This window comes from Callithrix jacchus, chromosome 4, assembly GCF_049354715.1.
Source record: "Callithrix jacchus isolate 240 chromosome 4, calJac240_pri, whole genome shotgun sequence".
Lineage (NCBI taxonomy): Eukaryota > Metazoa > Chordata > Mammalia > Primates > Cebidae > Callithrix > Callithrix jacchus.
Window position 1 is genome coordinate 156,421,648 of NC_133505.1, and position 279,366 is coordinate 156,701,013.

At 42.2% G+C, this 279,366-nt stretch overlaps 6 protein-coding genes, 1 long non-coding RNA gene and 4 pseudogenes across 20 annotated transcripts; 6 read left to right on the forward strand and 5 right to left on the reverse strand.

Moving 5' to 3' along the window:
* Positions 1-25,277: 25,277 nt before the first annotated feature.
* On the reverse strand, positions 25,278-77,320 carry LATS1 (large tumor suppressor kinase 1). 9 transcript variants are annotated; one of them, XM_078370286.1, is made up of 10 exons: positions 77,090-77,320; positions 73,435-73,618; positions 63,179-63,663; positions 62,892-62,989; positions 56,635-56,782; positions 44,725-46,235; positions 41,807-42,389; positions 39,233-39,415; positions 38,926-39,032; positions 25,278-29,650 (listed from the first exon to the last, which is right to left on the reverse strand). In XM_078370286.1, the coding sequence occupies exons 5-10, from the start codon at positions 56,777-56,779 to the stop codon at positions 29,141-29,143; spliced, it is 3,039 nt and encodes a 1,012-aa protein (XP_078226412.1). In that variant the 5' UTR covers positions 56,780-56,782; positions 62,892-62,989; positions 63,179-63,663; positions 73,435-73,618; positions 77,090-77,320; the 3' UTR covers positions 25,278-29,140. The 9 variants fall into 9 exon arrangements, 8 of the variants coding, with proteins under 8 accessions (XP_078226412.1, XP_078226413.1, XP_035152836.1 ...); XR_013534625.1 differs by lacking the exons at positions 62,892-62,989; positions 73,435-73,618 and adding an exon at positions 35,711-35,832; XM_078370287.1 differs by lacking the exon at positions 73,435-73,618.
* Positions 76,744-78,537, forward strand: LOC118153017 (uncharacterized; annotated as a pseudogene). Its single transcript, XR_013534626.1, has one exon. The product of XR_013534626.1 is annotated as an uncharacterized LOC118153017 (transcript).
* Positions 78,538-83,857: 5,320 nt separating this feature from the next.
* NUP43 (nucleoporin 43) lies at positions 83,858-105,587 on the reverse strand. Of its 3 annotated transcripts, none has more exons than XM_035296947.3 (9): positions 105,408-105,587; positions 104,972-105,094; positions 103,799-103,876; positions 102,571-102,751; positions 99,181-99,316; positions 97,037-97,188; positions 96,754-96,854; positions 91,236-91,358; positions 83,858-86,086 (listed from the first exon to the last, which is right to left on the reverse strand). In XM_035296947.3, exons 1-9 carry the CDS (start codon positions 105,525-105,527, stop codon positions 85,940-85,942), a joined length of 1,161 nt encoding a protein of 386 aa, XP_035152838.1. In that variant the 5' UTR covers positions 105,528-105,587; the 3' UTR covers positions 83,858-85,939. The 3 variants fall into 3 exon arrangements, with proteins under 3 accessions (XP_035152838.1, XP_054110489.1, XP_035152839.1); XM_054254514.2 differs by having other exon boundaries at positions 96,754-96,858; XM_035296948.3 differs by lacking the exon at positions 96,754-96,854.
* Positions 105,588-108,635: 3,048 nt separating this feature from the next.
* On the forward strand, positions 108,636-158,954 carry PCMT1 (protein-L-isoaspartate (D-aspartate) O-methyltransferase). 2 transcript variants are annotated; one of them, XM_078370290.1, is made up of 8 exons: positions 108,636-108,869; positions 126,439-126,543; positions 128,094-128,125; positions 141,898-142,002; positions 145,818-145,938; positions 148,786-148,871; positions 154,984-155,200; positions 158,155-158,954. In XM_078370290.1, exons 1-7 carry the CDS (start codon positions 108,641-108,643, stop codon positions 155,161-155,163), a joined length of 858 nt encoding a protein of 285 aa, XP_078226416.1. In that variant the 5' UTR covers positions 108,636-108,640; the 3' UTR covers positions 155,164-155,200; positions 158,155-158,954. The 2 variants fall into 2 exon arrangements, with proteins under 2 accessions (XP_078226416.1, XP_002747153.3); XM_002747107.7 differs by having other exon boundaries at positions 154,984-155,153.
* On the forward strand, positions 146,615-148,068 carry LOC144582285 (BTB/POZ domain-containing protein 10 pseudogene; annotated as a pseudogene).
* Positions 158,955-168,907: 9,953 nt separating the features above from the next.
* Positions 168,908-217,477, reverse strand: LRP11 (LDL receptor related protein 11). Of its 2 annotated transcripts, none has more exons than XM_008995233.5 (7): positions 216,556-217,477; positions 210,075-210,232; positions 194,809-194,950; positions 188,591-188,716; positions 187,062-187,274; positions 178,397-178,488; positions 168,908-170,117 (listed from the first exon to the last, which is right to left on the reverse strand). In XM_008995233.5, exons 1-7 carry the CDS (start codon positions 217,166-217,168, stop codon positions 170,037-170,039), a joined length of 1,425 nt encoding a protein of 474 aa, XP_008993481.3. In that variant the 5' UTR covers positions 217,169-217,477; the 3' UTR covers positions 168,908-170,036. The 2 variants fall into 2 exon arrangements, with proteins under 2 accessions (XP_008993481.3, XP_002747154.3); XM_002747108.6 differs by having other exon boundaries at positions 178,397-178,492.
* On the forward strand, positions 216,542-221,512 carry LOC144582220 (uncharacterized). The gene is made up of 2 exons (XR_013534627.1): positions 216,542-217,917; positions 219,249-221,512. It is a non-coding gene; the product is annotated as an uncharacterized LOC144582220 (long non-coding RNA).
* A 7,200-nt stretch (positions 221,513-228,712) lies between these two features.
* On the forward strand, positions 228,713-230,311 carry LOC100400352 (T-complex protein 1 subunit eta pseudogene; annotated as a pseudogene).
* Positions 230,312-231,761: 1,450 nt separating this feature from the next.
* On the reverse strand, positions 231,762-233,437 carry LOC100399988 (retinoic acid early transcript 1E-like). The gene is made up of 3 exons (XM_035296949.3): positions 233,181-233,437; positions 232,351-232,505; positions 231,762-231,994 (listed from the first exon to the last, which is right to left on the reverse strand). Exons 1-3 carry the CDS (start codon positions 233,302-233,304, stop codon positions 231,881-231,883), a joined length of 393 nt encoding a protein of 130 aa, XP_035152840.1. The 5' UTR covers positions 233,305-233,437; the 3' UTR covers positions 231,762-231,880.
* Positions 233,438-239,897: 6,460 nt separating this feature from the next.
* Positions 239,898-240,961, reverse strand: LOC100895104 (ADP/ATP translocase 2 pseudogene; annotated as a pseudogene).
* A 9,684-nt stretch (positions 240,962-250,645) lies between these two features.
* LOC100412464 (UL16-binding protein 1) lies at positions 250,646-261,664 on the forward strand. The gene is given in 5 exon segments (XM_078370291.1): positions 250,646-251,244; positions 260,767-260,928; positions 260,931-261,029; positions 261,252-261,486; positions 261,488-261,664. Coding segments are annotated over 5 exon segments (693 nt in total). The 5' UTR covers positions 250,646-251,093; the 3' UTR covers positions 261,534-261,664.
* Positions 261,665-279,366: the final 17,702 nt, after the last annotated feature.

A 279,366-nucleotide genomic window follows, 5' to 3' on the forward strand; every position in this document is an offset into this window, starting at 1 on the left:
TCTCCTCAAGCAGCTCCCTGACCCCTCTATATCCAAAAGACTGACATTTGGAAGGCATCATTCTAGGACAAAGATAGCAGAAAAAGAAACTGGTAGCACCCCTCACTGTTCCGCAGCTGCTATAGGTGCACCCCAGACAAGCAGGGCCTGGAGTGGACCTCAGCAGTTGTACAGTGAAGGGGCTAGACTGGTAGACGGAAAACTAAGTAACAGAAATACTTCATCATCAACAATCTGGGTGTCCACTCAGAGACCCAATCGAAAAGTCAGCAACTACACAGACGACAGGTGGATAAATCCACAAAGATGGGAAGAAACCAGCGCAAAAAGGAGGAAAACACCCAAAACCAGAACACCTCGCCTCCTACAAAGGACCAAAACTCCTCACCAGCAAGGGAACAAAGCTGGACAGAGAATGACTGTGACGAAATGAAGGAATTAGACTTCAGAAGGTGGATAATGAAAAACTTTTGTGAGCTAAAAGAACATGTTTTAAATCAATGCAAAGAAACTAAGAACCTTGAAAAAAGATATGAAAAAAGATTCGAGGAAAGAATGACAAGAATGGATAACTTAGAGAGGAATATGAATGAATTAAAGGAGCTGAAAAACACAATACGAGAACTTTGTGAAGCATGCACAAATTTCAATAGCCGAATTGACCAAGCAGAAGAAAGAATATCAGAAGTCGAAGATCAACTCAATGAAATAAAACGAGAAACCAAGATTAGAGAAAAAAGTGCAAAAAGGAATGAACAAAGTCTCCAAGAAATGTGGGACTATGTGAAGAGACCTAACCTACATTTCATAGGTGTACCAGAATGTGACGAAGAGAATGAATCCCAGCTGGAAAATACTCTTCAAAACATTATCCAGGAAAATTTCCCCCACCTAGCAAGACAGGCCAACACTCAATTACAGGAAATATAGAGAACACCACGAAGATATTCCGCAAGAAGAGCAACCCCAAGGCACATAATCGTCAGATTCAACACGGTTGAAATAAAGGAGAAAATACTAAGGGCAGCCAGAGAGAAAGGTCGGGTCACCCACAAAGGGAAGTCCATCAGACTCACAGCAGATCTCTCGGCAGAAACTCTACAAGCCAGAAGAGAGTGGGGGCAAATATTCAACATCCTTAAAGAAAAGAATTTTCAACCCAGAATTTCATATCCAGCCAAACTGAGCTTCAGAAGTGAAGGAAAAATAAAATCCTTTGGAAACAACCAAGTACTCAAGAGATTTTGTCACCACCAGGCCTGCTATACAAAAGCTCCTGAAAGAGGCACTACACATAGAAAGGAATAACCAGTACCAGCCATTCCAAAATCACACTAAATGCTAAAGAGCATCAACATAATAAAGAATCTACAACAACTAACGGGCAAAACAGCCAGCTAGCATCAAAATGGCAGTATCAAATTCACACATAACAATATTAACCCTAAACGTAAATGAACTAAATGCACCAATCAAAAGACACAGACTGGCAAATTGGATAAAAATCCAAAACCCATCAGTGTGCTGTATCCAGGAAACCCATCTCACATGCAAGGATACACAAAGGCTCAAAATAAAGGGATGGAGGAAGATTTACCAAGCAAATGGAGAGCAAAAAAAAGCAGGAGTTGCAATTCTCATCTCTGATAAAATAGACTTTAAAGCAACAAAGATCAAAAAAGACAAAGAAGGCCATTACATAATGGTAAAAGGATCGATACAACAAGAAGAGCTAACGATCCTGAACATATATGGACCCAATGCAGGAGCACCCAGATACATAAGGCAAGTTCTTAATGACTTACAAAGAGACTTAGACTCCCACATAATAATAGTGGGAGACTTTAACACTCCACTGTCAATATTAGACAGATCAACCAGACAGAAAATCAATAAGGATATCCAGGGCTTGAACTCAGACCTGGAGAAAGCAAACCTGATAGACATTTACAGAACTCTCCACCCCAAATCCACAGAATACACATTCTTCTCAGCACCACATCACACCTACTCTAAAATTGACCACATAATTGGAAGTAAAGCACTGCTCAACAAATGCAAAACAACTGAAATCATAACAAACAGCCTCTCAGACCATAGTGCAATCAAGTTAGAACTCAGAATTCAGAAACTGACCCAGAACCACACAGCTTCATGGAAACTGAACAACTGGCTCTTGAATGTTGACTGGATAAACAACGAAATGAAGGCAGAATTAAAGAAGTTCTTCGAAACCAATGAGAACGAAGACACAACATGCCAGAATCTCTGGGACACATTTAAAGCAGTCTCTAGAGGAAAGTATATAGCAATAAGTGCCCATATGAGAAGAATGGAGAGATCCAAAATTGACACCCTATCGTTAAAATTGAAAGAGCTAGTGGAGCAAGATCAAAAAAACTCAAAACCCAGCAGAAGACAAGAAATAACTAAGATCAGAGCTGAACTGAAAGAGATTGAGACACGAAACACCCTCCAAAAAATCAATAAATCCAAGAGCTGGTTTTTTGAAAAGATCAACAAAATAGACAGACCACTAGCCAGATTGATTAAAAATAAAAGAGAGAACAACCAAATAGATGCAATAAAAAATGATAAAGGGGAAATCACCACAGATTCCACAGAAATTCAAACCATCATCAGAGAATATTACAAACAACTCTATGCACATAAACTAGTAAACCTGGAAGAAATGGATAAATTCCTGGACTCCTGTGTCCTCCCAAGCCTAAACCAGGAGGAAGCTGAAACTATGAATAGACCAATAACAAGGGCAGAAGTCGAGGCAGCAATTAAGAGCCTACCACACAAAAAAAGCTCAGGTCCAGACGGGTTCACAGCCGAATTCTACCAGACACACAAAGAGGAGCTGGTACCATTTCTTCTAAAACTATTCCAAATAATTCAAAAAGAAGGAATCCTTCCCAAATCATTCTATGAGACCAATATCATCCTGATACCAAAACCCGGCAGAGACCCAACAAGAATAGAAAACTTCAGGCCAATATCCGTGATGAACATAGATGCAAAAATCTTCAATAAAATATTGGCAAGCCGATTGCAACAGCAAATCAAAAAACTTATTCATCATGATCAAGTAGGATTCATCCCGGGGATGCAAGGCTGGTTTAACATACGCAAGCCTATAAATGTAATTCACCACATAAACAGAACCAAAACCAAAAACCACATGATTATCTAAATTGATGCAGAGAAGGCATTTGACAAAATTCATTAGCCCTTTATGCTAAAAACCCTCAATAAACTCGGTATTGATGGAACGTATCTCAAAGTAATAAAAGCTATTTATGACAAACCAACAGCCAATATCATACTGAATGGGCAAAAACTGGAAGCATTCCCTTTGAAATCCGGCACTAGACAAGGATGCCCTCTCTCACCACTCCTATTCAATATAGTACTGGAAGTTCTAGCCAGAGCAATCAGGCAAGAAAAAGAAATAAAGGGTATTCAAATAGGAAAGGTGGAAGCCAAATTGTCTCTATTTGCAGATGACATGATAGTATACCTAGAAGACCCCATTGCCTCAGCCCAAAAACTCCTGAAACTGATAAGCAACTTCAGCAAAGTCTCAGGATATAAAATCAATGTGCAAAAATCACAAGCCTTCCTCTACACCAATAACAGACTTAGAGCCAAATCAACAACAAACTGCCATTCACAATTGCTATAAAAAGAATAAAATACCTTGGAATACAACTCACAAGGAACGTAAGGGACCTCTTCAAGGAGAACTACAAACCACTGCTCAATGAAATCAGAGAGGACACAAACAGATGGAGAAACATTCCATGTTCATGGTTAGGAAGAATTAATATCGTAAAAATGGCTATACTGCCCAAAGTAATTTAGAGAATCAATGCTATCCCCATCAAGCTACCGTTGACTTTCTTCACAGAACTGGAAAAAACCACCATGAACTTCATATGGAACCAAAAGAGAGCCCGCATAGCCAAGTCAATTCTAAGAAAAAAGAACACAGCGGGGGGCATCACACTACTGGATTTCACACTATACTACAAGGCTACAGTAATCAAAACAGCATGGTACTGGTACCAAAACAGAGATACAGACCAATGGAACAGAACAGAGGCATCAGAGGCAACACAACATATCTACAACCATACAATCTTTGATAAACCTGACAAAAACAAGCAATGGGGAAAGGATTCCCTGTTCAACAAATGGTGCTGGGAAAACTGGCTAGCCATGTGCAGAAAGCAGAAACTGGACCCCTTCCTGACACCTTACACCAAAATTAACTCCAGATGGATTAAAGACTTAAACATAAGACCTGGCACGATAAAAACCCAGAAGGAAATCTAGGCAAAACTATCCAGGACATAGGAGTAGGCAAGGACTTCATGAACAAAACACAAAAAGCATTGGCAACAAAAGCCAAAATAGACAAATGGGACCTAATGAAACTCCGCAGCTTCTGCACAGAAAAAGAAACAGTCTCTAGAGTGAATTGGAAACCAACAGAATGGGAAAAAATGTTTGCAGTTTACCCATCTGACAAAGGGCTGATATCCAGAATTTACAAAGAACTCAAACAGATTTACAGGAAAAAAACAAACAAGCCCATTCAAAAGTGGGCAAAGGATATGAACAGACACTTTACGAAAGAAGACATATATGAGGCCAACAATCATATGAAAAAATGCTCATCGTCACTGGTCATCAGAGAGACGCAAATCAAAACCACATTGAGATACAATCTCACGCCAGTTAGAATGGCGATCATTAAAAAATCTGGAGACAACAGATGCTGGAGAGGATGTGGAGAAAAAGGAACACTTTTACACTGTTGGTGGGAGTGTACATTAGTTCAACCATTGTGGAAGACAGTGTGGTGATTCCTCAAGGCCTTAGAAATAGAAATTCCATTTGACCCAGCAATCCCATTACTGGGTATATATCCAAAGGACTATAAATCGTTCTACTATAAGAACACATGCACACGAATGTTCATTGCAACACTGTTTACAATAGCAAAGACCTGGAATCAACCCAAATGCCCACTGATGATAGACTGGATTGGGAAAATGTGGCACATATACACCATGGAATATCATGCAGCAATCATAAATGATGAGTTCGTGTCATTTGTAGGGACATGGATGAATCTGGAGAACATCATTCTCAGCAAACTGACACAAGAACAGAAAATGAAACACCGCATATTCTCACTCATAGATGGGTGATGAAAAATGAGAACACATGGATACAGAGAGGGGAGTACTAAACACTGGGGTCTACTGGGGGGAAAAGGGGAGGGCCAGTGGGAGGGGGAGGTGGGGAGGGATAGCCTGGGGAGAAATGCCAAATGTGGGTGAAGGGGAGAAAGCAAAGAAAACTGCCATGTGTGTACCTATGCAACTGTATTGCATGCTCCGCACATGTACCCCAAAACCTAAAATGCAATAAAAAATAAAAATTAAAAAAAAAAAAAGAATTTGAGGGCTGGGTGTGGTGGTTCACACCTATAATCCCAGCACTTTGGGAAGCCAAAGCGGGCAGATCACCTGAGGCCAGGAGTTCGAGACCAGCCTGGCCAAAATGGAGAAATCCCATCTCTACTAAGAATAAAAAAGTTAGTGGGCATGGTGGAGAGCGCCTGTAGTCCCAGGAACTAGGGAGGCTGAGGCAGAAGAATCACTTGAACCCAGGAGGCGGAGGTTGCTGTGAGCACAGCTTGGACTACTGCACTCCAGCCAGGGCGACAGAGTAGAATTTAAGACACTTTACATTTCATAAGAGAAATCAGAAAGGACTTTCAAGACCGGTTTACTAACTTCACTCACCTTGTTGATGCATCTGGCATTCCTCTTCTACATCTCGAACATTTGAGCCATCTCCTGGGATACAGTAGTATAAGGCTAGAAAATTCTCACCATAAGTAAGATTTACTGAATTCTTAGATTATGTCACACCATATCTGCAGTCACAGACCGGGACAGATTCACCAGTGTTCTTCACAAACCTTGTACACATTCTTCCTGAACAACAGTTTCCATCACTGATCTGCTAATAGCAGACTGTTGGATGCTACCAAGAAAATCAAATCACTGTGAAAATTGATGTACCATAATTTCATGTCTTCCTAACCCAGCTGAAACATTTTTCTGCCTGTCTCACTTCAGTTATGTCTCACTATTCCTATTAGTTTGAATTTTTTTTTTTTTTTTTTTTTTTGAGATGGAGTCTTGCTCTGTAACCTGGGCTGGAGTGTAATGGCATGATCTCAGCTCACTTCAACCTCCGCCTCCCAGGTTCATGTGATTCTCCTGCCTCTACTGAAAATACAAAAAATTAGCCAGGCATGGTGGTGTGCGCCTGTAATATCTCCAGAGTAGCTGGTATTACAGGCACACACCACCATACCCGGCTAATTTTTTGTATTTTCAGTAGAGACACGGGGTTTCACTATGTTGGCCAGACTGGTCTTGAACTCCTGACATCCTCATCCACCTGCCTCGGTCTCCCAAAGTGCTGGGATTACAGGCATGAAGTTCAGACTTTTATTTTTTAAAACAGGGTCTTGCTCTGTCCCACAAGCTGGAGTGCAGTAGCAGGATCTCAGCTCACTGCAGCCTTGACCTGCTGGGCACAAGCCATCCTCTTGCCACAGCCTGCTGAGTAGCTAGAATCATGGGCACTTGCCACCAAGCCCAGATAATTTTTAAATTTTCTGTAGAGATGAGGCCTCATGTTGCCCAGGCTGGTCGTGAACTCCTGGGTTCAGATGATCTTCCCGTCTCAGCCTCCCAAAGTGCTGGGTGGGATTATAGGTGTGAGCCAGTGCACCCACCTGGTCTATTTCAGACTTTTACCCCAGGCAGGGAGCTACCTCATCCTTTCTGCCCTTTCAGTGAATTACTATGCCTCCAACCTAAAAGCAATAGAAGCAACCAGAAATTCTCTCAACTTGGGCCAGGTGCAGTGGCTCAGGCCTATAATCTCCCCACTTTTGGGAGGCTGAGGTGGGTGGATAAACCGAGTTCGAGACCAGCCTGGCAAACATGGTGAAACCTGTCTCTACTAAAAATATGAAAATTATCTCAGCATGGTGGCATGTGCCTGCAATCCCAGCTACTTGGGAGGCTGAGGCAGGAGAATTGCTTGAACCCAGGAGGCAGAGGTTGCAGTGAGCCAAGATCACACCACTGCACTCCAACCTGGGCAAGAGATTGAAACTCTGCCTCAAAAAATAAAAATAATTTTTTTAAAAAAGAAAGAAATTCTTTCAACTTGCTCACTGTGGCAGAGACTGGATGCCAAATACCCATTTTCCTTACTTAATAGCAGAACCTGGAATAAAGACTATTTCCTAGACACTCTTGCTGCTAGGTGCAACCATGGATCTAACTTCTGGCAGTGAAAGTGTTGTGTAAAAATGTTAGGAAGGATCTTTAAAAAGAGAGGCCATGAAAATCTCCCTCCACCCCTCCTGCTCTCTTTTCACCAGGTTAGAATGAGGGAAAGATGGCTGGGTGTGGTGGCTCATGCCTGTAATCCCAACATTTTCAGAGGCTAAGGAGAGTGGATTGCTTGAGCCCAGGAGTTCAAGACCAGCCTGGGCAACACGGTAAAAAACCATCTCTGGCCGGGCGTGGTGGCTCACGCCTGTAATCCCAGCACTTTGGGAGGCCAAGGCGGGTGGATCACGAAGTCAAGAGATCAAGACCATCCTGGTCAACATCCCCGTCTCTACTAAAAATACAAAAAATTCGCTGGACATGGTGGCACGTGCCTGTAATCCCAGCTACTCAGGAGGCTGAGGCAGGAGAATTGCCTGAACCCAGGAGGTGGAGGTTGCGGTGAGCCAAGATCGCGCCATTGCACTCCAGCCTGGGTAACAAGAGTGAAACTCCGTCTCAAAAAAAAAAAAATCTCTAATAAAAACACAAAAATTAGCTGGACATGGTGGTGGGCACCTGTAATTCCAGCTACTCTGGGGGCTGAGGTACGAGAATCGCTTGAAACTGGGAGTGGAGGTTGCAGTGAGCCAAGGTTGTCCTACTGCACTCTACCTGGGCAACAGAGCAAGACTCCGTCTCAAAAAAAAAAAAAAAAAAAGAGAAATAGAGAACATAAGCAGCCAACTGCTAGCCAGAGCAAACTTCAGGTTGACAGGGACAGCAGAATTGAACAGATGAAATGTGGACTGACTGTGGAGCTGCCATATCTAAGGTGGACTGCCAACTTCGACATTATATGTCTAAGCAATGGCTATTTTGGGTTTTATGTGCAGCTGAGCTTAACCTAAATTAATGCTCTTACCCTCCAACTTACAAACTTCTTTGCTTCGCATCTGCCTTTTGGTTTTTGCTTCATGTCCCAATGAATGTGTATCTTGCTTTGTCTAAATCCAGTTCTTCCATTTGGACTTAAAGTTTCAAGTTGTTTTGGTTTTTAATTCCATTTCATGTTGTATATTTGGATAGGCAATGCATTCACATGATGCAAAATCAAATGATATAAAGGGTTACCTACCTAGTGACAAGTATTTCTTGTCACCCTAGAAATCCAGTTTACCATTCCCAGAGACAATCAAGGATAGCAAGTTCATTCACTACCTTTCAGAGAAATTATTTTAGTATACACTAGATCGGAAGAAATTGCTGAACATAAAAAAGAAAGAGTTCATGTCCTTTGCAAGGACATGGATGAAGCCGGAAACCATCATTCTCAACTAAAACAGGACACAGAGTCTTAGTCTATTTCCTAGGCTGCAGTGCAGCGGCATGATCTCGGCTCACTGCAACTCTGCCTCCCGGGTTCAAGCGTTCTCCTGCCTCAGCCTCCCGAGTAGCTGGGACTACAGGCATGCACCATCACACCTGCTAATTTCTGTATTTTTAGTAGAGATGGGGTTTCACCATGTTGGCCAGCCTGATCTCAAACTCCTAACCTCAAGTGATCTGCCTGTCTCAACCTCCCAAAGTGCTGGGATTTCAAGTGTGAGACACCATGCACAGCCTTGAGTAATATTTCTTTATTTTCTGTACATCCATAGAACCATTTCCTGAGTCTTTAAGTAGTTGCTTAAAACAAAAATTTGTGGGGGGAGGACTCAAGATGGCGCTGTGAGAACAACCCAGGATTGGAGCTCTCGTTGAATCCGCAGAGAGGTGAGTCGGAGCTGCATTTCCAGACTGATCTTTGTTGCCCACAGAACGGGGAAACTCCCAAGTATAAAGGAGATGCGGGACACCAGGCAGTACCTCTGCCCGGCGAAGCTGGCAGCCGGGGTGGCGGCGGCCGGCCCCACCCAGCGCTCCCCACAGGGCGCGCTTGTCTGGGTGCCCTGTTGAACCGGCAACCTGAGACTTGAGAGGGCTGGACTTGAGACTGAACGAGACTTGGACAGTGGGCCAGCCCAGGGGATTGCAGGGACAGAGCGTTTGGGGTAGCCCAGTGGGATGAACAAAACTGCAATTTCAAACAATCCTCGTGCAGACGGTCCGAGACGCTCTGTGGGGGAGGGGCGTCCACCATTACCGAGGCAACCCACCCCAACTGAGATAAACGCCCACTGCTGACACAGCCAGCCGTTGCCGAGGCAACCCGCTACAACAGAGAGACTCCACTGCAGGGCATGGTGGAGACGACAGCAGAACAGCAGAGCCTGCAGCAACAGGGTGAACCACACAACAGCAGGGTGAAGCCTCGGCAGGCAAACAGTGCCTAGTCTGCCTCCTAGCTGGGCAGGACACCTCAACGAACATCCAAAAATAAAGCCCGCACCCCGCAACACAGAGCATTTGAGAAAAAAAGGGTTTTTTTAATGAGCTCTGTTGCAGCAGAATTAAACATAGCAGCCTAACAGCCCTGAATGAACAACAGAGCTCACAGCGCAGCAATTGAGCTCCTATAAAGTACAGACTGTCTCCTCAAGAAGCTCCCTGACCCCTCTATATCCAAAAGACTGACATTTGGCAGGCATCATCCTGGGACAAAAATAGCAGAAAAAGAAACTGGTAGCATCCCTCACTGTGCCACAGCTGCTATAGGTGCACCCCAGACAAGCAGGGCCTGGAGTGAACCTCAGCAGTCGTACAGCGAAGGGGCTAGACTGGTAGAAGGAAAACCAAGTAACAGAAATACTTCATCATCAACAATCTGGGTGTCCACTCAGAGACCCAATCGAAAAGTCAGCAACTACTCAGACGACAGGTGGATAAATCCACAAAGATGGGAAGAAACCAGCGCAAAAAGGAGGAAACACCCGAAACCAGAACACCTCACCTCCTTGAAAGGACCAAAACTCCTCACCAGCAAGGGGACAAAGCTGGACGGAGAATGACTGTGACGAAATGACGGAATTAGACTTCAGAAGATGGATAATGAGAAACTTTTGTGAGCTAAAAGAACATGTATTAAATCGATGCAAAGAAACTAAGGAACTTGAAAAAAGATATGATGAAATGATAACAAGAATGGATAACTTAGAGAGGAATATGAATGAATTAAAGGAGCTGAAAAACACAATACGAGAACGTCGCGAAGCATGCACAAATTTCAATAGCCGAATTGACCAAGCAGAAGAAAGAATATCTGAAGTCGAAGACCAACTCAATGAAATAAAACGAGAAACCAAGATTAGAGAAAAAAGCGCAAAGGAATGAACAAAGTCTCCAAGAAATGTGGGACTATGTGAAAAGACCTAACCTACGTTTGATAGGTGTACCAGAAGGGGACGAAGAGAATGAATCCCAGCTGGAAAATACTCTTCAGGACATCATCCAGGAAAATTTCCCCCACCTAGCAAGACAGGCCAACACTCAAATGCAGGAAATACAGAGAACACCACGAAGATATTCCGCAAGAAGAGCAACCCCAAGGCACATAATCGTCAGATTCAACAAGGTTGAAATAAAGGAGAAAATACTACGGGCAGTCAGAGAGAAAGGTCGGGTCACCCACAAAGGGAAGCCCATCAGACTCACAGCAGATCTCTTGGCAGAAACACTACAAGCCAGAAGAGAGTGGGGGCCAATATTCAACATTCTTAAAGAAAAGAACTTTCAACCCAGAATTTCATATCCAGCCAAACTGAGCTTCAGAAGTGAAGGAAAAATAAAATCCTTTGCGAACAAGCAAGTACTCAGAGATTTTGTCACCACCAGGACTGCTTTACAAGAGCTCCTGAAAGAGGCACTACACATAGAAAGGAACAACCAGTACCAGTCATTCCTAAATCAAACTAAATGCTAAAGAGCATCAACATAATGAAGAATCTACAACTAACAGGCAAAACAGCCACTTAGCATCAAAATGGCAGTATCAAATTCACACATAACAATATTAACCCTAAATGTAAATGGACTAAATGCACCAATCAAAAGACACAGACTGGCAAATTGGATAAAAATCCAAAACCCATCAGTGTGCTGGATCCAGGAAACCCATCTCACATGCAAGGATAAACAAAGGCTCAAAATAAAGGGATGGAGGAAGATTTACCAAGCAAATGGAGAGCAAAAAAAAGCAGGAGTTGCAATTCTCATCTCTGATAAAATAGACTTTAAAGCAACAAAGATCAAAAGAGACAAAGAAGGCCATTACATAATGGTAAAAGGATCGATACAACAAGAAGAGCTAACGATCCTGAACATATATGGACTCAATGCAGGAGCACCCAGATACATAAGGCAAGTTCTTAATGACTTACAAAGAGACTTAGACTCCCACATAATAATAGTGGGAGACTTTAACACTCCACTGTCAATATTAGACAGATCAACCAGACAGAAAATCAATAAGGATATCCAGGGCTTGAACTCAGACCTGGAGCAAGCAAACCTGATGGACATTTACAGAACTCTCCACCCCAAATCCACAGAATACACATTCTTCTCAGCACCACATCACACCTACTCTAAGATTGACCACATAATTGGAAGTAAAGCACTGCTCAACAAATGCAAAACAACTGAAATCATAACAAACAGCCTCTCAGACCATAGTGCAATCAAGTTAGAACTCAGAATAGAGAAACCAACCCAGAATCGCACAGCTTCATGGAAACTGAACAACTGGCTCTTGAATGTTGACTGGGTAAACAATGAAATGAAGGCAGAAATAAAGAAGTTCTTCGAAACCAATGAGAACGAAGACACAATATGCTAGAATCTCTGGGACACATTTAAAGCAGTCTCTAGAGGAAAGTATATAGCAATAAGTGCCCATATGAGGAGAATGGAGAGATCCAAAATTGACACCCTATCATCAAAATTGAAAGAGCTAGAGGAGCAAGATCAAAAAAACTCAAAACCCAGCAGAAGACAAGAAATAACTAAGATCAGAGCTGAACTGTAGGAGATTGAGACACGAAAAACCCTTCAAAAAATCAATAAATCCAAGAGCTGGTTTTTTGAAAAGGTCAACAAAATAGACAGACCACTAGCCAGACTGATTAAAAATAAAAGAGAGAACAACCAAATAGATGCAATAAAAAATGATAAAGGGAAAATCACCACAGATTCCACAGAAATTCAAACCATCATCAGAGAATATTACAAACAACTCTATGCACATAAACTAGTAAACCTGGAAGAAATGGATAAATTCCTGGACTCCTGTGTCCTCCCAAGCCTAAACCAGGAGGAAGCTGAAACTATGAACAGACCAATAACAAGGTCAGAAGTCGAGGCAGCAATTAAGAGCCTACCACTCAAAAAAAGCCCAGGTCCAGACGGGTTCACAGCCGAATTCTACCAGACACACAAAGAAGAGCTGGTACCATTCCTTCTAAAACGATTTCAAACAATCCAAAAAGAGGGAATCCTTCTCAAATCATTTTACGAGACCAACATCATTCTGATACCAAAACCCGGCAGAGACCCAACAAGAAAAGAAAACTTCAGGCCAATATCCATGATGAACATAGATGCAAAAATCTTCAATAAAATATTGGCAAGCCGATTGCAACAGCAAATCAAAAAACTTATTCATCATGATCAAGTAGGATTCATCCCGGGGATGCAAGGCTGGTTCAACATACGCAAGTCTATCAACGTAATTAACCACATAAACAGAACCAAAAACAAAAACCACATGATTATCTCAATTGACGCAGAGAAGGCATTTGACAAAATTCAACAGCTCTTTATGCTAAAAACCCTCAATAAACTCGGTATCGATGGAACGTATCTCAAAGTAATAAAAGCTATTTATGACAAACCAACAGCCAATATCATACTGAATGGGCAGAAACTGGAAGCATTCCCTTTGAAATCTGGCACTAGACAAGGATGCCCTCTCTCACCACTCCTATTCAATATAGTACTGGAAGTTCTAGCCAGAGCAATCAGGCAAGAAAAAGAAATAAAGGGTATTCAAATAGGAAAGGTGGAAGCCAAATTGTCTCTATTTGCAGACGACATAATAGTATACCTAGAAGACCCCATCGCCTCAGCCCAAAAACTCCTGAAACTGATAAGCAACTCAGCAAAGTCTCAGGATATAAAATCAATGTGCAAAAATCACAAGACTTCGTCTACACCAATAACAGACTTAAAGAAAGCCAAATCAAGAACGAACTGCCATTCACAATTGCTACAAAAAGAATAAAATACCTTGGAATACAACTCACAAGGAACGTAAGGGACCTCTTCAAGGAGAACTACAAACCACTGCTCAACGAAATCAGAGAGGACACAAACACATGGAGAAACATTCCATGTTCATGGTTAGGAAGAATTAATATCGTAAAAATGGTTATACTGCCCAAAGTAATTTACAGAATCAATGCTATCCCCATCAAGCTATCGTTGACTTTCTTCACAGAACTGGAAAAAACCACCATGAACTTCATATGGAACCAAAAGAGAGCCCGCATAGCCAAGTCAATTCTAAGAAAAAAGAACACAGCGGGGGGCATCACACTACCGGATTTCAAACTATACTACAAGGCTACAGTAATCAAAACAGCATGATACTGGTACCAAAACAGAGATATAGACCAATGGAACAAAACAGAGGCACCAGAGGCAACACAACATATCTACAACTATACAATCTTTGATAAACCTGACAAAAACAAGCAATGGGAAAAGGATTCCCTGTTTAACAAATGGTGTTGGGAAAACTGGCTAGCCATGTGCAGAAAGCAGAAACTGGACCCCTTCCTGACACCTCACCTAAAATTAACTCCAGATGGATTAAAGACTTAAACATAAGACCTGGCACCATAAAAACCCTAGAAGGAAATCTAGGCAAAACTATCCAGGACATAGGAGTAGGCAAGGACTTCATGAACAAAACACCAAAAGCATTGGCAACAAAAACCAAAATAGACAAATGGGACGTAATGAAACTCCACAGCTTCTGCACGGCAAAAGAAACAGTCACTAGAGTGGATCGGCAACCAACAGAATGGGAAAACATTTTTGCAGTTTACCCATCTGACAAAGGGCTGATATCCAGAATTTATAAAGAACTCAAACAGATTTACAGGAAAAAACAAACAAGCCCATTCAAAAGTGGGCAAAGGATATGAACAGACACTTTACGAAAGAAGACATATATGAGGCCAACAATCATATGAAAAAATGCTCATCGTCACTGGTCATCAGAGAGATGCAAATCAAAACCACATTGAGATACCATCTCACGCCAGTTAGAATGGCAATCATTAAAAAATCTGGAGACAACAGATGCTGGAGAGGATGTGGAGAAAAAGGAACACTTTTACACTGTTGGTAGGAGTGTAAATTAGTTCAACCATTGTGGAAGACAGTGTGGTGATTCCTCAAGGCCTTAGAAATAGAAATTCCATTTGACCCAGCAATCCCATTACTGGGTATATATCCAAAAGATTATAAATCGTTCTACTATAAGGACACATGTACATGAATGTTCATTGCAGCACTGTTTACAATAGCAAAGACCTGGAATCAACCCAAATGCCCATTGATAATAGAGTGGATTGGAAAAATGTGGCACATATACACCATGGAATATTATGCAGCAATCATAAATGATGAGTTTGTGTCATTTGTAGGGACATGGATGAATCTGGAGAACATCATCCTCAGCAAACTGACACAAGAACAGAAAATGAAACACTGCACATTCTCACTCATAGGCGGGTGATGAAAAATGAGAACACATGGACACAGAAAGGGGAGTACTAAACACTGGGGTCTATTGGGGGGAAAGGGGGAGGGCTAGTGGGAAGGGGAGGTGGGGAGGGATAGCCTCACTGGGTAGCAGGGGCTGTGCAACTTCTTATGCTGTCATGCTGGCAGTGGAACACCTGAACTTAATCTTGTAGCTAATGAACTCTTAAAGATTCTAAGCAAGGACATATTTCATTATGAAAGTTTTCAATTATAGAGGAAATTTTAGAGGATTTTACAGTGAACATCTAAGTTCTTACTCTCTAGATTTCACCATTAGCACGTTGTTATCCTTGTTTGCTTGCATGTCTGCCCATCCTTGTATTCACTTTCCATCCATTTCATCTTTTATCCATCTTGGCTCACTACAACCTCTGCCTCCGAGGTTCAAGCAACTCTCCTGCCTCAGCTTCCCTAGTAGCTGGAATTACAGGTGCCTACCATCACACCCGGCTAATTTTTTGTATCTTTAGTAGAGACGGGGTTTCACTATGTTGGCCAGGATGGTCTGGATCTGTTGACCTCATGATCTGCCTGTCTTGGCCTCCCAAAGTGCTGGGATTACAGGTGTGAGCCACCATGCCTGACCAAGATTTTCTGTTTATCTTTGATTTTCTGTTGTTTAAATACATATGCTTGGGTGTATTTATGTATTTGTTTGTTTAGTTTTAGTATTTATCCTGCCTGGTATTCTCCAAGATTCCTGGATCTGGGATTTGCTGTCTCTCATTAATTTTGGAAAATTGGGCCAGGTGTAGTGGCTCATACCTGTAATCTCAGTACTCTGGGAGGCCAAGGTAGGTGGATTACTTGAACTCAGGAGTTTGAGACCAGGCTGGGCCACATGGCAAAACCCCATCTCTACAAAAAAATCAGTGGGGCATGATGGTGTACACCTGTAGTCCCAGCTACCTGAAAAGCTGAGGCAGGAGAATCGCTTGAGTCCAGCAGGTGGAGGTTGCAGTGAGCAGTGATCGTGCCACCACTGCTCTCCAGCATGGGTGAGAGACGGAGATCCTATCTCAAGAATGAAAAAATTGGAAAATTCTCTGCCATTGACTTCAAATATTTTTTCCTGCACCTTTCTCTCTTTATTCTCGTTCTGGAATTCTCATTAAATGTATGTTACACCTTTTGTAACTGTTCACATGCTCATTTTTTTTTCCCTTGCTCTTCATGTTTTGGAAGTTTTTATTGGCATATCTTCAAGCTCTCTGATTCTTTCCTTGTCTAGTCTGCTGACAAGCCCACCAAAGGCATTTGTTTCTGTGTGTTTTATTTCATGTGCTGTCTTTTGATTCTTTCTTAGTTTCCATCTCTCTGCTTACGTTACCTACCTGTTCTGGCATGTTGTCCACCTTTTCTATATGAGCCCTTAGCAAATTAATTATAGTTATTTTACAGTTTGATAGTTCCAACCTCTCTGCTATATCTGAGCCTGGTCCTGATGTTTGCTTTGTTTTCAGACTGGTTTTTTTTTTTTTGCCTTTTAACATGCTTTGTAACCTTTTTTGTTGAAAGCTGGACATGATGCATTGGGTAAAAGGAATTGAGGTAAACAAGCCTTTTTTTTTGTCGGGGGGAGGAAGGCAGGAAGGAAGGGAAGAAGGACGGTAGGGAGGAAGGAAGGGATGAAGGAAGGAAGGAAGGAAGGAAGGGAGGAAGCGGGAAGGGAGGGAGGGAGGGAAGGGAAGAAAGGAAATCAAGCAATGAAAGAGACATTGCCGACCAGGATCTAGAGGTTTACAAGTTGATTTCTTTTTTTTTGAGAGAAGGAAAGAAAAAAAAATAATAAGTAAAGGAGAGGAAGAAAGAGGAGAGAAAGAGGGAGAGTAAATGGAAATATTGCTTTATTTTGAAAAAAATTGGGTATTAATAATGGCCAATCAATGTTTCATTTAAACTAATGGGTAGGTGTGATGTGGTATTGACAAGAATGTATATTTTGTGTATTTGAAGTGGAGAGCTCTATAAATATTTATTAAGTTTACTTGTTCTGGATCTGAGTTCGAGTCCTTGATATCCTTATTAATTTTCTGTCTCATTGAATCTAAGTCTCCTATCTGGGTGTTAGGATCGTTAGCTCTTGTTGTTGCATTAATCCTTTTACCACTATACCTTTGTTGCTTTAAAATCTATTTTATCCGATACAAGAATTGCTACTCCTGCTTTTTATTTATTTATTATTTATTTTTGCTCTCCATTTGGTTGGTAAATCTTTCTCCATCCCTTTGAGTCTTTGTGTATCCTTGCATGTGAAACAGGTCTGGATGTAGCATGCCGTTGGGTTTTGGCTGTGTCTTTTGATTGGGAATTTAGTCAATTTAAATTTAGGGTTACTGCCATTTGATGTTGACTGGCTGTTTTATCCATTTGTTGGTGTAAATTCTTCTTTATGTTGGTGCTCTTTACTTTTTGGTGTATTTTTAGAAAGGTTAATACTGGTTGTTTCTTTCTGTGTGTAATGCTTCTTTTAGAAGCTCTTGTAAAGCAGGCCTGGTGGTAATAAAATCTCTGAGTACTTGCTTGTTCATAAAAGATTTTATTTTTCCTTCAGTTGTGAAGCTTAGTTTGGCTGGATATGAAATTCTGGGCTGAAGGTTCTGTTCTTTGAGGATGTTGAATTTTGGCCCCCACTCTCTTCTGGCCTGTAGAGTTTCTGCCGAGAGATCTGCTGTAAGTCTGATAGGCTTCCCTTTGTGGGTAACCTGACCTTTCTCTCTGGCTGCCCTTAGTATTTTCTCCTTCGTTTCAACCCTGGTGAATCTAACGATTATGTGCCTTGGGGTTGCTCTTCTTGAGGAATATCTTTGTGGTGTTCTCTGTAATACCTGGGGTTGAATGTTGACCTGCTTTGCTAGTTTAGGAAAATTTTCCTGAATAATATCCTGAAGGGTATTTTCCAGCTTGGATTCATTCTCTCCGTCGCATTCAGGTACACCTATCAAACGTAAATTTGGTCTTTTCACATAGTCCCACATTTCTTGGAGACTTTGCTCATTCCTTTTTATCCTTTTTTCTCTAATCTTTTCTTCACGTTTTATTTCATTAAGTTGGACTTTGACCTCTGATATCCCTTCTTCTGCTTGAACAATTCGAGTGTTTAAACCTGTGCATACTTCTCGGAGTTCCTGTATTGTATTCTTCAGTTCCATTAATTCACTCATACTCCTCTCTAAGTTGTCTATTCTTAATAGGATTTCATCAAACCTTTTTTCAAAGTTCCTAGTTTCTTTATGTTGGGCTACAACATGTTCTTTTAACTCACCGAAGTTTGTTATTATCCATTCCTTGAAGAGTGATTCTGTCATCAGGAGGCGCTCGTTCTCCATCAAGCCTTGTTCCATTGTTGATGTGGAACTGTGATCATCTTTAGAGGGAGAGGCGTTCTGACTTTGAGTATTCTCAGCTATTTTACACTGGTTTCTTCCCGTCATTGTAAATTTATCCTCCTGTCGTCTTTGAAATTACCAACTTTCAGATTAGGTCTCTTGAGTGGATGTCCAGGTTGTTAGTTCCCCGGGCCAGAGCAGCGGAGTTATAACTGATGGTGCTTTTCTGCCCAGGATTCTCCTGTCTGGCTTCCTTCTTGTGTCCGTAGTAGGCGACTCTGCCTTCCCGGGGCTCCAAACCTCGGTCAGAAGTGGAACGGGTCCAGTTTACTCTGCGCCGAGCACTGCCGCGTCGAGGTGCTGGCGGAACCACTGCGCCGACCACGAGAGTCGCGCTGGCGACTCGTGTGTTTCCACCACTGGGGGATCTTCTGCTCCGTGAGCGACCAGACTTTGTCTGAAAGTGTGGCGTCCTCTAGTTCTCCGCACCTTCCCTGAGAGCTGCAATCCCGGGATGTTAGCGATCGGCCATCTTGGATCGTTGGTAAACAAGCCTTTAATTTGAGGTTTTATGTTTATCTTGCTAGGAATTAGGCTGTGTTTGTTTGCTGTAGCTATAGGTATTAGAGGCTAAAATTTCCTCCAGTGTCCTTGTTTTTGTTTATTTTGTGATAGGGTCTAGCTCTGTTGCCCAAGCTGGAGTCCAGTGGCATGATCATGGCTTACTGCAGCCTCAACTTCCCATGCTCAAGCAATACTCCCACCTAGCTTCCCAAGTAGCTTGGACTACAGGCACGTGCCACAACGCCTGGCTAATTAAAAAAATTTTTTCTGTAGAGATGGGGTCTCACCCCATCTAGGTGTTGTCTAGGCTACACCACACCCTGCCTAGGGTTTGTTTTTTTTCTCCCTCTCTCTTTTGGTGTCTTTGAGTTTCCCTAGAAACTTCTTCTTTTTTTTTTTTTTGAGACAGAGTTTCGCTCAAACTCCGGGCTGGAGTGCAATGATACGATCTCAGCTCACAGCAACCTCTGCCTCCTGGGTTCAAGCAATTCTCCTGCCTCAGCCTCCCGAGTAGCTGGGACTACAGGTGCACACCATCATGCCCAGCTAATTTTTCTATTTTTAGTAGAGACAGGGTTTCACCATATTGACCAGGATGGTCTCGATCTCTTGACCTTGTGATCCACCCGCCTCGGCCTCCCAAAGTACTGGGATTATAGGCGTGAGCCACTGTGCCTGGCCGAGACTTCTTCTTAAAGAAGTCTGAGCTTTACAGTCCTTCAGCAGTCTCTGTTACTATACTCGAGCATGGTTAATATGGTAGTACACTGTGAGAGTGTTATAGGAGTTATTAAGAAATTATTTTAGGCAGATAGTGAGGAAAAAGGAGTCCTTGGGAAGTTTTTATTTCCTTTAAAGTAGCAGTTCAGAAACGTTTTTTGTCTAGCAGGAAAGCCTTGGCTTTTCTTTTTTTAAGAGGAAAATGGAGTCTCGCTCTGTCACCCAGGTTGGAGTGCAATGGCGCAATCTCGGCTCACTGCAACCTCTGCCTCCCGGGTTCAAGTGGTTCTCCTGCCTCAGCCTTCTGAGTAGCTGGGATTACAGGCATCCACTGAAGTACTGAAATGCAAGATTATAAAATTAACACAAGACAAAAGTATGCCAAATTGCAGGGTCTTTATTGCCAGCGACCATGGAGGACTCATGTCTCTCCAACCTGTGGCCCCGAACTCAGGGGGATCAGGGTATTTAAGCTGAAAAACCACATCTTGGTTTTAGGATCAAGGGGATGCAGGGCAAGCAACTTAACAGAAGCTTAAGCTTATTTTGGCAACTACTGATAAGCAAAGGCCAGCAACTCTAACAGTTACTGATAAGAAAAAGGCAAGCAGCTTTACGTGGTGGGCATTCTTTAGAGCAAGCTAGCAGTTTTATTTACAGAAGCCAAGGTCAGCAGTTATTGCGAGGAGAATGGGGCAGCCATTACAACTTATTTTTGGAAAAACAGCTTTGTCTTATAAAATGGTGTTGCTCAGGTTCTAACTCTAGGCCCGCTATAGCACAGCACCACCACACCTGGCTAGTTTTTGTATTTTCAGTAGAGATGGAGTTTCACTATGTTGGCCAGGTTGGTCTCAAACTCCTGACCTCATGATCTGACCACCTCAGCCTTCCAAAGTACTGGGACTACAGGCATGAGCCACTGCACAGGGTCAACTTTTCATATTCTTTTTTTTTTTTGAGATGGAATTTCGCTCTTGTTGTCTAGGGTGGAGTGCAATGGTGCAATCTTGGCTCACTGCAACCTCCACCTCCCAGGTTCAAGCAATTCTCCTGCCTCAACCTCCTGAGTAGCTGGGATTACAGGAATGTGCCCCCACACCCAGCTAATTTTGTATTTTTAGTAGAGATGGGGTTTCTCCATGTTGGTCAAGTTGGCCTCAAAATCCCAACCTCAGGTGTAAGGTTGGGACCTGCCTCAGCCTCCCAAAGTGCTGGGATTATAGGCGTGAGCCATTGTGCTTGGCCTCAACTTTTCATATTCTACTTAAGAGTTAAAATTATACCATGTCATGAGATGTAGAAACCTTGCATCTGTATAGGTCCATTTGTTTCCTTTCCCTTTTATGCTAAAATTGTCCGGTGTATTATACCTACATATACATCATGTGGTTTAAGTTTTACTTTAAATTGTCATGTATTTTAAAATTAAAAGGAAAAATAAGTATTTTAAGTATACACAGATAAATTCTTTTTATTTATCTAGAGACAGGCTGCCACCCAGCCTGGAATGCAATGGCATGATCATAGCTCACTGCATCACCAAACTCCACCATGCCCAGCTAATTTTTGCATTTTTAGTAGAGGTGGGATTTCACCATGTTGGCCAGGCTGATCTTGAACTTCTGACCTCAGGCGATCTGCTTGCCTCAGCTGGGATTACAGGTATGAGCCACCATGCCCAGCCTTGGTGTAGTCTTTTTCTTTTCCCTTTGCGCTATATTTTCTGAATTTCTTAAATCTGTAAATTTGTCATTCACCAAATTTGGGAAACTTGAGACCAATATTTCTCCTTTTTAGTTCTGCTCTACTATCATCCTAGGGTGAGAGGTATACACATAACAATTATGCACGTGTTAAATCTTTAGATGTTGTCTCACATATCCTTGAGACTGTTCCTTTTTTAAAAACTTCTTTTTCCTCTGTCCTTCAAAATGGATAATCTGTAATTATCTTAAAATTCAAATTTTCCTTTGTCATCTCCATTCTTGTCGATTTTATCAGATACTGTGATATTTCTGGAATTTCCTTTTGTTATTTGCTATAGTTTCTATTTCCTTGCTGGGATTTACTATCTTGACATTTGTTATGAGAGTGTTTTCCTTTCCATTGTTGAACATGTAAGAGCTGTTCCAAATGTTGAAAATAGAATCTTGGGAGTTGACTTCCACTGATTGTGTTTTCTCTTGTGAATAGGTCATATCTTTATATTTCTTTGTATGTCAAGTTCCTATATACAAAGGGTTATAGCCTGGATGTTGAAATTGCTATACTATAGATATTCTGGATTCTGTGATATGCCTCTGGAGGTGTTTTTGTTGTTGTTGTTAAGCAGGAAATTAATTTGGCTTGGCTCTTTTTCTCTTGGGCAGCACATCAAATGTCAGGTCAGTTCTTTCATTCTTAGATATGATATTTGGATTCTTCCCTACATATTTGATTCATGATTCAGCCAAAGATGAATTTGGGCCTTTCGCAGACAAGATGTCTTAAAAATGGAATACCCATCTAGTGTCACTCCGCTCTTCCAAGGATCAGCTTCCTTCCAGAATCCGCCTGGTCTTGTTCCATTCCAGTATCTTTAGGTAGTTGGGTTATTGCACCAGAGAAATTTTTGTTTTTGAGACAGAGTTTTACTCTTGTTGCCCAGGCTAGAAGGCAATGGCGTGATCTTGGCTCACTGCAAACTCTGCCTCCCAGCTTCAAGCACTTCTCCTGCCTCAGCCTCCCTAGTAGCTGGGATTAGAGGCATGTGCCAGCACACCCAGCTAATTTTGTATTTTTAGTAGAGATGGGGTTTCCCCATGTTGGTCAGGCTGGTCTTGAACTCCTGACCTCAGGTGATCCACCCACCTCAGCCTCCCAAAGTACTGGGATTAAAGGTGTGAGCTACCACACCCAGCCTCCCCTAGAGTTTACAGTTGTTAGATGTGATAGAGTAAATTCATTAGGATCTGATTTGTTGTACTGGAAGCAGAATCTGGAATTATCTTAAGGTCATTTGGGTGACAAGTTGGATAATAAACTTGAGTTACCAGAATAAAGACTCATGTTAGAAAATTATTACAATAATTCAGACTGATGAGGGCCTCCACCAAATTAGTAGCAATGAGGATAAAGATGATGAATTAGAGAAAAACCTGAGGTAAAATAACTGAATTTTATGGTTTAGTCCACAGGAGATGGTGAAAGTACAAAATGACTTCGTTAAATTGTTCTGCAAATCAGATTACACACTAGTAGAAATTATATGGTATATTATAGGTATAGGCTAGCAGCAGTAAGAAATTGATGTCTATTTATTGTATACAGACATAATTTTTTTCCTGCCCTTTCTCACATTCTGCAGTTGATACCTCCAGACTTAAAAGATGACCCTTCTTCACTTCATCTCTCAGGTAACCAGATTGTATTCATTTTGTTGATTCACCATCACTAGAGTGTTTTCCTAATTTTCATGTCAATATAGTAACCACTATGTACATGTTCCATCCTGCGGGAAGAGGTAAAGAGCAAGTGTTGGGCAAGCAGTGTCAACTTTAATTATATGTATAATTTGCACATACCACATCTGCTCATGTCCCAGGGGCCAAAACCTAGTCATACACTCAAAACTAATTACAAGGAAATAGGAGAAACATGGACTCTATTGGGTTAGTCAAAAATTAGAAAGTGATAGTGGCTCTATTAGTAAAAGGAAAAATGGGAGAGTAGATACTGGAGAGCAAGAGTGGCCTGTCATTAGTCAACCCCTCTGTGAGCTAAGTATTCATGAAAATCTTTTTTTTTCTGCTGCAGAACAAATTTAACTGTTCTTCAAGGGAAACAACCCAAAGTTCCATTCATAGCCTAAATCCAGCAAAATGTTCAGAATCTCTGGGTAACTCTGTTATTGAAAGGAAGGAGGAAAAATTATACAATAACTGTCTGTTTGGCAACCTCCTCTACTCTTCACATACACAAGCAGATGTGCGTGCATGTGTGTGTGTGTATGTGTGTAGCAAAATGCCGTCACAACTGTTAGTATACCAAATGTGGGCCTACAATGTAGTACAATAAATCATAGGAATAATGTAATTTGTGTTGGCTGTACAATAGCCTCAGGTAGAACAAATACAAACTTACAAGGGAGTGCAAACAGGATAAAGAAGATAAAGTGATAACAATGCTTGAAAAGAGGATGAAAAACAGTACTTGTTCATCCACATAAAGTTGATATAATTTTGGCCAGCTGCAGTGGCTCACGCCTGTAATCCCAGCACTTCGGGAGGCCTAGGTGGGCGGATCACAAGGTCAAGAGATCGAGACCATCCTGGTCAACATAGTGAAACCCCTGTCTCCACTAAAAATCCAAAAATTAGCCAGGCGTCATGCCATGCACCTGTAGTCCCAGCTACTCAGGAGGCTGAGGTGGAATTGCTTGAACTCAGGAGGCGGAGGCTGCAGTGAGCCGAGATTACGCCACTGCCCGCCAGCCTGGATGACAAAGCAAGACTCTGTCTCCAAAAAAAAAAAAAGATGTTGGCTGAGCACGATGGCTCACGCCTATAATCCCAGCACTGTGGGAGGCCGAGGCGGGTGGATCACAAGGTCAAGAGATCGAGACCATCCTGGTCAACATGTTGAAACCCCGTCTCTACTAAAAATACAAAAATTAGCCAGGCATGGCAGCGCATGCCTGTAGTCCCAGCTACTCGGGAGGCTGAGGCAGGAGAATTGCCTGAACCCAGGAGGCGGAGGTTGCAGTGAGCCGAGATTGCGCCATTGCACTCCAGCCTGGGTAACAAGAGCGAAACTCTGTCTCAAAAAAGAAAAAAAAAAAGACGTAATATTGACATATATATTTTGACACAGTAATTCAGGTGTGTAATTTCAATACTTTGGGAGGCAGAGGCAGGAGGATCACTTGGGTCCAGGAGTTTGAGATCATTCTGGGCAACACAGTGAGACCCCATCTCTACAAACACACACACACACACACTAGCCACATGTGGTGGCACATTCCTATAGTCCTAGCTACTTGGGAGACTAAGGCAGGAAGATGGCTTGAGCCCAGGAGTTTGAGAGGTTAAAGTGAGGTTTGATTGTGCCACTACCCTCCAGCCTGTCTGACAAAGCAAGATCATCTCTAAGAAATAAAACAAACAGAAAGGATTATAAAGGAAAACAGATAAACCAACGTTTTTACATTTAAAAAATTATATGCTGTAATAAAATGGTACTAAATGTAGAATTTAATAATTAAATTCTAAACCTGTAATCTAATGGAAGCCTTTAATAGGAAATACTTATTGTACTTATATTGGACAAAATAAAAACATTTAAAACATTTGACATTTACGTGATATTCAGCTTGCCTTAACCTAAGTACTATCATTAGTTATATCTATTTTAATTCCAAAACATCAAAATTTTAATCATAAATTTTCTCAGAGAAAAAGATTTACATAAATTTTTGAATTAAAAACCACATAGTTAAGCAGTGTAAAAATTAGCTTTCCACACATAATTGAAAGATTCAATTTTTTTTTTATTATCCCAGCAAACATTACACTAGAGAAAATGATTGGGAAAATACAAATAAGTTCATTAAAAACACAGACTGATTATTCATATCTATTACATTCAGAATTATGCAAAACAATTAGTTATATTGCAAAGCTGTAATTCCTTTTCTAACAAAGCATGATTTTATAAAACTTTAGTGTTGCCACTGATTCAATTTTAATACAAAATATTTATATACACAATACAATATAAAAGTAAACTGTGTAGTGCCTTCCACAAAGGGATATATTAAGGCGCTTTACAAATATACCAATATTTTGACCCAAATTACTTTTTGCTTTAGATTAAAATGAACAGGCTGAATGTTCTAGTTTAAATACCAAAGGGATTTTTGTTTATTAAAAATTTTTTATCTAAAATACCTTGGGTAACAGCAGCAGCAATGTCTAAAAATTCTCCCACTGTAATCTCTAATTTCTAACATATTAAGTCAAAATAAAACAATTCCACTCACAGTTTTGCACTTTGCAACAGCAGAAGATAACTTTTTTAAAAAGTCAATCTCAAAGTGACTTTTTAGTCATACATTCTATAGTTTCTATTACAAATAAGAAGGTAGAAAAGATACAGCAGTAGGGCCTGCCTTATGATGTCACTGAACAATACATAACAGTATCTACAATTACATAATTACAGAACACATCTTATAAATACTATTGATATGCATTAAAAGGGTAAGTAGAATAACAACAGCAAGTAAATTATTTTAAAAAGAAAACATATAGAATCAATGTTTTCACTCCATTTCAATGGAAAGCATCTATATTTTTAACATTGTTTTTCTCATCTTTTTGGTCAGGAAGCACCAGATTTTATACTGGAAAAAGTAGATGTAATTTTGGAATAAGGTAGCTGATACATACATTCAAACTGTTAAAACTGCTGATACCAAAGGCATGTATACTGCTTGAGATAAATGCAAAAGGCTTGTTGTGTCAGAGGAAATTTTAAAAGAATACAAATTTGCGCCAGGCATGGTGGCTCACATCTGTAATCCTGGCATTTTGGGAGGCTGAGGTGGGCATATAACTGGAGCCCAGGAGTTCCAGACCAACCTGGGCAACATGGCGAAACCCCATCTCCACTAAACATATAAAAATTAGCTGGGCTTGTTGGCGCATGCCCAGCTACTTGGGAGGCTGAGGCAAAAGGATCGCATGTGTCCCAAGGTCGAGGATGCAGTGAGCTGTGAAGTGCCACTGCATTCCAGCCTGGGTGACAGAGTGAGACCCTGTCTCAACAAAAAAAAAAAACAAACCCAATAAAAGGATACAAAATTTGTAGTGTCTGTTACATTTCAGCAATAGGGCAATACAGACTTTGTGAGAAGGGAAGGGGAGGAGACAGCACCTTTAGTTTTCCTACAACACAAATGTAACAAGTTATTTTCTACTGTATTGCACCATAGTCCAGAAGTAAAACAACGAAATGAAAATTTAAATAAATCAGACTGAAAAAGCCCAAAGAGCAAGAGGAATACCTTATAAATGTGAGTACCCACCTATAAATTCTTGAACTACTTTGTTTTGCACAGGATTTTATGGGACTAACCAAATGTTCCATGAACCATGAGGTGAAGACTGCCATTTCATGATAGCATATTTTCTTACAGTTCTCTGATTTGAAATCCTTCAGAAATATTTCTGTATCAAGCCTGTAATGCGCCCAACATTTCCGTGACCTCCAAAGGGCATGTTAAAACAATTTAATGTACCAGCAAGAAGGCATTCATAAGTTCACCTTGTATCATATGCTACAGACCTTTTCCATCACAAATTATCAGTTTATATAAGACATGCCAAGTAGCGATTGGTAAGTTAAAAGCAAAGTTCTTAGTTTAATATATTGATTTTCTTATGGGACAGAAGTCCATAACCTAGAGCCTGTGACAGGTTTCAGTATGTCCAAAATCCCTTGAAACTGCATGTAACATTGTATGTGTATGTGTTGACATATTTTTTTTTCTAGGAAGAGTCCACAGCTTTCATCAGATTCTCACAAGAACCAGTAACCCCAAAAGCCCCATGAGAACACAGGAGTAGTTTTCAAGCTGAGCTCTGAAAGGACCATCTGTAGAAAGGTGGGAAGTATGGGTTAATAAGTTTTCTTTGCTCTGACTGTCCAACTCAACTGTAACAGCTCTGCCTTTAATTTTACTACATATGTGGTTTCAATTAACTTTTATGTGAAGGAAGCTAAAAGTCTGAAAATCATTACAATTATGCCTCCAATCCACAAATAGTAACTTTTGATAAAAAAAAATCGCATATCAGTGGAGTTTAAGAAAAGGAAATAAAATACAATATAAACTTTATTATGGTCAAAATAGAGCCTTTCCCCCCTTCCTAAAAGATAAGCTACATGTATTTTGGCATGAAACCTTAATTTTCCTTAGAACCTAAGCATTATACATAATAGGCATGTTCAAGAATAAATAAATTAGGAGGACTTGAATTTTCTAGTAAGACCACTCTGTAAATTTTCCTAATTATTAATGGGCATCTCAAGAATTAATTTTTTCACCAATTAATCTGCCCTTAGATAAAATATTGCCAGATAGTCATATTTTCCTTTGCCAATAACAATCTGTATATGCAGCACTGTTCTGAAAGAGTAAACAGGTAACATTGATGATATAATCAAAATAGTTACTATACAGGAAAAGCATATGAAAATGTAAATAATTCTCTGCTTAGGATGGTGGGAAATATTTTAGCTTTCAGTATTGAAAAATTTGATTTATGGCAGTTTTGTTCCCTTTTAAAATTGGAAGCAGCATCAAAAATACCAATATGGGGCTGGGCGCAGCAGCTCACACCTGTAATCTCAGGACGTTGGAAGGTTGAGGCGGGCAGATAATGAGGTCAGGAGATTGAAACCAGCCTGGCCAACATGGTGAAACCCCGTCTGTACTAAAAATACAAAAACTAGCTGGGCGTGGTGGTTAGCGCCTGTAGTCGCAGCTACTTGGGAGGCTGAGGCAGAATTGCTTGAACCTGGAAGGTGAAGGCTGCAGTGAGCCAAGATCGCACCAGTGCACTCCAGCCTGGTGAGAGCGAGATTCTGTCTCCAAAAAAAAAACCACAAAAAACGAAAAAAACTCAATATGGAAAGAGAGCTAAGTAGTGCTTTGGCTTCTTTTAGAGCCAGTAATTCTTGAGCAATAAATGCAAGAAGATTAAATATTCCACAGAAGGGGGGAAAAGATATCTGTACTATTTTTCCTTCTGATGAACATATTAATATTTTTTCAACCTTGTATTCCTTAGTTTCAGGATGTGAATTATACAGATTATCATTAGCCTAGGTACACTCACCAACACGATGGCTTAATTTCTCTAGCTTATTTTATACCAAAAACAAGGTTATGAGGGGAAAAAAGAGCTCTGTAAATACGTGGTATGTTTCATATTTGGTTAAAGCAAGATAAAACTAAAACTTTCAAAAAAAATTTCAAAAACTCTTGTCTTTTAAAATTATTTAGCATATATACAAATAGATACCAGGTTTCTCCTTTTAAACAAAGCACTACTTATTTTAAGTACTTTAAGTACCAAGAACTGACTATAATATTCAGTTCATAATTTACTTTCCTTATAACAACTTTTTTCTAAACACTGATTTAAAAGGCTGGAATAAATTAACATTTTTAAAGGATTTCCCATAATTTAGGAAAATAAAATATTGTACACAGAACATACATATGTAGCTCTGTTATATTTGCATAATTTTACTCTCAGAACCTCAAAACACCTCACATTTCAGGCCCTTTTGCAAATCTTCATTAATTTATTTACTAGCGTGTTAAACATACACTAGATCTCGATTTTTAATCTCTGAGCCTGTGTGTTGATCATCTTCATCTGACTGCTGCTCTGAGCCTTGTGAATTAATGTATTCATATTCAATAGGCTTCGGATAATTATATGGGTAGCCATTGTCATCAAAAAATCTCCGGAAGGTAAATTCATAGAATGCATGTTCAGGATGCTTTCCATTTTTATACCATCCATTGAGAGTGTCATTTACATTTTCTTCCTCGGTATCATCACTCCATAACTTATCAGGATCAACAGGATCAAAATTTGATGTATCTGTTGGGTGTGTGATTTTAGGAATGTATGAAGCAGACTGCTGTCTCAGGTCACTGGAGAAATCAATTGTTTTAAAAAATGGATGAGCTTTTATTTCATCAGCACCATTCTTGCCTAAGCGATCTTCAGGTCCTCGGCAAAGTTTAATAATAAGGTCAGAAGCTTCAGGACTGAGTTTAGCTTGTGGTGGGATGTGAAGAGATGTTTGCCAGTTGATAACCTTCAAAGATTTTTAAAAATTAGGGGGAAAGAGATAAATTAGAAAAATAAAAATTTCCTTCAAGTTTTATACCAAAGTCTCACTGGGCTGTTTTTGTATTTTAAATAAATTATATGATATTTTGCTGGAAAATAATTTTTTCACCTATCCTGTCCTCCCCAGGCAACTTCTACTCACATTATAAGACTCAGTGTCAGTTTTAATCTCCCTTAGTAAACCTTTTTGCCTATGGTGGTAATGACTACTTCTACTCTGCCTCCCCTGTACCATATATTTATTTCTATCGTATTTCTAATACCTTGTGGTACCTATTTATGTTTATGTCCTTCTACTGAAATGTAAAATTCCATTAAGGCTAGGGATCATGTTTTAGTGATCTTTGTATCTCCTAGTGCTCAGTAAATTGCCTGGCACATACTTAATGTTTCATAAAACTTTTTCTGAGGACAAGTGTGGTGGCTTTTGCCTATAATCCCAGCACCTTGAGAGGCCAAAGTGGGAGGACTGCTTGAAGCCAGGAAGGTTCAAAACTAACCTAGGCAACAAAGCGAGACCCCCTCTGTATAAAAAACTTTAAAAATTAGCCAGGTATGGTAGCATGCACCTGTAGTCCTAACTACTCAGTAGGTTGAAGCAAGAGAATTCCGGAGCCCAGGAGTTTGAGATTGCAGTGAGCCATGATTGCAGCATTACACTCCAGCTTGTGTGACAGTGAGACAATTTCTCCAAAAAAAAAAAAAAAAAGAGCTCTGGTTATGAATAAAATGAGGAAGAAAGGAATGCCAAGTGAAGTCAGACTATGTAGTCTCTCCCACTGAACTCTTGGAGGCAGAGGAATTGGTATTTAACTCCAAGTACTATATTACATGGATTTGGGGCAAACTCTATTAAGTGGTAGACTGCGCTGTCATTTAACCAAGTTAAGATACCTTCAACTTGGGCAGGCACTGTGGCTCACTGTTAACCAGCCTGGCTAACTTTTGTATTTTTTGTAGAGATGGGGTTTCGCCATGTTTCCCAGGTTGGTCTTGAACCTCGGCCTCCCCAGGATTACAGGCCCTGGCCAAGTTTAATATTTTTTATTTTAAGGTATATTCAGAATGTTTTAGTTTAAGCAAAAAAAAAAAAAAAAAAAAAAAAAAAAAGACTAGGCACAGCAAAAGATTCAGATAATTCAAAGATGGAAGAATAAAATTATATAAACTGAAGCACAGAGAGAAAACATGTAGAATAAAAGAAAGAATAAAGCATAAGAGAAATGAAGGACAATATCAAATGAATACCATATGTATAATCCTTAAGAGTCCCAAAAGGCGAGAAGGAAGCAAAATAAATTGTTGAAGAGATAATGACAGATTTTCCCAACACTGATGAGAGTCATTAATGTATAAGTCAAGAAACTGAGTGAATCTCAACCAAGAAAAACACAAGGAAACTACACATAGGCACACCATGGTCAAATTGCAGAAAGCCAAAGTTAAAGAGAAAAAAGTCCTAAAAGCAACCAGAGAGGTCCCAGTTTTAAGGAAGATATACTATATATACTCTCCCCTATCTCTCTCCCTGAGAAGGCAGCTAGAAAACCTGGTCAGGATGCATGAAGCAGCTACTTCAGGTCCCTGAAAAGTAAATATTAACAGGTAGATTTGGGGAGAAGATATAAATTTGAAGTACCACTAAACCTAGTGATAAGTTTACCATTAAAAAAAAATTAGTTTATAAGAGACAGGATTCTCACTATATTGTCCAGGCGAGTCTCCTAGCCTCAAGAAATCCTCCTACCTCAGCCTCTCTAGTAACTGGGACTATAGGCCTGTGCCAGCATATCCAGCTCCATTTTTTTTCTCTCTAGGAGGCTGCAGGCTGGACTCAAGGTCGCCTAAAACTTGGAAGGAGCTGAGTGCAGACAGAGAGCTCTAGAAGTCCTTCTAGAGGCTCAGGGAGTAGAAAAGGAGTTTCCTGGTAGCAACGGAAGTGACAATAAGAGCCAGTATGCACCTAAAATTCTTAGAGAACATTCCCTTCCAATTGGAAATAAAATAACAAAGCATGGGGCTGTGCCTGGTGGCTCTCGCCTGTAATCCCAGCACTTTTGGAGGCAGAGGCCTGTGGATCACTTGAGGTCAGGAGTTCGAGACTAGCCTGGCCAATATGGTGAAGCCTCGTCTCTACTAAAAATGCAAAAATTAGTGGGGTGTGGTAGTGCATACCTGTTATCCCCGCTACTCGGGAGGCTGATTCAGGAGAATCATTTGAACAAAGGAGGCAGAGGTTGCAGTGAGCCAGGATCATGGCTTTGCAATCCAGCCTGGGGACAGAGTAAGACTCTGTCTCATAAATAAGTAAGATAATAAAGCATGGGATCCCAAGAAGATGGGTTGAACCTCTGTTGCTCGTTTTCTCTCTGTGTCCTTTTGCTACCTTGTTCTGGATGCAGGTGCAATCATGAGATATTGGCAGAGTTGGGTAAGTAAAGTCTCACTTTAGGTCAGAGAACTAAAACGGGGAGCCCCAGGGATGGGAAAGTACAGGGGACATCACAGAGAGGGAGGAGATTGGGCAAGTGACCCCATTAAGTTGCTTATGAACTGCTGGGCTGCCCCTCCAAACTGTACCTATGTAGATCTAATCCTAAGGAGCAAAACAAAGACTTTGAGAACTGAACTAAGGAAAAGACCATAGCCTATGGAGAAATCTGCCTAGAAAGGAAAAGGCTTTGAAACTGACATTGAAATTTAAAAAAAAAAGCCAGGTTGGAACTTGTGGCCTGAACCCAACCAGTTTTAATGACTGTCAAAACAATGTCAAAATTCTCCATAAGATCCAGAGTCTTGGCCAGGTGCAGTGGCTCACACCTGTAATCTCAGCACTTTAGGAGACTAAGGTAGGCGGATCACCCGAGGTCAGGAGTTTGAGACCAGCCTGGTCAATATAGTAAAACCTTGTCTCTACTAAAAACACAAAAATTAGCCGGGCATGGTAGCACGTGCCTCTAGTCCCAGGTACTTTGGAGGCTGAGGCAGGACAATTGCTTGAACCTGGAAGGCAGAGGCTGTAGTGAGCTGAGATCGTGCCACTACACTCCAGCCTGGGCAACAGAGTGAGACTGTCTCAAAAAAAAAAAAAAAAAAAAAGACCAGAGTCTTATAACATAATATTCAAAATGTCCAGGATACAATCCAAAATTACTTGGTATACCAAAAAAAAAAAAAAAACCAGAAAATTTCAACTAACATAGGAAAAGTCAGTCAGTATTGATATGACATAGATGCAGAATTTTCTGACAAAAATTTGAAAGTAGCCATTATAAATATGCTTCAAATAAGGATAAACACTCATGAAATGAAAGCTAGGTCTCAGCAAAGAAACTGAAGGTATAAAGTATCAAAAAGAAATTTTATAATTGAAAAATAACCAAAATTAAAAAGTCAGTGGATAGGCTCAATAGCAGAATGAAGATGTCAGAGGAAAAAAAATCAGTGAACTTGAAGATAGGTTGCTACTGGCCAGGCATGGTGGCTCACTCCTGTAATCCCAGCACCTTGGGAGGCGGAGGCGGGTGGATTACTTGAGGCCCGGAGTTTGAGACCAGCCTGGAAAACATGTTGAGAACCCTGTCTCCACTAAAAATACAAAAAGTTAGCTGAGTGTGGTGGCGAGCCTACAGTCCCAGTGAATCAACTCGGGAGGCTGAGGTGGAAGGATCGCTTGAACCCAGAGCTGGAGCTGGAGGTTGCGATGAGCTGAGATCATGCCACTGCACTCCAGCCTGGGCAACAGAACAAGACTCTAAAAAGATAGGTTGATACTAATGATACAATTCAATCAACTGTTCATTCTAAACAGCAGAAAAAAACAAAAAATTACAGAAATCTGTGGGACTACACCAAAAGGTCTAACATTCCTGTGATTAACATCACAAGAGAAGAAAATATGTGGTACAGAAAAATACTTAAAGATATGATGGTTGAACATACCCCAAATCTGATCAAAGACATAAACCTACAGATTTAAAATGATTGATGAATACCAAACAGAATAAACACTGAGAAATTCATGCCCAGACGTATCATAATTACAATACTGAAAAAAATAATTATTGAAAGCAGCTAGAGAAACATAATGCATTACTTGAGGGATCTAAATAATTGCAGATGTCACATCAAATTATGAATGATAGAAGGGAGTGAACATTTTAAAGTGCTGTAAGAACTAAAACCCAGAATTATGTATCAAGTGATAGTACTCTTTTTTTTTTTTTTTTTTTTTTTATGGAGATGGAGTCTCACTCTGTCACCCAGGCTGGAGTTTTGTGGTGCAATCTTGGTTCCCTGCAATCTCTGCCTCCTGGGTTCAAGCAATTCTTCTGCCTCAGCCTCCCAAGTAGCTTAGATTACAGGCACACGCCACCAGCCCAGCTAATTTTTGTATTTTAGTAGAGACAAGGTTTCCCCATGTTCGCCAGGCTGGTCTCAAATTCCTGACCTCAGGTGATTTGCCCACCTTGGCCTCCCAAAGTACTGGGATTACAGGCGTGAGCCACTGCATTTGCTCTTAAGTGATAATATTCTAAGACAGGCAAAATGTAGACATTCTCATATGAAGAGAAATTAAGACAATCTGTTGTCAACATACTTGCTCTAAAGTATTTGCTTAAGGAAGTTTTTCAGATGGAAGAGACATGATATAGAAGGAATCTTGAAACACCAGGAATGCAGGAAGAACAAGGAAAATGCTAAATATCCAGGTAAATGTAATTGACTATTCTTCTCATTTTGACTTTTTTTTTTTTTTTTCAGACAGGGTCTCATTTTGTTGCTCAGGCTGCAGTATAGTGGGGTGATTATAGCTCATTGCAGCCTGGAACTCCTGGGCTCAAGTGATCCTCCTATGTCTGGAGTAGCTGGGACCACAGGCATGTGCCACCATCCACCATGCCCAGCTATTTTTTTGTTTTTGGTAGAGACATGGTCTGTGATTTGTTATTCATGCTGGTCTGGAACTCCTGGCTTCAATCAATCCTCTTGCATTGGCTTCCCAAAATGCTGGGATTGCAGGCATGAGCCACAGCACCCAGGCTCTCACCTTGAGTTCTTTAAAAGAACTTGATGGTTGAAAGCAAAACTGTTACATTGTTGGATGAGGTAGGTTTTGAGACAAGGTCACACTTTGTTGCCCAGGCTGGTGTGCAGTGGTGCACTCTTAGATCTTACTGCAGCCTCAACCTCCTGGGCTCAGAAGAGATCCTCCCATCTAAGTGGTCCCCCCGCCCCAAGTAGCTGGAACTGTAAGTATGTACAACCACACACCAGCATGCTAAGCTAATTAAAAAAATTTTTTTTGTAGAGACAGGATTTCACTATGTTGCCCAGGCTGACCTCAAACTCCTAGGTTCTAGTGATCCTCCTGCTGTGGCCTTCCAAAGTGCTGGGATTACAGGTGTAAGCTACTGCACCTGGCTAGATGAGGTTTTAAGCATATGTAGATGTAATGTATAAAATAACTACAAGCTGGGTGCAGGCTCACGCTTGTAATCCCAACACTTTGGGAAGCCAAGGTGGGAAAACTGCTTGAGCCCAGAAGTTCAAGACCAGCCTGGGCAACACAGTGACTAATATTGTTGAAAAATGAAAATAAAATTAGTCAAGCATGGTGGCCTGCACCAGTAATTCCAGCTACTTGGTAGGATAACACAGGAGAATCTTGAACCTGGGAGGCAGAGGTTGCAGTAAGCTGAGATCACACCTCTGCACTTGCAGCAGAGCAAGACCTTGTCTCAAAAAAAAAAAGAAAATAACTACAACATAAAGAGTAGAGAATAAAGGAGACCTATATGGCACTAAGGTTCTACATTGAACTTGAAGTCGTAAAATATAAATTCTAGGCAGATAGTAAAAACTTATGCCAGGCACAGTGGCTCACTCCTGTAATCCCAGCACTTTGGGAGGCCAAAGCAGGTGGAGAGGTCGTCAGGAGTTCAAGACCAGCCTGGCCAACATAGTGAAACCCTCCCTGTCTCTACTAAAAATACAAAAATTAGCCAGGCGTAGTGGAGGGTACCTGTAATCACAGCTACTTGAGAGGCTGAGGCAAGAGAATTGCTTGAAGTCAGGAGGTGGAGGTTGCAGTGAGCCAAGGTTGCGCCACTACACTCTAGCCTGGGCAATAGAGTGAGACGCCATCTCAAAAAAAAAAAAAACAAAAAACACCTTAATATGTATTTCGTAGTCACTAGAACAACCACAAACAAATAAACAAAGAGATAATAGTAAAAACCACCGTAGAAAGAGACATCACAGAAAACAGAGTCGCAAGTATCGAGGATCTACCGTTCCTTAAAAACAACCATTAAACTGGAAAAAGACTATCAGAATAATTTATTGTAGAACTTTCGAACCTGATCAGATACTTACAGCAGCCAGGAGAGTGCCTCATGAAGAGAGAGGCTGCTAAAATTTGGTTCAGACAGCAGCGTGTGTGAGCCCACTACCATCTACCACTCCTCAGTCCTGCGGCGGTCATGAAGACCACAGCTTGTCTTCCTGGAACAGCTGGTTAGTATCAAGGTGGGCAGTAAGAACTTTGCCCTCCAAAAATCTGAGGTTGTCCATTTTGGCTGGTGTTGGTGATTCCCTGAGGGATCTGCACAGATGCTTGCTTTTCTTTGACCTGCTCTGGCAGATTTAAAGAGACAGAGATCCATCTCTTTTTTTGACCCAGACATATAAAGAAATATGTCAGGTCACTGGCTTGGGTTATTTGTTTCCTTATTGTTGAGTTCTGAGGGTTCTTCATATACTGTAGATAAAAAAACCTTTCTTAGATATGTGATTTGTAAATATTTTCTCCCAGACTGTAGCTTGTCTTTTCTCTTGACTTTATGTGTGGTAAAGTTCTTAGTGTTGATTAATTTTTTCTTTTACAGATCATGATTCTGGGGTCATTTCTAGGAACTCTTTACCTAACCCCAGCCCATGAAGGTTTTCTCCTGTTTTCTTCTACAAGTACTATAGCTTTAAATTTTATCTATACATATGTGACTCAATTTAAGTTACTCTTTGTAAAGGTGTCAGGTCACTTGAGGTTCAGTTTTTGTTTTTGTTTTGCGACAGAGTCTCGCTCTGTTGTTCCAGGCTGGAGTGCAGTGGCACGATCTCAGCTCATTGCAAGCTCTGCCTCCTGGGTTGAAGTGATTATCCTGCCTCGCCTCCTGAGTAGCTGGGATTACAGGCATGCACCTCCACACTCGGCTAATTTTTCTATTTTTAGTAGAGATGGGGTTTCGCCATGTTGGCCAGGCTGTTCTTGAACCCCTAACCTCACCCACCTTGGCCTCCCAAAGTGCTAGGATTACAGGCATGAGCCATCTTACCTGGCCTGAGGTTCAGTTTTCTTGTATATGGCTGACCAGTTTTTTTCAATACCATTTGTTAGAAAACGATCCTTTCTCCATTTGCACCTTTGTCAAAGATCAAATGGCCATAGTAGTGTGGTCTTATGTCGGCATTCTATATTCTGTTCCACTGATTTATGTGTGTACCTTTTTGCCACTCTCACACTGTCTACATTACTGAAGCTTCACAGTACATTTAAAAATCAGATCGCTGAATGCTCCAATTTTGTTCTTGTTAAAAAATTGATTTTGCTATTCTTTCCTTTTTTTTTTTAGATAAAATCTCACCCTGTTGCCCAGGCTGGAGTGCAGTGGATTGATCTTGGCGCACTGCAACCTCTGTCTCCCGGGTTCAAGCAATTCTCCTGCCTCAGCCTCCCGAATAGCTGGGACTACAGGTACATGCCCCTGTACCTGGCTAATTTTTTGTATTTTAGTAGAGACTCCTGAGCCCAGTGTTCCACCCGCCTCGGCCTCCCAAAGTGTTGGGAATATAGGCATAAGCCACTGAGCCTGGCCTTTTCTACTTTTTGTCCATCCATGTACATTTTAAAATTGATTCATCTATATCTACAAAAAATCCTGCTGAGATTTTGACTGGAGGTGAGTTAAACCTATAATTAATTACATGAAAAGTTACACCTTTACTATGTTAACTCTTCCAATCAATGAACATGGTATGTGTCTCTACTTATTTAGATCTATGATTGCTCTCTTTTCTTTTCTGTCTCCCCCTCCCTCTCTCCCTACTCTCCATCCCTCCTCTCTCTCTCCATCCCTCATCCCTCCCTCCCTCTCACTCAATCTCTCTCTCTCTTTTTTTTTTGAGACAGAGTCTCACTCTGTCACCACAGCTGGAGTGCAATGGCACTACATGGGCTTACTGCAACCTCCTCCTCCCGGGTTCAAGCAATTTTCCTGTCTCAGTCTCCCAAGTAGCTGGGATTACAAACTAATTTTTTTTGTATTTTTGTAGAGACGGTGTTGCCATGTTGGCCAGGCTGGTCTTGAACTCCTGACTTCAAGTAATCTGCCCACCTGGCCTCCCAAAGTGCTGGTGTTACAGGTGTGAGCCACTGTATCTGCACAAGATCTACGATTTCTTTTTCTTTTTCTTTTTTTGAGACGGTGTCTCACTCTGTCACCTAGGCTGGAGTGCAGTGATGCAATCTTGGCTCACTGCAACCTTTACCTCCCAGGTTCAAGTATTATCCTCGTAGCTCCTGAGTAGCTGGGGTTTATAGGTGCCCGCCACCATGCCTTGGCTAATTTTTATATTTTTAGTAGAGATAGGGTTTCACCATGTTGGCCAGGCTGGTCTCAAACTCCTGACCTCAGGTGATCTGCCTGCCTTGGCTTCCCAAAGTGCTGGAATTACAGGCGTGAGCCACAGCACCCAGCCTATGATTTCTTTCAGTAGCAATTTGCATACAGATCTTGCTCGTGTTGTCAGATTTACATCAAAGTTTTTTATTTCAGAGGAGCTTCAAAATGGACCTTTTTGAGAATGAAATGAGTATGGTGTATGAGTGAGGGGGAATACAAGATTATGGTGATATGGCATGATGGAGACAGGAGTTCACATGCAATTTTGGTGAGTTCATATACCCTTACAAGTTCATTCTTTTTCTTTTTTTTTAATAAAAACTTTTTTTTGAGAGGTGGGGTCTCACATTGTTGCCCAGGCTGATCTTGAACTCCTGGGCTCAAGGAATCCTCCTGCCTCAGCCTCCCAAAGCACTGGCATTATAGATGTGAGCCACTGCACCCAGCCCAAGTTCATTCTTTAACTCCAGATTAAAATACTGTAAGTACTAATAAATAAAGGTCAATGATATAGGAACTTTGTGACAATTCTTTTGAAATAGATGCCATACCTTACCTTCATTTGTGTTTCTAATGGTGTTTGTGCCAAGAAAGGAGGTTGTCCCACCAACATTTCAAAAAGAATAACACCAACACTCCACCAATCACATAACTGTGTGTATCCTAAAATAAGATATCAAAGTTAGTTATTTATAAGCACTTTATAAATGCTCAGAATACAATAGAAATTATCATTAAATCACCAATTTATACTGTAAAATTAATATTTTTATTATAAACCTGAAAAATAAGGCATATTCTAGTGTTATGTCTTAGCTGGTCTAAAGACCTACTGAGATTACATATGAAATCAAGTGCTTTACCTGTTCGTAGCAACACTTCAGGTGCAATATAATTGGGAGTCCCAACCAAAGAATGTGCTAGACATCGCTGGTGCTGGCGTGCAGCTCTCCGCTCTAACGGCTTCAGTCTGTCTCCACATCGACAGCTTGAGGGATCCCCCCACTCATTACTGAAATCCATGCTATCTTGCCTTGGATGGTCACCTGTACAATAAAAGAGTAAATAAAGAAAAGCAACAAGGACAAGAGTAAACCTGAAGTCTGTTTAATCCTTTGACATAATGGTTTAGGGTTAGCATTCTCCCTTGTGACAAATTAAGATGCAGCATATGCCAAATCACTGAGATATCAATAGGAAGGGTTTTACACACACACACAGCCTAAGATTTAGTAATTTATTCAATGTTAAATGACAACAATATGAGTCATGGGGAGATTAAGGCCACTCTCTGTTACTACTCTGGACAAACTTTCAAAAAAATTAGATCAGTGTTTCATTCAATAAATGACAGTGGTAAGATAAAGGTCTTTTCTCAGGCAGGTTAATTCTAGTGCGAAAAGAAACAAAAGAAACTACTACACACATAAGAAACAGTGACATACCCTACACAGAGAATCAACACAGAGTGATGCAACAAATATGACTGGATAGCTACATAAGACTGAATGGTTAGAAAAGACCAACTGAGAAAGTGATATCTGCTAAGCCATAAAAAACAAGAAGGACTCAACCATTTGAAAATCAGGAGTAGGTATTCCACACAGAAATAACAGCAACAGAGAGAACACCAGTGCAGCTGATAAAGGGGAGAACTATAGGAAATGGGCAAGAACCACAGAAAATGGGGCAAGAACAAATACACGTGCGTTTTGCAGGCAATAAAAATGGTCTGCCTTTTACTCCAAGTAAAGTGAAAAGATACTGAAGAGTTTGAAGCAAGAAGATAACACGATCTGATTTATACTTAAAAAAAAAAGTTATTTATGGGCCATGTGAAGTTTGAATGGCCTATCTGAAATCCATGTGAAGATAGCCAAGAAGTAGTTGGACAGTAATTCTGAATTTCAGAGAAAGGCCATTTCTGGAGACAGATTTGGAAGTATTGACATATAGATGGCATGAAGTTATCTAGAGTTATGTATAAGAAATAAACCTATCTCTAATAATTATCTGGGAAGTTTGATTAAAATATGATTTCCATGCCCCGAAAATTTTTGATCGAAAGACAAGAATAGAGCCTAGGTATCATATTTTTAAGAAGCTTTCCAAGTAATAATTCAGTTGAATCTGGGGAGACACTAAATTCCATTATGTTGAACATTCAGGTAGCTTCAATTGTCTTAGTTCTACTCATTTTAATGTCAATCCACTTGTGTTCATAGCAACACAGGAAGCTAATAATACCTCAGAGGATTGTTGTGAGCATATTAGAATATACTATAAAACACCAAGTACATAGTATTTAACAAACGTTAGATTGACTTACACTTTCATTAGCGCTTGGAGGGATCTTGGTGAGGCAGTGTGGTGTAGTAGAAATAACATGGGCCCTGAAATCAGACAAACCTGGGTTCAAAGCCTAGCCCTTACCCTTGATTTGTCTGACCTTGGGCAAGTTACTTCATCTAATTAGGGCTCAGTTTCTTCATCCTGCCTCACAGTGACACTGGGAGGATAAAGTAGGATCAAAGATCATAAAGTGTTTAGGGTTATATAAGTTGTGTAATAGTCATATAATGGAATCCTAAATAGCAGTTAAAATAAATGTTACATGAATAACATGGAGGAACCTCAAACAAGTCAACACAAAGAATATATAGATTATATTTAAATAAAGGCTAAAGAGTAGGCAAAACGAAGTATTATTTAGGAATATATACAATTGTGATAAAAGTATAGATTAGAGAGCTAATGACAAAGTTCTGAAACAACAGTTATCTCTGTGGAGGAGAAAAGGGGAAGTGATTATTTAGGGGCATCTAAAGTACTAATAATCTAGTTCTTTAACTGAATAGTGGATATGAGGATTCATTAAAAAATTATTAAAATGATATTTGGCCAGGTGCAGGCGCTCACATCTGTAATCTCAGCGCTTTGGGAGGCTGAGGTGGGTGGATCACCTGAGGTCAAGAGTTTGAGATTAGCCTGGCCAACATGGCAAAACCCTGTCTCTACTAAAAATACAAAAATTAGCTGGGCATGGTGGCAGGTGCCTATAATCCCAGCTATTCCTGAGGCATGAGAATCACTTGAATCCGGGAGGTGGAGGTTGCAGTCAGCTGAGATTGCACCACTGCACTCCAGCCTGGGCGAAAGAGCGAGACTCCATCAAAAAAAAGAAAAAGTTATTTGTCTGACATATTGACAAATAAAATGTAAAAGGAGTGACTAAAAAATGTTAATAATATTTAGTAACAGTCAAATCGAGTACATTCTTTTATTTTATAAGTCTAAGCACCTAAAGGATTCACCCAAGTTTATCCAACAGAATCAAGACCTGACCCGTCTTCTGGCTCTCATCCAATATCATCATCCTATATTTTACTATATCAATAAATTACATTATGAACAATCTACATTTTGAGTTTACTTACCACTCTGATAGTACTTAGAATCGTGTGTCCATCTGAAGCCAGTGCAGAGGCCAAAGTCAGTCAATTTAATATGACCATCACGATCAATCAAAATATTATCGGGTTTAATATCTCTATGAATAAAACCCATTTTATGAACACTTTCAACTGCACAGGTAAGTTCTGCTATGTAGAATCGTGCCAGGTTTTCTGGAAAGATGCCCATTCTAATTAATAGGCTCATCATATCACCCCCAGGAATGTAGTCCATTACAAAATATAAATTGTCTTTATCTTGGAATGAATAATATAGGCGAACCACCCATTCATTGTCAGCTTCAGCCAGGATATCTCTCTCAGCTTTAACATGAGCGACTTGATTTCGAAGCAGAACATCTTTCTTTCGAAGAGTTTTTGTTGCATACAAAGCCTTAGTATCTACTTTTCTTGCTAGACAGACTTCACCAAATGCTCCTACTCCTAGTGTCTTTATCTTCACAAACATAGACTTGTCCATTTTAGCCCTTTTAAGACGAATGTAATTAGATTCTTTTTGGCAAAGCATCTTTCTCATTTGATCCTGGGCATCCTGAGATAATCCAACCTAGGCAAATAAACTAGATGTTAAATAAGAATTATCTTCTTCAATATTAAATATTATGAAATAGCTTTGAAAAAATTCAGGCATATATTAAAGGTTAAATGCATCATAATTTTTAATAAAGCATGTTAGAAATCTAGAAAACATTTCAAAGGAAATTAATGATCAAAAGTGCAGCTTAAAAGGTAGTTAAAAGGATATTCAAAGTGAGTACATATGCAAATTCAGCTGTGGAGGGCAAGAAGAGGATACCAGAAGAATCAGCTTTCTACTCTTCACTAATGCACTCCGGAAAAAAAAAAAAAAAAAAAAAAAGGTTCTCAATGTGAAACAAGTATCTGTTAACATGCATCTTCATTTATCTCTGTTATATACTTATTTTAGTGTAATGCCTAGGCCTCAAATATCCTTCCTCCCATTTTATCTTTCATGAAAAAAAAAATTCTCCCACTCCAGGCTAATTTATTCTAAAAAATTAATGTACCAAGAACAACAAAACAATGCCTTTTCTAACCCACCAATCCTTGCCCATTCTCAATAAATATATAATAGTCATGAATAATCTTTCCTTTTCTCTTTTTCAGGGCATTAGAGTAAAGGTGTGACTCATGGCTCACCACTAACACAAATTGCAAAGGGTTTCTCCTACTTGTTTGTTTACAAGATATCCTTTGGGTATTTAGGAATATTTCAAAGAATAGTCAGTGTGACTCATGAAGATATCAAAAAATAGATTAAAAACAAAAACTAACTTCTAAGTATTATAGATATGGAATACCTGGATTTAGAAGGGAGAAATATTTAGGCTAATTAATAAAGAACTAATTAAAGGGTTTAAATAGAAAAGGAATTCAATTAGAAAAGTGAGGTCTAATTCTAGAAATGCAAGACTAAAATAGAGCAACCACATGCTTCTGTTAGGATTCACATTTTTGCAGGCAAAATCTTTTAAGAAGGGTGACGTGCCAGACTTAGTTCAGAACTGTTTCTCTCAAAATCTTACTTGCCTACACAGTAATGGAGACTACAGAAGTCAGCAAAGCTTCCAACACCATAAAAGTTTAAATCAGCTATTAGTGAAAGTGAAGAGGAAAAAGGAAAAATAAACTAAGAAAATACATACAAACAGACTTTAGTAAGAAATGCTAAGAACTAAAATATAGATAAGTCATAGAGATTATTATGGAATTTATCATTTAATAAAATGTAAAATGGAATAAAAATACTGTAAATCAGATTTGGAAAAATCATTTTATTTTTTGTTTTTAAATTATTTTGAGATGGAGTTTTGCTGTTGTTGCCCAGGCTGGAGTGCAATGGTGCAATCTGGGCTCACTGCAACCTCCGCCCCCCAGGTTCAAGTAATTCTCCTGCCTCAGCCTCCCAAGTAGCTGTGATTACAGGCATGTGCCACCATGCATGGCTAATTTTGTATTTTTAGTAGAGATGAGGGTTTCACTATGTTGGTCAGGCTGGTCTTGAATTCCTGACCTCAGGTGACCCGCCTACCTCAGCCTCCCAAAGTGCTGGGATTACAGGCCTGAGCCACCTTGCCTGGTGGGAAAATAATTTTAAAAAGAATGGTTCTCTCAAGTCATAAAGATGTTTAATCACAAGGTTAAGCCTCTTGAATTGTGAGTAACAGATGTAAGATTAGGAGTCAAATCTTTGAAATCTAAGCATCTGATAAAAACAATAATGATGACAATACCATCTTAATATCTAGTGAAGAGATCTAGGTGTAATGACAACATAATTTACATAGGTTTATTTACTCTGATCTCCCTTTAGTATAGTTTGACTTAATTTCAACACATTTTTCTCCAGTATATTATAAAAATGAAATCAGAAGGGAGAAATAACTGAAGAGAACTTCTTTGACACTTTCTAGTAAGATCTATGTGATCAATAAACCTATAAACTTCAAATTTTCTACAAGTAAAAAGAAATGTTTCATAAGTGTATCAGGAGATGAGACCTACATATTATTAGTTTATCTTTAAATGTTGTAAGATAAAGTATAAAACCTAGAAAACAACCCTTGCTTCAATTTCCATATAAAGTATTATGTACACCTAAACTGTATATCGCAAATTATATTTTTCTTAATTTATACAAGATTTTATTATGGGAAATTCTGAGTAAATCTTGAAATACTAAAATAAAATGGTTACAATCAAATGTACTTTAATATTTATTTACTTTTTAAATTCTGTAACTGATAATATATTGTATTAAGCTATAAAAAGAATGAAAAATACTGGAGCACAATATTTTAAAATAAACACCAAGTAAACAGATGATTAAGTATAAAAATGGACATTTTAAAAGGTTTTACCCGCATCATTTCATTCTCTAATTGTTTTTTACGATGTAGACGCTGCTGATGAGATTTCAGTACATTTTCCACATGTTGCTCCATAAAGAATTTAAATGCTTGAGGAGAGTAACTTTGAATACGAGATTCCCTTCGCTCTTCATCTTTCTTGTTTTTCCTAACAGTGATGGGTGAAGTTGTAATTTGTTTCTTTTCTTTATCCCCACTATCAACATTTTCATAACTCTTTTCACTCTCATCCTCCTTGGGCAAGCTTGGCTGATCCTCTTTGCTAGGCTTACTGATTGATTCATATGGAGGAACAGATGGGTTTTGGTGCAGCAGATGTTTTGGGTAGGGTGGTGGTGGTCCTTGATAATTTGGAGCTTCAGCAACAGGTGGCATCACAGTCACATTTGACGTGGTTCCCTCAGAAAAAGGACTGGGTTGAACAGTTTGAATTGGCTGTGGTATCCAAGAAGGGTGTGTAGGTGCTAAAGCAGTCTGTAGCTCTGGTTTTAATACACGCATGCTTTTCACAGGCTGTTGAATAGGAGCTGGTGTAATTGCAGTGACTGTTGTAGCAGAAGGCTGAGAATTAGCAGAGTGACTTGCTCTATTTCCCAATGGGTTGTTAAAAGAATTTGACCTCACTGGTATGTTAGGTTGCCAGGTAGGGATTTCATGCCCACTGCTTGGGGACGACTGGGCTGGAGCAGAGGATGACTGAGGCCAATTTGTTTGCAGTCCCGGCACATTAATGTTATACAGTTCCATGTTATGACTATTTCTGTTTGGCACCATCATAGACTGAGGAATATTTCCATTTATATATGATGAAGGAGCAGCAGATCCCCCTGTCTGTAAAGCAGAAGGGCTTTGTCCATTAGCTGCGGTCAGAGGATATGGAGGTGGCGGCTGCCGATTCACAGTGCCAGCAGGGACATTTTGGTGTATCATGAAATCAGTCTGTCCAGTACCATTCTGCATTCCAGGTCTCCCTGATGGAAAGTTAAATTTGCTAGAACTCTGCATGATGATTGGTTGTCTGCCAACAGGAACAGAACTAATGCCTCTCTGTCCCTGATTAGGAGGATTCATGGGGGAAGTGTTGAGAGGTGGTGGTGGATAGCCCTCTTGCCATGTCCCAGGTGGGACAGGAGAGATTCGGGAGATTACGTATTCCATGTTCCCAGAATAGCGCTTTGTTTGAGAGTTTGGTTCCCATGAAGGAGGAGGTGGAGTTGTACCTCTTGGAGGGGGAGTCTGGCCTCTTGGAGGTGGTGGAGGAGTGACACTCCTTACTTGAGGTGGTGGTAGGGGGTTCACTCTCTGTCCATTGCTAGGGTGAGCTTGAGCAAATGCTGTTATACCAGATCCAGACAAAGGTCTTCCTACATCTGCCTGTGAGCTGGGACTCTCAGAATGATAGGCCACACTTTCTCCTAGTGGTGGGCCATGTCTCTGAGGAACTAAGGATTCTTTAGAACCTTTCCAGCTCTGTTTGCGGTTAACTGATTGTTGCACATTCCCTATGGTCATAAGAGAGATAAAGAGAAAAAAGAATCATGTTTTTAACCTCTTATTGTTATTTAGCTCAATTTAGGAAAAAAATAGTTATAAAAATAAAATTTCAGTAAGTGTTTTCCTTTTATCTTTTAAAATTTTATTTATTTTTGACTGGGCACGGTATCTCACTCCTGGTCAAAGTTTCAGCACTTTGGGAGGCTGAGGTGGGTGGATTTCTTGAGCCCACCAGTTTGAGATCAGCCTGGGCAACATTCTACTAAAAACAAAAAAATGAGCCAGATATGGTGGCACGTGCCTCTAGTCCCAGCTACTAGGAAGGCTGAGGTTGGAAGATGGCTTGAACCTGGGAGGCAGAGGTTGCAGTGAACCAAGATCATGCCACTACACTCAAGCCTGGGAGATAGAATGAGACCCTGTCTCAAAAAAATAAAAGTATTCTTGATTGATGGCTCAAAATTCACAAAGTATAATATCATATCCACTTCTGTCCTTTAGCTGACCAATGCTCTTTAATAAGGTACTTCAGGGATATACAGATACAAGTTAGTACTAAATATCCTATATGTACTACTACAATGCCTAGCTTTTTTCTTTTCTTTTTTCTATTTACCACTATACTAACAAGGACTTTTCTCATTAAATAAAATGAAGATTCCATATCAGTATATAAAGTTATTTCCTCACTTTAAAAAAATTTTACCATGGCTGGGCACTGAGGAGGCCAAGGCAGTTGGATCACGAGCACAGGAGATCAAGACCATCCTGGCCAACATGTTAAAACCATCTCTACTAAAAATACAAAAATTAGCTGGGTGTGGTGGTGTGTGCCTGTAATCCCAGCCACTTGGGAGGCTGAGGCAGGAGAATCGCTTGAACCCAGGAGGCCAAAGCTGCAATGGGCTGAGACTGTGCCTCTGCACTCAAGCCTGGGTGGACAGAGCAAGACTCTGTCTCAAAAAAAAAAAAAAAAAATTTTTTTTTGAACAGATATAGGTTTCATATATATGCATGCATATTTTTAGATAAATTATTAGAGGTGGCATTATTAAGCCAAAGGGTATATCTATTTGTAATTTTCATAGCTACTACTGCTTTTAAATATATTTTAATATATATATATTTTTAAATTGAGACAGTCTCACTCTTGTCACCCAGGCTGGAGTGCAGTGGCACAGGCTCACCACAATCTCCGTCTCCCAGGTTCAAGTGATTCTCCTTCATCAGCCTCCCAAGTAGCTGGGACTACAGGCACACACCACCATGCCCAGCAAATTTTTATATTTTTAGTAGATGGGCTTTCGCCATGTTGGACAGGCTGGTCTCAAACTCCTGACCTCAATTGGTCTGCCTGCCTCAGTTTTCCAAAGTGCTGGGATTACACATGTGAGCCACTGAGCCTAGTCTTTAAATATGGTTTTTTAAAACAGAAAAATTAGCTGAACATTAAATAAGGTATAGATTTTACACAGCCTGTCTTTAATAAAATTTCCAAATCAATAAAACAAGCAAGAAAATATACAATACCAAAAAAAAAAAAAAAAGTATTTAAAACAGAATAGTCCAGCCACTTAGGAAAAATATCTAAGATACTTTGGTATAAAAGACAATACATATGGTTGGTGTGGTGACTCACACCTATAATCCCAGCACTTTGGGAGGCCAAGGTGGGCTGATCATTTGAGGTTGAGAGTTCGAGACTAGCCTGACCAATATGGAGAAACCCTGTATCTACTAAAAATACAAAAATTAGCCAGGCGTGGGGACTCACGCCTGTAATCCCAGCTACTTGGGAGGCTGAGACAGGAGAATCGCTTGAACGCAGGAGGTGGAGGTTGCAGTGAGCCAAGATCATGCCATTGCACTCCAGCCTAGGCGACATGAACAAAACTCTGTCTCAAAAAGAAAAAAAAAGACAATATGTATATACATTCCAAAAGGACTAAAGGTGTAAATATTAAAGACGAAATCAGGTAAGTGCTAGAAAAAAACTAATGACCATTCAATAATATTGGGGTACCTCTTGGGAATGTCTTCCAGGCATGACAAAAGTAGAGATCCAAATACAAACACTCATTACCATGAAAAACAAAACAAAAAAGAATACTACTAATACTTTTGAAGGTTAACATCATCCTGGGCAAAAATATATCTAACAACACATATGAGGAAAAACGTGGTAAAAAGCAGTACATGTTCATAATGTTCAGTGGAACACTCCCTTTCATCTAGGCTGGGCAGTATTTTGGGTCTATGACTTTGGGGAACATTATCATTCTGGGTAAACTGGGTAAGTCCTCTGGCCATCAGGCTCTTTTTCACTTTCCTCAGACGGCCAGCTGAGGCCAAATACACCATGTCACTCATTCAGTTTTCAGAGTATACAGCCACCCCTGCTGTTCTGTGCCTCCCACAGAGCTCTCCATGTTTTTCTACTTCCCGAACCTTTCCACTATGCCCTCTGGATCCACTCAGCTCCACAGCCAGCAAATGTGCTTTATCAGTAATCTCTCCTCCAAGCTTTCCCACCACCCCCTTGAAGCTGGTTTTCTTCTGCTGATATTATTTTCCTTTCAGCCCTCTGAAATTAAGGTTTTCTTTAAAAATAAACTGGCCAAAAGATGGGGTTCTAACATTTGTTCTTACAGGTTGATATTATTCCTTTTAAAAAGCCAGCTCTTTTGAAGTTCATGCTATTTGTGAGGTCACACTAATTTCTCTCATCTAATGAGCTCCTACCTATTTGCTCTATCTCATTCAGCCACAACTTCAGCATTTGGTCTACCATAAGCCCCAGCTTCATCCTGTATCCTCAATATTCATAAGAATGAACCATCTACTGCCCTCATATCATAGCTTCTTCACCTCCCCTCTTCCACTCTACATCAAGTATCATTCTCATGATTGTATTTCAAATTTTGGTACCACTCAAATCTGCTCTTCTTTCAGAATCACTACTTTTTCTTATTGTTGTTTGTTTTTGTTTTTGAGATGGAGTCTCGCTCTGTGGCAGGTTGGAGTGCGATGGCACGATCTCAGTTCACTGCAACCTCTGCCTCCCTGGGTTCAAGTTATTCTCCTGCCTCAGCCTCCCAAGTAACTGTAACTACAGGTCTGTGCCACCATGCCCAGCTAATTTTTGTATTTTTAGTAGAGATGGGGTTTCACCAAGTTGGCCAGGATGGTCTCGATCTCCTGACCTTGTAATCTGCCTGGCTTGGCCTCCCCAAGTGCTGGGATTACAGGTGTGAGCTGCCACGCCCAGCCATTTTTTTTTTAAAGACTCAGTCTCGCTCTTATCCGCCAGGCTGGGGTGCAATGGCGGGATCTCGGCTCACTGCAACCTCTGCCTCCTGGGTTCAAGTGATTCTCCTGCCTCAGCCTCCTGAATAGCTGGGATTACAGGTGCCCACCACCAAATCTGGCTAATTTTTGTATTTTTAGTAGATGGGGTTTCACCATGTTGGCCAGGCTGATCTCGAACTCCTAACCTCAGGTGATCTGCTGCATCGGCCTCTCAAAGTGCTGGGATTCCAGGCGTGAGCCACTGTGCCCAGCCAGAATCACTACTTTAAGTTTTATACTCCAAGACCACAACTACTTCTTTTGTTTACTCCTACTACAAAAGTTTTTTTTTTTATTTTTAGAGACGGGGTTTCACCATGTTGGCCAGGATGGTCTCGATCTCTTGACCTCGTGATCCGCCCGCCTTGGCCTCCCAAGTGCTGGGATTACAGGTGTGAGCCACCGCACCCGGCCGCTACTGCAAAAGTTTTTAAACTTTACTGAGTAGCAGCCCTTATCAAGATCTCCAAGTTGTTGTTTTTGTTCAAACAAAGTCTCGCTCTATCGCCTAGGGTGGAGTGCAGTGGTGCGATCTTGGCTTACTGCAACCTCTGTCTCCTGGATTTAAGCGATTCTCCTGCCTTAGCTACCGGTATAGCTGGGATTACAGGCGGTACCACCCCACCTGGCTAATTTTTGTATTTTTAGTAGAAATGGGGTTTCACCATGTTGGTAAGGCTGGTCTTAAACTCCTGACCTCAGGTGATCCGCCTACCTCAGCCTCCCAAAGCGCTGGGATTACAGGCATGAGCCACCGCATCTGGCCAAGAGCTCCAAGATTAATCCCCTACTTTATCAGACCTCCTTTTAAAAATTTTTATTCTCCTCAAGCCTATAATCCCAGCATTTTGGGAGGCTGAGGTGGGTGGATCACAAGGTCAAGAGATCGAGACCATCCTGGTCAACAAGGTGAAATCCCGTCTCTACTAAAAATACAAAAATTAGCTGGGCATGGTGGTGTGTGCCTGTAATCCCAGCTACTCAGGAGGCTGAGGCAGGAGAATTGCTTGAACCCAGAAGGCGAATGTGATGCACGAATGTTCATTGCAGCACTGTTCACAATAGCAAAGACCTGGAACCAACCCAAATGCCCATAGATAGACTGGACAGGGAAAATGTGGCACATATACACCATGGAATATTATGCAGCCATCAAAAACGATGAGTTTGTGTTCTTTGTAGGGAAATGGATGAACCTGGAAACCATCATTCTCAGCAAACTGACACAAGAACCGAAAATCAAACACCGCATGTTCTCACTCATAGGCAGGTGTTGAACAATGAGAACACATGGACATAGGGAGGGGTGCATCACACACTGGGGTCTGTTGGGGGGAAATAGGGGAGGGACAGCAGGGGGTGGGGAATTGGGGAGAGATAGCATGGGGAGAAATGCCAGATATAGGTGAAGGGGAGGAAGGCAGCAAATCATGCTGCCATGTGTGTACCTATGCAACAATCTTGCATGTTCTTCACATGTACCCCAAAACCTAAAATGCAATGAAAAAAAAAAAAAAGAAAAAAAAGAGTAAGTGATGCAATGGGCAGACGGATTCTACTATAATTGAGGATCAGCATCCTTCAATGGCCTCAGTACCACCAGGAAACTCTACTCTTTCTATAGTCTCCACTATTGCCAGTCCTCAGTGTCCTCAAACTGCCTGCCCCATCCATCACTCATCACTCTTAGAAAATGACTTGCTTTTCTATTTCAGAGAAAACAGCAGGCATCAGAAAGTACTACCTTAGCTTCCCTATACAACCTAGGCCTGTTTGCTGCTGTTAGAGAAAAATGGCTGTACCTCTTTCTATCCAAGGCTAATATTCCCTCATGCTATGCTTTGGATCCTATTCCTCCTGGTTTCTCAAGAAGCTTACTTGACCCTCAAGGATCTCTTGAATATTTAATTTCATCCTCTTGACTGGAGTCTTCCAATTATTTTTTAAACATGTTTAAGTCTTTACTTAAAACAAAAACAAAAAAAGACTCTTCTTCCATTCCCATATATAGAGTTCTACCTTAAAGTGTTAGCCGGTGCTGGTCCACAAACTGATATTGGCCTTCCATGAGATAAGTATGGAAATTGAAAGTGAGGATTGAGAAACTTTTATAGAAATTTGACAGAATAAACTTATGTCTGTTAAATATAATACTAAAATATTTAAACTTATATTTTTATGTCATTTAAAATTTTAACCTTTTTTCTTTTGAGAAAGGGGCTCACTCTATTGCCCAGGCTAGAGTGTAGTGGTGCAATCACAGCTCACTGAAGCTTCAATCTTGCTGGCACAGGCAATCCTCCCACCTCAGCCTCCTGAATAGCTGGGACTACAGGCACCCATCACCACACCTGGCTAATTTTTTGTAGAGCCGGGGTTTCATAACGATGCCCAGGCTAGTCTCAAACAATTGAGCTCAAGTGATCCTCCCACCTCAGCCTCCCAAACTGCTGGGATTACATGCGTGAACTACCATGCCTAGCACTTAAATTTTCATTTTCTAATAATTTATTTCATTGTATTTTATTAAATAATGAATTGGATTCATGAACTGGAAATCTGAAAAATCAAAGGTCTTCACCATAGATGGTTTGAAAGCATCACTCTTGCTAATGTCCTCACTCTCTCGTCACAGAAAAACCTCTTAAAGGTATACCTTGTGTTCTTTGCTACTACATATTCTATTTAGTTCCCTACCCACTCCAGTCTGAATTATACTCCCATGACACAAATTCCCTCATTTTTTATGGCCTGAATCCTCAATCTATATGCTGAAGTCCTAACCAGCAGTACCACCAGATGTGACTGTATTTGGTAATTAAGATTAAATTAGGTCATTAGGGTGGGTCCTAATGCAATATGACCTGTATCCCTGTAGGAGAAAATTTGGACATGGAGACAGAGACCCCAGACACATGCACATGCAGAGAGACACACATATGAGGCCACAGCAAAGCAGTGGCCATCTGCAAGCCAAGGAGAGCAGCCTCAGCAGAAACCAGACCTGCCAGTAACTTAATCTTGGACTTCCAGTCTCCAGCACTGTGAGAAAATAAATCTCAATTGTTTAAGCCACCCAGTCTGTGTTATTTTGTTATGGCAGCCCTAGCAAACTAATACACCACATCCTAAAGCCAACAAGATTATTTTTTAGTTCTCATCTTGGTTAATATCTCTTTCTTAGCAGTATTTGGCATTTTGACCATTCCCTCCCTTTCTTGAAACATTCTCTTACTTTGGCTTCCAAAACACTGAAAACCTTACTGGTTTTCTTCCTTCTCTTTTAGCTCTTTCTAATTATTATTATTATTTTTTTGAGACGGAGTCTTGCTCTGTTGCCCAGGCTGGAGTGCAATGGCGAGGTCTCAGCTCACTGCAGCTCTGCCTCCTGGGTTCAAGTGACTCTCCTGCCTCAGCCTACTGAGTAACTGGGATAACAGGCATACGCCACCACGCCCAGCTAATTTTTGTAATTTTTGTAGAGATGGGGTTTCACCACGTTGGCCAGGCTGGTCTTGAACCCCTGACTTTGTGATCCTCCTGCCCAGACCTCCTGAAGAGCTGGGATTACAGGCATGAGCCACTGGTCTTAGCTATTTCTTCTCTGTCCCCTTTGCAGGTTTATCCCTTCCTACTAGCTATTAAATAATAAGCTTGGTTGCAGGCCATCTTATTATTTTGATTTATGTAACATCCCTTAGGTGACCTATTTCATATCATGGCTCAAACATACATATCCAACTCCCTACTTGATGTCTCCACTTGGAAAACTAAAGCCAGATTTATGATCTTTCCCACCCAATTCTATTCTTTCTTAACATTTCCTTCCTTAATCTTGGGTATTATTATCCATCTATTTTTCTAAGCCAAAAACCTAAGCGTTATCCCCTTCTATTCCCTTCTATCATCACACCCTGTATGCAATCTATTACCAAGTCCTTGTCAATTTTACCCCTCCCATTCCTCTTAATTCATTCATTTTCTTTACTGCTATTACCCAAATCCAAATTACCGTCACAAACTACTATGTCTCCTATCACACACACCTGCCTTCTTATCTGTCCTTGCTCCTAACGCATTCTCATCCACTGCAGCCATCTTTCTGAAATACAAATCTAATCATGTTGTCACCCTACTTAAAACACTTCTACACCCTTCAGCTGCTCTTAGGATAAAATTAACAAACAGTTCTGCAGAGTCAGGCCCCTATGGACTTCTCCAATTACATTTCACAATCCTGTTTTCAGTGCTCCAAGCATTTTCATTTTTTTTTTTTTTGGTGTGGCATCAAAATCTGCCAAAGCAGCCAAGCACAAGGACACTCACTAAATCCATCCCCATTAACTCTGTACTTCTTCAAATATCAGCTTTATTATCAGTTTATGAGGAAGGATTTTTCTGATCTTCTTGATTAGGTAAAACAAAACAAAACAAAACAAAAAGATACCCACTATTATATGAGTCTACAGTACCACATAACTTTCCTCTCTTCATTCACACCATATATAGCTTTAATTCTACACATATCTGTGTGATTATCATCACCCTTAACAGAATGTAAGCTCCACAAACGGGCAAGAACTTACCCAATGCAGAGCAAAAAGCCTGAAACAGTGGTTGACCAATAAAAATCTGTTGAATAGAAGAATGACTACAGCCCTCTTATAATTTTTTTTTTTTTTTTTTTTGAGACAGAGTCTCGCTCTGTCATCCAGGTTGGAATGCAGTGGTATGATCTCAGCTCACTGTAACCTCTGCCTCCCAGTTCAAGCGATTCTCCTGTCTCAGCCTCCCAAGAAGCTGGGACTACAGGTGCACGCCACCATGCCTGGCTAATTTTTGTATTTTTAGTAGAGATGGGGCTTCACCATGTTGGTCAGGCTGGAATAGAAATCCTCACCTCATTATCTGCCCACTTCAGCCTGCCAAAGTGCTGGAATTCATTACAGGCATAAGCCACTGTGCCCAGCCTGTCTTTGTCTTTTAAGAATTGATTTATGGCGGCCAGGCACGGTGGCTCAAGCCTGTAATCCCAACACTTTGGGAGGCCGAGGCGGGTGGATCACGAGGTCAAGAGATCAAGACCATCCTGGTCAAAATGGTGAAACCCCATCTCTACTAAAGATACAAAAAATTAGCTGGGCATGGTGGCGCGTGCCTGTAATCCCAACTACTCAGGAGGCTGAGGCAGGAGAATTGCCTGAACCCAGGAGGCAGAGGTTGTGGTGAGCCGAGATTGCGCCATTGCACTCCAGCCTGGGTAACAAAAGCGAAACCCCGTCTCAAAAAAAAAAAAAAAAAGAATTGATTTATGGCTGGGTGTGGTGGCTCATGTCTGTAATCCCAGCACTTTGGGAGGCTCAGGTGGTCAGATCACAAGGTCAGGAGATCAGACCATCCCGGCCAACATGGTGAAACCTCATCTCTACTAAAAATAAAAAAAATTAGCCGGGTATGGTGGTGCGTGCCTGTAGTCCCAGCTACTGGGGAGGCTGTGGCAAGAGAATCGCTTGAACCTGGGAGGCAGAGGTTGCAGTGAGTCGAGATGGCGCCACTGCACTTCAGCCTGGGTGACAGAGCAAGATTCTGTCTCAAGGAAAAAAAAAGGCAGACAAAATTAAAAGAGGTAAAGTGGCAATTAAGAAAATAAGCAATAAATAAATGCAGTGATCAAAGAAATGCAAATGTAAAATAAGATGGTGCTTCCATAACCATTAAACAGACAAAAATAACAATAACCAGGTTTTACAAACAGACATTCTCACAGTAAACTGATAGGGAGAATATAAACTGGTACTACTGGCTGGGCGCAGTGGCTCACGCTTGTAATCCCAGCACTTTGGGAGACTGAGGTGGTCGGATCACTTGAGGTCAGGACTTCGAGACCAGCCTGGCCAACATGTGAAACCCTGTCTCTACTAAAAATACAAAAATTAGCCAGGCCTGGTAGCTCATGCCTGTAATCCCAGCTACTTGGGGGGCAGAGGCAGAAGAACTGCTTGAACCTGGGATGCGGAGGTTGCAGTGAGGTGAGATTGTGCCACTGCACTCCAGCTTAGGAAACAGAGTGAAACTCCATCTCAAAAAAATTAAAAATTAAAAAAATTATAAATTGGTACTACCTTTCTAGACAGCAGTATCTATGAAAAGCCTTAACATTTTTTAAGTTTTCTAAAACTTACTTTTAAGAAATCATTAGGTATGTACAAAGATTTAGCTGTAAGGATAATTACCGCAGTGCTGTCTATAATGGCAAATAAAAAAGGAAACAAAGTAGATGTCCAAAAATGGGAGATTAAAGTATATGATACATCTTTCATTTATTTAATTTTTTTTGGAGACAGGGTCTAGCTGCTGCCCAGGCTGGAGTACAGTGGCAGGATCACCTGGGCTCAAGCGATCCTCCTGCCTCAAGGTCTCCCATAGTATTGGGATTACAGGTATGAACCACTGCACTCAGCAAATAAGTCTATTTTAATGTGGCTATTAAAATTATTCTGTAGAAAATTTAATAACAAGTAAATTTATACATGGTATATTTAAGTGAAAAAAGTAGGTTTTAGTATGATCCCATTTTTTGCTTAAGTGACAAGAATTAAAATACACACAGATAAACCCATTCCAGTTTCCCACAGGAGAAAAGACTGGGAAACAAAATACACTAAAATATTGTTATTAACAGTGATGTTTTGTTTTCCAAATATTCTACATTGATAATATTTTACTCTCATAATATGAAAAAAATGTATAAAAAGAAAAAAGAGTAGTCTGAATGATGAGATTTGGAGAGAAAATAGATGTATTTCAGTTGCAGTATTACCAATCAAATAAATCTCAATCAAGACTGCTGGTTATCCGAATTATCTATTAACTTTTAAACGTGAGGGCCCCAAATCCTTAAATTCATTTTGGTGTAACATTATAATGTTATCTTAATTTGAGATTTTCATTTACTGGGATACTTTTATAATTTATAAGAACGAAGATTTGATAGACTTCAGTATTTTTAAACTATACAGTATAAGAAGAGATGAGAAAATAAAATATTTGATTAATCACCTGGTTTCATGCTGGCATTAACAGGTCTGGCAGCTGCCGCAGCCATCTGCTCTCGTCGTGGATCTTGGTAACTCATTTTACTAATGAATTCAATTGCTGCTTCTATACTTCTGTTGTTTGTTTTCTGAAGAGCTTGTATAACCATATCCTGATATGAAGTTTAAAAAAAAGAAACAAAATTTAAATCTTATAAGTAACACAAGGGAAAGAATACTATGAGTTCCATTAGAGAAATCCACAATTATGAAGAACAGGACCCCAAACCATAATATTAATGTTTTATTTGTAGTTACTAAAAACCTCACACAAAGTCTCAATTTAAACAGGCTGGGCGCAGTAGCTCAAGCACTGCGTAATCCCAGCATTCTGGGAGGCCAAGGTGGGCAGATCACCTAAGACCAGGAGTTTGAGACAAGCCTGGCCAACACAGTGAAACCCAGTCTCTGCAAAAAAAATTAAAAATTAGCCAGGCGTGTGGGCGCATGCTTGTAATTCCAGCTACTCAGTAGGTTAGACATGAGAATTGTTTGAACCCAGGAAGTGGAGGTTACAGTGAGCTAAGATGACCACTGCACTCCAGTCTGGGCAACAGAGCGAGATGCTGTCTTGAAAAAGAAAAGAAAATCCTCAAATCTTCCAAATATTTCTTTTTTTTTTTATCTTCAAATGTTTCTTTAGCATTTTCACCTTTATGTAACATATTTCTATTTCCTCCTAGGATGAAAAAGTTTACATTTTTTAAATTTTTATTTTTTTCAACACACCATTGTTGGCTTGAATTAGGATTAACTGCTTTAGGTACAATCATAGCAACATGATTCTCATCATTTCTAATTCTTATATAACAATCACAGACAATCAGATTGTTAAAAAGGTAGCAATCAAAATATCAGAAACTACTTGTTTGGGCTGGGTGTTGTGGCTCACACCTGTAATCCAGCACTTTGGGAGGCTGAGGCAGATGGATCACCTGAGGTCAGGAGTTCAAGACCAGCCTGATCAACATGGTGAAACGCTGGCTCTACTAAAAACACAAAATTAGCCGAGCATGGTGGTGCAGGTCTATAATCCCAGCTATCTGGGAGGCTGAGGGAGGAGAATCCAGGAGGTGGAGGTTGCAGAGAGTCGAGATCATGTCATTGCATTTCAGCCTGACAAGAGTGAAACTCCATCTCAAAAAAAAAACAAACAACTTTTTTGTATCATTGAAGTATTTTATTAAACATACTGCCATTGTATATAATAGTTCGGGTTCTTATCCTCTTAGAGATTACGTTTTCAGAGAACTATATTACAGGGATGCAAATATAAGACAAAAGAAGATACTTAGGCTGTATATGACTATGTGATGAAGACTTTAGGACACTATATAGTATGACAAAAATAACAGAGGATTTGGAATCAGACAGATGTGGGTCTGAGTTCTAGCAGCTCTGTAAAGTAGTATGATACTTGGCAAGTTATTTCACATTTCAGAGGCTCAGTTTCTTTGCCTGTAATAGGCTCACAGAGTTGAAGTGAGGATTAAGTAAGAAAACATGTAAAGCACCAACCACAGTGCCTGGAGCTAAAATGTTGGCTACTCTCTTCCACTCCTTGAACTTTATGTTTTATGTAAACATAAATCATTCACTATCATGCAGAAAGTATGCTGACATGCATTTTTCAAGAGGGAGGCAACTACTTACTTGTCCTAGAAGATTCAGTATTTCAAATGACATTTTTAAACGAGAAATGACTTAGTAACAGGGTGAACAGGCTACTGACAGATGATCCTCCTATGTGAAATGATTAGAGAAGAATGTGAGACCAACCAAAGAAAGGATGTGGCAAGAACTTATTGCATACCTAAGGTCCCTTCTCCCTTTCTTGGAAAATGTTACTGATTTTGTTGGAAGAAGCAAGGGTTGCCATAAAACTTTCGCCCTGTCTGATCCAGATACTGGTCCTTCCTAGATCCTGTTTCCTAGGCAACAGATAGGATACCTGTGCTACAGCATGTTGCCACCAAGAAGTAAAATTCAAGAGACTCATAAGAGTCCTAAGCTCTGAAATCTTTAAGACACTGAGCTAATGATAATTATATAAACTCAATCACTATCTATCTTAAAGCATTATTATTTGGATTTTTGTTAAAACCAAATATGCGCAAATGTAAAATAATAAAAATTACTGAAGTTAAAATTCATCAATGAGTGTTTAATTGTAAAACTGGTTAAGTCAAGTGAATTGTATATGTATTTATGCTACTACTACACAGCAGTCACACCTCAGTTGGTAAGAAAATTAGCACCCATTACCCTTCACCAATATTGTGGGAATCATTTTTCTTTTTTTTTCTTCTTGAGACAGAGCCTCGATGTCGCCCGGGCTGGGGTGCAGTGGCATGATCTCAGCTCACTGCAATCTCTGCGTCATGGGTTCAAGTGGTTCTCTTACCTCAGCCTCCTGAGAAGCTGGAATTACAGGCACCCGCTACCATGCCTGGCTAATTTACATACTTTTTTATTAAATACATAAAAGATTTTGTCTTGTTGGCCAGGTTGGTCTAGAACTCCTGACCTCAAGTGATCCACCCACCTCGGCCTCCTGAAGTGCTGGGATTACATGTGTGAGCCACCGCGCCTGGCCCATATTCTTGTTAAATGCACTGGAATTTCAGCCTTGTGATTTTGGTGATTACTATGCTAACCTTTATGTTTGAATATTTATTGCTATGTTTTAAAATATTTTTTACATCTGTAAAAACATCAATCAAGCTTTCATCAAGTTGAGGTGTTAGTGCCAGTGTGAAAAAGAGCATGCTCAAATCAGTAACTCTGGAATGGTAGTCTTCTTTTTTTTCATTAGAGACAGGGTCTCGCTCTGTTGCCCAGGCTGGAGTACAGTGCTACAACCATAACTCACTGCAGCCTTCATCTCCTGGGTTTGAGTGATCCTCCCACCTCAGCCTCCTGAGTAGCTGGGTACTACCAGCATATGCCACCACATATAATTAAATAATTAAATTTTTTTGTAGGAACAGGGTCTCACTATGTTCCCCAGGCTGGACTTGAACTCCTGGGCTCAAGCAATCCTCCTGCCTTGGCATCCCAGAGCACTGGAATAACAGGTGTGAGCCATCACACCCAGCTAGAAGTCTTTTTTTTTTTTTTGAGACAGAGTCTCGCTCTATTGCCCAGGCTAGAGTGCAGTGGCATGATCTCAGCTCACTGCAACCTCTGCCTCCCAGGTTCAAGCAATTATCCTACCTCAGCCACCCAAGTAGTTAGGACTACACACATGCGCCACCAGGCCTGGCTAATTTTTTGTTTGTATTTTTTATACAAATATTTTTTGTATTTTTTTGTACAAATTTCACCATGTTGGTCAGGCTGGTCTCTAACACCTGGCCTCAAGTGATCCACCAGCCTTGAACTTCGAAAGTGCTGGGATACAGGTGTGAGCCACTGCGCATGGCCAGAAGTCCTATGTGATAAGAAAATATGTCCACATAATTATGCTTTTGGTTTTCATGCTTATAAGCAAAAATATACCCCAGTGATTATATTATGTGCTCCAAGAACGCATCAATCCTATTTAACATTTATTCCTATGAGAAATTTAATCTTGAAATATTTGAGCTTTTAATTTTAAACGGTCATCAGAAACATTCTCAAAAAAAATAAAGGCACTATCTTGAACTTGGCACAGCTAATAAAAGGAGTAGGTTAAGGTTTCCGAAATGATAAAAAAGAATGAATTGAAAACTAGATAACAATTCTGAAATACCAAGTTAAGATCTTGAACAAGATAAACTCTATAATATCATGGGATGCTACCAGAATGAGTAATTCAAGAAAGTACAAGCAGACTGCCAGATTCTTTATATCACCGTTGGTATAAATAACACCATACTTCATTATTTGGACAAATGAGGAATGATGTCTAAATACTTTCTTAAAGCAATCTCGTGACAATTTGAAATGTGTAATTATAATAAAGCTAACACATTATTTGTGTAGAACTTTAATAAAAAAAAAAAAGCACAAACATATCTTTGTAATACAAACCAATTATTGTTATTATGACCAATAAGGACTAGAGCATTGACCAATGCCTTAGATTTCTTAAAACTGTCTTTATTAGAAAGAACTTTAAGGCCAGGTGTGGTGGCTCACACCTGTAATCCCAGCACTTTGGGAGGTCAAGGCAGGTGGATCACAAGGTCAAGAGACCGAGGCCATCCTGGGCAACATGGTGAAACTCATCTCTACTAAAAATACAAAAATTAGCTGGGCATGGGGGTGCACACCTGCAGTCCCAGCTACTTGGAAGGCTGAGGCAGGAGAATCGCTTGAAGCTGGGAGGTAGAGATTACAGTAAGCCAAGGTCATGCCACTGCACTGCAGCCTGGACAACAAACAGAGCAAGACTCTGTCTCGCGAAGGGAAGGGAAGGGAAAGGAAGGGGAGGGGAGGGGAGGGGAGAAGAAAACTTTTAATTACCTTAAAGGTATGAGCCACATCTGGTACAATTTGCTATTCTGACCGATGGGTGAGGTGCACACATAGTAAGAGCTCCCTAAGTACGTATTACTGGGTGACTTACCTGACCTAACACATTACCACTAGGGGCTTTTATAGCTATGTGATTTCATAACTTCTCTTTGCTTAGCAAATGAAAAGGGAAAAAATAAGATCAATAATTATTCTTTGCCTTTTGGCTAGGGGATTAGGAAGAAAGTGCTTGGGACAATCTCCACTCAAGCCATTTCTTTAATCTTCTAAATACTAACCAGAAAAACATTATCCCATGTCTTTCCCTCCTCTTCCTCTATTTCCTGGTTTAAATCCAGTATTTTTAGAACACTGAAGTATAAAAATGATAGAAAATAATAGTAATCAAATAGATAAATAGAATGTGCCAGAAAGAATTTTCTTTCCCTTATAGTTTAGTTGTAAATCTCCCTTTTAAAATCTTTTGCTATAATGCATACTTAGGTTCTTACTTTTTTTCTTTTTTTTTTGAGACTGAGTCTTGCTCTGTTGCCAGGCTGGAGTATAGTGGCGCAATCTCGGCTCACTGCAACCTCCACCTCCTGGGTTCAAGTGATTCTTCCGCCTCAGCCTCCCAAGTAGTTGGGATCACAGGCATGTGCTACCACGCCCAGCTAATTTTTGTATTTTTAGTAGAGATGGGGTTTCACCATGTTGGCCAGGATGTTCTTGACCTCTTGACCTCATGATCTGCCCACCCTGGCCTCTCAAAGTGCTGGGATTACAGGCGTGAGCCACCAAGCCCGGTCAGGTTTTCACTTTTTAAATTAAATACAGAAATATATGGAAATTCGGTCATACACACACACACACACACACACACACACACACACACACACACAAAACCCATGAAAAAAACAGTGAAGGAATTTTAAGGGTAGTTATCTTTATACAGTGAGGCTAAATGTAATTTTCAGTTTCTTCTTTATACTTTTCAATTGCTAAGAGAGAATAGGTAATATTTTTTGCAATCAGGAAAACATGTTACTATAATTGTGAAAAATGTAATTAACTCTTTTTTTGAGATGGAGTGTCCCTCTTGTTGCCCAGGCTGAAGTGCAATGGCGTGATCTCAGCTCACTGCAACCTCTGCTTCTTGGAGGCAGAGTGCTTCTCCTGCCTCAGCCTCCCAAGTAGGTAGGATTACAAGCATGCACCACCATGCCGGGCAAATTTTGTATTTTTAGTAGAGATGGGGTTTCACCATGTTGGTCAGAGTGATCTCAAACTTCTGACCTCAGGTGATCCGCCCTCCTCAGCCTCCCAAAGGGCTGGGATTATAGGTGTGAGCTACTGCGCCCGGCCTAACTTTTGATTATTCACATTTAGTTACATTTTACATTGCCAATATTTATCTAAAATGGCTCCTGACACCTAAAATATTCATGCTCACAAGGTATGTTATCGTAAGAAACAAATTTCACTGATAATCTAAACAAAATCATTAAATATACGGATTATGAAAAAATTTCAAAATGAATTCTGAAGATAAATATTAAAGACTTGGCATAGTTAGCCTGAAGTGAAATTTTGTTAGTTTTTGTAAATTTAAGATTTGGGCCTGAGAACACAACTGCTTACTACACAAACCCATAACTATATAATTCTTTCTCCCTACTATGAAGTTAAATTTCATGTTCTCAGAACTATCATTTCCCCAACAGACACTTAGTTCACCATTGTATTTCACACAAACAGATGTCTTTCCCCTACCCTCACCTGTGGCTTTCTTCAACTGCACTTCCATTCTGACTTCATGACCTGGCCTTTTAAATTCCAGAAACTCCAGAATTTAGTGATACATATCACAGAAGAAACTAAGGAAATAACAATTATTTTGTTATAATAATTAATGGAATTGTAAACATAACATTCTTTGCTGATAGAATATGCAAATTTGTATACACGGATAAATTCTCTTAAGGGAAACATTTTGGCATCTTTTCACCCCAAAAATGTTATGTAGCATAAGGTAAGAAGAATCCATTGTCTTTAAAAGTTCTTACCTCATCAAATCCAGCAGCTTGTAAGTCTTGAAGCATTTGTGGATTAACTTCTGAAGTACTACGAGAATTTGTTTCATTTGCAAATGGAAGCAGAGAATTTCGAATTTCCTGCAAGACTTTATGATGTGTCCCAAATTTGGGTGGATTTCTGACTTGTCGAGGATCTTCAGTTGACATTTTACTCATGTTATGCTCAGCCTTAGTAGCATCTGATGGTTTAGATAAATTCCTAAGGGATTCCCGAATTTCTTTTAACATTTGTCGGCTACTGCCAGTATAGTTACTGGCAGGAAAGGTCTTAGGCCTCATTTGTCTATATCCTTCTGGCTTTTCACTCCTCTTCATGAAAACATCTATATATGTAGCCCACACGAAAGACTTCTTTATTTGATAGATCCAGAGCTTTCTTCTGAGCAAAAATGAAAATGATCCTTCAAGGAAGTCCCCAGGACTATTAAAATTCTTTATAATATAAATAATTAACTCTATAAAAAAAAGAAAGAAAGAAAAGCTATAAAGTGATTAATAAAGCATTTTAGAGGAAAAGTCCATTGACACAGGGGTTAAGAGACTCAGGTTATAGTTCTGACTCCATTAAGGATTACTCCGGGATCAGAACAAGTTACTTATCTCTCCATGCCTACTTCCTAGCCTGTAACATAGATTTACCTTAAGTAGTAGCCATGACAATTTAAAAAAAAAGAGTTCTTTAGTAAGCATATAAAGCATATTACAAATGCAAGGGATTATTAAGTGAATAATAAAATAGGTAACCTCTCATTACCAACTTCACCTAGTGGATCAAATTTTAAATTTTACAGATCAGACTTAAATATTTCTTTAGAAGGGTACTGCTGCTTTAATTTTTTTTTTTGAGACAGAATCTTGTTCTGTCACCCAGGCTGGAGTGCAGGAGTGCAGAGGTGCGACCTTGGTTCACTGCAATCTCTGCCTCTCAGATTCAAGTGATTCTCATGCTTCAGCATCCCAAGTAGTTGTGATTACAGGCATGTGCCACCATACCCGGCTAATTTTTTTATTTTTTAGTAGAGATGGGGGTTTACTATGTTGGTGAGGCTGATCTCAAACTCCTGGCCTCAAGTGATCCACCTGCTTTGGCCTCCCAAAGCGCTGGGATTTCAGGCTTGAGCCACGCTTTAAAAAGACTTTTAAACCACTATTCCAGAAGGCCCCTTTAGCCTTCAAAAACATGCCTGAGTTTATTTCCCAAGCTGTGAACTAGGACTCTGATACGGTTTGGATCTGTGTCCCCACCAAATCTCATGTCGAACTGTAGTCTCCAATGTTGAAAGTGGGGCCTGGTGGGAGGTGGCTCGATCTTGCAGATGAATCTCTTGAATGGCTTAGCATCATCCCCTTGGTATTATCCTCACCACTGTGATTAAGTTCTCGTGAGATGTGGTTGTTTAAAAGTGTGCAGCACCTCCTCCCTCACTGTCTCTTGCTCTTGCTATGTGAAACCCCTCGCTCTCACTTTGTCTTCTGCAATAATTATAAGTTTCTGGAGGCCTCCCCAGAAGCTGAGCAGATACCAGCATCATGCTTTCGGTATAGCCTGCAGAACCATGAACCAATTAAATCTCTTTTCTTTATAAATTACCCATTCTAAAATTATTTCTTTTTTTTTTTTTTGAGAAGGAGTTTCGCTCTTGTTACCCAGGCTGGAGTGCAATGGCTCGATCTCCACTCACCGCAACCTCCACCTCCTGGGTTCAAGCAATTCTCCTGCCTCAGCCACCGGAGTAGCTGGGACTACAGGCGTGCGCCACCATGCCCAGCTAATTTTTGTATTTTTAGTAGAAATGGTGTTTCACCTTGTTGACCAGGATGGTCTCGATCTCTTGACCTCGTGATCCACCCGCCTCGGCCTCCAAAGTGCTGGGATTATAGGCATGAGCCACCGCGCCCAGCCAAAGTTATTTCTTTATAGCAGTGAGAAAATGAACTAAAACAGGCTCTAAAGACAGAAAGCTTATCAGCAATGGGACAGGGAAAAGGCTCTCAGGTCAACTTGTCTTTTTCCTCAGTTAATGCATGAATGTCTTCTATTCAAGAACAGTCATCTGAAGGCTATGTAGCTGGGTACTATTGGCTCACACCTGTACTCCCAATACTTTGGAGGCCAAGGGAAGCATACAGCTTGAGCCCAGGAGTTCGAGACTAGTCTGTGCAACACAGTGAAACCTCATCTCTATGAAAAATTTAAAAATTAACCAAGCATGGTGGTATACACCTGCAGTTCCAGCTACTTAAGAGGTTGAGGCAGGAGGATCACTTGATCCCAGATCAAAGTTGTAGTGAGCCGTGATTGCGCCACTGTGCTCTAGCCTGGGCAACAGAGACATACCCTGTCTGAAAAAAAACAAAAAAATAAAGGCTACTTAAATGTCCCCCACTGACAGGAAAATCAGTAACACATCAAAGTCATTCAATTTGTGTTCTGCAGTAACTGTTAGAAATGTTTTCTTTGTATGGAGCATTATGAAATCTCACTCAGTGCCTAATGAGAGCCTGTTATGGGCCAGTGCTAGATACTTTTGCCTAACCCTCTTATCCAGCCATCCAAAAAGTTCTGTGAGCTAGGTTTGTTATCTCTACTTTGTAGACATAAAAACTGAAGTTCGGAGAGTTTGGGTAAAATAGTGTGTAAGTAGTACTGCTGGGATTTGAAACTCTTATTATCATCTATAGGAAGTCTATTTCTAATCTAATTAAATGTAATTACCATTCATGTTACATAAAGATATCTATAGATAGACATATAAACATTGCCTTTCTGTCATTTAGGTATCAGCACTGTTACCTCCTAAATGAGTTTTCCTTGGTCACTTAATTATCTTGTTTTATTTTCTTGACAGTACTTGTCACTATCTAAAATCATCTTACTAAGATCAAGAAACTTGTCTGTTTCCCCTCACTGAAATAAAAGCATCATGAAAGAAGAGGACCTTGTTTGTCTTGTAACTACTGTCAATCCACCATCTATAACAGGACGTGGCACATAGTGGGTGCTTAATAAATATACATGTTGAACAAATAAAATAAATATGTGTCTCCTAAACATCCCTAGTTCCTTTTACTGCTCCTTAATTCTAGTCATGCTCTTCTGGATACATTCTAATTTGTCAAAATCCTGTGAGTACTAGAAAACCACAACACTTAAAATGAAAAAACAACAAAAAATGAGATTGAAGTACTTGTTCAGAGGCTGGGCATGGTGGCTCAGGCCTATAAGCACAGCATTTTGCGAGGCCAAGGAGGGAGGACTGCTTGAGCTCAGGAGTTTGAGACCACCCTGAGAACATAGGGAGACCATTAAAGCAACAACAAAAAAGAACAACTTCTTCTGTTAAATTAGTAGCAATGTGGACTTCGCCATTTAATTCTCTGAAACTGACACCTGAGACATAAATTGGTTATCAACATCCACCTTACAAATTCAACTAGGATTAAGAGGAACAATGCAACACAAGTAAAGGAATATACATACACTCAAGTATGTGAAGATGTAGGCTGCTCCTTGCAACATCATTTATAACAGCAAAAGTTGAAACCAGTCTAGATGTTTATCAGTGGAAGATTGTTCAAGTAATTCATAGTACATTTATATAATATATATCTAAGTCAAAAAGAATGATGTTCTATACAATGTACAGACATAAACAGATACCCAAATGTATCCTAAGCAAAAAAAGCAAATTCACCATACTGTATGTAAAACTAACTTATTTTCTGTTCTAAAATTAGATTATGATGATTTATTGCTCTGTAAATATGCTTAAAAAAAAAACACTTTAAATGGGTAAACTTAGGGTTTTGTTTTGTTTTTTTGAGACAGGGTCTCATTCTGTTGCCCAGGCTGCAGTACAGTGGTGTGATCACAGCTCTCTGCAGCCTCAACTTCCTGTGCTCATGTGACCCTCCTGCCTCAGCCTCCTGAGTAGCTAGGAATGCAGGCACATGCCACCCTGCCCAGCTGATTTGTTAATTTTTTGTAAAACAGAGTCTCCCTATCTTGCCTAGCCTAGGTCTTGAACTTCTGGGTTCAAGTGCTCAGGTAAGCCTCCTGCCTCAACCTCCCAAAGTGCTCGGATGATAGGCATGAGCCACCCCACCTACCCTGAGTAAATTTTATAGTATGTAAATTATATGTTAATAGAGCTGTTAAAAATATACCCACTTTAAATTCTTAAAAATTTATATTTATAGAAATTAATTATACACACACACATATATTTGCAGCAGGCCTGAGACAGGACAAAGCCCTGTAGCAACCACTAGAGGTAGTTTCCTGATGATTTCACCTCATAAATCAGTCATCTCATGGTGCAATTGCTAAATTAGTTACGAATCAATCACAAGCAGCTCACATTTCTCTACTTTAAAAAAAATAAGCCTTTTCATTGTTCAAAAATTATATATATTCTGTCTATAATATAATAATACATGAGTAATTATTTCATAAATGAAATTAGGATGAACATATCTTGTGTTTTTATGAGGGAAGCTGGTCCCTAAAGCATTTTCTTTTCTATAAGCTTTCCCAAAATATTAATTTAACAGCTTACTAACACATTTTTCTAGGTTTAACATTTAGCTCACCAGTCTAAATTTTACAGAATTCAATTCTGGCCCTTTCTAAAAGTGAAGATACTTTCTATATCAGGTCTTCTTTAATCTACTATTTCTCCATGATCAAGGATTAACATTGTTGTGGAATCCTACGTCAGTTCTCTTAGCATCTGGGTTGCGATTCATTTATAGGATCTAGGTATTCTTTTAATATCACTTATTTTGGGTTTCAACCACAAGTTAATCATCCTTTTATTATTATTGTTATTTTACCATTTCCAAGATCATTCTGAGAGAAAAAAAAGAAACATAATTTTGCTTCTGTCAAAATATTTGCTTCCGTTTCCCTATAATGGGACCTGGTCACCAGCAGGTAGTGCAAAAATATTTGAACTTAGAAATGCGGGTAACTTGCCCCTTCTTTCTGCTGTTAAGAAAATACAGCATAGGCCGGGCGTGGTGGCTCACGCCTATAATCCCAGCACTTTGGGAGGCCGAGGCGGGTGGATCACGAGGTCAAGAGATCGAGACCATCCTGGTCAACAAGGTGAAACCCCAACTCTACTAAAAATACAAAAATTAGCTAGGCATGGTGGTGTGTGCCTGTAGTCCTAGCTACTCGAGAGGCTGAGGCAGGAGAATTGCTTGAACCCAGGAGGCAGAGGTTGTGGTGAGCCAAGATCCTGCCATTGCACTCCAGTCTGGCTAACAACAGCGAAACTCCGTCTCAAAAAACAAAGAAAAGAAAAGAAAAAGAAAATTCAGCATGAATCCTTATTGAAAAATTCAAGGATTTATATAAATATATATAGTAGAATTAAGTAAAAGTCCCTCATAATTCACCTTCCTCAAGAGTAAGAATCACTGTAGACGGCCTCTTAAAAGATATTCCTGAGCCGGGCACAGTGGCTCAAGCCTGTAATCCTAGCAGTTTGGGAGGCCAAGGCGAGTGGATCACCTGAGGTCGGGAATTCAAGATCAGCCTGACCAACATGGAGAAAACCCCATCTTTACTAAAAATACAAAATTAGCCAGGCATGGTGGCACATGCCTGTAATCCCAGCTACTAGGGAGGCTGAGGCAAGAGAATCATTTGAACTGGGGAGGTGGAGGTTGTGATGAGCCGAGATCATGCCATTGCACTCCAGCCTGGGCAACCAGAGCGAAACTCCATCTAAAAAATATATATATATTCCTGTCTTGGACCTGTAATCCCAACACTTTGAGAGGCCAAAGTAGGAGGATCACTTGAGCTCAGGAGTTCGATATCAGCGTGGGTGGGCAACAGGGCAAAACCCCGTCTCTACAAATAATACAAAAAATGAGCCAAGTGTGGCAGTGTGCGTGCCTGTAGTCACAGCTGTTCTGGAGACTGAGGTGGGAGAATTGCTCGAGCCCAGGAGGTGGAGGCTACAGTGAGCCATGACTGTATCACTGCACTCCAGCCTAGGACACAGAGTGAGACCCTGTCTCAAAAAATAAAAAAATCAAAAAAGATATTCCCCCTTCTAATCTTCTCTGGAACTTGGGATGTTGCAAATGTGATTAAGTTAAGGATTTTGAGATTAAGGGATTGCCATGGATTAACAGGGTAAGTACCACATGCAATTACAAGTGTCCTTTTGAGAGAGAGAGAAGGAGATTTGATTCACATAGAAAAAGGGAGGAGGCAATGTGATGATGAAGGCAGAGACTGAAGTGATGAGGCCAGAAGCCAAGGATGTCAGCAGCCAACAGAAGCTGGAGGTGGCAAGAGACAGATATTCTACTAGAACCTCTGGAGGGAAAGTGGCCCTGCTAATGCCTTGATTTTAGACTTCTAGCCTCCAGAACTATGAGAGGATAAATTTATGTTGTTTTAAGCCATCAGGTTTATAGTGATTTGTTACATAAGACACAGGAAACAGACACAATAATAATCACTATTAATACTGAATATTCTAATATATACTACTATTAACCAAAATGGGATCATAATATACAAAATTGGACATCTCATTTTTTTTTTTTACATAATCATGGGCAATTACAAGGAGACAATGGGTGTCTGGGGTTTATGCTTGTAATCCCCATACTTTGGAAAGCCCAGGTGGGAGGATCACTTGAGGCAAGGAGTTCAAGAAAAGAAGAGAATGTATTGTTGTCCAAATTCACCTTACCTTACTTTTTCTCCCATAATATTTCATGAGATTCACATTCCATGCAGTTAGGAAATGCTAAGTTAGGAAATGCTGGACCAGAGAGATTCATTCTAGTCCTCTATTCTATAACTGTACTCTGATATAACTCCTAACACTGAGTACACAAAAGTCAGAGAAAGGACTGAGTTCTGGTATATGTCTAACAATGTGTTGTAGGTTTAAATAACTGAAAACTTACTTTAAGCATATCTCTATCATCTACCTGTTGAAAATACTTGTGGATAAAATAAATAACGTCTGGAATTTATTTCAAAATAATTTGGTTGTGTGCTGAAGGGGATGGGTATATAAATGAGACAAAAGTTGTCATTTGTTGAAGACTGTTGTAGCTGAGTAATGGGTATATGAGGGTTCACTCTACTAGTCTCTTTCTTCTTATTATTTGTTTTGTAGAGACAAGGTCTCACCATGTTGCGCAGGCTGGTCTTGAACTCCTGGCATCTAGCAATCCTACCGCCTTGGCCTTTCTGTTTACTTCTGTGTACTCTTGAAGTTTTCCAAAATAGAGAGTTGAAAAAGAAAAAAAGGAAAGGAAATGATTGGATCCCAGAATGGTTCTGCTACAAATTCTTATTTAAATATACACACTTAAAATACATGGGATATATTTTAAAGAAACTATTGCTTCCATCAAATGATATCACTTCATTTATCAAGGGAAATAAGAGAAGCATTACATTTGAACATTCAATTTTAATGGTAAGACGATCTATATCTTCTGATATCAAAAACACTGAAATGGAGGAATTATGTATATCTTTAGCCAATTGATTTTGGTAAATATATTATGGCAGAGACTATATTCACATACAGTACTTGCCTCCATTTCCCAGATTAGCTCTGGCCAAAGTTGGGTGAGCAGATGTGACATATCTCAAATCTGGACTGAGGCAGTTAGAAGTCACTCTGCTTTGGTTTTTCTGCTTCAATTACAATGTAGGTTACATTTTGAGATGGTGGCTTCACAATATGGAAGGAAGATGGATACCTAAGCTACTGGATGGAGAGCCCCTACTGACTCCCACTGAACTGTGTGCAAGAGAAACATTTCTTTTGTGTTAAGCCATTGATATTCTGGGATTTGTTACCACAAAACAGTCTAATAATATTGTAGAAGTAGGCAAAGACTGCCCAAATGGAAACAAGCAGAGGCTATTTAATCAGATCTTACTATATAGGTAGGGAATCAGCCACTGTCAACTTGCACTTGGCAAAGATTCAAAGGCAAGCAGGGGAGTGGGAAATCTTTACAACAAAAAAAGGGGGAAGACTTCAGGTATGCTCTGATTGTAGGCTGCTGGCATGGGAAACTGAAGGTGGGCTAACTGGTATAAACCAAAAATAAAATGCTAAGTCAAGCCTCCTCTCAGCCAAGGGCATTCGAAAATTAACCTGAAAAACTAGTTCCAGCCATGATAGGAAGGGGGGTTTGGCCATGCCTCATTATTCCCTCCTCCCTTTTGGAATTCTGGCACAGCTGACCAGCATTAACATTGAAACAAATCTTAAGACTGACAAAACACTCTTTGTAGAAACAGGACACCCAATTCCAGCCTGACTCTAGCATAGTATCACATGACAGATGGCAGGCCCTTAAAGAAATCTAAGTATTTGACCCCAAATTATGTTTCTTTGCCATATCTTGAAACTGTCCTGCAAAACTGTCTCTTGTGGGGAAAATCTACATTCCGAAGATAATTCCCTTCCTTTCTCAGGCCTTTTGCCTGATTCAAGATAGAATCAAACCTGATAAGAAACGTTTATGGTGTATTATCTCTGAAGCCTGCTACCTAGAGACTTCCTTTACACAACGGGAACCTTGGTCTCCGCAAATCCTTAACTCAGACATTCCCTCCTGTTGATTCTATCTGCATAATGGGAACCGTAGTCTCCATAATCCCTTATCTTTTTTTTGAGCGTCTTGCTCTGCTGCCCAAGCTGCAGTGCAGTGGCATGATCTCGGCTCACCATAACCTCTGCCTCCCTGTTCAAGTGAATTCTCCTGTTTCAGACTCATGAGTAGCTGGGACTATAGGCATGTGCCACCATGCCCAGCCAATTATATTTTTAGTAGAGACAGGGTTTCACTATGTTGGCCAGGCTGGTCTCAAACTACTGACCTCATGATCTGCCTGCCTCAGCCTCCCAAAGTGCTGGGATTTACAGGTATGAGCCACTGTGCCTAGCCAAAACCCCTTATCTTAACCTAGATACTCCCTTCTATTGATTCTAGATCTTTAGACAGTAACAACTCAACCAACTGACAATCAGAAAAATCTTTAAATCTACCTATGACCCAGAAGCCATCCACTTCAAGTTGTCTTGCCAATCTTACATATACTGATTGATGTCTATGTCTCCCTAAAATGTATAAAACCAAGCTGTATTCTGACCACCTTGGACACATGTTCTCAGGAGCTTCTGAGGACAGTGTCATGGGGCAATGGTCACTCATATTTGGCTCAGAATAAATCTCTTAAAATATTTTATAGAGTTTGACTCTTTGTTGACACTGGAAGCGGGGTATCCTATGTGGCTGGTTTGGGAAGCATATTTAGCTTTCTCTGGGTCATCCCAAATTGGAATTAGGTACAAAGATTAAGGAAGCTGGTAGTTACTGACCAAGTCCTGACAGTTTGGGCCTATTGCTACAGAGGTCATGGGTCAGAGTTCTAGTTTCATATATGATCTGGCCATTGTCCATCTGTAGATTCAGTCTTTCATTATCCTAATACAGAAACTGGTACCTAGAAGTGAGGTGCTGCTGCAATAAAAACCTATGCAGCACTGCCTTAGTGATACTGCCTTAGTGGTCAGGCTGAGGGCTGAGAGGAAACAGATACCAGAGACTGGGAAGATGGAAGATCATGTTTTATAGTGGCAAAATATTTGGTAAAGCTGTTACCTATAATAACTTTCCATATAACTACAAGGTCAGTGAGCATACAAAGAGGCTACTGACCTTCAATTTTATAAAAAAAAGAGTTTGGAAAAGAGGATCTTGGAAGCAAATATTGACTGCTATTGTATATTTGGCAAAGTATTATAAGTAAATGATGAGCTCAAGAAAGCAGCAGCAGATTTCAAAGCAAAAACAGAAGGGAATAGAATATGTTCAGAAATTTAAACTCTCAAAGGATTGGAAAAGCAACTTGCACCTAGACCTGCAGAGGCAGGATGAAGACTGAGTACAGATATCTGCTGAAAACTCTTAGCTAACTACTGCTTCAGGGATAAAGAACACCTTAAGGATGTAGCCTTCCTGTCAAACCTAATAGCCTCAAATAACCAAATGAGTAAGACTCCATCTCAAAAAAAAAAAAAATTTTTTTCTTAAATCATCTCAAGTTCAGACTAAAAAACTCTTTGTCTATTCAAAATTTAAAACCCTTTGGCACCCAACTTCTAAGAACAACAAGCTAGTTGAGAAAGATTTGTACTTTCCAAAGGGAGGATACTCACCCAACACACACTTCACAGGTCATGGAAAACGATGAGAGAGTTCCTTCCAAATAAATCAAGGTCCAATCTCCCCTACCTCCAGGACTGGTTGCTTACACAGAATCTGCTGCTTATCTCTCATTAGTCTCCTTTTCTAGGAGTACGGCTTACTGTGGCCTTCCTAGCAGTATTCTACTCTTGTGTACTGTGGTGAGTAAGGGGAAGAGAAAAGGAAGAGAGATAGAGAGAAAGAGATACAGTGAGAGAGAGACAGCAAGAGAGCATACACATGACACACAGGACACATTACTTCACAGGTCCCTGGAGCAAGAGGAACCATATCTGGACCTGATTAAGAGATTTGGGCATGTGGACCAAAGGACCTATGAATCTTGCCTCTGTCACTGATTAGGGTCCTATTTGTTAGCAAAAGAATAACATAATACCAGGAACATCATTCCACAGTAATAGGTGTCATGTTTCTTTTTATTTTATTTATTTTTAAATAGAAATGAGGGTCTCTCATCTCTATTGATGAGGCTGGTCTCAAACTCCTGGCCTCAAGCGATGCTCCCACCTTGGCCTTCCAAAGTGTTGGGATTACAGGCGTGAGCCACCATGCTTGGCCAGTATCATGTTTGTTTGATTCTAAGCATGCTGTTCTACATTTTAATATTTCTAAAATTTAGGGCCAGGTGCAGTGGCTCATGACTGTAATCCCAAAACTTTTAAAGGCTGAAGTGGGTGGATCTCTTGATCCCAGCTGTTTGAGATTAGCCTGAGCAACAAAGGGAGACCCTGTCTCTACAAAAAATAGAAAAAAAAAAAAAAAAAAAAACAAAACACAGCCAAGTATGTTGGTGTGCACCTGCAGTCCCAGCTACTGGGGAGGCTGAGGCTGCAGTGAGCCGTGACTGTGCTACTACACTCTCCAGCCTAAGCATCAGAGCAAGACTCGAACTCTGTCCCACAAAAAATAAATAAATAGAGTATATCTTGAGATCAACGTTAAAAGATATTTTTCAGGTCCACAGCAGAGAAGTTCTGGAGTAGCGGTCATTGCACGTGCGTAACTTAGCCATAAATAAAAGACGAAATCTCCTTGTTACCTCAATTGTATTATTTTCTCTTTTTTTGAGACAGAGTCTTGCTCTGTGGCCCAGCTTGGAGTGCAGTGGCATGATCTCTGCTCACTGCAACCTTCACCTCCTGGGTTCAAGCAATTCTCCTGCCTCAGCCTCCCAAGTAGCTGGGATTACAGGCACACACCATTATACACAGCTATTTTTTTGTATTTTTAGTAGAGATGTTTCACCATCTTTTTTTTTTTTTTTAAAGACAGGGTTTCACTGTATTGGCCAGGATGATCTCAATCTTCTGACCTTGTGATCTGCCTGCCTCGGCCTCCCAAAGTGCTGGGATTACAGGCGTGAGCCACCATGCCCAGCTACTCCGTAACTTTCAATGATTTTTAACCTAATCGTTAAAAGTAAGAGCTCTGGAATCAAACTGCCTGGGTATGACAAATCTCTATTTTTTTTTTGAGACGGAGTTTCACTCTTGTTATCCAGGCTGAAGTGCAATGGTGCGATCTCGGCTCACCGCAACCTCCGCCTCCTGGGTTCAGGCAATTCTCCTGCCTCAGCCTCCTGAGTAGCTGGGATTACAGGCACGCGCCACCATACCCAGCTAATTTTTTTTGTATTTTTAGTAGAGATGAGGTTTCATCATGTTGACCAGGAAGGTCTCGATCTCTTGACCTCATGATCCATCCGCCTCGGCCTCCCAAAGTGCTGGGATTACAGGCTTGAGCCACCACGCCTGGCCTTATTATTATTTTTTAAAGTTCAGACCCTCATCAAAAATACAAACGACAAACAAGTATCATCCATTAGTTTGTCCAACTTTGGAAAAAAACAGGTACCATTACATAAGATTGGGTTGAATTAAGTTTATCAGAAAGGTACCCTAGCTGGGTGCAGTAGTGCGCCTGTAGTCCCAGCTACTTGAGAGGCTGTGGTGGGAGGACTGTTCAAGCCCAGGAGTTGGAATCCAGCACAGGCAACATAGCGAGTCCCCATTTAAAAAAAAAAAAAGATGACTATGTCATAGCTTTGACCAGATCAGTAATAAGGACAGCAACAATAATATGTGCTGTTTCTTTTTTTAGCAGCATAGTCTCATTCGTATAAACAGCGATATTCAGGAAACTGGATACTGACATTTTCTTCTGTTCACTTTCTAATAATTGTGGGATCAAAAGTGAAAAATGCTGAAAAAGGACTGCTGCTTCTACTTGGTGGAAATGTTATTCAATGACTAACTTTTGTGATGTATAACAATCTCCCACTAATATAAATAAAACATCTAGAATAAATAACCAGAGTTAGAACCATTCCAAGACTATGTATACAGCATAACAAGGACTAGCAATAAAAACAAAAATAAAAACGACCTACACAATGAAAGCCAGATATTATACATTTAAAATACAGCCAAAAAAATTTTTTTTACTTGTTTTTGGAGAGCAACAAGTCATATTCAATCAATATTTAGGCACAGAATGTGCTGTTCCAGGAATGGACCATGATCTAGTTTCTTGCAGTAGCAGCCAATGGAACTAACACAATGCTACTTCTTTCACTGTTCAAACTCTTCCACTGCCTTAGGGAATCAACTACCCCATTTTACCATCAGAGATAAGCTTTGTTTTCGTAGCAGAGAACATTCATTCCAACTATAATGTCCTACCTTTTCTTCCTCATGAAGGAAAATGGATAAAAATTTTTAACCTTCAATAAACAATTCGTAAAGGTCTGACAAGCTTCATGATCACTAACATTCAAATTCATTTCCAAAACTGGAGTTATACAGTATTATTTCTGTGCAGGAGACTATACTTACTGTTCACAAGATTTATGAATAACTTCTGGAGGATGATATATGTTTTATAAGTTGTATTAACATATGAGTTGACAAACATTAAATTATGTTCCATTAGAAATTGACAGAGAAGTCAGAATGGGGATTAAGTCATCTGGAAGTCATTCATTGAGCTACAAGCCCTTTCAGGTTATAAAAAACGCTGTTCCCTAAATTGTCGTTCCTTCATTTTCTGTATTTATATACACACCCCTACTCCGTAAAGACCTCTCCACCTCTCCCACCATTTCCAACTATGAACAGTAACCTTTATCACATTGAACTAGAAATAAGAGACTCCCAGGATTTCTTCAAGATACACCCAGGATCAGAGCCCTCTGGGATTCAAAAAACTGTAGCTCTTTCACTGCAAATTTCCTTCAGAACCACCTTTCCCGTTCCTTCCCTGTGGACACCGCCGACCCGCGTTTGGGGGTGGGGTGGGAGACAGTCGGCGCAAGGCCGCCAGCAAGGTAGGCTCTTCCCTGCCCAACGTGCACTTCCGAGGCCGAAATGCCCGGGGCTCTTCCTGCAGCACCGGGCGCGGCCAACCCTCGCTTCCCCAGGGCAGGGCTCAGCTCAGGTCAATGCAACCAGCCCAGTCAGGCCCGGAGCGGGCCGCCGCGGCCCGCCAGTCCACAGCAACCTCTGGACCCCCGCCAGCGGGGATGGGCGTGGGCCCCAGCGGCCACCGCCCCGCCAACTCCAGCTCGGGAGAAGTGAGCCCCACCCGCTACGCCAGCCCCGGACCTACCTGGAGGGGAAAGGAGAGCTCCTGGACAGCGGCCACCGGCCCGAGGGCGGGCGCCTAGACGGCCGGAGCCCGTCCCAGCAACCCCAAGTATCCCTGGTGGGGCAGAGCGGGTAGAGACGCCGGAGGGCTGCCGCGGGCCACTGTGGCCCGTCGCGGGGGTCCCGAGGACCTGGCTCTCCCCTTAACACCAGGCCACTGCCGCCGCCGCCATTTTGCCTTCCACTCAATGTCGCCGCCGCCGCACTCCGTTGCAGGTTTCCCGGATGTGGGCATTTCCCGGCGTCGCTTGCGCGGGGGCCGAAGACTGGGGGCTTCTGCCCGCCCGGCAGCAGCTAGGGAGCGCGCAACCGAGGCCTCTGGGCCTCGTTGCGTGGCCCGCCGCTCAGAGCCTTCGTGAGCGTCGCCCCACGTCGCTCCCGCCTGCCCTGCCCAGAAGACTCGCCCGCGGCCGTGGGTTAAGGCTCTCTCCTGCCCAGCCCACTCGGTTGATTGAATCCTTTTTCCCATTGATCTCTTTCTCTGGACCGAGTAGGGATGCGCATTTCACGGAGCTTCGTTCTCCGAAGGGAACAACTGTTGAGTTGTTCTGGGAAACTTCGCTGTGGACCTCAAAATTCGAGTTTTGGCGCTTTGAAATAAAATTTTATTCTTGCTTAGCGTTCTTTCCCCGAACAAGCCCATGAGGTTCCAGCATCTGTATTTTCTGAATCAGCCAAGAAGAAGTTCTTGAGCCAGGACCGATTAGCAGAGTTTAGAGATCTGACCTGTCAACTGCATCCGTAGGAGGAGGTCGTTATTGCCTAACTGGAATAACGGTGACGGTGTGACAAGACAAGAGGTTTTACTTCTAGTAAAGTTGAATAGAAAATCTGGGATGGGATCACTGGGTTTGATGTGTAAGGTACTGTCCACCCTTTGTGAAGAGTGCCTTTGCCAGTTTTTCCTCTAGAAAATATAGTGTTTTCAAGTAACTTCTTTCGTAATTTTTCTACTATAGACTACAAAAAAATTACAGACGTCTTTTTCTGATGTTAAAGTAATAACTGGCTGCTTACTGTATTCAGAAATCCAAATGTGAAAACCTGTTAAAAGATTATGTTCCGCTGGCCATGGTGGCTCACGCTTGTAATCCCAGCACTTTGGGAGGCCAGGCAGGCGGATCACAAAGTCAGGAGTTCAAGACCAGCATGGCCAACACAGTGAAACCCCGTCTCTACTAAAAATACAAAAATTAGTTGGGCATGGTGGTGCACACCTGTAGTCCCAGCTACTCGGGAGGCTGAGGCAGGAGAATCTCTTGAATCAAGGAGGTAGAGGTTGCAGTGAGCCGCACCACTGCACTCCAGCTTAGCACTTTGGGACCCCAAGGCAAGTAGATTGCTTGAGTCCAGGAGTTCAAGACCAGCCTGGGCAATATAGTGAAACCCCATTTCAATAAAAATTGCAAACAATAATCAGGCTTGGTGGTACATGTCTGTAGTCCAGATACTTGGGAGACCGAGGTGGGAGAATCACTTGGGCCCAGGAAGTCAAGGCTGCAGTGAACCAGGGATCACACTACTGCACTCCGGCCTAAGTGAGAGTTAAATCTTGTCTCAAACATCTTTCCTAATCAATGGGATTAAAATGGAGAGAGCATGCTGGGCCAATTATGTAGAAAATAATTAGCTTCTACAAAAGATACAAAGAAAATTGTTAGTCCTTTCCTATATTGAAATGAAATTTTTCTTAGAACAAGAAGGATAGGCCCATATTAAGGATTAAAAACCATCTGTATTAACTCCTGAATATAGGAAGTGTGGCTTAGGAGAATCACATGTGAACACTTCAGAAAGCGGAGACAGCATTACAAAGGAATATTATTCCTAGAAAAACGATGGCAAGGTTTCTGTCATAATCAGCAAAGACAATGATGAAAAAGTGTTTATCTTGGAAGTCACACTTAAAAGGGCCTCTGGCCGAGTGTGGTAACTTATGCTTGTAATCCCAGCAGTTTGGGAGACTGTGGCAGGTATACCACGTGAGGTCAGGAGTTTGAGACCAGCCTGGCCTATGTGGTAAACCCCATCTCTACTAAAAATACAAAAAAATTAGCCGGGTGTGGTGGCACACACCTGTAATCCGTGCTACTAGGGAGGCTGAGACAGGAGAATCGCTTGAACCGGGAAGCAGAGATTCCAGTGAGCGGAGATCGTGCCATTGCACTCCAGCCTGGGTGAGGGAGACTTAGACTCAAAAAAAGAAGGAAAAAAAAGAGGACCTTTGACAAAGAGGAGTATTTTTTAAAGGGACAACAAGATTGTGAGTTTAGCTCAGGTCAGTTAATAGTGATTCATTGCTTACTATGGTTCAGATACTGTTAAACACTATACACTTGATCTTGTAGCCCAGTAGGGGGAGACAGGCTCCTTAACACATTGCTTTGAGCACAATTTAAATTCTGCACAATGGGCTTTTGAAGCAGAGTGCAACTTAGTCCAGATTGCTGGAGGCCAGTAAAAGCTGTCTGGAGAAAATGACACCTAGAAGGAGTCTTGAAGGATAAGAAGGATTTAGCCAAAAATGACAAGAAACAGTAAGAAGGAAACCTTCACTGGAGAGACTATAATAATCACTTTTGAATATTTGAATATGAAAGGAATTTTGTGTGGGTGGCTCCTGAGGTAAGACAAATGAAAGCAAATTTCAGTTCAGTATATGAAAATTCATTTATTTAGTGAAACCCTATGGTAAAGGATCCCAACACAGATTAGATTCAAATATAACGTAATTGGTGATTGGCTCATCTCATAGGCTCACATGATCAGTGTGTTAACATTACACCAGGACTGTACCTTTTTACAGGATTGTTTTGGGTCCCACTCTTACACTAAAATCCTGCCATAATGCTGTATCAATTAGAGCTGTTCAAATGTGAAGCCTCATTGGAAAATGGGAATATTTATCACCATATATATACATATATTTTTTGAGATGCAGTTTCACTCTTTCGCCTAGGCTGGAGTAAAGTGGTGTGATCTCGGCTCACTGCAACCTCTACCCCTGGGTTCAAGCGATTCTCTTCCCTCAGCCTCCTGAGTAGCTGAGATTATAGATGCCTGCCACCATGCCCAGCTACTTTATTTTTGCATTTTTAGTAGCAACCGGGTTCTGGCATGTTGGCCAGGCTGATCTTGAACTCCTGACCTCAGGTGACCCACCCACCTTGGCCTCCCAAAGTGCTAGGATTACAGGCGTGAGCCACCATATGTTTTTAAGTATAGGGTAGATGATACTTTTTTGGGAATTTGTTGGGAAAACTGTAGAAGGAATCATGAATTTTAGGCTGGAGATGCTCGCCAAGGTACTTTCTACCTCTAAGAACCTGCAACCCTTGAAAGAAACTATAGTTTAATAAAGGCAGTGACAATGAACAGATTCATAAATTATGGTGTTATATTACATATAGCTTAGTTTCTTATTAAAATTGGCAGAACTTGTCAATTGGCATGAAATGTAACACTGTTAAAATGTATTCCTCTTATGGTTACAAATACCCTGAAAGCCTTAAAGCCTCTACCACTTACTCACTTATAATGATCAACGGAAATTTTATATATGGCTGCTAGAAATTGAGAAGATGTTAGCAACATATATGAAAACTTCAGAGTTTTCGGCAGTGGTCATTACAGATAAAAACAGAAGAGGCTGGGCTCGATGATTCTTGCCTGTAACCCCAGCATTCTGGGAAATCAAGGTGGATGGACTACTTGAGGTCAGGTGTTCAAGACCAGCCTGACCTACATGGCGAAACCCTGTCTCTACTAAAATTACAAAAAAATTAGCCAGGTATGGTGGTGTGTGTCTGTAATCCTAGATACTTGGGAGGCTGAGGCAGAACTGCTTGAACCTGGGAGGTGAAAGTTGCAGTGAGCTGAGATCAGGCCACTGCATTCCAGTATGGGTGACAGAGCGACTCCATTTAAAAAAAAAGAGAGAGAAAAGAAAGGTGAGGTGAGGCAAAAACAGGCTTACTATTCACAATACATGGAAAATGTGCCACCTAAGAGCCAGGGTCTTTTCCATGAATGAGAATGAGTTTGAGGCCCATTCACAGCAAGGATGTTAGCCTGCTGAGTAGGATCTGAGGGTGCCTGCACTGGGCAGAGAGGGCCACCGCCTCAGCAGGCTTTAGGCTATGCTAATAGCCATTTGTACAAAGGGAAATAGAAGGGCAAAGGAAAATCCACAGTTATGGTGTTTTTAAAAAATTATTATTTATTTATTTATTTTTGAGGCAGGGTGTCACTCTGCCACCCAGGCTGGAGTGCACTGGTACAACCATGGCTCACTGCAACCTTCATCTCCCAGGCTCAAGCAATCCTTCCAGTTCAGCCTCCTGAGTAGCTAGAACCACAGGCACAAGTCACCATGCCTGGCTGTTTTTATTACTGAATCAGAAAGAGTGAAAATTGGTCCTGAAGCATTGTGAGCCACTGAGTTTTCATTGTTCCCATTTGGTATGAATGTATATATTTCTCTGCCAAAATACTGTGTTTAACTATAAACACCTCCTCCAGGCCCAGAGCCATTCATTACTGCTAAAACAATGTTTTTATTAAGAAGCCACCTTGTCTTATAGAATTTCTCAACAGTTGCATCCCATGTTGTCATTTAACATGTTCTTTTGTTTCCTGTAGTGTCTGTAAACTGGCAGACAGGTAAATCAGGTTCAGTTTTGTTGCTAGGAACTGGGGAAGTACAGTTAGGCTGATAAGTCCTTGAACTGATATTTAGGGTAATGGCAATTATCTGAATTATCTGGTCTACTTTTCTTTTTTTTTGAGACAGAGTCTTGCTCCGTTGCCAGGCGCCAGGCTGGAGTACAGTGGCACAATCTTGGCTCACTGCAATCTCTGACTCCTGGGTTCAAGCAATTCTCCTGCCTCAGCCTTCTGAGTAGCTGGGACTACAGGCATGCACCACCACGCCCAGCTAATTTTTGTATTTTTAGTAGAGACGGGGTTTCACCATGTTGGCCAGGATGGTCTCGATCTCGACCTCGTAATCTGCCTGCCTCAGCCTCCCAAAGTGCTGTGATTACAGGCGTGAGCCACCGAGCCCGGCCTGGTCTACTTTTCAGTGCTAGGAAAAAACCTACCCTGAGCTGAACAAGTGTATGTTTTTACTTACTCCTGGAATGCTACAAAATGAAAAACAAGTAGTTCCTTTTGGGCAGGAAATTTCCTATGTGGTGTTATTTACTCCTTTTGTATGACATCAGGAAGCACATAATATCTACTTGTGTGAAAAGAAGAAAACTTCAGATGCATTAAATCATTAAATTCCAAATGCAATCATTACATGCAAAATATAAAAACCACAAAATAAAATGAATTACAGATTAACATTTACATAACTCTAGGACAGGATAACATGATGCCAGGGGACAAAAAGTATTAAGAAAGAAATCAAATGATTTGGCCAGGTGTGGTGGCTCACCTCTGGAATCCTAGCATTTTGGGAGGCCAAGGTGGGTGGATCACCTAAGGTCAGGAGTTTGAGACCAGGCTAGCCAACACAGTGAAACCCCATCTATACTAAAAATATAAAAAATTGGGCCAGGCGCGGTGGCTCACGCCTATAATCCCAGCATTTTGGGAGGCCAAGGCGGGTGGATCACAAGGTCAAGAGATCGAGACCATACTGGTCAACATGGTGAAACCCTGTCTCTACTAAAAATACAAAAAAATTAGCAGGGCATGGTGGTGCGTACCTGTAGTCCCAGCTACTCGGGAAGCTGAGGCAGGAGAATTGCTTGAACCCAGGAGGCAGAGGTTGCGGTGAGCCGAGATCATGCCATTACACTCCAGCCTGGGTAACAAGAGCGAAACTCCGTCTCAAAAAAAAAAAAAAAATATATATATATATATATATATATATATATAATTAGTTGAGCACGGTGGCACATGCCTGTAATCCCGGCTACTTGGGAGGCCGAGGCAGGAGAATTGCTTGAACCAGGGAGGTGGAAGTTGCAGTGAGCTAAGATCATGCCATTGCACGTCAGCCTGGGTGACAGGGCAAAACTCTGTCTCAAAAAACAAAAATAAAAAACTAAGAAACCAACTGATTTGACCACACACGAAATGCAAATTCTATGAAAAGCACCCTAAGTAGCCTGGGCAATTATGAAACCCCATCTCTACTAAAAGTACAGAAATTAGGCATGGTGGTACACACCTCTAGTCCCAGCTATTCAGGATGTTAAGATGGGAGGATCATCTGAGCCCAGAAGGTCAGGCTGCAGCGAACCATGATCATGCCACTGCACTCCAGCCTGGGCGATGGGAGTGAGACTCTATCTCAAGGAAAAAAAAAAAAAAAAATTAACAGAATAAAGATTAAAAAAAAGCCCCATAAGTAAAGCTAAAAACTAAATTAAAAAAATACCTGTATCATACAACCAAAGGCAAAAAAACAAACAAAAAAAAACCACATATAAAAAGATGTTACAAATAAGAAAATGCCAAACTACCTCAAAAAATGAAGAGGATATAAGCTAAGAATAAAAGCAAGTTTTAAAAGAAATGCAAATTAAACCAAACCGGTATTATAGTGGGAATCATAACGGTGAAAGGCTGGAAACATGAAATAATCAATAATAGGCAACCAATTGAAATAAATTATGGTACACACTCCTACAGCTTAGAATATTAACTAGCAGTTCAAAATGATAATAGAAAAAATGTGTTTACTGCTAGGGAACATGCATCCACAAAGATAATATATATATGTATATTTCATTTTATTAAGAAATTATATACATTGATGGATAGAAACGGATATGAAGAGTATTGTCTGTTTGAAATTCTAAGTACTTAAAACTTTCTTTTCTGTAAGTTATTTAGTAACAAAAAGTCTTTAAAAAATTAGTCCCAGCAATAATACTATAGACAGATCAGAAACCCAAAACCCCCTGAGATAAAGTGGCATTAAAAAAATTGAAAATAGGCAGGGTGTGGTGGCTCACACCTATAATCCCAGCACTTTCGGAGGCTGAGGTGGGCTGATAACCTATGGTCAGGAGTTCCAGACCAGCCCTGGCCAACATGGTGAAACCCCTTCTCTACTACTAATTAAAAATTAGCCAGGTCTGGTGGCGCACACCTGTAATCCCAGCTACTGGAGAGGCTGAGGCAGGAGAATTGTTTGAACCTGGGAGACAGAGGTCGCAGTGAGCTGAGATCATCACTCCAGCAATAAGAGCGAAACTCTGTCTCAAAAAAAGAAAAAGAAAATATTTATTAGGACAGAAAAGCAAAACCTTATCATAATTCCATAATTATGATTATTGGAATTATAAAGTAAATAAACACTTCAATTGTCTAATAGTACTGATTTATCATTAAGGTCTCAGGTCAATAACACATTTAATATCTAACAAATTTTGGAAAGATAGTATCATTAAAGTATCTTAAAACACTACATTAGGTCATTATTATCTCTGCAGACAAGAATAAAGATGGCTGATAAGACTATAGGTGGCTAAAACAAAAGGATTAAAATGGCAAAATTCTGGTGGGGGGTGGGGGGTGGGGACAAAGGTTAAAAAAAAAAAGAAAAAAATGGCACAATTCTTCACTCTGATTATATTATCATTTGATTAATCACACTTGTTAAGCATTGAATTTTAGTTTGGAAGTCAATTTGCTTATCAATATGAAATTCTACTTTATCACACGATGTCCAGTTTGGCAATTTTCAACTATGCCGTGAAGCTAAACAAAAGCTAAATTCCTTAGGAAAAATGTTGTGTTTGTTCCCTTTTCAACAGAAATAAAGTTGGGTCTAAGGAGTTGAAAGACTTCTGCTCAAAAACCTATTCTGAAAAAGGAACTTGTCAAAACATTTTCATCTTTAAAAAATTTCAGGATAGGTACAGTGGCTCACACCTGTAATCCCAGCACTTTGGGAGGTTGAGGCAAGCAGATCATGAGGTCGAGACATGGAGACCATCCTGGCTGACATGGTGAAACCCCATGTCTACTAAAAAACACAAAAATTAGCTAGGTGTGGTGGCGCACCCCTGTAGTTCCAGCTACTCAGCAGGCTGAGGCAGGAGAATTGCTTGAACCCGGGAGGTGGAGGCTGCAGTGAGCCAAGATCGCACCACTGCATTCCAGCCTGGCAACAGAGTAAGACTGTCTCAAAAAAAAATCTGTCTCAAAAAAAAATTCGAACATGGCTATACATCTTTGTTATTTTTGCTCTACTCAATTCTTTCTGAAAACATTTACTATAATTATTAAGGAAATAAAGTGTGGAAGGATCATAGGAAATACTTGCAATAAAAAGAATAATTGTTAACATTGACAATTGCCACTAGGAGGCGTATACTCCACATACTACTGATAAACATTGTAGGAACCCATTGGTGGTTCCCATAACCACCACTGATGTTGTGTTAATTGCCACATCTAAAACAAAGAACTAGTCCCATGAGCTGTCAATAATACTCTGAAGGCAACCTATTCATCAGCACCAGGATCCCACTGATTTTCTTGCACATGTTCACAATCTTTTGCCCTCTGTCATCCAACGGATTCTACAACTGTTGTGGGAGTGTCAGGCTAACAAAAGCCAAAACTGGGCATTGACATTAATGGCAGTTTATTGATGTTTCCCCTGCAAATCTCATATTTTCTGATAATAAAAGTTTGCACAGATGTTGGATTTCAAAAGGCTAATTGTGTGTTCTACCTGAAATCTTAAAATTACAGTACTTCTACGAAAAAAGATGTCTAGTAACATAAATTGCTTCTGCATCGGTTCCACAAACAAGACAAGGACCTAAAACATCCAAACTGTTCACAGACAGAGTCCTACTGGGAAGTAAGCTTGTGATTTCAATTCGGTCTTTTGCAGGATCCGTGCTGAGCCAGGAACTAATGACAGATTGGTGAACATTAGCTTGGTTACTAATGCTATGAGACAAAAATGTACTGGTTCTTCCTCCTGAAAGAAAACAAGAAAAGAAAAAAAATTTAAGGTGGTTTTTATATTAGTAAACATGCAAACTTCTACTGAATTTAGACAGGTGATAATCTCAATATGTTTAATTCTCAGAATAACAGGTTAATAATTCCATTATTATACAAAACCATTTTTGACCAAAGGCTTATTCAGTGATATTAAATATTCAAATTTCCATGAGATAATATGGATACCAAACATGAAGTCTTCAGGCAAAGCAGATAATTTCAACTGACTCTGTCTTTCTGTTAATCTTTTATTGGAAAGTCTCAGAAAGGTAGCAAAATGGCCAGCAGACAAGTTGAATAAAGAAAGAAAAAAAAAAAGAAACCAAAAATGTAGGTAATATACGGAAATATAAACTCTTGGGTAATAAATGATCATGAGAAAGAATTTCTAGACACATTTCTAGTTGAATATTTCTAGATTTATATTTCTAGGCCAGGCATGGTGGCTCACACCTGTAATCCCAGCACTTTGGGAGGCCAAGGCGAGTGGATTGCCTGAGGTCAGGAGTTCGAGACCAGCCTGGCCAACATGGAGAAACCCCATCTCAAAAAAAAAAAAATATATATTTCTAAATATATATTTGTTACTACGTTTCTAAAAATATAATTGCCTTACCTCGGATCTTTTTTTATGCTTTTTAGATAAATGTTCTTAAAAGTGAGTAACACTACTAGATTATAAGCTTTTATCTCTAACACAGCATTGCACTTAATAAAGAGTAAAAGTGACGCAGGCAGAAGCAGTATACTTCCATTTTAGGCATTACTTATAACTTTCCTTTCAACTTGCTGTCATACCAAATAAGTACAAATTTAATTCACTCAGCAAATGACTGAGTACCTACTATGTGTCAGGCTCTGTGCAAAGTCCCTATGTCTTAAAGCTTAAAGATCAGTACATTTAAAATCTTGCTAACCCTTTAAAATATGGCTCAACTTCCTTCTCTAAGAAAACTTTGAAGACAACCTCTAGTTCATGTTTTTCTTTTCTTTCCTTGAACCCTCAGCATTACTTTGTAACAATTCTTATATCCTAATTGAACTTTCCATGCCTCTGTCCATGACTATGTCTTAAGAGCAGGTCTCATATTTCATATTTGTTTTACCTTTTCACAGTGTCTCATATACTGTGCCTTGCAATAGTAGACACAGGATAAAGTTTTATTTCCAGTCTAACCAAGGTTCCTTAAAAGTAAACTTGCAAGTTCAAGACTGTGGTTAGTGTAGGAAGGAAATCAAAAACTAAGTATATACTTAGTCAATTCTTAGATGAAACTGTTCATTTCTCCATAGATGAAGTTAGCATAGACATGCATGCATGTTCCACACATGCTCTCCCCTCCAGAATTTTACTAGAGAAGTTTTAACATTTTTTCCCCTTAATTTTTCTATCTTTTACTGTTCTTACATTTTACATTGCTCTTGGACACTGTAAAGATTAACATATTATTCAAGCTACTGTGATAAGACTCCTTTCCTCATCTCCCTGCTTTTACTTTTCTCCTCCCCACTCCCAGTCTAATGTCCTTATCATGGGCTACAAAGTCTCATGACTCCTCAGCCACCATCCCTTATCTCCCACCACTCTACCCTGCTAGCTGAGCTGCAACCATGGTGTCCTTGCTGTTCTCTGCCTGTCTCAGGCCCTCAGCATTTGCTGTTTCCTCTGCCTGGAATGCTTTCATGTCACTTACACCTTCACTTCTCCTAAGACTCTGCTCAAATGTTCCTTCTCTCAAATGTTCTCTCCTTAGACTCTCACTAGAGTAGCTCCCCTCACCTCTGTCTCTATTCTTTATCCTCCTACTCTGCTGTATTCTTCTTCATGGTAATTAGCAGTGTATTTTGCCAGGTTATTTCCCTTCTCCTTAATTTTTTTTTTTTGAGACAGAGTCTCGCTCTGTTGCCCAGGCTGTAGTGCAGTAGCACAATCTTAGCTCACTGTAACTGCTGCCTCCCAGGTTCAAGCTATTCTCCTGCCTCAGCCTCCCTAGTAGCTGAGATTACAGGTGCCCACCACCACGCCTGGCTAATTTTTATATTTTTAGTAGAGACAAGGTTTCACCATGTTGGATCAGAATGGTCTTGAACTCCTGGCCTCAGGTGATCCACCCACCTTGGCCTCTTAAAGTGCTGGGATTACAGGCATGAGCCACCATGCCTGGCCTCCTTTTTCTTTTCAGTTCTCTTCCCCACTTTTCTGTGCTCTGCTATATACTGTAGGGGGTAGAAGTCGGCAAACTCCACTTTCCAGGCTGCTTTACCACCTGCCATCCAGTGGGCCTGCCAATGGGAGGTATTCATGGTGGGTGACTGGAAGGCAGAGGGAAGCAGCAGCTCCTTCCTGCTCCAGGTTTCTGGCAATAACATTGGTGGTAGCTCCAGCCTGGTTGAGGTAGTGCCTTTTCTGCTGATTCAGAACCAACTTTTTTTTTTTTTTTTTTGAGACAAAGTCTCGCTCTGTCACCAGGCTGGAGTGCAGTGAGTGGAGCTCAGCTCACTACAACCTCTCTCTGCCTCCCGGGTTCAAGCGATTCTCCTGCCTCGGCTTCCCGAGTAGCTGGGACTACAGGAGCCCACCACCATGCCCAGCTAATTTTTGTATTTTTAGTAGAGACGGGCTTTCATCATGTTGGTCAGGATGGTCTCAATCTCAGCTTTGAGATTCGCCCACCTCAGCCTCCCAAAGTGCTAGGATTACAGGCATGAGTCACTGTGCCTGACCAAGAACATTTACAGCGTTTCCAACAGTGCAGCAGCAGGGGTACTAACGATTATTATTTCTGGGTGCTCTTTTTTCTTCCTATTTGTTCTCCCAGCACCCCTCCTATTCCCTTGTTTTCCTAGTCCTTCTAACACATGTGAGACCACTTCCTTCTACCTCTGAGGTAGTTTCTGATACTCTGATTGGACTCTAATTGTCTATTTTTTAACTGTCTGCTAGAATATTTGTTCTATGTGTTGACATTTTGTTCTGCTTACTGTTGTACATCTTGGTAGGCATTCAGTACATATTTCTGAATGAATAAGCAAACGAACTTTGGAACCACAGACAAACCCTGAAAAACAGGAAACTTGGAAAATGCAAAAACACACACAAATCCTTGATTAGAAGTACATGGGTTTTGGCTGACCATAACCTACCACTGACTATAATGAGGAAAGCAGATCTTTTTTTCTTCAGATGGAGTCTTGCTTTGTCACCCAGGCTGGAGTACAATGGCATGATCTCGGCTTACTGCAACCTCCACCTCCTGGGTTCAAGCAATTCTTCTGTCTCAGCCTCCCGAGAAGCTGGGACTACAGGTGCAGGCCACCACTCCCAGCTAATTTTTTGTATTTTTACTAGAGAGAAGGTTTCACCATATTGGCCAGGCTGGTCTTGAACTCCTGACCTCATGAACCACCCTCCTCAGCCTCCTAAAGTGCTGGAATTACAGGTATGAGCCACTGCACCTGGCTGAGCTCAGGCCTTTTAACCTGAGAGGAAACCAGTATCTTCAGTTACATCAAATATCAATTTGCTTCTTGCCACTTACCCAAACTTGGCAATGCAATATAAAAGATTTGCCTGTGTCTATGCTATGGCATGAGGGTCCAGGTTAATGGCACTCACAAAGGAGAACCCTGGCTGTCTCAAGTGAGCCAGCTTACAGCATTTCTAGCCATCGGCCATACAGTAGTAAGTAACTTAACAGTCAGATTTCAAACCCTGTGATATTCAAATTTACTCTGAGGTAAGAGAATAATAATGTTTTGCCATTAAGTAAAAAATACGATATGTCTAATTTGGTATTTAAAAGTATAATAAGGCTGGGTACAGCAGCTCCTGCTTATAATTGCAGCATCTCTGGTGGCCCAGGCAGTAGGATTGCTTGAGCTCAGGAGTTTGAGACCAGCCTGTGTAGGATAGTGAGACCTCATCTCTACAAGAAAAAAAAAAAAATTAGCTGATTGTGGTGGAAAGTACCTCTGGTCTCAGCTCTTTGGGAGACTGAGGCAGGAGGATCACTTGAGCTTGGGAGGGTGAGGCTGTAGTAAGCCATGATTATGACACTGCAGTCCAGCCTGGATGTCAGAGTAAGACCTTGTCTCAAACAAAACAAAACAAAATAAAATAAAAGGATGAGGCCAGGTACAGTGTCTCACACCTGTAATCCCAGCACTTAGGGAGGCTGAGGTGGGCGAATCACAAGGTCAGGAGTTTAAGACCAGTCTGGTCAACATGGTGAAACCGCATCTCTACTAAAAATACAAAAAAATAGAAGGAAAAAAAAAAAAAAGAAAAATTTTGCTGGGCGTAGTGGTGGGTTCCTATAATCCCAGCTACTTTGGAGGCTTAGGCAGGAGAATCACATGAACCCAGAAGGTGAAGGTTACAGCGAGCCAATACTATGCCACTGCACTCTAGCTTGGGCAGCAGAGGGAGACAGTCTGCCTCAAAAAAAAAAAAAAAAAAAAAAAAAAAGTTTAACAAAATTACTCATAACAGGCTGGGCACAGTGGCTCACACCTATAATCTCAGCACTTTGGGGAGGCTGAGGTGGGCAGATCACTTGAGGCCAGGAGTTTGAGACTAGTCTGGCCAACATAACAAAACCCCATCTCTACTAAAAATACAAAAAAAATTAGCCAGGTATGGTGGCACACACCTTTAATCCCAGCTACTAGGGAAACCGAGGCAGAAGAAAAGCTTGAACTCAAGAGGCAGAGGTTGCAGTGAGCTGAGATTGTGCCACTGCACTCCAGCCTGGGTGACTAAGACTTTTTCTCAAAAAAGAAAAAAAAGGCCAGGGACTGTGGCTCACTCCTGTAATCCCAGCACTTTGGGGAGGCTGAGAGGGGCAGATCATTTGAGGTCAAGAGTTTGAGACCAGCCTGGCTAATACGGTGAAACCCCATCTCTACTAAAAATACAAAAAAAATAGCTGGGCATGGTGGCCCTTGCCTGTAGCTCCAGCTACTTGGGAGGCTGAAGCATGAGAATTGCTTGAATCCAGGAGGTGGAGGTTGCAGTGAGCCAAGATTGCGCCGCTACACTCCAACCTGGGCAACAAAGCTAGACTCCATCTTAAAAAAAAAAAAAAAAATTAAACACAGGAATATTCATTAAAAAGTTTTACCTTGATGAAAGAGTAACGACTTTTCAGGTACATCTGTGGAGGCATCCCAATGCCAGAGGGATCCATCTTCAGAGCAGGTAAACAGATGATCTGGGTTGGATGGGTGAAAGTGAACTTCCCACACTAAGAGATAAGAACCAAGAAGCTCATTTCTGTGCAGATTTGCTGAACAAACAACATTAACCCCCATCTCTAGGCACCATCTTCCATTATCCTCCATCACATACCTTCAAGCCTCAAGTCTATCATAAAAATTAAAGGCTTCAGAATTAAAGAAAAGACATAACTCTCCAATGGCTATAACATATAGAAAGGAAAAAGAACACTTTGGGAGGCTGAGGCGGGTGGATCACCTGAGGTCAGGACCAGCCTGGGCAACACGGTGAAACCCTGTCTCTACTAAAAATACAAAACTTAGCCAGTCTTGGTGGCACATGCTTGTAGTCCCAGCTACTCAGGAGGCTGAGACAGGAGAATCACTTGAACCCAGGAGCTGGAGGTTGCAGTGAGCCAAGCCTGCAAAACTGCACTCCAGCCTGGTCAACAGAGTAAGACTCTGTCTGGAAGAAAAAAAAGAAAAGGAAAAAGCAGCCAAATAAATTTGTGTACTGGGCAAGGAAGTAAATGAAAATATTGCTAAAACATTTAACCTATTATATTTTTTTATGAAAAAGGTGTGTGTGTTTTTTTTAAAATAGAGACAGGGTTTTGCTATGTTGTCTCCCTTGGTCTTCTACTCCTGGCCTCAAGCAATCCTTCTTCCTCAGCCTCCCTAAGAGCTGGGATTATAGGTGTGTGCCTGGCTAGGAATGACTATTTTTTAAGGAAAAGTTTTTTTTTCTTTTAAGATGTAGTCTCACTCAGTTGCCCAGGTTGGAGTACAGTGGCGCGATCTTGGCTAACTGAAACCTCCTCCTGGGTTGAAGTGATTCCCCTGCCTTAGCATCCCAGTAGTTGGGATTATAGGTGCCTGCCACCATGCCTGGCTATTTTTGAATTTTTAGTAGAGACAGGATTTACCTATGTTGGCCACGCTGGTCTCAAACCCCTGGCCTCAAATGATTCACCTGCCTTGGCCTCCCAAAGTGCTGGGATTATAGGCGTGAGCCACTGAGTCAGGCTGGAAAAGTTTTTTTTTAATTGGTAAGTTCATATTTTTCAACTCCTGTCATTAATATATGAAGATTGTATCACTGGAAAGACTGAGAAAGACCCTAATAGAAATATAAAAATGATTTCTAAGAGGCAATATCCAATATTGGTTAATGCCAAGATTCTGAATACTTCTGGTCTCTATCATAGAAATAGCAACTGACTTCTTACAAACAAAAATTTGGAAATGTTCCAAAAATTTGAATCCAGTTTCAGATGGAGGAATTTTTATTTTTTATTTGTTGATTATTTATCAAGAGAAACTATTTCTTAGCCCACATATTTATGCTTCATACTTTAGGAACACAGGTCAGTGACAAACTTCTACGTAATTCAATGCAAAGAATTTCTCTCTTATTTTGAAACAGTCTTGCTCTGGCTCCCAGGCTGGAGTGCAGGGTGGCATGGTCACAGCTCACTGCAGCCTTGACCTCTCAGGCTTAAACAATCTGCCTAGCTCAGCCTCCCAAGTAGCTAGGACTGCAGGCATGCGTCATCATACCCAGCTAATTTTTGTTTTGTTTTTTATTCTTGAGATGGAGTCTCGTTCTGTCGCCAGGCTGGAGTGCAGTGGCATAATTTTGGCTCACTGGCAACCTACACCTCCCAGGTTCAAGTGATTCCCCTGCCTCAGCCTCCCAAACAGCTGTGACTACAGATGTGCGCCATCACACCCAGCTAATTTTTGTATTTTTAGTAGAGATGGGGTTCCACCATGTTGGCCAGGATGGTCTCGATCTCCTGACCTCATGGTCTGCCTGTCTTGGCCTCCCAAAGTGCTGGGATTACAGATGTGAGTCACTGAGCCTGGCTAATTTTTGTATTATTTATTTATTTATTGAGATGGAGTCTTGCTCTGTTGCCCAGGCTGGCGTGCAGTGGCACAATCTTGGCACATTACAACCTCTACCTCCTAGGTTCAAGCAATTCTCCTGTCTCAGCCTCCCAAGTAGTTGAGACAACAGGCATGTGCCACCATGCCCAGCTAATTTTTGTATTTTTAGTAGAGATGGGGTTTCACTATGTTGACCAGGCTGGTCTTGAACTCCTGACCTCATGATCCACTCACCTTGGCTTCCTAAAGTGCTGGGATTATAGGTGTGAGCCACCATGGCTGGCCTAAATTTTGTATTTTTAACGGAGACAGAGTTTCTCCATGTTGCCCAGGCTGGTCTCAAATTCCTGGGCTCAAGTGATCTGCCTGCCTTGAACTCCCAAAGTGCTAGAATTACAAGCATGAACTACCGTGCCCAGTCCCAAAGAAACTGTTATGTATTCCAAAATCACACTCCATTCTGAAAGATATCAGCCTTCCTTGTTTCCTCAAAATCTTTTATGGAATTGTAATTTCTTTTCTTTTTTTTTTTTTGAGACAGTCTTCTCTGTCACCAGGCTGGAGTGCAGTGGCGTGATTTCGGCTCACTGCAACCTCTGCCTCCCAGGTTCAAGCAATTCTCCTGCCTCAGCCTCCTGACTGGCACTACAGGTGTGCACTACCACACTAATTTTTTTTTAAAACGGGGTTTCACCATGTTGGTCAGGTTGGTCTTGAACTCCCGAACTCAGGTGATCCACCTGCCTTGGCCTCCAAAGTGCTCGGATTACAGGAATGAGCCACCACACCTGGCTAATTTTCGTATTTTTAGTAGAGATGAGGTTTCTCCATGTTGGCCAGGATGGTCCTGATCTCTTGACCTCGTGATCTGCCCATCTTGGCCTCCCAAAGTGCTGGGATTAAAGGCGTGAGCCACTGAGCCTGGACTCTTTTTCTGAACCATAATTTCTATAGAATTATAATAATAAAAAAAATTAGCCAGATGTAGTGGCACACACCTGTAGTCCCAGCTACTTAGAAGGACAAGGCAGGATCATTTGACCCCAGGAAAGTTGAGGCTGAAATGAGGTACCGTGTCACTGCACTCCAGCCTGGGCAACATAGCGAGACAGTCTCTACAAAAAATAAAAAATTAGTCGGGTGTGGTGGTGCATGCCTGCAGCCTCAGCTATCTCGGGAGGCTGAGGTGAAAGGATTTATTGAGCCAGGGAGGCGAGGCTGAGGCTGCAGTGGGCTGTGATCCACTATACTTCAACCTGGGTGACAGAGACCCCATTTAAAAAAAAGAAGTATAGGTCTAGGTGTGGTAGCTCATGCTTGTAATCTCAGCACTTTGGGATGCCAAGGCAGGCAGATCACCTTAAGTCAGAAGTTGGAGACCAGCCTGGCCAATGTGGTGAAACCCCATTTCTACTAAAAATATAAAAATCAGCTAGGGGGCACATGCCTGTAGTCCCAGCTACTAGGGAGGCTGAGGCAGGAGACTGGCTTGAACCTGGGAAGTGGAGGTTGCAGTTAGCTGAGATCACATCACTATACTCCAGCCTGGGCAACAGAGCAAGACTCTATCTCGGAAAAAAAAGAAAAAAAAGTATAATCCATTCTGGCATGATATCAAAGACAGAGTTGATAAAATGAAAATTTTCTGTCCAGTCAAATCATCTCCACTAGAATCAAAAGGCGGAAAAAAAAGGGCGAAAAAAAATAAATCTATCACGGCTGGGCGTGGTGGCTCAAGCCTGTAATCCCAGCACTTTGGGAGGCCGAGGCGGGTGGATCACGAGGTCGACAGATCGAGACCAACCTGGTCAACATGGTGAAACCCCGTCTCTACTAAAAATACAAAAAATTCGCTGGGCATGGTGGCGCGTGCCTGTAATGCCAGCTACTCAGTAGGCTGAGGCAGGAGAATTGCCTGAACCCAGGACGCGGAGGTTGCGGTGAGCCGAGATCACGCCATTGCACTCCAGCCTGGGTAACAAGAGTGAAACTCCGTCTCAAAAAAATAAATAAATAAATAAATAAATCTATCATTCATATTTATAAAAAAGCTGCAACAATAAATTGAGGAGCACAGCATTCATTAGCAAATATGACAAATAGCCTGCATTTGCATGTGAAAAGGGCATTCTTGCACACTTAACTATGGCAATATAAAATGGCATGATTTTTGTTACCTTTTTTTTTTTTTAGGGGGGCAGGGTCTCACTATTGTCCAGGCTGGGGTGCATAAGTACAATCATAACATACTACAGCCTTGAATTCCTGGACTCAGGCAATTCTGCCTTGGCCTCCTGAGAAGCTGGTGCATGCCACACCACCTGGCTTAAATTAGTATTATTAGCTTTTCAAAGAGGTTGTTGCCTAAGCTGACCTCAAACTCTTGGGCTCAAGCAATCTTCCCGCCTCAGGCTCCTGAGTAGCTAGAACTACAGGTATGTGTCAATGTGCCTGGCTTAAACTGGTATTATTTTCGTGTAGAATCCTCTTGTCAATGGATTATGCAAAATGTTTGACCTATCAACTCTACTTCTAAAAAATGATCCTAAGAAAATAAGTAGGCCGGGTGCAGTGGCTCACGCCTGTGATCCCAGAACTTTGGGAGGCTGAAGCAGGTGGATCACAAGGTCAGGAGTTCGAGACCAGCCTGACCAATATGGTAGAAACCCCGTCTCTACCAAAAATACAAAAAATTAGCTAGGCCTACGGTGGCATACACCTGTAGCCCCAGCTGCTTGGGAGGCTGAGACAGGAGAATTGCTTGAACCAGGAGGTGGAGGTTGCAGTGAGCTGAGATTGCACCACTGCACTCTAGCCTGTGTGACAGACCAAGACTCTGTCTCAAAAAAAAAGACAAGAAGTACATAAGGCTGGGCATAATGGCTCATACCTGTAGTCCTAGTACATTGGAAGGATCGTATAAGTCAAGGAGTTTAAGGCTGCAATGAGCTATGATCACACCACTACTATACTCCGGCCTGGGTGACAAAGGGAGACCCTGTCTTCCAAAAAACAAGGGTACATAAATATCTAAGGATTCTCAGTACAGTTTTGGATATAAGACTGAAGCCTGTGGCTGGTTTAGTGGCTCATAGCTTACACCTGTAATCTCAGCACTTCCTGAGGATCATTTGTTTGAAACCAGACTGGGCAATAAAGCAAAACCCCATATCCACAAAAAAACAACAAAAAAAATCAGTTAGGCATGGTGGCACATACCTATAGTCCTATCTACTTGGGAGGCTGATATGGGGGGATCACCTGAGCCCTGTAGGTCAAGGGTGTAGTGAGCAGTGACTGCACTACTGCACTCCAGCCTGGGCAACAGATTCAGACCGTCCCTTAAAAAAAAAAAAAAAAAGCCAGGCACATGGCTAATGCCTGTAATCCCAGCACTTTGGGAGGTTGAGGCGAGCAGATCATCTGAGGTCAGGGGTTTGAGACCAGCCTGACCAATATGGAGAAAACCCATCTCTATTAAAAATTCAAAATTAGCCGGGTATGATGGCACATGCCTGAAATCCCACCTACTTGGGGAGGCTGAGGCAGGAGAACTGCTTGAACCTGGGAAGCTGAGGCTGTGGTGAGCAGAGATGGTGCCATTACACTCCAGCATGGACAAGAGTGAAACTCTGTCTCAAAAAAAAAAAGAAACATGTTAAACAACTTAAATGTCAAGTAAAAAGAGATTAGATAATTATTTAAATTAAAAGCTATCATGTAAAATGATCCACGTGTGTCATTATGAAAAGGTGCTTATTATATGTCATATAACTCACCCAATAAAAACTTTCTGTATCTCCACAATACTTACTTTCAGCTTCATGAGCCTTCAGCAGAGATACAGGCATAGTACCTTGTCTAACATCCCAAATACTCAACATTCCATCTTGGCCACCAGTAGCTACAACATGCTGTTGGTTGGGATGTCTATCAACGCAGTGGAGTGGCACTCGGTCACCAGTTCTTTTGTGGGAGATAACATTGACATCAAAATCAGATAAAGTATAATTTATCTTTGTGTAACACAAGAAACATGGTTTTTTTTGTTGTTGTTGTCATTTTCGAGACAGGGTCTCACTCTGCTACCCAAGCTGGATTGAGGCACTGTGATCGTGGCTCATTGCAGGATCAAACTCCCTGGGCTCAGGTGATCCTCCCACGTCGGCCTCCTCCTGAGTAGCTGGGATTACATGTGTGCACCATCACGCCTGATTAACTTTTTGTAGTTTTGCAGAGATGGGGTTTCTCCATGTTGCCCAGGTTGATCTTGAACTCCCAGCCTCAAGCAACCTAGCCACCTTGGCCTCCCAAAGTGCTGGGATGACCAACATGGACACTGTGCCCAGCCTGGATTTTTCTTTTTTAAGAGAAAGGGTCTTGACCAGGTAGGTTTAGTGGCTCATGCCTGAAATCCCAGCACTTTTTGAGGCCAAGGCAGGTGGATCACTTGAGGTCAGGAGTTCAAAACCAATCTGGCCAACATGGCGAAACCCTATCTCTACTAAAAATATAAAAACTAGCCAGGCATGGTGGGTTTTTGTAGAGACGAGGGTCTTGCTATGTTGCCCCAGCTGATCTCAAACTTCTCACTGCAGGTGATCCTCCCAAAGTGTTGGGATTACAGGCGTGAGTCACCATGCTCAGCCAAGAAACATGTTTCATATGGTAACTAAACAACAACTTAGTGGCTGGAGCTACTGGTTGAATCTTTTTTTAAAATTTGAGACAGAGTTTCATTCTTTTTGCCCAGGCTGGAGTGCAATAGTTCGATCTTGGCTCACTGCAAACTCTGCCTCCCTGGTTCAAGTGATTCTCCTGCCTCAGCCTCCCAAGTAGGTGAGATTACAGGCACATGCCACCATGCCTGGCTAATTTTTGTATTTTTAGAAGAGACGGGGTTTTACCATGTTGGCCAGGCTGGTCTCGAACTCCTGACCTCAAGTGATCCGCCGGCCTTGGCCTCAAAAAGTGCTGGGATTACAGGTGTGAACCACCATGCCGGGCCTGGCTAAATCTTAATGATGCCAAAAAATGAACTAAATTAGATATATTTCCAAATAGTACAATTTTGAAATAATTCAAGGCCACAATTATTCATTCTCACTTCAATATGGAGACACAGAATGAAGGATAATCTGATGATAAGATGTATAAATCATATTTCCACTTCTTAGATTTCTTAAAAAATCATACATCAACTGTACTAAATATTATTTATCATCTTATTTTTTTTTTTTATATGGAGTTTCGCTGTGGTTACCCAGACTGGAGTGCAATGGCACGATCTTGGCTCACCGCAACCTCCGCCTTCTGGGTTCAAGCAATTCTCCTGCCTCAGCCTCCCGAGTAGCTGGGACTACAGGTGCGCACCACCATGCCCAGCTAATTTTTGTATTTTTAGTAGAGATGGGGTTTCACCTTGTTGACCAGGATGGTCTCGATCTCTTGACCTCGTGATCCACCCGCCTCGGCCTCCCAAAGTGCTGGGATTATAGGCGTGAGCCACTGCACCCAGCCTATTTATCATCTTATTAAATGCTTAGTTTTTATAACTATTTTTTCAGTGTGACACATTCTATTTTCGTATGAGAAAAGGTTGTATACCTAAAAGGGGGGATTTCTGCTCATAAAAAATATCTGGAATTATATTTTTCCCCTAATCATTATATCTGGAATATATTTTATCCATTAAATAATCATTGAAAGAGCAGAAATAAGTTCTCCACGAAATAATACAAACTTCAAAGAGTAAAGGTTCTGAATCACTATAACAAATAATTGCTAAATGAAAGTAGTGTCAACCCCATCAAGTTATTCAAGTTATGCTTTCTCTACCAAATTTAATCAGGGATCACCCTCTTAAAATGTAATTAACATAGCTTAAAGATAATTGCTATAAACAACCAAACACATTAATTTTGGATTACATTACTGAAATTACAAATCAATACTTACAGTGACAATATCTGAGAAGGCTCATTTCCTTGTTGTCTGAAATCCCATATTTTCAACTGTCCAATTGAATTCACAGTAAGAATCTCAGGAGTTCGAAGAAAGGTTACAGCATGGAGTGTACTACTATCTGCATTGTCTAAAAATTTTTAAAAATGGTAATATGTGTTAATGAGTTCCTTTTTTCCAAGAAAATCTTAAATCACACTCCTTTCATGGATTGCTATATTACAAATACAATTTCCAGTAACTAATAATTTAAATTTCTATAGAAAAGTACACAGTAATGTACATGTTTAAATGAATTCTCTTTGGATGGAAAAATATTACAGGACATCTGAACTGTTTTCTTTTTCTTTTTATTTTTTTTAAGATGGATATTGCCATGTCACCCAGGCTAGAGGGCACTGGTATGGTCTCGGCTCACTGCAACCTCTATCTCCCAGGTTCAAGTGATTTGCTTGCCTCAGCTTCCCTAGTAGCTGGGATTACAGGCACACACCACAACGCCCGGCTAATTTTTGTATTTTTAGTAGAGACAGGGTTTCACCACATTGGCCAGGCTGGTCTCGAACTCCTAAGCTCAGGTGATCCACCCACCTCGGTCTCCCGAAGTGCTGGATTTACAGGTGTGAGGCACTGGGCCCAGCCTTGAACTGTGTTAGAAATGGAAGGCTGAGTTTTCATACATTCTTTTTTAACTCTTAAGATTGTTCCCAGCACTTTGGGAGGCCAAGGCGGGTGGATCACGGGGTCAAGAGATCGAGATCATCCTGGTCAACATGGTGAAACCCTGTCTGTACTAAAAATACAAAAAAAATTAGCTGGGCATGGTGGCACGTGCCTATAATCCCAGCTACTCAGGAGGCTGAGAAAGAATTGCCTGAACCTAGGAGGCAGAGGTTGCGATGAGCCGAGATCGCGCCATTGCACTCCAGCCTGGGGTAACAAGAGCGAAACTTCGTCTCAAAGAAAAAGAAAAAGATTGTTACCCTGCATTTCTGAGAGAGTTGTTCAAGCTCCCCTAAACCCAATCTTATTTCCCACTAGTTCCTGATCTAGAACTTCCCTTCTATTGGGCCAAACCCCTGTGCTTTCTACAGAGCTCATGCCAATCTTGTATTATTCTGCAGACTCATCCCAAATCTACTTATTTTCATCCTCATCAACTCTCGCCCTCTCTATGAAGTCATTCCTGATTGTTATAATGGTCCTTCTGTTGATTTCCTGGTGTTTAGAACTTATGCCTCATAATTTAACATATACTTTATAGACTTTAGTTTGTGCCACTCCTCTACACTGCCACCAGACAACGGTCATTAATTAACAAATAAGTGATGTTGCCCAGTGCAGTGGCTCACACCTGTAATCCTAACATTTTGGGAGGCCGAGGCGGGCAATTCACTTGAACCCAGGAGTTGGAGACCAGCCTGGACAGCATGGTAAAACCTCATTTCTACAAAAATTAGCCAGGCATGGTGGTATGCATCTGTGGTCCCAGATCCTTGGGAGGCTGAGGCAGAAGGATTGCTTGAACCTGGGAGGCAGAAATTGCAGTGAGCTTGGATCATGCCACTGCACTCCAGCCTGGGTGACAAAGCAAGACCCTGTCACAAAAAAAAAAAAAAAAAAAAAGCAATGCAACTTAACTCAGAACTGAAAACCATAATAAACAACACAGAAAGCCGAGCACGGTGGCTCACACCTGTAATCCCAGCACTTTGGGAGGCCACAGTGGGCAGATTACATGGTCAAGAGATCGAAACCATCCTGGCCAACATGGTGAAAGACCATCTCTACCAAAAATACAAAAATTAGCTGGGAGTGATGGTGGGTGACTGTAATCCCAGCTACTCAGGAGGCTCAGGCAGGAGAACTGCTTGAACCTGTGAGACGGAGGTGGCAGTGAGCCATCATGCCACTGCACTCCAGCCTGATGACAGAGTGAGACTCCATCTAAAAAGTAAATAAATAAATAAAACAAAACAAAAAGATGGACGTATGGGCTCAATTCCTAGCGATTCTGATTCAAGAGGTCTAGAGTGGTGGACAGTTCAAAAAAACTTCCTCAGGCAAGTCTTATTGAAGCATAGTTGAGAACCAATACACTGAGTTTTCCACCTACAAGATGTAATCTCTGTGATTTTGCATTATAGACTCCTTGCAATCTGGCCTGTTTACCCTTCTCTTGCTTCATCTTTCATCTCTCCTGCATAAATATCTAAAGTTGGGTCAAACTATACTTTTTGTCATTCTCTGAAGGTCTTTATCCTGTCTCTGGCCTATTCCCTTTGTCTAGCATGCCATCTTTTAGTATTACTTATGGTCTAGAACCTAGAAAAAACTATTACTACCTACTCCCAGATGCTTTATCTGATAATCCCCTCTGGCCAAAGGAAAAAAAAGGTTTCTGTCTTCTCTAGTCAGTCATTTGTACTGGCCTCATCAATATACTGTCTTGACAAAAGCATCCTGTCGTGTGTGTGTGTGTGTGTGTGTGTGTGTGTGTGTGCGCGCGCGCGCACACATTTATATATATATTTTTGAGACAGAGTCTTGCTGTCACCCAGGCAGGCAGGAGTGCAATAGTATGATACTGGCTCACTAAAGCCTCAGCCTCCTAGGTTCAAGCAATTCTCATGCCTCAGCCTTCCAAGCAGTTGGGACTATACGCGTGTGCCACCATTGCCAGTTAATTTTTATATTTTTAGTAGACAGGATTTCGCCATGTTGGCCAGGCTAGTCTCAAACTCGTGGCCTCAAATGATCTGCTTGCCTTGACCTCCTGAAGTGCTGGGATTATAGGCATGAGCCACTGTGCCTGTCCATGTATTTTTATATCCCTCAACCATTTAACATTGTGTTTACTTCTGAAACAGAGTCTTGCTCTGTTGCCAGACTGGAGTGCAGTGGTGTGATCTCAGTCCACTGCAACCTCCGCCTCCTGGGTTCAAGCAATTCTCCTGCCTCAGCCTCCCCAGTAGCTGAGACTACAGGTGCGCACCACCATGCCCAGCTAAGTTTGTATTGTTGGTAGAGACAGGCTTTCACCATGTGGCCAGGATGGTCTGGATCTCTTGACCTCGTGATCCACCCCTACCTGGCTGTGTTTACTTAGTATATCGTAAGTACTCAATTACTCTGTGAGAGATGAAAGAAATAAAATGATTTTTCTTTTTTTGAGATGGAGTCTCCTTCTGTTGCCCAGGTAGGAATATGGCAGTGCCATCTCAGCTCACTGCAACCTCAGCCTCTCGGGTTCAAACAATTCTCCTGCCTTGGCCTTCTGAGTACCTGGGATTACAGGCATGTACATACTACCACACCCAGCTAACTTTCATATTTTTAGTAGAGATGGTTTCACCATGTTGGCCAGGCTGGGATTTTTCTTACCTATGGTTCTTACAGCTTCCTTGTGATCAGCTCTGAAGAGATTTATTCGACCATCCTCTCCAACTGTAACAATTTCTGGGTTGTTACACACAATACCTGTACATGGTGCACTGCTATAGGAAGGACTGCTGGGGCCTGTGTGGTAGTGAGCTGTAGTCCATTGCTGGTTGACTGACAGAGTCTAGGCATCAGAAATGAGGATACTATTAAAGAAAGTTTAAGGAACTAGCACTTTTTGCCAACAAGACTATCTTTAAATTCTGATTCACACCCTTCTAGAAGAATAAATCTCTCTTTTTTCCTTTAGAGTAATGAAATCTAAAAACTACTTCTATCAAAGTTCTGTATACTGAGGGTGGGCACAGTGGCTCATGCCTGTAAACCCAGCACTTTGGGAGGCCAAGGAATGAAACTATATCTAAAATATAATTCTCTGGCCCACCACTGTGGCTTATGTCTATAATCCCACCACTTTGGGAGGCAGGTGGATCACCTGAGGTCAGGACTTTGAGAACAGCCTGGCTAATGTGGCAAAATCCCATCTCTACTAAAAATACAAAAATTAGCCAGGTGTGGTAGCACCTGGCTGTAATCCCAGGTACTTGGGAGGCTAAGGTGGGAGAATAACTTGAACCAGGAGGCGCAGGTTGCAGTGAGCAGACATCACGCGACTGCACTCTAGCCTAGGTGACAGAGAGAGACTCTGTCTCAAAAATAAATAAATAAATAAAATAAAACATAAGGCTCTTATCGGTTTTTGTAAATGACTCAAAAAAACACTTAACATGAACTGGGTCTTGATATTTACTAGGCATGTCTATTAGAAAGGCTACCTTTGGTTGGGCATGGTGGCTCACATCTGTAGTCCCAGTACCTTGGGAGCCCAGGACAGGTGGATCACCTGAGGTAGGGAGTTCAAGACCAGCCTAACCAACATGGAGAAACCCCATCTCTACTAAAAATACAAAATTAGCTGGGCACGGTGGCGCATCCTTGTAATCCCAGCTACTGGGGAGGCTGAAGCAGGAAAATTGCTTGAACCCAGGAGGTGGAGATTGCGGTAAGCCGAGATCATGCCATTGCACTCCAGTCTGGGCAACAAGAGCAAAACTCTGTCTCAAAAAAAAATTCACTTTTCTATTTTGTTATTATTATTTTTTTCTTTTTCTTTCCCTAGAAAACAATATTCTATCATAAAAAATTCACTTTTCGAACTAAAGTTCTTTACCTGGTTATTTGGATGGTGAAGGAAAACTGTTACACATCCCGTTGATGAAGCAGTGACAATTCTTTCCTGGTCAAAAAACTAAAGAGAAAATTTCTGCTTGTTGAAGATTCAGAAATATTAGTAGGGAGGAAGTCCATTTCTTTATTTAACTTGATTAGTAGTAACTTCTAACAATTTTGAAAAGTGAAGTCTATGAGTGCTAAGCAAATAAATAAAATGTGTTAATGGAGCTGAAAGTCCAAACTGCCATACAAATAAGAGTATTTTTTTATTTTTATTTTTTAGTAGTGATCAAAAATAAGAGTATTTTCATGGATAAACAATATTTTTTTCCTAAACACATTCACTTACAATTGATTTGATTTGGGCTCACACCTGTAATCCCAACATTTTGGGAGGCCTAGGCGGACGGCTTGCTTGAGCTCAGGAGTTCAAGACCAGCTTGGGCAACATGGTGAGACCCCGTCTCTACAATAATACAAAAATGAGTTGGGCTTGTGGGAAAGCAGAGGTTGCAGTGAGCCAAGATCAAGCCACTGCATTCCAGCCTGGTTGACAGGTGAGACTCAGTTTCAAAAAAAGAATAAAAATTTTAAAAAAGAAAATATCTTTCCTAGGGCTAGGTAGCTTTCTAGAGAATAAAATGCAGGGACTCTCCACATCAGGATTTGAAAACTTAATTTCATCCCCACCACTCACTACTGGTTTTGAGACGTTGGCCAAGTTAAGTTCTCTAAATCGTGGTAAATCTTTAAAACGGGAGTACTAATCTCTACTTAGGGAGTTGTTATGAGAATTCAAAAAACAAAATGATGTAAAACCCCCTGTACAGTATCTGTCACATAGAACATGCTCAAGATATACTAGTCTCAATTTTCTCATTAGTAAAACAAAGATAACGATACTTGATTCACTGGCATGCAACAATAAATTAACTTTTGTAAAGCTCCCAAAACGGTACTTAGCACATAGCCGATGGTCAATTAATAAAAAGTATGATTAAATCTGTATCCCCTTTCCCAGTCCTTTTTCTGCCACTAAATGGCTAAATGATGTGGGGCAAATTTTAACTTATAGGGCACTCAGTTTTCTGTAAACCAGACGATCTTCTGCTTGTTTAAATATATTACTCAGTATTTTCAAATTTAGTTTTTGCATACTACAAAGATTTACCTGTAAATCCATTATATCACCATGGTGTCTGATATCACACAATAACTGATGGTCTCCTTCAAACCCTCCATCAGAGTCCAAGTTTTCAAAATCTCCAATAGACCACAGTGAAACATAATTTTCCTGTAAAACAAAAAGTTTTGTCTTGAGATGACATAAACGTCAACTCTGAAAATAAAACTTGTCCTGCCGTCAGGAAACCCTGCTCGAAAACATTTCAGAAACATGGTATGGTGAGTTTAAAACGCAACGAGATACGAGGCTCAGGCACACTGGCACCGGCTCTGAACTATGGGGTAACCGCGTCTGAGACAGGGGTTCCGGGGACCTAGAAGTGGGAGAAGAACCGGAAGGTGGGAGTTGGCGCGCGGGCGGACAGGGGTGCAGCTCAACCAGAGAAAGGGAGGAGGTGGTAGGGGTTCCTTAGCAGGGATACCTCATTGTCCCAAGATCCCGTAGCGAACGTTTCCGCGGTCTGCAAACTTCCCGGAGGCAGCGGTCGCCAGCGGGTTTTGCTGATTTTCTGAGACACAAACTTCGCATAAATTTCCTCCATGCGGAAAGCAATCGCAGCAACTACTGCAAGAAGCAAGCACAATGCGCGCCTCTCAGCCCCGCCTCTTCCCGCGGAGCTCTGATTGGATGGGACTATAGGAACGAGACGGTGGCTGCAGAGAGTCAATTCTTGTCGGTGGCCAGTGTGGGACTAGTCAGTACTGCATACTGGGAGAACTTAGCCAGAGAGGCCCATCTCACAAAGCGGCTCTGAACAAAGGCAAGAGCGCTTTGGCCTTTGAGCAGTAGGACTTGCTCCTAATCTGCAATATCAGTATTTTCTTGTGTTCAGTAATTGTTCAGTGTAAAATTTAAGAACAAAAATAGAAAAAAATCAATGCAATGGAAACCACCTTGAAACCATACCTAAGCAGTTGCAGATCACTGCGCAAAGAAAACGATTCAAAAGTCCTTACTAATGTGAGTACCTCGAATAAAGTGCCAACCTACTATCCTAAACCTCTCCCTATTGTCTCTCAAACAAATACTTCGCTTCAAAGTTAATACACACAGTCAAAGCCTGGAGTTGGAATTCTGAAGACTCCAGTTTTAGTTTAGTTTAGTTTTTTTTTAAGAGTGAAACCTTTTCAATGAGGGTTCACCATGTTGGTGAGGCTGGTCTTGAACTCCCGACCTCAGGTGATCAGCCCACCTTGGCCTCCAAAGTGCTTGGAATACAGGCGTGAGCCACCACACCTGGCCTCCAGTTTTAGTTTTGTTGCCAATTGCCTAGCTTTGGTCAAGTCAATTATGTGCATGATTAAGAATGAGGTTGGTGATATCGATTGAAAACGGCCCAGGATCAGTTTTCTAGGTTCCTTCTGTGCTTTTGGTTGCACCTGTAGTATTTTTCTCTTCCTCTTTATTCCTCAGAATCCTGCCTATCCTTCAAGGATCTGCTATTTCCTGTACCATTTCCCCTGATGACCCCAGCCAATGTTGATCTAAATCAACGTCTCACTCTGTGGCCCAGGCTGGAGTGCAGTGGCGCAATCTCAGCTCACTGCAACCTCCGCCTCCCAGGTTCAAGTGATTCTCCCACCTCAGCATCCGGGGTAGCTGGGACTACACGCCGACGCCACCATGCCCGGCTAATTAACGCATTTTTCTGTAGAATTGGGATTTCGCCATATTGGCCAGGCTGGTCTCGAACTCCTGATGTCAGGTGATCCGCCCGCCTTGGCCTCCCAAATTGCTGGGATTACAGACATGAGCTAGCACTGGATATGTAGAGTATTAATGGCATATATTTTGGATATTTTCCTCCTTCCTTCCTCCCTCCCTCCCTCCCTCCCTCCCTCCCTTCCTTCCTTCCCTTATTCCTGTCTCTCTCTCTCCTTTGACATGGAGTCTCCCTGTTCCCCACGCTGGAGTTAGGTGGCGCCATCGCGGCTCACCGCAACCACGGCCTCCGGCAACCACGGCCTCCCGGGTTCAAGTGATTCTCCTACCTTAGCCTCCCAGGTAGCTGGCATTACAGGCGCGCACTACCACGCCCGGCTAATTTTTCTATTTTTAGTAGAGATGTGATTGCACCATATTGGCTAGGCTGGTCTCACACTCCTGACCTCGTGATCCCCTCGCCCTGGCCTCCCAAAGTGCTGGGATTACAGGTGTGAGCCACTGTGCCCTGCGGTTAGTTTTCTTGAGATGCATATTCTTCCCCCATCAGAATGTGAATGCTATTGAATACAAGAGGTATAAGTTATTCATCTAAAAAGATGAACCTCCTTTACACTAAAGATATTCATAAGTGTGTGTTGGTTGTTTCTATAAGAAGGGCCATGATATGGTTGTTTGTTGTTTTATCTGATATTGGTAGTCTTACTTCACAGGGATAGTTTACAGAAGCACTGCGTGTAAATCCAACCCGTCTGGGTCCGCTTTAGAGTTATCAGGTTCCTATCAAGGATTTGACTTTTTTCTTTCCTCCAAACGGAGATCATCAAGAAGTGTAGACAGATGAAATGGAAACTATTAAGAGGGTTACAGCCCCAAATCGGCAATTTTATTCATGTTTAATATTGAAGTAATATTGTAATATTGAATATTGTTTTGCCTGTAGTTTCATTAATGGTCACAGAATCCCAGAAAATAGGTAATGTTGATTTTGGATTGGAAGCAGGGGCGGTGTCACAGTTTACAAAATAAGGTAAAAACTAGAATTTGTAAATTGTACTGGCATAGTGGCACAGGTGACTTAGCTTTGTTTCCTTTAAAAGATTAGTGGACTAAATGATGGCTGGATTCTGACAGTCTCAGTTCTAATTAGGAGTCAGCGATTTGCATGCGACAAGCAATGTTCTCGGTGAGCTTCTCACTGATGGTCTTGCAGAGCTTATAGCAATAAACCCATGGTGGAATTTGTGAGGTTTAACTAGGTGTAAATGCACACTTAAATCGGGAGTAACACGTTCACTTAAGGACATACTGGTATTTTTTTAACCAATCGCAACTCTTTACGTTCGTATTATTCTAAAGAAGCAAAGCTTTGCCCCAACCCCCAACCCCCAGGTTCTGGTATTCTTTCACTCTCTGAGAGCTCTAGAACCAAGGGTTCCAAAGTCTCTGCCTAGCCTAACAGTGACGTGCTTGTCACAAAGCCAGAGGCCGGTGTCCTCGGGATAGAGAGAGCCTTTGTCCTTGGGTTTTATTCTTCTTACTGTATTGGCTCCACCGAACCAAATATTAGTCAACTGGGTTGGGCGAGGTAGGACAGATGAAGCCCACCGTCTAGCAATCTGGACACCTATAGGAGCAGATTCGCCGCGCGAAACGGCTGACCCAGCGGCGATTGCAGAACCACGGGCAGCGTCGGTACAGATCTACCCCACCATCCCGCCGTCCAGCTAGCTGACCGGAGACGCAGCCGGGAATGTGACTGATCAGGCTACGGAGCCTGGCCGCAGAGCAAAGGCAATGCAGTCCGAGGCCTCAGACAGGGCCACTCAGAAGCAGCGGTGGCGCTGACTCAGCCCGGCCTCCCTGCAGTCCCCGGGTAGCAGCAGCAGCCACAGGCGCGGGCGGCTGTGCCACACACCTCCCCCGCCCTCGGCCCCACCCGGCCACACCCTAGGCCGCGCGGCGTCACAGAGCGCATGCGTGCCGCGGGGGATGCCGGGAGCGCGCAGTGGCGGCAGCGGCGGCGACGGCAGTAACGGCGGCGGCTACAGCGGGGACGCTAGCGGGGCGGTGACGGTGTGGGAGGTGGTCTCACTCTTGGGGAAACTACTGGGCACCGTCGCCGCGCTGAAGGTGATTCTGTACCTGCTCCGAGTGTGCTTAGCGATGGCCTGGAAATCCGGCGGCGCCAGCCACTCGGAGCTAATCCACAATCTCCGCAGTAAGTGCCATCTCCGCTCGTTGTGTGGCAGCTGGGGCAGGCTGGGCCTGGACCGAGTCCTCCTGGGCCGTCCGGAACGTTCTGCCTGCCTCCGCGCGCCTGCTGGAGGGTTTCGGCGCACGGTTGCCTCGGTAGTCCCGAATGGCGTGCGCTTGCAATCGCCTCCCTCGGGACCTGTCACTCGTCGACGACGTGGACTAGAAGGGAAGAAAAAGAGCCAGGGGCCGCTGCTTGTGGGGGCAGGGGCAGTCGTCTCCCTGCAGGCCCTGTGGGAGGGAGTGCGGTACAGGTGGTGCTGCTGTCACTTGGGTCCGCGTCCGGGTCCGGCATGCGAGGGGCGTGCCTTCTGGGTGGGAGTGTGTGGGCTAGGCCTTATAGAGTGAGCTGGCTCTCAGGAGAGGCCACCTTCGCCCCCTGCATTTTCTCATCTTCCCCCTCCTTCATAATCAACCTCGCTGCAAGCTTTCCCTCAAATGCAGCCTCCCCCGCCCTCCGTTTTTTCCCCGGGAGGGAGATGCCACCGTCTGATACAGGCGAGGGGAGGAAGATGAGAGTATTGCCATTGCAGATGCTGGGAGAAATTTCTCGGGCGGCTGTCCAGTGGAAAGCTCCGTGGGGGGCGGAGAAAGAGAATCGGGATGCTGTTCCTGAGAGACTTGTATTTCAGGAGCCTTTACAAGTCCTAGATCAGCAAAGGGTTGTGTCTGTGGTTCTAACTTTTTTCAGGGCTACCATAGGCTTTAAAAACCTTGTGTGGAGTTTCTTTATACCATTCTTTTTATTGTATTCCTTCCTCTGATGATAATTTTAGGGTGGGATGAGTGCTGTGTCACTTTCTTTTTTTAAACCGAAATATAGCGTCCCCGTTTTATTGGGAGACTAGAAGGGCCACAGTCTATAATAATCTCTTTGGTCAGAATTTGTAGCACTCTTCTTTGCTACTAACTTTGCAGTAATCATCTTGCCACATGGTATTTTTAATTGTCCTTTGTTACTTAGCTCTTCATATGTTTGTCTCTTTAAGGGCTGGCACCTTAAAAAAATTTTTTTTGGCTGTGCTCGGTGGCTCACGCCTGTAATCTCAGCATTTTGGGAGGCCAAGGTGGGTGGATCACCTAAGTTCAGGAGTTCGAGACCAGTCTGGCTTAACATGGTGAAACTGCGTTTCTACTAAAAATACAAAAAATTAGCCGGGTGTGGTGGCGTGCACCTGTAATCCCAGCTACTTGGGAGGCTGAAGCAGGATAATTGCTTGAACACGGGAGGCGGAGGTTGCAGTGAGCTGAGATCGGCCGTTGCACTCCAGCTTGGGCAACAAGAGCAAAACTCTGTCTCCAAAAAAAAAAAAAAAAGTGTTAGCATCTAAACCTTCACCATGGCCAGGCGCGGTAGCTCACACCTATAATCCCAAAATGTTGGGAGTCTGAGTGGAACAAATTGCTTGAGTCCAGGAGTTCAAGGCCAGCCTGGGCAACATAGCAAGACCCCATATCTTACCACCACCAAAAAAAAAAAACCTAGAAAAATTACCCTGGCATGGTGGCACTCCGGTACTCAGGACGCTGAAGTGGGAAGATCACTTGAACCCGGAAAGCAGGGTTTGCAGTGAGCCAAGCTCAGGCCACTGCACTCCAACCTGGGGGACAGTGAAACCCTGTCTCAAAAAAAAAAAAAAAAAAAAAAATCCTTTGTTACCAAACACTAAAGACTCAGTTTCCACCTTAAGTATTGTCCCTCCACCAAAAAAAAATCCAAAATGACATATATTAAATACTGGCCGGGCGCGGTGGCTCATGCCTGTAATCCCAGTGCTTTGGAAGGCCGAGGCTGGGCGGATCATAAGGTCCGTCAGGAGTTAGAGACCAGCCTGGCCAGCATAGTGAAACCCTGTCTCCACCAAAAATACAAAAATTAGCTGGGTATGATGGGACCTTGCACCTGTAGTTCCAGCTACTCGGGAGGCTGAGGCAGGAGAATTATTTCAATGTGGGAGACGGAGGTTGCAGTGAGCTGAGACCATGCCATTGCACTCCATACTGGGCGACAGAGCAAGACTCCGTCTCAAAAAAAAAAAAAAAAAAAAAGTACCAACCAATGTGCCAAACAGTACTCCGAATTTCTCTCAAGTCACCTTTGTCTGTCTAGCACAGATTTAGGCATATTATGGACACTTACTGGGCATTTATGAAAAAAAAGGGATGACTATTACGTTCTTAGAGAAGTTTAAAGAAAAACAAATTTTTTTTTTGAGCAAGAGTTTTGCTCTGGCTGCCCAAGCTGGAGTGCAGTGGCGTGATCTTGGCTCACTGCAACCTCCCCCTCTAGGGTTCAAGCCATTCTCCTGCCTCAGCTTCCCAGGTAGCTGGGACTACAGGCGTGCACCACCACGTCTGGCTAATTTTTGTATTTTTAGTAGAAACGGGATTTCACCATGACGGCCAGGCTGGTCTCAAACTGCTGACCTCAAGTGATCCACCTGCTGTGGCCTCCCAAAGTGCTGGGATTACAGGCATGAGCCACCACACCTGACTGAGATGTCAACATTTTGTCAAGCATTGTCAGGTTCATTTTATGGAATGATGCTTGATTGAAAATGGACATTTATGTGCTGCAACAGTGGTATGAAGTATGATTTGGGTTCTCATGGATGGCACATAGGCTCAATATGTTGTAAATATTTTTATAAAATCCCTTAACATGATCTCAGTGCCCTATTGCAGTGTACTTGAAGGATTTTGTACACAAATTGTCATTAAGTAATTTTCCACCAGTAGGTTATCATAGAACGCACTTGGCTGTGGCAGAAATTTGTAATCAATCAGGCTCTTAAAGTCTCTCCTTTTTGGGCCAAATTGTGGTAAGCCAAGACTAGATAGATCTTTTCTCAGTGGTTTCATAATCACTTTAAGATATTGCATTACTGTTCTTAAGCTGACATTTCTAAGGATGTTTTTCTGTCAGAAAATTTAACGAGGACTATTTAACATACATGTATGTACGAATGTTGATTTTGCAAATATTTAGTTTTATACTAGATTTATGATTGGTAAGAGGAAATTAGAGTAGTAAAGTTGTTTGGCCTCTTTTGTAACACTTGTGCAACTTCAGTTTCAACTTCTTGCTGAGGTAATTCTAGCTAATAGTTTTATTTTTATTTATTAGCTGATCATACAAGTAATAGTTGCTAATGTGAAAATTGCAGTTGACACAAAATTTGAAAATATTGTCTGACTTCCTCATTATTCTACTGTATATATTCTTCCTAAATTAAAGGATTTTAATTGAAATCTTAGAAAAAGGTGAAAATTGTGATTATATTGATGTTGAAATGAAAAGGAGTCTGCTTACTGGAAGGGGAAGGAAATTATGGTTTTAATTTTTTTTTTAGGAAATGAAGCTTAATATAATTTGTTAAGAATATCTTGTTTTCCTTTTGTATTAGAATCCATCATAATAGGAATATGGTTGTATGATTTCATAGTTGATGCATCATTTATAGACTATTTTAGTTGATGCATCATTTATAGACTATTTTGGATTGTAATGGTAGATTTCTTATGTCATGGCTTATAACCACTCTTAAGTAATTTAACAGTGACTAAAACTTGAGCATGCTTCAAAATCTCCTGGATCAACTGTAGAGCCTTTCAGAACACAGATTGCTGGAGCTTGAGAATTTGTATTTCTAACAGATTTGTAAGTGGTGCACTGCTGATCTAGGGACCACATTTTGAGAACCAGTAACATGTGGCATTTAACATTTGAAATGTGGACAACTGAAGAACTGAAATTCAGTTTTATTTTAATTAACTTAATGAAATAACCACATGTATCTAGTAGTTACCATATTGGGCAGCATAGGTCTATAGAAATGAAAAATAAAATTATTTTATAATTATGGACTGGTAATATGCTCTTGAAACAAATTAGCCTAATTTAAAACAACTGTGAGTCTGCTTGATCCAGGGAATGTGACATTTAAGTAATGCTTATATTAGAGTTTATTTTCTACTTGTATTGATATAATTTCAAGCCATGGTAAAATTTAGGAAGGTAGCATGAGTAGGTGAGGTGATGTTCTGGAGCAGGGGTATTTAAACCAGAGGGTTTGTGGGAGGTTAACAGATAGGCTTCAAATGCTAGATAGTCATCCCTCCCTTATCACATGGTTTTGCTTTCTGAAATTTCAGTTACCTCAAGTCAACTGAGGTCTGAAAATATTAAATGGAAAATTCCTGAAATAAGCAATTCATAAGTTTTAAATTGTGTCCCATGCTGAGTAGCGTGAGGAACTCTCTAGATGTCCCACTTCATCCATGAATCATCCCTTTGTTCAGCATATCCATGCTGTCTGCACTACCTGCCTGTTAGTTAGTAGCCTGTTTGGTTAGCAGTGATTGTCACAGTATCACAGGGCTTGTGTTTAAATTATTCTTTGTCCGGGCGCGGTGTCTCACACCTGTAATCCCAGCACTTTGGGAGGCCGAGGAGGGTGGATCACAAGGTCAAGAGATCAATACCATCCTGGTCAACATGGTGAAACCCTGTCTCTACTAAAAATACAAAAAATTAGCTGGGCACAGTGGCGCGTGCCTGTAATCCCAGCTACTCAGGAGGCTGAGGCAGGAGAATTGCCTGAACCCAGGAGGTGGAGGTTGCGGTGAGCCGAGATCGTGCCATTGCACTCCAGCCTGGGTAACGAGCAAAACTCCGCCTCAAAATTCTTATTTTACTTAATAATGGACCCAAAGTACAAGAATAACGGTGCTGGCATGTTATTATACTTGTTATATTTTATTATTCATTATTTTTGTTAATCTCTTAATTGTGCCTAATTTATAAATTAAACTTTGTTATAGGTATGTTATGTATCGGAAGAAAACATAATATACAAATGGTCCTTGACTTAGCAGTGGTTTGATTGACAAGTTTTTGACTTTACTGGATGTTAACCTGGCAGGAGGATTGCTTCAGTCCAAGAGTTAAAGACCAGCCTGGCAACATAGTGAGAATAACATATGTTATTTTCTCTACAAAATATAAACAAAATTAGCTGGGAGGATCATTTGAGCCCAGGAGGTTGAGGGTGCAGTGAGCCAGGATCATGCCACTACACTCAGCCTGGGTGATGGAGCAATACCTTGTCTAAAAGAAAACCATGTTGAGCATCTATATGGGCTGTATGGACTTTGGTACTGTGTGCAGTTTTGGGCATCTATTAAGGGTCTTGGACCATATTCCCTGCGGATAAGGGGGAACTGCTATACTGGACCCTGAAAACAATTGTTCTTTTATCTATTTTTACTTGTAAAAATAATTTAGTCCATTCCCCTAATTCATCAATCATTTTTACTTATGTTTCTTTTGCATTCTTGATTTTGTCATTTTACATATGTAATGTTTATAGAATTTGTCATTCAGTCAGCTGATATTTGAGTGGCTTCTATATAACAGGCACTGGGGATATAGCAGTGAACAAAACAAACATCCACTCCCTCTTGTAGCTTCTAATGGGAGCAGCCAAGTATAGTATGTCACATGATAAGTGACAAAGTAGGAAGGGAGGACAGAGTGTGTGGGGCAGTAGGTTTGTAGTTGTAGAGAAGGCCTCAGTAAGGTATCATTAGACCAAAGATTTGCTGGAGGAATTGATACAGATCATGCAGGTAGACTTGGAATAAGCATTCCAGGCAAAAGAAATAGGAAATTCTAGATTTGGATTTAGGGTTCGGGAGAAAGATTAGAGGATCCAACACCAAGGTTTTAGGCCTTGGCAACTGGAATGATTTGCCATTTTTTGAATTGGAAGTGGTAAGTGAGTGAGCAGCCAGGGTTATTCTGTGAGGAGGGGGAATGTGGGAAATCAGGAGTTTATTTTGAGGAATGTCATGTTCCTATAGGACATGTAAGTGGAGATCTTTAGTAGCCATTTGAATATGCAAGAATTATGATTATTTGGGTTTTTGTATACTAAAAGCATTTACTTTTGTAAATAATGAAATCGTTTTCTAATTCTATTTATAGCACCAGTTCTTAGCCACTAGTAGTTGTTGTTAATAGCAAAGAGCATTTATTCTTCCCTTTTTTTTTTTTTTTGAGACAGTCTCTGTTGCCCAAGCTGGAGTGCAGTGGTGTGATGTTGGCTCACTGCAATCTCCTTTTCCTGGGTTCAAGAGATCCCCCAACCTCAGCCTCCCAAGTAACTGGGACTACAGGTGCACACCACCATGCCTGGCTAATTTTTGTCTGTGTAGAGATGGGGTTTCCCAATGTTATCCAGGCTTATCTCAAACCCCTGCACTCAAATGATCTACCCACCTCAGTCTCCCAAATTGCTGGGAATACAGGTATGAGCCACTGCACCTAGCCAGCATTTAGTCTTAATATTCCATTACTTTTCTATGTACATGGGAAAAATATAAACAGCTAGTAAAACCCTAAGAAACTGGGGCCTCAGAGTCGAGAATATACCTCCTCATTTTGGCTTATTTCAAGCCAGTTTTATGGATAGGTACTAGTAAGTAAACTTAAAATCCTGTGTGTATATTTAAATTTAAATTATTTAAAAAGAAATAAAATTGGCTGGGCATGGTGGCTCATGCCTGTATGTAATCCCTCTTTTGGGAGGCTAAGGTGGGTAGATCACCTGAGGTCAGGAGGTCAAGACCAGCCTGGCCAACATGGCGAAACCCCATCTCTACTAAAAACGCAGAAATTAAGGCTGGGTGCAGTAGCTTACGCCTGTAATCTCAACACTTTGGGAAGCCAAGGTGGGCAGATCACCTGAGGTCAGGAGTTCAAGACCAGCCTGACCAACATGGTTAAACCCCCCCCACCTTTTTTTTTTTTTTTTTTAATGCAAAAATTAGCTGGGTATGGTGGCAGGTGTCTATAATCCCAGCTACTTGGGAGGCTGAGACAGGATAATCACTTGAAACTGGGGTTGAAGGTTGCAGTGAGCCAAGATTGTACTATTTCACTCTAGCCTGGGTGAAAGAGCAACACTGTCTCAAAAAAATAAAAAATAAAAATAAATAAAAGTAAAAATTTATATATTGAGTTATACTAGCCACATTTCAAGAGCTCAGTAGCCACATGGAGCTAGTGACCACCCTGTTGGACAGTACAGATAGAGAATATATCTGCTATTACTGAAGGTTCTTTTGGATTGCAGTAGATCTTGATGCTTGGTTGTATTACATTCTTGTTAATGAGATCTTAGGCTGTAGGAGGGGAAAGCTTCAATTGTGCTGTTACAAAAATATTTTTATTAATATATTTAGCTTTGGTTAAATGCTTTCAGGTGGCAATATAAAACTAAAGATTATCAGACAAGGGTTATGAAGATAACAGGAGGGTTAGCATCTTATATCGTGCTTTGACACGATTGAAGTGGTTTGGTTTAGCAGAGAAAAGGCTTTAGGGACTGTGGTGTTTAAATATTTGAAGAAATGTCATGTAGTAGAGGGTCAAACCAGGACAAATGGGAGCAGATTTTGGCTCATTATAAGGAAGTATTCACAAAGCTATCCTAACAATCAAAGAGTTGGCTTCGAAAAAGTGTTTTCTGTCACTGAATATGTTGAAGCAAAGAATAGTTGACCATTTCACTGTAAGGGATATTGTAGAAGGGATTTTGTCATCAGATTCGAATGTACACTAGATCTCTAAGGACCCTTCAAAATCCAATATTCTATTATTTCTTTTTTTCCCAGTGTACCTAGATTCTGCGATTTTAAAAAATATTTTATTTTTTGAGACAGAGTCTCACTCTATTGCCCAGGCTGCAGTGCAGTGGCATGATCTCGGCTCACTGCAACCTCCGCATCTCCAGCTCAAGCGATTCTCGTGCCTCAGCTGCCTGAGTAGCTGGGACTACAGGCATGTGCTACCATACCCCACTAATTTTTGTACTTTTGGTAGACATGGGGTTTCGCCATGTCGGCCAGGCTGGTGGACAAGTGATTCCTGACCTCAAGTGATCTGCCCGACCAGTCTCCCAAAGTGCTAGGATTATAGGAGTGAGCCGCTGCGCCCGGCCAATTTTTTTTTTTTTTGTCCTGAGACATAGTCTTGCTCTGTTGCCCAGGCTGGAGTGCAGTAGTGCCATCTCAGTTCACTGCAACCTCTGCCTCCCAGGTTCAAGCAATTCTTCTGCCTTAGCCTCCCAAGTAGCTGGGATTACAGGCACCTGCCACCTTGTGCTCAGCTAATTTTTGTATTTTTAGTAGAGTCGGGGTTTCGCCATGTTGGCCAGGCTGGTCTCAAACCCCTAACCTCAGATGATCCACCTGCCTCGGCCTCCCCAAGTGCTGGGATCACAGGTGTGAGCCACTGTGCCCAGCCAAGTTTTGTTAATTTCTTACTGTTTTCCCATACATGTTGATAGCAGAGAAGAAATATAGGGTAGATGATTAACAGCTATCTAAGTCTTATAAACTAATATAATAAGGTAATATTTCTTTTATTGAGATGTAACCTTGTAACAACCTTAGAAAAAGTTTCTATATGACTTGGAAATCCATCTGTAGCTTGTTTTTTTTCTCCCTTTCTCTCTCTCCTTTCTCTCTCCCTCTCTTTCTCTCTCTCTCTCTCTCATTCTCTCATCATTGCAACCTCTGCTGCTAGGGTTCAAGTGATTCCCCTGCCTTAGCCTCCCTAGTAGCTGGGACTACAGGCATGCACCATCACGCCTAGGTAATTTTTTGTATTTTAGTAGAGCTGGAGTTTCACCATGTTGGCCAGGGTGGTCTCGATCTGCTGACCTGGTGATCCAGCCGCCTGGACCTCCAAAGTGCTGGGATTACAGGCATGAGTTACCGCCCCCGGCCTTTTTTTTTTTTTTTTTTTTTTTTTGGTAGACGTAGTTTCCTTTGCTCTTGTTCCCCAGGCTGGAGTGCAATAGTGGAATCTCAGCTCACTGTAACCTCTGCCTCCCGGCTTCAAGCGATTCTCTTTCCTCAGCCTCCTGAGTGGCTGGGATTACAGGCATGCTCCACCATGCCCAGCTAATTTTGTAGAGACTGGGGTTTCTTCATGTTGGTAAGGCTGGTCTTGAACTCTTGGTCTCAGGTGATCCGCCTGCCTTGGCCTCCCAAAGTGCTGGGATTACGGGTGTGAGCCACTGCACCCAGCCACTCAGGCTGGTCTTATTTGCCTCTTCATATGCCTTGTGCATGAAGGTACATTGTTCAGTTACTATAACGAAGACCAAAACAGTACCTTAAACAAAATAAAAGTTTCTGTCTCTCATAGCAATCCAAACAGTTCAAGGCTAGTATGGTAGTTCCATGGTGCTGAAAACCTAAGACTCCTCTCTTGTGGCTCTGTTCTTTTCCTCATCTGCAAGGTTACAGATAGTGTACCTTCACCATTTCCCTCTTCCAGCCAATGGGGAGATAAGCAAGAGAAAAAGGAAAACACCCATGCCTTTTAAGAGCATGATCTGGAAGTTGTATACGTAAATTTTACATATGTTCCATTGACAAGAACTTAATTGTAGGGTTACACATAATCACAGGGAGACTAATTGGGAATGCACCCAAATAAAATTCTATCACTATAAACTGGATTATAGAGGATGCAGGTAAAAAGAAAAAAAATATATATATATGTATATATACACACACACACAAAATAAAATTCGATCACTATGAAAGTAAAGGAGTCCTTGCTGTATCTTGCTAATTGTAAGGGTGGTGTGTGTGTGTGTGCACGTGAGCGTGTGTGTGTGTATATATATATATATAAATATATATATTTACACATACATACTATCTATGATAGGCTAGGAGGATTGAGATTAATTTTTAATCAAGTAATATGTGTATTCAAGTAATATATGTACATATTTAAAATATACAGTATAAGCCGGGTGCAGTGGCTCATGCCTGTAATCCCAGCACTTTGGGAGGCTGAAGCGGGTGGATCACGAGGTCAGGGATTTGAGACCAGCCTTACCAACATGGTGAAACCCAGTCTCCACTCAAAAATACAAAAATTAGCCGGGCGTGGTGGTGCACACCTATAATCCCAGCTAGTTGGGAGGGCGGAGACAGGAGAATTGCTTGAACCCAGGAGGCGGAGGTTGCCGTGAGCCGAGAGCTCGCCATTGTACCCCCAGCCTGGGCTGGAGTGAGACTCCATCTAAAAATAAAAAACAAAAAGAAAAAGATACAGTACCAGACTCATTGCTTAGAGTGAACCACTTTAGCTATGTTTTTGGTTTTTTCGGTTCTTGTGATTATCTTCATATCTCTAAATCATATGCTTAAACTGCTGTTTCATGTTTTATCTACTTTAGACATCTTATGTTGACCTCCTGCCAAGATGGATGAGGATTTACACAATACAAACCTATCCCCTTCCTTCATATAGTTATTATCATAGTTTTTGGTTCCTCTTTTGTGGTTACCTTTGTAACTTTGTTTTTTTTTTTTTGAGACCTAGTTTCATTCCTATTGCCCAGGCTGGAGTGCAGTGGCGCAGTCTCAGCTCACTGCAACCTCCACCACCCGAGTTCAGGCGATTCTCCTGCCTCAGCCTCCCGAGTAGCTGGTACTACAGGCATTTGCCACCATGCCTGGCTAATTTTTTGTATTTTTAGTAGAAACAGCATTTCGCTGTGTTAGCCAGAGTGGTCTTGATCTCCTGACCTTGTGATCCACCTGGACTTGGCCTCCCAAAGTGCTAGGATTACAGGCAAGAGGCACCGTGCCCAGCCACCTTTGTAACTTTGAATAATATACTTTAACCTCTATTTCTTGTTCCACAATTTATAAACTGACCTACCTCTTAACCTGTCTATTTCCTAAATGATTGACAGTTCTTTTACATTGTCAAAGTTGGTAACATTTACATTTCATTCTGAGCAGTAAATAAATCTTCTGCACCTTATTGTTGATTTCAGAAGTTGACAATCAGTAGCCATCATTAATGTTTATGACTATATCCATACTTTGCTGAATTGTGTAGTGTATTGGGTTTATACCCTGCTGTTTGTTTCCTGTATTACAGCCTTTCTGCTATTGAAGACTGTCCAATATTTTTCCTTTTCTTAAAAACATCAGTTGTTTGAAATCTTGCCACATTTTAGTTTTCTTCATATGTAAATCATAGCTCTTGTATAGTGTGTTTTTTTCCTGGAATTGGATTTATCTTCTGTGCCCATGTTCATCCACCCTTCAAGTTAGGAAAAGAAACATATTTTTCTTACCATGACCCTAATTTTTTCAAGCTTTTTATTATTTGGGTGATAGCTTGGATTCTATTGCATTCTCCTTTTTGAATACTGTTCTCATTTGGATCAATTGCATATTTGGACCAACATTAGCCATTATTATAATCATTTAATTAGGGTTTTTAGACCCTAGGGCTGCAAGCAGATTGGGTATGGGTGGTTCTCAAGCTGTTATCTATTTCAGAAAACCATAATGGTAATTGCACGTTTAACCCTAATTGGTCTCTACATGCAAAGTACAACATCAAATTACTTTGCTGTTTGCTAGAAATATTTTAGGGCACTGGCATAGGGCACTATGATATTTTATATATCGCAGATTACCAAAAATAGAAAATGATTTAAAAACTTAGTAAATATATAATAGTTTGGTTTAAGTATTTTTAAAATTATTATTACTATTTTTTACCCTATGGACATGCCCAAGTTTAAGCATTTTTTTAAAACATGGGATCCTGGGGCAAAAATAAATAGTAAGAAACTTGTGAAAATTTTGGAAACCACCCAGCAATGCCTAAGAAAAGTTTTATTCTGCATCTTGATGGGTTCCGCTTTTTAATAAATGACAGATGGCATGCTATTAACAACAATTTAGAAGGAATTCCATATGCCTCCATATCCATAGAGCCAAAGAAGCTCACATAAATTTGATAGAAGTATATTTATTATCAAGCTTGAAGGAAGTGATTTTCTTTCTTTCTTTTTTTTTTTTTTTTTTTGAGACAGAGTCTTGCTCTGTCACCCAGACTGGAGTATAGTGGCACGATCTCAGCTCACTGCAACTTCCACCTCCTGGGTTCAAGCAATTCTCCTGCCTCAGCCTCCTGAGTAGCTGGAATTCCAGGCACGCACCACTATGCCCAGCTATTTTTTTTTTTTTTGTATTTTTAGTAGAGCTGGTGTTTCACCATGTTGTCCAGGCTGGTCTGGAATGCCTGACCTCATGATTCGTCCACCTCTGCTCCCAAAGTGCTGGGATTACAGGCATGAACCACTGTGCCCGGTCGATTTCTTTAACTTGCTTTGATTTTTAGAATGTGCCTCAAGTAAAATCTTTAAGATATCACACTTTAAGTATCCATCTAGAGAAGGATGAATACAGTGACTATGATGATGGTTTCAAAAACTGATGAATAATTGGCAATGTTGCATGAAGCTGCCTAACCTGAAAAAAGGCTTGAGGTAGTCATGATATATGTTCAGATATGTAAAAAAAGGTTGACGAGATAGAAATTCAATATATTCTTTGTGACTTCAGAGAATAACAGTAAGGGTTTCATGTGAGTGAATTACGAAAAGGGAAATTCATCAAATAATCAGAATGGTCTGAATGAGCTAGTAAGAATCACAATAATGGAACTCTTTTAGTAGAGAATATGGTACCAATTTATGAAGTTAGACTTGATGGCTCCTAAAGCCTCTTGTGGTCTTGAGAGTCTATGAATCACCCTCTGGAATTTGAATTAATATCAGGGCAAATGAACCACTCAAGAAGTATTTTGGACAGTAGTAGAACTCACTAAGTTATTTGAATATGTTAGTAGCAGTATAGTGATCAATAGAAATCTAACATATTAATTTGAATAACCATACCCCTTATTTGCTGTTATCCTGGACTACTTAGTTTTTCTGACCTCAATGTTATGATCTGTCAAATGAAATAAATAATAGTGCCTACTTTATAGGCTTGAGACAACTTAAGATTGATTCTGTTTATTAGAACTGTATCTTTAGCATGGTAAACATTCAGCAAATATCACTGCTACTATTACTCTGCTTTTGGAATTTAAAAAAAATGCTTTCAGGCTAGCGACTGGGCCTCACGCCTGTAATCTCAGCACATTGGGAAGCTGAGGTGGGAGGATCACTGGAGGCCAGGAATTTGAGACTAGCCTGGGCAACATAGCAAGACCCACTCTCTACAAAAATACTTTAATTAGCCAGGTGTCGGGGCATGCTCATGTCAGCCTAAGTGTTGGGGTGGCTAAGACAGGAAGAGCACTTGAACTCAGGAGTCAGAGGTTACAATAAGCTTTGATGGTGCCGCTGTACTTCAGCCTGGGCAACAGAGCCAGACCCTGCCTCTTTAAAAATAAAAAAGTACTTTTCAGTGTTTTATTCTACTGACCTTTTTGAGTAGCTTGCCTACACTTCTTTGTGTAGAAATAATATTTTCTATTTGGGTAATTTATCCAAAATTTATATTTTAAAATGGAAATACCATTTACATTTGTCTTTGCTAGTCTATTACTATTTAAATTGTTTTCTCTGTTTGATGTGCCTTTTTTGGTAATTAAAAAAATATTCATTGTTACTTGGAAAGTTTGTATTTATACCTTTTATAGTGTTATTAATTGACCTTAATTTTTTTTTTTTTTTTTTTTTGCTGGCTCACGCCTGTAATACCAGCAGCACTTTGGGAGGTGAGGCAGGTGAATCACCTGAGGTCAGAAGTTTGAGACCAGCCTGACCAGTATGGTGAAATCCTATCTCTACTAAAAATACAATATTAGTCGGGCATTGTGATGGGTGCCGGTGATCCAGTTATTCAGGAGGCTGAGGTAGGAGAATTGCTTGAATCCAGGAGGCAGTGGTTATAGTGAGCTAAGATCGCACCACTGCACTCTAGCCTGGGTAACAAGGGCAAAACTTGCTATTTGATCAATCTGTGTGAAATGGTATCGTTTGATTCCTTCTATTACCTGTACAACAGTGATCTAATTCTACTTTCCCTTTATTTCCTCCTCTAATTGTTTTTATTCTTTCAAGACTTTGTCAGAACATATAACATTTAAGTGCTATTATTTCACCCATGTTCCTATCCTTATTTTTGTCTTGGCTATACAATTGGGTATGTGTCCTTTGCCAACATATCCCTGGTTATCTCTTGGTTAGATAAAACACATCCTCTAGAAGATTCCTCAGAAAGGGCTTGTGTGTACAACATTCTCTGAGTTCTTACATATTCAAAATGTTTTTTTTTCCCCTCCCTATAGCCTTGATTTTGAAGGACAGCTTGGCTGGGTATAAAATCCTTGGCTTACACTTAAATTCACCAGTTTGAAGAATACAATTTGAAAAAAATGTGACACACAGATACAGTGTGTAACTACCAATTTTGTTATGATGTAGAACGTGGGTTAGCAAACTACAGGCCACCGACAAAATTTGGCCCCCTGCCTGGTTTTATAAATTTTTATTGAAACACAGCCACACTTTCATTTATGTAGTGTTTCTGGCTGTTTTTGCACCACAGTGGCAGTGTTTAGTAGTTGCAACAGAGAGTATATGGCTTGTACATTCTAAAATGTTTACTATTTAGACCTTTACAGTTGTTTGCTGATCTCTGCTACAGAACGCTTCTTTCACTGAAAACGTTTTTTTGTCTCTTTGCAATTAATCTCCTCCCTTCTATCCCTTAGCAACTACAGATAGGCCTTTTACCACTATGGTTTTGGCTTTTCTAGAATGTGTTAAAAATGGAATCATATGTAGTCTGCTTGTCTGGCTTCTTTCACTTAGATTAGTGCTTTTGAGATTCATTCATGTTGAGTATATCAGTAATTCGCTCCTATTTTTTTTCTTTCTTGGTACAGACAGGTTGCCACTATGTTGCTCAGGCTGGTCTTGAACTCTTGGGCTCAAATGATCCTCCTATCTCAGCCTCCCAAAGTCCTCCCAAAGTTCTGGGATTATAGATGTGAGTCACTGCACCTGGCCGTTCATTCCTTTTTATTGTTGATTTGCATTTTCTTTCCTTGAATTTCTTGAAATGCTGCTTTATTCTTACTTTGCTTTGAATCTTGCTCTTAATTTTTATTTTTATTTATTGAGACAGGGTCTCACTCTGTTGCCCAGGTTGGAGTGCAGTGGCATGATCAGGGCATACTGCAGCCTTGATTTTCCAGGCACAAGTGATCCTTCCACCTCAGTCCCCTGAGTAGCTGGGACTACAGGTATGCATCACTATGCCAGGCTAATTTTTTAAATTTTTTGTAGAGATGGGTCTAGTCATGTTGCCCAAGGGTGGTCTCAAACTCCTGGACTCAAGTAATCCACCTGCCTTTGTCTTCTAAATTGGTGGGATTACAGATGTGAGCCACTGCATCCAGCTTGTTTGTTCCTCTTAAGAAACCTTTGGTGACCTAGTTTTTTGTTGGTTTGTTTGTTTTGAGACAAAGTCTCATTCTGTCACCCAGGCTGGAGTGCAGTGGTATAATCTTGGCTCACTGCAACCTCTGCCTCCTGGGTTCAGGTGATTCTCTGCCTCAGCCTTCTGAGTAGCTGGGATTACAGGTGCATGCCACCATACCTGGCTGATGTTTGTATTTTTAGTAGAGATGGTGTTTTGCCATGTTGGCCAGGTTGGTCTTGAACTCCTGACCTCAGATGATACACCCACCTTGGCTTCCCAAAGTGCTGGGATTACAGGCATGAGCCACATACTCAACCTATTTGTTTGTGTTTTGAGACAGGGTCTTACTCTACTGCCCAGGCTGGAGTACAGTGGTATGATCCTGACTCACTGTAGCCTTGACTTACTGAGCTCAAGTGATCCTGCCACCTCAGCCTCCAAGTAGCTGGGACCACAGGCGCACAACACCACACCTGGTTGATTTTCAAATTTTTTATTATAATAGGTAATTTGATCTTTTTGCCTTAATTTTTTTTTGAGATTGAGTCTCATCCTCTCACTTAGGCTGGAGTGGATTGCAGTGGTGTGATCTTGACTCACTGCAGCCTCTGCCTCCCAGGCTCAGTTGATCCACCTTAGCCTCCTAAGTAGCTGAGACCACAGGCATGCAGAACCATGCTTGGCTAGTTTTTTTTTTTTTTTTTTTTAATTTTTTTGAAGACAGAGCCTCACTCTGTTGCCCAGGCTTGAGTGCAGTGGCATGATCTCAGCTCACTGCAGCCCCCGCCTCCTGGGTTCAAGCAATTCTTGTGCCTCAGCCTCCTAAGGAGCCGGGATTACAGGCATGTGCCATCACACCTGGCTAATTTCTGTATTTTTAGTAGAGATGGGGTTTTGCCATATTGGCCCTGCTGCTCTTGAACTCGTGGCCGCAAATGATCCACCTGCCTCAGCCTCTCAAAGTGTTAGGATTATAGACGTTAGTCACCATGCTAACCCAGCTAATTATTTTTGCCTTGATGTTCTGAGAATTCTTTTCCTTTCCTTTAAAATCTTCCCGGTAATATGTTTACTTCCTGGTACATTTTTTTAGAATATAGTTTTAAATACTAGTTTTGTTTAATCAGCAGAAATGTTTTGATTTGCATTTTGTTTTCTTTTTACATTAGTTTTGAATGGCATTGGTTTGATTTTTTTTTTTTTTTCTTTTTCCTATGCATCCAGCCTTGAGACAGGGTCATGCCTTTTCACCCAGGCTGGAGTACAATGGTATGATCATAGCTGATTTTAACCTCAAACTCCTGGGCTCAAGCAATTCTCCCACCTCAGCCTCCTGAGTGTTTAGGACTACACACTTGTGCCATGATGCCCAGCTAATTAATTTTTTTTTGTTGTTATAGAGGCAATTTTACTATGTTGCCTTGCCTGATCTCAAGCTCCTGGGCTCAAGCTATCCTCCCTTGGACTCCCAAAGCTTTGAGATTATAGGCATGGGCTGCTGTACCTGGCCTTTATCTCAAATAACTAATTGTTAGGAAAGCCAAATATATATTATTGATCTTGGTTTTCTTCTTGAGAAATTCGCTTCTCCTGGGCTCTACAACAGTATATTGGCCTGGTCTTCATCCTGCCTCTGTGACTGCTCCTTATCTTTGATGGCTCTGCTTTCTTTGCATGTCTTTTAGATGTTGACTTTTTCTTCTCTATTTATTCTCTGGCCACTTTGAATTCACTTTGATTGCTTCAGTTGCCATCCATAATAAATAGAAATCTATATCTCTATTCTAGATCTCTTTTCTGAGCTCCAGATTCATGTGTCCAGCTGACTACAGAATGGCTCCAGTTGTATGCGCCAAAGCCCCTAACTGAATAGATAACTTACCATTTTCCCCCTTGACTTTGATCTTTCTTCAGGATTTCTTAAATCGGTAAATGGCATTAGCATCTCAACAATTATCCCCACTCCCACCCTCAAATCCAGTCAGTCAGGTATATATTACCTACCAGACATCTCATTATCCTTCTACTTTTCTTTGTCCTTATTGTTATTAAAGACCAGGTTGCCGTTACCTGGGCCATTGCAGCAGCTTCTCATGGTTTTACCAGTTCAGTCTGTGCAGCACAACTGGTGTAATTATTCTAAAATACCTCTGATCGTGTCTCTCTCCTGAAAATATTTACCTCATTTGTTTCAGAAAATGGAATCATCAAGACAGATAAAGTATTTGAAGTGATGCTGGCTACAGACCGCTCCCACTATGCAAAATGTAACCCTTACATGGATTCTCCACAATCAATAGGTAAGCTGTAGATTTCTGAAAATGTCACACTTTTCATCATTTACTTTATGATTTTTGAAACTATAAAAAGCCTGGGACACAGATATTTATTATTACCTTTTTTTTTTTTCTTTGAGATGGAGGCTTACTCTGTCGCCCAGGCTGGAATGCAGTGACGAGACTCACTGCAACCTCCTCCTCCTAGATTCAAGTGCGTCTCCTGCCTCAATCTCCTAAGTAGCTGGGACTAGAGGTGCACACCACCATGCCTGGCTAATTTCTGTAATTTTAAGAGAGATGGGGTTTCACCATATTGGTCAGGCTGGTCTTGAACTCCTAACCTCAGGTGATTCACCCATGTGGGCCTCTTAAAGTGCTGGGATTACAGAAGTGAGCCACCACATCCAGCCTATTATTACCTTCTTAGTTTGAATTTTATGACTCAGTATGTTTCATAATCCCAAACATATCTATTTTAATAAAATGATGTATGTTTTTCTATTTTCTCAAACAATATATAATATGTATAAAGAATTAAAGACATTTTTTAAAATAAAATATTTTGGTGAAAAAAATTTTTAATGAAAACTTAGAGTATTAGCTGAGTGCTGAGTTTTCTTTAGGGGCCTTAGTGTTGAAAATTAGTTTTCAGGTTAGTATTAATTTTTTAAATCAATATTTAGATCAGTAAGTGTGCTTAAGTTATTACTGACTTCTCTGCTTCACTTGCCCTGATTTTTTGGCTTATGTTTGTTTTTTAGAAAGTCCTATATTTAACTCCTTCTCCTGAAGCAGGTTTTGCTGAACTGCTGAGCCTTGGCAGTGGGCGCCTTTGAGGCTTAGAAGTGCCTCAGGATTCTGTCAGCCAGCTGCCATGCTATCTTCTTTTGAAGCACTGTAACAGTCAGCAGAGAAGATCCTGGGGAGCTTCTGAACCCCGAAGGCACCTGCTACCACCGCTCAGTGAAAATTGCTTCAGAGGCAGAAAGAAGCAGGTAAATAAGTTTTGAGAAAGAACACCAGAAGAAAAGAAACTAAAAGTTAAGAACCAAGAAGGGATTGTGTGAATTAACATTAGATGAAAAGATAGAGAATAAAATGAAGTAGTTTATTGGTCTTTTAAGCTATTTTTCAGTTATTCTAGTTTTTTTTAAGTTGACGGAAATATGAAGCAATTTAATTTTGCACAGATTTAGTATACCTATTATATATGAAAGCTTATTTTTAAAAAAACAGTCTGAAGGAAAAACAAGCCAAAAATATATCAACTCTCAACTTACTGAAATTCTTTCTTTCTTAGCTGACTCTACAGAAGAAGAAATTTTTAGCTGCCATACTTTAGAGGGACCATTTTACTAGATGAGCACATTGCCCTTTGGCATAATTATATTTTCCAATTTTAACTGCTGGGTGGCAATACTCTAACAGACATAAGTTTTATTTTCTTGAGATCATAAAAACTAAAACAAAATTATTGTGGAAAAATAACATATGGATGTTAGAAAAGAAATTATGTAAAATAGTCTATTTTTGCAGCTGACTGTATCAGTAGTTCTCTTCTTGTTTTGCAGGTTTCCAAGCAACAATCAGTGCTCCACACATGGTAAGTTAAGTTTGTTTATTTGGTTACAAATGGATCACATTTTTCTCTAAATAGTCATTTTCTTTGGTAAAAAAGGTTTAAAGAAAGTTTGAAATTTTTAAATATTTCAGTTTATCATCTATGAGTTATGGAAATTAGTAATGAACATCATTTTCTTTTTTGAACATCTTATTCTTAATACAGGGTCTGCTGAAGGAGACTTTTTAGGTAGAAACTGGCATATTAAAGTTTTTGGGTTTTTGGTGGTTGTCAGTATCTGTGACATGTAAAAATTGAACATAAAAGCTTATTTAGTAGAGAGTTATTTAAAAGAGATAATATTAAATAGTATAGTGGACATTTTATAGAAATCTTAAGTTGAATATTATTTCACATTTTATGTGGAAAATTTATTAGGGAATAGTTAAGTATAGCAGCCATTGAGCTGCATAGGTCCTTGAGAAGGACTTACTTTGAATGATCTAGTAATTTTCATCTGTTAGAAATTTTCTTGGGTTTGTTTTATTTTATTTTATTTTTGAGACAAGGTCTTACTTTGTCACCCAGGCTGAAATGCAGTGGTATGATCATCACAGCTCACTGCAGCCTTGACTCCTGGGCTCATGCAGTCCTCCTACCTCAGCCTACTAAAGTGCTAGGATTATAGCATGAGCCACTGTGGTCAACTTTTTCTTAGGGTTTAAATGTGAATACTATTATTTTGTTTTATAGGAAAGAACCATAGCTTTTCTTTCCTTTCTTTTTTTTTTTTTTTTTTTTGATGGAGTCTTGCACTGTTGCCCAGGCTGCTGGTATGCAGTGGTGTGATTTTGGCTCGCTGCAACTTCTGCCTCCTGGGTTCAGGTGATTCTCCTGCCTCAGCCTCCTGAGTAGCTACAGTAGCTAGGATTACAGGTGCCTGCCACCACACCTGGCTAATTTTTGTATTTTTAGTAAAGACTGTGTTGGCCAGGCTGGTCTTGAACTCCTGACCTCATGATCTGCCTGCCTTGGCCTCCCAAAGTGGTGGGATTACAGGAGTGAGCCACCATGCCTGGCGTTTTTTTTCTATAAGACTAAATTTCGTTCCTATTGCCCAGGCTGGAGTGCAGTGGTACAATCTCTGCCCACTACAGCCTCTGTCTCCTGGGTTCCTGCCTCGGCCTCCCAAAGTGCTGGGATTATAAGTGGGAGCCACTGTGCATGGCCACAACAATAACTTTTCTGATTTTCTGCGAGTATTTGGAGTTGAAGAAGCTCTTATTTAAACTTAATAAAATAAATTCTATACGCATTTATAGTGAAACTGATAATTATGCTAGAAGAAAACAGACATTTATAAAAATTGAATAGTAATGACTTTTTGAAACATGATAGAAAACACAGAAGCCGTAAAAAAAACCCTAATATCTAGGATTTTTGCAAAGAAAAAATGTTACAAGCAAAAGTTAAAGAGGAAAAATTGGCTGGGTGTGGTGGCTCACACCTGTAATTTCAGCACTTTGGGAGGCCAAGGCAGGAATATTGCTTGAAGCCCGAAGTTTGAGACCAGCCTGGACAACAAAGCAAGACTCTGTCTCTACAAAAAATTTTAAAACTTAGCTGGGTGTGGTGCCATGTTCCTATAGTCCAAGCTACAAGGAAGGCCAAGACAGGAGGACTGTCTGAGTCCAGGAATTTGAGGCTGCAGTAAGCCCATGATTGTGCTACTGCACTCCAGCGTGGTGACAGAGAGAGACCCCATCTCAATAATAATAATAATGATGATGAACAATAGAGGGAAATATTGTAATACATATGACAGCATGAGAAAATTTCAATATATACGTATGTATGCATATATTTGTCTGTGTTTGTATCCCATAAATTAGTAAGTTAAAGACCATTAAGCACCCCCCCCACCAAAATGCATAAAGGACAGGATTGATAGTTCATTGAACCGAAATACAAATGGCATTGGCATTTAAAGAAATGAAAAGATGTCATCTTCACTTATTTAAAAGAAATTTTTTTTTTCGAGATGAAGTCTTGCTCTGTGGCCCAGGCTGGAGTGCAGTGGCATGATCTTGGCTCACTGCAACCTCTGCCCCCTGGGTTCAAGCAATTCTCCTGCCTCACTCAGCCTCCCTAGTAGCTGGGATTACAGGCACCTGCCACCATGCCCAGCTAATTTTTATATTTTTTAGTAGAGACAGAGTTTCACCATGTTGGGTGGGCTGGTTTCGAACTCCTTACCTCAGATGATCCATCTGCCTCGGCCTCCCAAAGTGCTGGGATTACAGGCTTGAGCCATTGTGCCTGACCGGTTATCAATTTTTTTATTCCTTTTCCTTATTTTTTTTAACATTTTAATTAATTTATTATTATTTGTGAGATGGAGTCTTCCTCTGTTGTCCAGGCTGGAGTGTAGTGACACAGTCTCAGCTGCTGGAATGTAGTGGCACAATCTCAGCTCAGTGAAGCCTTTGCCTCCCAGGTTCAAGTGATTTGCCTGCCTCAGCCTCCTGAGTAGCTGGATTCACAGGCGCCCGCCACCATGCCTGGCTAATTTTTGTGTTATTAGTAGAGATGGGGTTTCACCCCGGGCTGGTCTTGAACTCCTGACCTCAAGTGGTCCACCATCTTTGGCTTCCCAAAGTGGTGGGATTACAGGCCTGAGCCACTGTGCCTAGCCCTTAATTTTTTAGTTTTTGTTTTTTTGAGACAGGGTCTTGCTCTGTTGCTCAGGTTGAAGTACAGAGTCATGATAATGGCTTACTGCAGCCTAGACCTGCTGGGCTTAAAAGATCCTCCTGGCCAGGCGCGATGGCTCACACCTGTAATCCCAGCACTTTGGGAGGCCGAGGCGGGTGGATCATGAGGTCAAGAGATCGAGACCATCCTGGTCAACAAGGTGAAACCCCATCTCTACTAAAAATATAAAAAAATTAGCTGGGCATGTGCCTGTAGTCCCAGCTACTTGGGAGGCTGAGGTAGGAGAATTGCCTGAACCCAGGATGTGGAGGTTGCGGTGAGCCGAGATCGCGCCATTGTACTCCAGTCTGGGTAACAACAGCGAAACTCCATCTCAAAAAAAAAAAAAAAAAAATCCTCCCACCTTAGCCTCCTGAGTAGCTAGGATTATAGGCTCGTACCACTACCCCTAATTTTTTTTTTTTTTTTTGGTACGGTGTCTCACTCTGTTGCCAGGCTGGAGTGAAGTGGCATGCCCTTGGCTCACTGAAACCTCCGTCTCTCATGTCCAAGCAATTCTCCTACTTCAGCCTCCTGAGTAGCTGGGATTACGGGCATGTGCCATAATACCCGGTTAATTTTTTTTGTATTTTTAGTAGAGACAGGGTTTCACCATGTTGGCCAGAATGATCTGGATTTCCTGACCTTGTGATCTGCTCACCTCAGCCTCCCAAACTGGGATAATAGGTGTGAGCTACTGTGCCTGGCCCCACCACCCCTAATTTTTTTTTTTTTTTTTTAGAAGTCTTGCACTGTTGTCCAGGCTGCAGTGCAGTGTGGTGTGATCTCAGCTCTCTGCAACCCGTGCCTCGTGGGTTCAAGCAATTCTCTTGCCTCAGCCTCCTGAGTAGCTGGGATTACAGGCGCATGCCACCTGCCCAGCTAATTTTTTCTATTTTTAGTAGAGACAGGCTTTCACTGTGTTGGCCAGACTGGTCTGAAACTCCTGACCTTGTGATATGCCTGCCTCAGCCTCCCAAAGTGCTGGGATTACAGGTATGAGCCACTGCACCTGGCCACCCCTAGTATTTTTAAAACATTTCTTATAGAGATGAGGTCTCACTATGTTGCCCAGGCTAGTTCTGAGCTCTTGAGGTCAGGTGATCCTCCTACCTCAGCCTCCCAAAGTGTTAGGATTATAGGCATGAGCCACTGGGTCAGGCCTTTTTTTTTTTTTTTAAAGATGGAGTCTTGCACTGTTGCCTGGGATGGGGTACATTGGCGTGGTCTCGTCTTACTGCAACCTCTGCCTCCCAGGTTCAAGTGATTCTCTCTGCCTAAGCCTCCCAAGCTGCTGGGGTTACAGGCACCCGCTACCACGTCTGGCTAATTTTTTTGTATTTTTAGAGATGGGTTTTGCTATGTTGGCCAGGATGGTCTTGAACTCCTGACCTTGTGATTTGCCTGCCTTGGCCTCCCAAAATGCTGGGATTACAGGCGTGAGCCACTGCGCCCGGCCTCTTTTTTCTTTAAACCATAGATTAGGAATGGCTTTTTTGTGCATTACCCTATTCAAATAAATTAGTGATTAAAAAGAAAAGTTATAGTTTTAAGGTATCTGCAAACAGTTTGAACTGCTACTTAAATGAAAGACTTATGTAGAAGCATGGATGCAGCTGTGTACAGTGGGTCACACCTGTAATTCTAGCACTTTGGGAGGCCGAGGCAGGTGGATCAGCTGAGATCAGGAGTTTGAGACCAGCCTGGCCAGCATGGCGACATCCCATCTCTACTGAAGACACAAAAATTAGCCCGGTGTGGTGACGGGTACCTATAATCCCAGCTATTCAGGAGGCTGAGGCAGGAGAATCACTTGAACCAGGGCACAGGTTGCAGTAAGCCAAGATTGTATCACTTCACTCCAGCCTGGGCAAAAGAGCAAAACTCCATAAAAAAAAAAATGCATGAATGCTTAAAGTTATTTTAGAGAGCCAGTATCTAGCATGGTTGGGAAATCGACTGGAGTAGTATGCTTTCATGTATTAAGGGAAATGCTTTGTGATTTTTTTTCTTTCCTCTGAAGTTTGATCTGGGTGTGCAGTTCATTGCCAAACAAAGCATAGCAATTACTCTGTGGCAAAGGATTTGCTTTAGAATACCACCATAAAAAAGCTTTATTAAGATATAATTCTTGCCAGGCGCGGTGGCTCACGCCTGTAATCCCAACACTTTGGGAGGCTGAGGTGGGTGAATCACAGGGTCAGGAGTTCAAGGCCAGCCTGACCAACACAGTGAAACCCTGTCCATACTAAAAATACAAAAATTAGTTGGGCATGGTGGCATGTGCCTATAATCTTAGCTACTTAGGAGGCTGAGGCAGGAGAATCGCGTGAACCTGGGAGGCGGAGGTTGCAGTGATTAAAAAAAAAAAAGATATAATTCTTGGTTAGGCATAGTGCCTTGAGCCTGTAATCCTCAGCACTTTGGAAGGCCAAGGCAAGAGGATCACTTGAGCCCAGGAGTTTGAGACCAGCCTGGGCAGTATGGTGAGATTCCATCTCTACAAAAATAAAAAAAACCATTTAGCTGAATGTGTTAGTGCCTGACTGTTGTCCCAGCTACCCTGGAGACTAAGGTGGAAGGATTGCTTGAGCCTGGGAGATGGAGGCTACAGTGAGTCTTGATCACACCACTGTACTCCTGCCTGGGTGACAGATCAAGACCCTGTCTCAGAAAAAATTAAAAACGATATAATTCTTATACTACGGAATTCATCCCTTTAAAGTGTAGAATTCTGTGATTTTTAGTTTATTCAGAATTGTACAAACATCACCACTGTCTACTATGAGAACGTTTTCATCACTGCAGAAGGAAACCTTCCTTACACCCATTAGCAGTCAGATTCCAACCCCTGCTCTGCTCAGGTCCTGGCAACTACTAATCTGTTTTTTGTTTCCATAGATTTGCCTATTCTGTACATTTCATGTAAATAGAATGTCATACTATGTTGCCTTTTGTGACTGACTTTTTAAATTTAGAATAATGTTTTCAAGATTTATTCCTGTTGTAGTGTGAATCAGTACTTCACTCTTTTTTATGACTCATAACATCCCATTGTGTGGACATACAACATTTATTAACTGTTGATGGACATTTGGATTGTTTCCAGTGTTTGGCTATTCTAAATAATGCTGCTGTGAACATTTGTGTAGAAATTTTTGTGTGTTTTCATTTCTCTCTAGTATTTACAAAGGAGTGGAATTACTAGGTCATATATGAAAACTCTGTGTTTAATATTTTGAGGAAGGGTCAAACCATTTTTGAAAGTAGCTGCATTATTTTACAGTACTACTAGCAATGTATGAGAGTTCCTGTTTCCCTGCTTCCTTGTTAACATTTGTTATTTTCTTTTTAAAAAAAAATTTTTATCCATCCTAGTGGCTATGAAGTGGTATCTCATTGTGGTTTTGATTTGCATTTCCCTAATGATTAATGATGTTGAGCATCTTTTCAGGTGCGTCTTGGCCATTTCTGTATCTTTGGAGAAACATTCAGTCTCTTACTCATTTCCTTTTTCATATATATAATTTAAAAAATTTTTTTAAAGACAGTATCTTGCTCTGTTGCCCAGGCTAGTCTCAAACTCCTGAGCTCAAGCAGTCCTCCCGCTTTTGTCCCCAAAGTGTTGGGATTACAAGTGTAAGCCACCACACCTGGCCTCTTCCCTATTTCTTAATTGGATTATTTCTCTTTTTATTGTTAAAACTGCATTTTATATAAATATATTAAATATTTTAATTGTGTTAAAATACACATAACATAAAATTTGCCTTCTTAACCATTTTAAGTGTACCATTTAGTAGTGTTAAGTACATTCACACTTACGCAGTCATCTTCAGAACACTTTTCATCTTGCACAACGAAAACTCATTCAATAACAATATACTCATTCAATAACAATTTCTCAGTAACAGTTTCCCAGTTTTCCCATTCTTTCTTTATCTCAGCCCCTGGTAACTACCATTCTATTTTCTGTTTCTATGAATTTGGCTACTCTAGGTACCTCATATAAGTGGAATCATAAAGTGTTTGTCTTTTTGTGACTGGCCTACTTCACTTAGCATATTCATAGCTTATGTCAGAATTTTTTTCCAAAATGAATGCATTTTTTTTCTAAATTTTTAAATTCTTTTATGAGACCTTTTACATTGATCTTTTTTTTTTTTTTTTTCTGAGACAGTGTCTGGCTCTGTTGCCCAAGCTGGAGTGCAGTGGTACAATCTTGGCTCGCTGCAACCTCCACCTCTCAGGTCCAGGCGATTCTCCAACCTCAGCCCCTCGAGTAGCTGGGATTACACGCGTGGCCCGCCAAGCCACCGTTAGTAGAGACAGGGTTTCACCATCATGGCCAGGCTGGTCTTGAACTCCTGGCCTCAAGTGATCCACCCACCTCGGCCTCCCAAAGTGCTGGGATTACAGGCCTGAGCCGCTGCACCTGGCCACGAATACATTTTTAATTACTTTTATTTTCTGAGTAATCTATGAGCCTTAATAAGGAAAGATACTTGTGTATCTATGTATGTATATAGTCACATGGAACATCTATATGAATGTTTATATGCAGTAAGCATACAGTGCAGGTATGTGAGTAGGGTAAAATATTTTTGATTGTATTATATGAACAAGCAGTTGTGATCTTGAATCATTTATTGCATAAATCTTAGCCACATTAAAAGAGAAGCAGAAAGTGAGGATGCAAAGAGAAATGACATCTACATTAATGAACCTTAAAATCACAAGCTTGGAAGTAACTGTAATCCCGGAATATTTTCCAAGCCTGTAAAGAAAAAAGTGACGTGTGCAGTGGTGAAGAGATTAAAAGCAACCTGTTAAAATGGTATCCTGGTAGCAAAGAGCACACCTGTCATCCAGGTTTGGGATCCTAAATACCATTGCTTACTAAAAGAGACCAGCACTCCTTGGAGTAGTGATTGATACCTGTAAAGTGAGGAAGTACTCAAAGGCAGAGGAGGTAATGTCAGAAGGACATAGCAGCAGATTTGAAGGGGCTCCCAAAGGTCAAATTTGAGAGAATTTGAGATTCAACAAGAATAATGATAGTAACAGATTATATAGCACAGTGAATTGAAAAAAGAAATTTTTTTTAAGAGTATGGAGAATTAAAAAAAAAAGCGAGACGGAAAAAAATGAAAGTGATTTTTTTCTTTTCTTTTTTTTTTTTTGCATTTTTACTGAAACCGCTTTTGCAATGATTTTTTTTTTTTTCCAAAACAAACCAACCAACCCAGAAGAATGTTAATGAATGTAGAAGGAATAATGAAATTTAAAAAATCAGTATTTTGACTGGGTGCAGTCTCTTGTGCCTGTAATCTCAGCACTTCAGGAGGCCGAGCAGGTGATCCCTTGAACCCAGGAGTTCAAGACCAGCCTGGGCAACAAAGCAAGATTCTGACTCTACAAAAAATAAAAATAAAGATTACTGTTTTGTAATCATCAATGTGATGAATTAGGCAAATATTAATGAATCTAAAACCATAAGGAGGAAGACTGTTGGAGAACAAAAATATTCATGTAGTCTCAAATTATTATTCCACATATTATTATTACTGTTGTTTTTTTTTTTGAGAGAGAGTCTTGCTCTGTCGCCCAAGGCTGGAGTGCAGTGGTGTGATCTCGGCTCACTACAACCTCCACCTCCCAGGTTCAAGCAATTCTGCCTCAGCCTCCCAAGTAGCTGGGATATTAGGTGTATGCCACTATACCCGTCTAATTTTTATATTTTTAGTAGAGATGGGGTTTCACTATGTTAGCCAGTCTGGTCTCGAACTCCTGACCTTGTGGTCCGCCCACATCAGCCTCCCAAAGTGCAGGGATTACAGGTGTAAGCCACCGCACCTGGCCCACATATTATTAATTATAAAGAGATAAATAAGCCTTGAAATTAGAATGATCTATTGGTGACTGCATTTACTAAGTCGTTGAGGTTGGCATGTCCAGTAGTGAGATGGCCCAATGTTATGTAATTCCTTAGGTGATGCTCTGGGGGAATTGCATAGCAAGACCTATGTGTGTTCTTGCTAGAAGTCTTTGTTCTGAATCTAACCATGAGAAAGTAGACACATCTAGAATGTGGTGCATCATGTGTGGGGACAAATGGCATTGGATGGGACTCTTTTTTTTTTTTCCCTGACACAGACAGGGTTTTGCTCTGTTGCCCAGGCTGGAGTGCAAAGATCATAGCTCACTGTAACCTCAAACTCCTCAACTACAGTGATCTTCCCGCCTCAGCCTCCCAAGCAGCTGGGACTACAGGCTTGTGCCGTGACCCACACTGAGATAATTTTCAATTTTTTTATAGAGATAGGGTCTCACTATGTTGTCCAGGCTGATTTCAAACTCCTGATCTCAAGTGATCCTTCTACTTTGGCCCTTCAAAGCACTGGAATTATAGGTATAAGTCACCATGCCTGGCCAGGACTCCTGAAATGAGTCACTGTCCTGAAGAACAGAGCAAAGTGGTAGGTAGAGGAAGATAACTGGGAAACATTCTAGATTGGTAAATGTAATGCATGAACCTTGACTATGTTGGGGGGAAAAAAAGCCATTTAACACATATCCATGTGTTAACCCTAAAAGGGTTCTGTGGAACATTAGGAACTTTCTGGTTTGAAAGTTTGAAGAGTCTTAGCTGGGGGGGAAGGTTGCTTTAACTTTTAAAAAATTCTTTTTTTAAGCTCCCAAGTGCTTAGAAACCTTAGCTTTAAATAAAAGCACAACTTTTTATTATGGAAAATTATGGAAGAGTTCTAGTACCATATATACAAATAAAATAATATAATGAATGAATAAATCTCCCAGCTTTAATAATGACCAACAATGAACTAATCTTGTTTTATCTAACTCTCTCTCACTCTCTCTTTTTTTTTTTTGAGACAGAGTCATGCTCTGTGGCTCAGGCTGGATGGAGTACAGTGGCACAATCTCAGCTCACTGTGCCCTTCACCTCCTGGTCTCAAGCCATCTTCCCACCTTGGCCTCTTGAGTAGCTGAGACTACAGGTGTGCACCATCACACCCACCTCATTTTTGTAGAGACAGGGTTTCTCTCTTGCCCAGGCTTGTCTCGAACTCCTGAACTCAAGTGATCCACCCGCCTCGGCCTCCCAGAGGTCTGGGATTACAGATGTGAACCACTGCTCCTGGCCTAACTTTTGCTGAAGTATTTTAAAGTGAATTCCAAACATACATAATATTATTTCATCCCTGGATACTTTAGTATAAATCTCAATGACTTTAAAAATAAACTACAATGTTACTATACCTAACAGTGTGCTTTAAGATCTTATGTTTAGTCCATCTTCAAACTTTGCCAGATACTTAAACATTTTTTAATAGTTAATTTGCTTAAATCAGTATCTACACAGAGTCTATACATTGTATCTTTTTGGTCTTGTTTCAGTTTTTAAAGTCTCTTAATTTTCAAAGAAAGATCCTTTTCTTTTTTTAAAATGCCATTTGTTTATAGAAAAAACTAGTTCATTTGTTACATGAAATTTTCCATATTCTGAATTTGATTAATTATTTCCTGGTGGTGGTTGACTTATTCTTAAAAAGTTTTTTTTTTTTCAGGAACACTTCCTAATGGTCCTTCCTATTGCATCACGTCAGGAGGTCCATAACATCTGGTCATTCATTTTTAGTGATTGGAATAAGTAGTTGTCAATTTTTTTTAAATTTTTACACACACAGTATAGTTCACACATCTTAAGTGTACAGTCTGATGAATTTCAATACATGTAGGTATGTATAACTGCTAGTTAGAAGGTTCTCTTGTGCCCTTTCTTAATTATCCCCCAGCCCCAGGGTAACCAGTATTCTGGTTTTTATCACCTAGATTCGTTTTGTGGAATAGGACATTTTCATCTACCCTTCTCTTTGGCATTGGCTATTTACGTTGATAAAATGTTTTTAAATTTTTGACATAATTTCTGACTTACAGAAATGTTGTACAAATAGTATAGTTCCTGTATACCTTTATCCACATAGGGTCTTACCGTTGGTAAAGCAAATCTCACCATTTGCTTTATCAATTATTCTCTCCCCCTTCTTTATCCCCTCCCTTGTGTGTGTGTGTGTGTGTGTGTGTGTGTGTATGTGTGTGTGTGTGTGTGTGTGTATTATATTTCCTTTTTCCCGAGCTCTTTGAGAGTAAATTGCAGGCATGATGCTTTTTACCTTTAAAAATAAGGACATCCTCTTATGTAACCACAGTATGATTTTTGAAATTAGCATTGATATAACACTATTAGCCAATTTACAGACTTTATTCAGATTTCATCATTTGTTCTGATAATGTTTTTTTTTTCCTTATAGCAAAAAAAAAAGGCAATTTATGAGTTTTTTTCAGTTGTCAAGTCTTTATAGTTTCCTTTAAAGAATGACTGTGGAATGGTTCCTTATTCTTTTATGGCCTCGAAAATCCTGAAAATTTTTTTGAATATGGGCCACTTATTTTATATAATGCCCCTCAATTTGAGTTTGTTTGATGTTTCCTCATAGTTCAGTATGGGTTTTGCATTTTTGCCTGGCATATCCCAGAAATGAAGTATCTTAGCAGAGGCATTTGATGTCAGTGTGTCCCATAATTGTGATGTTGACTTTGATCATCTAATTAAGGTAGTGTTGACCAAGTTTTTCCACTAGAAAACTTTTTCTGAACTCCATTATAAAATTACTGTTTTTCCTTTTGTGATTAATAAGTATCTGGGGCAAACCGTTTGAGAATATGTAAATATCCTGTTTATTTTTCTTTCTTTTTTTTTTGAGACGGAGTTTCAATCTTGTTACCCAGGCTGGAATGCAATGGCACGATCTCGGCTCACCGCAACCTCCGCCTCCTGGGTTCAAGCAGTTCTCCTGCCTCAGCCTCCTGAGTAGCTGGGATTACAGGCACACACCACCATGCCCAGCTAATTTTTTGTATTTTGAGTAGAGACGGGGTTTCACCATGTTGACCAGGATGGTCTCGATCTCTTGACCTCGTGATCCACCTGCCTCGGCCTCCCAAAGTGCTGGGATTACAGGCGTGAGCCACCGTGCCCAGCTTCCTGTTTATTTTTCAAATGTTAGTCCACTAGTTTTAGCTTCCATTTAAGATTTTTACCTGAATCAGTTATTGTTAAGATGGCTGCCCAAATGATGCTTTTTATCATTTTTTTCTACATGTATTTATTATATATGTATTTATTTGTTGGGAACAGTTTCCCCTATTTTTCATTTGTGTGTGTATATATAAAATGATGTATTAATTTATCACTGTGGGTTAATCGATACATATTTTTATCAAACAAGATCTGGTAGTAAATGTGTTTACTGCTATTGGATCTGATTTTTTTTTTTTGAGACTGAGTTTTGTTCTGTCACCCAGGCTGGAGTGCAGTGGCGTGATCTCAGTTCACGTGATCTCAGTTCACTGCAACCTCTGCCTCCTGGGTTCAAGCAGTTCTCTGCCTCAGCCTCCCAAGTAGCTGGGATTACAGGTGCCTGCCACCACACCTGGCTAATTCTTGTATTTTTAATAGAGACAGGATGTCACCATGTTGGCCAGGCTGGTCTTGAACTCCTGACCACAGGTGATCCACCTGCCTCAGCCTCCCAAAGTGCTGTGATTACAGGCATAAGCCACCGCACCTGGCCTAATTTTTGTATTTTTAGCAGAGATGGGTTTCACCATGTTGGCTAGGCTGGTCTTGAAGTCCTGATCTCAACTGATCTGTCCCCCTTGGCCTCCAAAAGTGCTGGGATTACAGGTGTAAGCCACTGCACCTGGCCAAATTTATATCCTTTGGCTTCTTATAAAAGAAAATTTTAGGCTGGGTGCGGTGGCTCAAGCCTGTAATCCCAGCACTTTGGGAGGCCGAGACGGGTGGATCACGAGGTCGAGAGATCGAGACCATCCTGGTCAACATGGTGAAACCCCGTCTCTGCTAAAAATACAAAAAATTAGCTGGGCATGGTGGCGCGTACCTGTACTCCCAGCTCCTCGGGAGGCTGAGGCAGGAGAATTGCCTGAACCCAGGAGGTGGAGGTTGCGGTGAGCCGAGATCGCGCCATTGCACTCCAGCCTAGGTAACAAGAGCGAAACTCCATCTCAAAGAAAAAAAAAAGATTTTATATAGATTATTATTATCCTATAGACATATCTTATGTTTATTTCATCTTCTTTTTTTTATTAGTAGAAGGTTGGAGCTATCTCCCATTATTGATATTTGTTATTGTAATATATCCATACAAGAATATACTCCTTAATCACAAAAAAGAATGAACAAGCTGTTTTTGATATAAAAGGTCTTTAAAAATATACTAAATAAAAAAATGGCGTATGTGGCTGGGTGCACTGGCTCATGCGTGTAATCCCAGCACTTTGGGAGGCCAAGGTGGGTGAATCACCTGAGGTCAGGAGTTTGAGACCAGCCTGGCCAACATGGCAAAATCCCATTTCTACTAAAAATACAAAAATTAGCCGGGCATAGTGGTGGGCACCTGTAATTCCAGCTACTGGGAAGGCTGACGCAGGAAAATTGCTTGAACCCAGGAGCGAGAGGCGGAGATCACAGTGAACCGAGATCACCCATTGAACTCCAGCTTGGGCAACAGAGTAAAACTCTACTTCAACCCCCCGCCCCCCAAAAAAGCAAATGTATTTGCTTGTATATGCAAAGAATGAATTCCTTCCTTTTTGGAAGGAATTACAAGAAACTAGTAATATTGGTTACCTTTACAGAGTGAAAAACCTGGATGGTTGGGAATGGGAATAAGGTAGAGACTTTTCACTTATAAATCTTTTACTCTTTTTACTGAATTAATTAAAAGTTAAAAATTCATACATTGGAGGTCTAAAATTAGTGAAATACTTGATCTAAACGTAAGAATTTTACTCAATTTTCTTATGTATTTACTGTGCAGAAAGATAAGGATATATGTTTTGGTTGTCTTGGTAGATGACAATAGTAGAAAAATTGGTAGAAAGTTGGCAACTTTATTTATATGCCACGATATGTGTACTGTAGTCTTAATGTTTCTTCTGTTTTCTTTTGGCAGCATGCATACGCACTAGAACTTCTGTTTGATCAATTGCATGAAGGAGCTAAAGCTCTTGATGTAGGATCTGGAAGTGGAATCCTTACTGCATGTTTTGCACGTATGGTAAGAGCTTTATTTCTCATTCTGGGCCCAACAGAAGAATATTATATGATTTGGCTGTTTGTTTTTTTTCACTAGTGGTTTTCATGTTTGTTTGTTTATTAGGATAGCAGTTGGAATGAGCATCACTTAGGATTTTGTCGTTGGAAGTGACAGAACATTCAACCCAAACCAGCGGAGCTAAAGGGAGTTTATTTAGTTTATATAACAGAAGAGTCTAGGGGTATATACGGTCTGTTGTGTGGCTGGATTTAGAAGACCAGATGTTGTTATTGACAATAGGTTTCTCTCTGTTTCTTGGTTTGGCTTTACTTTCCTCCACATGTTAGTGTCATTATCTGGTAAGCTCTACCCTTGTAATCACAGGTTGGTGACCAGTAGCTCCCAAACTACTTTCTTCCAAGTTCTCATTTGGCAGAAAAGACTAGAATTAGCCTGTTTTTTTTTTTTTTCTTCTTAAAATTAGAGGTTTTACTGTTTTTGGTCCACAGTTGGTATTTCACATTATCTCATCGTGCAGGGCCCCTGGGTAGGGGTCTCTCTGCAGTACTTGATAGGGCATGTGGTGGGGGAGATTGAGCAGTATAGCTTGTCAGGCTGAGAAAGGGAGAAGGAGGTCTGGGGGCTCCTAAAAACCTATGGAAGGATTGGGTGCTGTGGCTCACGCCTATAATCCCAGCACTTTGAGAGGCCTAGGTGGGCAGATCATGTGAGGCCAGGAGTTTGAGACCAGCCTGGCCAACATCGTGAAATCCCATCTCTACTGCAAATACAGAAATTAGCCAGGTGTGGTGGAGCACCTGCAGTCCCAACTACTCAGGAGGCTGAGGCAGGAGAATCCCTTGAGCAGGGGAGGTGGAGGTGCAGTGAGCCTACTCTCCAGCCTGGGTAGCATCAACAAAAACCTACTGAGGCAACAGAGTGGGTGGCGGGGGCGAGGGAGGTTAGCATGGAGAGGGGAGTCAGGCTTAGCCCTAACAACTCAGAATTCTACTTCCTTTTATGGGCCTCAGTTTCCCCACTGGGCCCTGGGACAGGTCTGAGGGTCCCAGGGAAATCTAGCTACTCTGAAGCCTGAGATATTTAGAATAGTAGCCAGGCCCCGTCTCCCAGAGGAGTCATTTCCCAGTACCTTCTCCACTGTCTCCACCCAGAATGAGCCTGGTTTCTTTATTTCTTTTTTTTTTAAAGACAGTGTCTCACTCTTTTGCCAGGCTGGAGTGCAGTGGCACGATCTTGAATGAGCCTGTTTTCTAAACATTCCTACAGGTTTACCAGGAATGAAGGTAGAACTTCTGCATTAGAAAAAGTGCTCTTCACCAGGCGAGGTGGCTCATGCCTGTTATCCCAGCACTTTGGGAGGCTGAGGCGGGTGGATCACGAGGTCAAGAGATCGATACCATCCTGACCAACATGGTGAAAACCTGTCTCTACTAAAAATACAAAAATTAGCTGGGCATGGTGGCAAGAGCCTGTAGTCCTGGCTACTGGGGAGGTTGAGGCAGGAGAATCACTTGAACCCAGGAGGCGGAGGTTGCAGTGAGCTGAGATGACACCACTGCACTCCAGCCTAGTGACAGAACGAGAATCCTTCTCAAAAAGAAAAGAAAAAAAGTGCTCTTAGAAAAATGCCTTGTTGTTATACTTCTACTTTTTATCATCAGAGCCTTATCTGGTAAATGGCTATCCAGTTGGATAACGTGTGTTGGAGTAAAGGTGGGATAATCATTGCTCAGATAATCAAATCGGTTCAATTTGAGAAATATCGTGCCTGGAGGCCAGATTGGAAGATTCTGATCTAGTTAAATTGGGAGTTGTGGATCCACCCATGTAACTTGCTATAAATGTATAATCAGCAGACCCACCAGAATGTAAGCTCCAGGGAGTTGGGAATTTTGTTTGCTCTCTTTTATTTATTGATGGTATCCTAAACATTTAGAAAAATGCCTGGCACATAATAAGGACTTACGTATTTTTTCAGAAGTTTGGCTTATTTTGTAGAGGTTAGGTCTCATTAATGGATATCAGTGATTTTTTTTTTTAAGGTTAGAAATAGCATTTAACAAATGACTCATTTTCTATACTTGACATGTTTATGATTTTAGAGGATGTGTTCATTTTAAAAAATCATTCGGTTTCTGAGTTATCATTTTTTATAAAATGGCATTAATGTTTTTCACACATTTATCACATGTGAAAGCGCTTTGTGTTTTAAGGACTAGTGCCTGTGTTCTAAGTGCTACCATATTTTTATGATGGGATATATGCCTTTTTCTTCCCTGTTTTGTACTGAGGAACCTGATTCACAGAAGGAATGGTTGGCTGGGCGAGGTGGCTCACTCCTGTAATCCCAGCACTTTGGTGGATAGATTACCTAAGGTCAGGAGTTCAAGACCAGCCTGGCCAACATGGTGAAACCCTGTCTCTGTAAAAATACAAAAATTAGCTAGGCGTGGTGGCACACCCCTGTAACCCCAGCTACTTGGGAGACTGAGGCAGGAAAATTGCTTGAGCCTGGGAGACAGAGGTGGCAGTGAGCCGAGATTGCATCATTGCACTCTAGCCTGGCCAACACATCAAGACTCTGTCTAAAAAAAAAACGGAATAGTTAACTTGCCAGGGTTACACAGCTGTATGTAAGTGATGACACTTAGATAAGAACCCAGATAGTCTGACTTCAAAGCATTTATAAGTGTTAATTTTTAAAATTTTTATAATACTTTTTCTTAAAAAATTTATATATATATATATATATATATATAAATTTTTTTTTTTTTTTTTGAGACCAAGTTTCACTCTTGTTGCCCAGGTTGGAGTGCAATGGTGCAATCTTGGCTCACTGCAACCTCTGCCTCCCGGGTTCAAGCGATTCTCCTGCCTCAGCCTCCTGAGAAGTTGGGATTACAGGTGTGTGCTACCACACTCGGCTAATTTTTGTATTTTTGGTAGAGACATGGTTTCACCATGTTGGCCAGGCTAGTCTTGAACTCCTGACCTTGTGGTCCATCTGCCTCGACCTCCCTAAGTGCTGGGATTGTAGGAGTGAGCTGCTGTGCCTTGCTTATACTTAATATTTTAATTTTCAAATAAAAAATAAATATGCAAGGAAGGGATTTTTGTTGTTGCTTTTTGTTTTTCATATTCTGAGACAGGGTCTCACTGTGTCATCCAGGCTGAAGTGCAGTGACATGACCTCAGCCTCTGTCTCCCAGGCTCAAGTGATCCTCCCACATCGGCCTCCTGAGCAGCTGGAATCACAGGCGCAGGCCACCACACCTGGCTAGTTTTTAAATTTTTTTGTAGAGACGGAGTTTCACCATGTTGCCCAGGCTGGTCTCAGACTCCTGGGCTCAAGCAATCTGCCTGCCTCTGCTTCCCAAAGTGCTGTGACTGTAGTTATGAGCCACTGTATATATTTTCATGTTTTTTACTAACAGCAGTGGAATCAAGTGTAGAAATTCCTTCCTGTCAAATTCTTTATGTAACATCTTAATATTTAAAGCTATACTTTAGTTGGAATTTAAATAAAAAATTATTGCACTGCTATTAAATATTGGTAATTTTCTTCAAAGTTCTAGATTTAATCTAAGAAATAATTTTTCTTAGTATTAAAAGTTTTATTCAATGAGAGGGATTGTTGAGAACGTTGTATATATGGTAAATAATTTCTGATAAACTGAGTAGCAATCTAATTGGAGGCTTAAGCTATTTTTGTTTTCTCTTTGCAGAATATGACTTTAAATAAGGAAAAACTTCCATAATACTTTAGAAAAACAAATGTAGACCAATGAGCTACTGAAATGTTTTCTCTTTTCCAGGTTGGATGTAGTGGAAAAGTCATAGGAATTGATCACATTAAAGAGCTAGTAGATGACTCAATAAATAATGTCAGGAAGGATGATCCAACACTTCTGTCTTCAGGGAGAGTACAACTTGTTGGTGAGTATCAGAAATCTTTAAAAACTTCTTCAGAGGCCAGGTGCAGTGGCTCATGCCTGTAATCCCAGGAAACTGAGGTGGGCACATCATGAGTTCAGGAGTTCAAAACCAGCCTGGCCAACATGTGAAACCCGTCTCTACTAAAAATATAAAAATGAGCCAGGCATGGTGGCTTGCACCTGTAGTCCCAGCTACACGGGAGGCTGAGGCAGGAGAATCACTTGAACTCGGGAGGTGGAGGTTGCAGTGAGCTGAGATTGCGCCACCGCCCTCCAGCTTGGGTGACAAAGTGAGAATTCATCTCAAAACAAAAGAAAAAAATTCTTCAGAAGATTTTTATTTTTCAGAAGATCCAATGCAAGCTCAATAATACTCAGAGGTAATTATTGCATTTTTTTTTTTTTTTACAATCACTTTTAAGTACTAAAAAACGATTCTTCTTTTGGCTCACCCAGTGAGTATTTTCCCTGTCATTGCTTTGTGGTTTTAATTTTGTCTTTTCCTATTAACTACTGAGATTGAATATTTTAAATGTGTTTGGCCATTTGAATTTTGTCTTTTGTGAGGTGCCTGTTCGGATATTGGATTGCTTGATTTTTGATCCAATTTCAGTATATGTGCTGCCAAAGCAAGCACTGTTATTTTTGACTTATAGGGCTTCTAGCCCTTTGTCTCTATGTACATATTAGACATTTCTTTTCCCATCTGGGGTATGCCATTTCATCTTATTAGTACCCTTTTGATAAACAGAAATTCTTAATTTTAATGTAGTCAGACTTAGCAATTCTTTTCAGTGCTTTTTGTGTCCTATTTGAGGATACTCTGATACTCTGAGGTCATGAATATGTCTCTTATTATTTCTTTTTTTTTTTTGAGACGGAGTTTTGCTCTTGTTACCCAGGCTGGAGTGTAATGGCGCGATCTCGGCTCACCGCAACCTCTGCCTCCTGGGTTCAGGCAATTCTCCTGCCTCAGCCTCCTCTTATTATTTCTTAGAAGCTTTATCATTTTTAGCTTTTCATGTTTAGGTCTTTGATCTTGCTGACATTGATTTTTGTGTATGTATGAGGTAAAGGTGCAGTTGTATGTTTTTGTATGTGACTATCTAGTTGTCTTCCACAGACACACTCAGTTCTGTTTAAAAAATAAAATAAAGACCTAAGTGGCTACAATAGCCACAGCTGCCTGAGTGGCCACCTCCACAGCCACCTCTCACGGGATCTGGCTGAGGAGGGAGTGGAGGTGTTGCTGGCCTTGGGCTTTGCCCTGATCCTCTGTGGACACTGAAGGGGGAATACAGGAGAAGTCATCCACACCAAAATGAGTCTCATGTTGCCAGTGGGGGACATGAGAGATGATAAGATAGGTGAAGGTTAAGTGACAGATCCCAAGATTCATCTTATGAAAGAACAGAATCTCAACTCACTTCTTGTATTAGAAATGTTACTTCTCCAACATGACAGCAGCATGTTGCATGAGAAAAAGATCATAGTTCCTCCCGCCCAAGCAGTCCTTGTCCTCAAGAAGCCTCCCCAAATAGCTCCATTAGCAGTGCTGGGAACAGCAGCAGAAACAGTAGTCAGTCAAGTTTAGATAATAGCAGTTAAGACATTTGGGGAGATGTTGTTTGTATTTGAAAGTGCAAAAGAAGGAGCTTGGAATATAAGAACATCTGAACGAGTATCACCAATAGTGGCTAACACTGGATTTGTTGTAGACCCATCCACTTTTACTGCACAGTCAAATAGAACGTTGGTCAGGATGTTTGTTTGGATCTGGCCAAGAACATAACTTTACGTGGCCCAATGAGAAAGGAGAGTATGAAGTAGCAGAGGTAATTGGTTCCACGGTGTTTCAAGCTATTGTGGATTACTATAAAATAGGAATAATCTGTTGTCCTGATGGCATAACTATTCCTGAATTGAGAGAAGCATGGGACTGTCCGTGTATTTCTTTTGAATATAGTACTATTAAGGTACTATATATTGAGGTAACTTAAATAGGTGCTTCTGTCAAAGTATTCCTCTAGTAAAATTCATGTAGTTTGCTGCCCATGATAAGCAAAAAGTATTTATCTTGGGCTTATTTGAATGATTACAATGAGATTTAAAATGGCATATATCAGTTGCTGTGTCACCCTTTAGAGTAAGTCACATGCAGGGAGTGTGAACTTCAGAGGTGGTTTATTATCCAGTCTGCCTTATCCTTAATCTGTTCACAGACATTTATTTACTAATACTTTTGTTCTTAAGAGTTGTGGGATCAGCACAGTGGCTCATTACAAGCCGAAACAGTAGTCAGTCAAGTTTAATTGTAATTCCAGCACTGTGGGAAGCAGAGGTGGGTGGGTCACCTGAGGTCAGGAGTTTGAGACCAGCCCGGTCAACATGGTGAAACCCTGTTTCTGCTGAAAATACAAAAAATTAGCCAGGTGTGGTGGCAGGCAACTGTAATCCCAGCTACTTGGGAGGCTGAAGCAGGAGAATTGCTTGAATCCAGGAAGCGGAAGTTGCAATGAGCTGAGATTGTGCCATTGCACTCCAGCTTGAGCAACAAGAGTGAAACTCTGTCTCAAAAAAAAAAAGTTGTGAAATAGGAAAATGAAGTGCTTTTCATTTACTAAATGATTGTAAACCCCATTTTTTCATCAGAATAAAATTCCATTGTTTTAATGTTTTTGACCAACAAAAAATGAAAAGAATGAAAAACAACGGCAAAAAAGTGAATTGTCCCAGGATCACTTATTGAAAAATCTATACTTTCTCCATTATAAACCTCCTGTACTAGAATTCTTCATCTTAAGTTTGATCTGCACAGGTTTTTAAAGCATAGCTGTTTTCTTTTCAGTGGGAGATGGAAGAATGGGGTATGCTGAAGAAGCCCCTTACGATGCCATTCACGTAGGAGCTGCAGCCCCTGTTGTACCCCAGGCGGTGAGTTGGGATATTTTCTGTTTGTGTATTTTCTTCAACTAAAACTCTACAAGACTTAAATAGAAAAGACTTCTAGATGATGTTCAAAATATAATTTAGATTTTTATATCACACATTTTGGTTACAGTTAGCTGTTACTCTTTTCTTTTTTCATATGCACACAATTGTATAAATGATGGGAAAATTACTAAGCCCCAGTTTGTGGAACTCGTATTTGAAGCAGTGTTTAATCCAGGTAAGAACTAGGACAACAGGAGAATTGGGAAAATCCCCCTGGAGTTTATGACCTGACAATCAATTTGATTTTTTTTTTTTTTTTTTTTTTTGAGGCAGAGTTTTGCTTTTGTTGCCCAGGCTGGAGTGCAGTGTTGCGATCTCAGCTCACTGCAACTTCTGCCTCCCAGGTTGAAGCGATTCTCCTGCCTTAGCCGCTCAAGTAGCTGGGATTCCACCATGCCCAATTAATTTTTGTATTTTTAGTAGAGACGGGGTTTCACCATATTGGTCAGGCTGGTCTCAAACTCCTGACCTCAGGTCATCCACCCGCCTCGGCCTCCCACAATGTTGGGATTACAGGCGTGAGCCACTGCCCCTGGGCAGTTTGATGTTTTATTAAATACCAGAATGTGTAAGGCTGTATTTGGTATATAGGAGATATGAGAAAGTATTTGCCATACATTGTATTCTCACAAAGCTTGTATTCCAGAAGAGATATGTCATATATGTAACTGGGAAATTAGTGATATGATAGCAAATAATTAACACATGGAAGGAAAATAAAATATGCATATGAGGGAGAGAATTGTGCAGTGAGTGGTCAAGGAGACATCACACAAAGATGGAATTTGAACTGAATCTTAAAGAATAGTAGGATATATGGCTGGGCTTGGTGGCTCATGCCTGTAATCCTAGCACCTTGTAAGTCCAGGGTGGGAGGATTGCTTGAGCCTAGGAGTTTGAGACCAGTCTGAATAATGTGGCAAGACCCTGTTAAAAAAAAAAAAATTAGCCAGGCATGGTAGCTCACATGACCGTAGACCCAGCTACTCTGGAGGCTTAGGTGGGAGAATCGCATGAGCCCAAGAAGTTGAGGCTGCACTGAGCCATATTTGTGTTGTGGCACTCTAGTCTGTGGTCCTAGATTTCTGTTACATATGACTTTTTAGTTCTTGACTAGATGATCAGGGGACGAAAGTGCCACTGTTTCTTCTGGGTTCCGTTCCCCAACCTGGAAAGGGTTCTTTTTTGTAGGCTTAGATCAGTTATGAGAAGCTGAAAGTTGGATAATTTGTTCCGGTCATTGACTTGCTGCTTATTGGCTGAGTGACTGGGATAATTACTTAATTGCTTTGGCCCTGTTGATTTCTGTTTTTGTTGTTGGTGGTGGTGTTGTTTTTTAAAGTAGCTTATGCCTGTACCCAGCACTTTGGGAGGTGAAGGCAGATGAATCAATTGCACTCAGAAGTTCGAGACCAGCCCGTGCAATGTGATAAAACCCCATGTCTACAAAAAAATAGAAAAATTAGGTGTAGTGGTAGGTACTTATAGTCCCAGCTACTCAAGAAGCTGGGGTGGGAGGATAGCTTGGATTGTGTGAGCCTGAGAGGCTGTGGCTGCAGTGAGCCATGCTTGCACTGCTACATTCCAGGTACATTGAACCAGTGGTTTCAACACATTTTAACTGAAGTATTAACATAATGTAGAAAATTTTGTAAGTCATAAATGAAAGGCTCAATGAATTTGAACCATGACCAATGGGTTTTTAACTTAAAAAATAGTATTGTCAACTTAGAGTAAACAGTTAAAATCTGAAATAGAATTGTGCTTAAATGAGGGGGGCGGGTGCAGGGCCTATTTCTCCCTATTGAGACCCTGAGATGATCTTGAAAGACATTTCTAGATTTAATTGAATTGAATTTAAATATTGTAGTAACACTTGCAAGTATTATAGGAGTGTGTATATATCTGATTAAATTCAAAGATAGATGTACTGAAGGGGCTTTCCGGTTCAAGATAGCAGACTGAAGATGTTTATGCCTTCTCTTGGATATCACCCCAGGATAACTAGAAAAACAGAAGCATAAACTCCATACTCAATTAACTAGGAGACTATACCTGCAATCCTGAATTCGCAGTGTGTGAGGATGGAAAGCAGATGGAATAATAGCTGACCCAGGAGGGTGGAGGAAGTGGAAATTAAAGAGACCGCAGAGTGAAATATTATGCATAAGCAGTTTGCTCTGCAAAATGCTGAAAAGGCTTAGGAATTGGTGGCATCATGACCTTGAAAATCATAGGTAAACCAGGGGCCTGAAAAGAGGGAGTGCTGTTGAAACTCTGCATGAGGAATAAACAGCACTAATCCCCTAAGTAAGAACTGTTCTAAAAACAGATGGACATAGTTCTATAGTTTGAAACTGAATGCCCAACACAAAGAATTTTTAAAATAAGAAAAAATAAATGACCATATCATGTATATTCAGAACATTAGGGGATAGAGAGAAGATTCTGAAAGCCTCTAGAAGCCAGATGCAGTGGCTCACACTTGTAATCTCAGCAGTTTGGGAGGCCAAGGAAGGAAGATCGCTTGAGGACCTGAGTTTGAGACCAGCCTGGGCAACATAGCAAGACCCCATTTGTACAAAACAATTTAAAAATTAGCCACATATCCTGGGTGCGGTGTCTCATTTCTGTAATTACAGCACTTTGGGAGGCCAAGGCAGGCGAATCACGAAGTCAGGTCAGGAGTTTGAGACCAGCCTGGCCAATATGACGAAACCCTGTCTCTACTAAAAATGTAAAAATTAGCCGGGAGTGCTGGCACGTGCCTGTAGTCCCAGCTACTCAGGAGGCTGAGGCAGAAGAATTGCTTGAACCCAGGAGGTGAAGGTTGCAGTGAGCCAGGATTGTGCCACTGCACTCCAGCTTGGGTGAAAGAGTGAGACTCCCATCTCAAAAAAAAAAAATTAGCCAGATGTGTCAGCCTGTCCCTGTAGTCTCATCTACATGAGAGGCTAAGGTGGGAGGATTGCTTGAGCCCAGGAAATTGAGATTTCAGTGAACCATGATTGCACCACTGTATTCCAGCCTGGGTGATAGAGCAAGACCCTGTCTCTAAAAAAATAAAATAAAAGCTTCTAGAAAAATAAAACTGATCTCCTGTTAAGGGACTGGTAATCAGAAAGGCACCAGACTGCAAACAGCATTAGAATTCATAAGTCAGAGTACCAAATCATCAAATTCTGAGCTGAAAATTATTTCCAACCTTGAATTCTATATGCACACACATCATCAAATATAGTTTTAGGTTTGCAAATCTCCCTCTCTTTCTTTTAATATGTACTATGTACTATTTCACCAAATTCTTCTGAAGGAATTGTCTTGAATTAAGATGTCTTAAAATGTCTCAAAATTTAACATCTTAAAATGTCATTTTTGTCACCCAAAAATGGAATGAGGGAAGAGACAGTGGGAAAAAACAAAAGAGGAAACCACATAGGGCATCTTTATCAGAGAGAGGCATGAAAGTTTGCAGGATTATTACAAAGGGAAGGGCTTGGATGGAAGCTGTGCAGCAGGCCTAGAGTATAACCAGTTCAGATTTGGAGCTAGAGGAGGAAGCCACTAGAAGGGAGTCTAAAGTGAAGGAAAAAAAAAGCATTAGTTAGATCGACTTGACTATGTGAAATGTTTATTTAGAAGCTATTGGAGGGTAGAAGGATTTAAAGATGGTTACAAAGAAAATTAAGTGAATGAAAAAAGAAAAGCATTCAAGTTTAGCTGAAGAGGAAACAAACTATTACATAAGAAAGGAAACAATCATTGGATGTCTCTTGACTCAGTAGCAAATCATAGTTACTGTCATAACTATAATGATTTTAATAAAAAACGATTGGTTGGATTGGGGAAAGGAAGCAGAGTGTAGATTGAGAGTTCGATCCTTATCTAGCGTATGTTTTGAAATATAAAGGTAAATTCTAGAAGACAGAGTAGCTAAAAGGATTGAAATGACTGGATTTAGAGAGCAAGGTTGGGGTAGGGAGAGTAAGTCTGCCATGTTTCATTATAAGCCTTGACATTGAGAAAATCAAGAAGATAGACTTGCAGACAACAAAAATTTTGATTGAGGCCATCCTTCCCTTCTGGCCAGGCATGGTGGCTCACGCCTATAATCCCAGCACTTTGGGAGGCCAAAGCAGGTGAATCACTTGAGGTCTGGAGTTCAAGACCAACCTTGCCAACATGGTGAAACCCTGTCTCTACTAAAAATACAAAAAAAATTTAGCTGAGCTTGGTGGTGGGCACCTGTAATCCCAGCTACTTGGGAAGCTGAGCCACAAGAATTGCTTGAAAACCTGGGAAGCAGAGGTTGCAGTGAGCTGAGATTGCACCACTGCACTCCAGCCTGGGCGATAGAGTGAGACTCAGTCTCAAAAAACAGACAACCAAAGTAAGGGTTCTTCTTTGATGTTTTTTTGTTAATAGTGATCTATAAAGATATATGAAAATGGTAACATGATTTAAAACTTTTCTGACTGTAAGAGCTTTCATTGAGTACTCTTGGTTCTTCATTGACAGGAGTGTCCCTATTCTAACACTGCAGGGACTCCAGCCCTGCCTTCCCTCCTCATGGTATCAGTAAACCTGAGTTTAATCGCATAACTAGGGTTCCCTTATCCCTTCGGTGATGCCCTAGATTCTACAATAATAGGATAGGGATTCCTTGCTGATTTTCTACACTTTCTCCTCCCCTTCTTCTTTCTTTGAACTCACAAAGATTCAAAACAGGCACACAGGCATTAGAATTTTATGCTCTGCCTTTGGCCTCCCCAAGAGGATAGTTATATATTAGGTGGTTCAGTTCAAACATTTTGAACCATACAGTTGTACCAGGTACTGTGTTGGATGCTAGAGGCACAAAGACGAATAAGACACGGTCCCATCCTCAAGAGTTTGTAGTTTAGTAGAGGACGCCAATAGTTGAGTAATAGTATAACAGTCAAAGTATGTACAGGGTGAGTATCCCTTATCCAAAATGCTTGGAACCAGAAGGGTGGATTTTGGATGTTTTCAGATTTTTTCACATTTTGGAATATTTGCATATGCATAATGAGATATCTTGGGGATGGGACCAAATCTAAACATAAAACTCATTTATGTTTTGTATATGTTTTATACAACGTAGCCTGAAGGTAATTTTATATAATATTTCAAATAATTTTGTGCAGGGTTTTGACTGTGACTTGCCACATGAGATCAGGTGTGAAATTATCTACTCGTGGTGTCATGTTGATGTTCAGAGTTTGGATTTGAGAGCATTTCTGGTTTTGGGTTTTCAGATTATCTTGATGCTCAATCTGTATATACTATTTATTTATTTATTTTTAAGATGGAGTCTTGCTCTGTCACCCAGGCTGGAGTGCAGTGGCGTGATCTCAGCTACTGCAGCCTCTGTCTCTGGGTTCAAGCAATTCTGCTTCAGGCTCCTGAGTAGATAGGACTGCAGGCATCTGAACCACACCTAGCTAATTTTTGTATTATTTTTTTTTTTAGTAGAGTCGGGGTTTCACTGTGTTGGCCAGGCTGGTCTCAAACTCCTGACCTCACGTGATCTGCCCACCTCGGCCTCCCAAAATGCTGGGATAACAGGCATGAGACACCATGCCTGACCTCAACCTGTGTATACGGAATAAAGTACATTTCTGATTTCTGCCCATGGACACTAAAAGTTGTTTACAATGATGTCAAATGACTGTTAATATAAAATCTGGGCTGACGGTAGCTCACGCCTGTAATATCAGCACTTTGGGAGGCCAAGGTGGGTAGATTATTTGAGGTCAGGATTTCAAGACCAGCCTGGCCAACATGGTAAAACCCCATCTCTATTAAAAATAAAAAAGTTAGCTGGGCACGGTGGCAGGTTCCGGTAGTGCCAGCTACTTGGGAGACTGAATCAGGAGAATTGCTTGAACCCAGGAGGGGGAGGTTGCAGTGAGCCAAGATTGCCTCACTGAACTGCAGCCTGGGCAACAGACTGAGACCCTGTCTCAAAAAATAAATAAATAAAATCTGTAACTTGGTGTGTATGTGCTTTCCTCTTCTTTTCTTTTAGCTAATAGACCAGTTAAAGCCTGGTGGAAGATTGATATTGCCAGTTGGTCCTGCAGGTGGAAACCAAATGTTGGAGCAGTATGACAAGCTACAAGATGGCAGCGTCAAAATGAAGCCTCTGATGGGGGTGATATACGTGCCTTTAACAGATAAAGAAAAGCAGTGGTCCAGGTGGAAGTGATTTTATCTTCTGCTCTTTCTTCTTCCACACATGCAAGGTGAAAGGGTGTGGATTTTAAGACATTAGACTACAAGAGCTGTTTTTGGTTGTCGCCTTGATGCTACTCCATTATAACATCACAAACTCATTACATTAAAACTGTGAAAAATGTTGCATGGTCTGCCCTTATTTTGGTTTAACATATACATCTTTGGGAAAGGGAGGGTGAGACTTGGTTGGCACAAAAGCTTTTTTTTTTGAGATTTTCAGCTGCAATTCAGTACTTTCTAAGGATTTTTTAATCATTATCAGCCACTGTTTTTATATTTTAAAATCATTTTTATAGCACTGGATGGTCATGGAAATAAAGAGTTTGGTCTGTAAAAGAGGCCAGGTACAGTGGCTCACACTTGTAATCGCAGCACTTTGGGTGGCCAAGGCAGGCAGATCATTTGAGGTCAGGAATTCAAGACCAGCCTCGCCAACATGGTGAAACCCCATCTCTGCTAAAAATACAAAATTAGCCAGGTGTGGTGGTGTACACCTATACTCCCAGCTACTTGGGAGGCTGAGTCAGGAGAATTGCTTGAACTCAGGAGGCGGAGGTTTCAATGAGCCGAGATTTTGCCAAAGCACTCCAGCCTAGGAGACAGAGCAAAGCTCTGTCTCAAAAAAAAAAAGAAGGGGCCATTATTTCCTGCACTGCTCACTCTCTGTTGTACCACCAAGGAGAAAGAAAGAAGGGAAAAAATAACAGTTGTCTCAGTTTTCTAAAATGTCAGAATCCCAGAGAGGACATTTTACCTCTCAGTTCGATTTCTCTGTTTCAACCAAATCATAGATACCTGACAGCCCATACCTGTTTTTCATTCAACCTTGTTTCAGAGTCACCATAAGGAATACACTTTTCCCCATTCCATAGAATAGGCCAACCACTGTTTAAGCTATTCTGGCTAAATTCTTAAAGAGGGGCAGGGATTCTACAAGCTAACCAATGAGTGCCCAGGTCTCACAAACCCACCCAAAGGGTCAGCAGCATGCAGCAACTTTCAGCCCAGCATGGCTTCCTATAAAGAATGTCCACTTTTGTTTTATGTCTCAGCATAATAAGAATATTTTGTTTGAAGCCAAGATTTTTTCTATTCTCTTTTCCTCCCCTTCCCACTCCCTTCCATGAGGGAGAGTGACATCAGTACATAACAGTGCTATTAGCTCAAATTACTTGAAATTAAATGCCAAAATAAGAAAGGCTTTACCGTTTCCTTGTCTTAGAATCTATTTTTATTTGACATACGGATTCTTATTATAAAATAATTATTTTCTTAAGAAGTAAAAGTGGTGGTAATAAGGTTTAATCTCTCAATTTTGTTTTTACTCTTCACCAATAGCTATTTTCTGTGAATTATAGCCTGGAGCACAGCCACTGAAAAAAAAACATTTTGGGCCAGGCATTTTATGCCTGTAATCCCAGTACTTTGGGAGGCCGAGGCAGGTGGATCACTTGAGGTCAGGAGTTTGAGACTAGTCTGGCCAACATGGTGAAACCCCATCTCTACTAATAATACAACAAAAAAATGAGATGGGCATGGTGGTGCCTGCCTGTAATCCCAGCTACTCATGAGGTTGAGGCAGGAGAATTGCTGAAACCTGAGAGGTGGAGGTTGCAGTGAGCCGACATCACACCACTGCATTCAGCCTGGACGACAAAGCAAAACTCCACCTCAAAAAAAAAAAAAAAAAAAAAGGCAAAACAAAAAACCAGTATCTTCAATTCATATTCTAAAAAGCACAAGTGAATTTTACTTTGCAAGTAAATCTTTGTAGACCAAATATTTTAATGAATGCTTGCATGAATTTAAGTAAAAGCTGTTCTATGAGAATTATAATATTGTTATTTAGAAGAATATACTAAGAGGAAGCAGACTGATAATTTGTCATTTAATAGATAATTTAATACTGTAGACAAAGTAGCTTATTGGAGAAATAACTTTTAGATTATTTTCTTGCACAGTTTACAAAATTGAGTTAAAAAAAAATTGTCCAGTAATCCCTCACTTACCTGTGAAATACGAGCTCTTAATTTCTTCCCTTCAAATTTAACAGCTTTTTCCAAACTTTGAACTTCATTTTTTATTGCCGACAAGTTGCTAGGATAGTATAAATAACTCCTAAAGCTCTTCATCCGGGGTCATCAGTTACTATCATTTTTCTACATCTCTCTCCTCTTTTTCTATATATACATGTATGTAATATTTTTTCCTTTTTCTTAAACCACTTGAGACTTGATTGCAAATATCTTGCTTCTTTACCCTTAGAGTACTTGTTTTTGTCACTCAGATTACCTTCAGCTATGAGGCTTGTAGTTTTATTGATTTTTCCACTTTTAACAGCTTTACTGAGGTATAATTTAGATACCATACAGTTTATTTTAGACTGTGTTTTTATTCCTTCCTTCCTCTCGCTGGCAGTTGCTGGTACGAATGGTTTCTTTTGGAGCTGATAAAGCTGCCTTATGAAATCAGCTGACCTACAGACGATGCCTTTTCTCTCAGAGAGCTTGGGTTGAGATTGACCCACTCCACAGTTGCTAATGAACATTCTAAAGCAAAAGACCACATTTTTGTCCAATTTTATGAATGTTAACTATTAACTAATTTGAACTCTGAAACACTCAACTTGTCATTTTACTATAATGTAAAAATGACCATAGATCTAAAAGATATAATTTTTCTGAATTTTGATGTTGAAGGAAGAAATCTATTTTTAGAATTTAAAAAAATAAAGAACTCACAACTTTTAGGTTGCATACTTCATGCTGGCGTAGCATGGACAATGTTTGGAATGGCTGACCCTCTGTTACTTTCATTTGAATTGTTTGCTTTTTTATTTAAAAAATATATTGCTTGGCGATCAGTGCATTTTTGCTGACTTAATAGTTGTGTCTAAACTATTATAAAGTTGAACTATGCAATAAATAACTCCTACTTACATACTTCTCTTTTTTCCTCACAGGGATGAATTGTAAAGGCAACATCAGCTTGACCAGTCTATAAAATTACAGTGGATTGCTCATCTCAGTCCTCAAAGCTTTTTGAAAACCAACACCATCACAGCTTGTTTTGGACTTTGTTACACTGTTCTTTTCAGCATGAAAATGTGTGTTTTTTTAGGGTTTCTGATTTTTCAAAGAGGCACAGAGCCATGTTGGTAGAGGAAGGATACACAGTACAAATGTGTGTATTATTACTTTAACATGCCCATATTTTACTTGGAAGTATTAAAAGAAAGGGTTCTGCAGAATGGAAAACCTATTTTGTGAATTGATTTTGAGGAGTGGTTTTTCTTTTCTTGGACACTTAATTCTGTTCTGATATTAATTTATCAGATTGCTTTTGTGCATTGGATAACACCACCATTCACAAGTTAAGATTCTTGGTATTTGGATGTCTGTTAGATGCTACTAAGAAAATAGAGATGAGCTTTCTTTTTAAAGCTTTTGATGTGGTGTCATAGAATAGCATGTTGTAGATACAATCAGCCGCTTTGTTACCTTAAAACTAGGCATTTGTAAATACTAAACCTTAAGATGGCAGGTGATGTCCTGTAAACACTCAGCTGTTCAGATTGGACATAATGACTTAGTTCTTCCCTTCTTTCTCTCAAAATTATAGGAGACTTGGAGTTTAGTGTTGTTTTCTCTGTTCTAATTTGCTGCTGATAATGTATATGAACTTAACATGCTGTGTAAGCTGTGTCCCAGTTCTTGAACAGTTTATGCAGTGCTGCTTTGCCAAATAAAGTTAAAAGTAAAAGAGGCATTGGTTGTTTTTGAATATAGAAGAAAGAACAGCAGGTCCACCAGATAGGGAATATTTACAATCACGGGGGGAAAAACTATTTCTCTGATGTTTCCTTTTGTGAAGTCTGAGTAAGTAAATAGCATTAATCCAACTGTACCCTGTAGAATGTGACTACACTGCTTCAGCGCCAGGACCTACTTCAATCATTTCTCTTTGACTACCTAGCACAGGGCTTGTCCTGTAGTAGCTGTACAATAAATGCTGATGAGTGAGTAGTGAATGAACTGACAGGAAAGAAGTCAGGAAAGAACAGGATTGAGGATGAACATACCAAACCCCATCTCTCCCTATAAATAGATTTATTAATATAATAACTATAACTGAATTTCTAAGAAGGCAGTAGCACTTTGGTATCTTAGTTAAATGTTGTGGTTTATACCTGTTATAATAAGACCTTAGTTTTTCTAGTTCTAGAATTGAGGAAATAAAAGCTCTAGAATGAGCAGAATCAGCACTCCCAGCAAAGCCCTTCTACTGGAGGGGCGTGTGTGTAATTCTGGCAAAGAACCTTTGTGAGTATGCAAGACATTCCCCCCAGTTCTTGAAAAAAGTCTTAAATATTACTTCTGGCCATTACAAATGGCTTTTAGGCTGGGTGTGGTGGTTCACACCTGTAATCCCAGCATTTTGGGAGGCTGAGACAGGTAGATCACCTGAGGTCAGGAGTTCGAGACCAGCTTGGCCAACATGGTGAAACCCTGTCTCTACTAAAAATACAAAAATTAGCTGGGCATGGTTGCAGTAAGCTGAGATTGTGCCATTGCACTATAGCCTGGGGGATAAGTGTGAAACCCCGTCTCAAAAAAAAAAAAAATTAAAAATTTTTTTAAATGGCATTAAAATTATGTATACATCTTTTCACAAATGTCCCTTTTTTGGTAAGGTCTTAGCCACAGGAAACTAGCATTATTTGGTGCCCAAAACATGAGAGTTTAAGTTTATCGTTTCAGTTTGCTGCTGTTTATTGCTTCTATACATAGGCCATGAACCCCTGTGGTTCAGGATTAGTGCATTTGAGGTAGTTGTAAAAGTCAAATATTCTTTATAATTTAAATTAATTCTTAAATGTATCCATTAGTCTGTGTCTTTCATAGCTATAACCAACATTCTACTATATGTGAGTCTTTATGTTTGGTTTTGGGGATAGAAAAAGGCCCTTCCTCTCAAGGAGTCTGAAGTCTGTTGAGGGGACAATTAGAGAAATATGGTAAGACAAACTTACTGCCACCTGATTAGTACAGACAGTGCTATGCCTTCAGTGTTGTTCAAACACTGCTCTTGAACTCTACATGTTTGTGAATTAGAATTTTAGAATGTTGAATAAACAGGAATGGGCTTTAAAGGAGCATGAATAAATAGACAGAAATGGAAATAATGGATTTTAGCTAGGCCTAAGAATTTTTTACTGTAAGATTTATATATGTGTGCAGATTACAGTCAATAAATGTTTCCTTAATCTTTAGTATTAATAATTTCTAAGACATTTCATTATGTCATTTTCCTAATAGAAGTGATTCTTTTACATAATATGAAGGGCAACAATGAAAACATTTCAAAAAGTTTCAGTCAGTGTAGTGAGATCCTCTTGAAAGGAGATTTTTTGTTTCCTACAGATTTGGTTTTATTAAAGGCCAAATCAAGCTTTCAAAAAAATTTATGTAATCTTGGCCAAGCATGGTGGCTCACACCTATAATCCCACCACTTTGGGAGTCTGAGACAGGAGGATTGCTTGAGGCCAGGAGTTCTAGACCAGCTTGAGCAACAAAGAGAGATCCTGTCTCTATAAGAAATAAAAATTAGCCAGGCATGGTGATATGCTCCTATAGTCCCAGCTACTTGGGAGGCTAATGCAGGCGAATTGCTTGAGTCCAGGAGTTTGAGGCTGTAGTGAGTGAGGCTGTGGTGAGCTGAGTACACCACTGCACTCCAGCCTGGACAAGAGTAAAATCCTGTCTCTCTCTCTCAATTTTTTTTTTTCCTTCAGCATTCCAGTAGAAATCTAAGAACCCCATCTCTTAAAAACAACTTATATAATCTAAGCCTGAATTGGGAATATCAGCTTTTTATTGAAGGTTTCAACTGTTCCAGCCAGTAACATTAGAAGAAAATGACATTCTGGGGGAAAATAATGCATTAATATTGTTCATGCAAGTATTTTATTTATTTATTATTATTATTATTTTTTGAGATAGAGTTTTGCTCTTGTTGCCCAGGCTGGAGTACAATGGTGCAATCTCAGTTCACTGCAACCTCCGCCTCCCAAGTTCAAGCGATTCTCCTGCATCAGCCTCCCAAGTAGCTGGGATTACAGGCATGTACCACCACAGCCAGCTAATTTTGTATTTTTAGTAAAGATGGGGTTTCTCCATGTTGGTCAGGCTGGTTGCAAACTCCCAACCTCAGGCGATTCACCCGCCTTGGCCTCCCAAAGTGCTGGGATTACAGGCGTGAGCCACCACGCCCGGCCTCATGCAAGTATTTTCAATTCCACTGCCCTAATTTTAAAAACTGCCATTGTTCAAAAAAAGTTCACTGAACTTCGAAAATTGGTATATAGTGTACCTAAAGCATCTCAAAAAGTCAATTGATCTAAAATACAGTAACATTTTTGAGTAATAATGCTCATTAATTCTTTGAAGCTATTCTTGGTATGTGATTGTCAACCAGGAAACAAAGCTGCTTAGTTTTGTTTCATTAGCCAGGTGAGTATTTTTGGTTTTCACCTAAATGTTAACAAATTTTTGAGTAGTTTGATTAAAATAACTTATACATGTATGGCAACTGAACACTAATATTGTAAATGAAATAAATGGATTATTTTTAGTGTTCTAAACAGGGTTCAGAGGCTATGGCCACTATGCCCAGCTAAGTTTTTGTATTTTTATTAGAGACGGGGTTTCACCATGTTTACCAGGATGGTCTCGATCTCTTGACCTCGTGATCCACCTGCTTCAGCCTCCCAAAGTGCTGATTACAGGCTTGAGCCACCGCACCCGGCCTGTGTTCTTAAAGAACTGAACAATAAGACAAATGGGTTCTGATTGGATTTCAGTTGAATCTCTGGATTCCTCTTACCATTTTTTGGAAAGATGACAGTGTTTTGTCCTCGCTGAACCTAGCATGTAGCTCAAATAGAGTGCTGGTGAAAGAATCCCACTTGAGAAAACCGGCTGACCCAAGGGGCCAAGGAATGTATATGTGTTGTAATATGATAAAAAGGAAATCAGGCCTTACGCAGTGGCTCACGCCTTTAATCCCAGCACTTGGGGAGGCCGAGGTGGGCAGATCACCTGAGGTCAGGAGTTCAAGACCAGCCTCACCAACATGGCAAAACCCCATCTCTACTAAAAATACAAAATTAGCTGGGCGTGGTGGCATGCACCTGTAATCCCAGCTACTTGGGAGGTTGAGACAGGAGAATTGTTTGGACCCAGGAGGCAGAGATTGCAGTGAACTGAGATCATGCCACTGCACTCCAGCCTGGGCAACCGAGTCAGATTCCATCTCAAAAAAAAAAAAAAGGTCCAATAATTTCCTTATCCTTAATCTTTCTAATATCTTTTCTACAGTAATGGTTTTTGGTTCCCCACTTCTGGTTTCATCTTTTTAACTGACTTTTTATTGTTTCAACCAAGATTCCCTGTGAAATGGCCCTTTGCTTGGTGGGAGAGAAAATGGGAGTAAAATCTGACTTTCAGTTCCCACATAGTGCTGCGCTGTGTTAGGGGGCCCCCAGGACCTCTGAGGTATATTTCTGTCTGTCCCTCCCCTTACCCACCTCAGTTTTTCCTTGTCTTTCCACCTCCCTGGCAGAAAAAAGAATGCTGAAGTCTCATAAATTGCAGTTCATGGTTCTGATTTCTTTATTCTATACACAAATCTCTAGATAATATATTTAGAGATTTATCAAGATCTCTAGTTTCATCTGTAGAACTGTTTTGTTTTAAGAATGCTACCTTTTGATTCATTTGGATTTGAGTCTTTGGACATATGAAATGACTACATGAAAATGAATGAGGAGCACCTTTTTAAAAATAGTCCATACACTGAACACAATTTTCCTGAGTTTTTTTTTTTTTTTGAGATGGAATCTTGCTCTGTAGCCCATGGGGGAGTGCAGTGGCACAATCTCAGCTCACTGCAATCTCCACCTCCTGGGTTCAAGTGATTCTCCCACCTCAGCCTCCCGAATGGGCTTTACAGGCACGCCACCACAGCTGGCTAACTTTCGTATTTTTAGTAGAGCCAGGATTTCACCATGTAGGCCATGCTGGTCTCAAACTCCTGACTTCAGGTAAGCCACCTGCCTCAGCCTCTCAAAGTGTTGGGATTATAGGCATGAGCCACTGCACCCGGCCCAATTTCTCCAAGCTATTTTTGTAAAAGTTAAAATGATTTTTGCATTAAAACGTTTTGAGATGTTTCCTAAATTTTGAAATAACCTTATAAAAAGATTTAAGCTGAGTAAGTTGATCTCTTTCCAATTTGCAGGGTGATGACATAACATGATTTTAAAAACTTATGTAATTTGAGAATTAAAATAAGTCAAAAAAAAGATATGCTTAGACCTAAATACAGAAATATAGAAGGCTCAGTTCTAACCGATCAATTCCCAGAAACATTCAGCTTTGGGATGTCTAACCTTATTTTTGTCCTTGGTGGTTTCCTATTTAGCTGGAGAATCTGTGTTTATCTGCTAAAGTAGCTATAACTTAAAATATTCGTTTTATTTTTAGAATACTGGAATCCAGTAGGTCGGAAAATGGGGACAGGAATCGAGAATTCTGCAACACAGATGCTTAAAAAGCCAGTGAGATGAGAAATTTGTGAATGGCAAACTGCAATCTAAGCTTTTCCCTCTTTGTATTCAGCTTGGGAAGTTCTTTGTTAGAAATTCTCATTCAATTTTAATCCGAAAAAGTAGAAAACTTGGGATCCAGAAAACAAAAAACTGAAGTAATTCTGCTAGGAACAAAGTGGCATTATCTACTTTGAGAAAAAACAAACAAAAAAAATTGTTTTGGGACAATATAATTGAACTCAACAAGGAGCTCAAATTACAGAATCTCAGGGTTAAGAGGCATCATCAACATGAAGTTGGGAAACATCTGAAGGTAAGGATGGCGGCTTGTGTCCTGGGGCACAGCACAACTCAGTTTACACAGGTGAAGAAATCAACAGAGTGTGCCTTGAACAGCAAAATGGAAAGACAAATAGAAATATGCATCTCAGCCAGGCATGGTGGCTTATGCCTGTAATCCCAGCACTTTGGGAGGCCAAGGTGGGCGGATCACCTGAGATCAGGAGTTGGGACCATCCTGGCCAACATGACAAAACCCCATCTCTACTAAAAATATACAAAACTTAGCTGGCATGGTGGTGCATACCTGTAGTCCTAGCTACCTGGTAGGCTAAGGCATGAGAATTGCTTGAACCCAGGAGGTGGAGGTTGCAGTGAGGTGAGATCACACCACTGCACTCTAGCCTGGGTAAGAGTGAGACTCAGTCTCAAAAAACAAAAACAAAACAAAACAAAAAAACCCTCAAAACTATGTGTGGATCAAAGGAAAATCTAGTAAAGAGCAATGTGGGCCGGGCACGGTGGCTCAAGCCTGTATCCCAGCTCTTTGGGAGGCTGAGGCAGGTGGATCACAAGGTCAAAAGATCGAGACCATCCTGGTCAACATGGTGAAACCCTGTCTCTACTAAAAATTCAAAAATTAGCTGGGCATGGTGGTGCATGCCTGTAATCCCAGCTACTCAGGAGGCTGAGGTGGGAGAATTGCTTGAACCCAGGAGGCAGAGGTTGCGGTGAGCCGAGATCGCGCCATTGCACTCCAGCCTGGGTAACAAGAGCGAAACTCCATCTCAAAAAAAAAAAAAAAAACAATGTCAACAGCCATCAGTGACTGAAAAGAGGTGTTGCTGAGTGGGACTGAGTTGTGGGGCCAGATCACAGGTTTTGAAGTCACTGGGAGCCAGATGAAAAAAATCCTAGTACTTTCCTATGAAAGAGAATGTATTGGGTACTCAGCTGATTTGAAACAGTAAAATGCTTATGGAAGGCTGGAGGAGTAGTGCTGTCTACTAAGAATGAAAGGAAAACGGTTTTTTGTTTTTTTTTTGAGAGGGAGCCTCACTGCCAATCACACAGGCTGGAGTGCAGTGGCGCGATCTCAGCTAACTGCAACCTCCACCTACTGGGTTCAAGTGATTCTCCTTCCTCAGCCTCCCAAGTAGCTGGGACTACAGGCCAGGTGGGATGTGCCACCACGCCTGACTAACGTTTTTTGTATTTTTAGTAGAGAGGGGGTTTCACCACGTTGACCAGGCTGGTCTCAAACTCGTTACCTCAGGTGATCCACCCACCTTGGACTCCAAAAGTGCTAGAATTACAGACGTGAGCCACTGCGCCCAACTAGGAAAAAGTAAGTTTTAAGTGTTCAGGAGAAGGTTTAAGTGAGCCTTAAGAAAAGAGATGTAAAATACACCAACACATTTAAGAGAGAAACTGACACCTTTCCCTTTAAAATTATTTTTCAATTGTCTTAAATGCAGAACTCCTTCAATCAGATAATCTACAGGTAAGATTACCTTTTTTTTTTGGAGACGTAGTCTCACTCTGTCGCCCAGGCTAGAGTACAATGGCAGCATCTTGGTTCACTGCAACCTCTGCCTCTCGAGTTCAAGCGATTCTCCTGCCTCAGCCTCCCGAGTAGCTGGGACTTACAGGCGCATGCCGCCATGCCTGGCTAATTTTTTTTGTATTTGTTTTTTAGTAGAGATGGGGTTTCACCATGTTAGCCAGGATGATCTCGATCTCCTGACCTCGTGATCCACACTCCTTGGCCTCCCAAAGTTCTGGGATTACAGCCACTGGCTGTAAGATCACTTTTAAAGGTCACATTCAGTCTACCTGGTAATATAAATATTTCAAAGACCTTGATTCTCCTTCCCTCCAGAATGCTTTATGTGACCCTGGGTGAGTCACTTTCTCTAATACTTTATTTCCCTCATTGTAAAATAGGGTTGATATGACTGAATCCAAATAATGCAGTCAATAATAGCAACTTATGATTATATTAAAAGGTAAAAAACGCTAATAATAAAATACAATTTATTAAAAGGAATCATGTTTACAAAGATACAGGGCATTTTTTTCTCAGATATTTCAACACCATAGCAACACGAAATTAATTTCATCATGTCTAACAGATATGCTGAAAGCTGCATGCCTCATCAATTTTTATTTTATTGGTTATGGCTATAAGTGACATCTTTCCATATAAAAACAAACTGTACAGCATCACATATAGAGTACAGACATCTTAAGTTCATTTACAAAGTTCATTTTTCTAAACTGCCCTTCAAAAATTTAAATCTTTGCTCAATTCTAAACATTTAACAAAATTAGCTTCCCAAGAAACAAAAATGATACCCAATTTCTTTGTTTTTCTAGAACTAATTTTCCATTTGTTCATGTATTTTGATATGTTATAGTCCCCACCCAAATTAAGCCCTTTGCTAAAAGAACAACCTACTTCATGTTCAGTCTAAAAATAAACTGTACTAGACTCTGGGCGTTTTTCAAATATTTGCCACTTATGGTAAAAATCATGTAAATAGGACCATCATGTGACTGTAGATAGGCACCATGCTGTACATTCCTCTCAGAATCATTTCTAGAATGTGTATAATCCTGGCCTTAAGTGATGGTGGGAGTAAGTTGCCTTTAAAAGCCTACAAATTAAACTGCTCGGGAGGCTGAGGCAAGAGAATCACTTGAACCTGGAAGGCAGAGGTTGTGGTGAGCCAAGCAAGATCACACTACTGCACTCTGGCCTGGATACAAGACTCCATCTCAAAAAAAAAAAAAAGTAAGTTGGCTCATTCCATTGGATGTGACATGATGACATTTTTACAAATGAGTTGCTGTGCTCTCAACCATGGGGCCGTGTTGACTTGATGTTTGAAGTATTAAACGTTCTCCTTGTTCTCTTTGCCCTCAACTAAGTTTCTGTTTGTTTTTGGCACACCAGATTCTCTGCTTCCATCTTGATTTCCTATCTCACTGCATCACCATCTTAGAGCTGTTTCTAATTCAAAGTCTGGGTTTTTTTTCTCCCGAAGGTCAGTCTAAGGAGGCAGCCACCTATATGACATGACATCAGGGGCATTGGGAAGGATCCACACTCATCTTCCCCGAGGCTCACTGACCTGTACATAAGGTTTATAATTTAGGTTTATCCGCTATAAGTAACATCTGATTGAAGGCATGGACTTGCTTGAGATCCACTCTCAGAAATGGGTTTAGAGGGGGGAAAAGAAGAATATTGGAGCTTAAAGGAGGAAAGAAAGGGCCACAGAACAAGGGGGAGCTGTGCCTAAAGCTGTCCAGCATTGGAAGGGCCAACAGTTGGCTTCTAAAAAGTAAAGGATTAACACAGTCATCCTAAAACCAACTCCTGAGATGCTGAATTTTCTGTCTCAGCTAAGTACAAATTTCTGTTTTCGGGGACAGCTTACATAAATCAGAATTATATTTTTAGAAATCTTTAATCATAAATTCCTCTCTAAATTTCAAAATATTTTATGACTTTTTTTTTTAATTTAAGGACTTTATTTTTTTATTTTTTATATTTATATTTATGGATTGGAGCTTTCAGTGGGATGGGAGAATCACAAGGAATCAGGTGTTCAGAGGAATGTATTGAGTAGAGGTGAGGAACTACGATGTTGGAAAGTAAAAAAAGGAGAGAAGGAGAGGAAGAAAGAGGAAGAAAAAGAGGGAGAGAGAACAGGAATATTGCTGCATTCTAAAAATGGGTATTAATAATGGCCGGTCAATATTTTGTGTATTTAAAATGGAGAACTCTATAAATATTTATTGGGTTTACTTGTTCCGGATCTGAGTTGAAGTCCTGGATATCCTTATTAATTTTCTGTCTCGTTGAGTCTAAATCTCGTTATGGGTCTTATGTATCTGGGTATTAAGATCTCTTATTGTTGCATTGATCCTTTTACCACTGTATCTTTGTTGCTTTGAAATCTATTTTATCAAATGTGAGAACTGCAACTCCTGCTTTTGTTTATTTATTTATTTTTGCTCTCCATTTGGTTGGTAAATTTTTCTCCAACCCTTTGTTTTGAGTCTTTGTGTATCTTTGGATATACCGTTAAGTTTTGGCTGTATCTTGTGATTGGGGGATTTAGTCGATTTAAATTTAGGGTTACTGCCATTTGATGTTAACTGGCTGTTTTATCCATTCGTTGATGTAAATTCTTCTTTATGTTGATGCTCTTTACTTTTTGGTATATTTTTAGAAAGGCTCATACTGGTTGTTCCTTTCTATGTATAATGCTTCTTTCAGAAGTTCTAAAGCAGGCCTGGTGGTAATAAAATCTCTGACTACTTGCTTGTTCATAAAAGATTTTATTTTTCCTTCAGTTGTGAAGCTTAGTTTGGCAGGATATGAGATTCTAGGCTGAAAGTTCTGTTCTTTAAGTATGTTGAATATTGGCCCCAAATCTCTTCTGGCTTGTAGGGTTTCCGCTGAGAGATCTGCTGTAAGTCTAATAGGCTTCCCTTTATGGGTAACCTGGCCTTTCTCTCTGGCTGCCCTTAGTATTTTCTCCTTCGTTTCGATCCTGGTGAATCTAACGATTATGTGCCTTGGGGTTGCTCTTCTTGAGGAATATCTTTGTGGTGTTCTCTGTATTACCTGGGGTTGAATAGTGTCCTGCTTTGCTAGATTGGGAAAATTTTCCTGGATAATATCCTGAAAAGTATTTTCCAGCTTGGATTCATTCTCTCCATCACATTCAGATACACCAATCAAACGTAGATTGGGTCTTTTCACATAGTCCCATATTTCTTGGAGACTTTGCTCATTCCTTTTCATCCTTTTTTCTCTATTCTTGTCTTGTCATTTTATTTCATTAAGTTGGTCTTCGACCTCTGATATCCTTTCTTCTGCTTGATCCATTCTGCTATTTAAACTTGTGTATATTTCACTAAGTTCTCGTGTTGTGTTTTTCAACTCCGTTAGTTCATTTATATTCCTCTCTATATTGTCTATTCTTTTCAGCATTTTGTCAAACCTTTTTTCAAAGTTCTTATTTTCTTTACACTGGGTTAGAACAAGTTCTTTTAATTCCCAGAAGTTTCTTATCATCCACCTTCTGAAGCCTACTTCAGATAATGGAACACAGTCCTTTTCCATCAGGGCTTGTTCCGTTGCTGATGAGGAACTGCAATCCCCTGTAGAGGGAGAGGGGTTCTGATTTTGGGTATGCTCGGCCTTCTTAGGCTGGTTTTTTCCCTTTATTATAAATTTATCCATCTGTCATCTTTACAATTACCACCTTTCTAATTAGGTTTCTGAGTCGACGTCCAATTTATTGATTCCCAGCGCTGGGATTCAAGCAACCCACTGCGCCGGCCAAAATAGCAGCAATAAGACTGATGGTGCTCTTCTGCCCGGGAATCTCTGGTCTGGCTTTCTTCTTGAGTCCGCAACAAGCGGCTCTGCCTTCCCGGAGCTCCAAACACCAGTCAGTAAGGGAACCAGTCCCATTTACTCTGCATGAAGAGCTGCTGTGCCAAGGTGCCAGCAAAACCGCTGCGCTGGCCACAAGAGTCACACTGGTGACCCGTGGGGCTCCTCCACTAGAAATCTGCTGGTCTGTGAGCTATGAAAATTCATCTGAAAGTGTGGCATCCTCTCGTTCTCTGAGCTTTCACTGGGAGCTACAATCCTGAGCTGTTAGTCATCAGCCAGATCCAAGAGACTTTCTAAGGAAAATTTTTTTTACAATAAATAATAAAGACAAAGATTTGGGATTTGGAGAATTTCCTGGCCCAATTAAAAACAAAAGAGACTGTAAATATCTAGAACTTAATAGAAGTATAGATTATAAACAAAACATGTCATGCCCCAAGCTCTTTAAATTACATTACTATAGATACATCCCATTTATGAGGTAGTCCGATTCCTCAGATGTAATGGGACGAGCTTTTTTAAGTTTCTGTTTCACCAGTCGTAGTCGGCACGCAACCATGAGAAGCAGCAGAGCAGTGATGGCCAAACCCAGTGCCAGGGGTAGCACTGCACCTGTGAGAAGGTTAGACATGAAGAGGGCAAGCCAGTGATTAGTCACAGTGACAGCTACTGGTCACTATATGGTAAGTGATTTGCATGCACTATTTTATTTAATCCAAACAACTCAAATTGGTATTAGTATATTACCACCATTTTGCAGGTTAAGGTGTAGCGAGGTTAAGTAATTTGCCTAGGAGGTTGTAAGTTGTAGGTCCAGGTCCTAAACCCAGACTTCTTTAAGACCAAATTCTGTACCAGCTTCCTATAAAACTCACTTGGCATCAATGGGTACACACATTACCATGTGATCACTCTTAGATCTAACTGAAATAGGCATTCTGATCACAGGGAAATTTTTTGCTGTAGTCATAGACTATATGAATTCATACATGATCATTCTCCAATTAAGTATGAATGAACTCCTGATTTCTTTTTCTGGTTAGGGCTTAAGAAATTTATTTCCTTTTCTAAATCCAGGGAACCGACTCAGTCAGTAGAACCTTTGTTGAAAACTAACTTCCAAATATGCTGGTGTGATTTTGGCCATTAAAGGAACACACTTTAGTTTTTCCTGTGAGGCGGATCCTAGACACCAGACTAGAAGTTGCAAGGCTTGCAGAAGTCTGGGAGGGACAGGGAGTGCCAAGATCAGTCTTTTTTATCAAGCTTAGCACGCTCTATTTTTAGTCTCATCTACTCTGCAGCCAGGCTAGGTCTGGAGATGATATGGTGGAACTATTTTTAGCTGTAGGGATCTTGCCAACTGGTGGAACTAGAGGAGAAACATCTCCCTTGTGTAGACTTATTCTATAACATTTCCTCTCATTTATTCATTCAGTCTGCATTAATTAAAAGCCTTCTTCCATGTGCCAGACACTGAGCTAAGTGCTGATAATCCTTTTATTTGTAAATAAATACCCCCCAAAGATAAGCTAATGCCAAGAGTACCAGCTTTATAGCTTAAATCATCGACTTCTCACAACCACATAAGTTGATACTTCTATTATTCCCATTTTACAAATGAGGGCGCTAAGCCATCAAGAATGAAGTAAGAGCCAGGCATGGTGGCTCAGGCCTATGATACCAGCACTTTGGGAGGCAAAGGTGGACGAATTGCTTGATCCCAGGAGTTCGAGACCAGCCTGGGCAACATGGCGAGACCTCATCTCTATAAAAAAAAATTAGCTGGTTATGGTATGCACCTGCAGTCCCAGCTACTTGGGAGGCTGAGGTAGGAGAACTCAGAAAGTTGACGCTGCAATGAGCCATGATGAGGCTACTGCACTCCAGCCTGGGTGATAGAGTAAGAGCCTGTCTCAGAAAGAGACTGAAGTGAGGCTGGGCACAGTGGCTCACATCTATAATCCCAATGCTTCGGGAGGCTAAGGCAGGAGGATCACTTGAGTGATCCTCGGGAGGTAGAGGCTTCGGTGAGTTCTTAAACTGTATTCCAGCCTGGGTGACAGAGTAAAACCCTGTCTAAAACCAACCAAACAAATAAAAATAAACACTGAAGTGGCTTGTCTAAGACTGAGTCATAGAGCTAGTATATAACCTCAGACAGGACAGCCCCAGAGCCTGTGGTTTTAACCATAATGGCACTAAGGTACTCTCCTTTTGCAAAATGTAAATGAGACAGTTTTTGAATAAGTCTGGGTGGATAAACATTTCAATGGGAAAAAATGCAACACAGTGTTATAGTTACTATGATAGAATTATATGTGAAGTACAGATGTATTAAGATAAAATAGGTGTTGTATCTATCTGGTCTATAGGATTTTTGCTTGAGGGTTTTGATGTATGCTAGAAATTGTTGGGTGGTTGAAGCAGGTAAGTTTATTTTTTGACATTTTCAGATTGAGATGCCTGGAGGTGATCAGGTGAAATTTTCTCTTAGGTTCTTGGATTATCTGGGCCTAAATATGTGGGAGCCTTTAGCATAAAGGTGGTAGCTGCAGTTACAAAAGTGGGTAGGACAGCTGGAGAGAAAGGAGAGCCAGGAACAAGGTCCTGGGAACCAACATTTAGAAGGCAGACAAAAGAAGAGGACCAAAAAGAACAGAAAAAGACCAGTCAGAGAAATAGGAGGACAACTGCTTTAGTGAGTAGAGGTTTTGAGGAGAGAGACTAGTCCAGGAAGAAAGTGCTCAGCGGAATCAAATACTAATGAGAGGTCAAGTAAGGTGAAGCCTGGAGAGCCCACTGGATTTAGCAGCTGGTAATTCATTTATGGGAGGACAGAAGATGGAGGGATGCTACTTTGTTTCTTTACATATTAAGAGATCTAAATGTGATCACAGTCAGGGGAATGAGTCAGCAGAGAAACATTAAAAGTGTGGGAGAGCTGGGAGATGATGGAGAAATGTACCTGAGGAAATCAGGAGCTGTATCAAGATCAGGGAGAGAGACCTTAGAAAGAGGGGACCACTCTTCCTTTAGTACTGGAGGAGAGGAAGATGGGTGAATGCAACCAGATGAGGTTTTACATTTCGGGGGCAGGTAGCTGAGAAAGTTCACTCCAGACAGTCTTGATTTTCTGGGCTTAAAACTGGTCCCAGGTATAGTTGGCCGCCTCTTAAAGACAAGAGGACCTGGAACTGATGACACTCATGGGACTTCAACCTCTGGTATATTTTTAGAATCGCAGGTAAATCCTGAACAAGATTCTCAAGAACAGTTTAGAAGTGTCTGGGTGCCAAAGGAGGGGATGGGAAAGATGCTTTAGAGACTGGTAGGTATCAAACAAAGTTTTGGAAGAGGCCTGTATTCCTTCACAGAATCATGAAAGTTATAAATTGGTGATAAACCTATGGCCTGGAATTGGATTCTACAGCTCTCATTCCACACACAGCAGCTCTGGAGGTGTCAAGATCGCTGCCTGGTCTCTCCATGCCAGCAATTTGAGGCCTCAGTAGCTACTACTGCCTCCTAGTCTCCACCTGATGAAAGCAGTTCTGACAAGGCTAAGTGAGTGGCCCCAAGGTGTCATTCTCCCTCCATCTTCCTGTACTAGCCACATGAGTTGCATATGTTACAAAGGAACAGGACAAAAAAAGAGACTTTGGTGAAGACCCGTGGAAACCCCAGAAAGAAATCATTTCTCACAAATTGGACTGCAACACCCAGCCCCAGACCAGGGGACTTGCTTAAAGATGAATACCAGCATTTAGGCTAAAGGGTTAGGAAGCCGTGGCTGAAGATGCTGATTCCAATGCCGGGGCTCAGGTTTAACTACGGTAAGAATGAAACAGACGGTCAGGCGCGATGGCTCAAGCCTGTAATCCCAGCACTTTGGGAGGCTGAGGCGGGTGGATCTCGAGGTCAAGAGATCGAGACCATCCTGATCAACATGGTGAAACTCCGTCTCTACTAAAAATACAAAAAATTAGCTGGGCATGGTGGTGCATGCCTGTAATCCCAGCTACTTAGGAGGCTGAGACAGGAGAATTGCTTGAACCCAGGAGGCGGAGGTTGCCGTGAGCCGAGATCGCGCCATTGCACTCCAGCCTGGGTAATGAGCAAAACTCTGCCTCAAAAACAAACAGGAAAGAACAATCCAAGATGGCCAATCGCTAACATCTAGGGATTGCAGCTCTCAGTGAAAGTGCAGAGAACTAGAGGACGCCCCACTTTCAGACAAATTCTGGTCGCTCACGGAGCAGAAGATCCCCAGTGGAGGAGTCACACGGGTTGCCAGCGCGACTCTTGTGGCCAGCGCAGCGGTTTCGCCGGCACCTTGGCGCGGCAGCTCTCGGAGCAGAGTAAACAGGGCTGGCTCCCCTTCTGACCGAGGTTTGGAGGACCGACATGGGTCCCCAGCACAACTCCTGAGGTCGGCGCAGCGGCTGTGATGGCACCTGGGTGCGGCAGCAGAGTAAACGAGACCGGTTTCCCTTCTGACAGAGGTTTGGAGCCCTGGGAAGGCAGAGTCGCCCATTACGGACACAAGAAGGAAGCCAGACAGGAGAATCCTGGGCAGAAAAGCACCATCAGTCTTAACGCTGCTGTTCTGGCCCTGGGAACTAACAACTTGGACGTCCACTCAAGAGACCTAATCTGAAAGTTGGTAATTTCAAAGATGACAGGAGGATAAATTTACAATGATGGGAAGAAACCAGCATAAAAAAGCTGAGAATACTCAAAATCAGAACGCCTCTCCCTCTAAAGATGATCACAGTTCCACATCAACAATGGAACAAGGCTTGATGGAGAATGAGTGCATCCCAATAACAGAATCACGCTTCAGGGAATGGATAATAAGAAATTTCTGTGAGTTAAAAGAACATGTTGTAGCCCAATGTAAAGAAACTAAGAACTTTGAAAAAAGGTTTGATGAAATCCTATTGAGAATAGACAACTTAGAGAGGAATATAAGTGAATTAATGGAACTGAAGAATATAATACAGGAACTCCGAGAAGTATGCAAAGGTTTAAACACTTGAATTTTTCAAGCAGAAGAAAGGATATCAGAGGTCAAAGTCAAACTTAATGAAATAAAACAAGAAGACAAGAGTAGAGAAAAAAGGTTAAAAAGGATTGAGCAAAGTCTCCAAGAAATGTGGGACTATGTGAAAAGACCAAATTTACGTTTGATAGGTGTACCTAAATGCGACGGAGAGAATGAATCCAAGCTGAAAAATACCCTTCAGGATATTATTCAGGAAAATTTTCCTAAACTAGCAAAGCAGGTCAATATTCAACCCCAGGTAATACAGAGGACACCACAAAGATATTCCTCAAGAAGAGCAACCCCAAGGCACATAATCGTTAGATTCACCAGGGTTGAAACAAAGGAGAAAATACTAAGGGCAGCCAGAGAGAAAGGTCAGGTTACCCACAAAGGCAAGCCTATCAGACTTACAGCAGATCTCTCAGCAGAAACTCTACAAGCCAGAAGAGAGTGGGGGCCAATATTCAACATCCTCAAAGAACAGAACCTTCAGCCCAGAATTTCATATCCAGCCAAACTAAGCTTCACAACTGAAGGAAAAAGAAAATCTTTTATGAACAAGCAAGTACTCAGAGATTTTATTACCACCAGGCCTGCTTTACAAGAGCTTCTGAAAGAAGCATTACACACAGAAAGAAACAACCAGTATTAGCCTTTCTAAAAATATACCAAAAAGTAAAGAGCACCAACATAAAGAAGAATTTACATCAATGAATGGATAAAACAGCCAGTTAACATCAAATGGCAGTAACCCTAAATTTAAATCGACTAAATCCCCCCATCAAAAGACACAGCCAAAACCCAATGGCATGTTACATCCAGACCTGTTTCACATGCAAGGATACACAAAGACTCAAAACAAAGGGATGGAGAAAGATTTACCAACCAAATGGAGAGCAAAAATAAATAAATAAATAAATAAATAAAAAGCAGGAGTTGCAATTCTCGTTTCGGATAAAATAGATTTTAAAGCAACAAAGATATAGTGGTAAAAGGATCAATGCAACAACAAGAGCTAACGATCCTAACACCCAGAGACATAGAGACGTAGACACAGTGAGACAGAAAATTAATAAGGATATCAAGGACTCGAACTCAGATCCGGAACAAGTAAACTTAACAAATATTTATAGAGCTCTCCACTTCAAATACACAAAATATACATTCTTGTCAATACCACATCACACCTACTCATAGGTTTAAATGAAACATTGATTGGCCATTATTAATACCCATTTTTTTTTCAGAATAAAGCAATATTTCCATTCACTCTCCCTCTTTCTTCCTCTCCTTTGCTCATTTTTTTTTCTTTCCTTCTCTCAAAAAAAAAAAAAAAAAAAAATCAATTTGTAAACCTCTAGATCCAGGTCGGCAATGTCTCTCTCATTGCTTGATTTCCTTCCTTCCCTTCCCTTCCCTTCCCTCCCTCCCTCCCTCCCTCCCTCCCTCCCTCCCTCCCCCCTTCCTCCCTTCCTTCCTTCCTTCCTTCATCCCTTCCTTTTTCCCTACCTTCCTCCTTCCCTCCCTTCCTCCCAAAACAAACAAACAAACAAAAAAAGAATGAAACAGACATGATCTGGGAAAATATTCTATTTGCTTAGTCAGATATGAGGCTGGGGAACTGTCTGATCTGATTCCTGTTTAATGCTTTTATGACAAGGAAAATGAAATCCCCCAAAAGTACTTGCTAGAATATTGAAAATTGTTCTTGATTTTTAATATTTAGTTGGCTTAGTTTGGATAATTTGAGATTTGAGATCTAGCTCCTTCTAAAACACACGATGATATTCTCAGGAACCAGCTAGGGTGATGAATTTTGTATTCTGTCCATATGAATGGAAGTGACATTTAAAATATGTAACAGGCTGGGCGTGGTGGCTCACACCTATAATGCCAGCACTATGGGAGGCTGAGGCGGGCAGATCACTTGAGGTCAGGAGTTCAAGACCAGTCTGGCCAACACAGGGAGCCCCATCTCTACTAAAAATACAAAAATTAGCCGAGTGTCGTGGCGTGCACCTGTACTCCCAGCTACTTGGGAGGCTGAGGCAGGGGAATTGTTTGAACCCAGGAGGCAGAGGCTGCAGTGAGCTGAGATGGCACCACTGCACTCCAGCCTGGACAAGAGAGCGAGGATCTGTCTCAAAAACAAAATAAAACAAAATTTAAAAAAGTAAAAAATAAAATACATAACATCCAGAATGGGCACCAGCCAATTAGAGCTGAGACTCTCTGGGTACATATGGGTGGGGAGGCAAGAGGTAGGCTGGTTTCCCTCTTCCCTTGATAGGGCACAGGGCACAGGGCTCTGTTTTTTTTTTTTTTTGAGACGGAGTTTTGCTCTCATTACCCAGACTGGAGTGCAATGGCACAATCTCGGCTCACCACAACCTCTACCTTCTAGGTTCAAGCAATTCTCCTGCCTCAGCCTCCCGAGTAGCTGGGACTACAGGCACGCACCACCATGCCCAGCTAATTTTTGTATTTTTAGTAGAGACGGGGTTTCACCTTGTTGACCAGGATGGTCTTGATCTCTTGACCTTGTGATCCACCCGCCTCGGCCTCCCAAAGTGCTGGGATTACAGGCTTGAGCCACCGCGCCCGGCCTGGGCTCCTTTTATTTAAGTATCTCAGGACAGGCTAAGTCCAGGAGGTCAGCAGACCAAGGGGTGAGGTACTTGACATCTGGATTATTCTTATATTTTAATATTGTCCTGATATTACAAATAATAGGGTAAAAATAAAGTTTTCTCAGTGTTTATAACTTAAGCTTATCCTAAAGCTTCTTTTACTAGTTTGTGGCATTTAAGACTAAATCCTGCCTTTCTACAGGACTCCGTCCAATGTCTTTCTAGTTAAAATCAACCAAAATTAATGAAATTATTGTATTCTTCTTCCATTGAGTAAATATTCTACTTCCTACACCCCTCTCTCATTCCTATTGTCTTCATTGTCACTAGAACACTTGGAAAGAGAACCAGGTTCTCTAAGACCTTTACTCTTCTTTCACCATAAGTAACTCAGTAATAACTGCCATCGTTTCTGTATTTGGCTAATGATATGAACCACGCAATGCATTAAATGCTTTAGATTAATTATCCCATATAGTCTTCTTAGCAACCCTATGAGGCAGGTATTGTTACTATCCTCATCTTACTAATGCGGAAACTGAGATCCAGAGAGATACGATAGCCTGCTCAAGGTCATAGAGTTTAGTGGTTAAGTGAGAATTTTTTTTTTTTTTGAGACAGGATCTTACTCTGTCACCCAGGCTGGAGTACAGTGGCACAGTGTCATCTCACTGCAGCCTTGACCTCCCAGGCTCAAGTGATCCCCCCACCTCAGCTTCCTGAATACTGGGACTACAGGCAAGTTTCACCACAACTTTCTAACTTTTATAATTTTTTGTGGAGATGGGATTTTGCCATGTTGCCCAGGCCGGTCTTGAACTCCTGAGCTCAAACAATCCTTCTGCCTTGGCCTCTCAAAGTACTGGGATTACAGGTGTGAGCCACTGTGCCCAGCCTTGAGCAAGGATTTGAATTGTGGCATCTGACTCTAAAGCTTGTGTTCTCCCACCATGCCACAAGTATGACATTTTCCACAGGTGTCACACCTGGAAGGGTGTGTAGAAAAAGCAACTGAGGTCCAAAGACGGCAGGTTACTATCATGAGCCCCAATATGCAGTGTAATATAGGCAACGAAGAGACAGTTCTTCTGGTCCACTGATGGACTGCTCCTGTCATGAACTCTCATGGCTTCATGGAATATACTCAGCCAGAGGACTTGCAGTTCTGAGAAGACTACACTCTGCAAAGGGTTTCCAAGGTGGACATTTACCTGTTTCTGGAGCTGGGTGTTCCCCTCCTCTTCCACTGGCCTTTGACTCAAAAATATAATTTTCCTCTTTTCTGTTCTTCCCTGATGAACTTCTATCTGCAGAAAAGAGAACATATAATGAAGGTATATGCATCAGAAACTTCAGGAAATAGATGTGAAAATACAGCCTTTTTGTTTTTGTTTTTTGAGACAGTCTTGTTTTCTCGCCAGGCACCAAGCTGGAGTGCAGTGGCGCGATCTCAGCTCACTGCAACCTCCGCCTCCCAGCTTTAAGCAATTCTCCTGCCTCAGCCTCCCAAATAACTGGGACTACAGGTGCGTGCCACCATGCCCAGCTAATTTTTGTATTTTAGTAGAGACAAGGTTTCACTACATTGGTCAGGATGGTCTCAATCTCTTGACCTCGTGATCTGCCTGCCTTGGTCTCCCAAAGGACTGGGATCACAGGCTTGAGCCACCACACCCGGCAGCCTTATTTTTTTTAAAATGGACTTGGAGAAGAACTGATTATTTCTCTAATAAACAAAGGCCTATGTTTGATAGTTAAGTAGTAAACAAAGTGACCCATTTAATGAAGCAGAGTATGCAACTAATACGAAACCACTGACAGAGAAAGGGAAGACACCCTGCACCGGAACTACCACCACCTCTTGGAGAAGGAAGGGAGATCTCAGGCTAGAAGAGAGACAGGGAGTCTCTGGACATCATTCCATGAAAAGCAGAAACCAGAATGGTTTTTCTTTGAAGAATAAACAAGGAATATATATAAGGCATTTACACATGCTCTTTCTTTCTCACCACAACTCTAGATGGCAGGTATAAATAGCTCAATTTTTTCTAGTTAGGCTCAGGATCAGGTTCCTACCCAGGTTCACACAAGTAGTAAGTGGGTCACAGGGCTGGGATGCAAACTGGTTTCTTGGTAGAGACTAGTACTTCTAATTTAATGATATATTATTTAACTATTGAGTTATAATGTTGAAGGAAAAATTACTAACTTTTTTTTTTTAAGACAGAGTTTCTCTCTGTTGCCCAAGTTGGAGTGCAGTGACACGATCTTGGCTCACTGCAACCTCCAACTCCTGGGTTCAAGCGATTCTCCTGCCTCAGCCACCCAAGTAGCTAGGATTACAGGTGCCCAGCTAATTTTTGTATTTTTAGTAGAGATGGGGTTTCATCATGTTGGCCAGATTGGTCTTGAACTCTTGACCTCAAGTGATCCACCACACCTGGCCTATTTACTTTTGAGACAGGGTCTGTGTTGCCCAGAGTGCAGTGGCACGATCAAGGAGTGATCGATCAGTGCACAATCAGTGCAGCCTTGACCTCCTGGGCTAAATCAGTTCTCCTGAGTAGCTGGGACCACAGGTGTGTGCCACTATGCCTGGCTAATTTTTGTAATTTTACTTCTCCCTTCATTCCTTTCTTCCTCCCTGTGCCGTACTGCTGGGTTAGCTTGCAATGGAACTTCTATACATTCTGCTTTATCTTCCTCTTCAATAATAAATTTGGAAGTAGGAAGATCACCTGATTGGACACTCATGTCCTACTTTAAAAAATAATGAGCCAGGGGCTGGAAACAGTGGCTCACACCTGTAATCCCAGCACTTTGGGAGGCTGAGGCGGGTGGACCACTTGAGGTTAGGAGTTCAAGACCAGCCTGGCCAACATGGTGAAACCCCATCTCTACTAAAAATACAAAATTTAGCCGGGTGTGGTGGCACATGCTTGTGATCCCAGCTACTTGGGATGTTGAGGCAGGAGAATCACTTGAACTTGGGAGGTGGAGGTTGTAGCAAGCCAAGATAGTGCCACTGCACTCCAACCTGGGTGACAGAACAAGACTCTATCTCAAATACATACATAAATAAAAATAAAAACAACAATAAAAATAATGAGCCAGGAATAAAAACAAAATGACAAAATTCACCAACTCCTGATTTTTTTCAGAGGATTAACTGGTTTGTCTTTCACCCAATAAAAAAGAACATACAATCACTGGATTCACAATGTTCACCCCACTCTGTTTCTTCCCAATGAAGATGAGAGCTTGCTCACCCTAATGCCTTAGAACTCAGTACTGAGAACACCATTGCACTATTTTATTTTTTATTTGAATCAAGTGCCTTATACACTTGGCGCTCTCTTACCCTGGTTTCTTAGTGAATATCACTGGACTCGAAGGTTCTAGCAAAAATTCACATGGCACTAACATTTACTGGAGACAGAAATTATATTTACATATAATATCTCATGCAATCTTTGTAGCCATATTATGAGAGATTATTATCCTCTTATAGGTAAGGAAATGAAGTTTAGAGAAGTTAATTACCTAGTAGCTAGTAACTGGTGGTGCTGGAATTAGAACCCAGGACTGATCCAAAGTAGGAGTTTTCCATTGAACCATACTGCTTTCAAGGTCATGGCTAGCAAATATGAGTTTTTTACTTCAAGAACCAAGTCGACACTATACTTATTTACTCACAATCAGGCAAAATCACACACTTTTAATTAATTTTTAAGAAGGTCTTGAACAAAGCTCTATTGAAAATGCAGTACAGAAATTGGCTAACTGTACTTGCAAAAGGGACCTAACATCACAGGTTGGTTCACTGAAAAAACTATGCAAGTTCATTCTGAATCTTCAGTTGACCAAGACCATTTTCTTTTTCTTTTAAAAATGTTTTTGGTTTTGTTTCTTTTTTATAAAGAGCAATTTTCTTAAATGCCCTTATTCCCTCGGGAGAGGAAGATGGTGATGTTTTAAGTGGGAGGGATCAGGTATCATGAAGTGGGCAGTGTGCATGGGAGACTTCAGAAAGCACAGTTGTCACAGACTCTAGGATTACCCAGGGACCTTGCCCTGCCTTCTGGGCATTTGAAATGTTAATGTCTGCTGTTTACATTTCATAAAGGAATTCACTATGATTTCCCAGACTGCCTGATTCATTTTTCCTAGATTTCAGCAAAAGGAATGCCATAGAGAAACGCTTTGCTTTCACACATCCAATCACAGGCCCTAGCCAGTGTGGCGATCAGAACAAAACAAAACAATGACATCACTTGCTTCTGGACATAGTTATTTTTGGTAATGATTCTCCGGAAGAGCTGATGTCTTAGGAAATTATTTTTCCTCTCTTCCAAATGTATTCTATTTACCATGCACGGCAACACATTCACAGAGGGAGTTGGCAGCTGGATGGAAGCTGTTTCCATTTCATTTCCAGCTGCCACAGAGCATGCAGGTATGATCTGGAAGAAAGCTGGCAACACCCACTGGGGAAGTGGCTACCATGTGGGCCTGCATCCCAGCATGCTCCATAGCTTCCTGTGACCACCTGCTATATCTACTCAACTCACGCAGACAGCAGCATGGTCTCTTGTTGCTCAGTGGTAGATCATACTGCAAAGCAGGTAAGAGGGAGCTCTCTTCAGGAAATGTTCGGTGTCTGCTAGGATGAGACTGCAGCGAGCCAGTGGCATCTGGTCTGCATGCTTGCTTACACTGGAAATGGCATTTAGGCCTCACTATAGCCATAAAACTCCTCGTTGACAGACATGCTCTTTGTTCATCTTCACTGTGGTACTAGCAAGCTTTGGAAGAGTCTTTACAGAGTGTCTAAAATTAGTTTGAAAGAATTCTAAGTTCATTCTTTTTCCTATCATCCCTTCATTGGTGAAGGCAGGATGATAAAAAAAAAAAATCACTGTTTGTGAATATATTTGTATTTGCCCACAGGATAATGTTTAACTCCTATCAGAATGCTGGAGTTATTCAACTAATAATCGAGATAAAATGAACCACAAAACATTTTAAAACCAGTGGTTCCTTGGGAATAACCCACACATGGGTCAAGGGTTACAAAATAAAATGTATTGTATAAACCATCAATAGATTTCAAATAATAAAAATCATGTTACCCCATTACAGTGTCCAAAACAATGCAGACTAAAACCCTGTAGAAGGTAGAGGGCGCCTTTTCCAAGATCACCATCCAAGTGTCCTAGAATAATGGGGTGTGGTTAGAGGTACCTGGTGAACACAGTGATTACATGACAGCTTCCCAAGAATAAGGTCAACGAAAGAGGACTTACTCTTAGAATAATTCTGTGGAAATAACCACTTGAATATTCTCATTTGTAAAAAGTAAATTTCCTTGAACTGGATCCTCCATGCTTTTGGGGATCTGTTCTGTCCTGCCCCATGTTGGAGCACGACCCGCCATGTGGATGGTCTGCGTGTCAGGCATCAACAAATTCAAACCGCCTTTCCAGACATGTGATCTTACAGTTTCCAAATGGTTTCTCAGCAGGAAAAGAGAGTCTGACACAATGAAAAGATGGAATACCCAAGAAAAATCTAAGGCAGGTGAAAAAAAACCTTTAAAAAAAATCCCTTGTAAGAATGTCCTGTCTGAATAAAATGCTTTCTATAAAACAGAAAGGTCAAAGTTGCTCACTCTAGTTACCACCAGAGAAAAGTGAAACAACAGGCTTTGGCATATTTCACAGGGGACCCCATGAACATGCAGGCAGAACTCCACGCCTCCATACAGAAACCACGCGCTCTCCTAAGCCCAGGCTTCGGTCCAGTCCCTGACAGAATGTGGCTGACCCGCTGTGCTAGACAGGAATTCTCAAGTTTCCAAACATCAGATTCCATGTCAATGTGGATATAGCACTGCTTTTCTAGACCTCTGTAGGGCTGGAAACCAGACTTCTTTCCTCGGGCTAGGCTGGGTACAAGAGGATGGAACTGTTAAATGAATGACTTGGACCACACAGAGAACAGGCCCTTTGGCTGTGACCACAGCCAACAACAATCCAGCCATTGCGCCTTTACAGGCTGAGCAAACACGGGCCACACTGCAGCTCTGCGCTCCTCCCGCCTGGTGGCTCTGAGTGTACTGAGCAGGTATTCACTGGCATAACCTTATGTCTGCACATACCTTCATGCTGTCCTCAGTAACCTGTGAGGAATAAATCCCCAAAAGTGGAATTGGGTCAACGCACACAGAGTTTTGTTTTGTTTTAGAGATGAGACTTCACTCTGTAACCCAGGCTGGAGTGTGGTGGTGTGATTATAGCTCACTGCAGCCTTGACCTCCCAGGCTCAAGCGATTCTCCCACCTCAACCTTCCAAGTAGCTGGGACTATAGGTGTATCCCACCATGACCAGTTACTTTCTATATTTCTTTGTAGAGATGGGGTTTTGCCATGTTTCTAGGCTGGTCTAGAACTCCTGGCTTCAAGCAATCCACCTGCCTTGGCCTTCCAAAGTGCTGGGATTACAGGTGTGAGCTGCTGCACCCAACCATATACATAGTTTTAAGGCTTCAGAAACTGCCTTCTGGAAGGCCGTACTAATTGCATTGCCACCAGAAGAGTGTGAGACTTGTTTCTCTCTATTCTTAGAAACATTAATTATTATAGGTCTTCATCATTGTCAATGTGATAGGTGAAAAACTACATCTCACTAGTCTGCATGCTACACTGTTAGTAGTAATCTTAGTATCTTGTTAATGAGTCTTCCATGAGCTAAGTCTTATTTGTCCTCACCACATGTCTGTGAGGGAAGGAGCCAGCAGTGGATTTAACTCATCCATATTTATTGTACTAGCTGATGGTCCTCTTAAAGCCCAGGCATGTATCATGAACAATAATGCACTTTTAAATCTACTTATGGGTCTTTAACTTACATGAAATCAGAGGCTGGGGACTCTAGTCTAGTGGTCTTAAGGGCAGCAGAAGGGGAGGGCAGCAGAGCTGCCATCTGAATAGAAACCACAGGATGTGAGTGCTCTTTCTAACATTTCTAAACTTCTGCTTTTTTCCCACTGTCTTCACCCAGGACTTTAAAAATTGTGTTTTTGATGAATATTTAATAATACATGAAAATGCTCGAGTGAGAAAAAAGTTTTATAAAAGCATTACACTATTTTTGTTAAAAATGAGTAAATATGTATATGTGTATGAATAAAAGTAACCAGCAGAAAATGCAACAAAAATTTTTTTTGAGATGGAGTCTCACTCTGTCACCCAGGCTGGAGTACAGTGGTGCAATCTTGGCTCACTGCAACCTCCACCTCCTGGGTTCAAGCGATTCTCCTGCCTCAGCCTCCTGAGTAGCTGGGACTACAGGCGCATGCCACCATGTCTAATGTTTGTATTTTTAATAGAGATGGAGTTTCACCATATTAGCCAGCTGGTCTCAAGGTCCTGACCTCGTGATCCACCCACCTTGGCCTCCCAAAGTGTTGGGATTACAGGTGTGAGCCACCGTGCCTGGTCGCAACAAAATTTTAATAGTGAGTTTTGCTAGATGCTTTTAACTTTCTTTGTATTTTTCTATATTTTCTGAAGTAAATCTGCATTATTTTAATAATTAGAAAAAACTCTAATATGTTATAATAACTGGACATCTAATCTCCCTGCATCTGTGAAAGGCCCTTCTTCACATCTTCATAACCAAATCCTAAAGCTGATTATCAAAAAGCAAAAGAAGAGATCATAAATCCATTGGAAATTGGGTGCTGACTCCCATCAACTGCAGGTGGTAGCCTGGAGCGTTATTTTCTTTTTTCCCTTCAACTTTTAAGCTCTGTGGTACATGTGTAGGATATGCAGTTTTGTTACATAGGTAAACGTGTGCCATGGTGGTTTGCTGTAGAGATCATCCCATCACCCAAGTATTAAGCCCAGCAGCCATTAGCTATTCTTCCTGATGCTCTCCCTTCTTCCACCCCCAACCCTCTGACAAGCCCCAGTGTGTGTTGTTCCCCTCCATATGTCCATGTGGTCTCATCATTCGGCTTCCACGTGTGAGTGAGAACATGCAGTATTTGGTTTTCTGTTCCTGTGTTAATTTGCTGTGTTAATGGCTTCCAGCCCGGGGCAGTATTTTCAAAAGGATTCTGAGCTAAGTCCACACTCCCCATGGGACAGTGCTGGGATCAATGAGCAACACATAGCGTGGATGAGGGCTGATGGGGTAAAGTATGAATGTCAGCCTATTTATCATTCCTCACTTGAAGTCCCTTATTAACAAATGAGGTAGCTGAGGTCCAAAGATAGGAAGTGACTTATTCAAGATTCTAAAGGTAGAGCCAAGACTTGGGCTTTGGTCTCTGACTTCAGCTAATTTGTTTATGCTCATGTGGTATGGTAGGAATTCATCCATCCTGGCCTCTGACAACACAGATCTCTCCATAAACTCTTTACCCCTTCAGCAGTCCTGCCAAAGACATCTGGTCTCCCCTGGCTCTGTTTCTTAGGTTGTGATGCTCTTCTCCATACAAACTGTCTTAAGCAGAGAAAACCCACTAAAACCACATCCAAAGGCTTGCATGTAGTGTCCAATTTTACCAGTAGGTGACCAAAAAAAGCAGGCACTTGGCAGTGTACTTAAAACTGAGAAGGAAAAGGCCCTGCTAGAATGCAAGGTTTTGCAGACCTATCTTTATGGAGGCACTTAAAATCTACAAGGTACATAAACAAAAGAGTGGAAGGAAATATAACAAATATTAAAAGTAGTTTTCAAAAGAGGTGGTATTTTAAGTTCACTTTCCTTCTTAAATTATTTTTCATCTTCCATATCTTGTATAATGAACAAAAATTTTTCATAATAAACTTACTAAAATTGCGTCTGGTTATTTCCATATAACTTATGCAGAGTATGACAAGACATTTACAAAAGCTTTTGGAAATGTGATAATCTCTATTCTGTCTCATGTTACATAATCATGCAAATAATAAGTGTGTAAAAAGAAATTTAAAAGGATGGAATCCTGTATTATTTATTTATTTATTTATAGAGACAAGGTCTCATTATGTTGCCCAGACTGGTCTCAAACTCTTGGCCTCAAGCAATTCTGCCTCAGCCTCTAGAGTAGCTGGGATTACTGGTGAGTCACTGCATCTGGCTAAATCCTGTAATGCTTTAGTCATGTGAATGTGTTTTAGACCAGGGCAATGGCTCATACCTATAATCCTAGCACTCTGGGACGTCAACCGAGGTGGGCAGATTGCTTGAGCCCAGGAGTTCGAGACCAGCCTGGGCAACATGGCAAAACCTCGTCTCTATAAAAAGTATAAAAATTAGCCAGGCATGGTGGTCCCAGCTACTATGCCTATAGTCCCAGCTACTCAGGAGGCTGAGGTGGGAGGATCATGTGAGTCTGGGAGGTTGAGGCTGCAGGGAGCCTGTCTCAAAAAAACTTATTAGCCTTATTTTTCAAATGATAGATTTAGTTAAATTGGAAGCATAAGGTTGAATTACTAGCACATCCATCTCTTTCAAGATGACTTTTTAAATGTTCCCTTGCTTGGGTGAAGAGGATTTACATAAGGGTTATACTGTTTCATCTTAAAACAACCTAAAATTGAACACTTAGTTTTCTGTAAGCGAAGTGGTAATGTAGTTACAATTATGTATTGGTACCTCTGGAGTACGTATATATGTATGAGTGTATTTAGTAAGTACAAATACTATTTATAAATTAGTGCAGATGTCAAGATCTTTTCCCGCTTTTTGGCCAAATTCTTAATTTTAACTCTTATTTCAAGATACTTCCTTAACACTCTTCAAACGTAAACTTAATTGTGAGCCAAAGTTTGGCTACAGAAAACAAGGTTCTTCATTGGAGAACCTGCCCTGAGTCCTTACCCGGCATCAGAGGAATGATTTGACTCTCTGGTCCCCAAAAGGTGGAATGATTCCTCTTCTCCGTGTTTGGTAATGCAGGTGTCTTGTTTGCAGTAGTGGCTTTCTGAGACTTTTCCACCAAGGATTCGTCCCCTGTGTCTTCACTCAGCCCTGTGGTTCTTGGCTGGGCAGGACTAGCAGCCGTGTGGGTTACCATCTTGCGGTCCAGGCCCACTGAAGTGTGAAGAGCTACTGTTAGTTGCTGGATTTCTTTTCTAAACTTTACTACTAAAACCACTACATCTTCAGGTGATTTAAAATCATGGATATTTGGACATAATACCCATTCATCTAAGACATGTCAGAGCACCATAAAAATCTATTCTCTCTTGTTTTCAAATGGGTAATCTGTTCTTTCTTCTTCTAATAGCTTTCCAAATGTTACACATAAAGAAATGGACAGGGCCCCATGTGGTGGCTTATACGCGTAATCCTAGCACTTTGGGAGGCAGAGGCAGGCAGATCACTTGAGCCCAGGAGTTTATGATCAGCCTGGGCAACATGGCAAAACCCCATCTTTCCAAAAAATAACAAATTATCTAGGCATGGTGGCACAGGCCTGCAGTCCCAGCTACTGAGGAGGCTGAGGTAGGAGGAACACCTAAGCCTGGGGAGGCTGCAGTAAGCCATGATCATGCCATTGCATTCAGCCTGGGTGACAGAGTGAGACCTGGTCTTAAAAAGAAAAAAAAAAAAAGGCCAGGCATAGCGGCTCATGCCAGCATTTTGGGAGGCTGAGGCGGGCAGATCACCTGAGGTCGGCAGTTCAAGACCAGCCTGACCAACGTGGAGAAACCCAGTCTCTACTAAAAATACAAAATTAGCTGGGCATGGTGATGCATGGCTGTAATCCCAGCTACTTGGAAAGCTGAGGCAGGAGAACTGCTTAAACCTGGGAAGCGGAGATTGCAGTGAGGTGAGATGCCATTGCACTCCAGCCTGGGCACCGAGAGCAAAACTCTGTCTCAAAAAAAAACAAAAACAAACAAAAAAAAACGGACAAAGACTAAACTTAAATGTAAGGTTTTGAGAATCTTCGTCTTTCCCCAAATCCATACTTCATTACACTTTCGTCAGTCTTTCTTCTTTCTTAACAGGGCATTTCTATGTGTATGACATTATAAGGCTGATTTATAGCCCTGACTTAGCCACGCTCTGGTGTACTATAAATTTTCTTTAAAAAGTTATCAAAACAAAACATCAGATCACTTCAGTTTTTAAGAAAGCACATGATATGCAGCATTTTAAGGATAGAAAGAACCTGGAAAATTGAAAAAAAATAAAACCATAAGCAATACTGAAAATTTGACATTTGGCACTTAGACTAGAGACATATTGAACTGTCATTTAAGGCATAGCTTTTACACATAAAGTTATAACTAAAACCAAGCAGCGGAAGGGCACTGCATTTGCATTTTATTCTTAGGACACAGACCTCCTGACTCTAACCCTTCCGGCCACTGCCTGGCAGTGTGACATGGCCAACTCACGATTCTGGCAGAAGTCTTCATCAGACCCGTCGGGACACTGCCGCACTCCGTCACAGGCGAGCGTGATGTCAATGCAGCAGCCATCATCACAGAAGAAGTGGTAGCGTGAGCAAGGGTGCAAACATCCTGTTTGTAAACAAACCTCGTCACAAGAGTGCAGGAAAAATTAAGATTCTCAAGATGGGTATGACAAAGGAGAATCTGTGGGGATGATAAAACGCATTTGGGGCTGGGCATGGTGGCTCACGCCTGTAATCCTGGCACTTTGGGAGGCCGAGGCAGACAGATCACAAGGTCAGGAGTTTCAAGACCATCCTGGCCAACATGGTAAAACGTCATCTCTACTAAATACAAAAAATTATCCAGGCGTGGTGGCATGTGCCTGTAGTCCCAGCTACTCAGGAGGCTAAGGCAGGGGAATCGCTGGAACCTGGGAGGCGAAGGTTGCTGTGAGCTGAGATCACACCACTGCACTACAGCCTGGCCACAGGGCAAGATTCCATCTCAAAAAAAAAAAAAAAAAAAAAAAAAATGCATTTGGGTGAAGAGATGCAAATAATGAGGCAAATCTAACAGTTTAAGCAACAGGTTCTGGAGAGGTTGGAGGGCTCTTTTTGAGCCTCCTGACTTCACTCTTCAAGCTCCTCAGGGGTTCTTGGTCTGAGGGCTGCTCTCCGTGCTTGCTTTGCCCAGGTGGTGGCACAACGAAGCAGCAGCCCTGTCTCTCTCCACCCTTGCTCCTCCGCCTCAGTTGTATCCCTCTGCATTCATCCGTACACCCCATTGTTGGATCCTCTTCCTCTGGCTGTCGACTGCTCCACAGGAGGCCACCTAACACCATCCCACCCACTGGATGGCTCTTGGCTATATTTTAACAGAGGTACCATTTTATTTATTTATTTACTTACTTAAGACAAGGTCTCACTCTATCGCCTGGGCTGAAGTGCAGTGGCACAATCTTGGCTCATTGCAACCTTGCAACCTCTGCCTCCTGGGTTCAAGAGATTATCCTGCCTCAGCCTCTGAAATAGCTGGGACCACAGACATATACTACCACACCGGGTTGATTTTTGTGTTTTTGGGAGAGATGGGGTTTCACCATCATGGCCAGGCTGGTCTCAAACTCCTGACTTCAACTAATCCACCTGCCTCAGCCTCCCAAAGTGCTAGGATTACAGACATGAGCCACTGTACCCAGCCCAGAAGTACCATTTTACATATGCTATGTCTTACATTCTTGTTTCCTAAGTAATACTTTTCACTGAGATTAACTTTCTACCATTGAATTCTAACTGCTGACTACTGTAACATCCCTGGTTACTATAGAGAATAAATGAAATCTTTAGTTACAGGCTGGCATAATTTAGTTTCATGAAGTAAGAAAATTTTCTCCCTTCTAGAGCTCTTAGGAGCTTTTAATTTGTAGTGCAATTCACAGGAGCTCCAAATATTTTCCTGAAATGCAATTTCCCTCTCCCTTGATTAAGCCAAGTTTATTAGACTTAGCTGGATGAGAACCAGGTTACTATCTGGTACTGGCAACATGGACTAAGGCATCAGGCTAGAAGCAGGTCATAGGAGCTCTAGTTTTACAGGGACAGAGTGGACTAGACAATTCTCTCAGGAACATGAGGGAGTGGCAGATGATGATATTCCTTCAAAACCAAATGGCTAAGCACAGTTCACAAATCCAAGTGAAATCTTGGACACACACACATTTTTTTTTTTTTTTTTAGATATGGGGTGTCACTATGTTGCCCAGGCTTGTCTTGAACTACTGGACTCAAGCAATTCTCCTGCCTTGGCCTCCCAAAGTGCTGAGATTACAGGTGTAAGCCATGGCACCCGGCCTTGGACACATATTTTATTGAAGGTTAAATCAAGAGGTTGAAAAAGGAGTCTGTCTGGGTGTAAGGAAATCTGAAGATACACTGATCCAGGGTAAAGAAAATAAGAAGAGAGGGTAAAGAAAATAAATACTGGTAGAAGCTCCTGCGAAAGAAGAGGAAGCAAAGAGCCTGCAGTTATGACTGAGAACATGGGCCTGAAGGAGAGTCAGCTCCGGCCACTGGGAAGAAGCAGAGAGGGGAGGCAGGAGGACACTCTGGATATCAAACAGGATACGGTTCCTCCTCAGGTTTCTTAAATTCATGGCATCAAAATCCCAGATATCTCAAGGCTTTATTTATGCCTTGGGTGGTTTTGGAGATGGATCCATATTTGTAAATTTTCTATCTTTTTTGGATTAGCAGTCTCCAAACTTTTTTGATCATGCATTCTGATCTTTAACATATTGTTGAACAGGCATCTACAGTTTATTTATTTGAGACGGAGTCTCGCTGTGTCGCCCAGGCTGAAGTGCAGTGGTACAATCTCAGCTCACTGCAGCCTCCATCTCCCAGGCTCAAGCAACAAAAATATAAACTCTCCTATCTTCTTTCTTACCCTAAAAATGTCTTGAACAACTCAGGGGCATCCTATTTGGAGACTGCTGAGCTAGATCATGTTGGAAGAGCTTGATGGCTTGCTATTTGAATAGATCATTTTTCTAAACGTGAAAAATGTTCAAAATGTTAACTTATTAAAAATTGAACCAAGTTATGATCATATAGGCAGGGTACCTGCTCATCGGTCTACCCCAGCTGGTGTCACCCTTGGTTACCATGACATCGGGGTTATTCATTGCAAGACCAATTACATACAATGGAGGTGAGGGAAACATTTGTCTCTTCTTCCTTTATTTTCCAATGTCTATCTGTGGTGTTTTATTAACTTTAATTCATAGCCTGTTATTCCAATATAACCAGTAAGTGATTCCAGACAGCAGTTAGTACCACACCAATTCTTTTTTATTTTCCATACAAAGTTATACACACAAGACCTATTTCCAAGCAGCTCTTTAGTAATCAAAAGTGATTCTCCCATTACTCTCTGCCACTTCAAATACAGTTCATTACCATCTTGGAGAAAGGCCAGAAATTTATAGCTGGCAATTTACTTCTGGAGCCGGAAAGCTGCCTGAGTAGATAAACCAGGGCAAACAAGTGGCTGGTGAGGTGCTGGCCATCTGCTCGTATCAGTGCAGGCCCTTCCTCCCTCCCAGGCACCTCAGCTGTACAAGAGCTATCCTTTTCTGATTTCTGTGGGGATGACAGGGTATCTGTGTTTTCCTCCTGAGTCCTTTCCTCCCAGAGTCAGCAGCTAAGGCCCTGCCCAGGCGAGTCCTCTACCCAGGGAGAAAGCCCTCTAGAGGGCGCCCAGCTCCACACAAGTGAGCCATCTTTGCTGGAGCCAATGCCCTGTCTCCACCAGTCCTGGTGTGCCGGTCCAGAAAAGGAGCTCAACAATGTTTTCAGTAGCTGGCTGGCTCTCCTGTGCAGCTGCAATGAACCAGCAGGGCTGACGGAATCCGGGCTGGGTTGGACAGACACTGTTTACTCGCTATCACTGGTGACCTCACAGTGCTGGTGTGGGCAGGAGTTTGGTGTCTGTCCCGTCCGTTTCTGGTTACCCTCCCTCCTTACAGTGAGCTTAACCCCTGGCTAGACATGAAGTCATAAGCCAAACAAGTTTTTAATGCAGCCTATGAAAATTATCAAGGTTGACAAGTCCTTAGGATTCTAAAATCTCTGTAACTCCTTGGAAAACTTCATTTCCAGTATGCATACTAATCTCTGTTTTTGACAGAAGGCTAGATTCAATGTAGTACAAGTAAAGCACAGTCCTGACCCAACTCTTTTCTTTTCTTTTTTTTTTTTTTTTTTAGATGGAGTTTCGCTCTTGTCGCCCAGGTTGGAGTGCAATGGCATGCTCTCAGCTCAATACAACCTCCCCCTCCTGGGTTCAAGCAAGTCTCCTGCCTCAGCTTCCTGAGTAGCTGGGATTACAGGTGCCCACCACTGTGCCCATTTATATTTTTAGTAGATACGGGGTTTCACCATCTTGGCCAGTCTGGTCTCAAACTCCTGACCTCGTGATCCACCTGCCTCGGCCTCCCAAAGTGCTGGGATTACAAGTGTGAGCCTGGCCAACTCTTTTATCCTCATTCTGCACACTGCTGGCTTAATTACCATCCAGATTCTGAGTTGTGAATGCTGAGAATTCAAAAATGTCAGAGACTTACTGCAAGTTTACCAGAGTGATGGCTAGTGACGGCAAAGCTTTGTGAGACTATAAGCTACAGGAAGTCAGGGACCACGAGTGCACCACTCTATCCCCAGGGCCTGGCAAGGTCCCTGCACACAGCGGACACTGATACACAATGACCAAGTAATAGGATATTTAAACGTACAAGATCTTAGCATCTCTCCAAAAGTGAATTGTGTCTGTGGTGAGGGGTTCCCTCTACAATACTACAGTATCTTTAGTGTTGCTAAGTTCCATGCAATGGATATTTTTAAAATTTTGATGACCTAATCTTTCTTTAAAATGTAGATGTTGGGCCGGGAGCAGTGGCTCATGCCTGTAATCCAAGCACTTTGGAAGGCCAAGGCGGGAAGATCACTTGAGGTCAGGAGTTCGAGACCAGCCTGGCCAACATGGTGAAACCCTGTCTCTACTAAAAATACAAAATTAGCTGGCATAGTGGCCTGTGGTCACTGTAGAGTCTACCACTGCACTCTAGCCTGGGCAACAAGAGCAAAACTGTCTTTAAAAAAAAAAAGCTGCCTATGTAAATAAACCAGGGCAAACAAGTGGCTGGTGAGGTGTTGGCCATCTGCTTGTATCAGTGCAGTCCCTTCCTCCCTCCCAGGCACCTCAGTTGTACAATAACAATCCTTTTCTGATTTCTGTGGGATGACAGGGTATCTGTGTCTTCTTCCCGAGTCCTTTCCTCCCAGAGTCAGCAGTTGACTAAAGCTCTGCCCTAGTCAACTGGAATGTAAGAAACATAGATGGATGAAATAAGTAAGTTTTACACTGTGCAACACAACGTGAGAACCATGATATGTATTTAAAGTTATATTATTGGGCCGGGCACGGTGGCTCAAGCCTGTAACCTCAGCACTTTGGGAGGCCGAGGCAGGTGGATCACGAGGTCAAGAGATAGAGACCATCCTGGTCAACATCGTGAAACCCTGTCTCTACTTAAAAAGACAAAAAATTAGCTGGGCATGGTGGCGTGTGCCTGTAATCCCAGCTACTCGGGAGGCTGAGGCAGGAGAATTACCTGAACCCAGGAGGCGGAATTTGCGGTGAGCCGAGATCATGCCATTGCACTCCAGCCTGGGTAACAAGAGCAAAACTCCATCTCAAAAAAAAAAAAAAGTTATATTATTAATATGTCTAGGCATCTGTGTTAACTGTCTATGAAAATGTGTAGGCAGTGCTTTCAAATTGATGTGTCCTTTTCATATTTCAATTAATTTTAACTGCACTCCTTAGCTGCACTCTTTTTTTCTTTCTAAAACTTCTGAAGTGATTAATTATATCAGCTGTGAATTACACTCAAGAGCCAAGTCTTTCTTCAATCCAGTGATAATGCCTTTTCCTTGTTTTTATATGTATTTTTAATTGTCAAAGAGAAGAGTATATGTTTATGGGGCACCATGTGATATTTTGATATGTTTACATTGTGGAATGATTAGATCAAGCTAACTGACATATCTATCATTTCCTCTACTTGTAATCCTTTTGTAGTGACAACATTTAAAACCTGCTCGTTTAGCAATTTCAAAACAGACAATACATTATCATTAACTATAGTCACCATGCTGTGCAACAGATCACCAGAACCTGTTCCTCCAGTCTCAGTGACACTCTGTACCCTTTGACCTGCATCTCTCCCTTCCCAGTCCATTCCTCGCACAGCCTCCAGTAACCACCATTCCACTCTCTTCTTCCATGAGTTCAGCTGGTTTCTATACTCCTCAGCTTTACTCTTGGAACAGATGCAACAAATGAACCACCCATCTTTAAACAAAATCCTCTCCTATAATAGCCAGGCAATTGTCTTTGATGAAGTAAGTCAAGAAAAGCAGAAGCACCTCTTCTCATCCCCTGGAAGACTTTCTCTACCCCAACCCAGTAGCACCAGCAAAGCCTAAAACAGAACAGAGCCTGCTTTTGTTATTGTATTTTTAGCAAAGACTCTCTCATTCAGCAGTAACCAAAAATAAAATGGAATAGCCCATGAGGTGCAGAGCAGAATGCAAAACGCCAACCTGACACCACTCTTCCATAAGCAGGTGGAAGTGAGGGAAGGACTTTCTTCTCACCTCCCGTGGAGTAGGCCGTGGGAAGCACCGTCACTGACACGTTGTCAGAGCTTTTCTGCCCGGCAGTGTCCGTCACGGTCAGCTGGAAAGTATAGGTTCCCTCCTGTAGGTGGGACAGCTTCAGGGTTCCTGATTGAAGTACCTGCCACAAAGAGGGGACACATCACGTTGAGCAGCTGACCTGAGCCCTGAGTCCGACACCATCCTCAACCGGAAGTCCATGTCTCAGAGCAGCCCAGGACCTACCTCTGCACTCTGGCCTGAGGCTGCTAAACTACATCACACACTGTTGGCAGCTGCCCCACCTTGAACTCACCAGTTCTCCTTTATTTAGGTGACCAAGGCCTTGACTGACAATCTTGTCACTTGTCTGCAGCAGCTGCTGCTCCAAACCTGCACCTCATCCCCAGCTTCATGCTCAGGATCCAGGCCCTTCCGTCTCAGTAGGGGATTCTCAGCTTATGAGAATCAGCTTCAGGGAGAAAATCAGGACCGTGACTAGGGTTCTACCACCCACCTCCTCCTGGGACCCTACCTGTACCCACTGTCACTTCCTTCTGACAGCCAGCAGGGAGGAGCTGTCCCTCTTGTGTTCCAGGTCAACCCCTTCTTCTAGTCCTTGCCCCCTTTCTTTCTAGAACTTTTAAAACACATCGACTCATTCTCTTTCAAATGGCTCTGCTATAACTATGCTCAAGTTTCTCTCATCCTAAGAAACAATCAAATGAAACAACAAATAAAAAGTTCTCTGAGCTCCAAGGGCTCACCAGCCACAGCCTCTCTTCCTTCCCATCTCCACTTGGCTCCCTGAAAGGCCTGGTTGTGTCTGTTTGCTCACTTCCCATTTACTCTTAGCCCCACCCACGTGGCTGCTTTCCCTACCATCCCCCAAAACAGTGCTGGCAAAACTCACTGACTGACCTAGCAAAAGTCACCCAGGTGTCAAGACCAGCAATACAATTTTTTTTTTTAATCCATGTTTGGCCCAACACAGTGGCTCATGCCTGTAATCCCATTGCTTAGGGAGGCAGAGGCAGGTGGATGACGAGACCAGGAGATCGAGACCATCCTGGCCAACATGGCGAAACCTCATCTCTACTAAAAATACAAAAATTAGCTGGGCGTGGTGGCATCTGTCTGTGGTCCCAGTTACTCAGGAGGCTGAGTCAGGAGAATTTCTTGAACCCAGGAGGCAGAGGTTGCCGTGAGCTGAGATAGTGTCTGCCTGGCGACAGAGAGAGACTCCATCTCAACATCATAATAATAATAATAATCCATGTTTAACTGGCCGTTTTACTGTATCTAATAACGCTGGCCACTCTGGGCTGTTTGAAAACCCCTGTTTCCTTGGCCTCCTCTTCTTCAAGTTCCCCCACTCATTCCTTGTGGAGGCCCTCCTGGGGGGCCTTTACTCCCTAACCCAGGGCTCCATGCTCGCCCTCCACTCTCCCATCACTCACAGGCAGCTTGCTGAGCACAGCTGGAGCAACAGTGCTGAGGCTCAGCTCTGTGGTGGGACTTTGGGAGTCATTCCTGGACATTCAGCCTAAAGACTGTTTCTTCAGTTGTCCTAATGATTGTATTATCCATTTAATATTCTATGTAAAAAAAAAATCCTTTCAGCTTAAATGAACTAGTCTGGATACTGTCCTCTGCAGAATGCTGACCATTTGACATTCTATTACACTGATGCATTAATAATGGACTTTGAAATGACAGAGGATGGAATTGTACTATTGTAAGAACCATCTGCTTGTTTTTAATTAGGAAATCCTAGAATTTTGACTGACTTAGGCTTAGAGGATTTGTCATCAGTGCATGTGCAGACCCACAGGATGGTTTACAATCATTTAGAGGTGATATAATGAGATAGTACGGTTGTCATATTTTATGCCATTCGAGTTAAGGTCTGGATTTCCAGGTCCTAGTCTCAGAGAGTCAGAGTCAATGGGTTGTTCAGGAGAGCGGGACCCAGGATTCTACACTTACCAAGCCCACCCAGGCAACCCATGATCACACTGAAAGAAACACTGGTGCGTGGTTAAGAGCACAGAACCTGGTGACCAACGGACATGGGTTTGAATGCCAGGCCTACCCCATACCATGCTTGGGTGATGATGTACAAGTCACTTCACGTCTCTAAACCTCAATTTTTTTCATTGTAAAATGGAAATAATAACAGCACCTCCTTGATGAGGATCAAATAAGATAACTCACATAAAAGAGCTTCACATAGGGTCTGGCCCATAGTAAGTGCTTAAATATATCCACCGTCTCCACTGGGTGATTCTTATCTCTAACTGAACAACATAACACAATTACTCTTTACAAAGAAACGAATCCCCATGAAATGAGTTTCATTCACTGAGACAGTGACAGAATGGAGACCTTGGGTTGTAAAACAGTCTACACTGGCCTACAAGCTGTCCATCACTTTCCCTGTAAAAGCCTTACTCTGGAAGTGAGTTTCATTCACTGAGACAGTGACAGAATGGAGACCTTGGGTTGTAAAACAGTCTACACTGGCCTACAAGCTGTCCATCACTTTCCCTGTAAAAGCCTTACTCCGGAGGGCTGGCAATGACAGCCACCTGCCCTTTGTTATTTCAAAGAAATGTTGGCAATGTTTGTTGCCATGCTATTACACTGCTTCCAGTGTCAACTACATTGACAGAATGGAAAACAGAGGTCACTTATGTGAGTGCAAAAATACTAAGGGCAGCAGAGGGAGCTTTAATGACAATAAGAGAACTTCCAAAGAGCATAGAGTGGACCTCTGATCCTAGGAATCAGAACCCACTGAAATAAAAGTGGAAGTCAGTCTGAGACTCAGGACAAGATTGGATAAGGTCTCATTCTCATCAGATAAGAATTGGAGCTTAGGTCTTATCTGTTGGATAGGACCAGATCTTATGCGGTCAGATAAGATCAGAGAGTCAGATAAATAAGACTGAAAACAAGACTAGAACTCTTGAGACCTCAAGGTTGTATTTGATGATCCTTCTTTCATATCTCACCTGCAATCCATCAGGAAATCCCATGGGGTCTGCCTTAAAAACACATCCAGAATTTGACCATTTATCACCCTGTCCATGGGTACCATCTTGCTCTGAGCCCACCCTGTCTCTTGCCTGGGTCACTGCAGTGGCCTGGAGGCCTGAGCTCTGGACTAGGGCCTGGTGCCTTCTTTTTTCTGGAAACTTTTCCTCCCAGGTCCACCCACAGTGAGAAGAGGGTCAGTTATGGCCTCTTCCTATGTATGGGCACCAGGCTGAATCAAGGCGAGACACACAGGGAAAGGTGCAGGTGGTAAAGCTCAGAGCTGTCTAAGTGGAGGGGTGGGTGGCTGTGTGGCAGGCTCTGGCTTTCTTTAATCCTGGCTCAGAACCAGGCAGACCTTGCTGGTGGGCAGCAGTGCAGTAACTTATGCCCTCATTTACTGTCTCTTGGGACTTAGGAACACAAGGGAGCATGGGAACAATGACAGGCACACTGCGGGTATGTCCAGGTGAGGCCCTGCAGCCTTCAATCAAGTAAGGTGATATGACAAAGCTGCTCTATCCCAGCTGCTCAGCCTGAATGCAGTCAAGAATCCCCAAGACTTCCGGGGAGCAGCTGCTGCCTCCTGCCATGGTATGTGAGTGGAGGGGTGGGCTGCAGGATTGATTCCAAGCAGAGATTTAGAAGGTGGGTGTGACAGGGGGATGCTGAGTCATGACCAGATTCTGAGTGTGAACATTGGAGTGAGGTGAAGACAAAGTCAAGAGAGATTTTTAAAAACACCAAGGGGCCGGGCCTGGTGGCTTACACCAGTGATTCCTACACTTTGGGAGGCTGAAGTGAGTGGATCTGTTGAGGCCAGGAGTTCGAGACCATCCTGGCCAACATGGTGAAACCCCATCTCTACTAAAAATACAAAAATTAGCTGGGCATGGTGGCAGGCACCTGTAATTCCAGCTACTCAGGAGGCTGAGGCAGGAGAATCTCTTGAACCCGGGAGGCGGAGGTTACAGTGAGCCGAGATTTTGCCACTGCACTCCAGCCTGGGTGACAGAGAGAAACTCTGTCTCAAAAAAATAAAATAAACCAAGGAAGCACTAAAGCCAGGGAGCTGGGTGTGCCATCCATCTGGCTGCTGGCGTCACCCTGTGCCGGAGCTCCCTGCAAAAGAGAGTGAGTCACTGAGCTTCCGGTCGTCAAAGCTCAGCTGCCAACTGCAGCTCTGCAGGCCTGCAGTTCACTAGGAAGCCTCTTGTCAATACTAGGGCTGAAAGGAAGAACATCCCTGGGTCAGGGGCCATCCCCACACCTGGCCTTGGCATGCTTCCCCACTGTCTGTCCAGGCACTGCCTCTCTGATGCAGGAAACACTGGGTCCAGATGCAGATGATGATAATCACCTTCAGCCTCCTGAGCACACTCCAAAAGGTCCCTTCTCTGGCTCTTTTCGTTCCTTTAGTTAACGACAGCGTTCTCTCTTTGCATTCAGCTATTTAGAAGATGTAGAACTGTCACATGGATGCTTTCCCTTCAAGGGCCCAGGTGACCCTTCTACACATTTTCTCCCATTAGGATGACACTGGAGAGAGAATTTAAAGTAGTTCACAGACATGTTCCAAGTTTCAGGATAAAAAACTATCTACATATGTACACACAACATACCCAATTTGTAACTTGGAAAAACACATGATCATAAAAAGCAGGAGCTTCAATCTCTGCTCAAGATCCCTGTTCAGCAGTACTTTGGTAGTTGGCCTCTGGCCAAACCAATGAATGACTCAGTCTGTTTTCTGACTCAACCCCATCTCCCTAGCTAGGAATTCAGTGGCTAGGAATACATGTTTGAGCTTCTCATATAGGTATAAACTAAATTACACACACACACACACACACACACTGTATATACGTGGCTACAAAACTTAGTAATACGTATCTTTTAAAAATTATGTATAGTAGGTGGCCAGGATGCAGTTAGTTTGAAGTTGTTGGTGTAACTCATGTCCCTCCTTTAGCAAGCTTCCTTACGTGTGGTATTTTGAAGTCACTGCTATAGACGGAATGGCTGTGTGCCCTCCCAAGGTCACATGTTCAAACCTAATGCCCAATGTGATGGCGTTTGGAGACATGCTCTCATGAATGAGCTTAGTGCCCTTATAAAAGAGGCCCCATATTATTAAAAAATGAAAAAAAAAAACCCACCAGATGCTGGTGAGGTTGCGGAGCAAGGGAACCCTTACACACTGCTGGTGGGAGTGCAAATTCGTTCGTCCATTGTGAAAAGTGGTGTGACAATTCCTCAAAGAACTAAAAACAGAACTACCATTTGACCCAGCAATCCCCTTACTAAGTATATACCCAAAGAATATAAATTGTTCTACTATAATGACACATGGACACATATGTTCACTGCAACACTATTCACAATAGCAAAGATATGGAATCCACCTAAATATCCATCAACAGTAGACTGGATAAAGAATATGTGGCACATATACACCATGGAATACTATGCAGCCATGAAAAGAAACAATATTATGTCATTTGCAGGAACATGGATGGAACTGGAGGTCCTTATTCGCAGTAAACCAACACAAGAACAGAAAACCAAATACCATATATTCCCACTTATAAGTGGGAGCTAAATGAGAACACATGGGCAGAGAAACGGGAACAGCAGAACACTGGGACCTACTTGAGAGTGGAGGATGGAAGGAGGGAGAGGTTTAGAAAAAAAAACTTTTGGGTAATATGCTTAATATCCAAGTAAGGATATAATCTACACACCAAGTCCCCAACTCATTAGTTTATCTATATAACAAACCTGTACGTGGATCCTTTAACCAAAAATTAAAGTTAAAATATATTTAAAATTAAAATAAATTAAAATGAAAGAGGCCTCCGAGGGCTGCCTTGCCTCTTTTGCCATGTGAGGAAACAGTGAGGTGTCTGGTTATAAACTAGGAAATGGGCCCTCACTAGACACCAAATCTGATTGTACCTTGATTTTAGACTTTCCAGCATCCAAAGCAGAAAGAAATTCATTTCTGCTCTGTAGAAGCCACCCAATTATAGTGTTTTATTAAAGGAGACCAACTGGACTAAGGTAACCATTTAATTAGAAAATTTTAAGCAACTAATGAATGTAAATCAATACACTGATTTATGAATTACAAATCTCCTTAAATGTCCTACTTTCTTTCATGTTCCTAAATGTCATATTTTACATCCTGACTTCAGATTTAAATGGATTATGTTTAACAATCATGAAAGTCAGTGTCATTTAATGAGCTGCCTGAAAAATATGTGTCTTTTGCATTTTGATGTATTACAGATTAACAGTTAAGCGGATACAAAATATCCTGCTCAAGGGCAGAAAATATATAACGTTGAATCTAGTGGATAACCTCTTGGTTCTGACCAATCATCTATTCTGTCTTCACAAATGAAAAAGACAGATTAGGTGCTGTGGCTCATGCCTGTAATTTCAGCACTTTGGGAGGTCAAGGAGGGAGGATTGCTTGAGCCTAGGAGTTTGAGATCAGCCTGGATAGCACAGTGAGACCTCATCTCTACAAAAACGTAAAAAAAATTAGCCATGACTATAGTTCCACCTACTCAGGAGGCTGAGGTAATAGGATTGCTTGAGGCTGTAGTGAGCTATGATGATGCCACTGCATTCCAGCCTGGGCAACAATGTGAGACCCTGTCAATGAATGAATGAATGAATGAATGAATGAATGAATGAAGCAAGTCAGGAACATGAGCTTCCCTGTATGCTTCGTGCCTAGTACAATACTGGACACATATCAGATACTTAAAAATTACCTACTAATTATTTCATAACTAATCTCATAGCATAATTCCTTGCAGGATAAATACTTCTCTGGGTCACGTGCACATGAGAAGATGAACCCTAGAACCTGATCTTAAAGTATCACAAGACAAAGGGAGAAATCACTACTCTACCTGAGAACACAGAGCAGGGGTGAGGAGCCTGTGCAGGTGGTGGAGACAAGGGGAGACAAGAGGAGGGATGAATGGCTCAAGAAGCAGAGGGGGTGGCCGCTCAGGGGAAAGCCTGATCAATGGACACTACTGGGTGCTAGGGACAGTCAAGGGACTTAGGAACAAGGACATCTGACATCATTTAACTTAATTGTTTTGCTCTGTGACTGCCCTCCCTCCATTCCCAACAACCTTCAAACTTAGCTTCATTTTGTAGCTTGAGGGCAGAGTGCATCCGTGTTCCAAACAGCAGGAAGCCATTCTTAGAGAAAAAGGAAATTATTTGAGAGACCCAATTCTCTTGCCAGAAATGTTGGGGTGTGAAATCAGGCTGCTCAAGTTAAAGAGATCAGAGATATAGCTCCTGGGGATTAATTACTGTTAAAGGAAAATTCTCAAAATGGTAAAACTATGACTCTCACACAAATGTAATATGAATATTTTTCAGAAACATTAAAGTGGGAACCAATAAGGTATTGAACTGATTTAAGTAATCTGAAGATTACACATACACAGGCAATCATGCATGCCAAAAGAAGTTGCTAGGAGATGCAAAACTGAAATGGGTTTGCTAATTGGTACTGAAATGAATCTATTATTAGATTGGTTAGACAGATCAACGAGACAGAAAATTAACAAGGATATCCAGGACTTGAACTCAGATCTGGACCAAGAAAATCTAATAGACATTTACAGAACTCTCCACCCCAAATCCACAGAATATACACTCATCTCAGCACCACATCACACCTACTCTAAAATTGGCCACATAATTGGAAGTAAATCACTCCTCAGCAAATGCAAAAGAATGGAAATCATAACAAATAGTCTCTCAGACCACAGTGCAATCAAATTAGAACTCAGGGCTAAGCTAACTCAGAACCATACAACTTCATGGAAACTGAACAACTGGCTCTTGAATGTTGACTGGATAAACAATGAAACGAAGGCAGAAATAAAGATGTTCTTCGAAACCAACAAGAATGAAGACATAACGTACCAGAATCTCTGGGACACATTTAAAGCAGTGTCTAGAGGAAAATTTATAGCAATAAATGCCCACATGAGAAGCAAGAAAATATCTAAAATCAACACCCTATCATCAAAATTGAAAGAGCTAGAGAAGCAAGATCAAAAACACTCAAAAGCTAGTGGAAGACAAGAAATAACCAAGATCAGAGCAGAACTAAAGGAGATAGAGACACACACAAAAAAAAAACCCTTCAAAAAATCAGTAAGTCCAGGAGCGGGTTTTTTGAAAAGATTAACAAAATAGACCGCTAGCCAGATTAATAAAAACCAAAAGAGAGAAGAACCAAATAGATGTAATAAAAATGATAAAGGGGATATCACCACAGATTCCACAGAAATACAAACCACCATCAGAGATTACCACAAACAACTCTATGTCCATAAACCAGTAAACCTGGAAGAAATGGATAAATTCCTGGACACTTGCACCCTCCCAAGCCTAAACCAGGAAGAAGTCAAAACCCTGAATAGACCAATAACAAGGGCTGAAATTGAGGCAGCAATTAATAGCCTACCAACCAAAAAAAGCCCAGGTCCAGATGGGTTCACAGCCGAATTCTACCAGACATGTAAAGAGGAGCTGGCACCACTCCTTCTGAAACTATTGCAAACAATCCAAGAAGAGGGAATCCTTCCCAAATCATTTTATGAGACAAACATCCTCCTGATACCAAAACCTGGCAGAGACTCAACAAGAAAAGAAAACTTGAGGCCAATATCCATGATGAACATAAATGCAGAAATCTTCAATAAAATACTGGCAAGCCGATTGCAACAGCACATCAAAAAGCTTATTCATCGCGATCAAGTAGGCTTCATCCCGGGGATGCAAGGCTGGTTCAACATACGCAAGTCTATAAACATAATCCACCACAGAAACAGAATGAAAGACAAAAACCACATGATTATCTCAATAGATTCAGAGAAGGCCTTCGACACAATTCAACAGCGCTTTATGCTAAAAACTCTCAATAAAATAAGTGTATCAATGCAACGTATCTCAAAATAATAAAAGCTATTTATGACAAACCACAGCCAATATCATACTGAATGGGCAAAAACTGGAAGCATTTCTTTTGAAATCTGGCACTAGACAAGGATGCCCTCTCTCACCACTCCTATTCAAAATAGTATTGGAAGTTCTAGTCAGAGCAATCAGGCAAGAAAAAGAAATAAAGGTATTCGATTAGGAAAGGAAGAAGTCAAATTGTCTTTATTTGCAGACGACATGATTGTATATTTAGAAGACCCCATCGTCTCAGCCCAAAATCTCCTGAAACTGATAAGCAACTTCAGCAAAGTCTCAGGATACAAAATCAATGTGCAAAAATCACAAGCATTCCTATACACCAATAACAGACTTAAAGAGAGCCAAATCAAGAATGAACTGCCATTCACAATTGCTACAAAGAGAATAAAATACCTAGGAATACAAGTAACAAAGGATGTAAAGGATCTCTTCAAGGAGAACTACAAACCACTGCTCAACGAAATAAGAGAGGACACAAACAGATGGAAAAAACATTCCATGCTCATGATTAGGAAGAATCAATATTGTGAAAATGGCCATACTGCCAAAAGTAATTTTCAGATTCAACGCTATCCCCATCAAGCTACCTATGACCCTCTTCACAGAACTGGAAAAAACCACCTTAAACTTCATAAGGAACCAAAAGAGAGCCCACATAGCCAAGTCAACTCTAAGCGGAAAGAACAAAGCTGGAGGCATCACACTACCTGACTTCAAACTATACTACAAGGCTACAGTAATCAAAACAGCATGGTACTGGTACCAAAACAGAGATGTAGACCAATGGAACAGACAGAGGCCTTGGAGGCAATGCCACACATCTACAATCATCTGATCTTTGACAAACCTGACAAAAACAAGCAATGGGGAAAGGATTCCCTGTTTAATAAATGGTGTTGGGAAAACTGGCTAGCCATGTGCAGAAAGCAGAAACTGGACCCCTTCCTGATGCCTTACACTAAAACTAACTCCAGATAGATTAAAGACTTAAACATAAGACCTAACACCATAAAAACCCTAGAAGAAAACCTAGGTAAAACCATTCAGGACATAGGCATAGGCAAGGACTTCATGATTAAAACACCAAAAGTATTGGTAACAAAAGCCAAAATAGACAAATGGGATATAATTAAACTCCAGAGCTTCTGCGCAGCAAAAGAAAAAATCATTAGAGTGAACCAGCAACCAACAAAATGGGAAAAAATTTTTGCAATCTACCCATCTGACAAAGGACTTACATCAGAATTTACAAAGAACTAAAACAGATTTACAAGAAAAAACAAAACCATTCAAAAGTAGGCAAAGGATATGAACAGATACTTTCAAAAGAAGACATACATGAGGCCAACAAATATATGAAAAAATGCTCATCATCACTGGTCATTAGAGAAATGCAAATCAAAACTATATTGAGATACCATCTCACGCTAGTTAGAATGGCAATTGTTAAAAAATTTGGAGACAACAGATACTGGAGAGGATGTGGAGAAATAGGAACACTTTCACACTGTTGGTGAGAGTGTAAATTAGTTCAACCATTGTGAAAGACAGTGTGGCGATTCCTCAAGGACCTAGAAATAGAAATTCCATTTGATGTAGCAATCCCATTACTGGCTATATATCCAATGGATTATAAACTGTTCTGTTGTAAAGACACATGCACACATATGTTCACTGCAGCACTGTTTACAATAGCAAGACTTGGAACCAACCCAAATGCCCATCGATGATAGACTGGACAGGGAAAATGTGGCACATATACACCATGGAATACTATGCAGCCATAAAAAATGATGAGTTTGTATCCTTTGTAGGGACTTGGATGAATCTGGAAACTATCATTCTTAGCAAACTGAAACAAGAACAGAAAAACAAACACTGCATGTTCTCACTCATAGGCAGGTGTTAAACAATGAAAACACATGGATACAGGGAGGGGAGCATCACACACTGAGGTCTGTTGGGGGGGACTAAGGGAAGCACAGTGTGGGGTAGGGAGTTGGGGAGGGATAACATGGAGAGAAATGCCAGACATAGGTGATGGAGATGGAGGCAGCAAACCACATTGCTATGTATGTACCTATGCAACAATCTTGCATGTTCTTCACATGCACCCCAGAATCTAAAGTGCAATAAAATATATATTTTAAAAAATAGATTAGTTCGTATCTATGTGTAATAAAATGTCATATTTGAAATCTTATTTTCTCCAGGGTAAAAGTCAATTACCTCTATATACCAAAAAATTTGTTTACATTTCTATGGATAAGAATCATTTGGTTACTATGGGTTTTCAACAACTTATAGATATTAACCCTGAAGAATCCACTAACAAACCCCAGCGTTCCACTGAAAGGTACTTAGTAATCTTTTGACCACCTCAAAGTCTTTCACAATTTTTCCTGACAGTCTTAATCTACCAAATGGGGATGAGCCTGCAAGTGAGGGTGTCCAGTGGATTACAGATCTCTTTAACCTGCCTGGCACTCAGCGGGTGCTCAATCCATGGAGGCTTTGATTATGATGAAGTCTCAGCAGGATGAGTGATAACTCTGGGGGACATTCATGAATGTATACAATTCAAAGACAGTCACAAATTAGTAACAGGTGTTTCCCCTAGTGAAGGCTCTGTCACTTAGATGACGGTTTCATAACCTGAGGTCTACCAGCCATCGCTGTTATACACCTGACTGGGGAACTGGTCCAGAGTTTCCTCTCGATGGCACAGCAGTCAGTCCTAACGAGAAGTACCTAATTTTATTGATTGTTCTTTCTGTGTCTATTGAAGTGATCATAAGGTTTTCGTCCTTCATTCTGTTGCTGCTATATATTGTATTTACTGATTTGCATATATTGAACCATCCTTACATCCCTGTGATAAATCCCACTTGATTACAGTAAATGATCTTGAATGTGATACTGGATTTGATTTGCTAGTATTTTGTTGGGAAGACAAATATCTAATTTTGTCACTCCTTTAAAAATTTCTTCAAGAAATTAAATACTGAATCATCAGCATTATTTTTATTCAGCACTCATATATAATTTATTACTTACAGAATAAAGCTTTTAGCAGCAAGTATGAAAAACTGCATAACAGAGGCAAATTTGTAGCTGCCTGAACACTGATCTCTCAGAGGTGCCAATCAACAGTCAGTGTCCATCCCAAGAAAGCTCTCCAGTGGTATGACCAGCAGCTTGCTCATGTACTTTTCCTGATTAACCTTAATTCTCAACATTTCTTTATTTCTATTTTTTTTTTTTTTGAGACTAAGTTTGACTCTGTCACCCAGGCTGGAGTGCTATGGCATGATCTCGGCTCACTGCAATCTCCACCTCCCAGGTTCAAGAGATTCTCCTGTCTCAGCCTCCCAAGAAACTGGGATTACAGGTATGCACCACCATGCCCAGCTAATTTTTTGTATTTTTTAGTAAAGATGGGGTTTCACCATGGTGGCCAGGCTGGTCTTGAACTCCTGACCTCAAATGAGGCAGGTGGATCATGAGGTCAAGAGATTGAGACCATCCTGGTCACCAAGGCGAAACCCCGTCTCTACTCAAAATACAAAAAATTAGCTGGGCACGGTAGCACGTGCCTGTAATCTCAGCTACTCAGGAGGCTGAGGCAGGAGAATTGCCTGAACCCAGAAGGCGGAGGTTGTGGTGAGCCGAGATCGCGCCATTGCACTCCAGCCTGGGTAACAAGAGTGAAACTCCGTCTCAATTAAAAAAAAAAAAAAAAATTATCCACTCTCCTTGGCCTCCCAAAGTGCTGGGATTACAGGTATGAGCCACCGCGTCTGGCCAATTCTCATTTCAATTGAGATATATTAATCAATTTTGCAGCTGACACAAAGCATAAAATTATGATAAATATGATCATGACTCTCAAAGTTCAAAATTATTTCTGCTATAGATGAAAACAAAAATGCTGAGATGTAAGAGGATCAATAGATGGTCCTGTACTTAGGTTAAACAAATAAATTTCACAAATACGGGACAGGTGATATGGTTTGGATCTGTGTCCCCACCCAAATCTCATGTCAAATTGTAATCCCTAATGTTGGAGGTGGGGCTTGATGGCAGCTAACTGGATAATGGGGGTGGATTTCCCCTTTGGTACTGTGTCATGACAGTAAGTGAGTTCTCATGAGATCTGGTCATTTAAAAGTATATAGCATCCCCTTCTTCCTCCTGCTCCGGCCATGTAACATGCCTGTTCCCGCTTTTCCTTCTGCCATAAGTAAAAGCTCCCTGAGGCCTCCCCAGCATCAGATGCCACCATGCTTCCTGTACAGCCTACAGAACCGTGAGCCAATTAAACCTCTTTTCATTAGAAATTACCCAGTCTCAGGTATTTCTTTACAGCAGTTCAATAACAGACTAATGCAATAGAAGAGGCCACGATGACAATTCATATAGAAAGATGGAGCAAGGTGTAGGCAATCCTGCAGGCAAAAAATTCAGCATGAACCTATGGTGTGATGCAGCTACTAACACGGTTCATGTAATTAAGCTCATTAACAGAGGCAGAGGCAATCTGAATCACAGGAGGTAATGGATGAGTCAGGAAACCAAAGCTTAAATATGGGGTTCAATTAAGGGTGTCAGATGTTAAGAAGGGGGTATGGATTAATATGATAAAATCTGGACAAGGCAGGATGGTTGTGGGCCTCTAAATCAATTCAAACGAGGTACATCTGACAAATTGTGAGGTGCTGAGCTCTGAGAGGAGCTTACCAAGTGCTGATGTTCTTTTTTTTCAAAGACTTTCAGAGCTTTTACACAGGATAAAAATATGAGTTCAGTGTTTTTCCAGAAGGAAGACCCAGAACCAATGCACAGAAGGAAGAGGAGGCACAGCCTGCTTGCCAAATCCAGTGATGAGCAATATCACGAACGTGACGTGAAGCAGTGAGCTTCTGCCCTTGGAAAAGTCACGCAGATGGCTGGTGAGCCCTGGAAGGGATGTTGTGGAAGGGGCTCTTGTTTGGAGGAGAGGCTGGGAAGGATGCTGGATGTATTAGTCCACTCTCATAGTGCTATAAAGAACTGCCTGAGACTGGATAATTTACAAAGGAAAGAGGTTTAATTGACTCACAGTTCTGCATGGCTGGGGAGGCCTCAGGAACCTTATTAGTACAATCACTGCAGAAGGCAAAGAAGATGCAAGGCACCTCCTTCACAAGGCGGCAGAAGGGAGAATGAACACAGGAGAAACTACCAAACACTTATAAAACCAGCAGATCTCCTGAGAACTCACTCACTATCATGAGAACAGCATGGGGGAAACTGCCTCCATGATTCAATAACCTCCACCTAGTCTCTCCCTTGACATGTGGGGACTATAGGGATTATAATTCAAGATAAGACTTTAGGTGGGGACAAAGGCAAACCATATCACTGGACAAGGGTGAGTCCAATTCTAACGCGATATAATCGGGGAGTAAAATCACCGTTACTTAAATTAGTTGTCTCCCTGATGTGTTTCTGTTTCCAGCAGAGTATAAATCAGTGCCTCCTTACCTCACCCTCTTTCTCCACTTCCTATAACTGAGGTGGTTTGGATGCAATTCATCTACCTAAGCCAGGAAATGCTCCTAACTAGAATGGGTCCTGACAGGGTGAATAAAAAACCACTTGTCTCACCACTCAAGACTTCCTGAGCATAGGCAGCCAGGGAGCACATGGCTGATTTCATTGGCCACAATCCCAGGATCCCCATGCCAGCCTCCCTTCCTCACAGGCCTGGTAAGCCCAGCAGGCCTAGCTGCCAGGTAAGCTGTTTACTTTCTGGCTCATGTGAAGGATAAGTTCATCTTATTGTTATTGTCCTCTTTAGATTCCTTTGTAACTTTCAAATTTTCTTCCTGGACCTTGAGCTAAGAAAAAGAAATAAAACTTTAAAAAAGTAATCTGAGTCAGAGTCCTTTTCCTTGAAGCGTCTTTGTCCTCTAGAGAAGTCACAGACAGCAGCAAAGAGGGTAAGCTCCCAGACAAATGATCGAGATCACTGCTCACTCAGCAGAAAAGCACATTGAGATCATAAACCATTTTAGCGCAATCAGTTTTATACATTCTCCATTTTATACCTTCTACTGCTAGCATACAGACATTTAGGGAACATGAAGTGGCAGGACATTACGAAAGACCACTTCACTGAAATACCCATTTTTGTTAGCAATGACAACATGTGTTACCTTCATGTCCACTGACGGGTTCCCCTGTAGCAGCGCCCACTCATACTGGATGATGGCGTGGTCATCTGTGCTCTCACGGCCGTCTAGAACCACCCCGTCTGCGGGCAGATGCAGAACCACATCCTGCCCAGCCTTGCTAAGTGGAGGTGCATCCTTTTCTAAGAAAGAAAATAAGTAATTCATAAGAGATGATTTCTTATTTTTTCTAATTTATGAAGAGAAGTATCTTGTTTGCTGAACAGATATGTAAATAAGCATTGAAGAAAAACCTGTAACTTTGAGTTGGTCTGGTGAGTGACTCTGATCATCTCTCTGTCACCAGTTACAGAAATAAACTCCCTTCTTTTCCCAGATTGTTATTGGACCGGGAGAACAAGAAGCCGGACGTTGTTCATCTGGGAACAAGGGGAATTATGTGAGGGCCTGGGGCTCATAGAAATGGGGGTTTTCTGAATAAGAATGCTGCTGCCAGCCACAAAGGGAAGATACCGTTTTCTTTTAGGCACATTGCAAAGAATCAAGCACAATTGCTTATTACATGCTATTGCCAAGGGTACACTAACTATGGAGAATACGTGTCCCATTTAAGTGAGAATACATGTCCTCACTTAAGAATGAGGACTAGTAACTGTGATTTAAATAAGCCAAGTAAACAACCCCCTGCCTAGGAAAAAACTTGTTCTTCTGCCTTTTTCCACCTCTGAGCAAGGACAGGTTGTATGATGTCTTTATTCTGCTTCTCCCAGGTAAGGAAAAAGAGGATATTTGCATTACTTTGATAGCCCTTTCATAGTGTTGATCTTTTCTTTGGTTCTGAAAGGTTCATTGTTTCCACACAATGGTTTATGACTTTATAATTCTGGAAAGCATCTTATAACTCAGCAGTTATACATTAGAGCCAGCAGCTATTTAGTTTAAACTTTGTTTAAAAATACGATTTTAAATAGGCAAATGAAAATATGCCTATGTGATATAAACAGTAATGGACATATAATAATTTTTTAAACGCTCAAAGATTTAAGATGGAAGAATCATGTAAGTGCTGAACTATTCCTAACTTTATAAAACGAATCCTACCTCTCCTGGAAGAAAAAGATTATTTTAGTCATTTACTTTTATTTAGGTGAGCTTCAAGATGATTCATAAGTCTAGTGAAATCATCCTGTCTTCTAAATTGATCATTGATGCATCTGAAATAACACAGATAATGTTTCCTTTTCAGTTCAAGTCCAGGTCAATTACATTGGAAAATGTATTTAAAAATAAGCCAGAGCTTATCTACCCAGAAACAGCCCTTAAAATAAACAAACAACCACAGGAAGAGGAAAGGAGTATGCCACCATTTTAAAACATGTGACTTGCTAATGAAGAACAGGTAAATGTCATTTTGAATTTTTGTCAAAAAAAAAAATGTAATAAACCCATGTTAAGTACTAGGGAAACAGATTTCTTTTGAAAACTAAACACCCTTAGTAAGACCTACAGAGGTGAAATAAGACCCCTACCAATTTAGAGAGCATACCAAGGTGACATTTTATTCAGAGAGGTGTAATATAATATTAACCAGGCTCATTCTCAACACACTACTGTGCACAGAGCCTCTGTGACAAGGAAGATGTTCTGTGTTGTGTGGGAATGAATGGCATAGCTTAAGCAGAGCAACTGGAAAGAACCCTAAAGTCAGGGTACAGAAGTGGGGCCAGACTAAGGGAAGAGGCTCAGATACATGGGGTCAAAATCCATTATGGATTTCCAACTGCAACACTTTAGAAAAAAAATTATCCACAGCCCCAATGTGATTATTGTGATTTTTGTTATGTACTGATCTAGTCCTTCTCCCTATGATGCTGCTTATAATAATTATAATAGTTGCCATTTACTGGGTGATTTTGAAACTGCCTTTGCAAAAATTATAGCTGAGAAGATTTTAACAGTGAAAGAGATCTGACCTGACTCCATTTTGCATCTAACCCCCAACCTGTCCTTGTCCATTCCTGGGCATAGGCCGAACTAACTTTGGGTAGAACTTGGTTTACAGTTTGACTTTGAAACAAAGACAGGGCTGGGTGTGGTGGTTTATGCTCATAATCTCAGCACTTTGGGAGGCTGAAGTGGGTAGATTGCTTGAGTCTGGGAGTTCCAGACCAGCCTAGGCAACATGGCAAAACACCATCTCTACTAAAAACACAAAAAGTAGCCGGGTGTGGTGGCGCATGCCTATAGTCCCAGTTACTTGAAGGGCTGAGGAATTCAAGGCTACAGTAAACCAAGACTGTGCCACTGTGCTCCTGCCTGGGTAACAAAGTGAGTCCCTGTCTCAAAAAAAATGAAGAGAAAAGAAAAAAGAAACAAAGATGATAACACCTCTTTCCCCAAACAGATCCCTTTCTTGCCTGGGCACTAGACTGCCTTTACAAGACTAACAAATTAGTTACAAGATTAGAAATTATGTTTTAGGAATCACTATTGTAAAACCTAAGGTCAGAGCTTGAGGTATTGTATAGACCCTGTCCGTGATGGTTGGCAGCACCCAGTTCGCAGTACCCAGATGGATAAAGTGGTTCATCTGGTCTTGTGGTTTACCTATACAACCAGCTCTTTGTAAATTAAACTCTTTGTCTATTACAATTCCTGTCTTGATAAATTGGCTCTGTGTAGCCAGTGGGAAAGGAGAACCGACTGGGCAGTTACAATTTCCTTGTACCAGGTAGCATGCCAGGTGAAGTTATAGCTCACAACGAATCTCTGAGGTAGGTATTATGATCTGTATAATACTGATACAGAAACTAGGCTAAGAGGCTATTACATCACACAGGCGATAAATTTGTCAGCCCAGATATTTCTAACTCAAAGGTTCTGTCCTTCCACTATACTTCGAGACAACCCTGGGTGTATTACAGTTACAATAAATATAATTTTACATCCTGAATTTAATCAATTAACTTATTAATATATTCTTCTTATTGATGCTTCTTCATGTATCTTAGCACTGAGCATGCGATTACATAAATTCACAACTGCCACTTGAATTTCCTAATTTCCACAACTGGACATTCACTTTGTTACTGTTTTTTTCACCATTATAAATAATGCCATAATAAATGATTTTTTGCTCATATGTTCTCTTCAGTATGGACCATTTCCCTAAAAAATATTCCAGAAGTATGAATGAATATTTTAATGGTCTCTGCCACATATTTCCCAATTGGTTTCCAAGAGGGTAGTACCAATTTACACCATTAGTGGGCATAGAAGTATATATAAAATTTCCCATAGGCATGCCAGTATGAGCAAATCTATTTTTGCCAAGTTAATAAATGAAAGCTGGCCTTATTTACATTTCTTTGATTCTAAGGTAGAACATTTTCCCACGTTTATCCACTATTCCTCCTCTTCTGGGAACGGTTTGCTCATGTCCTTTGCCCATCGATTTTATTTTTCTAGCTGACTCATAAGCTCTTTTTTTTTTTTTTTTTGGACAGAGTCTCCCTCTGTCACCCAGGCTGCAGTCCAGTGGTGTAATCTCAGTTTACTGTGAGCTCCACCTCCAGGGTTTAAGCAATTTTCATGTCTCAGCCTCCCCAGTAGCTGGGACTATAGGCGTGTGACAACACAACTGGCTAATTTTTCTATTTTGGTACAGATGGAGTTTCGCCATGTTGTCAGGCTGGTTTCTAACTCGTGGCCTCGAGCTGGAGGACAAGCAGAAACCATGTCCCAAGGGGATGAGCAGGGACTTGTTAGTAGAGACACCAGGCCCCAGAACTTCAAGTACCTGCCTCTGCTCTACAGACTCTAGCAGGCAGCCTCAGTCACTGCAAGACACCTCTCTCCAGCATCTCCCACTCGTTCCCACATCCTCCCACCTTCCCCTCACAGTCCCAGCCCAGTGGTCCCTTTCTCAGCTTCTGCTGGTGCTGGTGGGGAAAGCACAGGACTTCAGGCTCCACAACCCCCATGCTGTGTGACCCTCAGGCAGGTTATTTTTGCTTCCAAGCCTTTGTATACACGGGGGATTATAACAGAACCTAGGTCTTTGTGTGGTTGTGAGGACAGAGTGAGTTCATGCGTGGAAAGGGCTTAGGGCAGCACCTAATACCAAAGTCAACAAATACAGGCATGAAACAGGGCGGGTGTGTCCTGTTGTAAATACGTGCCATCCCATCACCATTTCTTCATGGTGCTGTTATCTACCTCCGATGGACCCAGCCACAGCTTCTCTCCAAGGACTCTTCTAAGCCATTTGCACATGCTCACATTTCCCCAAAAAGGAACAATTCAAGAAGGAAAAACTTAGTCTCAGAAGCATAAACAACTCAACTTGTCAAGCATCTGGGCAGGGGACTCATAGGACACTGGAGAAACATTTTTCACTTCCACGCAGAGAGAACAAGGGAGCCTCTACAGGAGCCTGAGCCACAACTACCATGTTTCCGTGTTGCTGGGACCTCAGGAAGTCTGAGCACAGCAGTGTTCTCCCAGAAATGAGGACCCAAAGTGCTTGCCTATTCTGATCCCCAAACATCTATAAAACAATTCCAGGCCAGGCGCGGTGGCTCACGCCTATAATTCCAGCACTTTGGGAGTCGGAGGCGGGTGGATCATGAGGTCAAGAGATGGAGACCATCCTGGTCAACAAGGTGGAAACCCCGTCTCTCCTAAAAATACAAAAATTAGCTGGGCATGGTGGTGCCCGCCTGTAGTCCCAGCTACTCGGGAGGCTGAGGCAGGAGAATTGCTTGAACCCAGGAGGCGGAGGTTGCGGTGAGCCGAGATTGCGCCATTGCACTCCAGCCTGGGTAACAAGAGGGAATCATCTCAAAAAAAAAAAAAACAAAAAACCACAATTCCTAGACCAACTCTCCCTAGGGAAAGGAAGGGCAACAAAGGAAGCAAGAGGAAAAACAATCCAGAAACTTCTCATAGTAATCTAAAGTTTATTTGTTTTTGCTTCTGAGACATTCTCCCTCTGCTGCCCAGGCTGGAGTATAGTAGCACAATGTGTATTCACTGCAACTTCCACTTCCCGGGGTCAAGCAATTCTCCTGACTCAGTCTCCTGAGCAGCTGGCATCACAAGCACGTACTACAACACTGAGCTAATTTTTGTTTATTTATTTATTTTAGTAGACAGAGTTTTGCCATGTTGGCCAGGCTGGTCTCAACTCCTGGCCTCAAATGATTCACTGGTCGCGGCCTCCCAAAGTTCTGGGTGACTCAGTTATGAGTCACCATGCCCAGTCTTTCACAGTAATCTAAACTTTAAACAATTTTTTCTAAGGCTTATTCTTTTGTTTTTTTTTCCTTTTAAAAGGTTTCCTCTGGGTTTATAGAAAAGCTCCCTTGGCAATGTCAATTTCTTCCAGGTGAGCAGTGAGAACATGGAGACTTTATTTCTTTACTGCTGGGATATTGAGGTCTGTATTTGGGCAAAGAGGAAGGATGTGTGTGGAGCAGCCTTGACAGGCCTCAGCGATGTTGGTGGGGGTCCAAGTGAAAGTGCTGCCTGCTCCCACTTCAGAGGGAAAGCCACGGGGTCCTTCCTGATGTCTGCCTCAAGACTGAGCAGTCGCAGGGTGACCCTTTGATATCTGCTCCCCTGACAAGGGTTCTGAGCCTCATCTAAAGTAGAGGTGGGGAGAGAGGCAAGATGTGACACAGATTTCCAGACCCTTTTAATGGATCCACAGGTTTTGGAGAATCCATACTTCCAAAGTGGCTGAGCTTTGCCCCCATCTTGCTGATTATCATTCATGCTATTATAAATCAAACAGCAACAGAGCGTGATTAAATACAAGGAGCCTGACCACACGTGGGCGAAATCACAGTCTATTATTCCCTCCTGGACCCTCTTGTGCAACTGCTACCATTTCTGTGCCTCCTGTGTGTGTCCTGATTCTCTCATTCAGAGCATCTACAAAAAGCAAAACCGTCGAGTCAGCATCATTTTTAGCCCTTAAGAATCACGCTTTAAAATTTCCTATTTTCAAAGAAAATCAAGTCCCTTCTTTTCACTTTTTATATAAAAGGGAGCAGTAGTTTTCCTTCCCATTTTTGTCTGATGAAAGCCAACACAGGCAGAGCCAAGAGAGCCACGTTAAGAAACAGGGGTGGGTGTTATGAGCGGCTCAGCATCTAATTAGATTTTGCTCTTGTAATTACTTAACACAAACCATGCCTTATACAACCCATGAGACTAAAATAAACTTGTTTCTCTGAACTTTTCTCCTCCTTTAAATCAAATTTCCACGAATCCTCTCAGACCAGCCTACCTCCTCAAGCCTAGAATATTCTCCACCGCGCTGGCCCGCTTCTGCCAATCGACTGGGCTTCCTCTTCCCTAAGACTCATGCCAGAAACTCCTCTGGGAGCCCGCGGCTAAAATAACTTGGCTCGAGTGTGTGTGTTTCTCTTCCAACTTGGCGAGGGCGCTGCGGGACCCAGCGCTCTGGCCTCGGCCCGCCCCTCAGTCGCGTGCTTACCCTGCCGGGGCGAGGCGCGCGCGGTAGCCGGGGCGGCGCCGTCCGTGGCGCGGCTGAGGCTGTAGCTGCTGTAGCCGCGGTGCAGCGCGAACTTGCAGACGCTGCGGCCATGTGCCGTGCAGTTGAAGAGGTAGCAGCCGAGCGCCGCGGCCGGGGGCGCGGGCCGCCGGGGCAGCTCCACGACAGCCACTGAGCAGCCTGGCTCGGAGCAGCAGGCCGCCACGCACTGCCGCCAACCCCGCACGGCCGCCGGCGCCCGCAGGAAGCTGGCGCCCGCCGCCAGGGAGTCCTTGGTGCGGATGATGGCGTCCGGCAAGGCGCTGTAGCCGCCGCCGCCCGGGCCCGGGCAGTCCTCCTGCGGGCCGCCGCCCGCGCGCAGCTCCAGCTCCAGCTCCTCCTGCGGCCGCTCCTGCTGCAGCTGTCGGCGGAACTCCTCCAACAGCTGCTCCACGCCCGACAGCTGCGCGTGCAGCTCCGACAGCGGCGCCGCGGGCGGCCCGGTAGCGCGGCCGCTCGGCAGCCACAGGCAGAGCAGCAGCAGCCCGCGCAGCACCCGGTGACGCGACAGTCGCCGGAGCACCGATCCCGCGCTCTCCCTGGCGGCGGAGGCCATGGCGGCCGGCAGCCGAGGGCAGCGAGCCGAGGCGGGGCCGGCGCGGGAGGAAGGCGGGGGCGCGAGCGCCGGCGAGCGCGGTTCCTGGGCCGCTCTTCAGCGGCCGCGGCGGGCTCTAGGCCCGGGCCTCACAGCGCAGCACCCCCGGAACCCAGCAGCTCCTTCGAGGCCGCGGGCGCTCGGGCGCCGGCCTGAACCGCAGCGGCAGGAGGCATAGCCGGCCAGCACCGGCCCTCGCCCGAGGCTATCCGGCGCCTTGCGCCTCTCCACCCCGGCCCGCGGCGCTCTGGGTGGTGGCGAGTCGGTCTCGGCGCGGATCAGCACCCGGCGTGCGAACAGAGGCTGCTGGGTGGAGCCTTGGTGAGCCCCGCCCCTCCGTGCGGCCCGGCAGCCATCCCGGCGCGTTTGGCGCGGTCTCCTACCGGGCCGGGAGAGCGAGTTCCTGGGATTGCAGCCTCGGTACAGCTCTGCTCCCGCGCCGCAGCCCAGACAGGAACCCTGTCCTGGCTGGACCCAGCATGCTTTAGCAACCTACGAGACCTGCTCAGGGCGCCTGCCCAACGGGTGCCTGGCACTAGGGGGAATCGGGGCAGTGGGAGGGGAGGGCCTCTCTTCAAATCCTTGTGACCCCAGGGACTACTCCAGAGAGGGGGCACGCGCACGTAGGACCACCCTACAGCGTCAACAGCCCTTCGCCTCCCGCATCCCTGACTCTTTCCTTACGCATCGGATTCTCAAGACGTGCTTCGGTAGTACGAAGTGGGGCAGGGTTAGGGGTGGTGGAGTCGGGGCTGTGTCGGGTGGGGATGGGAAATTCTGAAGGTTGTTCGTTCAGTCTGTTTAAAAACACAAAAATCAAGCCTGGTAAGGTGGTGCTCGCCTGTAAGTCCTGAGGCTGAGTCGAGAGGGTCGCTTGAGCCCAGGAGTTAGAGACTGCAATGAGCTGTGATCACACCACTGCACTCCAGCCTGGGGGACAGAACAAGACCCTGTCTTTAAAGATAAAAATAAAACCCGGCCGGGCGTGGTGGCTCAAGCCTGTAATCCCAGCACTTGGGAGGCCGAGGCGGGTGGATCACGAGGTCAACAGATCGAGACCATCTTGGTCAACATGGTGAAACCCCGTCTCTACTAAAATTACAAAAAATTAGCTGGGCACGGTGGTGCGTGCCTGTAATCCCAGCTGCTCGGGAGGCTGAGGCAGGAGAATTGCCTGAACCCAGGAGGCGGAGGTTGCGGTGAGCCAAGATTGCGCCATTGCACTCCAGCCTGGGTAACAAGAGCGAAACTCCGTCTCAAAAAAAATAAAAAATAAATAAAACCCATATAAAGCGGTCGTCACATTCACTCAGATTTCTACAAATATAACTAAAAATCTGAACATAGCCCACATGGGGACCTGGTGAGTAATTTCTACAGCCTGTGACGGAGATCTTGGGAGTTGTGTTTAAATGACATAAGGAATAAGAAAATGTCCAACCTACTGGGGGCTTCACCTTAGAGTTTTAGACTTCTGTGACCAGCGTCTGCGTTGTGTTTATTTCTAAATCAGTTTCTGTTGATTCATTTTCCCTCTGATTATGGATCACATTTTCTTGCTTTTTAGCATGTGTGGAAATTTTTGCCAGGATGCTGCACATTGTAAATTGAACATTGTTAAGTGTCTGTATTTTTTAGGAGGGGAAGGATGAATAATTGGATGGGAAAATATCAGTCTCTGCTCTGTTTTTATTACTTCCTGAGCTCACACTGAGGAACCTATTGCTTGCAGGTCTGGACCAGAGTAGGAGGTAAAATTAAAAGGTAGAAATAGAAAAGAAAGAAAAAGAAAAAAAAGCTCAAGGTTATTTGCCATTCCATGAAAGGGAGAAATTATAAAGTTTCTGCAGAGGTATATTTGAGTGAATTTTGAGATTGAGAGAAATGGCCTCTTAGCTCTAAAGGTTATGTCTGGACTGTACCACTTCAGCCTGGAGATTCTTCCACATATGGGGTACTATCTCACACAGCTGTTATCACTTTAAGATGACTGTGAACCAACATAATGCTTTTTATTAATTATTTTTATTTTTTGCCATAGGCCTTGGAGACCTTGATCAGGATTGTTATGAGGAGAAACTTTCACTAGTGATGAAAATGGTGACTGAGTTATCATCAAACTCTTCAAGGACTAGTTGTTATATAAGTTATTGATATAAAAAATAACATGATAATATGTATATTAACTAACAATTACATATGATTTCAAAGTTTGCCACTTTCACATAGATGATTTTATGTGGCCTTCACAGAGACTTGACCAACTCACTCCTGCCTTGGGAACAGTGAAAGAGAAGTCAGTATAGAGTGAGCCCTAGTTCACACGCTCCATGGTCATGGGGTGGACAGGGAAGAGGACAGCATTTCTCTTGTTTTGTTTTATTTTTCTTTTCTTTTTTTTTTTTTTTTGAGAGAGAGTCTTGCTCTGTCACCCAGGTTAGAGTGCAGTGGCCTGATCCTGGCTCACTGCAACCTCCGCTTCCCAGGTTCAAGCGATTCTCTTGCCTCAGCCTCCTGAGTAGCTGGGATTGCAGATGCCTGCCACCACACCCAGCTAATTTTTGTATTTTTAGTAGAGATGGGGTTTCACCATGTTGGTTAGGCTGGTCTTGAACTCCTGACCTTGTGATCTGCCCGCCTTGGCCTCCCAAAGTGCTGGGATTACAGGTGTGAGCCACCGCACCCAGCCATGGACATTCATTTCTAAATCCTTCCAGCACCACCAAAGATATTCCTGCATCTGCAACTTCACAATAGTTCTTTTTGGGAGAAGTGGAAATTATTTAATGTTGTGTTTACCATGAGCAGTGGTTATTTCTGGGCTGTGAATTGCAAGTACTGAAGGGGAAATATTTACTTTTATACTTTATAAGACTTTACATCTGTTGATTTTTTTTTTTTTTTACAATGAGCTTGTAAATGATTTTTTATCTTTTAAAAATAAGTGTTGACATCTGCTCCAACCAAGAGGGAGCAACAGGGACTGGACTTACTCTGTAACCTGAAATGAAAAATATGAGAAAGAACGTATGAAACAATGGTTTTCAGACATTGGGAAACAGGCAATACAGGGCCCATGAGAAGGGAGATGAAAAAAGCAACATGTCGCTTGCTCCAGCTTACTGCCTGGAGAGGGTTTCCAAGCTGTTGGGGTCCAGCACGTCTGCCGGGGGGCTGCCGACCTGTGGGAGTCCCCGAGACCGCCAATGTAGATGTCTCGTTCAACCTGAGGGAGAGAGTGCGTGGAAGTGAAAGAAGAAAGAACAGCGAGGTCTGGAGGTCTGCGTGACTCATAGTCAGATGACAGCAGCTTTATTTTTGTGGGTTACAGCTTTTATACCTTTTTTCTTGTTACATTTACTTTAGCTCAGCAGAAAAGGGGTAAACAGAAAAGGGAACAGAAACCACGTAAAAATAGTTATCAGGGGCTTGTGATAATAGCTTACAAAGCAGTTTAAAGGTTAATATATGTTTTTTAAGAGTACACAGTGCAAGCAAACAATGGTGTCCTCATGGTGGCTTGTTATGTTTTCCATCAGGAGGTAGAACAAAGGCTCAGCTCCTGAGAAAATATGGGCAGGGGTCCCTGCCCCTCTCAGGCACCTCAATTGCAGCAAGTCCATTGCTTACACAGAGATTAAAGGGGATATGAAAGCAGACAGCACAATGCCCTCGTAGACCGCAGGCCCTTGCTCTGTATCTTGTTTTTGCCTCAGTGGCTCAGCCTGCGACCTTTGCCTCAACTCAACAGTCCTCGAGAGTGGGGGGAGAGCAGATAGGTCCAGCAGCCAAAATGGGGCAAGTCACACTAACTGTCTCAAGCCTTTGGCACGAATGCTGCACCAAGCTGCAGTGCAGACGGGAACCCAAAGGCCCAGCAGTCTCTGTGAGTTGGAAAATAGAGCTGAGGATTCAGGGAGGCAAGGGTCCTACAGTACTAGAGAGGAGAGAGTACAATGGAAGGAGGGTGCCCTGGAGATCTGTGCAGGGTTCCCCTGGGTCTTCAGCTGAAGTTTGAACAGGTACATGCATGTGTGGAAACTTCCCAAGACAGAGGGGCAGCCACTAGCAAAAAAGCCGGCAGAAAAACTGAGCTTATGCTGGCCAGGCAATAGCTCATGTTCCCAACAGCCAGAGTGGGGAAACCTTGTGATATAAGAGGCATGAGTTGAGTAGGAAGGGAAGGGATTACAGAGAAGCACATGTAAAGTTTTGCAGGTGACGGGTTCATTATCTTGATTGTGGTGATGGTTTCACTGATGAATACATAGATCAAAACTCATAAAATCGTGCATTTTAACTGAGTATAGTTTGTTCTATTCAATTATATGTTAATAAGGCTATTTTAAAAACCAAGTTTTATTGCATTGTGCATTATAATTTATCTTCTTGTAGTTCTTTCAGTTTTTTTTTTTCAGAAGTAAACTATCTTTGTTTCAAAAGCCGAAACATCAAAATCTTACCAATGGATAGAATAATTTTTATGTGAGGATGAAAATGTCAGGACTGTGGTCTGGAAAGATGAAGATGTGTTTCTCTTTTGTAAGACAGATCATTAAGAGTAAGAGTGGATCAAATTGAGATTTGGACTTTGTAGGTCAGTTTATTGAATGTTGGAATAAGATGACACATCTTGGCTGGGCTGCTGTAACAGAATACCACAGACTGCGAGGCTTATAAAAAACAGAAATTTATTCTGCACAATTCTAGAGGCTGGGAAGTTCACGATTATGGTGCTGACAGACACTGATGTCTGGAGAGGGCCACTTCCTGGTTCATAGACCACAGTCTTCTCACCGAGTCTTCACCTGGTGGGAGGGATTAGGGAGCTCTCCAAGATCTTTTTTATAAGAACACTAATCCCATTCATGAGAGCCTCACCTTCATGTCCTAATCATCTGCCAATGTCTCCACCTCCAAATATCATCACATTAGGATTCAACATAGGAATTTTGGGGGATTACAAACTTCCTATCTATAGCAACACCCTGGTGATCATCGTTTTTTGTTGTCTTCCCCTCCCCACTACTTTCCATCTTAAATATTTTTACAGGCATCAAATAAGTTAAATCAGTGCATGTGAACTGCTTAGGAGGACATCTAACACATGGTAGAAGCTCAATAAATACTAGTTGTTTTTGTTATTACAACAGAAATGAAGGAGCTTTCCTAAGAGTAGAGGTCATGAAACCTCTTGAAGCCTGAATCTCCTTTACAGCATCCTAGCTGAGTGGTTGTTGCACTACGATGCTTCCTTCATGGAGTCTGTTCTGCCCATAGCCCTGGAAGGGGCAGCCCCAGTCTCCAGGTGACTGCACTCCCTGTTCACTAGAGATGGAATCAAGAATGAATACCTGGCTCAAGCAGAGCCAATAGATACTCTCTCCAAGTAATGTAAAAACAGAATTGACTCAACAAACTGACTCGACAAACTGAGTCAAGGAAGGAAGTGTAGCTGGGAACCCAGGTGAGCTCCAGGGGACATGGAATGGAATAGTAGTGTAGAGAAGCTGTTCAGCAGAGAAGTACAAATGGAACAGGGAAAGTAGCATGTAGAGAACAGTGCATACGTAGCACCTGATGGTGGTGGGTGAAGACAGGAGTTGCCTGACACTTTCTGGTCTCAAATCTCTCCCTTGAGCACCTACTTGGCCTTCTACCAGGAACTGTTCTGAGTTCTGCACAGTCAATTATTAGTTTAAAACAACAATTATGCAGCATGTGCTAGTATTACCCCCAATTCACAGGTAGGGAATGCAGTACTTTGTTACTGAAATGCCAGGGGATCGTCTGCATCCCGTTGCTTGCAGCAAAGAAAGCCAATTACTGGATTGAGAATTTTGGGGAGGAAGGCTTTCTTTGGTGCTGCCAAATGAAGATAAGAGGAGGTAAGTCTCAAATCTCTGACAACTAAAATTGGGGGTGTATATAGTGGGAAAGAGGTATAGCTACCCACAGAAAAATATGAATTAAGGAGGGGTAAGAAGAACAATTGCCATTGAACAATTGGTTGATGGGAAGCAGAGGGTTGATGAGGAAAACAGGAATTATGGAGAGTAAGGAGAGGAGTCTGGTGTATCATTATTTGGATGTGGTGATGTGGTGAGTTTCACTTCCTCCATGCTATCTGGAAGTCGAAGGGTTCTTGAAAAAGGAATTCAGATAAGACAAATTTAAGTTTTAAGCATTAAAAAAAGCAGGGTCCATTTCTATGTTTAATAGAAAAAGTGACAAACATCAGTTCTCTGGGGAAATTGAGCTAGTTTCACCTTCATACACCAGAACTTCTTCCATCTTTGGGCAACTCTTACTATTGAGTAAATGTTTTCCTTACATTCAGGTATAATCTGTTTTGTAGCTTCCAAGTATTTGTCTTAGCTTCTTCTCTTGGGACGTCTCAGAGCAATCTATACCTCCTCCCAAGTGATAGTCCTTTAAATATTTAAAAAATGCCATTGAACCTCAGGCACCTCAGTGCTTAGTATGGCACAGTGTTGAGTGTGGCCCATGACAGCAGTGTCCAAACCCTGCTGGCTGTGTGACTTTGGGCAAGTCACCTACCCTCTTGAAGCACCAGATCACCCCTCTGTAATACAGGAATAATTGCCTGACCTTGCTTCCCACAAGTGTGGAGGATAAAGTGAAACACAGCATGTAAAGCACTTGGCACAATGGCAGGTGTGCTCTAGACGCTCCTAAGTATTGGCTGGAATCATCCTCTCTCAGCTCATCGACATCACATCATGAGGCTTTCAGATCTCGAGTCTGTCATCTAACCTGCTTTTTATCCCATCTGGCTTTTCTATTGTTGGTTTTTCAGCTTTACTGAGGTATAACACAAATAAAAATTGTAGGCTGGTACACTGCTTCATGCCTGTAATCCCAGCATTTTGGGAGGCTGAGGCAGGCGAATCAAGAGGTCAGGAGTTCGAAACCAGCCTGGCCAACATGAAAAAACCCCATCTCTACTAAAAAAAAAAAAAAAATTTAGCTAGATGTAGTGGCAAGCACCTGTAATCCCAGCTACTCGGGAGGCTGAGGCAGGAGAATCCCTTGAACCCAGTAGGCAGAGGTTGCAGTGAGCTGAGATCTTGCTGCTGCACTCCTGCCCAGGTGACAGTGAGACTCCATCTCAAAAATAAAAAACCATTGTATATATTCAACATATATGACATGATCATTTGATGTACATATGCATTGTGAATGATTACCACAATCACGTTAATGAACATATCCATCACCACACACAGTTACCATTGTGTGTGTTGTGTGTTTGGTGAGGGTACCTAAGGTCTACTCTTTCAGCAAATGTTAAGTAAACAATACAGTATTATTAACTATAGTCACCATGCTGCACTGAAAGTTTGACCAACTTTAAAGTTTGACCCTTTGACCAACATCTCCCCCGGCCCCTGACAACCACCGTTCTACTCTCTGCTTCTTTAAGTTTGACTTTTTAGGTTCCACATGCACGAAAAATCATGTAGTATTTGTCTTTTGACATCTAGTTTACTTAAGTAGCATAATGTCTTAATCCTCTCTAGATTCACCCATGTTGTCACCAATGGCAGGATTTCCTCCTTTTTATGGTTGAATAATATTCCATTACAAATCTATGTATATTTATATCTATCTACTTATGTATCTATATCACATTTTCTTAATTGGCCTGTCAATGAATGCTTAGGTTGTTTCCATTCTTGGCTACTGTGAAGAGTGCTGCAATAAACATGGGGGTACAAATCTCTCTTGGAGATACTGATTGTATTCCCTTTGGATACAGACCTAGAAGTGGGATTGCTGGGTCATATGTTAGTTCTGTTTCTAACAGAGCTGTTTTCTGTGCTGTTTTCCATAATGGCTATACCCATTACTGTTTCCACTAACAGTATGCAAGGGTTCCCTTTTCTCCACACACTCACAAACACTTGTGTTTTTATTTTAATGATCACCACTGTAACAGATGCAAGGTGATATCTCATTGTGACTTTGATTTGCATTTCCTTGATAATTAGTAATGTGGAGCACCTTTTTATGTATTTGTCTCCCACTTGTATGCTTTCTTTGGAAAAATGTGTATTCATGTCCTTTGCCAGCTTTTAAAACTCAGATTTTGTTTTTGTTTTTGCTATTGAGTTGTATGAGTTCTTTCTGTGTTAAAGACCAACATTGGATATTAATTCTTTATTAGATAGATGGGTTGCAGGTATTTTCCCCATTCTGTGGGTTGCCTTTTCACTCCGTTGATTATTTCCTTTGTTGTGCAGAAGCTTTTTAGTTTGATATAGTCCCAGTTGTTTAGTTTCACTTTTGTGTGCTTTTGGTGTCATATCAAGAAAATTATTACCAACACCAATGTTAAGAAGCTTTTCCCCTATGTTTTCTTCTAGTAGTTTCAGTTTTAGGTCTTACATTTAAATCTTAATACATTTAATTTTTGTATAGGTTGTAAGATAAAGGTCCAATTTCATTCTTTGGATGTGGTTACCAAGTATTCCCAATACCATTGATTGAAGAGACTATCCTTTCCCTATTGCATATTCTTTATACCCCTGTGAAAGATCAGTTGACCATATATGTGTGAGCTGATTTCTGGGCCCTCTGTTCTGTTCCATTAGTGGTCTGTATGTCTGGCCAAGGACTGCCCCACAGACTTCTTCCCCCATCTCCACTTGGCAATTCCCTCTTCGGTGAATTTCCCTGTCCTGCAAATTTCAGCCACTTTAGCTGCCCGAAGCTCTGATCTCTGCCTTCTATGCCTCTTGAGACCCCTGTGCTTTGCTTGGACTTCAGTTTGTAGCACCATGGGGAACTGTCCCCAGGCAGACAGTTGTAGGGCTCACCATGGGAATTTCCCTTCTCTCAAGGATAACAGTCTTACATGGCCTGATGTCCATTGCCTGACAATAGTTGCTTACTTTCTTTATTCCTGGAATGCAAGGTGGTTTAACATATGCATAGTAATAAATATGATTCACCACATAAGCAGAATTAAAAGCAAAAACCATTATTATCATCTCAATAGAAGCAGAAGAAGCTTTCAAAAATATTCAACATCGCTTCATGGCAAAAACTCTCAACAAACTAGTCATTGAAGGAACATACCTGAAAATAATAAGCGCCGTCTATGACAGACCCACAGTTAACATCATACTGAATGGGCAAAAGCTGGAAACATTCCCCTGAAGAACAGGAACAAGACAAGAATGCCCACTCTCACCACTTCTATTCAACATAGTACTGGCAGTCCTAGCCAGAGCAATCAGGCAAGAGAAACAAAGACGAGATATCCGAATAGGAAAAGACGAAGTCAAGTTAGCTCTCTTCACTGTCGATATGATCATAACTAGAAAACCTTAAAGACTGCCAAGAGGCTCCTAGAACTGATAAATAATTTCAGCAGTTTCAGGATACAAAATCAATATACAAAAATTATTTTATATACCAATAACGTTCAAGCTGATGGCCAGATCAAGAATGCAATCCCATTTACAACACACACGCGCACCCCTCGGAATACTTATAACCAAGGGAATAAAAGATCTCTACAGAGATAACCTCAAACTACTGCTGAAAGAAATCATAGATGACACAAACAAATAGAATAACATTCCACACTAATAGGTTGGAAGAATTAGTACCATTAAAATGGCCATACTGCCCGAAGCAATCTACAGATTCAATGCCATTCCTATTACACTTTCAATGTTATTTTTCACACAGAAAAAAAAACTATTCTAAACTCATATGGAATGCAAAACCAGCCCCATTAGCCAAAGCAATCAAAAAAAAAAAAAGGCAGAGTCATCACATCACCCGACTTCCAGCTATTCTATAGTAACCAAAGCAGCATGGTACTGGTACATAGTGAGAACATGCAGTATTTGGTTTTCTGTTCTTGAATTAATTGGCTTAGTATAATGACTGGAACAAAATAGAGAACCCAGAAATAAACTGCACATCTGCAGCCATCTGATCTTTGACAAAGTTGACACAAATAAGCAATGGGAAAAAGTACTCCCTATTCAATAAATGGTGATGGTATAGCTGGCTATCTATATGCAGAACAAGAAACTGGACCCTTAACTTTCACCATACAAAAAAATCAACTCGAGATGGATTGAAGACTTATTTATTTTTTTATTTTTGAGGAGTTTCGCTCTTGTTACCCAGGCTGGAGTGCAGTGGCAGCATCTCTGCTCACTGCAACCTCCATCTCCTGGGTTCAAGCAATTCTCCTGCCTCAGGCTCCCGAGTAGCTGAGACTCAGGTGTGCGCTGCCACACCCAACTAATTTTGGTATTTTTAGTAGAGATGAGGTTTCACCATGTTGCCCAGGATGGTCTCGAACTCCTGACCTCAGGTGATCCAGCTGCCTTGGCCTCCCAAAGTGCTGGGATTACAGGCTTGAGTCACCATGCCTGGCCAGATTGGAGGTTTATTTATTTATTTATTTATTGAGACGAAGTTTTGCTCTTGTTACCCAGGCTGGAGTGCAATGGCACGATCTCGGCTCACCGCAACCTCCGCCTCCTGGGTTCAGGCAATTCTCCTGCCTCAGCCTCCTGAGTAGCTGGGATTACAGGCACGCCCCACCACACCCAGCTAATTTTTTTTATTTTTAGTAGAGACGGGGTTTCACTATGTTGACCAGGTTGGTCTCGATCTCTCGACCTCGTGATCCACCCGCCTCGGCCTCCCAAAGTGCTGGGATTACAGGCTTGAGCCACCGTGCCCGGCCTGGAGATTTAAATAGAAGACCTCAAACTATAAGAATCCTAGAAGAAATTTTCAGAAAATGCATTCTGGACATTGGCCTTGGGAAAAAAATTTTAACAAGTCCTTGAAAGCAATTGTGACAAAATAAAAAATTGACAAGTGAGACCTAATTAAACTAAAGAGCTTCTGCAGGGTAAAAAGTAACTATCAACAGAGTAAACAGACACCTACAGAATGGGAGAACATAGTTGCAAACTGTGTAGCCAACAAACATCTGACATCCAGAATCTATAAGAAACTTAAACAATTCAACAAGCTGCCGGGCGCGGTAGCTCAAGCCTGTAATCCCAACACTTTGGGAGGCCGAGGCGGGTGGATCACGAGGTCGAGAGATCGAGACCAACCTGGTCAACATAGTGAAACCCCATCTCTACTAAAAATACAAAAAATTAGCTGGGCGTGGTGGTGCGTGCCTGTAATCCCAGCTACTCAGGAGGCTGAGGCAGGAGAACTGCCTGAACCCAGGAGGCGGAAGTTGCGGTGAGCCGAGATCGCGCCATTGCACTTCAACCTGGGTAACAAGAGCGAAACTCTGTCTCAAACAAAACAAAACAAAACAATTCAACAAGCAAAAACCAAATAACCGCATTGAAAAGTGGGCAAAGAACATGAACAGACATTTCTTAAAAGAAGACGTACAAGTGGCCAACAAACATAAAAAAATTATCAGCATCACTAATTGTCAGAGAAATGCAAATCAAAACCACGATGAGATACCATCTCACACCAGCCAGAATATCAATTATTAAAAGTCAAAAAGTGGATGGGTTGCTGGGTGGACCGGTCATGGAGAAGAGAGGAGAGTAGCGGGCCACTGAATAAGCTAAAATGCTGCCCACACCAGTTATCTTGTTGAAAGGGGACTGATAGCTCCCAAGGCTTCCCCAGCTTGTGAATAACATTAGTGCCTGCCAGGTGATTGATAAAGCTGTAAGAACCACCCTTGGTGTCAATGGCATGGATAAACTTATTGTGGATGGCAGAGGCAAAGTGACGATTTCTAATGATGTGGCCACAATTCTGAAAATTCTTGATGTTGTCCATCCTGCACCAAAGACTTTAGTGGACATTGCCAAATCCCAAGATGCTGATGTCGGTGATGGCACCACCTCAGTGACCTTGCCGAGTTTCTGAAGCAGGTGAAACTGTAGGTGAAGGAAGGTTAACACCCAAGCTTATTATGTGAAGTTTCTGCACAGCCACCCAGCTGGCAGTTAACAAGACTGAAGAGATGGCTTTGACTGTGAAGAAGGCAGATAAAATGGAGCAGAGGAAGCTGCTGGAATTGTGTGCCAGGACTGCTCTGAGCTCCAGGCTGATCTCACAGCAGAAAGCTTTCTTTGCTAAGATGGTGGTGGATGCAGTGATGATGCTTGATGATTTGCTTCAGTTTAAAATTATTGGAACCAAGAAGCTACAGGGTGGAGCCCTCGAGGATTCTCAGCTGGTAGCTGGTGTTGCATTCAAGAAGACTTTCTTTTATGCTGAGTTTGAAATGCAACCCCCAAGAAACACCACAGTCCTGAGATTGCCCTTTTGAATGTCCAGCTCGAGTTGAAAGCTGAGAAAGATAATGCTGAGGTAAGAGTCCACACAGCTGAGGATTATCAGGCGATTGTTGATGCTGAGTGGAACATTCTCTATGACAAGTTAGAGGGGATCCATTATTCTGGAGCCCACATTGTCTTGTCCAAACTCCCCACTGGGGATATGGTCACCAGTACTTTTCTGACAGGGACATGTTCTGTGCTGGCCGAGTACCTGAGGAGAATCTGAAGAGGACAATGATGGCCTATCCAGACCAGCGCGAATGCTCTCTCAGCAGATCGATGCTCTCTTAGCTGGGTCGATGCCACATGTTTGTAGAGACCCAGATTAAAAGTGAGAGGTACAGTTTTTTTACTGGCTGCCCCAAGGCCAAAACATGCACCTTCATTCTCCATGGCGGTGCCGAGCAGTTTATGGAGGAGATAGAGTGGTCCCTGCATGATGCCATCATGATCATCAAGAGGGCCATCAGGAATGAGTCACTGGTGGCTGGTAGTGAGGATGTTAAGAGGGAGCTCTCCAGGTACTTTTGGGATTCCTCAAGGACTATCCCAGGAAAACAGCAGTTGTTGATTGGGGCATATGCCAAGGCCAAACCTCAGTGTCATACAATATACCCGTATACCAAAACTGCACATTTACTCCCTGAATCTCAAATGTTAAAATTATAAAAAGGAGAAAACCCAATTATATTAACATGTTTCTCTTACAGTCCTGTTTTAAAAATAACTAGACTTTTCTGTTACTGCATAGATACCTTAGCTTGAAAAATAAAAATAATAATAATAAAAAAAGAGGCCAGGCACGGAGGCTCATGCCTGTAACCCCAGTAATTTGGGAGACTGAAGCAGGAGGATCACTTGAGCCCAGGAGTCTGAGACCAGCCTGGGCAACATAGTGAGACCCACATCTCTATTTAAAAATCTAAAAATTAGCTGGCTGGGGTGTTGCACGCCTGTGGTCCCAGCAGCATGGGAGGCTGAGGCAGGAGGATGATTCAGCCCAGGAGTTCAAGGCTGCAGTGAGCTGTGTTCATACCACTGTACTCGAGGCTGGGCAACAGAAAAACAGAGAAAAGACCCTGTCTCAAAAACGAACAAAACACACACACACACACAAAGTCCCCACCAAATCTATTGCACCATCAGCCATATCTTTAGTTCTGCTTATTAGATACAATTTTCTTCTGCTAGCAAGTATTTAAAAATTGTTATCTGTTTTTTAAATATATAAAATATCTTCTTATTGAAGTGACAGATGCATTGAATTGTTACTTTTATTTTTGTTGAAACTATGAAGAAGAAATTAGGAAGACTTTAGGTTTAAAATGAAAGACAGATTACGTATATTATATTCTTGGGAAACTGTGAAAATAAAATAAAGGAATAAAACTGAAAAAATACCTGCCAATTTTATCCAGTTGTGTGATTATGATAGAAGGGATAGTCTGAAAACAGTTGCAAATACGTTTATAATTTGTAAAGATCTGATAAAAATTACCAGATAATAAGAATTTACAACCATATCCTCATTGAGAATGGAGGAGAAAAAGAAAGATTTCCACATCACATTTACTTTATAAACATGTTTGGTGTGTCTGTTTTAAAGTAAAAACAACAACAACAAAAACAAATAAAACAAAAAACTAGTAACACACACTTCTTTTTCATTTAGTTTTAAAGTGTTTATCAGAAAAGAACTACTTGTGGCTGGGCTTGGTGGCTCATGCTCTATTCCCAGCACTTTGTGAGGTCAAGTGGGCAGATCATTTGAGGTCAGGAGTTCGAGACCCACCTGACCAACATGACAAAACCCTGTCTCTACTGAAAATCTGAAAATTAGCCAGGTGCAGTGGCTCGTGACTGTAATCCCAGCACTTTGAGAGGCCGAGGAGGGCAGATCACATTAGATCTATAGTTGGAGACCAGCCTGGCCAAAATGGTGAAACCCCATCTCTACTAAAAATACAAAAATTATGTGGGCATGGTGGCTGGTGCCTATAATCTCGGCTACTTGGGAGGGTGAGGCAGGAGAATCGCTTGAGCCTGGGAGGTTGAAGTTGCAGTGAGTTGAGATCACACCACTGCACTCTAGCCTGGGTGACAACAGTGAGACTCCATCTCAAAAAACAAACAAACAAAAAACAATGTGATAATTTTTCTGTGGTCAGAGTTTCTGAGCCATGAGTGTCGGTTCTGGCATCACCTCCCAGTGCTGAGAACTCCCCGAGCCAGTGATTGCAGTCTCCCATTGAGAGCTTCCTGAAATACTTTTCCAGCCCTCTGTCTTTCTTCCATGTCTCCTGGATCTTGCTGGCTTCATGATTAATTGCTGTCCAGGTCATGTTCATCGCATCAAAGAGGAGGGATTCCTCTCCACTAATGACAAACTGCCAGGACGCACCAGTGCATCATTCTGCTTCACGCTGACAAAACATCTTGGCCTGCAGAGTGGAAGGACCTGCAATCCAGACACAAAGCCATCATCCTCACTCTTAAGAGGTCCATCATCTTCCAACAGGTCAAGAAATGCAGCACATTTAGGGGCCTGCATTTCTACCTGGACTTGTCCTTTCTTGCCCGTTGGGTCCTATGTGCTTCTATGATTGGGCCAGTGATCAATACACAAATACACCTAAAGCCCCTCCCCACCTGTGCTCTTCCCTCTCCCCTCTTGCTGCCTGCCTCCACTTCTGCACTCCATTCCACACTTACCTCTGGTGTTTATCTGTGGTTTGATGTCAAGAAGGACCATCCAGAGGTTCACCCCACTTCTAGCTTTTGGGTCAATTCTCTGCATGTGCTGGTGGCATTTACCTTCTTCCCCAGGAGGCCCACAGGTTTGACCATGTTGCTGTCACTGTTGTACTGAAGGAAAAGATTTTTATTCATGAAGACCTGCGCTTTGCACCAGGGCTGCCCTGGTCTGGACCATGATTTTATAGCAAAGTCAAAGCAAAGAGAGTGAGCACCTGTGAGAGAAAAATGCAGGTGAGGTCCAGGACAGGGAAAGAGGCCCATTAGAACCTGTGCTTCTGTGACCCCAGACTTCCTGGACCGGGCCAGGCTGGCAGAGGGGACGGCTCCATCCCAGAATCCTTCAACCTTCCAGATCTCTGCTCCCGTCTCCCCTTGACTCTCTCGGGGGAGATACTTGATGATACCAGGGACCTCTGGGGTCCACTTAGTGTTAACAGCATTAACAGGAGAATTCCTGTCACAAATACTTTTAGCAACATCTGCCAAGTTCCGAGGTACAAAACAGACAAGCCAGTGTGTGACCTCCTGAGACTTCAAATCCAGCTGAACACATAGGACATTCAACAAAAAGGAAAAAGAGGCATTTATTATGGGACACATACCAAATTTCTCCTGGGTCCTCGGTGTTCAGGAAAGGGTCCTGGAGTAGAAGGTGGGAGGTAGCACTGTAGAGCTGTCACCTGTGAGCCAGTGCCTGGCCTGGGATCTCAGGCTGCGGTCTCCCACAAACTACGAGTAACGTCCCAGGGATCCTCTTCCTCACCTCATCCTTTAAGAGCAGGTACCCACTTGCCTGAAGCCTGCATGAAGCCCCAGTCACCTACCCCCCACCTTTCTCCCTCCTCCTCCCTGTCCTCAGCCCGGTCTTGTGATCTCAGGACACTCACCAACCCCAATCCCCAAGGCTGTTAGTAGCAACAGTAGATGGCAAAGAAGGTGCACAGGGTGAGGAGTCAGGGACATTCTTGGCACACTGGAGAGTAACAGGCAAGAAGCGGGGCGGGCATACATACACCCTCACTGGAATAATGAAGAAATGTTGTCCAACAGTGTGGCCGTGGGCACTGCCCAACAGAGGCACAACAAAGGACAGGCCTGTAGAGACCCAATTAAAGAAGAACTTTGTGAAGCGAGTGTTTTTCAAATGTTCAAAATATAATTATTTATTGAAAAATAACAGGAGACATTTGAAAACAAAATTAACTTTGAATAAACTCTCTCTCCTCTCCTATCCCCAATGCCCCTGCAAAAAACCCCCTCTGGTGTGAGCAGGATGGTTGGAGGTTATGTGAGCTCCTTCTCCCTTCCTCCAATTTCCTCTTCCCTCCCCCTCCCTGCCTCTTTTGCTTTTCCTTTTCTTCCTTGTGCCCCTCCCCCTTCCTGTATTTTTCTCCCATCTCCATTCTCCCCTCTCCCATTATTCGTAACCCATTCAAACTCTGTCCTCTTAAAGGGTTGAGATTTTCTCTCACCCCCAAGCACGCCCCAATATTAATCAAACTAGATGTAAACAACCAGCAACTGGTCTACCATTACAGACGGGGTTTCACCACCTGAGTGCCTGCTTGCCTCCTTCACTCCCAAACATGCACACGTTCCCTCTGCACTGGTGTTCGGAACACCGGCCACCGTCCTGTCTTCTCTAGGATGGAGAGGCTTGAGGTGACTGCTTTCTCAGAGTCTGGGCAAACTGTCTCAGGAGCAGAAACCAGCTCAGTCCCCCTGGGGACGGAGAGGCCTGCCTAGCAGAACACCTACCCACCACGTAAACCCGGTGGCATCACCTGTCAACTGTCTCTTGTGAGTCATTCTAGGCCTGCCTAGCAGAACACCTACCCACCACGTAAACCCGGTGGCATCACCTGTCAACTGTCTCTTGTGAGTCATTCTAGGATAGTGTTCCTTGATCAGTACTGGATTCGTCATCGGTGAACAGACCAAGACCAGGCTCAAGTCCCAGCCATGAAATTCTAGAAAGGATTTAGTGTAATTTTAGCAGTTGTTGGAGACCAGCATGTAATAGCATACATATGTTTTCCTTGATATGTAGGTAGAGGGCCCCACCTTTTTTCAGGATTTAGGCTTCTGCAGGTCCTGGCATAGAGGTGACAGCAGCCCTACTTCGTGTCTGGAGGGTGCTGGTGCCCTCTACCGCCTGGTTTCTGTGCAAACACTTTAGGATCATCCTGCTCTCTAGAGGCCTGGAGCTCCTGCCCTTGAACCGAGCTCGCATTCCCACTGTTTCATTGAACCTCGCTGTTTCCTTCTTGTAACTCCATCCTCCTCCACAACTGGAAGACCAGCTCTTCTCCTGCGTCTTCCTTGAAAGACACCTGCCCACTTCCTTACAAAGCCCCCACCAAAGTGACACCAGCTACTTTTGAATATATCCAACTTCACTGAAGATTTAGAGGTTATGTTGTAAGGCTGTGAAGAATTTTTTTAAAAATCACCTGTTAGCTGGACCTCTTTCCTATCTCTTCTTTGAACTAGAAATAAAACGTCTATTATTTGACCACACCATCATCTAGTACCCAACCCTGATTCTTGGCCACCGTCCTCCTGGCCAGGGTGATTGCAGTCCAGTGGGTGATTGTGTCACCTGTATGACACAAACTATCTTTTGCCCTAAAGTTTAGTTCTTCAGTTATCTAGTTTCCCTTTGTAGATTAAAAATTACAAGGAGTTGGCGACCAGCTTTCCTTCTTGTCCAGGTCTGTTCTATATGGTGACTGGAGAGCGACAGATACCCCGTGAATGCTAATTGAATGCCTGGGTGGACAAATGGATGGATGAACAGAAAGGTGGGAGGGGAAGTGGACGGGTGAGTAGGTGGTTGAAGGAATGATAGTAGATAGGTGGGTAATTTGGGTGGTGGATGGATAGGTAGGTGGATAAGACGGTGAAGGGGTTGCCAAGCTCAGAGAAAGGCCCAGCCTACTTGGCCCCGTACCTGTCCCCAGCTGCCAAATGGCTACTGACAATAGAGCAGCCAGAGTGATCCTTCCGAACCTCACCACGCACGTCCCTCCTGTGCTGCAAACCCTCCCAAAGCGCCCCTTTTCTCTCAGTAAAACCAAAGTCACCAGTGACGCCTAGGGAACCCTGTGCAGCCTGGCCAGCTGTCCTCTACGCTGCCCCCTCGCCGCTCAGCTACAGCCCCCACCCTTGGCCTCCTCGGCCTCCTCACTGGTCTTCAGAGCCCTGCAGTTGTCCCCGTGCCCAGGACTTTGCATTACCCTCCCCTCAGCATGCACTGCTGCTCAGGCATCTGCCGGGCTCACTCCCACACCTGCTCCAGGTGCATCCTTCCATGCCTGCCCCTCCCGTTGGAATCCTTTTATTAATTTCCTTCTTTCTTTCCTCTTTAAAATTGTGGTATAATTCATGTAACATGAAATTTTTCATCTTAATCATTTTTAAATGTAGAGGCACCTATTTCCTAGTGCAAGACCTCTGCCTGGCCAGGCAATCCTGGACCTTCTTCACCTGAACTTTTTCCCTCTAAAGCAATGACCACTTTAAAACATCTTATTAAGCCCAGTTCAGTGGCTCATGCCTGTAAATCAACATTTTGGGAGGCCAAGGCAGGTGGATGACCCAAGGTTGAGAGTTTAAGACCAGCCTGGCCAACATGGTGAAATTCCGTCTGTAATAAAAATGCAAAAATTAGCTGGGTGTGGTGGCCAGTGCCTGTGACCCCAGTACTCGGGAGGCTGAGGCAGGAGAATCGCTTGAACCCAGGAGGTGGAGGTTGCAAACAAAACAAAACAAAACAACACAACCCACAAATGTGTTGTCTTACCATTCTGGAGATCTGAAGTTGGAATGGGTCTTGCTGGGCTAACATCACTGCACTGTCAGGGCTGTGTTTCTTTGGGAGGCTCTTTGAGAGAACTGTCTCCTGCTTGCTGTTTCCACCTTCTCCAACTGCCCACATCCATGGCTCAGAGCCCATTTCCCCACCTTCAAATGGAGCTCCACCAGGCTGGATCCTAAGGGTGCCCCCCCATCTCGTTCTCCCTCTTCTGTCTGCCTCTTTCTCTACAAAGATCCTGTGATTACATTGGACCCCCAGGGAAATCCAGAAAATCACCCATCTCCAGGGCAGATTATGAGCAATCTCGGTTCCATCTGCAGCCTTCACTCCCCTTTCCATGTAACCCAGGGAAGAGGTTCCAGGGATTCATACCCGGCATCCTCTGGGAGTGGCGAGAGGGGGTGGAGGTGGCAGGTAATTATTCTTTGCTACACATATACCATATAATTTATGTATAGATCATTTTTTTTCTTTCTTTTCTTTTCTTTTTCTTTTTTTTTTTTGAGATGGAGTCTCACTGTGTCGCCATTCTGGAGTGCAGTGGCATGATCTCGTCTCACTGCAACCTCCTCCTGGGTTCAAGCAATTCTCCTGCCTCAGCCTCCCCAGTAGCTTGGACTACAGGTGCCCACCACCATGCCTGGCTAATTTTTGTATATATATATATATATTTTAGTAGAGATGGGGTTTCACCATGTTGGCCAGGATGGTCTTGATGTCCTGACCTCGTGATCCACCCACCTTGGCCTCCCAAAGTGCTGAGATTATAGCTGTGAGCCACCAGTATATATCATTTTTATACCACAAAGATGGGGGAAGGAGCAAAGCAATACTGGAGCAGAGATTTTCCATCGTGTTAAAATTAAGTTGGTTTTAATACAATCTAGGCTGTAGTAATTAAGATATTATTTAGAATCCCTAGAAATGACTAAGAAAATAACTTTTTTTAAAAATAAAAAAGGCAAAAGAGACAATAAAGAAAGTGAAATGATGCAGTAGAAATATATGTTTAACATAAAAGAAAGCAATAGTGGTGGAAAAGATGAACAAAACCACATCGGGCATAGGGAAAACTAAGAAAAAGGTGGCAGATGTAAATTCCATTCTACCTTAGCAGTGATTCCATTACATGTCAAAGTGCTAAACATTCAAAAGAAAAAGCAAAGATTCTCAGAATGCATTAACAAATGATCTAAAGATACAGTGTAGATCCAAAGATACAAGTAGTTTAAATGTAAACATATGGAAAAGATAAAACACATCAATAGTAAACAAAGACAACTGAAATTGCTATTAATAACGTCAGGCAAAATCATCTTTAAGACAAACAATTTTCTAAACACTCTAAAGACCAATTAACGAAAGGGAAACTCACAAGGAAAATTAGAAAATACTTCGAGATGAATAGAAACAAATACATAGCATATTACAGCTTATAAGAAGAAGATAAGGCAGCGCTTCAAGAAGAACTTGCTGCTGTAAATGCCAATATATTGAGAAAGAAAAGGATAAAGAAAGGATTATCTCAAGTTAATAACTTGACATTTCAGTTTAACAAACATAAAGAGCAAAGCGACCTAAGCCCCAAATAAGCAAAAGGAAGGAAATAAAAATTGGAGTGTGAATAAATGAAATAACGAGTAGAAAAACATTGGAGAACTCAATAAAACCAAAAGTTGGTTATTTGAAAAGATCAACCAAATTGACAAACCCTAAGCTAAAATGACTAGGAAAACAGTGGAGGGGGATACTCAAATTACTAATACCAGGAATTAAAAAAGAAATATCACCACCAACTTTATAGAAACAAAAAGGATTGTAAGGGAATACTATGTACAACTGTATGCCAATGAATTCAAGAACCTGGATGAAATGAACATCTTTCTTTTCCATTTATGATTGAACCACTTTTGATACAATTAAATAATAAATGGAAAAACGGACTAAAAATATTACAACTAAAGACACTGAATTACTCATTTAAAAACATTTTAAGCGACAGGGTCTCACTGTGTTGCCCAGGCTGGTCTTGAACTCTTGGGCTAAATAAATGATTAGACATCCTGTGTTCCAATAGATAGGAAACGTAATATTGTTAAGATGGCAATAACCCTGAAGCTTATTGAATTGACAGACTCATTGCAATCCGTATTAAAATCTCAGCTGACTTTTCTGCGGAAATTGTCAAGCTGATCCCACAACTTCCACAAAAACAGAATTGTCAAACCAATCTTTAAAAAGAAAAGCAATGCCGGAAGACTTACACTTTCCAATTTCAAAACTTATTACAAATCTATAGTACCCGAGATACTGCCAGGACTCGGTTTCTTCCGCGACAGACTCATTTAATCATCACTTTATTTTTTATTAAAGGTGAAGAAACTTGCACAGGAATGTTCAGCGGCAGTGGCAGCAGCGGCGGCAACTCCCTGTTCCTGCAGGGGCCCGCGACATTCTCCCTCCCTCAGCTTCTTGGAGGGGTTCCTGGCTCACCCCGCCCTGGGCGAAGCTTTGGGCCGGGTCTCGGCCCCTCCACTACTTCCTCAGTCCCTGGTGCACGTGGTTACAGTGCTAGATAGGTTTTACTTTGTATGTATGTATGCATTTTGAGACAGGAGTTTCGTTCTTGTTGCCCAGGCTAGAGTGCAAGGACCCCATTTCCGCTCACTGCAACCTCCACCTCCCTGGTTCAAGGATTCTCCTGCCTCAATCTCCCGGTGGCTAGGAATACAGGTGCCCACCACCACACCCGGCTAATTGTTTTTATTTTTGGTAGCGATGGGGTGTTACCGTGTTTGCCCGGCTTGTCTCAAACTCCTGACCTCAGGTGATCCACCTGCCTCGGCCTCCCAAAGTGCTAGGATTACAGGCGTGGTCCACCGCGCTAGGTCTGGGCTAGGTTTTATTACAGAAACAGCAGGCAGGGTTTCAGAGGTTTAAATCAACATATTGTACACTAAACAATTGGTCAAGATGGTAAATTTTATGTTCTATGTTTTTACCAAAATTAAACAACTTTAAAAATTATCTTAAAGATTAATGTCTTGCTCCTGCTCTGCCCAATGCAGATTGACCAAAAGATTCTGCTCTTCAAAATCCAGGCCAGCATCGAGGAACCCGTCCCTACAATCTCAACCTGAGACACTTGCTGGTTTAGAAAGCTGCTCAGAGAGATCGGCCCTGACCTTCCAGTTCAGCGGCCGCCCTCGCCCAGGTCCACAGACGGCGCAGGGGGCTCAGCAGAGCAGGTTCAAGTGAAAGTTCCTGGTGGCTCCACTGTCAGCGCATTCTGCTGGTTTGTTCCCCCTGGGCACAGGGCCAGCCATCCTTCAAGCCGGGCACAAATACCCCTTTCATGTGTGCCCCTCATCTTCCCACAATACAGAGCACCCTCCTGCTCCCTGAGACCTGGATCCACAGTGAATGCATCCGGATCTCCCTGTGTGACAGTTGCTCACACATTTCTTTGCCTGTCTGCTAGAAGCATGAGGTCTTTGAGAATATACTACATTCCTTCCTAACTTTTTTTGGGAGAAAAAGAGACCTAGTGAATTACTGTTGCTCCATCATGTAATCAATTGTGTTTCCACAGGGAGCATGAGCCAAGGGAGGGGTCTACGCATGACTGAGATTCCCACAAAGTTTTTCTTTTTTTTTTTATTTTAGATATTTTTGTTTCTCCAAATTTGATATTTATCAGGAGTGACTGAAATAAAAAATATAATTGAGTCCCATCATCATCATTATGGAAATGGCTTTAAGAGAAAACTGGTCAGATCAATATTATTGCTTCCCATTTTCAACCAGTAAATAGTTGCCACAGATAAATTGACAGCCAGGAGTCTGTCGAGAATGCTCAAGATACGTTATATAATACAACATGCCTGTTCACAGGGGGAAAATTCCCAGGAAATAACTTATGTGTACTTCTTGATTTCATCATACAAGTACAAAAGCACCACCCATGCCTCTGAGAACATTGGACCATGCACCCTTGAAGAAAGCTTTGCCTCCTTCATCACGAGCAATCTTCCTCCAGCAGTCAAGTGTGCCTGTGTACTTGATGTCAGTTCCTTTGCGCCCCGACGGCATCATCATGCGGCGGCGAACAGTGTCAAATGGATAGGAAGTCAACCCGGCAACAGCAGTGACAGTCTGTGCGATCATCCAGCTGATAACGATGTGAGTGTTCTTGGGATCCGGAAGCATTCCCTTTGCAGTGTCATAGATACCGAAGTAGGCAGCTCGGTAGATGACAATACCCTGCACAGACACGTTAAAGCCTTGGTACAGGCCCTTAATCCCATCAGATTTGTAGATCTTAACCAGGCAGTCGCCGAGGCCTCGGAATTCCCTTTCAGCTCCAGCTTTACCCACATCTGCTGCTAGACGGGTACGGGCAAAATCAAGAGGGTACACAAAACACAAGGATGTGGCCCCAGCAGCACCGCCTTATGCCAGATTCCCTGCAAAGTAGCGCCAAAACTGGGTCCTCTTGTCCACAACACCCAGGAAGATCTGCTTGTATTTATCTTTGAAGGCGAAGTTAAGGGCCTGGGTGGGGAAGTATCTGATGACATTGGCCAGGTTACCGTGCCAGAAGGACAGGACTCCCTGCTCCTTGGGAATACGGACCACGCAGTCTATAATGCCCTTGTATTGCTTATCTGCAGTGATCTGCTTGCTGGCATGCTGCACCTGCAGCAGCAGCAGCTTGACCCGCTCGATGGGCGCTACCGCCGTCTTGGAGATGGCTGCGGCCACTCCACCTGCCAGGAAGTCCTTGGCAAAGGACACAGCGGCATCTGTCATGTTGAAAGGAAAGAGGAGGCAGGCTGCTGCAGGACGGGACGGGGACGGGGACGGGAACCGGCTTTGACTCCGGGGCTGCGGGCCCCACAAAGTTTTTCTAAGGAAGAAGAACTTTAATTTACAGCTGGTCTGGGTCTCAGCGGGATAGAATCTTCTAGAAAACATCATTGAAGAAGGACAGCAAGCTGCTTGCTTTAACCCCTTTGATTGAACCCGGAGGATAAATGGCGAGTGGCTGGGGCAGGAAAACCTTGCCCTTTAAACTTTGTTTAAAGGAACGAGTCTGGAATCAGGAACGGAAATGGGAAACGGAAAGGTCAGGAGGAAAGGGAAGGAGAAAAGAAGGGGTGAGGGGCGGAGACAAAAAAGGAGTGATTCAGCAGGGATCTGCAGAAGGAGCAGGTGGGCGGGGCGTGGACTGGCTCTGGCCGGCGGTGGGAAACCCGCGAAACCCCGCGCTGGGAAACTCTGGGCGGCGCGGCCGGGACTCAGTGTCAACGCTCAGCTCCCTCCAGGTGCGTCCTCCTCCCGGCCAGGTCCCCAGTGGCATCTGCAGCGGTCACCGAGTTGGGTCCTCACCTCTCGCTTCTGCTTCTGCTGCTGGGCTGGTACCGGGCAGGGTGGGGCGGCGAGTTTGCCAGATGGTCCCTAAGCTGGGGTCTGAGGGCAAACGTGGGGGGCTTGGATTGCAGGAAGGTCGGGAGGAGGGGAGGTTTCTGGAAGGACGGGGGCGATCTCAGTGGATTGAGGCTGCCCCTCAGTTGCCTCGCCGGCTTCTTCCCTCCTCCTCCAGGTCCCTGTGGCTGCTTCCCCTCTCCCCACACCTCCTCCATCCCGCAGGCGGGGACTTGGGCTGGAAGAGGGCGGAAAAAGTAACAGCAAAAAGAGGGGAGGAGTGAGAGGGCTGGGGAGGGCGAGTCGGGGCGGGCATCCCTGGTGAAGCTCCCCTTCTCCAGCCTCACCCGCCTTAGGGAGTCGGGAGCCCTGGGCTGCAGCACAGAGCTCTGGTCAGGACTGGCGGGGAGGAGGGAGGTGGGGAGGTGGGGAGGTGGGGAGGACAAAATGTTTTCTAACAGATTCTATCCTGCTGGGGCCCCAGAGCAGCTGTAAACCGAGGTTACTCTTCCCTGGTCTTGTCTGGAGAGGGAAAGGAGGCACCTTGGGTGGCTGGGGGAGTGGGGAATGGGATGATCCCGCAGGGACGCAACCCCAAACCCCTGCCTTCAACAGCCAGAGGCCAGCTCTGCTCTCACCCACTCTCCACCTCACAAACCCTCCTGTTGAGAAACTTTGCCCTGCCCTCGTGGCTCCCTTGAGGAGAATACCTTTTAGTTTGTGATTAGTGGTAGGTGGGTAACAGCTGCCTACTTGGAATATTTATGAGTTATGAGTAAATACAGAACACCTGTTTATTAATAAGAATCACTTGTTTAAGAGAGACTAAATACATGATGAGAATCTGCTGGGGACTTCATCCTGGAATGCTGTCAGCCCCTGAGGCTCTCAGCTCACAAGGCTGCTAACCCCCCAGATCGGTCCACTTTGCTGTTCTATCTGGGTGTCTGTCTCTCATTGCCTTCAGCACCACCTTGGTGGGGGTCTCCCCAGCTGAGCTCATACTCGGTACTCTCCAGCACCCCCAGGACTTCCTGCCCTTGAACTTTTCCGGAACTTTGCTGCAGACACTGACCTGCACCCAGGGGCTCAGCAGTCACTTTCCAACCCTCCCCTCACCATTCACTGCTACCACCCAGGTCACATCCTTTTACTTCCTCTCAACCCAGCCTTGTCACCCTTTATAACCCCATAGGCCCACCTCATCCCCTAATGCATTGAAGGAGCCCCTCGATGATGCCAGAGAATAGGGTCTGGATCAGGGAAACTAAGGCCGACTTGCTCTGACTTCTTAGAAATGAATCGAGGGAAAACTCCACCTCTGTGTGCCCAAGCAACAAAAGGATCAGAGGGTACTCCCTTTACGGTCCCCGCCTCTGCTTTCCAGTGCCTGGCAGATGAAAAACAGAAAGTACCTCGGACTGGTCCCCTTCTGTAACCAGTCTTCATAGGGTGCAGTCTTGCAAAAGGCATAACTTCACTTCAACCTCTGTTTGGTCCCTTGGGTGTGGGCCACTGTTTCATTTGCATAGGGTGTAACCAAGTAACCAATGGGAAACCACTAGAGATACCCATTCAAACCCCAGAAAATTCTGTAACCAGTTGCATTCTTGAGAAGCTTCCCCCAGCTGTTTCCCACAGTATTAAGTATCGTTGTGTTTCAATAAGTCTGAGCTTTCATTTCTCCTCTTTATTATTCTGTTGCTTTGTTCATGTATTTTATTCAATTGTTTGTTCAAAACGCCAAGAACCTGGATGGTTCATAGTCAAGACCCTCTACTGGTAACATCACCACCTCCTACACCACCTGGTACCCTCTACTTCTTGCCTAAGGACACACTCCAGCAAACACCCTAATCTTTTCACAGAACCTGTGCAGGGGGGATGAGAAACACCATTTCCCCCAGGATGACCCTGGGAATGCTGGTGAGTAGAGGTGCCCACTTCTGCCCTTGGGTCCCAGACCCACCTGTGCTTCCTACCGGGGAGCCAGCATCATAGAGAGTAGTCACTATGTAGACAGTTGGGAAACCCTTTCTAGAAAGGGAAAGTGGGAGGCACTTTGATTTTTGCAGGCCATGGGTTCTCTGTCTCTTTGTCAAATTCTGATTTTTTATAGAGCAATAGCCAGGACAACCTGCAAATGACAGAGGGACCAGACTTGGACACTATCCTAGCTTGCTGACCCCAAATGAGGGGATCACAGCATCCCAGCAATTGGTGACCCATCCCCTAGGGTGTCATCTCCAAGTGGTGTCTCAGCTGCTGGTCAAAGAATCGGAAGAGGGTCCCATCCTGCCTGTGGCTTCTGTGTGGTTGGATGTGATGGCAGCGGGAATTCCATGGTTTGCAGCTTTCTCCTTTCTGACTGCTGAGTGGCCTCTTTGCTCTATGGGGACCCTCCCTGAAGCCTCAGGTGTGAGCTGAGGGTGAGGGGGTACAGCCATGTGGTGTCCTGGGGATTCAGGGCCATCTGCCTGTGCAGCTTCTTGCTTCCCTGTGGCCCTGCTCCTGCCCATCCCAGGAGAACCACCTGTGACTTCTCACTGCCAGACCTACCTTCCTAATGACCTAGAGGGTGAGGAGCCCACCGGTGATGGCATCTCTGAGGCTGTGTGGTCACTGTCCTCCCCTGGAGGCAGTGACCTCCTCTTCTCTGCCAGGGCTCAGAACCATACAGGAACTGCTTTTTAATGTTGAGACTTCCCTGCTGTAAGTGTCATTGCCTTACCTCTGAACACTACATTTTGTGATCCTCCAATTAGAAATTCCAACCACAGGCACCTGTGGGAGATTAGGGTGTCCCGGTCCTAGGGCACTCAAAGCAGGTCCAGCCTCCCTCATCATTTGTGGATTGTGAGTGCTTTTGAGCTACAACAGCAGAGTGAAGTTATGACAGAGAATATATTCCCTGCACACTTTTACATATTTACAAAATCACTAGTCACAGCAAACTCTAGAGGCCCTAACTATCTATGGGGAATGCCAGAGAGAATCTTTGCCCTTGCTGTGGGGTTGAAAGGTCCTTCCTTATTGGAACCTGGTGTCTCCTTCTAGTAATGAATTCAAGGCCTGAGAAGTGGCTTGGTTCTGCAAATTGGGCAGAGAAGCCTGGGATTTGATGGACTATCTCGTTTCAGCCTCTGGGTCATCCATCCTTGTGTTTGATGGTCACTTGTAATTACATAAATCCAGCCATATCCAAGTTGGCTCTCCATGTTGTTTCCCTCTTAGAACCCCTTGTTCCTTGAGCCATGGACATAGCTCTCTGTGGCTTAGGTCCTGAGCTGGCATAGTGACTTCTCCAATTATTTCCACCATTGCACCTTCCCTGCTCCTGACAGGTAAGAGCTCTCCATTTGGGATCTATTATTTTAGGGTTTTTCATCCCATTACTCCTGAGAGCCCATTTCAAAAACAGCATCTGCTACCTGCAAACCCCTGGCCTTCAGCAACAGGCATCCCTGAGTTTCTTCTCATTCTGCTGCCTTCTCCCAGGGTCTTCTTCATATGCCAAGTAATCAGGAGTCCTCCAGGCTTCCCGTGAGCACAGTGGATGGACATTGTTCTGGATTTTCACACTCAGACCACTCTGGCATGAACACTTCTCTTAGTCTTTGAATCCTTGCTCTATTCCCTGCTTTAGAAGTTCTGGATTTTCTGTTTTTTTGCTGTGTGGACCATCCCTTTGGGGGATGGGAAACTTTTCTTATCATCCACCAGAATCCTGTCCCAGATGGGAGGAGCAGTGAGTGCTGCGCCCAGGCTCCCTGCCTTCCCAGTGCTCCCAGCATCACACAGCTCCTCCTTAGACAGCTGCTGTGGGGTCCGGGCTCTCCATGTTTGCCATGCTCCCACCATGGGCTCCCCATCTTCACTGCCCTTCCAGCATTGTCCTAGCCCCTCCAGGGTCACTACCTGACTAGGTGGGGTTGGGTGAAAAGGCAGAGGTCCTGGCAAGACTTCTGGTCCAGTTTGACTTTAGGTTCCTCTCGGAAATGTGACATTCCACATCATGTTCCTCCAGCAGCCTCAGCTGGGATGATGTGTAGGGTAGTGTGGCATCTGGGCCGGTGATGACCAATTCCTGCCACCACGGCTTTTCTACTACATTTATTTTTCCTAACATGGACAAACACAGTAGCAGTAAGTTATGGCAACACTGATTTCCTTACTAACAGTAGAGATGTGTGTACGCATTAATGCTGGCTTTTAAGACAAATATAAGCCCATCAGCACTCTACTGCATGCAGAGTCTATCTCAAAATAACACACTTTGAAGATCTTCCCAGATCCGCACGTACAGATTCTTTCCCTTTCTATCTCTGCCTGACATTGCATAGAATGACTGTGTCACAACAAAGGTAACCAGCGTCTATGGATGAAGAAAGATCCAGATGGTCCCCAGTCAGTTACTTTTACAGAAACCAAATGCTGCAGAAACTGCCTGCACGAATCCCAATTCAATTGTGTAGAAGAAATTTCCAGTCACAGGATTGCTGTGCAAATGAATGCACCTTTAAAGCATCTCATGTCACGGGATGGCAATGCTGGCTACACTCTTGTCTGTGATTGTGAAGACCCAGCTTGGGCAGAGGATGGTGAAACATCCACTGTAGAGGGAGGGAAACTGGTACAGGCTTCCTGAAGGACAGGGTGACAGGGCTTATAAGAGTCAAAACTATTCAAGTCTGAATTCAGAATATGTATTCATATGCGTTTGAAGTGACATAAACACTCCCTGAAAACTTGAGAAGAATCCAATAAAGTTTTGTTTTGGGGGTGTGGCCAATGAGAATGGACGCAGGCAGGGGCGGGGGAGCCTTTCACACATGATCCTGAAATAGGTGAATATATGGAGGTGAAGAAGTAAGAGTGGGGCTGGGACCCCCGGAAACTGTCACCCGGTGGGCTCGCCAGATTCCTTAGGGGCCACGAGGATCCGGGGATGCGGAACCTGCACAGGGGCGTGCAGGGATGCGACCAGGCACTGGTTCTAGATATTTACCCAACGCTGTTTTCGTAGTGGGGATATTACAAGTGATTGCTGATTTCAACCACAGATGAGTTTCGGGAAAGTTCTCTCTTGGTGGTTTCAGTTTCCACCCGCTGGGTCCACTCCTGGTTCTGCCGGTTCCTCCCAGGGCGCCCGCTGTGCTCGAGCTCCGGATCCAGGTCCTGCAGGGTGGAGACCCCGGAGCGGGTGTGCCACTGCCAGCCGATGTCTCCGGGTCCACAGCCTCCGGGCAAAACGGCCTTTGGAAGACCTGGGAGGACTCCGCAATCGCAGCAAGGGACAGGCGGTTCCCATGTCAGAAGGATTCAGAAACTGCGGGGCCTGGTGGGATGAGGAGCACGAGGTTCTTCCTTCATCCTCGCAAGGACTTTGCACCGGTTCAGTGTGGAGGCGTCACCTTCCCGCTCAGATCCTTGGGGCTCTGACTGTGGTTCCCACCCCCCCCCCCCCCCGCCCCGGCCCCAGGACCCCCCTCACCATCCTCCTACCCTGTGGCTGCTGCAGGAGGGCGCCGGGACGCACTAGCTCCTGAGTGTCCAGGGTCCAACAGGGGCTTCCCGGTGTTGCCTCCCGGATCCCGCCGCTTGCAGTCCAGGGCCCCTGTTTCTCCGCTGGGCTCGGGGCACTGAACATGGACGTCGTGAGGCAAAGAAGACCTTGAAATGGGTAGAAAAGAAGGATCAGGCAGAGGGCGGGAGAAAGGGAGCGGAAGGCAGCAGGTAGGGCCTGAGAACCGGGAGAACCTTCCCCAAGAAAATGGGGAGAGAGTGACACGCACACCAGCCCCCACACACCACCGACTCTCTGTCTCCAGCTCTCTGCCCTGTAAGTAATGCAGGCCACAGCCCCTCCACCCTCACTGTTTGGGGTCGGTCATCCCAGGGGCGTGAGGCGTCCCCTGAGGGTGCGATTGGCATTTCCCTGAGGGCTGTGGACACTGAGCGCCTTTTCCTGGGCTCACTGACGTTTGCATTCCTCTTCTGATGCCAGTGGGCAAGGGGAGGTCCCGAAACGCTGATGAGACCTCCACCCCAGCCGGTATGTGGTCCTTGACATCCCCTGGGAAAATCAATTCAAGGACTAGTAGGAAAATAGAGAAAAGACAAAGATTTATTGTAAAAGAAAAAGTACATACTCAAGTAAAAGTGCAGGGGAACTCAGGAGAGAGGCAGGTGCACGGGGTTGGGGCTGCTGCCTTTCTGGGTGTCTTCAACCAAGGAGTGGAATATTCATGAAAATTCCTGGAAGAAGGTGGAGATTTCTCAGAACTCTGGTGCCACCCATTTTTACAGCAAGTATGGGTGGTCTCAGAATTGCCAGGATGCCGGTGTGTGTGTGTTTAGTATGTTAATGAGTGTATAATGAGGTCTTAGGGGAAACCGAGGTCAAATCCAGGGCCCTGTTCGGTCCACTCATTCTTAGCCGGCTTGATGAATGCTGTCTTCTGGGGTCTTAGCCCAGAGCCTCTTCAGATATTCTCTTCAGATTCCTTTTGCTGCTCACCTGAAACTGCTGCCTAAAACTTTCTCTTCTTTTGCGATCAGCCTGTAGTATGCTTGTCTCACTTTAGAGAAGTCGCTACTCAAAGTCTTTGCATATATTTAAATTGGGTTATTTTGCTTTATAATATTGAGTGGCAAGAGTTCTTTGCATATTCAGGATACCAGTCCCTTACTAGATGTATGATTTTCAAATATTTTCTCCAGTTTTAAATTGTTTTTACCTTCTAAATGGAGTCCTTTTTGAAGCACAGAAGTTTTACATTTGCATGAAATGAAATTAAACGACCTTTTATTTTGACCTTTGCATTATTGGCATATAGTACTTAAGAAGCATTTGACAAATCTGGGGTCACAAAGATTTACTGCTGGAAGGAATATCTCCGTGCCATTTGCCTCTGCACATGCTTTGGAGGTCAGCGGGACTGGCGCTGTGACAACTGCCACAAAATGAGGGGCGGGGAAACCCGGTCTGAAGGCTCCACTGGCCACTCCTACAACCAGTATTCTGAGATACCAGCAGAGAACACTTATGCTAATTGCCCAGTTGGGTGCTTCATGCCTTTAGATGTACAGGCTGATAGAGAAGATTCCCGAGAGTAAATCTTTCCAACCCAGAGGAACAAGCTTGTCTCTCTGCCAAGATCCATTGAAACTGGAGTGATGCTAGCAGACCCATCTTAGAGTCCTCGTCGTTCCTAAGCCCTTTGCTTTGGAGGGAGTTCTCCAGCTTCAGCTCAACTCACAGCTTCTCCAAGCATCACCCTGGGAGTGTCCCAAGAGTCTTCTTATGAATGGGAGCTGCACACTGCCTGTTCTGCTTCAAAGTATTCAGTGCCAATGCAGCTCAGTATTGTAAATGAAGTGATTCTAACTTGCGATTTGGTTTGGGATCAATAGGAAAGATATGCAGCCAACCAAGATGCAAAATGTATTGAAATGATATGACCAAAATTTTAAGCAGGAAAGTTACTCAAACATTTCACTTCAGTGTCTGGCCTGCGATACTGCAGGAACAGCATGTCCTTGTTACAGTGATATTTTAAATATCCACAGTACTCACTTTTTCCAAATGATCCTAGTAATTGCCTAGAAATACCTTTCTCTTACCTGTTATTCATCAGCTTTTCCCCGTATTTTTATATGGAAAAACTGTATTGAAAACACTTAGTATGCAGTTGATAAGAGGAATGTGGTATAATTACGGTTGGTGATTACTTTTTATACTGTACATGCCAAAGCTTTACGACTGTGGAAAGACAACTGTTTTAATAAAAGATTTACATTCCAAAAACACACAAAAATTGACTGCTCTATTTTCTTTTTTCTTTTTCTTTTCTTTTTTTTTTTTTTTTTTTGAGACGGAGTTTCGCTCTTGTTACCCAGGCTGGAGTGCAATGGCGCGATCTCCGCTCACCGCAATCTCCGCCTCCTGGGTTCAGGCAATTCTCCTGCCTCAGCCTCCCGAGCAGCTGGGATTACAGGCACGCACCACCGTGCCCAGCTAATTTTTTGTAATTTTAGTAGAGACGGGGTTTCACCATGTTGACCAAGATGGTCTCGATCTGTTGACCTTGTGATCCACCCGCCTCGGCCTCCCAAAGTGCTGGGATTACAGGCTTGAGCCACCGCGCCCAGCCGACTGCTCTATTTTCTTCTGAGACTTTCACAGTCTCATGTGTTAGGTGGACATCTGCCATTCATCTAGAGCTAGTTTCTGTGTGTGCTGGAAGGAAGGGTCCGCCTCATTCTTCTGCATGCGGCACCAGGTGATCCCAGCACCATTCACTGTAGTGTAGGATGCACCTGCGCCGCCCTCCTGTCCCTTCCTCCTGCACTTGGTGTCAGAACTGCATCCCGCTGAATGGTTCTCCCGGGGTTTCCACCAATGAAATCCATCCTGTAAATCCCATGGAGGCACCTGCTCCTCAGAGGACCTGGACTAAGGAGTGGATTCACCAGAGGAAATTAGATTTCATGAGATGGAAGCTTCTGAGAATACGAACACTCAGCAAGCCCTCTAATTCATCGAAGGTGAAAAGTTGCATTACTTGGCTTTTTGGGTCCCATAATTATTCTGTCAATTTAACTTACTGAGTTTTAAATTGTTGTTGTTATTTCTGCTGTTTTCTTTAAGACAGGCTCTCTGTTGCCCAGGCTAAAGCGCCTGGGCGACAGGCAACTGTTTGGAAGCAAAGGCTCCAGTTGAAGCGCTGGGTTTAGGGATGAAATATACTTTTTAGGACCCAAGTTCCTCGGAAACGACTCCAGGCTGGGAAGACCCTCCCATTTTCAGGATCGACGTTTCCTGTTGAGAGGAGGGCATTCAGGACGCCCTATTAAGGCGTCTCCTGACCCATGGCCTTACTGAGCTTCTCACAGGACCAGGCTTGGAGCCTGGAGCCTCCAGCTCCCGCGGCTGCTGCCTCGTCCTTTTCCGGACCCCAGGAGGGGAAGGGAGCTGGAAGCCCCGCCGCTCCTGGGGCGCAGCCCCTGGAGATAAACGGGTTCATGGTGTGGAGCTCCGCTCAGCGCCTCCAGATGACGTCGCAGAACCCTACGTTGCACAACTCGGAGATCTTAAAGTGACTGGGCGCGCGTGGAAGCTGCCGGGCAGGGACTAATAGCGGCCCTTCGTGGAGGAGGCCAAGCGGCTCCGCGCCCCGCACCTGCGCCACGACCCCGACACAAGCACAGGCCTCGGTTCAACGCCAAGAGCAAGGGCGCCGGACCTTCCTGCTGCGGACGAGAAGAGGCAGCCTGGCTGGCGGTCCCCGCTCTAGGGGCCAGGAAACGCGACCACCTAGCGGAGCAGGTGCTCTGCTCTCACCCGCTTTCCACACAAACCCTCCAGCACTCCCAGGGCTCCTGCCCTTTTCCCCTGCGCTTTCCTGCAGACACTCACCTGAACCCAGGGGCTCAGCAGACACTTCCCACTCCTCCCCTCACATCCACTGCCACCTCCCAAGTCACATCCTCTCACTCCCCATCTCAGCCCAGCCCTGTCACCCCACAGGACTCCCTCACCTCCTCACCCATGGAGGGGCCCTCACCACCTCCCCCACCAACTGGCACCTTCTTCCCTTTGCCCAAGGACACACCCAGCAAACACACAACTAACTCCCCACAGAACCTGTGCAGGGGAAATGGGACACACCATGTCCCCCATGATGACCCTGGGAACCCTGGTGAGTAGAGGTGCCCACTTCTGCCCTTGGATCCCAGAGCCACCTGATTCCTACTGGGGAGATAGCCTCATAGAGAACACTGTGCATATTCCTGCAGCCAAGCCTGTCTGGCTGCCTTTTCCCAAGGCCAAATAATGAGAAGCAGACAAACTAGGAAAGAGGGGAATTTATTGCAGTAACCAGATAGAGGGAGAAGACGGAGGTAATTCCACCAGACCAGCTGAAAGTGTTACCATTTTCTTAGTGCTTACATAGGTTGGGGTTATGTGCCTATGTACAGTGTAGCTTTCGCCTAAGTCTATTGGGAACTAATTTTATTTCACCTAGAAGGTCAGAGGCAAAAATGCTCACTAAGTCCAATTAAAAGGGCCCCAGTACCTTCATCGCCTGTCTGCTGTTGTGCCAGGGTGATTATTTCTATCTTATCTCCTTTACAGCTTGGTCAGGAGAGCTGCCTTAGACTCTCCAATGAAGCTATTCAAACAACTGCCCCTGCTACCTTGACTTGTCTCAGATACAGGTCCTGGCACTAGGAATGAAGACTGTCTCTATTGTTTTGGCTTTTTCCAGGTTAGGGAGAAGCCCATGCAAGGCTCCTATTGTCCACATATTTCATTTTTAGCTTTGATGTCTGGGCACCAATTTCCCTGGGTTTACTTACTGAGTGTTAAGGCACTGCTGTGGAAATCTCTCTGTGTAACTGGAGTGTCGTGCAGGCCTGTCTGTGTGACTGTCAGGGGGAATTGGCCTGCCACATGCAGACAGGAGTCAGCAAAGCCTTTCTAGAAAAAGAAGTCAGGCGACACTTTGGTCTTTCAGGGTTCTCTGTCTCTGTGTCCAGTCCTGTCCCTTTGTAGAGCAACAGCAGACAATGGCAACCTGTAAATGAAGGGGGACCAGATTTGGCCACTGTCCTTTGTTGCTGTGCCTCCATGAGATTACAGTGTCCCAGTGATTGGGGCCCAGATCCCTAGAATGCCATCTCCAAGCAGTGTCCAGGTGTGACTTCAAGAGTCAGAAGTGGGTCCTATTCTCCCTGTGGCGTCTGGGTGGTATGGTTGTTAAGGGAGTGGGGGTCCCATGGTTCAGGGTCTACTCTCCCCTCCTTTGCTGCTGAGTAGCATCTATGGTCCACAGGGTCCACCAGGGACCCTCCCTGAAGCCTCAAGTGTGAGCTGAGGGTGAGGGGGTACAGCCATGTGGTGTCCTGGGCATTGGGACCAACTGCTTGTGCAGCTTCTTGGTTCCCTGTGGCCCTGCTCCTGTCCATCCCAGGAGAACCACCTGCATCTTCTCACAGCCAGGCCTACCTTCCTAATGACCTACAGGGTGAGGAGCACACCCTGTGATGGCAGCTCTGAGGCTGTGTGGTCACTGCCCTTCTGTTGCTGGAGACCCCATCTCTGCCAGGGCCCAGAACTACACAGGAACTGCTTTTAAATGGTGGGATTTATTTCACTGCTCCAAGTGGCACAACCTTGCTTCTGGGCACCAGGATTCTCCAGTTAGGAACTGCCATGAACTTCACATAAAACTTTTTTTTTAAATTATAATGTAGCCTGTTACAGTGGCCAGATATGAAGATGATACACTCACTGGTATCCAGCAAACTGAATGAATTAGCTAACATCCCCCTTTTTTTTGTATTTTTTTAAAGCACATTTTAGGTTTTGGGGTACATGTGAAGAACATGCAAGATAGTTGCATAGGTACACATGTGGCAGTGTGATTTGCTACCTTCCTCCCCTTCACCTATATCTGGCATTTCTCCCCATACTATCTCTCCCCAACTCTCCACCCACCGCTGTCCCTCCCCTATTCCCCCCAACCAACCCCAGTGTGTAGTGCTCCCCTCCCTGTGTCCATGTGTTCACATTGTTCAACACCCGCCTCTGAATGAGAACATGCAGTATTTCATTTTCTGTTCTTGTGTCAGTTTGCTGACAATGATGTTCTCCAGGTTTATCCATGTCCCTACAAAGGACACAAACTCATCGTTTTTGATTGCTGCATAATATTCCATGGTGTATATGTGCCACATTTTCCCTGTCCAGTCTATCATCGATAGGCATTTGGGTTGGTTCCATGTCATTGTTATTGTAAACAGTGCTGCAATGAACATTCGCGTGCATGTGTCCTTATAGTAGAATGATTTATAGTCCTTTGGATATATACCCAGTAATGGGATTGCTGGGTCAAATGGAATTTCTATTTCTAGGTCCTTGAGGAATCACCACACTGTCTTCCACAATGGTTGAACTAATTTACACTCCCACCAGCAGTGTAAAAGTGCTCCTATTTCTCCACATCCTCTCTAGCATCTGTTGTATCCAGATTTTTTAAATGATCGCCATTCTAACTGGCATGAGATGGTATCTCAAAGTAGTTTTGATTTGCATTTCTCTAATGACCAGTGATGCATTTTTTCATATGTTTGTTGGCCTCATGTATGTCTTCTTTTGTAAAGTGTCTGTTCATATCCTTTGCCCACTTTTGAATGGACTTCTTTGTTTTTTTCTTGTAAATCTGTTTGAGTTCTTTGTAAATTCTGGATATCAGCCCTTTGTCAGATGGGTAAAGTGCAAAATTTTTTTCCCATTCTCTTGGTTGCCAATTTACTCTAATGACTGTTTCTTTTGTCGTGCAGAAGCTGTGGAGTTTGATTAGGTTTCATTTGTCTATTTTAGCTTTCGTTGCCAATGCTTTTGGTGTTTTGGTCATGAAGTCCTTGACTACTCCTCTGTCCTGAATGGTTTTGCCGAGATTTTCTTCTCAGGTTTTTATGGTGTTAGGTCTTATGTTTAAGTCTTTAATCCATCTGGAGTTAATTTTAGTGTAAGGTGTCAGGAAGGGGTCCAGTTTCTGCTTTCTGCACATAGCTAGCTAGTTTTCCCAACACCATTTATTAAACAGGGAATCCTTTCCCCATTGCCTGTTTTTGTCAGGTTTATCAAAGATTGTATGGTTGTGGATATGTTGTGTTGCCTCTGATGCCTCTGTTCTGTTCCTTTGGTCTATATCTCTGTTTTGGTACCAGTACCATGCAGTTTTGATTACTGTAGCCTTGTCATATAGTCTGGTAGTGTGATGCCGTGTTCTTTTTGCTTAGAATGGACTTGGCTATGCGGGATCTCTTTTGGTTCCATATGAAGTTTAAGGTGATTTTCTCCAGTTCTGTGAAGAAGGTCATTGGTAGCTTGATGGGGATAGTGTTGAATCTGTAAATTACTTTTGGCAGTATGGCCATTTTCACAATATTGATTCTTCCTAACCATGAACATGGAATGTTTTTCCATCTGTTTGTATCCTCTCTTATTTCGTTGAGCAGTGGTTTGTAGTTCTCCTTGAAGAGGTCTCTTACGTTCCTTGTGAGTTGTATTCCTAGGTATTTTATTCTCTTTGTAGCAATTGTGAATGGCAGTTCGTTCTTGATTTGGCTCTCTTTAAGTCTGTTATTGGTGTATAGGAATGCTTGTGATTTTTGCACATTGATTTTGTATCCTGAGACTTTGCTGAAGTTGCTTATCAGTTTCAGGGGTTTTTGGGCTGAGATGATGGGGTCTTCTAGATATACTATCACGTCGTCTGAAAATAGAGACAATTTGGCTTCCTCCTTTCCTATTTGAATACCCTTTATTTCATTTTCTTGCCTGATTGCTCTAGCTAGAACTTCCATTACTATATTGAATAGGAGTGGTGAGAGAGGGCATCCTTGGCTAGTGCCAGATTTCAAAGGGAATGCTTCCAGTTTTTGCCCATTCAGTAAGATATTGGCTGTTGGTTTGTCATAAATAGCTTTTATTATTTTGAGATACGTTCCGTCAATACCGAGTTTATTGAGGGTTTTTAGCATAAAGGGCTGTTGAATTTTGTCAAAGGCCTTCTCTGCCTCAATTGAGATAATCACGTGGTTTTTGTCTTTGATTCTGTTTATGTGGTGAATTACATTTATAGACTTGCATATGTTGAACCAGCCTTGCATCTCTGGGATGAATCCTACTTGATCATGATGGATAAGCTTTTTGATGTGCTGTTGCAATCGGCTTGCCAGTATTTTATTAAATATTTTTGCATCTATGTTCATCATGGATATTGGCCTGAAGTTTTCTTTTCTTGTTGAGTCTCTGCCGGGTTTTGGTATCAGGAGGATGTTGGTCTCATAAAATGATTTGGGAAGGATTCCCTTTTTTCGGATTATTTAGAATAGTTTCAGAAGGAATAGTACCAGCTCCTCTTTGTGTGTCTGGTAGAATTTTGCTGTGAACCCATCTGGACCTGGGCTTTTTTTGTGTGGTAGGCTCTTAATTGCTGCCTCAACTTCAGATCTTGTTATTGGTCTATTCATGGTTTTGACTTCTTCCTGGTTTAGGCTTGGGAGGATGTAAGTCTCCAGGAATTTGTCCATTTCTTCCAGGTTTACTAGTTTATGTGCATAGAGTTATTTGTAATATTCTCTGATGATGGTTTGAATTTCTTTGGGATCTGTGGTGATTTCCCCTTTATCATTTTTTATTGCATCTATTTGGTTATTCTCTCTTTTCTTTTTTATTAATCTGGCTGGTGGTCTGTCTATTTTGTTGATCTTTTCAAGAAACCAGCTCCTGGATTTATTGATTTTTTGAAGGGTTTTTTTGTGTCTCTATCTCCTTCAGTTCTGCTCTTATCTTAGTTATTTCTTGTCTTCTGCTAGGCTTTGAGTTTTTTTGATCTTCCTCCTCTAGCTCTTTCAATTTTGATGATAAGGTGTCAATTTTGGATCTCTCCACTCATCTCATGTGGGCACTTATTGCTATATATTTTCCTCTAGAGACTGCTTTAAATGTGTCCCAGAGATTCTGGTATGTTGTGTCTTTGTTCTCACTGGTTTCGAAGAACTTCTTTATTTCTGCCTTCATTTCATTGTTTATCCAGTCAACATTCAAGAGCCAGTTGTTCACTTTCCATGAAGCTGTGAGGTACTAGGTTAGTTTTTGAATTCTGAGTTCTAACTTGATTGCACTATGGTCTGAGAGACTGTTTGTTATGATTTCTGTTCTTTTGCATTTGCTGAAGAGTGATTTACTTCCAATTATGTGGTCAATTTTAGATTAGGTGTGATGTGGTGCTGAGAAGAATGTATATTCTGTGGCTTTGGGGTGGAGAGTTCTGTAAATGTCTATCAGGTTTGCTTGTTCCAGGTCTGAGTTCAAGTCCTGGATATCCTTGTTAATTTTCTGTCTGGTTGATCTGTCTAATACTGATAGTGGAGTGTTAAAGTCTCCCACTATTATTGTGTGGGAGTCTAAGTCTCTTTGTAAGTCATTAAGAAGTTGCCTTATGTATCTGGGTGCTCCTATATTGGGTCCATATATATTTAGGATCGTTAGCTTTTCTTGTTGTATCGATCCTTTTACCATTATGTAATGTCCTTCTTTGTCTCTTTTGATCTTTGTGGCTTTGAAGTCTATTTTATCAGAGACAAGAATTGCAACTCCTGCTTTTTTTTTGCTTTCCATTTGCTTGGTAAATCTTCCTCCATCCCTTTATTTTGAGCCTTTGTGTATCCTTGCATGTGAGATGGGTTTCCTGGATATAGCCTACCGATAGGTTTTGGCTTTTTACCCAATTTGCCAGTCTGTGTCTTTTGATTGGTGCATTTTGCCCATTTACATTTAGGGTTAATATTGTTATGTGTGAATTTGATATTGCCATTTTGATGCTAGCTGGCTGTTTTTCCTGTTAGTTGATGCAGATTCTTCATTTTGTTGATGCTCTTTACCATTTGGTATGTTTCTGGAGTGGCTGGTACTGGTTGTTCCTTTCTATGTGTAGTGCCTCTTTCAGGAGCTCTTGTAAAGCAGGCCTGGTGGTGACAAAATCTCTGAGTACTTGCCTGTTCGCAAAGGATTTTATTTTTCCTTCACTTATGAAGCTTAGTTTGGCTGGATATGAAATTCTGGGTTGAAAGTTCTTTTTGTTAAGGATGTTGAATATTGGCCCCCACTCTCTTCTGGCTTGTAGAGTTTCTGCAGAGAGATCTGCTGTGAGTCTGATGGGCTTCCCTTTGTGGGTAACCTGACCTTTCTCTCTGGCTGCCCTTAGCATTTTCTTCTTCATTTCAACCCTGGTGAATCTGCTGATTATGTGCCTTGGGGTTGCTCTTCTTGAGGAATATCTTTGTGGTGTTCTCTGTATTTTCTGGACTTGAATATTGGCTTACTTTGCTAGGCTGGGGAAGTTTTCCTGGATAATATCCTGAAGAGTATTTTCCAGCTTGGACTCATTCTCTTTGTCACATTTAGGTACACCTATCAAACGTAGATTGAGTCTTTTCACATAGTCCCATATTTCTTGGAGACTTTGTTCATTCTTTTTTGTGCTTTTTTCTCTAATCTTGCCTTCTCATTTTATTTCATTGAGTTGATCTTTGACCTCTGATATCCTTTCTTCTGCTTGGTCAATTCAGCTGTTGAAACTTGTGCATGCTTTGTGAAGTTCTTGTGTTGTGTTTTTCAGCTCCATCAATTCACTCATATTCCTCTCTAAGTTGTCCATTCTTGTTATCATTTCATCAAATCTTTTTTCAAGTTTCTTCATTTCTTTGCATTGAGTTAGAACATGTTATTTTAGCTCACAGAGGTTTCTCATCACCCACCTTCTGAAGTCTGAATCTGTCATTTCATCACACTCATTCTCCATCCAGTTTTGTTCCCTTGCTGGTGAGGAGTTGTGATCTCTTGTAGGAGGAGAGGTCTTCTGGTTTCGGGTGTTTTCCTCCATTTTGTGCTGGTTTCTTTTCATCTTTGTGGATTTATCCACCTGTCGTCTTTATAGTTGCTGATTTTCAGATTGGGTCTCTGAGTGGATGTCCAGATTGTTGATGATTTCGTTATTTCTATTTGTTAGTTTTCCTTCTGACAGTCTGGCCCCTCTGCTGTAGGACTACTGAGGTCCACTCCAGGCCCTGCTTGCCTGGGGATCACCTGCAGTAAGGGTTGCTACCAGTTTCTTCTTCTGCTATCTTTGTCCCAGAATGATGCCCGCCAAATGTCAGTCTGATCAGTCCTTTGTGAGGTGACTCTTTGGATATATGGGGGTCAGGGAGCTGCTTAAGGAGACAGTCTGTCCTTTATAGGCACTCAAGTGCTGAGCTGTGAGCTCCGTTGTTCATTCAGAGCTGCTAGGCAGGTACATTTAAGTCTGCTGCAGCAGAACTCATAACCCCCTTTTTTTCCCCAGGTGCTCTGTCCCAGGGAGTTAGGGCTTTATTTATGAGTTTCCCTTGTGCTGCTGCCTTTTTTTTAGGACTGCCCTGCCCAGCAAGGAGGCAGCCTAGTCACTGTCTGCCTGCAGAGGTTTTGCTGAGCTGCTGTGGGTTCCACTCTGCTGCCATGTGAACTTCCCTGCAGTCCTGTTTATACAGGTGTGGTTAGAACTGCCTCAGCAATGGTGGCCTGCCTCTGTAATGGCAGACTCTCTCTGTTATGGCAGGTTGCCTCAGCAATGGCAGGCTGCCTCAACAATGGCAGACTACCTCCATAGGGGTGGAGTGCCTTGGTAATGGCGGGCGCCCCTCCCCCACAGAGCTGGATGGTCAGCTGTGCTTGCCGTGAAACTCTCAACCCCTAGTGTTTCCAATTGCTGTTTTTTTTTTTTTTTTTTTAAGTTGAATGGTTGACCCTCTCCCAAGTGTTCAAGTTGCCTGCTGAAAGGGTGCTGGGATCTGTGTTATTTTCCGTGTGGTGACCCACTGAACTGGCTGAAACAATGGCACTGAGATGGCCTGGCTCCCTGTTTCAGACCCCTGTTTAATCAGATGAATGGGCTAATCTGCCTTCCTGGAGCTCCAGTTGCCAGCTTAAAAGGGCCACCAGATCAGTGTATTTTTGTATGGAGAACCGCTGCACTGGGGCACCAGCAAAACAGCCATGCTGGCGGCCCATGGGGCTCCTCTGCCTGGGAATCTCCTGGTCTGTGGGCAATAAAGATCCATCTGGAAATGCGGCGTCCACTCACCTTCTGCACTTTCACTGGGAGCTGCAATCCTGAGCTGTTCCTAAATGGCCATCTTGCTCCACCTCCTAGCTCCACATAAAACTTTTTTTAAACACAGGGGCTTCTAGGACCTAAGAGTGTCCTGTGTCCTAGGGCTCTGGTGATAGGTGCAACCACATTCATCACGCATGGTTTGACTGTCACCAAGATGCAGCAGCAGCAGCAGAGTTGAGCAGTAACAACAGGAACTGTGTCACCAGCAAGCCCCTCACATTCACAATGCAGCCCTCACAGCAAGCTCCAGGGGCCATGAGGGGAAGTCGGAAAACAAGCATCACACTTGCTGCGGGGTTGATAGGTTTTTCCTCATAGGAACCTGGATTCTGCTTCTAGCAATTGATTCTGAGTCTAAGAAGTGGCGTAGTGCAGGAAATTCAACAAATTATCTCAATTTTTAAATGAAATGTCCACTTTTCATCTCCCAATTATTCATTGCTGTGTTTGTCTTCATGTATTGTTGTTAAAGTCCTGGAGTAACCAGGTTGAGTCTCCAACTATTTTGCCTCTTGGACACCCTTGTTTTATGTCATGGGCATAACTCCCTGTGGCTGAGGTCCTCAGCTGGCATTGTGACTTCCTTAATCATCTCCATCGTGGTACCCTCCTTGCTCCTGACAGTTGACAGTCTCCACCTGAAATCTGTTATTTCAGGATTTTTCATCCCATTACTCCTGGGAGCCCACTTCAGGAACAGCATCTTCTATCCCCAACCCTGGCCTTCAGCAACAGGCGTCCCTGAGCTTCCTCCCATTCTGGTGTCTTCTCTCAGGCTCTTCTTTATATGCTGGGTAAACAGGAGTCCTCCAGGCACCCCATGAGCACAGAGGATGGACAATGTTCTGGATTTTCATGCTGCGGCTACTCTGGCGTGGGCGCTTCTCTGAGCCTTTTGGTTCTTTCCTCTACACCCTGACTTAGAAGTTGTGGATTTTTGACTTCTTGCCCTGTGAATCATCCCTTTCCAAGGTTCCAGAAATGTATCCTCATTGCAGATGGGCATGATTGCCAGGGGCTTTCCCAGTGTGTTAAATCCTGAGACACATGGCAATAATCAATTTTGTATCCGAATTGAATTTTGTCCTCACCCCACCCACGGTGCTGGAGCATCTCAGGGCAGCCCCCGCACCTCCTCCCACCTCCCGCAGTCCGCAAGGGCTGCTGCTGAGGGTCCTCCCTATGCAGGCCTTTTCCTGCCACAGCAGGCCTGGCACCTCCATGAAAAGGTCATGTGCTGACCGACGTGGGCAGAGCCCAGTGTCTTGGGGGGCATGTGGTTTTTTGGCTGCAGGAACCTTCCCCTCTATGTACACAAGCAAGGGAGACACCCTAGTATTTAACTAGTTGGCATGACAGCCCTGGCTGGGGGACATCTTCCTCTGCTAGCCCAGCCTCTCAGAGGCCTCCTCTTGTAGTCACCATATTGGGGAAGAGGGATCTCAGGTTCCACTTCCCCCCACCCCCACCCTCTCTTGTGTTTTTCTTCCACAGACACACACTGTCTCTCCTATGACTTCATCATCACTCTTAAGTTTAGATCTGAACCACAGTGGTATGAAGTTCAAGGCAAGATGGATAAAAGGGCTTTTCTTCACTATGACTGTGTTAACCATAAGGCCAAAGCCTTTGGTTCCCTGGGAAAGAAAGTCAATGTGACAAAACCTGGGAAGAACAGACTGAAACACTAAGAGATGTGGTGGATTTCCTCAAAGAGCAACTGCCCAACATTCAAATGGAGAATGTAATACCCAGTGGTAAGTTTAAAATGGCCCAGGAGAGGAGGGAGCAGACATAGTAGTAACTTGGAGGCAGTTATTGGTTTCATAGAAATAATCAATCAGAAGTCTGTGTCACCCAAGAAGTCGAGGAGTATGGGCAGGATGGAGCAGAGAGGGCAAGTCCAGGAGACAGTAAAGGAAGCAGGGTGGGGCTCAGGATTTGTCAAGATTAGAGCTGATCTCTTTCCAATGGGGCAGAGCCCCTCACCCTGCAGGCCCGGATGTCTTGTGAACACAAAGCCCAGGGATACTGCACAGGATGCTGGCAGTTCATCTTCAACGGACAGAGATTTCTCCTCTTTGACTCAAACAACAAAAAGTGGACAGTGCTTCATCCTGGAGCCAGGCAGTTGAAAGAGAAGTGGGAGAAGAACAGGGATGTGACCATATTCTTCCAGAAAATTTCAACAGGGTATTGTAAGATGTGGCTTGATATTTTTAATATACTGGAAACAAATGCTGGAGCCAACAAGTAAGTGAGAAGAAAAAAAAGACAGCTGTCTTTAGTTCATCTTCTCAGCCTGGTGTGTCAGTGTGTGTGTGAGACTGTTGGAGTGAGTGTGAGCGTGACCCCCTCATGGGGGGCTCCTCCTGGGGGTGCCTGTGCTCTCCCATCCTCCTCTCCCTTCTCCCTCCTGACTCCTCTTCCTCCCTGCACTTAATTCTTTTCCACCCACTGTGGATTTCTCACCAGCCTCGAATCTGTGGGTGTCATAGTTTTTCCAGATTTTTTTTATGTTAGTGTTCCTTCCTTATAGAATCACTTTTCCTTTTCTCTCCCTGATCTATTTCTGGAAATCCATCAAAACAACCTCCAGTGCCAGCCCTGAGACCCTCCTCTTCCCCACTCTGGGGCATCACCTCCTCTTCCACCACAGCAGGAGAGTGGGCTGTGCTGTCACCTTGCTTCCCTCAGCAGCTGTGTGAGCTCCCTGAAGATAGGGAACACCCCCTCTCCCTTCCTACCTCAGGACCTGTCACAGCCACTGCCCCCCAGCAGAGTGGGACAAAACCTCTGCCTTGCAGGATGACCTGGGGTGGCAGGAGCTGAGGAGGCATCTCCTCTAATTTGGGGTCTGGTCAAGGGCTGTGAGGCTTGTGTTTTCATTTCAGCTCCACCCACCATGAGGCCAGGCAAACCCAAAGCCAGGGCCACCACCCTCAGCACCTGGAGCCTCCTCATCTTCCTCCCCTGCTTCATCCTACATGGCAACTGAGGAATTATTTTTAAATAAACCCGCCAACCCCACAGAAAGTGTAATGCTTCTTTTCCGACTTCCCCACCTAAATGCATGGCCCCTGGAGCTTGCTGTGAGGGCTGTATTGTGAATGTGAAGGGCTTGCTGGTTTCATCCTGCCTGGCATCTGAGGAGTGACAGGTACTGTGGGAAGAATTGGGAGGGGACCAAGGAGCAGGTGGGTGAGGTGGGAAAACAAGAAAAAAGAATTCCCACAGTCCCACCCCTCCCCATGGCTGAGACCTTTCCATCCTGTGATGAGACAGGTGAATGAGACCTTGTGTCGTTTATTGGTAATGGCCTGGACAGCTTTGCCCTGAGTTCTGATGGATTCTCACCTTCAGAGGCCAGAGGGAAAGGGAGGGGCCCATATCAAGGCTCAGGGCCTGTTGAACTTGAGAGGGTTTAGCCAGTTCAGGCCTGATTCAGAGCAGGTTCCTATTCAGGAAGGGTGTGGGGCCTGCAGGCAGCGGGAATTTAGACATGGGCAGTCCTCTTAATTGGGTTAGGTGCATCATAGCAGCTTTACATGAGGTGTGACAAGGGAAGGGGGATTCCATCTCTGAGGCTAAGAGAAAGATCTGGGTCTAATCCCAGGAGGAGGGGGCTGGGAGACCTTGGTATACCTAATTCAAAAGGAGGGAGTGCAGGGCTGCCTGCCCACAGAAAGTGGCAGGTGAAAAGTAGAGGCTGATCATGAGAAAGTTTTTTAAAAAGTCAAGTCCCGTGGACCCATGGGGTTTGAGTCTGGGCCCTGAGGTGGCTCCGTGACATCCTGCCTTCTGGGTATCCCAGATCCTGAGTCGGCTGATGGCCCTGCCTGGAGCAGAGTGGACTCAGACACGGGGGAACTGAGCTGCTGCTGGAGTTCCATGGGCACGCTGGGCTGGACTAGGAATGAAGAAGGTGGAACAGGGACTGTCACCTTCAGAGCTATGGGTGCTGCTCCCATTGTGAGAAGAGGCTGAGGAAGAATGGGAAGGAGGGATGTTTGCCTGCAGGCCCACCCTAGGCCAAGGGCACAGGAATACAGAGCCCTGTCTTTGGACAGGCTCCCCAACCCCTCGCCATGTTTTAGGCCCTCTCATCAGATGGTAGAGGGGCCTTGAGAGAAGGAGCAGGCCCATCACTCCCAGCTTCAGTCCCACAGGCCCCTTTACTCCACCCTTGGTCAGGTTCAGGGCCTGGGCTGACTCTGTGATGTGACAAAGGAGGAGGAGGTTGGTCCAAGATGCAGGTGCCAGGTTTGGGGCTCAAGGGAAAAACAGGTCTCTCAGTGCAGGCAGCCCTGAGACGTGGAGTGATTAGTTAAGGATTGCCTGGAAAAGTGATCTGGGTTCTCCTCTGCCTCTTATACCAACATTTGTGTCCTTTCTGAAGGTTGAAGATGATACCAAAAAGCCCCTGTGAGCACAGTCTCAATCAAACTCACCCTTCTGGTTGGCCACCTGCCCACCACCTACTGTGTATGTCGAAAAGCCTCTGGCAGACAATGATGACACCATGAAACAAATTGCTCACTCACTGCCTGGATTCCTTTTGCCAACAATTTTATGAGCGGTTATTCCTAACATCTTATGCTATTTTCTCTTGATGCTACCTGGTGGAATTCCTGCATTTAAGTTTCTGGCTGGCTGACTAAACAAGATATGTCAGCATTTTCTTTCTTCTGCTTTCATTTGGAAAATCAGGTAGTTCTTTGGATGTTGACCTTGTTCTTTCAAGTGATTTTGTCTGTAAAATAATCATGTTAGACTTTAGACCCTTGGGATTCTTTCCATGTCCTGAAAAAGAATTCTTTAATTATTTAATAATAAAAAAATTATACTAATGGGATTCTTTCCCATTAAGAATCAGACCCTTGGGATTCTTTCCATGTCCTGAAAGAGAATTCGTTAATTATTTAATAAGAAAAAAATTATATTAATGTTTGTTTCCTTTAGCAACTGATTGTCCTGTAGTAATATTTAAATAAAGAGTTTCTTTCCCAAAAAACCTACCGAGTTTGGAATTTTGTTGGGCTATCCAGTAGAAAATTAATGTTATTTTATTTTTTTCTCCATGGAATGGAATAATAAATGAGTGATTCTGCTAGATTTTGTGTGGAAACAGATAATCTACAAAACATGGCTGAAAAAAATCAGAGACAACATAAATACATGGGAAAATATTTCATGCTCATGAGTTGGAAGAATCAATATGGCTAAAATGGCAGTACTTCCAAAACCAATTTATACATGCAACACTATCACATTCAATACCAATGTCGTTTTTCAAGGAATTAGAAAAATCTAATCTAAAAGTTATTTGGAATTTTAAAAGAGCCCAAATAGCCCAAACAATCATAAGCTAAAGAACAAAACCAGAGGCATCACATTTGCTCAACTTCAAACTGTAGTATAAGGGTATAGTGATCAAAACAGCATTGTACTGGCACAAAAATAGATACTTAGATCCATGGAACAGAATAGAGAGCTCAGAAAGAAACCTTCACACCTACAGCCATCTCACCTTCAACAGAATCAACAAAAATAAGCAATGGAGAAAGACTCTCTATTGAACAAAGGGTGCTGGAATAACTTTCTAGCCATGTGCAGAGAATGAAACCGAACCCCTGCCTTTCACCATATATGTCAAATAACTCAACATGAACTAAAGATTAATCCTAAAACTAAAAATCCTGGAAGATAACCTAGGATATACCACTCGGGATATAGGGCCTGGCAAAGATTTCATTATGAAGACACCAAGACCAATTGCAACTAAAAACAAAAATTGACAAATGGGACCTCATTAAAATAAAGAACTGCTGCACAGCAAAAGAAACATATCTGCAAACTGTGCATCCTGCAAAGCTCTGATATCCAGGATCTACAAGGAATTTAACTCTCAATATCATAATTATCAGAGAAATGCACATCAAAACCACAGTGAGCTACCATCTCAAACCAGTCAAAATGGCAATTCTTAAAAAGTCAAAAATGATAGATGTTCTTGAGGCTGAGGAGAAAAGGGATCACTTAGACACTTTTGCTGGGAAAGCAAACTAGTTCAGCCACTATGGAAAAGAGTGCAGATTTCTCAAAGAAGATAAAATGTAACTATCATTCAACCCAGCAATCCCACTGCTGGGATATACCTAAAGGAAAATAATTTATTCAATCAAATAGACCTGTATGTTCATTGCAGTGCTATTTTCATTAGCAAGGACACATACTGAGTACAAGCTTGGCAGGGAGACCCCACCCAGGTGGCGCTGAAGACAATGGGAGGCAGACACCCAGATAGAACAGCAAAGTGTGTCTATACGAAGGGCCAGCAGCCTACCGAACCGAGAGCCTTAGGGGCTGAAGGCCAGGCTGAAAGCCCTGAGCAGATTTATTATCTCTTAACAGGTGATTGTTATTAATACACTGGTGTTCTGTATTTACTTATAACTCAGAAATAGTCTAAGTAGGCGGCTGTTACCTGCTTACCACTAATTGCAAACTAAAAGGTAATCTCCACAAGGGAGCCATGGGGCAAGGCAAAGTTAATGTTTCTCAACAGTAAACTTAATATTTCTCAACAGACACAGAATGAAACTAAGTGCCCAGGAGCAGTGGATTGAATGAAGAACACATAATACATACGCACCTTGGAAATCCATGCAGCCATGAAAGACAACAAAATCATGTCCTTTTGAGCAACATGCATGCATCTAGGAGGCCGTTATCCTAGGTGACCTAACATAAAACAAGGCAACTGCATACCTCAGGTTCCTGTTTATAAGTAGGAGCTAAACATAAATACACATGAATGTAAAGATGGAAACCACAGACAGTGAAGATCACTAGACAGGGAAGTGGGGAGGGACACATGGGCTGAAGAACCACCCACTGGGTACCATGTTTGCTTTATGGGATCCTTGGGACCCCAAGCTGCAGCCTCCCACCATTGACCCATATAACAAACTTGCACATGTGTTCTTTAATCTATAAAGAAAGTTGAAATTAAAAATGAATAAAGAAAATAGAATGGCATGAGGCAGAGAAACAATGGAGTTAACTGACAAGGGTGAGATAGAACTCTGCACTATGGACAAGAACCCTGCTCATAAAAAATAAACTTGTGATCCGATCCAAGATGGCCAATCTCTAACATCTTGGGATTGCAGCTCTCAGTGAAAGTGCAGAGAACTAGAAGACGCCACACTTTCAGACAAATTCTGGTTGCTCACGGAGCAGAAGATCCCCAGTGGAGGAGACACATGGGCCGCCAGCGTGACTCTTGTGGCCGGCGCAGCAGTTTTGCCGGCACCTTGGTGCGGCAGCTTTTGGAGCAGAGTAAACAGGGCTGGCTCCCTTTTGACCGAGGTTTGGAGGACCCACACGGGTCCCCAGCACAACTCCTGAGGCTGGTGCAGCGGCTGTGATGGCACCTCGGCGCGGCAGCTCTCTGCGCAGAGTAAACGAGACTGGTTCCCCTTCTGACCGAGATTTGGAGCCCCAGGAAGGCAGAGTTGCCTATTACGGACACAAAAAGGAAGCCAGACAGGAGAATCCTGGGCAGAAAAGCACCATCAGTCCTTTTTTTTTTTGAGACGAAGTTTCACTCTTGTTACCCAGGCTGGAGTGCAATGGCACGATCTTGGCTCACCGCAACCTCCGCCTCCTGGGTTCAGGCAGTTCTCCTGCCTCAGCCTCCTGAGTAGCTGGGATTACAGGCATGCGCCACCATGCCCAGCTAATTTTTTGTATTCTTTTTTAGTAGAGACAGGGTTTCACCATGTTGACCAGGATGGTCTCGATCTCTTGACCTCGTGATCCACCCACCTTGGCCTCCCAAAGTGCTGGGATTACAGGCGTGAGCCACCACTCCCGGCAGCACAATCAGTCTTAACGCTGTTGTTCTGGCCCTGGGAACTAACAGGGACGTCCACTCAAGAGACCTAATCTGAAAGTTGGTAATTTCAAAGACAACAGGAGGATAAATTTACAATGATGGGAAGAAACCAGAGTAAAAAGGCTGAGAATACTCAAAATCAGAACGCCTCTCCCTCTAAAGGTGATCACAGTTCCACATCAACAATGGAACAAGGCTTAATGGAGAACAAGCGCATCCCAATAACAGAATCAGGCTTCAGGGAATGGATAATAAAAAACTTCTGTGAGTTAAAAGAACATGTTGTAGCCCAATGTAAAAAAACTAAGAACTTTGAAAAAAGGTTTGACGAAATCCTATTGAGAATAGACAACTTAGAGAGGAATATAAGTGAATTAATGGAACTGAAGAATACAATACAGGAACTCCGAGAAGTATGCACAGGTTTAAACACTCAAATTGTTCAAGCAGAAGAAAGGATATCAGAGGTCAAAGTCCAACTTAATGAAATAAAACAGGAAGACAAGATTAGAGAAAAAAGGATAAAAAGGAATGAGCAAAGTCTCCAAGAAATGTGGGACTATGTGAAAAGACCAAATTTAGGTTTGATAGGTGTACCTGAATGTGACGGAGAGAATGAATCCAAGCTGGAAAATACCCTTCAGGATATTCAGGAAAATTTTCCTAAACTAGCAAAGCAGGTCAACATTCAACCCCAGGTAATACAGAGAACACCACAAAGATATTCTTCAAGAAGAGCAACCCCAAGGCACATAATCATTAGATTCACCAGGGTTGAAACGAGGGAGAAAATACTAAAGGCAGCCAGAGAGAAAGGTCAGGTTACCCACAAAGGGAAGCCTATCAGACTTACAGCAGATCTCTCAGCAGAAACTCTACAAGCCAGAAGAGAGTGGGGGCCAATATTCAACATCCTCAAAGAACAGAACCTTCAGCCCAGAATTTCATATCCAGCCAAACTAAGCTTCACAACTGAAGGAAAAAGAAAATCTTTTATGAACAAGCAAGTACTCAGAGATTTTATTACCACCAGACCTGCTTTACAAGAGCTTCTGAAAGAAGCATTATACACAGAAAGAAACAACCAGTATTAGCCTTTCTAAAAATATGCCAAAAAGTAAAGAGCATCAACATAAAGAAGAATTTACATCAACGAATGGATAAAATAGCCAGTTAACATCAAATGGCAGTAACCCTAAATTTAAATCGACTAAATCCCCCAATCAAAAGACACAGCCAAAACCCAATGGCATGTTACATCCAGACCTGTTTCACATGCAAGGATACACGAAGACTCAAAACAAAGGGATGGAGAAAGATTTACCAACCAAATGGAGAGCAAAAATAAATACATAAATAAATAAAAAGCAGGAGTTGCAATTCTCGTATCGGATAGAATAGATTTTAAAGCAACAAAGATATAGTGGTAAAAGGATCAATGCAACAACAAGAGCTAATGATCCTAACACCGAGATACATAGAGACGTAGACACAATGAGACAGAAAATTAATAAGGATATCAAGGACTCGAACTCAGATCCGGAACAAGTAAACTTAATAAATATTTATAGACCTCTCCACTTCAAATACACAAAATATACATTCTTGTCAATACCACACCACACCTACTCATAGGTTTAAATGAAACATTGATTGGCCATTATTAATACCCATTTTTTCTCAGAATAAAGCAATATTTCCGTTCACCCTCCCTCTTTCTCCTCCTCTTTCTTCCTCTCCTTTACTTATTTTTTTTTCCTTCTCTCAAAAAAAGAAAAAAAAATAAACTCTAGTCACTTAAAGTAATTATACAGTATATGATCATAATCTTATAAAAATTACATATGACTGTACCAAAACCCTAACATTAAACACTATGTAATGGAATTACAGATAATTTCCACCTTGTTTTTTATACACTTTTTTTTGGTCCCATTTTCAAGTGACACTTTTTGTTCATCCTTAGGAAGTCATTGCTTCCAGGCATCCCCTTCTGCACCCACTGCCTCCTTTTCCACTGTCCACCTCAGTCCTTACTCTGGCCCAGGACTGTGACTTCTTTGGCACTGAAGTCACAAGAGCTGCATTCAGCCTCAGGGTAGAAGAGGATGCAGAGCAGGAAGTGCGGGTGGTCTTGCCATTGCAGAGGAACCTCACAGCGCCTGATCTCTGTCATAGACAGCTGCATTTCTCCACCATGTTAGCTACAACCAAGTCAACCTTGCCCCTATTCTGATTGGTTTATTTCTCACTCTTCCCAACTCCTACTTGAAAATTCGTATTCTTTGACCTAATATTTCTTTCTAATTCTTGTCTTCACAATATATTCTGATTCATTGTGCCCAGAAAACAATAGTCCCACCATGTCCTAAGTTACCATCTAAAGTGTAGTGAATGAATGAACAAGAAAGAGGCCCTTGCCCCAATCACTGCCACTTATTAATCCACTTGCAAGGTAAGTATAGCCTCAATACTGACAATAGTCTGTGCTGTAGATGGTTCCCTGAGGAAAACAGACAAAATCTTTGCTCCAGTGGAGACAGCAGGTGAACATCATGAGCAGGTGCATTGCATCAAATGTAAGAAGGAGACAGATAATTCAAGGCACAGGGTACAAGGTCTGGAAAGGAGGAGCAGGAGGGGAGCCCATAGGTCTGCATCATTCAAAATCTCTCTGTATATTTATAAAACTACAGAGATCAAATAAAATGGTGTAAATAAAACACCCTGATCTATATTTTCATCAAAATAAGGAGATAGGAAATGCCTAAATCCATCAGATCCTTGTCTGTAAAACAGATAATGAAAACAACTGGTGAATCTTGAGTGGTATCTGAGCATGAGATGGATGCAATGTATGGATGTGAAATCTGTCTTGGTGATTGTATCATGTTTATTAGGAGAGTGTCGTGGTTTGTAGGAAAAACACTAAAGTATATGGGGCATGAGTTTGCATCATTAAAGATGTGGGCATTAACGTGGCAGCTCATTCTCAAGTAGTGCAGGCAGAGAAGTTCTCTGGATTCTGTGTGCAAATACTTTGCAATTATTGCTTGTTTCAAAATTTTTTTCTTTTTTACTAGTTGAAAATGGGAACTTAAGAAAAGCACGCTTTTCTGAAGCTTATGTAAGGAGACAAATACCTCAATAACTTCACTTTTGTTCCTTCTCCTCCAAAGTCAGGGCCTCCAGGTGTTTCCCTCTCACCCTCTGTTCTCTGCTTTAGGCAGCTTCTTCTGCCTTCTCCTCTCCTGCAGGCAACTCCCAGGCCCTTCTAGAGCTGGAAGCAGCTCAGTTTAAAATAGAAGCTGGGGTCATTCAGATTCACAGGGCTTGACCCTCATTTGAATGCAGGAGCTGGCACGAGGTGAGTCAGAGAAAAGGCTCAGCAGCTATTCTGAGATTAGATCAGCTGTCTTAGCTGCCTAGGTGTGTGCATGTGTATGTACTGTATGTGTGCACGTGTGTCTGTGTTTGTTTTTGTGTGCATGTTTGTTCCCATAGATTTTCTGCCTAGAACTCATGACTGTGATAGGAATTTCCCAAACATCCTCCAATATAGCTAAAATGGCCATAATTCCAAAAGCAATGTATAGATGCAACGCTATCCCTATCAAAATACAAATGGCATTTTTTACAGAGTTAGAAAACTCCGATTTAAAAATTATTTGGAACTAAAAAAGAGCCCAAATAGCCAAATTAATCATGAGCAAAAAAACAAAGCAACAGGCATCACATTACCTGACTTCAAATTATAATATGAGGCTACAGTGATCAAAACAGAATGGTACTGTTACACAAATAGACATTTAGATAGGTGGAACAGAATAGAGAGCTCAGAAAGAAAGCTTCACACCTACAGCTATTTAACCTTCAACAAAATCAACAAAAATAAGCAATGGGGAAAGACTCCCTGTTGAACAAATGGTGCTGGGATTACTGGCTAGCCATGGGCAGAAGAATGAAACTGAACCCTTACCTTTCACCATATATATAAAGTGACTCAATGTGAATTAAATATTTAAGTGTAAGTCTTAAAGCTATAAAAATTCTGGAAAAGAACCCAGGAAATACCACTCTGGACATACGGTCTGGCAAAGATTTCATGATGAAGACACCAAAACCAATTGCAACCCAAATCAAAAATTGACAAATGAGACCTCATTAAACTTTTGCTGGGCTGAGCTTCTGCATGGCAAAAGAAATTAGCAAACTAGCAACACAGTAACAGCCTATAAAATGGGAAAAATATCTGCAAACTGTGCATCTGACAAACATCTAATATTCAGAATCTACAAAAAATTTAAACAATTCAACAAGCAATAACAAAAAACCCAATTAAAAACAGAGATATAGACCAATGGAACAGAACAGAGGCATCGGAGGCAACCCCACACATCTACAACCATCTGATCTTTGACAAACCAGACAAAACAAGCAGTGGGGAAAGGATTCTCTGTTTCATAAATGGTGTTGGGAAAATGGTCTAGCCATATGCAGGAAGCTGAAACCAGATCCCTTCCTTACACCTTATACAAAAATTAACTCCAGATGGGTTAAAGATTTAAACATAAGAACTAACACCATAAAAACGCTAGAAGAAAACCTAGGCAACACCATCCAGGACATAGGCACAGGCAAGGACCTCATGACTGAAACACCAAAAGCAACAGCAACAAAAGCCAAAATAGACAAATGGGATCTAATTAAACTCCAGTGCTTCTGCACAGCAAAGGAAACAATCATTAGAGTGAATCGGCAACCAACAGAAAGGGAAAAAATTTTTGCAATCTACCCATCTGACAAAGGGCTAATACCCAGAATCTACAAAGAACTAAAGCAGATTTTCAAGAAAAAAACCAAACCCATTCAAAAGTGGGCAAGGATATAAACAGACACTTTTCAAAAGAAGACATATATGAGGCCAATAAACACATGAAAAAATGCTCATCATCATTGGCCATTAGAGAAATGCAAATCAAAACTACATTTAGATACCATCTCAAGCCAGTTAGAATGATGATCATTAAAAAATCTGGAGACAACAGATGCTGGAGAGGATGTGGAGGAAAAAGAACACCTTTACACTGTTGGTGGGAGTGTAAATTCGTTCAACCACTATGGAAGACAGTGTGGTGATTCCTCAAGGATCCAGAAATAGAAATTCCATTTGACCCAGCAATCCCATTACTGGGTATATACCCAAAGGATTATAAGTCATTCTATTATAAAGACACATGCACACGTATGTTCATTGTGGGGCTGTTTACGGTAGCTAAGTCCTGGAACCAATGCAAATGCCCATCAATGATAGACTGGATAAAGAAAATGTGGCACATATACACCATGGAATACTATGCAGCCGTAAAAAGGACAAGTTCTTGTCCTTTATAGAGACATGGATGAATCTAGAAGCCATCATTCTCAGCAAACTGACACAAGAACAGAAAACCAAACACCACATGTTTTCACTTATATGTGGGTGATGAACAATGAGAACACTTGGGCACAGGGAAGAGCACAACACCCACTGGGCTAAGTGGGGGGTGAAGGGGAGGGGAGAGGAGGGACAGCAAGGGGGTGGGGCATGGAGAGGGATAACACTGGGAGAAATGCCTGATGTAGGTGATGGGGGCTGGGCTGGGGGATGGAGACAACAAACCACCATGGCATGTATGTACCTAGGCAACAATCCTGCAGGATGCACATTTACCCCAGAGCCCAAAGTGTAATTAAAAAAAATAAGCAAAGAACATGAACAGACACTTTTCAAAAGAAGACCCACAAGTGGCTGACAAGCATGAAAATATGCTCAGTATCAGCAATCATCAAAGAAATGCAGATCAAAATCACAGTGAACTACCATCTCATACCAGTCAAAATGACAATTCTTAAAAAGTCAGAAAACCACAGATGCTGGTGAAGCTGAGGAGAAAAAGGAACTAGTTCAGCCACTATGGAAAGCAATTTAGAGATTTCACAAAGAACTTAAATTGGAGCCACCATTTGACCCAGCAATTCCACTGCTGGGGATATATCTAAAGGAAAATAATTTATTCAATCAAGTAGACCCATATGTTCATTGCAGTGCTACTCTCACTAGCAAGACCATAGAATCAATCTAAGTACCGAGCAGCAGTGGATTGAATGAAGAAAACATGGTACATATGCGCCATGGAAATCTATGCAGCCATGAAAGACAACAAAATCAGCAACATGGATGGAGCTGGAGGCCATTATCCCAGGTGACTTAACACAAGAACAGGCAACTGCATACCTCAGGTTCCCATTTATAAATGGGCACTAAACATTAAATACACATGAATGTAGGAGAGGATTCAAGATGGCCAAAGAGGAACAGCTCTGGATTGCAGTTCCCAGCAGAGGGTGAGTGATCACTGCATTTCCAAACCAATTTTTACTGCCCACAGACCAGGAGATTCCCAGGTGGAAAAGCACCATAAATCTCCAGCATGGCTGTTTGAGCCGGGGCAGTGGGTCTCTGCACAAAAACTCACATAAATCCAGGCACCATTTCAACTGGTGACTGGAACACCTGGGAAACAGAGTTGCCCATTCAACTGAGAAAAAAAAAAGGGGGGGGGGACTGAAACAGGGAGCCAGGCCAGGAGATTCCCAGGCAGAAAAACACCACGAGCCTCCAGTGCAGCTCTTTCAGCCATCACAGCGGGTCTCCATACAAAAGCTCACACAAATCCGGGCACCATTTCAGTTGGCAACTGGAATGCCTGGGAGACAGAGTTGCCCATTCAACTGAAAAAAAGGGGACTGAAACAGGGAGTCAGGTGATCTGGCTCAGTCAGTCCCACCCCCTGCAAAGACCAGCAATCTGAAACTCTCTGGATTGAGAGTTTCACAGCAAGCACAGCTGGACTGGGGATGGTCCAGATCTGTGGGGGGAAGGGTGTTCACTATTACCGAGGCAGTCCACCATTACCAAGGCAGTCTGCCATTACAGAGACAGTCTGCCATTAGAGAGGCAGACCAGCATTACTGAGGCAGTTCTAACTATACCCCTATAAACAAAACTGCAAGGAAGTTCACACAGTAGCTGGGCAGAACCCATGGCAGCTCAGCAATGCCTCTTCTGGCAGACTGTGACTAGGTTACCTCCTCGCTGGGCAGAGCCTCTCTTAAAAAAAGGCAGCAGCATGATAGGAACTTATAAATAAAGCCTCACCCTCCCGGGACAGAGCACCTGGGAAAAAAAGGCAGTTATGAGTTCCACTGCAGCAGACTTAAATGTACCTGCCTAGCAGCTCTGAATGGAACAATGGAACTCATAGCTCAGCACTTGAGCTCCTATAAAGGACAGACTGTCTCCTCAAGCAGCTCCTTGATCCCCGTATATCCAAAGAGTCACCTCATAAAGGAGAGCTCAGGCTGACATCTGGCGAGTATCCTTCTGGGACAAAGATAGCAAAAGAAGAAACTGGCAACAACCCTTACTGTTCTGTAGCCACTGCAGGTGATCCCCAAGCAAACATGGTCTGGAGTAGACCTCCAGCAGTCCTACAGCAGGGGAGCCTGATTGTGAGAAGGAAAACTAAGAAACAGAAAGAAATAACTTCATCATCAATAAACAGGGCATCCACTCAGAGACCACATCTGAAAGTTACCAACTACAAAGACCACAGGTAGATAAATCCACAAAGATGGGAAGAAACTATTGCAAAAAGGATGAAAACACCCCAAAGCAGAATGCCTCACCTTCTTCAAGGGATCACAACTCCTCACTAGCAAGTGAACAAGGTTGGATGGAGAATGAGTGTGATGAATTGACAGAAACAGGCTTCAGAAGGTGGTTAATAAGAAACATCTCTGAGCTAAAAGAACATGTTCTAACCCAATGCAAAGAAACTGAGAACATTGAAAAAAGGTTTGACAAAATGCTAATGAGAATAAACAGCTTAGAGAGGAATATAAATGAATTGATGGAGCTGAAAAACACAACACGAGAACTTCGCAAAGCATACACAAGTTTCAACAGCTGAATTGACCAAGCAGAAGGAAGGATAATCAGAGACTGAATTCAGATCAACTTAATGAAATAAAATGAGAAGGCAAGATTAGAGAAAAAACAGTAAAAAGAAGGGACAAAGCCTCCAAGAAATATGGGTTTATGTGAAAAGACCTAATCTACGTTTGATAGGTGTACCTGAATGTGACGGAGAGAATGAATCCAAGCTGGAAAACACTCTTTAGGATATTATCCAGGAGAACTTCCCCAACCTAGAAAGGCAGGCCAATATTCAAGTCCAGGAAATACAGAGAACACCACAAAGATAGTCCTCAAGAAGAGCAACCCCAAGGCACATAATCATCAAATTCACCAGGGTTAAAATGAAGGAGAAAATGCTAAAAGCAGCCAGAGAGGACGGTCAGGTTACCCACAAAGGGAAGCCCATCAGACTCACAACAGATCTTTCAGCAGAAACCCTATAAGCCAGAAGAGAGTGGGGGCCTATATTCAACATCCTTAAAGAAAAGAGCTTTCAACCCAGAATTTCATATCCTGCCAAACTAAGCTACATAAGTGAAGGAAAAATAAAATCCTTCATGAGCAAGCAATTGCTCAGAGATTTCATCATCACCAGGCCTGCTTTACATGAGCTCCTGAAAGAAGCACTAAACATAGAAAGGAACAACCAGTACCAGCCACTCCAAAAACATACCAAATTGTAAAGAGCATCAACAGAACGAAGAAACTTTATCAACTAATGGGCAAAACAGCCAGCTAGCATCAAAATGGCAGGATCAAATTCATACATACAATGTTAACCTTAAATGTAAATGGGCTAAATGCCCCAATCAAAAGACAGAGACTGGCAAATTGGATAAAAAGTCAAAACCCATCAGTGTGCTGTATCCAGGAAACCCATCTCACAGGCAAGGATACACAAAGGCTCAAAATAAAGAGATGGAGGAAGATTTACCAAGCAAATGGAGAGGAAATAAAAACTGGAGTTGCAATCCTAGTTTCTGATTAACAGACTTTAAACCAACAAAGATCAAAAGAGACAAAGAAGATCATTACATAATGGTAAAAGGATTGATACAACAAGAAGAGCTAACAATGCTAAATACAGGAGCACCCAGATACATAAAGCAAGTTCTTAATCACTTACAAAGAGACTTAGACTCCCACACAATAATAGTGGGAGAATTTAACACTCCACTGCCAATATTAGACAGATCAATGAGACAGAAAATTAACAAGGATATACAGGACTTGAACTCAGACCTGGACCAAGCAAACCTAATAGACATTTACAGAACTCTCCACCCCAAATCCAGAGAATATACATTATTCTCAGCACTGCGTGGCACCTACTCTAAAACTGACCACATAATTGGAAGTAAATCACTCCTCAGCAAATGCAAAAGAATGAAAATCATAACAAACAGTCTCTCAGACCACAGCACAATCAAATAACTCAGAATTCAAAAACTAACTCAGAACCACACAATTTCATAGAACAAGTGGCTCTTGAATGTCCACTGAATAAACAATGAAATGAAGGCAGATGTTCTCTGAAAACAATGAGAACAAAGACATGACATACCAGAATCTCTGGAACACATTTAAGCAGTCTCTAGAGGAAAATATATAGCAATAAATGCCCATATGAGAAGCAAAGAAAGATCTAAAATCAACACCCTATCATCAAAATTGAAAGAGCTAGAGGAGCAAGATAAAAAAAACTCAAAACCTAGCAGAAGACAAGAAATAACTAAGATCAGAGCAGAACCGAAGGAGATAAAGACACAAAAAACCCCTCAAATAATCAATAAATCCAGGAGATGTTTTTTGAAAAGATTAACAAAATAGACAGACCGCTAGCCAAATTAATAAAAAAGAGAAGACAGAATAATCAAATAAATGCAATAAAAAATGATAAAGGGGATATCACGACAGATTCCACAGAAATACAAACCACCATCAGAGATTACTACAAACAACTCTATGCACATAAACCAGTAAACCTGGAAGAAATGGATAAATTCCTGGACACTTGCATCCTCCCAAGCCTAAACCAGGAAGAAGTCAAAACCCTGAATAGACCAATAACAAGGGCTGAAGTTGAGGCAGCAATTAATAGCCTACCACACAAAAAAAGCCCAGGTCCAGATGGGTTCACAACCAAATTCTACCAGACATGTAAAGAGGAGCTGGCACCACTCCTTTTGGAACTATTCCAAACAATCCAAAAAGAGGGAATCCTTCCCAAATCACTTTACGAGACCAACATCCTCCTGATACCAAAACCTGGCAGAGATTCAACAAGAAAAGAAAACTTCTGCCCAATATCCATGATGAACATTGATGCAAAAATCTTCAATAAAATACTGGCAAACTGATTGCAACAGCACATCAAAAAGTTTATCCATCATGATCAAGTAGGCTTCATCCTGAGGATGCAAGGCTGCTTCAACATATGCAAGTCTATAAATGTAATTCACCACCTAGACAGAACCAAAGACAAAAACCACATCATTATCCTAATAGATGCAGACAAGGCCTTTGACACAATTCTACAGCCCTTTATGCTAAAAACTTTCAATAAACTAGGTATTGATGGAACATATCTCAAAATAATAAAAGCTATTTATGACAAACCAACAGCCAATATCATAATGAATGGGCAAAAACTGGAAGCATCCCCTTTGAAATCTGGCACTAGACAAGGATGCCCTCTTTCACCACTCCTATTCAGTATAGTATTGGAAGTTTTAGTCACAGCAATCAGGCAAGAAAAAGAAATAAAAGGTATTCACTTAGGAAAAGAAGAAGTCAACTGGTCTCTATTTGTAGGTGACATGGTTGTATGTTTAGAAGACCCCATGTCTCAGCCCCATATCTCCTGAAACTGATAAGCAACTTCAGCAAGGTCTCAGGATACAAAATCAATGTGCAAAAATCATAGGCATTCTTATACACAATGACAGACTTAAAGAGAGCCAAATCAAGAACGAACTGCCATTCATAATTGCTACAAAGAGAATAAAATACCTAGGAATACAACTAACAAAGGATGTAAAGGACCTCTTCAAGGAGAACTACAAACCACTGCTCAAGGAAATGAGAGAGGACACAAACAGATGGAGAAATATTTCATGCTCATGGTTAGGAAGAATCAATATCGTGAAAATGGCCATACTGCCCAAAGTAATTTATAGATTCAATGCTTCCCCATGAAGCTACAGATTACCTTCTTCACAGAACTGGAAAAACCACCTTAAACTTCATATGGAACCAAAAGAGAGCCCACATAGCCAAGTCAATTCTAATCAAAAAGAACAAAGCTGGAGGCATCATGCTACCTGACTTCAAACTATACTACAAGGCTACAGTAATCAAAACAGCATGGTACTGGTATTAAAACAGAGATATGGAATAATGGAACAGAACAGAGGCCTCGGAGGCAATGCCACACATCTACAATCATCTGATCTTTGACAAACCTGACAAAAACAAGCAATGGGGAAAGGATTCCCTGTTTAATAAATGGTGTTGGGAAAACGGTCTAGCCATGTGCAGAAAGCAGAAACTAGACCCCTGCCCAAACACCTTACACTGAAATTAACTCCAGATGGATTAAAGACTTAAACGTAAGACCTAGCGCCATAAAAACCCTAGAAGAAAACCCAGGTAAAACCATTCAGGACATAGGCATAGGCAAGGACTTCATGACCAAAACACCAAAAGCACTGGCAACAAAAGTCAACATGGACAAATGGGATCTAATTAAACTCCAGTGCTTCTGCACAGCAAAGGAAACAATCATTAGAGTGAACTGGCAACCAACAGAAAGGGAAAAAATTTTTGCAATCTACCCATCTGACAAAAGGGTAATATCCAGAATCTACAAAGAACTAAAACAGATTTACAAGAAAAAAACAAACCAATTCAAAAGTGGGCAAAGGATATGAACAGACACTTTACAAAAGAAGACATATATGAGGTCAACAAACATATGAAAAAATGCTCATCATCACTGGTCATTAGAGAAATGCAAATCAAAATTACTTTGAGATACCATCTCATGCTAGTTAGAATGGCGATCATTAAAAAATTTGGAGACAACAGATGCTGGAGAGGATGTGGAGAAATAGGAAGACTTTTACACTGTTGGTGGGAGTGTAAATTAGTTCAACTGTCGTGGAAG

What these genes read in the sequence shown, in the direction of transcription:
- NUP43 (XM_054254514.2), bottom strand. Translation starts at nt 105,527, where the DNA reads ATGGAGGAAATTTATGCGAAGTTTGTGTCTCAGAAAATCAGCAAAACC. An exon ending in CGGGATCTTGGGACAATGAG is followed by an intron (nt 105,095 to 105,407) that starts GTATCCCTGCTA and finishes TTTGTTTTACAG; the next exon opens with GAAAATTATGTTTCACTGTG. An exon ending in GGAAGCTGTAAGAACCATAG is followed by an intron (nt 99,317 to 102,570) that starts GTAAGAAAAATC and finishes AAAAATTTTTAG; the next exon opens with ACAATGCAGATAGTAGTACA.
- PCMT1 (XM_002747107.7), top strand. Translation starts at nt 108,641, where the DNA reads ATGCCGGGAGCGCGCAGTGGCGGCAGCGGCGGCGACGGCAGTAACGGC. An exon ending in GCTAATCCACAATCTCCGCA is followed by an intron (nt 108,870 to 126,438) that starts GTAAGTGCCATC and finishes CATTTGTTTCAG; the next exon opens with AAAATGGAATCATCAAGACA. An exon ending in CCCCTGTTGTACCCCAGGCG is followed by an intron (nt 148,872 to 154,983) that starts GTGAGTTGGGAT and finishes CTTTTCTTTTAG; the next exon opens with CTAATAGACCAGTTAAAGCC.
- LRP11 (XM_002747108.6), bottom strand. Translation starts at nt 217,168, where the DNA reads ATGGCCTCCGCCGCCAGGGAGAGCGCGGGATCGGTGCTCCGGCGACTG. An exon ending in AATCATTCCTCTGATGCCGG is followed by an intron (nt 178,493 to 187,061) that starts GTAAGGACTCAG and finishes TCTTTTCTGCAG; the next exon opens with ATAGAAGTTCATCAGGGAAG. An exon ending in ACACCCAGCTCCAGAAACAG is followed by an intron (nt 170,118 to 178,396) that starts GTAAATGTCCAC and finishes ACCTTCTCACAG; the next exon opens with GTGCAGTGCTACCCCTGGCA.
- LOC100399988 (XM_035296949.3), bottom strand. Translation starts at nt 233,304, where the DNA reads ATGTATGCCCGCCCCGCTTCTTGCCTGTTACTCTCCAGTGTGCCAAGA. An exon ending in AGCCTTGGGGATTGGGGTTG is followed by an intron (nt 232,506 to 233,180) that starts GTGAGTGTCCTG and finishes TTTCTCTCACAG; the next exon opens with GTGCTCACTCTCTTTGCTTT. An exon ending in TGGGCCTCCTGGGGAAGAAG is followed by an intron (nt 231,995 to 232,350) that starts GTAAATGCCACC and finishes TCTGGATTGCAG; the next exon opens with GTCCTTCCACTCTGCAGGCC.
- LATS1 (XM_002747105.7), bottom strand. Translation starts at nt 63,523, where the DNA reads ATGAAGAGGAGTGAAAAGCCAGAAGGATATAGACAAATGAGGCCTAAG. An exon ending in TTCTAAGTACTATCAGAGTG is followed by an intron (nt 39,416 to 41,806) that starts GTAAGTAAACTC and finishes TTTATTGTACAG; the next exon opens with GTGACCATCCAAGGCAAGAT. An exon ending in CATTAGAAACACAAATGAAG is followed by an intron (nt 29,651 to 38,925) that starts GTAAGGTATGGC and finishes AAATCTTTGAAG; the next exon opens with GTTATCAACTGGCAAACATC.